This window comes from Dromiciops gliroides, chromosome 3, assembly GCF_019393635.1.
Source record: "Dromiciops gliroides isolate mDroGli1 chromosome 3, mDroGli1.pri, whole genome shotgun sequence".
Lineage (NCBI taxonomy): Eukaryota > Metazoa > Chordata > Mammalia > Microbiotheria > Microbiotheriidae > Dromiciops > Dromiciops gliroides.
Window position 1 is genome coordinate 488565501 of NC_057863.1, and position 265955 is coordinate 488831455.

The following is a 265955-nucleotide window of genomic DNA, read 5'->3' on the forward strand; positions in this document are numbered from 1 at the left end:
TAATAAACAGATCAGAGAAATTATAATATCTAATAATATTTCCTACTAACCAGATCAGAGAACATGATATCATACCTGTCCTCCTATGAAACAGATAAGAGACAGACAGAAAAAACATAATATCAATGTAATATTTTGTCCCAAGAATACAACACATGATCATATGGAGAATCCCCTCCTAAAAGTGAAGCTCAGGAGACTCCCCATTTCTGAGGATATATATGGCTTTAGTCCACTAATTACAGGGCATTGTCAGTTTCAATAGTATGATACAGAAATCAACCCAGAAGCAAAAAGCAGTTTAACAATTTCATTTATAACAAGTATGTAGGAAATACAGAAGCATCATGATAAGATTACAGGATTCCAAAAAAGGGTTTGGCAAGGATGAAAACTCCCCAGATGTTACCATAACATAAGGACTTACTATCCTGAGGGAAAAGAAATCACTAGGTAGGGTCTTTTAACTGCTAGCTATCTAGGTCCAGTTTGGAGTTGGGTTGAAGGACATTTTGCTCCTATTAATCCTATTAATTCAGGGTTTCATAAAAAATACTTTTGAGGGGACAGCTAGGTGGCACAGTGGATAAAGCACCGGCCCTGGTTTCAAGAGTACCTGAGTTCAAATCCGGCTTCAGACACTTGACACTTATTAGCTATGTGACCCTGGACAAGTCACTTAACCCTCATTGCCCAGCAAAACAAAAACAAAAAATGCTTTTGGATAATAAGGTACCTCCATCAAATCCAGGTGATCCATATATTCATATTAACAAGGTCAAATTATTTACTTCTTATATATGAAAATATTATCAGTATTCTTATGACTGTCATCATTATTTGGGTAGTTTGAAAGAGGCTTGGGCTGAGCTGTGTATGATGTGGTGATTCTAAAAAAACCAAAACTGTGTAAGGAGAGATAAAAAGGAGTAATTTTCTCATACAAATGAGGCATGAAAAGAAAAATTAATACAGAAGAAGCAAGTGGGAGGGAGAGCAGATAGTCCTAGAACCTTACTTTCATCAGGAAGGGGTTAATGAGGGCACAACATATATATCCAAGAGAGCATATAAGTCTTCAAAATTCAGAAAGAAAGAAGAAGGCAAGGGGGGGAGGGGTGGGTATGTTAAGGAATAGGAGGTCAAGGCAGCAGGTAGATGTAAAGTAGAGGAATAAGGAGGTACAGGGTAAATAGGGTGAGGACAGTGAGAAAAAATAGGAAGGAGAGAAATATACAACAAGTAATTATACCTCAGAATGTGAATGGGGTGAATTTGCTCATAAAACACATGAACATAAATATAAAACACTTTTATACAAAGTCATATTTAAATAACTGAAGTAATATTTATTATTCATGGGTAGGTAAAGTAAAAATAATTTTTAAAAATAACAATTTTACTTAATCTATCCCAATTAAATTACTAAAAAATGATCTTACAGAATTACAAAAATTACAAAATTCATTTGGAAGAACAAAAGGTCAGGAATTTCAAAGAAATGGGGGGGGGGATATAAAGGAAGGAGATTCAGCAGTAGAAGACCTTAAATTATATTATAAGGTGAGAGCATTTTTGAAGTATAAATTGGATAATTTCAATTATTTTTAATTTAAATTTTCTTATATAAACAAGACCAGCGTAGCCAAGAATAGAAGGAATGCAGAAAATTGGGGAGTAAACTTTCATAGACAATCTCTTAGATGTGATTGTGTTGGAATACTAATGTGCTATAGGAAATGATGAGTTGGTTGATTTAGAAAAACATAGAAAGATTTGGACCATATGAAGAAAGATGATAGCCACCTCCAGAGAGAGAGAGATGACAAGTGGAAATATGAATGAGATAGTCTTACATGCATGTGTATGAGTATATATGTATAGATTTATAGATATCTATATATGTACATATACACACACACATACATATGCATATATGCATGTTTAACTGTAACCTTCTTTAGAGCAGGTGTGAGGAGAGGGAGGGGGAAAAATTAAGAGGTGCACAGCAGAGAACAAAAGAAAACCTAGAAGGAAGCAAAGAAAAACTAGGTAACTTTGAAAATAATGTGTAGTATTTCTTGAAATGGAAATTTATTATTGTATATTGAATTCTCTCATGTTCTATTGTATATGTGGAAATGTTCTTTTTTTCTCATTTTGTATGTTTAAAATAGATAAAAAATTTTAATAAAAATATGTATATTTGTCTAGAGCCAAAAGTCAGGCTAACAGCTTTTCTTATTCTCTTCTTGAATATTATTCCTTGTGAATTACTGGTCCTCTTTTCTGCTTGTTTTTTGTTTTTGTTTTTGTTTTTAAACAATGAGCAACATTTTTTTTTTGGTGAAGCAATTGGGGTTAAGTGACTTGTCCAGGGTCACACAGCTAGTACGTGTTAAGTGTCTGAGGCTGGATTTGAACTCAGGTCCTCCTGACTCCAGGGCCAGTGCTCTATCCACTGTGCCACCTAGCTGCCCCTCTGCTTGTTTTTCTTCTTCTGTTATTCCCATGATTGTTTATGGTATTTGGTTTGGCAGTTATATATGGGTAGTTTTCTCCTTTTTTTTTTCAGTTTAAAGTTTTCCTGATTAAATTTGTAAGACTCTAGGAAAATTTATCTTTACTGGCCCACTTTAGGTGGACTCCATCCCTAGCCCATCATTTTAGGCTGCAATTCACAAATCCAAACCCAATTCTCAATGTCCACATTCTTAGCTAGCCTTTCATTACCTAATTCTGTCTTTCTCTTCTGAAGTCCTTGCCTTCAATTAGCAAGAATAATGAAAACATTAGCTATTCACCCTAAGGGCTTGAGTATCTTGCCTTGGATTTCCTAATCCTCAACAATGCTTTCAAGGTTCCATCTGGCAAATATCATTTGTCCCCACATGATGAGTCAGATATAACAAGTCTCAGGAATCTCTCCATCATGATATATGCCCTGGAAAGACAGTTTTCTACCATTTATTTTAAGTTACATCAATTTACTCTTCAGCAGGGAGTAATTAAGCACCTTACTTATCTCATCTTCCATTGACCCTAAGGTCAAATGGCTTGTCTTCTGATGACACCTGTGAATGTACATCATCATTCTTTGTAGTACTAAAAATCTGCTTCCTTCTGAAACAGTACATCTCCTCTCCCCCACCATAACCCCCAGGAAAAATTTCATACCTAATACTTAGCATCAGATATAAAGGTCTGGTTGTCCTCCTCCCCTTAACCTCCTTAACACAAATGAGAATTTTCCTCTGCCTATTAACAACCTTTTTCTTCTTTGTTTTCTCCTTGAAGTTCTTCTGTTCTTTCAAGGACATCATTCTTCCCATAAGCTGAAGAATAGAAATGTATCATTTCCCCTCTCCTCTAGAACTAGAAATAATTTGCTCTTTATTCATCCACAGCAGTTATTTAGTACAAGCTAGAAGTGCCATATTTTTGTTTACAACTGGAACACTATCATTTCAAAAGAAACAAGATTTCGAGGACTCCCAATTCAACTGAAAGACATGTGGTAGGTTTGTCCCCACCAAAGACAGGAGGAGAATGTACCTCTCTCCTTTCTTTGAAGGAATAGGGGACTATGGGTATAGAAAATGTCATATATAGTACTGTCTGACTTGGTTAATGTATTAATTACTTTTGCTGAACTAACTACCTTTATCTCTTTCTTTTTCATTCATGGTTACAAGTGTGGATGCATTTTTTTTTAAATCTCCTTTAGTTTCTCAAGAATTATAAAAAATAAAATTTCTCTAGCCTAAAACCTTTCAGACTTTTCCCTTTAGGAAAGTTAGAACATAAGCTAAGGCCTTGCTCTCAGAGAGGCAAGCTCAAAGCAGCCTTACTATTTCAAAGCCAGGAATTGCAAAGAAAAAGAAGAAAGAGGATGAGAGAATATCCAGTAGACATTTTGAATGGGGACTAAGACTAAGGGGGTCAAGGCAGCTTGAGTTCTCTGCATTCATTGTCTGACTATCTGCCTTTTCAACACCCTGAGAAGAGGCGGTGAGTAGGACCAACTATACAGCTGAGATCTATGGAAAGCCAGCTCAGTATATTAACTTTCCACATATACCCTGTTTCCTCCTGTGCATCAGACATTTACTCTAAGATTTCTCTATTCTCTAAGTTATTTAAAAATCCTGATTTTTGTAGTACCTAAAAAACTGTCTCACATTTGAAAAAAAAAATTATGATGAGTCCTAACAGTGTTTTATACGTGTGTGTAGGTCATTAACTGTGAACCTGCAGATGGGAAGATGGGGAGAGAGAATGCAAGAGAAAGAACCAGCAAATGACAAGAGACTGAGAGGACAAACCTTCCCTTGTCTAAATGTCAGAATGGGAGGAATTCTTTTTTCCCTCTGCACCTGACTAAAGATTCTTGAGGGAGAAAAAATCTTAAGAGTTTTATTTAGTGATTTGTTTTTATAAACTCACCTCCCCCCCACCCCCTTCAAAAAATAAAATAGATTCTGAGTTATTTCCAGCCTCGGGCTAAAACAAGCCAGAGTACCATTTGCTATCTAGGACAAACGTGGGGTGCTAACACATTTCCTGATTCACTCCTTCTCCTCCCTACACACTTACAAAGAAAACTGATTTGAAGGTCATGACTAAGGAAAAGGAACCAGTGGGAGGAAAAAGGTGTGACTGCATCTGGCCAGAAACCTCCAGATTCCAAAAGTGGGAGCCAGAAGAGGAATGAGAACCTCTTCCTTTAGTTTTTGCTTTCTACCTAAACTCTGCTATAACACATATAAGACAGTGTTAGGAATCATCATCATTCTATGTCAAGTGTGAGGCAGTTTTTTAGGTACTACAAAAATCAGGGCTTTTAATTAAACAGCTTAAGGGAATTGAGAAAATCTTAGAGTAAATGCTTGAAGTACAGAACAAAACGGGGTGTGTGTGAAAACAGCACCATCAAACTGTTACCTAAACAGAAAGACAGGCAAGTGTCATTTTTATTTTTCTGTGATCTTCACAGTATCCCTTCGTTGATTTAAGATGCATAGTCAACAGGTCAGTAAGGCTTCAGGATGAATTCTTGTTTGGGAATGTTGTGTTGCTTGACATCTAAATTAGGGATCCCTGAGTTAAAGGACTTTAAAAATGAGGCAACCTGACTAGTTTTTGTTTGGTTTTTTGTGGGGCAATGAGGGTTAAGTGACTTGCCCTGGGTAACACAGCTAGTAAGTGTCAAGTGTCTGAGGCCAGATTTGAACTCAGCTCCTCTTGAACCCCTGGCCAGTGCTCTATCCACTGTGCCACCTAGCTGCCCCCCCATTAGTTTTTTACATCCTTTTAAATTCCTTGATTTAGTGACAAATGGCTCTCCAAATCAATGGTTATATGGGAACCCAAGTGTCCCCAATCAGGAGAGGAAAAAGAGACACATATGCAAGACTTACATATCTAAAAGATAGATTTTTTTTTTTTACAACTGTCTGGAAACAAAAGTGGAAAGTTGTAGGCCTCCAAATATGCATCTAAATTAGAGTATTGGTATAACAGTTTCCCAGATTGGGATGGTGTGACAGCTCTAAAGATGGCTTGCATTCCTTCCCTGGCATGCATTAGACATGATCTCTTCTTTTTGGAGGTTCTGCGATGCTGATGGCTGAGGGACAAGGTATTATCTGCCAACTCTGCTCCATATCTAAACTTTGGGATCTTTGCATGCAGTAATTATGTGGGGGGAAATGAGGATCAGAGTAAAATGTCCCCTGATTTAATTAAAGGTAGGTAACAAGGAGAATATGAAAGAATTTATCTATGATGCCAGTGTTAACCCTTGTGTACATAATAAAAGTGGTATAGGACTTGTTAAGGGTTAAAATTCTAGCTAAACTGTCTAAAATATCTAATGAATGGTCGCCAATAAATTATAAGCTTTAGCAAGAGTTAGACTTTTAAGCATTTATTAAGGAGAATAAGAATTTGGTAAAGAGAGAAAGGCCTAGATTCCTATCTATTAAAGGGAGAGCGCATTTCTAGCCCTGCTCTCCACCAGAGTCCAAAGGAAAGAGTGTGAGCCCGAGTGCCAGTCTCTTCCTTCCTCCTCCCACTAGCCCGCGTCACTTCCTGATGCCAAAGACTCCTGGTCTTGCCCTCAAAGACCTCCGCTTCATGGGCGGAACTCTTCTACAGTAAGTCTCCAGCAGGTGGCGTCATTCCAATTGTTACAGACTACAGAAACCAGGCATTATGGAAAGCATTGTAGCAATGAAGTCTTGTTAGCCTTGAGACAGTGCCCTACTGTGAGAAAATGGGTAGTTGTCTTCTCTCAATGAGGATATAACAGTCAATCATACTCCTCCTGACCTGTTTGTAGGACAAAGGTCTCAGATCCCCTCCTCCCCCTCAGGCTAACAAAATCACTTGGTTCAAGGAGCCCTGGTCTCAATAAGGTCCACTCCAGAGTTGTATCCATATAAGGAAGTATAAGGTCCACTCTTGAGTTATGCCCATATAAGGAAGAGGGATGGGAATACTGCATTCCGATTAGCTAGTTTTTGAGCATAGATTGTAACCCCTGAGTAATCAGACCAATGATGAAAAAGGGGAGGGTCCATTCACATTAGGGACTAGGGTTTAAGACAGGGCCTGCAAGCCCCCTTTCTGGACATCCATTAGCTGCACACTAGGGTGCCTCCTTTTCATGAGAAGGAAATAAAAGAGCCTTTGTCACATCACTGCTGAGTTCCTGAGAATTATTGAGAAGAGGATTGTTTTTCCCCTCACACCTACCAAAGGATCTAAATGTATGTAGTCAAAAACCAGACAGAGTCAATGGCTTGGGGCACTCTTCTGGGCAAGGGAATCAAGAAGGAAGGGACATCTTAGGCAAAACAGGAATTTGCTTCTAATAAGAGGATGATGGATAAGTGCATTGGGCCAATGAGGGGATATGTCCTATGAAATACTATTTTAGACTCAGGAATTTGAGGGGCTAGCCAGTAATTCCCCAGATTATTTTTAGCACTCCAATTTTTATACCATTGCATTGTTGGTTTTGTTATGAATTAACCCTCCCCTTCTTTTTTTTTTAATGTAATAAACATTTTTATTTAGTTTTGGGTTCCAACTTTTATCCTTTCTTCTCCCCCCCACCCCTCCCCAGGCAGCAAGCAATCAGATATGTAACCCTCCCCTTCTTGCAAATAAACCTTTCTTCTGATAACTAAGTCTTAGTTGCAAGGAAGAGGTAGAGGCATAGTTGCTGGATTTAGAAACATTCCGTGGTGGCAGTGGAGACAAAGGGGAATGCCTAAGAGCATAAGATAGTGGTTGTAATCCAATGCTGGTCAAAACCTCTGAACCGGAAAAGGCATGGAGTAATGAAACACTTGCCTCTAGCTTCATGTGGGAAGCTAGGGTAAAATGGACCCTAGAATGGTGATGAAGAGGCAGGGGGTCCTGTGTGAGCACCTGCCATCAAAGGGACATTCGGCAAAGAACTCTGAAACCAATAAGATGGAGTTCTTTTCTATCAAAGAGAGGAAGAAAGGGACTCAGTGGAACCCCTTGATCCTGGTTACCTTAGAAATGAAAAGGCTATAGCATATATTATTCAATCACTTACTCATTCAGCAAATATGTTTTACTTATCTGTATATTTACTTATCTTTGTACATGCTGTAATTCCTCAGTTAAATGCATAATAAGAGAAGGGGGGAGGGGGAAGGGAGAGTAATGAAACAGTCCTTAAAGTATGCACAAATATTTCCTGCCTAGTTTCAGTCTAATAAATTACACAGAACCTTTGTTCTATATTTATTCTATGTTTCCAGCCATGCTTGATTAAAGGACTGGAACTTTTTGGCTATAGAACCCAGAGAACTGAAGACTATCTTTGTCTCTGTCTGTCTATCTGCTTCTGTGTCCCTCTCTGTCGTGTGTGTGTGTGTGTGTGTGTGTGTGTGTGTGTGTCTTTCTGTCTCTGTCTCTGTGTCTGTCTCAGCTTTGGAATATGAAGACTGCTTTGAGATGCCTCTCTGAGAGGCCAGCAATGGGAATTAACCTTATGAGTTTAGAAGATTGAGAAGAACTCAGAGGTCCCATCTTCAGTCTGAGCTGAATGGCACCAGAAGCAGTAGCCAACATAGCTATAAAGGCCAATAGCAGTGGCTATATCTGAAACAGTTAAGGAAAGGCAGCTAACCCCAAAGAAAAAAACTCAGGGACCAAATGAATTTATAATCAAATTCTATCAAACATTCAAAGAATAATTAATTCTAATATTACACACACTATTTGCAAAAATAGGAACAGAAGGAATCCTACCAAATTCTTTCCATGATACAAAAATGGTCTTGATTCCTAAACCAGGGTTCAAAATAGAAAAAGAAAACTATATACCAATATCCCTAATGAACATTAATGAAAAAAATTTTAACTAAATAAAAAATTAAATAAAATACCACAACAGAACTACCACAACATATCACAAAGATTATACAAAATGACCAGGTTGGATTTATACCAAGAATGCAGAGCAGATCGGGCAGCTAGGTGGTGCAGTGGATAAAGCACCAGCCCTGGATTCAGAAGGACCTGAGTTCAAATTCATCCTCAGACACTTGACACTTACTAGCTGTGTGACCCTGGGCAAATCACTTAACCCCCATTGCCCTAAAAAAAAAAAAAAAGAATGAAGAATGCAGAGCCAATTGAGCCAAATGCAGAGCTAAATGAGAAAACTATAAACATATTAGCCTAGTTTAATAATAAGATTAACAAAATAATTATATCAATACAGAAGAGGCTTCTGACAAAATACAATACTCATTTCTGTTAAAAGTGTTAAAAACACAAGAATAATTGAAACTTTCTTTAATATAGTATCTATCTAAAACCAAAAACTAGCGTTATATAAAACAGGACACCATTCCAGTAAGATTGGGGGTAAAACAAGGATTTTCATTATCATCATCATTATTTGAAATAGTGTTAGAAATGCTAACTAGAGGGGCAGCTAGGTGGTGCAGTGGATAGAGCACCGGCCCTGGATTCAGGAGGACCTGAGTTCAAAACTGACCTCAGACAATTAACAATTACTAGCTGTGTGACGCTAGGCAAGTCACTTAACCCCAATTGCCTCGCCAAAAAAAACCCCAAAACCAAAATAATAATAATAATAATAATAATAATAGAAATGCTAACTATAGGGGGCAGCTAGATGACACAGTGAATAAAGCACCGGCCCTGGATTCAGGAGGACCTGAGTTCAATTCCGGCCTCAGACACTTGACACTAGCTGTGTGACCCTGGGCAAGTCACTTAACCTTCATTGCCCGCCCCCCTCCCCCCAAAAAAAAGAATAAAAAAAAATGCTAGCTATGGAAATACGCATAGGCAAGAGGAAACAAAATTATAACTTTTTGAAAATGAAATTATATTTACTAGAGAACCCTAAAGAGTCAACTAAAAATTAATTTAAATAACTTAAGTAAAGTGGCAGAATATAAAATAAATCCATACAAATCATCAGCATTTCTATATATTACCAAAAAAAACCCAGCAGGAAGAGATTAAAAAGAAATTCCAACTACAGAATGAATAATCTACCTACCAGTATATACACAGGAATAATATGAATACAACTATAAAACAGTCTCCACAGAAATAAAGATCTAAGTAGTTAGAGAAAAATTAACTGCTCATGAGTAGGACAAACCAATATCATAAAATGACAATACTACCTAAATTAATTTACTCAGAGAGCGATATACCAATGAAACTACTAAAGTATTACTTTATACAACTAAGAAAAATAATTATGAAATTCATCTAGAGGAACTAAAGATCAATAATCTCAAAAAAACCAAAAAGGTGAGAAATAAGGAGATTTAACAGTATCAAATCCCAAGGTATGCTACCAAGTAGTAATCATTGTAACAATTTGGTACTGGTTAAAAAATAGAGAGGTCTGTTAGTGGTAACAGATTACAGATTAGTTACACATCAAAGACAAGCAAATGAACACAGTAGCCAAATGTTCAATAAACTCAGAGAACCTGGTTACTGGGGTAAGGATTCAATATTTTGAGGGGAAAAAACCTGCTGAAAAAACTGGAAAGCAGTCTGGCAGAAATTAGGTTCAGACCAACATTCACAACATATATGAAGGTGAGCTCCAAAAGGATGCATGACTTCATTATGAAGAAATTACCTTTCAGATGTATGGATAGAGAAAAAATTCACAATCAAACAAGGAATAGAAAAAAATCACAGAAGATTAAAATGGACTTTTTTTTTGCGCAAACAAAACAAATACAACTAAAATTAGAAGAGAAACAGTTAAGGGGGGAGGATTTGCAGCAAATTTCTCAGATAAAGATCTCATTTCCAATATATATAAGGAACTGATTCAAATGTATAAGAATAAGAACCATTCCCTCAATGATAAAAGACCATGAAGAGGCAGTTCCCGAGGAAAGAAATCTAAGTTAACAGCAATATGATTAAATGCTCCAAATATTGATAACAAGAAAAGTGTGAATTAAAGCAATTGTAGGGTTTCACTTCAAATAAAAGTTTTCAAAAAAGGAAAATGATAAATTTTAGAGGGGCTTTTGGAAAACAGGCACATTGATATGCTGTTGAGGGAGCTATGAACTGGTCCAGCAATTCTGGAAAGCAATTTGGAACTATACCCCCAAATTTACTAAACTGTGCATTCCCTTTGTCCCAACAATAAAACTACTAGGCTTATACCTCAAAGAGATCAAAGAAAGAGAAAATGGATCCACATGTACAAAAATATTTATAGCAACTTTTTGTGGTAGCAAAGAACTAGAATCTAAGGTGGGGGTGCCTCTCAATCGATGAATAACCAACTAAATTATAGTGAATGAATATAATGAAATACTATGTGGCATAAGAAAAGGAAAGGGAAGGGGGTAGTACAGAGGAAAAGAGAAGAGAAAAAAGGAAAGGAGGGAAGAAGAGAGAGGAGAAGGAAGGGAAGGGAAGGGAAAGGAAGGAAAGGGAAGGGAAGGAAAGGGAAGGAAAGGGAAGGGATAATTTCATGGAATCCTGAAAGACTTGTATGAACTGATAATAGTGAAATAAGGAGAACCAGAAGTGCATTTCATATGATTACACCAACATTGTCAAAAGGAATACATTTGAAAGATTTATCAACCCAATGATTTCAGAATATTAATGATAAAGAATGTCACCAACCTCCTGACAGAGAAGTAATGAAGTCAAAATGTAGAATAGGACACTTTTTTGGACATGGCTAATGTGGGAATTTGTTTTGCTTGACTATATTTGTTAAAAATTTTTTTAAGTTATATTTATTTTTATTTTCTCCCTCAATGGTGGAGGTAGTGAGGTAGAAGGGAGAGAATATAAATGCTTGTTAATTTAAAAAAAAAAAGGAAATTCAAAGAAAGACAGTTAACCAAGGATTTTGGCAGATTTAGGGAGAATGACAATTCAAGGCACAAAGAAGTATGGGCTATTGATTCAAGAAAGATACAGATTACGGGAGGCTGAATAAGTGGCCCACACAATAAAGAACTTTATAAGGCTTGTGAGAATCAGAGCGCCACCACCCTGCTGAGAGGGACATTGTGAGAACCAGGGTGTTGCCCCCCTGAAAAGAAAACATGTGACTTGGCATCTGGAAGTTGCCTGGTGTCCAGAAGTTTCACCTATAGAATCACCTGTAAAGTCCTGCCAATCAATAGACCAGCCAATTAGCTTGGAGCTGTGTGTGGGGACTGCCCTCTTCTGGTCCCACAGAGGACTTCCACAGGAAGCTGCTGTGGATCATGTTCTCTGGTTCAGGAACCCCAGTTGGCGGCAGACAGATTCTCTCTCTTAGATAGCTAGGTGAAGGCGGCTTTTGCTCTCTCTCAGCTAACTCCTAATATACTTTAAAAACGCTTAATGCCCAAAGACTGGTCCTAAAGCTTCTAATTTAAGGTGACCACACATTAGATTTTTTAGACATCACAGTTAGAATTTTAGGCTCCACAGGACACCACAAAGGGAGAAAAGTGACTTCCTCATACATGTTCTCTACATTGGTATGTTTAGTTTGGAGGGCAGGGAAAGAGTGTTTTGTAGCAGTTGTTTCTGCCATAACATCCCTGTAAATATCTTACTCTAAACTAATTGAGGCAACTGGCTGATTATTGATGAAGAGTACATCAGTACAGACTCAGGACCTATAAGGCTAAACATGCAGCTCCTCAAGGTTACTTGTCTCTAAAATGCTGAGTGGGATGCAAATTGAAGTAGAATAAGGAAAGAATTTATATGACCAAGAAAATAATTTAAAGTAAAGCCTTCACACTTCAAATCAATGCAGTGACCAATCATGACTTCAGAAGACTGATAGCAAAGCATACCTCCCACCTCTCAGAAGTGATGGACTAGAAGTTCAAAATGAGGCATGCATTTTCAGACAGTTAATGTGTTGATTTGTTTTGCTTTATTATACTTATAAGGATGGAGTCTGTGATGGAAAGGTAGGGAGTATAGTAGGTGGTAAGGGACAGTGATATAAAAAAAACAAAAGATCATCAATAAAACTTTAAAACACACACACAAATAAAATGCTAAGTAGTAGTATTCAGCTGTCCTTTGGAGACCTGTGGGTGCAAGATAAGGAAATATGCCAAGAAGGGATGCTAAAAATGTACGTTGATTTTTTTTTTTTTGCAAGGCAATGGGGGTTAAGTGATTTTGCCCAGGGTCACACAGCTAGTAAGTGTCAAATGTCTGGGGCCAAATTTGAACTCAGGTTCTCCTGAATCCAGGGTTGGTGCTTGATCCACTGTGCCGCCTCGCTGCCCCCCAAAATGTAAGTTCTTAAGGACAGATAGTATGTTAATTTTGTCTTTGTATGCTCAGGACCTTGTACAGTGAGCTTGTACATGGTAGCTTGTTGAATATACTAAGTATCTACTAGGTAAAATACACTATATTATGTACCAAGAAAAAAGAAAAGAAGAAAAAGGAAGGAGAAATCAAGGTTGCTTCAAATGAGTTGGGGAATAGACCTTTGGATTATGAAGATGCTGATGTCCTTAGGAAGCCAATTTTGTCAAGCCTTGAGGTAAAAATAAAGAGAAATCACCAAGTCAGTAGGTTAATCACATCACACTAAAACACCAGGTCCTTTTGCAATGGGTTATCACATGGCTGAAAGCAGACCCCAAATTCCCACATGTTCAACTAGAAGCAGCCAAAGAATATCTGTGCATACTCTGTATAGCCTACCCAGAAGGGCAAACCCAAGTATTCTCCATGCCCTTCCTATAGGTTCACATAACAAAGCTCTAATTAATCTTCAGAATTCCCTTGTTGGTCTCCTAAATAAATGGCTAGGGGGCAGCTAGGTGGCACTGTGGATGAAGCACTGGCCCTGGATTCAGGAGGATCTGAGTTAAAATCTGGCCTCAGACACTTGACACCAGCTGTGTGATCCTGGGCAGGTCACTTAACCCTCACTGCCCCGCTCCCCCCCACCCCAGAAAAAAAAGTCATGTCATACTAAATAAATGGCTATATTCTTTGGCAAAGCAAGTTAAGTCACCAAAGTTAAAAGCTTTTCTCTAAAAACAACAGGAAACATGGACATATGAGAGACTTAAACAAGGCACTGGAGATTATTAGGCAGAAAAATTAGAATCAGCAAACTGCCAATGAGGTCCATAATTTTTTTAAAAAGTTAATAACTTCTGTATTAGGACTTTGCACATGAGGTGGAGGTGGCAATGTGATGTAATAGAGACCTGAATTTGAAGTCAAAGGACTTACTACCTGTGCATTTAGAGTAAATCATCTAATCTCCTATCCCCCTCTACCATACCACCCTTTCCACCTCCCTTCCCTGTTGAAGTCTCAGATCTGCCCATCCCTTCCACTATACTCTTTGGAATATATACCAAAATATTCATAAACAAAATTGGAAACAAAGTGCACACCCATCATTTGGGAGCTGACTGTACAATTGTGGCTAAAAGTATAACGGGATCTGTAGTATATAGTGGAAAAGAATGTTAAACTTGGAGTCCCAAGTTTGAGTTTAAATCCCAACTCTGCCACTTACTATTTTTTTTTTGCAGGGCAATGAGGGTTAAGTGACTTGCCCAGGGTCACACAGCTAGTAAGTGTCATGTGCCTGAGGTTAGATTTGAACTCAGGTCCTCCTGAATCCAGGGCCAGTTCTCTATCCTCTGCACCACCTAGCTGCCCCTTTCTGCCACTTACTATTTATGTGATGTGGAACACGTCACTTGTGCTGCTCTCTGGGTCTCAGTTTCCTCAAATCCAACAGAGGAGGTTGGACTAGGTCAAAGCTTCTTAAACTGTGGGTTAAGACCCCATATGGGGTTACATAACTGAATGGGGGGTGTCACAAAAAATTTGGCAACAGTAAAAGATTACATGCACCTATTTTATATACCTACATACCGGGGCCATGTAAAAATTTCTCAGGCAAAAAGGGGTCAGTCATGGAAAAAGTTTAAGAAGCCCTGAACTAGATGATCTCTAGGCTGCCTTCTAGCTCATGATCAGGGGCTCTTAAGCTAGAAGGGGTGAGAAAGAGGGATGCATTTGGAGAAGGTGGAAGGAAGAGGTAGAGTGGGGAAATTTTCTCACATAAAAGAGGTAGGCAAAGAAGAGCTTTTATAGTAAAGGAAGAAATGGGGGAGGGTGGCAGCAAAGAGCCTCACTCTCAGCAAAATTGGTTCAAAGTGGGAAGAATATGTGTACTCACCTACTTGTGCATAGAAATGTAACTTGCACAATAAGAAAAAAAGAGGGGAAGGAGATGAGACATGGGGGAAGGGGAAGTGATAAAAAGGAGAGCAGATTAAGGGAGGCTGTGGTCAGAACCAAAACAGATTTTTAAGGAGGGGCAGAATAAAAAGAGAGAGAAAAGCAGAAGAAAACATGGAGGGAAATACATAGTAATCATAACTGTGAATGTGAATGGGATGAGCTCACCCATAAAACAGAAGCAGATAGCAAAATGGACTAGAAACCAGAATCTAACAATATGTTGTTTACAAGAGACACATTTGAAACAGAAAGATACAAACAGAATTAAAATAAAGGGCTGAAGCAGAACATGTTATGCTTTAGCTAAAGTAAAAAGAGGCAGCTAGGTGGCACAGTGGATAAAGTGCCAAGTCTGCAGTAAGGAAAAATCATCTTCCTGACTTCAAATCTGGTCTCAGACACTTACTAGCTGTTTGACCCTGCACAAATCACTTAAACCTGTTTGCCTCAGTATCCTCATTTGTAAAATGACCTGGAGAAGGAAATGGCAAACAATTCCAGTATCTTCCAAGAAAACCCCAAGGGGTTCATACAACTGAAAACAACTAAACAACAACAAAAGCAATCATAATTTCAGACAAAGAAAAAGCAAAACTAGACCTAATTAAATGAAATAATCAAGGAAACTACATTTTGATAAATGGCACCATAGATAATAGAAGTAATATCATTTTTTTCATAAAAGTATTTTATTATTTTCCAGTTACATGCAAAGATAGTTCTCAACACTAGTTTTCATAAGATCCCCAGTTCCAAACCCCTCTCCCTCTCTCCCTTCCCTCCCCCCTCCCCAAGACAGAAAGCAATCTAATATAGGTTATATATGTACAATCATATTAAACATATTTCTGTATTAGTCACACCGTGAAAGAAGAATCAGAAAGCAAGGGAAAAACCTCCCAAAAGAACAAAAACCCCCCAAAAGTAGGAACAGTATGGTTCAATCCACACCCAGAATCAGCAGTTCTTTTATCTATCTATCTATCTATCTATTAATTCATTTATTTGTTTATTTATTCATTCATCCATCCATTCATTCATTCGTTTGTTTGTTTGTTTGTTTAGATGTGGAGAATATCCTCCACCATGAGTTCCCCGGAATTACCCTGGACCACTGCACCACTGAGAAGAGCCAAGTCCACCACAGTTGATCATCACACAATATTGCTGTTGCTGTGTACAATGTTCTCCTGGTTCTGCTCACTTCACTCAGCATCAGTCCACTTAAGTCTTTCCAGGTTTTTCTGAAATCTACCTGCTCATCATTTCTTATAGCACAACAGTATTCCATTACATTCACATACCACGACTTGTTCAGCCATTCCCCAATTGATTGGCATTCCCTTGACTTCCAATTCTTTGCCACCACAAAGAGAGCTACTATAAATATTTTTGTACATGTGGGTCCTTTTCCCTTATTTTTTTTTTTTTGCAGGGCAATGAGGGTTAAGTGACTTGCCCAGGGTCACACAGCTAGTAAGTCTCAAGTGTCTAAGGCTGGATTTGAACTCAGGTACTCCTGAATCCAGGGCCAGTGCTTTATCCACTGCGCCACCTAGCTGCCCCCCTTTTCCCTTTTCTATGATCTCTTTGGGATATAGACCTAGTAGTAGGATTCTCATATTCACAAACTTGATCACTTAAATTCTATTCAATCTGCCAAAATTGCACTGGCTCCTTTCACATGTACTAGTTTTGTACTAGCTTTTCCTTCCCCTCCATGTAGTTAAGATAAAAGAATATTAGTGTTTGGATACAAAAATGTTTTCACAATTACTATTGTTAACTGTTTCCCTCCATCCTATTTCCTTCCCATGATATTTACTCTATTTTCTATGTTCTTTTACCCTATCCCTCCTCAAAAATGTTTTGCTTCTGACTGCTCCCTCCCCTGCTCTGCCTTCCCTTCTTTCACCCTTCCCTCCTTATCCTCTTCCCCTCCTACTTTCCTGCAGGGTTGGATAGATTATTCCACCCAATTGAGTCTGTATGTTATTCCCTCCTTGAGCCAACTTTGATGAGTTTAAGGTCTTTGAGCTAATTCTGATGAGTGTAAAGCTCATTCACTTCCCCACTCCTCTCCCATCTCTCCCCTCACTCCATAAGCCCTTTCCTGCTTCTTTCATATGAGATTTCACCCCATTCTACCTCTCCCATTTCTTCTCCCCCAGTGCATTCCTCTCCCCCCTCAATTTTACCCTAAAGATATCATAATGGGGCAACTGGGTGACACAGTGGACAAAGCACCTGCCCTGGACCAGGAAGACCCGAGCCCAAATCCAGCCTCAGACACAAGACACTCAGCAACCCTAACTGCCCCCCACTAAAAAAAAAAAGATAAATAAAAATTAAATGCTTTACAGATATCATCCCTTCATAATCAATTCCCACCTAATACTAATACTCAGAAAGGTCACATGATTTAGACATATCATCTTCCCATATAGGAATGTGAACAGTTTAACCTTTTAACAGCTCTCATGATTTCTTTTTCTTGTTTACCTTTTTATGCTTCTCTAGGATCTTGCATTTGAAAGTCAAATTTTCTATTCAGTTCAGGTCTTTTCATCAAGAATTCCTGAAAGTCCTCTTTTTCATTGAAGTCCTATTTCTTCCCCTGAATGATTATACACAGTTTTGCTGGGTAGGTGATTTCTGGTTGTAATCCCAATTCCTTTGCCCTCTGGAATATCATATTCCATGCCCTCTGATCCTTTAATGTAGAAGCTTCTAGATCTTGTACTATCCTGACTGTGGCTCCACAGTATTTGAATTGTTTCTTTCTGGCTGCTTGAAATATTTTCCCTTGACCTGGAAACTCTTAAATTTGGCTATAATATCTATGGAAGTTTTCATTTTGGGATCTTTCAGGAAGTGATCAGTGGATTCTTTCAATTTCTATTTTACCTCCTGCTTCTAGAACATCAGGGCAGGGGCGGAGCCAAGATGGCGGAGAGGAAGCAGCAAGCTGCCTGAGCTCTCCTTCTGTTCCCTCAAAACGAACATTAAATCAAGCCTCTGGACGGATTCTGAAACTACAGAACCTGCAAAGAGACAGAGAGACACAGTCCTCCAACCAGAGATAATTTAGAAGACTTCAGGAAAAGGTCGGTCTGACTCGGGCAAAAGGGAGGCCCAGCGCAGGGCAGCAACCCAGCGCCGAGGGGGTCGGGGCAAATCAGCAGGAGCTGCGGGTCACAGCCGAACAACTGAGGCTCCCGGAACCTGGTTCAAAAATCTGGTGGCCAAGAAGGACAGTGGAAAAACTTACCTGTACCGGCCAAGAGGGCCACGAACGGCGGGATCAGACGCCGCGGTCTGGCGCCTGGCTGGCCGAGCACAATCAGACAGGAAGTGCAGGACAGGGGATCTCCACACACCATAAAGGCCTCAGAGTAAAAGCCCGGTCACACAGCACCTATACACCTGCACAAGAAGCCCAAAACAGGGACCCTGGTGCCCCCAGAGCAGACCTCAACTTAAAGAATAAATAAATAAGCTGCAATAATGAGTAAGAAGCAAAAAAGAGCCCTCTCCATTGAGAGCTTCTGTATCAATAGGGAAGAAGCCAACACAAACTCAGATGAGGACAATAGCCTCAAATTGTCTACATCTGAAGCCTCACAAGGGAAGGTGAATTGGTCGCAAGAACAAAAAGCCTTCCTGGAAGAGCTCAAAAAGGATTTTAAAAATCAATTGCAAGAGGTAGAAGAAAAAATGGGGAGAGAAATGAAAGCAACACAAAAAAACTATGAAAAAAGAATCAGCAGCTTAGAAAAGGAAGCTGAAGAAAACAAAGCCTTAAAAAATTCATTTGGCCAAATGGAAAAAAAGCTGCATAATCTCACTGAAGAAAACAATACCTTAAAAAATTCACTTAGCCAAACGGAAAAAAAGGTACATAATCTCACTGAAGAAAACAATACCTTAAAAAATTCACTTAGCCAAATGGAAAAAAAGGTGCATAATCTCACTGAAGAAAACAATGCCTTAAAAATTAAAGTGGGACAGTTGGAAGAAAAGGAATCCATGAGACACCAAGAATCGGTCAAGCAGAATAAAAAAAAAAATGAAAAAAATAGAACATCAGGGCAATTTTCCCTGACAATCTCTTGGAAGACACTGTCTAAACTTATTTTGATCATGGTTTTTAGGTAGTCCAATAATTTCCAAATTATCTCTCCTGGATCTTTTTTTTCCATGTCAGCAGTTTTTCCAAAAAGATATTTCACATTGTCCTCTATTTTTTTTATTCATTTGGATTTGCTTTATTGTGTCTTAGTTTCTCATAAAGTTGCTAGCTTCCATTTGTTCAATCCTAATTCTTAGACAATAATTTTCTTCAGAGAGCATTTGTATCTCCTTTTCCATTTGGCTTTTCAAGCTGTTGACTTTTTTCTCATGACTTTCCTGCATCACTCTCATTTCTCTTTCCATTTTTTCCTCTACCTCTCTTACTTTGTCTTCAAAGTCCTTTTTGAGTGCCTCTATGTCCTGAGACCAATTCATATTTTTCTTGGAAGCTTTGGATGTAGGAGCCCTGACATTGCTATCCTCTTCTGAGGGGGCACCTCGATCTTCCTTGTTGCTAAAGAAACTTTCTATTGTTCGCAACTTTCTCTGCTTACTCATCTTGCCCATCTTTTACTTAACTTTTAATTCCTTCTTACAGTGGGGCCCAACTTCAAAACTACACTGTTCTAAGCTTCAAGGGGTCCCAGGTGTTTCGATTTAAGGAAAGGCAGGTTTTTCACTTGCCTGACATGTTCTCTGGTCTGTAGATAATCTTGGCCAACTTGCTAATTAACCAGGCAGCAAAACTTTGTGTGCTATGGTTGTTAGCTCAGATAAGCCCACACCCCTCCCCCATATGGGCCTGTGCCCCTCCCCCACCTGGGCCTACACTGCTCAAGATTTCTTCCTGGTTCGCTGATGTGGTAGGACTACCAAATTCCTCCTCAGCTTCTACAGACACCCCTACACGCCCATAGTTCTGTGCCCCCCCCACCCAAGATATTCAGCCCTCTCACCTGATCATGAGTTTAGCTCCAGAAGACGTGGCACTGTAGCTGATTCGGAGACTCAGGGGTAAGTTTCTCTGGCGCAACCTGCCTGGAGCTGGATCTGTGTCAACATGATTGTGGGGTTGAACTCCACTTCCAGCCCCATACCTTCTCCTGCTGAACTTCAAAGCTGTCTTTGGCTGGAAAATAATCTCAGCCCATTTTTTTTTTTTTTTGTAGGTTCTGCTGCTCCAGGGGTTGTCTTATGGCTGTGTTTGGAGATTTTTGACATAATTGTGTCAGGAGCTCTGAGTGCTTAATGCCTTTCCTCCACCATCTTGGCTCCACCCCTAATAGAAGTAATATCAAAAAATCTTACAGCTAGTTTCTCTGTCCTCATTTTTCAAATATTTACTCAGTATAGAACTGAGTCAAATTTATAAGAACCATTCCCTGACTGATAAATGGTCAAAGGATATAAAGAGGTAGTTTTCAGAAGAATAAATCAAAGCTATCTATGGACATATGAAAAAATGCTCTAAATAACTAATTAGAGAAAGGCAAATTAAAACTACTCTGAGGTATCACCTCATACCTATCAGAAATGACAAATGCTAGAGGGGATGAGGGAAAAATTAGTAAACTAATGAACTGTTGGAGGAGTTGTGAATTGTTCTAAGCATTCTGGAGAAGAATTTGGAACTAGGTCCAAAGGGCACAATAAAACTTTGACCCAGTAATACCATTGTCTGTATCCCAAAAAGACCGCCCCCACCCCCACAAAAAAAGGGAAAAGGACATATATGTACAAAAATACTTATAGAAGCTCTTTTTGTGGTGGCAAAAGATCAGAAATTAAGGAGATGCTCATCAATTGGAGAATGGTTGAACAAGTTGTAGCATATAATGTCATGAAATACAAATGAGCTACAAGGAATGAAGGGCAAGAGCTATATGAACTGATGAAAAGTGAAGTGAGAAGAAGTAGGAAATCATTGTGCACAGTAACGGCAATGTTGTAATGATGATCAACTATGAAAGACTTGGCTACTCTGATCAATACAATGATCTAAGACAATTCCAAAGGACTCATAATAACAAAATGCTATCCACCTCCAGAGAGAGAACTGATGAACTCTGAGTACAAATTGAAGTATGATTTTCTCACTTTCTTTATTTTTCTTGTGGTTTTTTTTGTTTGTTTTTAGCAATGTGGCTAATGTGAAAATGTTTTGTATGATTTTACATGTATAATTGATATAATTTTCCTTGCCATCTCAGTAGGTGGGGGAGGGGTGGGAGGGAAAGAATTTGAAACTCAATTTAAAAAGAAAAAATGTTTAAAAAATAAGGAATTAGGAAGCGGAAGAAGCGCAGGAGCGAGAAGGTCACAGGTGATCTTTACGATGGCGGCCTTCAGGGCGCTGGTGTCGGGATGTGGGCGACTGCTACGAGGTTTCCTGCAGGGACTGGTTCAAGTCAGCTGGGCTCGGCCGCCAGCCCGGGGACTCCGAGAAATCGTGGAGATCCAAGAAGGGAAGACAACTATTATTGAAGGCCGAATCATAGAGACTTCCAAGGTGGCACCAGATCCTCCTAACCCCTCTGGCCAGTGCCCAATCTGTCGTTGGAATCTGAAACACAAGTATAACTATACGGATGTCCTTCTACTGAGTCAGTTCATCCGGCCCCATGGGGGAATGCTGCCCCGGAAAATCACAGGCTTATGCTTGGAAGAGCATCAGAAAGTGGAAGAGTGTGTGAAGATGGCCCACCGGTCAGGTCTGCTGCCAAATCATAGGCCTAAGCTTCCTGAAGGATTTGTTCCCAAGAAAAAACCCCAACTCAATAGGTACCTGACGCGTTGGGCTCCCTGCTCTGTCAAGCCCATCTTAAAGAAAGGTCCGAAATGGAACAAAGTTCGAATGGCTGTGGGCTCCCCCCTGCTTAAGGATAATGTCAACTACACAGGCAAACCCCTAGTGATGTACCACTAAAAGGAGGGAGTGGTTTCTAAGATCTTGGCCAAAGTCCCCAAGCCTCGCTGATGGGAGCTATCTCCCATCATTTCCAAGAAAGAACTGGAAAGCAAATCCAGCCTAGAACTGCTGCAGACCCAAATGTCTTCACAGTTCATTATTCCTAACCAAAATGTGGACAAAAGGGAAGGCAATAATAATGTGATCCTGATTCTAATGGAACTTCTCATGGAGTCATGGGCTCTAAAGCAGCTGTTAGTGATGGGGTGGCCATCGGCAGTTGCCATGAGGTATCATGACTGGCTTTGACTGAACCTTTGAGTTGAGTGATATATTGCCCAAGAAATGCCATAAAACAAGATACTTGCTAAACCACTTGATGTGTGTTTAGTTAGGAAACTGGAAATTACTGGACCCTCAGCATCAAGTTGTACAGCTTGGAGACTTGGGAAATAATGGGATTGAAATCCTGTAGTTGATAATACATGGGTGCCAAGAGGATGCAGTTGGATGTGTGCCCAGCCTCTTCCTCTGGAGATCCTAACTGCTTGTGAGTTTTGAATAGGGGGTTGAAGGAAGCTGCTCTGCTCTGAGTACAAGTCCTGGCTCGAAGCTTAAGTCACCCAAAGAGGGGACCCTGGATGGGCCTTCCCATCATTTGGGCATAATCTGTCCCTCTGCCCATTTGCCCTTTGGCATTCCTTCCCAACCTGCATCCCTCCTACCTGCTGTGTCACCAGAGTGGCCATCTCAAAGCAGAGGAGAGGAATGGGCAAGTACACTGTAAACGAGTAATACAGATGGGTTTATGAAAATATTATTCATTTTTCTGTATATAAAGTAGTACTGAGGGTGAGGCACAGCCCAGTCATAGCATGAAGGGCAAGTCTATGTTCTTCTCGCCAGTGCCCACATAAATATAACCATGATTCTTGGTTCGGGGAGCGTGGTAGAACGTCAGGCCTGGCCAGAGCAAGCTTCGTAGCACGACCAGTGCGTTGCCTCTCTCCATCTGGATACTCCAGGACCCTGGGGGAGGGACAGACAGACAAATGAGGAGTCATTGAAGCCGAGGGTCTCCAAGGAGCTGTTCGTGCTTGCTCAGCTGCTAGAAAAGGTTCCAAAACTGGGTATTTTGTCCTGATTTTTATGGTTTCTTTCATGGGAATAAAGACAATTCAATTATCCAGAGGCTGATTTAGACCTTTCACATCTCCTGGGTGCCTTTTGACCATTTGATTGCTCATTAAAAACCTCTCTACCAGAGAGAGGGCAAAGGAAATGAAAAGAGGTGAAACTCCAACCAGTCCAAATTGGTCATATCAGCAACTATAGTTAAAAGTTATGGCACAGGGGCAGCTAGGTGGCGCAGTGGATAGAGCACTGGCCCTGGATTCAGGAGGACCTGAGTTCAAATCCAGGCTCAGACACTTAGCTGTGTGACCCTGGGCAAGTCACTTAACCCCAATTGCCTCACCAAAAAAAAAAAAAGTTATGGCACAGTGGATAGAGCACTGGCCCTGGATTCGGGGGGACCTGAGTTCAGGTTTGGCCTCAGGCACTTGACACTGGCTGTGTGACCCTGGGCAAGTCACTTAACCCTCGTTGCTTCACAAAAAACAAACCAAAACAAAACAAAAATTGAGAGATTTTTAAAAGCCAATAAAAAAGTAGAGGTTTGAAGATTTTTAGTACTTTGGTACTCCTAAATGAGGTTCATCTGAGCTAACACAAATGCACTCTCCCTAAGGGTACTCTGCCCCCAATTAGATGCTTCCATCTTTCCTTTCTTTCTTGGTTGAGGGGGGTGGGTTGTCTCCCACATGATACATTTTGTATTGACACAGGGCATCCCAAACTAATCCCCAAACACCTTCTACACACGTACATGCATGTACGTTCTTCCAAAAGCAGTAAAACAAATCACTTAAAAAAAAAATAAGGAATTAAAAAAAGAAAGAAATACATTGAGAAACTATAGTATTATATTTCAAAACTGTATAGAAAGTCATCAAGAAGACCACAGGCAATAGGAAGAAGGGTGTCCTCAGAAGCAAAGTCAACATTAGCACAGGGTAGCTTTTAATAGTGACAAGAGGTAAAACATATGTAGCCTATAAGGCTCTGTTTCTCAAGGTAGGAAGAGAGTAGGTTACTCTGAGAAAGACCCAGGGAAATCATAAAGCTTCAGAAGGTTTAAAAGTTCCAGGGTAAAGAGTTTGGAAGCCCTAGAAAGAGGCATCAAGAAGGAACTAGTGACCAGTGTGATTCCTTAGCACTTAGACCAGGATACCTTAGGCTCATCTACTTTGAGGTCCCCAATAGTGTCCTTAGATGCTGTGAGAATAAAATTGGATATTAGATCATAAATCTCCCCTACTTAACCTTTCCCTTAATTTATCTCCCAGACTAGTAAATGGAAGAAGCTTCTGGTTTTCTAGATAGAGCCTTTATTGTATGGTAGTCACAAGGTGATGTTGATTAGAAGGATAGGAAAGTAGAAATACAATACAAATCGTCTTAAGTCTAGGCTTAGTCTATATTCTGTATAAAACTCACCAAAACCCAAGGCCACTTTTGGGGAGAGAGACCGAGTCAAGCGTGTGCTGTTAACCAAGAGCCGGGCCGAGTCAAACTCCAGTCCGCATCTCTCTGTGCAGCACAGCCAGGAGACCAGCAGAGCAGGAAAAAGCTCCACTTCCGTTCTCTCCACCCCGGAAGTTGAGTGCGTAGCAGGCAGTCTGACGTGCGCAGCAGGCGGACTGTTGGTCTCCTCCCCAAAAGGGTGGTCCTTCAAAAACTGGAGTCTTTCGGTTATCCTAACCGACTGTTAAAAAACTTTCATATTTTTTTTACCACAATGCCAAAGAGAAGCTTGATGATATAGAATTCTGACCCACAAAGATCAGAAGGGCCTAACTGTAGGAGATATAAGTCAACACAAAAATCCAGGGGATCCAAGAGTAAGACCAAACAAAGCTGACCACTAAAAAGTACAACATAGGGCAGAGTCTGACCCTGGCACATAGCCCCAGATCAGGAACTAAAGTGTTAGAGAGTCATGAATAAAAAACCAAACAAAAACCAATAACCACTCCCCCACTGACCAGCCTCAAAAATTATTCCAAATCTAAAGATTTCCCCAAGAAGGATCAAATGATTCCTTAACTACTAAAATCAGAGACTTATTGAAGCAAAAGGTTAAAAATGAAATAAAGGCTCTGGAGATTGATAGATAAACTTAATGAAGGTCTTTGGTAGACTTTCAGGGAGCTTAACTGAGTCTCTTCAAGTCATCTGTAAACTTGATTGTTTCTCCCTTTTTTTTCTTCCACTGCTTCTTACCGTTTTATGATTTAATGTTTATAATCTTCCATCATCCTCCCCCAAAATTTATTTTACAAATGAGTTTGTATTCTAAATTGCCATTGCCCTTGGCTTCCAAGTGTCTATTTGGCAAGGAAACCAAATGTTTGCTGCTCAAGGTGGTTACTTTATTGTGTCAATTGATTTACACAAATTAAAGTTGCTGTGTCAACATCTGTTTTTTTAATCATTTACCATTTTAAGTCATCAACAGTTTTTTAAATTGGTATGGTTTGAGTTGCCTCATAAAATCTCATTGTTATTCTTTCTTCTAATATGATATTGATTTTTATGTTTACTTAAATAAGTCGATGGTTTGATTCTATGCTAACAGTTGATTTGAAAATAACTCTCACCATTCTTAACCAGTCATTTCCTGTCTATTGGAATTTTATCAGGTTTATTTTTATTTGGTGTTCATCATATATACTATCTGCTGACTTTTTTTTAAAGAAAAAAATGTTTATTTTTATAGAACTTTTAGATTTACTTTATTTTAAAAAAATTTTATTGATACCTTCTCTTTATATTAACTCTTCTTGAAGAAGTATTCAAGATATATATAGTATGAGGGTACTGTATGGTCTACAAGTTTTCAACTTTTTTCATTTTTTACCCTTTGAGTCATGTTTTCCAATACATTACAACAGCACTTAATGTGAGCAAAAAATAGAGAGAATTATTTTACTATCATTAAGTCAATAAGCATTTATTAAGTACTCTCTATATGTGAGGTATACAAAAAAGAGCAAAAACAGAGGACCTGTTCTTGAGGAGCTCACATTCTAACAGGGCAAAGGACTGCCACCATTTTTTTTTTAAGGGGAGTCTATTTTCTTTCTTTCTTTCTTTCTTTTTTTTTTTAGTGAGGCAATTGGGGTTAAGTGACTTGCCCAGGGTCACACAGCTAGTAAGTGTTAAATGTCTGAGGCCCGATTTGAACTCAGGTACTCCTGATTCCAGGGCTGGTGCTCTATCCACTGTGCCACCTAGCTGCCCCGATCCTCATTTTTTTGTTGTTGTTGTTGTTGTTGTTTTTTGGCAAGGCAATTGGGATTAAGTGACTTGCCCAGGGTCACACAGCTAGTAAGTGTTAAGTGTCTGAGGCCAGATTTGAACTCAGGTCCTCCTGACTCCAGGGCTGGTGCTCTATCCACTGTGCCACCTAGCTGCCCCCCCGATCCTCATTTTTAATAGATTCCAAACTCCATATAAATCAAAAGAATAATATTGCAAACAAAAAAACCCCAAACATATTAATGTTGTTGTTCAGTTGTATCCAACTCTTCATGACTCCATTTGGGGTTTTCTTGGCAAAGATACTGGAGTGGTTTGCCATGTACTTCTCCAGCTCATCTTCCAGATGAGGAAACTGAGGCAAATAGGGTTAAGTGACTTACCCAGAGTCACACAGGTAGCAAGTTTCTGAGGATGGATTTAAACTTGGGTCTTCCTGACTCCAGGCCCAGTACCGTACCACCTAGCTGACCCAATGCTATTATAGACCACATTAATAGATAAGTGTCCTAAATGAGGGAGCTACTCTTGCTATCTTCTATTTTTATCAGAATACATCTGAATGTTGCATTAAGTTCTAAGTGCCACATTTTGGAAAGAAAATTAGTAGTTCAGAAAAGACACAAAAGAGGGTTACTAAGATAGTGAGGAAAATCTTGGAAGCCAAGTGTGAAAATATTTTTGATGACTAGCCTAATTTTGGGGCTACTCTGACTGGAGGACTAATCTGGGGACTGTTGACTATTTGACTATCTGACTGTTATTATTATATTATGGGCCCTTTATAAAAGTTCCACCACACTGATCCACTCCCAAATTGATAAGCAAAATATTAAGAAACCTCTTAACTAAATAATCAAAGCAGAGTTTATTTATGAGATACTATTTAAATTAAGAATACAGGGAAATAGGGGCCCTGGATTCAGGAGGACCTGAGTTCAAATCCGGCCTCAGACACTTGATATTACTAGCTGTGTGACCCTTGGCAAGTCACTTAACCTCAATTGCCTCACCAAAAAAAAAAAAAAAAAAGAATACAGGGAAATAAAATGTACAACCTGACTGTGTTGTGGCACTTCTCTTTCCACTGGGTCTCTTTGAAACTCCTTGAATACAATAGGGGCCTTAGCCGCCCCTTGCTTAGGGCACTCAGTCCTTTATTCTAACTCTGAGCCCCTTTCACTTTGTAAATCCCCCTGCTTCTAACTTTCCTCTCCTTACTGCCACTGCTGAACCCCTGTGTTTCTCTCTCACCGACCTTCTGTCTGTCTGCTCCGTCAGTCTGCCCTCCGCCACCTTTGCCGCCCCTCTAATCTTGTCCACCAGTCTTTCTTCCTTGCTCCTAGTCCTGCGTTACTGTTCGTCTCATCCCCCTTGACCTCTTGTCTGAACCTCTTCTCAGCCTCTCTCGTCGGTCCCCCATCTGCCCCCCTGAGTCTAACCCCCAGGTCTATATATACCTTTTCTTCTCTCCACTCAAATCTTGGGGCTTTTTGCACCCACACACCAAGCTAATCCGCCAGTCAGGGCTGCGGCTGGGGGCACACTCAAGCATCCCGGGCCTCAGCACAGGCTATCCGGGATCTTTTGGATAGCTCCGCTCAGGTCGGAGGGAGCTGGGGGCTTTTTTTCCCCCAGCTGTCTGGCCTGGCATCTTGTATAGCCCATGGGTCTTTTTGGCTCAGCTGAAGCAGAGGGGGAGGGGGGGGGAAAAGACCCTGAGGGCCTAAGGCTTTCTAATCTTAGCCTAAAGGTAGGGTCCCCAAATCAAAATAAATTTCCACACAAGTCATATGAAAATGGATTGTAGGAATTGGGGATGTTTAGCCTACAGAAGTAAAAATGTAATGGAGAACATGATAACTATTTTAAACTATTTGAATATTTTGCCTGGCTCTCAGAATTAAGACCAATACTAGCTGTTATAGGCTAGCTGGAATTCCTAACAATCAGAGTAATCTAATGTGGAATGAGATGCCTTGGGAGATAGAAGAGGCTGGTTGATTATTGGTAGGAATTCATGGATCACTGCATCATAAATTAAAAAGCCAGAAGGGACTTTAGAGGCCAATTAGTTTAATTCCTTTGTTTTACAAGTGAGGAAACTATGGAACAAAGAGGTTGAGTGAGTTACCCAGAGTCACACAGATAGTAAGTCGCTGAACTGGAATGTTAGTTTAGATCCTTTGTCTCTAAGTACTTTATATCCAAGTGCTATTTTCCCTGAGTAACTGAAGATGAGATTCATGCTTCAGAAAGGGTGTGGACCATATGACTTCTTGGGGACTCTTCCCAGTTGAGGTTCCATAATTCTATAGTTCTATGGTATGGTAAGTACTCATTATTACATAATGTAAAGAAGAAAGCACATGACAGGTAGGGCTGAAACTTCAATGAAAACTTAATAGAACATTTATTATATTCCTACCATGTGCACCTCTATTTAATTCTTCCTTGATGCTTCGTCATGGCATGGAAGGTAAATTTGGCTTTTCTATGCCACTAGAGTACTTGCTCTGGCCAATCTTGCCATGCTGGAAAGGCTCTGAGGATGGACCAGTGTCTTCCATGTCTCAGAGTCAATACTAAAGTTCTTCAGAGAGACCTTGAGATGAACAGTCTGGGTGTCACCTAAGCATCAACCTACCTAAGTTTAAGAGAGGATTATTACCAAAGAGATCATGGGGTTATGAATCTCTTGGCCACAGAGACTCTAGAAGACCATCTGTTAAATTAAAGAGGGTTAGTGATACACATTAGTAGAGTGATTATTCACACTGGTGAAATTACTGCTCCTTAGGACCTTTAAGGAACACCTATGTGTAGAACACTAACCTGGGCATTGGAGGAAATTTTATAAATATGGACATAATCCCTACTCTCATGTAGTGTACAATCTAATGGAGAGGGGAGTATATATACACAGAAATAACTATTCCTTTAGAATGAGATGTTTGTAAAGTGCTATGCAGGGGCAGCTAGATGGCGCAGTAGATAGAGCACGGGCCCTGGAGTCAGGAGTACCTGAGTTCAAATCCGGCCTCAGACACTTAATACTTACTAGCTGTGTGACCCTGGGCAAGTCACTTAACCCCAATTGCCTCACTAAAAAAAAAAAGTGCTATGCAAACCTTAAAGAGTTGTATAAACAAGAGAATTGTATTATATAGATTTTTTATATATATATGTAATTATATGTAAAAGAGTTGTATTATAATGAGTGTGATAAAACTAAGTGAATTTTCTAGGTGTGGACCCAATACTGGGAATAGGAAAGGATATGACTGGAAACTAGGACTTAAGAGAAGGGAATTAGCATTTATATAACACCTCAGGGACTGTGCTAAGTGCTTTTAAAAAATATGTTATCTCATTTGATCCTTAGAACAACTCTAGCAAACAGGTTCTGTCATCATCCCCACTTTAGAGGTAATAAGTATCTAAGGCTGGATTTGAATTCTTGTCTTCCTGACTCTAGGCAAAGGTAGTCTATCCACTGCACCACCTGCTGCCTCAATACACTGGAAAGTCCAGAATACAATACTTAAAAGGACGAAGCAAATTTTTATCACAATTGATATTAGTCTTTCTACTTAAAAAATAGGCAGGATTTCATTAAGATTATTGAATAGAGGGAGGGTATTCTAGGCTCTGGGAATCAAATCTAAGAATCCATATGGGCTGTAACTCCTTGGGAAGAGTGGAGGGAAGTCAAGGAAATAACAATTGGGAAAGATTTAGTAGGAGAGAAACTGTGGCTAGGACAGCATGGCAGCAGACTGAGAGAGAGAGAGAGAGAGAGAGAGAGAGAGAGAGAGAGAGAGAGAGAGAGAGAGAGAGAGAGAAGACAAGTATCATTTCTTGTTTTTAAAAATAATTTTTGAAGTGGGTAAGTTCTCTCATATAGCAAGTATTTGTGCAAAGCCACCAGATAAAATATGAAATAAGATACCACTCTTGCCCTTAAGGAGCTTACAACCAGAACAGAATAGTTTATATAGGCAAATAATGAAAATACAAGACAAAAAAATATGTCATAGGATGGAGGCAGCATGGTAGTAGAAACGGGACTACTGAAGAAATCAAGAGATCTGGGTTCTCTACCTAGTTCTGCCACTAACCACATTTATTACATTGGGAAAGTCACTCCCTCTTTGGGCAGCTTCCTCCTCTGTAAAATAAAGGCATTGGGGGTGTGGGGGGGTAACTAGGTGGTGCAGTGGATAGAGCATAGTCCCTGGATTCAGGAGTTCAAATCTGACCTCAGACACTTGACACTTACTAGCTGTGTGACCCTGGGCAAGTCATTTAACTCTCATTGCCCTGGCCCCCCCCAAAGGCATTGGATTAATTGCTCTCTAAGCTCCCTTCTAATTCTAAATCTTTCTGAGTTTATGAGTTTATCAGTGGTAAAGATCATAAGATCAGGAGTTTCCTCATCAGTATTTTCATTTGTAAATGCTGGGCTCAAGGACCCCTAAGGTCCTTTCCAACTAAAGTTTATGATCTTATGAGCTCAGGGTGGGGTGAATCAGGGAAGGGTTCATGGATAAAATCACATTTCACAGTGCCAGTTAGAGGTAGGTTTTTAAATCTTTACAGATGGATTGTTGTTTGACCTTCGTATTGGAAGAGGACCAATGACATCACAATGTTGGGGTCAAGGTATGGTGTGTTCGACTGGTTGATCATCAGTCTGATATGAACTTAAAAGGCTTTACCAGAGGGTGGGCCCAAATGGTCTGTTCGAACATTTGGGATGGAGAAGTCTCTAGATTTGCACATCTCACATTTCCTTTGTGCTACTGAGATTCTGCTTTGCTCATAAAGCACAGTACCTGATACTAAAGTTCTTCAGAGAGACCTTGAGAGTGTCCTTATACTGCTTCTTCTGACCTATGTGTGAGCGCTTGCCTTGTTTGAATTCTCTGTAAAATAGTCTTTTAGATATACCTGTTTGGCATTCGAACATTGTTTACTCTGCAATACCCTCTGAATGCTTGGCAGTTCAGTTCCAGAGAGGCCCTCAGGGTCTGTTGTTACCTTATCTTAACAGGTGATCTTCAGAATTTTCCTAAAACCGAAATAATATCTCATCTTTTGTTGTCCTTTGCCTCTGTCCCACTTAAGTCTCAAAAATTAACCTTCTTCTCTAGCTATCTTTAGAAATAAGCTATGACTTCAAATATGAAAAAATTTTGTCCATCATGTGCCCTGGCATTATGATGTTTAAACTTAGGGGAAATGAGGAATGTTTTAAGCATTTTTCACAGTATTTAGAACTAATAATGAGCTATTTATTTTTACCCTCTGATATCACCCAACAAAATGAAGCCAGTCTGCTTCATGAAGATTCAATTTAGCAATCACTTATTAAGGATTACTAGGTCCTGAGGATACTAAGTTAAAAACAATTTTTGTCTTCATGGAGCTTATATTCTATGGAAGAAGACAAATATATATATAAGCAAATATGAAGTATATTCAAAATAATTGTAAGAGGGGAAAAAGTGCTAATAACTAGAAGGATCAGGAAAAGACTGGTATGGGAGTTGTCATCCAAACTATGTTTTTAGGGAAAGGAGAGATTCTATGAGGCAAAGGTAAAGAGAGTGTATTCCAGATATGTCTTAAATAGAATGTCTTATGTCAGAAAGAGCTACTGGGACAGTTTCACTACAACAAAGTATGAGAAAGGGAGGGATATGAAATAAGCCTGAAAAGGTAGGTGAGAACTAAATTGTGGAAGACTTTAAATAAATATCATATTAAAGATTTTGTATTTTATCTTAGAAGCAAAAGGGATCCACTGGAGATGAGGGTTGTGTATGAAGTAGTCAGATACATATATATTTTCTAAATAACAATTTGGCAACTGTGTAAAGAATGGATTACAGAAAGGAGAACATTAGAAGGAGACCAGTCAGGAAGCTATTGCAATAGGAGGGAAGAGAGATGTTAGGGTCCTGAATTAGAATAGAGGCTATATGAATCAAGAGAAATAGTAGCTATATGATAAAAATGACCTGAAGACTTAGCCACCAACTGGATATGGGGAGAGAAGTGATGAAGTAGGCACAAGCTAAATAAAATTGTACTACAGGGGAGTAGGTGTTACATAAATACTGTTTGGAATATCTCCTTACCTACTTCTGTCATTGTATTATGATGTCATCCCAGTGTTCCCTAGATTTTTCCGTTTTAGTAACAGGCACAGCCTACTCTTCAAGACTTTCCAAATCTAAAAATAGTCAGATTTGGGAGGTTCAAGGCTTCCCTCCATCAGGGCCAATCTGCAAGATTACAGTCATGTTTCAATTTGCTGAGTTTGCCTCCTGAATCAACAATTTGAATTGGGGACTCAGGAGAGTTTTAAAACTCTCCTTATAACATCACCCGCCCACCCCATCTCCCTCCCTCCAAATCTACTTTCTTCTATCCTTCCAATTTCCATTTCCACTCTCCAAAGAAAGGCCTTTGAGTGAAAAGAGATTAACCCCCTCGGGAGGTATTTGTGATTTACAGTGAAGGTTCTCAGAGGTCATAGGTTACTGCTAGAAGAGGGAGATGCTCCCAAAAGATGAGCACGTACACCAATTCAATTCAACGATTCTTCTTCGCGCGTTTATGTGCAAGGCAACACGGAGCTAGGCACTTTGGGGGAAGGGGAGCGAGGGGTGGGAATTCATCCCTAAAACCCAAAGGAGGGGGTGCCTATTCGGACGGTGCCTGCAGCTCAGTCTCTGTTGGCTTTCTTCACAGCCCACCCCTAGGTTGCCACTGCTCCCCCGCCGCGCTCCCCGCCCTCCTCTCTCCTCAGGCCCCGCCCCTCAGGCCCCGCCCCCTCCATCCGAGTGGAGCCCCTCCCCTCCCCGTCTCCCTTCCTCCCTCCCTTCCCCCCTTCTCTTTTTCTCCCTCTCCCTCTCTCCCTCTCTCTCCCCTCCCACCCGAGGCCACCCCGGCTCCGGCCTCGGCCCAGGCCCCACCCCCCCAGCACGCTGCAGCGGGCGCTCAGACCAGCTGGAGCTCGCGGCGGCCCGGACTGGAATGGGGGGTGGGGGAGGGCGGGGTAAGAGGTCAGTGCGAGGAAGGGCCACGCCGTCGACGACAACAGCCGAGGAGGAAGAGGAGGAGGAGGAAGAAAAAGAAGAGGAAGGAGAAAGGGCTCCGGCCATCGAGGAGGACGAGGACGAAGACGAGGACGAGGGGGAGGAGCTGCAGACTTCCAGGCTTCCGCGGCTTCAGGTCGGCGGCAGGACGCTCCCCCGGGCTTGCCTGTCCCGCCAGCCCAGTATGACGCCCTGGAGGCTGCTCCGCTGCTGCCAGTGGACCGCGGCCTGGGTGCCGGTGCTCTTCATCGTCGTGGTCATCTGCTGGTCCTACTACACCTTTGTGGTGGAGCTCTGCCTCTGTGAGTACAGGGGCCGGGGACCGGGGTGGGGGGGGGGGAGGGAGAGGCAGACCCGAGGGGGAGAGCGGAAGAGGAGGAGGAGGAGGGGAGGGAAAGAGGAGGAAGGAGTACTGGGGAAGACGCCCCCCCCCCCAGCCGGAGGAAAAAAGAAACTCGGCCCGCACCCGCGCCCCCCGCCCCCATCCCCCACCAGGCTGAGCTTTTCAGGAATTGGACATTTGTCTTCTCACCCGGGCTGAAATCTGGGAACTGCTTCCGAGTCTTTTAAGTCCGGGAGGAGGGCGGGGGGAGCGATCTCCCTTCGGCTGGGAATGGGGAGGGGTTATTATTGTCACCATCATCACCACCACCGCCACTATCATTATTACTATGTTTCTCTTATTGAAACTCCTGCCCGGAGCGGGTCCCGGGAACCTCCTGGAGCCTTCCTGCCGGACACTGAAATTGACTCGGGCTGGGAGAGGGTGGGTTGAAGGGATGAATGAATGAATGACCCGGAGGGGTCCTCCTCCACTGGCACAGCCCAAGGTTCATTCAGCGCATCTCCGCCTATTCCCCGATTCCAGTTTCCCTTTATGTTTAACGTCCTCTGCATGCTCTTTGAGGATAGACACTGTTGTTTATGCATTCCCATCTCGAAGTACAGTACCTAGCACATTGCAAGTGCTTAATAAATGCTCACTCCCTTTCCCTTTCTCCCTCTTTCCCTTCCTCTTCCTCTTTCCCCTTCCTTTCTCTAGCTTTGTATTCCAGCTCTCAGCAGAGTGCCTGGCACATAGTAAGTGCTTAATTAAATTTTTCTTTCTTAATTCCTCTTTCTCCCTTTCACCTCCCTGTCTATCTCCCCTTCCCCTTCCCTCTCTTTTTCTTTGTATCCCCACCGCTTAGTACATAAGTGCTTAATAAATTCTTGCCCTCCTCCTTTCTCCCCCTTTCCCTCTCTCTCTCCTTTGTGTATCTTCAGTGCTTAACAGTGCCTGTGTATAGAGTAAGTGCTTAATCAATGTTTGTCAGACTGACCCGTCCCCGCCAAATGTGAAGAGTCGTGTTATTTTCTTCTGAGAGGGTAAAGGAAGCTGCTTATAGGAGCTTTTGAGAAAAAAAACTCTCATTTGGCCTTTTTTTTTTTTTTGAGAACGAATAGGAAGTAGTTATGACTTGCAAAAAAAACCCAGCTGATCTGTTATGTGTAGAAGAGAAACTGAGATTTGGTGGGAAATCTGGTACCCATATTGAATAATAAGTAACTTGGAGGTGGCACTTCTACACTTTTCCTTTTGCTGAAGGCAGCTTAAGGTGCAAAGAATAAAAGGGCCTCTAGGTGTGAGTTTTCTTGTAAACTACATTTACTTGAAGCTTGAATTCTATAACTCTTCTACAGAATCCTTTTGGAGAAGTTCGAGAAATGAGCCAGATACTCCTCCCTCCCTTTTGTTTGTTGGATGTTTATATTGTGATATAATATAATACAATATTTATTGAAGATAATATTTTATATATACATTTTGATGATTGGGTGGCATCTTGGGACTACAATTTATATTTCCCTTTTTAGAGAGTTGTGTGACTGGTTCATTTCTAAAACTCCTTAAGTCGCTTAATTTGGCTCTACATATGCTTGGAGGGAATTAGTCATTAATCAACAAATATTTATGCTGTGTGCAAGGCACTATGCTAATGAGCCACTGACTGAAGATTATCATCTGTAAGCCCTTCAGAGATGTTGAGGAGGAAATGCCAAGTTCCAAACAACAAACTTGCAAACAAAAATGTTAGAAATATTTCCTAAATTGGGGGTTGCCTGTAACCCCAATACTAATCAACAATATTATCCCTACTGTTTGTTCCATAATGTTATTACTTTAGCCACATAATGGGTTAAACAGACTTAGATTTGTAGGCTGTTAGAGGTCACAGGATAATAGGATCAGATTTAGCACTGGACTAGATATAGTTGAACTATTTAATTTTACAGATGAAGATAAGTGATTTTCCCAAGGTCACATAACTAATTATTGGCAGAGCTGGGATTTGAGCCCAGGTCCTCTAATGCCAGACAGTGTTCTCCACTGCACCATGCTCCTGTAGGGGACCTTAGAGATTTTTTCACCCGAGCCCCCAATTTTATAGATGAGGCAACTGAGGTCTAGAGAGGTTCAGAGATGACACACAGCTACTAGTACAAAAACAAAGACTCACAACTTCCAGTGTGCTCTTTTTCATTATCCCTTGCTTTTGTTGGGCTTTCTTGGGAGTACCTATAATAATATAAATAAACTAACCTAGAACCCAACTAGTAGAGCCTAACCATCTATATGAAAACACATTTGGAGAGCTCGCTTCTGAATGGCAAACACACATCTCTTTTGCCTCTCTTCCCTTTTCTCTGCACATTCCTTCAGTGCAGTAGAGGTGACAGCCCTTCCCTTCTCTGTCTTGTGCAGGACCATAGCAGCATCCTATTTCTAAGGCTGCAGGAGTAAGATAAAAGGGAGGGAGGAGTCCTGGTATGCCAGCAGCCGCAGGAAAAAAAAAATTTGGGCAGTTATAAAGGAGTTCTGAATAAAATAAATTTAGTCAAGAAATACATATCTCTAGACTAGGGATTGATAAGGCCACTTATTTCAATAAGTAATTAATTAGGACAAGAGAAGGTCTGAGTGTTTAACTTCAGAGTACATTTATAAGTAGAGAACTGTTTGTACTTTGCTTTGGGGTTCCTGGATTTCTTTTCTTTCTTTTTCCCTTTCTTGCTTGCTTTCTTGTCTTCAAAGAAACTTTATTCATTCACATTGGGACTTATGGCAAGTAATACCACCAAAAGTTATTGAAGTTACCCAAATTGTTAGAGGTAAACAACCTTTTTAAAATTGCTGAGTTCTCCTTGTCCTCTCCTAAGATGTAGGGCATGGGGGGAAAGTTGTATATTTATGTTTGAGGGCCTGGAGTAAACTTATGTGACTGGAATGTTGAATCCCTCTCTGCAATATGCTGATATAATTAATATAGACATGGCTTAGAAATTAGAATGGTTTAGTAGTAATCTTTCTTCTTTGACAGTAGGGAAATCTTAGAGTCTACATATATGTTATATAGTAGGCCAGGATTCACTGTGCTGTTTAAAAATTGTTTAATTTTATTTCCTACACTTGATTATTCATTTATAATATCACTAAGAATTGGTTTCATTGGGGCAGCTAGGTGGCTCAGTGGATAAAGCACCAGCCCTGGATTCAGGAGGACCTGAGTTCAAATCCGGCCTCAGACATTTAACACTTAGTAGCAGTGTGACCCTGGGCATGTCACTTAACCCTCATTGCCCTGCAAAAAAAGAGAGAATTGGTTTCATTGTTGTATAATGCCTTGGATTTAATATCTAATACTTTTTTTGAAGCAGCTTAGCTTATTTCTAGAATGTTATTTTCATAACCTTCCTTACTTCTCACCACTTATGCCAGTTAATTCTCACCATTTAAAACCATTCTAATCATTCTTGTGTCTGTAAGATTTATTCATGTCATCTCCTTACCTGCCCTCATTTCCTTGTGTTCTTTTTCCCACTTCACCTATCTAAATCCTACCCATACTTCTGCCCCGCTAAAGTTTTACCTTTTCTTAAAAGCCTAATCAATAAATGAAGGAATGAAGCATTAAGTACTTACTAAGTACAAATAGCTTAAAAAAAAAGTAAGAGAGTCCCTGCTGTCAAAGAGCTCATGATAATATGACCTCTGAGGTCTTCTAACTCTAAAGTTGTGATCCCACGATCTTGCCCTCTTCTGAAATCATGCGGATTTGATTGTACCATCATTTAACAGTTGTAAAATCATAGACTTTTTAGAGCTAGCTGGAAAGGAGCTTAGAAATAATTTAGTAAATCTCCTTCACTTTATAGATGAGGGGAAAAGTCCAGATAGACTTAGGTATAGGTAGTATGTTATAGGCAGCTAGGTGGTAAAGTAAGTAGAGTGCTGGGCCTGGACAGCCTCAAATACTAGCTATGTGACCCTGGGCAAGTCACTTAACCCTGTTTGCCTCAGTTTTCTCATCTGTAAAAAGAGTTGTAGAAGGAAATGGCAAACCATTACAGTATCCTTGCCAAGAAAACCCCAAATGGGGTCATGAAGAAGCTGTCTGCCTCATTTTCCTCAACTATAAAATAGGAATAATAATAGTGCTTGCCTTGAAGGTTGTTGTGAGGATCACAAACACAGTATAAATAAATGCTTATTTCTTTCCCCTTCTCTTAATGAGACTAAGTTTGGAGTTTCAAGAAATTTTTATTCTCATAGGATAGTGCAGTACTTTTCAATTCTTTTTTTTTTTTTTTTGGTGAGGCAATTGGGGTTAATTGACTTGCCCAGGGTCACACAGCTAGTAAGTGTCAAGTGTCTGAGGCCAGATTTGAACTCAGGTCCTCCTGAATCCAGGGCCGGTGCTCTATCCACTATGCCACCTAGCTGCCCCCTGTACTTTTCTATTAAGATAAAGAATACCAAGAATTTGATATTGATGTTGATTCTTAAATGTTGCCAAGTCAAGAAAACCCTTTAACAGAACTAGAAATGATCTGTTATTTAACTCCCAAACATCATGGTGGAGGGGAAAGAAAAGTTTTTGGAGTTGGAAGGCCTGGTTTTGAATCTTGGCTCTGCAAGTTACTCTTTGACCTTTGACAAGACCTTTAGTCATATTGGGGACCTCAGTTTCCTCATCTGTTAAAATAAAGGGGTTGGATTAGATCTTTAAGGTCATCTTCCAGCACTAGGTCTGTGATCCCGTGATTCCTTTGTAGAAAACTTTTTTTTTGGAAATAAAATATTTTAACAACTTTTAAGTTGTCATAGGGATGTAAAAATTCTTTTCATATATCATTCTTTGAACTAGCATGTACCAGGAATAGAGAACTTGACCTTTAACAAGTTACCACATTGCTTTTATTCATGTCTGTTAAAAGTTAGTAGAATGCTTTCATGTCCCTCTAGAACAAAGTTGTTTAGTATTGTCTCTCCCATTAGGCTCCTTCCCACCCCCAACTTCCATTTAGTACTGATAATGGCAAAAGCAATATATTACCTACTTTTGTTTAATCTTACTATGATATTTCTACTAGTTTCCCAATTGTAGCTCTATAATAAATAAGATATACAAAGAGATACAGTGAATTCGTAGCGAACCTGAAGTCTCCATAGTTCAGATTATTTTTCCTACTCTTTGTGCTGTTTTTCTGAAAATAGAATTTGTCATGTTCTTCTTATGCCTTGGGGTTAGATTGGTGGCATTGAGGGCAAAAGAGCTTGTTAACAACTCCTCTAGGTTGTAGTATATCAAGTTAGTTTTAAATAGGATTTCCATTGTTTTGGGATGACTTGAGATAGGAGTAACTTTTCAATTCCCCCCCCCCCCATTACATGTAATAACAATTTTTAACATTTGGGCTTTTAAAAAAATTTTGAATTCCAAATTCTTTCCCTCCCTCCCCAACTCCTTGAGAAGGTAAGAAATTTTATATAGATTATGCATTTTCAGTCATGTAAAACATTTCCATATTGGCCATGTTACAAAAGGAAACTGACAAACTCCCCGCCAAAAAAACACCAGGAAAAATAAATTTTAAAAAATATACTTCAGTCTCCATTCAGACTCTATCAGGTTTTTCTCTGGAGGTAGATGACTTTTCCCATCATAAGTTCCTCAGAATTGTTTAGGATCATTGTATTGATCAGAATAGTTAAATCATTCACAGTTGATCATCATACTGTGTACAATGTTCTTCTGGTTCTTATCACTTTACTTTGTATCAGTTCATATGAGTCTTTCCACATTTTTCTGAAGCCATGCTGCTCATCATTTCTTTTTTCTGGGCAATGAGGGTTAAGTGATTTGCCCAGGGTCACACAGCTAGTACACGTCAAGTGTCTAAGGCTGGATTTGAACTCATCCAGGGCCGCTGCTTTATCCACTGTGCCACCTAGCTGCCCCCTGCTCATCATTTCTTATAGCACAGTAGTATTCCAACACTCATACCATAACTTGTTCAGCCATTCCCCAATTGATGAGCATCCCCTTGATTTCCAATGCTTTGCCACCACAAAAAGGGCTGCTATAAATATTTATGTACATGTAATTCTCCCCCCCCCTTTTTTTTTTAAGTGAGGCATTTGGGGTTAAGTGACTTGCTGAGGGTCACACAGCTAGTAAGTGTTAAGTGTCTGAAGCCGGATTTGAACTCAGGTCCTCCTGAATCCAGGGCCAGTGCTCTATCCACTGTGCCACCTAGCTGCCCCCCCCCCCTTTTTTTTTTCATCTCTTTGGGATATAGACCTAACAGTGGGTTTTGTTGAGTCAAAGGGTATTCACGTTTTATACCCCTTTGGGCCTAGTTCCAAATTATTCTTCAGAATGAGTAGATCAGTTCACAACTCCACCAACAGTTCATTGCGTGTTAAGATAATGGATTTAGCAGATACTCAGGGACCCACCTGGAGATTTAAACTGATTGAATTGGATAAGGTGGCTGACTGGATTATTGATTCCTAGTTAACTAGATTGTAAGCACATTTGGCTGTTCTTAAGAAAGCATGGTTCTCAGAAGCTAAGAATTTTGAACTTTGACCACCTTCCAGCCCAGTCAACCAATCAGCTTGAAGAACCTCCCATTTCTGGGAGGGGACAGGAAGGCGGAAACTGAGCCTTTGCAGGAAGCTCACTCTCTTTTGGTTCCTGACATCTCGGTGGAGGCACAGAGGAGTTGAGGAAAGATAGGATTTTGCCAAGTTGTAGAAATTCTGTTGTCAATCTTTTTCTTTCTTTTACTATCTTTCAATAAACCCTTAAAAACCTAAACTCGTTTATCAGTGATTTTAGTCAGTTTCCACCAAAACTGGGGGGACAGATTAGAACCTACATTTGGAAATGTACATTACACAGTTGCATCCCAATTTTTCCGCATCCCCTCCAGCATTTATTATTTTCCTTTTTCTGTCATGTTAGCCAACTTGATAATCATGAAGTGGTATCTCAGAGTTGTTTTAATTTGCCTTTCCCTAATCAGTAGTGATTTAGAGCAGTTTTTCATAGGACTTATAGATAGCTTTGATTTCTTCTCAAAACTGCCTACTCATATCTTTTGACCATTTATCAGTTGGGGAACTTAAATTCTTACATATATTCTTATAAATTTGACTCAGTTCTCTACATATTTGAGAAATGAGGCTTTTGTCAGAGAAACTTGCTGTAAAACTTTTCTCCCAGCTTTCTGCTTTCCTTCTAATCCCAGCTGTATTGGTTTTATTTGTGCAAGACCTTTTTAATATAATTAAAATTATCCATTTTATATTCCATATTGCTCTTATTTGATCATAAATTCTTCTCTTAACCATATATCTGACAGGTAAAATATTTCATGTTTACCTATTTTTTTATGATGTCACCCTTTATGTCTAAATCATCTATTTTGACCATATCTTTGTATATATTCAATGTGAGATATTGGTCTATTTAGTTTGTACCAAATTGCTTTCTAGTTTTCCCAACAATTTTTTCAAATAGTGAGTTCTTGTCCCAAAAGCTTGGATCTTTGAGTTTATCAAACGCTACATTACATTAAGGTCATTTACCATTGTATATTGTGTCCCTAATCTATTCTACTGATCCACCAATCTGCATTCAGATTCCACAGTTCTTTTCTCTGAATGTGGAAAACATTTTTCATCATGAGTTCTTTGGAATTGTCTTGGATCATTGTATTGCTGAAAAGAGCTAAGTCTTTCACAGTTGATTATCACACAATATTGCTTTTACTGTGTACAATGTTCTGGTTCTGCTCACTTCACTCAGCATCAGTCCACTTGAGCCTGTAATCTCTTTCTGGCCAATTGTTCAACCTCCTTACTATCTGTGGGCTAAGTTCCAGAAGAAGTTGCTGCTGATTCAAAGGCTCTGCTCCTGGTTTGCTGGGGCTGGGTCTGTGCTGGTGTGACCTGTTCTGGGCTACACTCCGTTCCCACCCCCAGTACAACTGACTTTTCCTGACAACCTTCTAAGTTATCTTTGGCTGAAAATTTATTTCACCCTGTCTTTTTGTGGGTTCTGCTGCTCCAGGAATTGTTTTATAGCATTATTTGAAGGGGTCGTGGGGAGAGCTCAGGCAAGTCACTGCCTTTCCTCTGCCATCTTGATTCCATCCTAAACAAATTTTTTTTTTATTAGATACTGTTTTTAAGAGACTTTTAAATTAATTTTAGTTATTTCTGTTTAATACAGGGATGTATAAGAAATGATGGGGAAACACAGCAAATAAAACTGAATAAAATATTGAGAGAGAATTTTGCTATATGACATATTTTTAAATAGGTGGGTATAGATTTTTTTTTTCCATGATGTTGGTTAAGTGAAGGCTTCTAAAGAAAAAAAGGAGAACCCTATTTAAAAAAAAAAAAAGAAAGAAATTGTTGTAGAAACTCAGAGGAGGAGGTAGGAAGTAGGGCAGTGAAAACAGTGATCTTATTGTAGAAGGATGAATACCTTCATGACTACTGATGAAAATTGATTATAGGGGCAGAGAGTGCTTGTGGACAGGATAGTGTCTCTGAGCCTGTGCTGGTACTTGGGAGAGGAGTAGAATAGGTTGATGACCTAGAGAATAGTTTTGTGAATATTTAGCCTGTAAAAAATACTTTGCTGTAGTCATTATTGTTGTTTTCAAGTGCTGGAAGGACTATTATATGAAGAGAGAGTAGACTTACTTTGCATACTAGGAACAGTAGGTGGAAGTTGTATGGATGTAGATTTTAGCTTGATATAAGGAGAAACTCTTTAATAAATTAGTTGCCTAAAAATGGAACAAGCTGTCTAAGGAGATTCTAGGTTCTTCATCATTGAAATTTTTTTTTTTAGTGAGACAATTGGGGTTAAGTGACTTGCCCAGGGTCACACAGCTAGTAAGTGTTAAGTGTCTGAGGCCGGATTTGAACTCAGGTACTCCTGACTCCAGGGCCAGTGCTCTATCCACTGCGCCATCTAGCCACCCCCCCATTGAAATCTTTTAAGCAGAGACTGAATGGATCACTTACTGTGAATCTTTTAGAAGGGATTTATAAATGTTCATTCACCAGTTGGATCAGATGACCCCTGAGGTCCCTTTCAACTCTGAGATTCTGCATCTATGAGTTGGTAACTAGAATCCCTGCCATCAACTTTAGTTGGATTGGAAATGTATCTGTGGTCCATATGACCTCCATAAGAGATAAAAACTAAATCCTCATTCAGATGGACTCCGGAAGAAACTATCCTTTTGGAAATTCTTGGAGCTCTTCATACCATACTTATGTGAACACACATTGAAAGCATCCTTAAGGACAGATTTTACTGCTTCTTTGTACTTTTAATTCACAACAGCACTTTAGGAGTTGTTCTTGACTTATTAAAGACCCAGTTTTTGATCAACAACCTTCATAGAACATTATAATAACAGAAAGACTTAGAATTTATTTGGAGTCCTGCTTTTTCCAGTCTCCTGAATCTTCCCCATTGAGCGATAGATTCTGTTATCACGGGGCCTTGTGGGCATTTTGTAGGCACTTTATAAATACTTGTTTTTTAATTTATTCTTAACCTATAGACTATCACTCATTATAGAAAAGAGCATATATAGATAAAGAAAAGAACATTAGATTTATCAGTGAGATGGGCTCATGTAAGAACTTTGCCACTTATTAACTTTGTGGCTTTGGGCACGAAACAGTTTCTCTGAGCTTCCTGTTCCACATATAAATATGTGCACAGTAACACATCTATGATAATTTAAATAAATGTGCATAATTATATTACTTACTTTACAGTGTTATTGTGAGAAAAGTTCTCTGTAAACTTTAATTAGCTGCATAAATGGTGAATTGTTGTTATTATTAGTGGCATGCAAATGCATATGTGTCCACCAAGCTGGATATCTTAAAAGGTAACTACAATATAGAAGAAATAATAATAATTGGGATACATAGAAATTCACAGGAGATAAAATCCAAGAAAGAGATCAGTATGAAAGGGTCAAATACCTATATCCAAATTCACAAAGTCTGCATAACAAGCAAGATAAATTATGAGATCCTAACATAAAGAGGTAAATTTGACCTCTTAGGTATCATCTCATCCCGATGGGATGAGACCTTTGATCAGAATATTACCCCAAAACGGTATAGCTTATTCAAAAGAAACAATGTCCCTGTATTTTAAGAAGGTAGATTTGTATAAGGAAATTTGGGAGGGAATGATCATAGTTGAGAATATTTGGGTGAAGATTAAAGGATACTACAACAAAAGCACTACTGTCACTAGAGCATACTCTAAATCACATGGACAGAAAAGGAGAATAAGTTTCAGAAACAAGTCATGAGAATGGCACAGAGGATGACCACAGCAGTATTGGGCAGCTTGATGGGTATCACCAGAAGGTACCCCTTTCTTCCAGAATCAGAGGAGCTAATAATTTCTTGACTTGCTTTAATGATAATTCCATCATTTGAAAGGCAGAAGAACCAACAGGGGCAATTTCAGCTGGGGGGTTTGATTCCCACCAAAAAGAAAAAACTAGTTGGTGGAGTAAAAATGATTAAAAGCCTTAGTGGAAAGTGAATACTAGAAGATGTTATATATAATTTCTAAGAATTATTAGGGCAGTTAAAATGTATTTACATAGGCAGAGGGCATGGATATGAGTTAGTTATTTTGGGATGATCTCCAAAAAAAATGGAGGGATGAGAAAGAGGGATGTACTGGGAAAAGGGAGAAGGAAGAGGTAGAATGAGGAAAATCTCAAAAGAGGCTTGCAAGGAAGAGCTTTTGTAGTTGGGGGGTGATGGGGGTGTGGCAGGCAGTGCTTGAACCTTACTCTCATTTGAATTGGTTCAAAGAAGGGTATATATATTTGTGTGTGTGTGTGTGTGTGTGTGTGTGTGTGTGTGTGTGTGTGTGTGTGTGTGTGTAAAACACACTAGGTTATGTACAGAAATGTAGCTTACTTAATAGAAAAATAGGAAAGGAAGGGGATAAAGGGGGGGGTGATAAAAGGTAAGACAGATTAAGAGATACAGTGATTGGAACAGGATAAAAAGAGAGAGAAGAAGAAATAGAAGAAAATGGGATGGAGGGAAATACTCAGTATCTGAATGGAATGAGTATATGAATGGAATGAGCTCACCCATAAAAAGGAAGCAGATAGCAGACTGGATTAGAAATCAGAATCCAACAATATGTTGTTTACAAAAGACACATACAATTCAAATAAAGGACTCTAACATGCTTCAGCTGAATTTTTTAAAAAGGCAGGTGTAGCAATCATGATCTCAGACAAAGCAAAAGCAAGAATAGACCAAATTAAAAGGGGATAATCAGGGAAACTTCATTTTGCTAAAATGTACCAGATAATGAAGTAATATTAAAAAAATTTTACATGTTTCTCTGATAAAGACCTCAAATATATACTCAATATAAAACTGAATAAAAATTATAAAAATAAGAGCTATCAAATGGTCATAGAATATAAACAGGCAGTTTTCAGAAGAAGCATTCAAAGCTATCTATTGTCATATGAAAAATGCTCTAAATCACTTTTTTTTTAAGTGAGGCAATTGGGGTTAAGTGACTTGCCCAGGGTCACACAGCTAGTAAGTGTTAAGTGTCTGAGGCTGGATTTGAACCCAGGTACTCCTGACTCCAGGGCCGGTGCTCTATCCACTGCGCCACCTAGCTGCCCCTAGAGCAGTTTCTTAACCTGGGTCTGTGAACATGTTTTTAAAGGTATTTTGATAACCGTGTTTCAGTAGAAGTGGTTTCCTTTGTGAATTCAATTGTATGCATTTAAAAACATTGGGGGGGGGGGCAATGAGGGTTAAGTGACTTGCCCAGGGTCACACAGCTAGTAAGTATCAGGTGTCTGAGGCTGGATTTGAATTCGGGTCCTCCTGAATCCAGGGTCAGTGTTTTATCCACTGTGCCACCTAGCTGTCCCCCTTCCATGGTGTTTTGACCTAGAGATTCTACTGCTTGGCATATACTCCAAGGAGGTCAATAATAAAAGGAAAAGCTTTGCTTATGCTTGAATATATACATAATGACTATAGCAATGTAAATAAAAAGGACAGCAACAAAACTGTCAGATCTGAATACTATGAGATTATAATAACCAAGATTGGCCCCAGGAAGAGATAGGAGAAAGTACCTCAGAAGTGGGGTAACATAGTTATGCATTTTTTTTTCAACGTATTGGCTAGTTTTGGTGAACTATTTTTTGTTGTCATTTTGTTTCTTTAAAAAAGGATGGTTTGGGGGCAGCTAGGTGGCACAGTGGATAAAGCACCATCCCCGGATTCAGGAGGACCTGAGTTCAAATCTGGCCTGAGACACTTGACACTAACTAGCTGTGTGACCCTGGGCAAGTGACTTAACCCTCATTGCCCCATGAAAACAAAACAAAAACAAAGGATGGTTTTCTGGGAGGTGGAAAGGAGGAGAGGTAAATATAGATGATACTTAAAAAGGTAACAATAACAATTAAAAAAAAAACATGTCAGAGCAAAAGGCCACAATTATATAAATTCCAGCTATCATTAATCTATATGAAGCAAGTAAAGACAAGTACAGATAAGAATTAGGTAATGAAGGGATGAGTATAAAAAATATACTTTTAAGAATAGTTCCAGAGGTGATAAAGGTCAGAAAGGGCTGATGCTGGGGTAGAAACCTAAGGATGAAAAAGAGCTTTGGTTTTTTTTTTAAGCTCTCCTGTGTGGGAGGAAGGATCAGTGAAAAGATAGGGCCACTGGTTGGGAAGGGTAAGATAATATGACTGATTCTAGAGTGAAGGTAGAGCTGTGCAGGTTTGTTTTGTTTGGGGATTTTTTGTCTCTATTTATACTATCAAGGAGAATGATCTTAGCATTGAGAGGACAGAACAGAAATGGTTACTTGGTAGTTGATGCCAAAGATAAAAAGGAGATAGTAAGAAATCACTTGTTCAAGTCAGCTGGCCCCCTGCTAAAAGAACTGGCAGAAGAGATTGCTGCACTGCTACTCTCAGTGATCTGTGAAAAGTTAAGGAATGGTGCTATAGGATTGGAGAAGGGCAGATGTCCTGATTTTCCAAAAGGGGGAGAAGATGTGATGTGCAAACTTTTGGCCATTGAGTTTGACTTCAATTTCTGAGGTTAAATTCTAGAACATATTGTTAAACAGATGGTTAATAAACATCTAGAAGCAGTGATCACTAAGAAGCTTTGTCAAGAACAGGTTGTGCCAGACTAACTATATTCCATCTTTTGGCAGGCTTCCTAAATTGGTACATGAAGGGAATACTGTAAATGCAGTTTACCTAGTTCTTAGCAAAGTTTTTGACAGACTTTCTTATGGTGTTCTTGTGAAAAAAGAGGGAAAGATGTGAGCTACACAGTAAACAGAAGCAAAAAAAAAATAGTATGGTTAGGTGTCTTAACTGGAGGTCTGTATTTCCCATGATGATTAGGGAAAAAGGAAAAGAAAAGAATCTATCCTTTTTTTTTTTTTTTTTGCAGGGCAATGAGGGTTAAGTGACTTGCCCAGGGTCACACAGCTAGTAAGTATCAGGTTTCTGAGGTTGGATTGGAGCTCAGGTCCTCCTGAATCCAGGGCCAGTGCTTTGTCCACTGAGCCACCTAGCTGCCCCCAGAATCTGTCTCTTCTAAAATATAACAGCTCTCTTTGTGGTGGCAAAGAACTGGAAATTACAGAAATGCACATCACTTAGGGAATAGCTGAACAAGTTGTGGTTTATGATTGTGATGGAATACTACTGTGTTAAAAAGAAATGAAGATCTTGATTATCTTAGAAAAATATGGATAGATTTGCACAAAATAAGGAAGAATGAAATGAGCGGAACCAAAGGAATGTTGTATACAGTAACAACATTGTTTTAAGAACAACTTTGAGTGCCAAGTTATTTTGGCTATTTTAATATAACCAAATTTAACTACAAAGGACATATGAAGGAAGTCGCTATCTGCATCCAGAGAAATAACTGATAAATAGAAGTATCTGTAAAATGGTTTCTCACACACACACATGTGTGTGTGTGTGTTTGTGTCTGATAACCATCTGGGGATGGGGAAGGGGGGAAAAGAGCAAGTTGCATGGTAACTTTTTTATATATTTAAAAGGAATAGCAAATTGTACATAATAGTTTTGCAATTTCATGTACAATCATTTTTTTTCTATTCTGTGTAATGCAAGTACTTGTTTTATTTATTGTTTTTTTTAGTGAGGCAATTGGGGTTAAGTGACTTGCCCAGGGTCACACAGCTAGTAAGTGTTAAGTGTCTGAGGCCGGATTTGAACTCAGGTACTCCTGACTCCAGGGCCAGTGCTCTATCCACTGTGCCACCTAGCTGCCCCTTGTTTTATTTTTTAAGTTTAGACTAAAATAAATTACATTTTTTTAAAAAAGGCAGTCTCAGATGGAGTGTCCCAGGAATCTGGGCTTGGCCTAGTGTTTAACATTTTTAACTATGACTTGAATAAAATTACTCATCAGATTTACAGATGACAATAAGCTGGAAGCAAAAACTGACACCCCTAGATCTGAGATCTTTAAAGTGGGGAACCATCCCTATCAACGGGATCAGTTACATTCTAATCTGGATGGGATGGCCAGTCATGGAGCTTGTCTCAACCACAACCACACCTGTTCTTAGCAGAGCTGTGCCCTATTCTCCCATATTCTTCCTCCTTTTCCTCTTCTTAGCCCAGAATTGGTCCCTCAGGGAAGTTATAAGCAACTCTAAGGGTGACAGGAAAATGACCATATCTCTTGCCCCCTAGATTACTTTGTAGCTGCAGCAGCTACCCCCAAAATAAAAACCCTATGTCTTTTCCTTTCATTTTGTGTGAATCACACAGAATGAGCAAGCATAGGTGGATTATGATCTAGACGGCATATAATTTTGTTATCTTTCTCCTCAGATCTACCCATCTTCCAAATTGCCCTCTCACTATTAAGAGCACCCTGGTTTTGAATCACCCAGGTTTTCACAACCTTGGTTTCATCTTTGATTCCTCACTTTCCCACATCCCACATCCACATAACCAATCAGTTACCACATTTTGTCACTCTTCATACAATCAGTACCTTCAAGCTTTCATCAGAGAGAAGAAAGTATGGAGAAGAGGGCAGTCCATTGTGTGAAAGAGTAGAGAGAAGTCAATATGAATGAGGCCATTAGATTTGGCAATTAAGAGATGATTGGTAACTTTGGAGATAGCAGTTTCAGTGGAGTGATGAGGTTGGAAGCTAAGCTGTAGAGTTGAAAGATTGGGAGGAAATGAAATAGAGGCAGTGATTATAGACAGCCTTCTCAAGGGATTTGCCCACAAAAGAGAAGAGAGATGCCGGATGATAGCTAGTGAGGATGTCGGAATGTGGGTATATTTGTAGGTAGTAGGGAAGCATCCAGAAGACAGAGACAGATTGAGGATAAGTGAAAGAGTGGGGATGATAGAGGAGGCAGTCTGCTAGAGAAGACATAATGAAATGGGATCGCGTGTGTGTAGAGGGGTTCAACTTGGCAAGGAGGGCCGCCTCTCCATGTGAGACAGGGATAAAGGAGGACAAGCATCTGGGTAGTGTTAGAAAAGGAAAGGGGAGAAGAGGGAACTCTTGGCAAATGACCTTCATTCTTTCATTGAAGTATGAGGCCAGGTTCTCAGCTGAATGGATGGGAGATGGGGAAGCTATAGGAGGTTTGAGGAGGAATTAAAAAGTTTCTCGGTGTTTCTGTGGTGAGTGAGATAGTGAGTCATTTAGAAGGCATAAAAAGAATTGCCTTGCTACAGTGAGGGCCTGGTTGTGATTATGTAACATAAATTTGTATTGGATTCAGTCAACATGGTTTCATGATTTTCTCTAGCCTTGGTAGCATGTGAATAGGAGCAAAGGCAGAAGATAGTAGGAGTAGACAACCTCATAGACCCAGGGCTGAGTCTTGGTGGGGTAGAGGACTTAGGAATACAGTGTAGAGTTAAACTGGTTCAACAAGGGGTCAAGATGGGTGTAATGGGGAAAATGGGGTATGGGGTTGGGGTTCTTAAGAATTCATCTTTAAAGAATTACACCCTCTTGCACACAAAAGTAGTTAGAATAAGGTGATAGTTTATTTAGGAGCAAGGGAAGGGAAGGGGAGGGGGAAGGAAACCATGAAAGAAATCCTTGGACTTTTCATGGGGAGATTTGGCATAAAGCACATGGCTCAGAGTTACCAAATCTCCTCGAATAGGAGACTGGAAGGTACTTTTATAGAGGCCTGATGGGGGTGGACCATCTGCCCGTGAAAAGTTCCTTTAGTGAGAGAGGACCATCCCCCACTGGTGGTAGCTGGGGGAATTGGGTGAGGAGTGGAGGACCATCCCCCACTGGTAGTGACTAGAGGAATTGGGTGAGGGGTGGCTATGGATCCCTCTTCAGAACACAAAGGCCGAAGCCACACCCAAATTTATCTCCCCTGGGTAAGGGAGACCCGAATGAAGGGTAGGATTCCGAAGCTAGCTCAGTCTGATTTGGTTCAGCTTATTTCTCTAGGCGTTATCTGTCCTCTGGTTTAGTTTCTCAAGGAGAAGATTCCTTGGTGTGCCCCAGAGAACTTCTGGGGTGCTCTGTACCCCATGACATGGGGAAGGAAAAAGAACATAGCCAGTGCAGGGATGATGGCTGGAGAAAAACTAAGGGGTCCAGGGATTAGAGGTCACATTGAAGAACAACAGGTTTTGAGGTTGCAAGGCTGAGGGAGAAGTGGAATGACAACATTGTAATTAGATAAAGGAATTTTAGAATACACAAACATGGTAGTAGTGCTGCATATTTGGGTGATGAGATCATGGTATCTCTGCATATAGCTAGCTATAAGGTGGCAAGGAGGAAAAGGTCATGTGAAATGAGTGGGTTGAGGTCTTGCTCTACTCATTCCATCATTCATTCAAATGGTTTTGCTAAAGGGTAGTTTCAATCATGTAACCCCCTACTCAGTAAACTCTAGTGGCTCCCTATTGTCCCCAGGATAAAATACAAAAATGCTCTGTTTGATGTTCAAAACCCTTCATAACCTAGCCCCATCCTACCTTTCCAGTCTTCTTAGAACTTACTTTTCCACAAGTGCTCTTCAGTCCAGTGACACCGTCCAGGCTGTTCCAGGAACAAGACAACTCCATCTTCTCTGCTCAGGGCATTTTCTTTGGCAGTCTTCCATTCCTGGAATGCTCTCTCTCCTCAGCTCCACCCATTCACCTTCACAAATATGATACTGAGTATTTCCCTCCATCCCATTTTCTTCTGTTTCTTCTTTCTCTTTTTATCCTGTCCCTCCTCAATAGTACATTTTCCTTCTAATCACTGTATATCTCTTAATCTCTCCTCCCTTTTATCATCCTTGCCCCCTCCCCCCTTCTATCTCCTTTTCCTACTGATCTACTGGTTAAGTTACATTTTTGTACATAACCTGGTATGTGGGTATCATACACACACACACTAAGATCTTATCTTTTACTAGAAGCCTTCCCTCTGTAAAGTATTTCCTATTTACCTGGTATATTTAGCTTGCTTTGTATAGTTTTTGGTTGCATGTTATCTCTCTTATTTGACTGTAAGTTCCTTGAGGGCAGGTACAGTCTTTTGCCTCTTTTTATAAACCCAGCACTTAGCATAGAGCCTGATACATAGTAGACACTTAATAAATGTTTATTGATTGATTGAGAGATTAGGGAGTTTGAGTATCACTATATATGTCTAAGCCCCCTAGTATGAATGTAGCAGTTGGGGAGAAGAGAAAGTATACTTTGTTGAAACACAAAATAAAATGAGGTAAAAAAAAAATGAAAAGCAATGAATGCCAAGAACTTACCCTCACCTGTTTGTGACAACTGTTTGTGAGAACTCTGTAATGTCATGCAATTATTAACCCCATAAGGAAACTAAGATTCACCAGTTAAATGAGTTGCTGAAGATCATATAGCTACTAAGTGGTAGTTCTGGAATGGAAACCCATGTCTGCTAACCCCCACTTCAGTGTTTTTATCATTCAACTATTCAGCCCATCATTGTAAAGAGAGATGACTTGACTAAAAGGTTATAGGCTCCAAGTCATGTTAGAATTTAGTGTTGAGGCAGCTAGGTGGCACAGTGGTTAGAGCACCGGCCCTGGATTCGGGAGGACCTGAGTTCAAATACGCCCTCAGACACTTTACACACTTACTAGCTATGTGACCCTGGGCAAGTCACTTAACCCCAATTGCCTCACAAAAAACAAACAAACAAAAAAACCCAAGTAAGACAAGTGCTTAGCACCCTCTCAAAAAAACAACCACCACCAATTAAATTTAAAAAAAAAAAAAGGAATTTAGCGTTTAAGAAGACTAGTGCCAGGCACTTAATCCTGTAAGCAAATAAATAACACCAAGTTAAGATTACAGAAATATGCAGCATATGCCCATGGACAGATTGGCAACTGTGTTTAATCCACAGAAAATAAAAGTATGAAATGGAGCACTGCATTTAATGCAGTCTGATGTTGCAGAAACATTATAGGAAAAGATTTCAAATTAGTTATCCAGACATTAGTAATGGTTAAGTACAGTTCTCATTTAAGGAAGCATATTTTCCAGCTTGGTGCTGTAGTCTGGAGTCCAAGGACCTGGGTTTGAATTCTGACTCTAGCACCTGATGCCGGTTTGACCTTGTCCAAACCTCTTGCCTAAGGGCTTCATTTTTTTTTTCATATATAAAAAGATAAAACTGTTAGATCAGATAATCTCTAAAGTCCCATTTCTAAGCCTGATGTGGGGGGTGGATAGTAGTAGTAGTAGTAGGGATGGATTTAGTTGATCAAATTGATTGTGAGGCATCCTAAAGACTTACAAGACTCGGTAACTCAGTTTCCCAAGTTTTATTAAAATACTGTGAGGTCACAGGGAGACACCAAGGAGTTGAGTATCTCAAATAGGGGGAAGAAGAATAGTTATAGTGAGAAAAAGGAGGTTATCTCCTCATTATCTTAATCTCCTTAAGGAGGTATATGGGAGGTCTTATCCTAATTTGGACGTCCTGGGGTCCTAAGACAACCCCTGAGGTGGGTACCTTTTTTCTTGGGAGGTGTGTTTTTGGGGTTTACACGTCATAAAGTGAACTTGAGGACACACATTTGGTCCTTTCTGCACATGTTCATAAATACATGCTTAAACTTCTTAGACCCAGAGGATCTCTGTGTTTTTACTATCTCTTTATTTAAGATCTGGTTTCTAGGTGTCCTGTCAACTAAGAATATTAGTGGCTATTAATAGTTAATGGTCCCTAGTTACAGTCTCTGTTGATGGTGTTGGTTGATATGGATTCGAACCCTCTAGGTTACAGTACTATTGATAACACAAACTTCTGTTAACCCTTTTAGGTACTATTGATAAGAACACAAGTCCTCATAATCTGCTAGCCCCTTTTAGCTACAATTGATAGGTTATCTGTTAACTCTTTTTAGCCTTTCCCATCGAACCCATGATCCTATGATCTATTTAGTTATTTCTTCCAATGTATATTACATTTGAAGTCTGAACTACCTAATAGATGAATAAATACTGGAGTTCCAGCTGCTGTCCTTCATTTCCTACCGGGGTATACTCCTCTGGACTTCTCCATTATATCCTCAGATACCTCTTCATCTTGGAGGATCACTTCAGTCCTGAAACTCGCACCTTAAAAGTACTCTCGGGGGCAGCTAGATGGCACAGTGGATAAAGCACTGGCCTTGGATTCAGGAGGACCTGAGTTCAAATCCGGCCTCAGACACTTGACACTTACTAGCTGTGTGACCCTGGGCAAGTCACTTAACCCCCATTGCCCTGCAAAAAAATAACAAAAACAACAACAAACAAACAAAAAAGTTCTCTCTGCCCTGATATCCCTCTCTTTGATTGATTGTGTGCTGAAGGGCCCCTTCTAGAACCTCCATTTAAAGAGAGCACCCAGGCCAGCCATTTCCTCATTACTCGCCATCTTCCACATTCCCCTACCCCAACCCAGCTTCTTTTTAGGTGTTGTCTTTCTCATTGGACTGTAAGTTGCTTGAGAGCAGGAACTGTCTTTCTTTTTGCTTGTGTTTGTATTCCCAGCCCCTATGCACTGTACCTGGAACATAATAACTACAATTTATGGACTAATTGTGTATATAAATGGCTCAGATTTATTTTGTTGTTGTTGTTTGTTTTTGTTTTGGTTTGTTTTGGTTTGGTTTTTTTGCAGGGCAATGGGGGTTAAGTGACTTGCCCAGGGTCACAAATCTAGTAAGTGTCAAGTGTCTGAGGCTGGATTTGAACTCAGGTACTCCTGAATCCAGGGCCAGTGCTTTATCCACTGTGCCACCTAGCTGCCCCCCAGATTTATTTTGAATCCTATTATTTTTACAGTAGTACTTCCCTGAATCACTGCCTGGTTTCCACAAGCAGTCATCTCCCACACCCCTAAATTATAGGGCTTGAGGCCTCATTTTGCTGTATCTTAGTATGAGAGGAATGATTTCTATGTATTTCTATCCCCAGTGCCTAGCACATAGTAGGATCTTATTAAATTTTTGATTCTTTAATTGATGGCTTTGGAGATGTCTTATAGTTCTGGGTTCCAAATAGCCAATTTTCGGATGAACATTTGAAATACAACCCATCCAGAAGGTAGAGATTACTTGTATTTGTATTTGGAGGTAGGCAGCTCTGGGAATAGAATAATAAAGAGAGGAAACTGCTTTGGATTCATCTGAACAGCAGTGAAGTTGCCCAGAAGGTAGTGATAAGTATCAGAACTCTGGGATCATGTTTTTGTTGCTAGGAGTTACCTAAGTTTATGTATACACGTTATAGATTTAGGCAAAAATAATTCTGTTCCCATTAATTTGCTTCTGATTTTTCGACCCAATTTACCCTACTAATTAAACCTTCCCTCTTCCCTCTCCCAGTCCCTTATTTCCCTATTTAATGTATTTCTACCTAAGAGGTGTAGGGGTGTGTGTGTGTGTGTGTGTGTGTGTGTGTGTGTGTGTGTACATGTACATGTCACATGCGTGCACTCTTTTAAACTTCCTTACCCCAGTTCATGAAATGCCTGCTTCCCCCTAGCCCACTCCATATTTGTATAGTCTTCTGACACACCCTAATTAGAGAAATAGTAAGTTCCTCTTTCTTCATTTCTTCCCTAGTATATTTCTCTCCCCCCCCCCCCCCCGCCTTTTCTTTTCCTTTGCTCTTATAAAACAAAAACCCAACCTCCCCGAGATTAGAGAGGAGGGCAGAATTTGAATGCAGTAGCAGTGCTGATGGTAAGAACATGGGCAGAGTGGCCTGTTAGATGGGATGAATGGTATCTGGGACTATCTAGATACCCTGAGAGTTTCAAAGCTATAGGTAGATTAAGCCTTCTCCCATAGCATATAGTCTATGTAGGTCTAGCTATCCATAGAGATTATAGCAGCAGTTCAAATGGCATTCAAGAATGTTTGAAATTGTCATAAATACTATGTAGTGGGGCAGCTAGGTGGCGCAGTGGATAGAACACCGGCCCTGGAGTCAGGAGGACCTGAGTTCAAATGTGGCCTCAGACACTTAAAATTTACTAGCTGTGTGACCCTGGGCAAGTCACTTAACCCCAATTGCCTCACCAAATAAATAAATAAATGAATGAATGAATGCTATGTAGTAAAAGGCACTCCCTCCCCATATAATTATAATCAGTTTTGCAGGATAGATGATTATTGATTGTAGCCCTTTTTCTTTTGCCTTTTGGTATATCATATTCCAAGTTTTCTTTCCTATATTGTAATTGTTGCATATCTTCTGTAATCTCCACTCAGGTTCTTTGATACTTGATTGCTTCCTTTGTAGCTGCTTGTAGTATTACTTCTTTGACCTTGAAACTAAATTTTGGCTATGACATTTCTGAGTGTGGAGTTTTGGAGCTGTGAGGGGTTCTTTGTATTTTCACTTTGTCCTCTAGGCCTGATCATTCTGGGCAATTTTCATTTATGAGTTTTAGAATCATATCCAGGTATCAACAGACCCTTGTTTGGTCATGGTTTTCAGGTAGTCTTGTACTTCTTATGTTCTCTCCTTTCCCTGTTTCCCAGGTCAGTTGTTTTGGATAGTAGAGATCATACCTCCCCGTCTTCTAATTTGTCAGTCTTTTGACGTTGTTCTAATACTTCGTATTGTATCATTGAAAAATTTAATTTTATTGCTCTATTCTATTTTTCCTGGTATCTAGTTAATTGAGTAAGGTTTTCTGCTTTCTATTCTAAACTGTTTTCCTTTTTCAGTTGCTCTAATGTCATTCTTTAGCTCCTGTTTCAGCTTTCTGTCCATCTCTTCTGTAAAATTTGAATAACAGCATTTCCCTTGAAGTGTTGAGGTTCAAATGAGATCAGAATGGTGAGGTGTGCCTGGCACATAATAAGTGCTGTATGAATGTTAGCTATTATAATTCTTCCACACTTGTTCTTTTTTTTTTTTTTAAGTGAGGCAATTGGGGTTAAGTGACTTGCCCAGGGTCACACAGCTAGTAAGTGTTAAGTGTCTGAGGCCGGATTTGAACTCAGGTACTCCTGACTCCAGGGCCGGTGCTCTATCCACTGCGCCACCTAGCTGCCCCTCTGGTACAGTCTTTAAACAGGAAGTTATGCTGGCCATGGCCCATCTCCTGGACTTCACTAATTTGTAATAATTGTGTGTGTGTTTGTTTTTTAAAGTTAAACAGTTGAAAACATAGTGATAAAACTTCAGACAACATAGCCTGTCAGATACTTGAGAACAACATTATTTTTTCCCTAACTTCACTTCTCAGTTTCCTTCAGTTGATCCTCACGTGGCATAATTTTAAGGCTCTTCACCTTAAGTCTAACTAAACTAGACTATTTGCCATAACCTTGTAAATATCCAACTTCTTACTCCTTGCCTTATCTTATGTTGTTCCCTATGCCTTGAGTGCTCTCCTTACATTTAATTTCTCCTTACCAATTCTTCAAGAGCCAGATAAACTGCATTTATATATTATACATTGTGGTTATTGTCATATTTATTGCATATTTATATGTGTGCATAATGTTATTTCACATTTTTACAGGTATTTTATCTTATGCAAGAGAATAAACTCTATGAGGTTGATAATTCATTTTTGTAGGATCATGGAATAGTAAATATGGCACTGAATTTAAGTCAGGAAAACCTGGTTTCAGATCCCACTTAAGACACTTCCTAGCTGTGGGCAAGTAACGTAACAACCTATTTGTGCCTCTGTTTTCTCATCTGTAAAATGAGGGAGTTATACTCAATGACCTAAGATTCCTTCCAGTTTTTAACTTATGATCCTGTTAATTTTATATTTATAATAGTTTTATGTAATGCAGGTGATAGACTTATAGACTTAGAAAAACCTATTTAGTCCAATCTGACTGAGTGTGGAGAATAAATGCTGAAAAAGAAGCTACAGAGATTATTTACATTCTAGTAAGGCTACTGCAGTAAAATCTTATACTTATTCATTTTTACCAGTTTATTGTTAGTTGTTTATTTTTGTCCCCAAAGAAATCACTGCTTAACTAAGCATAAGGAGAAGCTGATCTGAGTTCAGTTAGCAATAATTAAACTTGCTGCATACATTGCTCATTAGGCATTGTGGTTACACTTTATGGGATCTGTGATCACATCTGTGATTACAATTCATCCACACTCCTATCCTCAGCAATTCTTTTCTGTGCCCTCTCATAGAAAATCTGTCTAACGTGTTGGAGAACTTTCTCCATGGGGGTTTTATTATTATTATTTTCTTTTTAAAGCATTTTTTTAGTACCAATTTGACAGATTGGCCATGTTGTCTCTTTCATACCAAATAGCCAGCCCACCTTCTTTTCAGATAATATGTTTCTTGGGTTGTATCACTTATCCCACTTCTTGCATGTACTTCATCCGTGGAAATGTATGTAGGGTTTATTAATTTTTTTTGGTCACAATTAAATAAGAAAAGGGTTAAAGTGGAAGGGGATATACCTTTCCAGATAATTTTTAACAAGGATGAATGTGAAAAAAAAGTTGCTCATCAGAATGCACACCTTTACTTCAGCATTTTTTTAAGTAAAAAATGAGAGTAAGTTTGGTGAGGGAATAGGAGGGATTAATTTTATGAGGTCTTATTTGTTTTAAATTATTAGGAAGGGGCTATGGAAGAAGGTAGGGTAGTATCCAAACATGAGAAGTTGCGATTGGAGCCTGTGAAAGAAATGGAAACCATTTCCAATGGTCTGTAACTGGAGGAACAAACATGACTTTATTAAATTCTGTCATGGGAAGAGTGGATTATCATTCATAGAGTCTATTCTGAACTTTGTTCCCAACTTCACCTTAGTAGGAGGTTGGTTGATAATGATGGTGTGGTAGTAATAGTATCTGTCAGCATATTCTTCAATCCTTTTAGTAGATCCCTTATTGGGGGTACAGGGAGAAGGGAGTTGGGTGGCAAACAACCCAAGGCAAAGTACTGTGATGATTAAAAAGTTGAGAGACATAGTTTCTGGGTAATTTAATCATTTTATTAATAAGGTCAGCAGGTTATTAATATGGTCATTTGACTCTCTCAGACCAAAGACCCTTATGGCCTCTGGCTCACAGCTTATATACTCTTGAAACAGTAGATGGTTCATCAAATACCAATGAAATCTAATTGGTTAATGTAATTGGAGGGAAACTATACTAAAATGAAGGGCTATAACAGACTATAGCTTTAGGCTATCAATGAAAAGAATATACCCTTTTCAATGGGTGGGCTGAGTAACCCCTGGATAGAGAGCCTTCCTTGTTATCTAGGCAAAAGGATCTGTCTCTACCCAAGCTTCAGTAGAACACAATGAACTTCCCTACCCTAGATTAAATTCTTTATATGGTTAGATGAGGACTAACCAAGATGGAAGGGAGTTAATGCAATCTTATTATCAAGAAGAAAGTAAACCTTGAAAAATCTGGGCTTTGGAAGAAGGTGGGGAGCTCTTAATCTCCCCAAGATAATGGTTATAAATAATAATTTCTCACAGTCCTCAGTGTTTATTGAATTAGGAAAGATCCTTAGTTAGACACAGGGAATGCACTCAGCTCCAGAATACTCAGGAGCTATAGCAGTGACTCCTACTGAAGCAGTGTGTGTACAGTGGAAAGAATGGGACACCTGGGTTTGAATCTTGCTTATGACACATAATAGCTGTTCGCCATAAGGAAGTCACAACCTCTCTGAGTTTGTTTTCATTTAAAAGCAAAAAAAAAAAAAAAGATCCTCAGTAAACTTGGAAAGAACAGAACCCTGTTTAGTGATAAGGTCAGAAGCCAGATTGCAAAGGACTGAGAAGTGAAAGCAGTGTACTAGACAGCTTTCATCCATACAATTGCAAAAAATAAAGACCTAAAAAAAATTAAGTTCTATGTACAAGTAATCAAAGATCGACAGTTTAATTTTTCATTTAAAGTAAAAGATGATAAAACTAATAAAAAATGAAACTGATTTTCTTGAGTATTTGAATGTATATTTATTTTCTGTATTTTTCTTTTATTGCAGTTACTATTGCTGCACAAGAAGAAGAAGGTAAGCTTTTTTTTTTGTAATTATATAATTTTGTCATATGGGTATACTCCCCTTTATTTCAATGCTATTATACACTAATATGTATATTTGTTCTAAAAGGGGAACAATACACATGTTTCAAAGTTGAATATTAAAAAAATATGATAGTTAGATACGAGACTTTATGCCCACCCATTTAGCATCTTTCCATTTCTATTTGGTTGATTCTCTAAATGGAGATTAGTAATGGAATTTTTAAAGGTCACTATAGTACCCTTACTCCATGTTTATTTATATAAATACTTAACCTAATTTCTCTCTTCTTAAGCCTCTTACTATATATAGTAGGAGTAGTAGTCCTTTAGTTTTTCAGAGACTGATGATAACAAGGTCATTGTGACTCCAGCTATCGTGACAGCATAATTACTTGGCACGTGGTTGAGAAAGAGGTTAACTGAATTGTTCTGTATGAAGGCCAACCTATTTTTGGCAGTGAAAAACGCTACCATTGCATGGGATATAAATATATTTGCCTTAGGAACTCTTTTTAGGTTTGCATAATTATATAAGTTGAGCTCTCATTTTGGTGGAATAATTCTAAGTCATTAGACTCAAGTCTTTCCTTTAGTAATTAGACTAATTATTAGTCACAGCATCATCACATTTTGAGAAGGGCCCTAATAAAAATAAAAAATTAAATAAAATCAATTAGGATAAAGAGATTGAAGGAAGACTCTTTCCCAAAATGTCACACAAGTAGAAAGCAGGTTTCAGAAACACTAAGGAATGAGAGATTTCAAAAATACAATGGTGATTACAGAAAAAGAGAGTTTGGAGATATTGTTAATGTTCTGAAACTGTGACTTCATCAGTGGGCTCTGTCTAGTGGTGTAGATTCCATCCCATCATCAGTACTCTCTCCATCGGTGAGATCATAACCCATTTATTAAGCCTCTTGCCCATAACCTCTCATAAGTCCTTCACAGAAGGTCTGCCCAACATTTTGGAGACTTTTCCTTTAGTTCTTTTGAAATGGTATAAAAATGATAATTGTTATTATTACTATCATCATATAACTAGCATTTATATAGTACTTGAAGGTTTTGTAGAGCACTTTACAGATATTATCCTCACAACAGCCCTGTGAGGTAGCTACTCTTGTTAGCCTCATTTTACAGGAGAAAGGCAATGATTAAATGACTTACCCAGTGTCGCACAGCTGGTGTCTGAGACCAGACTTCAACTTGAGTCTTCCTGACTATAAGTCCGGTGCTCTATTCTTTATGCCACCCAGCTGCTTCCAGTGGAACATGTAGACTGCACATCAGTCAATTAAACACCCATGACGTGCCAGGCATTGCACTAAGTGCTGAGGATAAAAAGTAAGGTGAAAAACAGTCCCTGCTCTCAAGCTCACAGTTTAATGGGGGAGACAACAGGCACATGACTAGTACAAAGAAGATGTATGCATGGTAAGCTGGAGGTAATCTTAGAGGGAAAACACTAATAAGACTGAGAAAGCAGTCTTACAGAAGGTGGGACTTCAGGTGAGACTTATCCCCCTCTTACTATATATTCTTTATGTCACCACATACTCACTCCCACTTCATGCCTTTCCATTGCCCTTTGGGTGACCCACGGCATTAATTCTTCATAGACTCATGTTTCATGACTCATATCCATATAGCATCTCATGAAAAATGTTTTTGTTTTAAAGGTGAGCCTTTATTTCAGGAAGAAACATGGCACCTTAAAAGTACAGTGCTTTCCCAAAAGCAGGCTATACTGTTTCTGGAGACAGAAAGCCTGAGTTCATATCCTACTTCTGATCCTTCCTATCTGTATGACTTTGAACAAGTCACTCCCTGGATTTCAGTTTCTTCATCTATAAACTTAACTAGATGGCCTTTGAGCTCCCTTCCCACTCTATCTAAATCTATGATCCTGTGATCCATCTTTCCTGTTCAGTTCTGGACCCAGTCCATGTCTGTCCTAGATAGATAGATAGATAAAGCTCTGTGGGTTGTCCCTTTAACTGTATACCATAATCTAGACCACAGGCAGCCCTCATCCACTTGGTTTTTCCTATCTGATAGGCCAAATTCCTTTGAGTGATTCTAGATTCATTTAGGGGAGGGTCTGGAGTATTGTAGAGCTTGATTAAATCAGCATACTATTATCCACAAAAAAGCACCTGGAGGATCTCAGGATCTACAAGAAATCCCCTTATCTTTGCGTGACAGTGGCAAACACCTTAGAAAGCTTATCGGTCCTGTTTTTATGCCTCATTTGATGGTAATGTCACTGAACCAAGTTTTCTCTGTTAAATACTTCAAGGAATTTTGCATGATTCTTTTGACATATGCAGGAGAAACATTTTATTAAAGGAGAGACATTAAGACAGCATTTAGCCTCACTGAGTCAGATGCTTTTATTATAATCAATAAATAGTTCAGTGAGTTCTTTTTATTTATATAGATTTCAGTCAGAATTGTAAAAATCTGATCTGCTATGGAATTCATTAGTAAGGTCTGTTCCCTTCTCTTACATTTATTTTTCCTCCCATTTTATTTTTTTATTGTGAACTTGAGAAACATCAAATAAAATCATTTATTTGGATAGTAGAGATTTTGGCAAGATAAATTATGAGATCCTGTATTACAGAATAAGAGGATTATATTAGAAACTAAATCTATTTATGTAGAACTTTTCTTTTTAAACATACATTCTTTAAACATACATTCAACGTATAACGTTCAAAGCTCTTCTCATAGTTGATTTCTTCTGGCCTTCTATTCTCATTTTTTGGGAAGGGGGGCCTCACCATCCCATTTTTTCCTCCCAACTCCCCTCTATTGAAAAAAAATACCCTATAAAACTCATTTAATAAGTATTTAAACAAATTCCTGTATTTGTCATATACAAAAATGTATGTTTCATTCTTCATCTTTTCTTTTTTCTTCTTTTTTTTTTCTGGTGAGTCAGTTGGGGTTAAGTGACTTGCCCAGGGTCACACAGTGCATCTTTTCTAATGCCTTCACTAAGCATACCCTCCATTCACATACAGATTATTTTCATAAAGATTTTGGAGATAGTTGATAGTTGAAAGTAAGAATGGGTTCATAGTTAGCTATTCTCCATAACCTTTTTGGGAATGTTATGCTGCTGTCAGAGTAAAAATACTAATTTTATTTGGATCTCTTGGCTGACAGGGTATAAAAACAGATGTAAATTAGGATGAGTCATTTCTTTCTAGTCAGAAGTACAGTTTCATAGAACCACAGAATTTCAGAGCTGAAAGAGACCCAAACAAACATCTTTCTAGCCTATATGAAAAAGATTACCCTCTATAACATACCTGACTTTGTTTGAAGACCTCTGCTGAGGAGGAGCCCACTATATTCCAACATGGCCCATTCTACTTTTGTATAGCTCTAACGTGTTAGGAAGTTTTTCTTTCATTGGGCTTTTTTTAACTTCTATCCATTGTCCCTGTTATATCCTTGAATCTTCTCTGCATCTCATTTTTTTAAAAGTTTAAAAAAAAATCCAAATTTGTTGGTAGATTGTGTGTCACACAAACACATTTATATATATGTATATATATTTATACACATATATACATACATATATATCAGTCCCTTTACACTACTCTCATTTTTATTTCTTACTATAATAGTTCCTTTTGAATATTTAGAATTTCAGCCCAGTCATGGGATCCTACCTAGTCATATTCTTACAGAGTCTTTGGATTTACTTTCCTGAAATCTAGGGTGAATGTTGGATTTTTACCTGGCTTTCCTCTTCTCCAGCACAGATTTTAATAAGTAGTGTCTTTATTCACCATGGTTTCCATCATTTTCACTCCAGCAATTAGCTTCTTCCTATTGAGAGAACCAGATCCAGAAGAACTCTGAAGGGTAGACAGAATCAAGTAGCTTATAGACAATCAGAATTATTTTAGGTAGTTGTTTTGGTTTAAACACCTGGAAATACCACAGAGCAGAAGACAGTAAATTGTCTCAAGAGCCTTCAGGATATTCACAGAACAAAACAGAGCGCATTATCTCAAGGTTACCTAACTGGACGGTTTTAGTCCAGTTTAGTTTACTTTTACAACCAGTGGCTTTTGATTCTGGTCTGCTTTTGCCATCTCTGCTACATGTACATACTTTAGCTGATAAAACTTCTGTGATTTGACTTCCCTACCAGGGAATATACATGGAGAGCCTCCAAAAAAGGTAATTGTGGCTAGGGCAGCTCAGCTCCAGCCTTGTAAGCCCTGATGTCTTCTATCAATCTCATTGTATTTGCCACTGGTCTCATGGCTACTGAGCTGCTCTCTATCATCTGCTGTGCTTCAACTCATCCATCTCTTCAAGGCCATTGTTAGGGTATGGCAGATGTTAAGGGATACTATCAAGGCTTAGGGCCATAATGGGAGATATCTAAAGCTCTTTCAGCTTAGGTCAGTGATTTACTGTATTCAGGCAAATACCCACCTCCTTCCCCAGAAGTCCTATGATTTGACAAATATAATTTTGTATATAAATTATACAGTACATTTGTTAAGGACTAAAATTCTAGCTAAACTGTCTAAAATATCTAATGAGTGGTCGCCAATAAATTATAAGCTTTAGCAAGAGTTAGGCTTTTAAGCATTTATTAAGGAGAATAAGGCCTACATTCATCTATCTATTAAAGGGAGAGCACATTTCTAGCTCCGCTCTCCACCAGAGTCCAAAGGAAAGAAAAGAGCGAGACAGAGCACTAGTCTCTTCCCTCTTCCTCCCACTAGCCAACGTCACTTCCTGATGTCAAAGAAAAGACTCCTGGTCTTGCCCTCAAAGACCTTCACTTCATGGGCGGAACTCTTCTACAGTAAGTCTCCAGCAGGTGGCATCATTCCAATCGTTACACATTGTACATAAATTGTATACAAATAGAGATGTTGGATAGGACAAATATAATTCAGCAGAAGCCCCAGGATAAGATTGTTTATTCTTTTGACTGCTTTTTTTCTTGGTGCCAACTTGAAGTCTCTTATCCAATTATCCAATTTGGATCGGAAAATTCCTTTGCATTCCTGTCAAATCCCTGATTGTGTATGTCTCCAAACCCATTTTTGGAGACTACCCAACAATACTCCACAGGAATTATGTGGGGGCTGGATCAGCAACTTTCTTCCAGATCAACATGCAGATAATTCTAGGAACAAAAAAAAGGGCTTGTTGAGTTGTTTAGGGAGTTGTCTTCATGTTATATTCCTTCCTTTATTATACATGTCTGCTAGGAAACATTGCTGACTTTCATATGTGCTCAATTCTTCTTCCCTACAAAGCATTGAAAGAAATATGGAATAACCTATACAAGGGGATATGGAGGGAAATCAGCAGTACCTCAGTTGTATACATATTAACTTATAACTATATAAAAAAAAGGAAGGGAGGGACAGAGGAAGGAAGAAAAAACAAAACAAGGCCCAAAGTGGTTGAACTTCCAGCAAGCTTATAAGGAGACTCAGAACAAAATAATTTGGGTTTTTGTTTTTTGTTTTTTTAATTTTGCCTTGTTAAAACCATGGATTTGGGGTAAGATTTAACTCTCTGTATTGTGTGTTTATTTGATTGTTTTTGTTGGTGGTTGCTATGTTAATTTTTTTCTTTCCTAAATGTAGCAAACACATAATGGGCTATAAGTTAAAGCGGTTCAGAAATGCATGAAATTTTGGCTTCATTGCCCTCCCAGACTTGTGTCCTGGGCAGAATGCCTTACTTGAAATTTCTCACAACTTGGAAGAAGAAATTGACCATTACTTTCCAGGGATTTTCGGTATTTATTCTTCAGCCCTTCTGACCCTCCCTCCTCTGCCTCTCTTATTCTCCCTTCTTTGCTCCTTCTCTCATCCCCCAGACTTCTGCTTACTCAATCTCTCCTCGTAAACCATTTAAAATTTAAAGATTAGGCTTTCAGCAGCTGGGCCTTCAGTGGGCCTTGTTTGAAATTTCTCTTGATTCTCTGATCTGAAAATTTGCTCCCAGCAAATCTAGAAATAATTGAGATCATAGATGCCTCACTCACAGCTGTTTTCAGAGTCAGTCTCTCTCTCTCGTTCTCTCTCTCTCTCTCTCTCTCTCTCTCTCTCTCTCTCTCTCTCTCTCTCTCTCTCTCTTTCCCTTCCTTCCTCCCTCCCTCTCCCCCCCTCCTTAGTTAGATCACTAAAAGTTCTTGGGGTTGGCCCAAGAACACCTTGGCCAAATACATCTTGCTTCATAGAATAGTTTATACTGTGCTGTTAGTGATATCTTGGCTACATATCACACTGTTGCTCAAATACTGTAACAGGGGCAGCTATGCGGTGCAGTACATAGAACACTGGCTCTGAAGTTGGGAGAACTTGAGTTCAAATTTGATATTAGACACTTAGTAGCTGTGTGACCCTGGGTTAATCACTTAACTCCAATTGCCTTAAACATCTGAGGTTATTTCCAGTTGTCCTGATATATATATCTTGGCACTGGACCCAGATGGCTCTAGAGGAGAGAGTGAGACTGGTGACTTTGCACAGCCCTTCCTCATTTAAATCCAATTCGATGCAAGTCATGACATCTGTTACAGTCCCCTTTGAGAACAAAGAACAAAAACCCCAACAACAACAATAATACAACAGTAGATTTAAATGTCCTCAAGGATATTTCTTGTGTAAAGCCATAAAGAATCTCACTGCTGAATAATATTTACTGCCAGTGGGGGATTGATCTCTACTTTGGAGTACTAAATTAAGTGGCTCCTTGGCCAGCTTTTCATGGCCTATCATCTGTAGTTGGTGCCCTACTTGCATGTATGTACTCTTTATCCTCTCCTTCCACAGAGAGCATCTGCCTATAGAACATGAGAGACTGGGAAGAAGAGAAAAACTAGCATGCCTCATGACTGCCTTCCCTGGTCGTATAGCAGAAGGGCCACCCCCAGGCATACCACAAAAATAAGAGGGTGAAAGTCTATATCACTCGAACTCAGCTCCAACAAGTTTTTCAGGACCCCATCTACTCTTCACCTCCCCCAGTTTCCCACATTGTGACCATTTCTCAAGGATATAACCAAGTTGAGAAAACCAAAATAAACCAGGAATGAAGGCAGTGCAAAACTGGCTTAAATATGATCTGCTTTTTTCTTATATTAGGCATGGGTAAATGATGTGATACTTACCTCTGTTATTTCTGTGTCCAATAGGTAATATGCCAAATATACCTATTATTCCCAGCCTTCTAGAAAAGGGATTCTTAAACATTAAACAGCTATAATTCCCATAACCAAAATAGCAACAAATATCGATATTTTTATTTCCTTGACATTTATGGCATGGCTTTGATTTGTTAGAGTGCACTTGGGTAATTGCATATTGCTTTTAATGATCCCTAGCTGCTCCCTCGTGCAAAGATTCATCTTTCAAACACTGATATTCTCTCAATGATGTTTTCTGGTTGCGAGTCTTAGAATACAGCAGTCTCCAAGGAAGTAGACTGCAGCATACTTCCAATGATGACTTACACTTAAGAAGTGACTTAAAGGATATCATTGAAAAAATCCATAATGGGGGGAAGTAGTAGACTGGTGACAGGCTACAAGTGGGAGATACTGTTAGTACCCTTGAAATGTGAAAAAACCTCTAGCATGTTTTGTGGGTCTTCTGTGGGGGATATATGGGAAAATATGGACAAGATTCACCAAGATGAGAATACATTTATAAGTCATGATCTGTACAGATGGAGGAGATACCCACAATATTGAGTTCACAGCTCCTTTGAATCATTATGTTCAAGGGAAGTACTCTTCCTTCTGGATAATCTGAGGAAATAGAAAGGAATGGAGTGGGCTCTATAAATCAATAATAATAAGTCAGGGGGGCAGCTAGGTGGCACAGTGGATAGAGTACTGACCCTGGATTCGGGAGTACCTGAGTTCAAATCCGACCTCAGACACTTAACACTTACTAGCTGAGTGACCCTGGGCAAGTCACTTAATCCCAATTGCTTTACCAAAAAACAAACAAACCCCCAACAAAACAAATAATAAATCAGAAAACAGCAGTATTATATATAATATTTCTTTTACCCTACCAAAAGAAAGTCTTTCAGTTTTACTGTGAGGATGAAAGGAGTAGGACCCTCCAAACAAACATTAAATAATCTGTTGAACTTGAATAGTTTTTGACCTGAGATAAGGAGTATAGAGTTGACTCTATGGTTTAAGTCTGCCTAGGGACTATGCCTTAATTGGGAACTACCATAGTCTCAGAGGAATTAAAGTTGCAGATCATGCACAGAACAGTGGAGAGAGGTATGGTGAATGTGAGCATGCTGCAAAATAGACCCAACTAGTAAGTATGCACAAGAAATGGGGTAAAAGATACTGTCAGAACTGTAAGACCAGAAAAGGGGACATGGATGTAGGTCAATCCTGTAAGCAAAGGCTACAGAGGACTAGTCTTTCTAGTTCGTTAGTGCCCATGAAACATCAGAGTGAAAAAGCAAGGGCAGGATGCTACCAACATCAGTAAGATGACTAAGTACCTATCATGTGCCAGGCACTATTGAAGCAGGCAACTGTGCTAACTGAGCAAGAATCTACAATATGAAGACTGAGCCTATATAAAGATATGAGTATTATATTTGACTGTGGGTGAAGCACTAAATTTTCTGAGCTTGAGCCTTCTTTCCTAACCTGGGAAGCGTTAATCTGTCTGAACTACCTTCACCAAGGGTTGCCACTGGATCTCAATGGGGCCATGTGTGATTGGAAAATTAGGTGGGCTGGTTCTATAGTGAAAATGAGAAATTTTATTGGATAGTCCAAATAGTATCTATTGTTAACACCCAAACGGGGAAGGGAATAAGCAATTAACATAGTACCTGCTATGTGCTAGGCACTGTGCTGAGCACTTTTTTTTTTTAAACAATATCTCATTTGATCCTCACAATAGTAGGTTGTTATAATCACCATTTTGTAGTTGAGGAAACTGAGGCAAACTGAGGTTAAGGGACTTGTTCAAGGTCACACAGCATGTTTGAACTTGGGTCTTCCTTGCTTCAGGTCCAGTGTAGTACTCTCTCTGCTGTGTCAGAATCAAATATATATTTGTTAAACACCTAATATGTGCCAGCTATTGTGTTGGCCTCAGGGATTCAAGTACAGAGAATGAAAGTTTTTTCTTAAAATGAGCTTATGTTCTAATGAGGAGAGACAACAAATACATATAAAATATGTGTGTCCCAAAAGCTTAATGAAGTTTTAAGTTCTGGTATTTTTAAACTATATTAAGATTATTGGGACACCCCACATACAGCTAAGAAGTTCTAGAGAGAGAGAGATCAGAATGTGTTTTTCTTGCTGTGGAATGATGAACTTTTTACTAAGCATAGATTAGTCAGTCAGCAACCATTTATTGAGCACCTACTGTATACCACCTTCTAGCTTCCCTGGCTTCTTTTGTATCTCAGTTAAATGCCCACCTTCTGTAAGAAGCCATACATGAATCCCCCTAAATCTTTCCCATCCCCCTTAATCTTAGTGCCTTACCTCTGATACAACCCCCAATTTATCCCATGTGTGTGTTATTTGTGCTTAGTTTTAGTTGTTTGTGTGTTGTCTCCCCCATTGTACTTTGAGTTCCTTGAGAGCAGGGACTGTCTCCTTTGCTTTTCTTTGTATGCCCAGAGCTTAGAACAGTGCCTGGCACAGAGGAGGGAAATTTAATAAGTGCTAGCTGGCTGGCACTATGTTAGGTACTGACAATAAAAAGAATGAAATGATTTCTATTTGTAAAGAGCTTACATTTTATTGGGAGAGACAAGCATCTCTATAAACAAATAAATAAATGTATATGTATGTGTGTACACACACAAACAAATATGAAAAGAATAAATACAAAGTAATTAAGTACAAGATTGTTTGAGACAAAAGTTAGTAGGATCAGGGGGCAGCTAGGTGGTGCAGTGGATAAAGTACCGGCCCTGGATTCAAGAGGACCTGAGTTTAAATCCAGCCTCAGACACTTGATACTTACTGTGTGACCCTAGACAAGTCACTTAACCCTCATTGCCCCACCAAAAGAAAACAAAAACAAAAAAAGAGTTAGTAGGATCAGAAAAGCCTTCTTGGAGAAGATAGTTCTTGAACTGGATTTTGAATAAGAGAGAGATTCATGAGGCAGATGTAAGTAAGGGAGTGCATTCCAGGCATGGAAGATGATCTATGCAAAGATACGAATGGGAGTCAGAATATCCTGTGTGAGGAACAGAGAGGCCAGTTTGGCAGGATTTCCTTCAATAAGAAAGAATGTACTTACCTGGAAACTTGCTGATCTGATCAAGTGATCTGAGTTGTGAATTAAAGAGGAAGAAGAAAAACGTTCATGTATTAAACAGAAACTATGGAGATCATGAAATAGAGTAAAAAGAACCGCAGTGGAGGAGTTCACTGTTACCTCACAGAAGAAAATAACTGGAAAGAGGGGCAGAAATGAGATTCATGCCTTCAGATGTCCATAGACCAATGACAAGGGTATACAAATGAAAAAAAAGTAAACTTGAAATTTTATGTAAGAAAGCAAACACAACCTTGTGTATATCACAGATATGGTAGGGTACTCTCAACTAAAATGTTGCATTGGAAAGATTTTCTTGTTCAAAAAAAGATCATCTATGATCCTGGGCAAGTCACAGCACTTTTGCCTCAGTTCTTCATCTGTAAAATGAACTGGAGAAGGAAATGGCAAACTATCTTTGCTAAGAAAATCCCAAATGGGGTCACAGAGAGTCGAACATGACTGAAATGATTCAGCAATGGCAGCAAAAAAATAAGGAAAATAAAGGATGCATAAAAATATTTATCATTTGCATGTACTGGTCACCATTTAGACCTAATTATGAGTACAATAATGTTTATGAGGAAATTTTCTTTTAAGTTTCATTTGATTACCAAAATCTTATATACATGTATTCAATCAGTCTTCATACATTTTGATTTATGTAGCTTGTTTGTCTGCTAATGCTGCATATCAACTTAAAATTAAGGTAAAAAACTTATCGGGAATATTGCTTGTCACTATTTGACTGCTATAATAAGCCCTAAATATATCTTTTAAAAACTTGCTTTTCTTTACACTATTTATAGTCTTCTCACCCCCTCCCTCCAGGCTCCTAGTCTTTTATAGTGTTAGCTGCTGTACAGAGAGGAGAGGTTTCTTCCAAAATGCCTTTTCAATTAATTCTGAGCATTAACTGCGTTTAATTTCCCTCCAATCAAGCTGACCTTGACCAGTTCTTCAAAATTCTGCACGTGCAGCTTTAAAACACGCTCTGTACACATGCTTCCCAAACTGATGTAACACCAACATGGTTGTTGTTCAGTCATGCCAACTCTTTGTGACCGCATGGACCGCTGCATCCTGGGCCATCCTAGCCTCCACTATCTCCCTAATTCTTTCCAGGTTCATATTTGTCGCTTCCATGACACTCTCCATCTCATCCTCTGCTGTCCCCTTCTCTTTTTGCCCTCAATCTTTCCCAACATCAGGGTATTTTCCAGTGAGTCCTGTTTTCTCATTATGTGGCCAGAGTATTTAAGCTTCACCTTCAGTATTTAGTCTTCCGGTGAATAGCCTGAATTAATTTTTTTTAAGTATCGCCTGATTTCATCTCTTTGCTGTGCTATTAACTACCAGAAATCCTCCAGCCGCACAATTTGAAAGCATCCATTCTGCAGCACTCTCAGACATACATTGCTACCAGAAAGACTAAAGCTTTGTGGACCTTTGTGGGCAAGGTGATGTCTCTTTTTAGTATGTTTGTCTGGATTTGCTACATTCCTTCCTTGCAAGGTACAAGTGTCTTTTATTTTTACGGCTGCATTGATCTTTGAGCCCAAAAATATAAATTCTGACACTGCTTCTATTTCTTCCTTCTCTGTTTGTCAGGAAGTGATGGGACCAGTTGCCAAGATTTTAGTTTTTTTTGATGTTAAGCTTCAAGCCAGCTTTTACACTCTTCTCCTCTTACACCCTCATCAAAAGGTTTCTTAATTCCTCTTCCCTTTCTGCCATCAGAGAGGTATCATCTGCATATTCAAGATTGTTGATATTTCAGGATTTAATTCTGAATATGTTTAAAACAAAAGTGAATACAGTCCAAATGTTTAAGATTACATAACCTTTTAAAAGTGTGTGTGTGTTCTTTCTCAATTAGAATGACAGAGATTGCTTCAATATAATTTTGAATTTGATTCACAAATGAAGACTGCAATTGCTTCTCATTTACTTTTATTTTGTAACTCCACGGGTTGAATATTTCACAGTGCTAAATTAGAAATTAAACCATTTTTGCTCTCAGTTTTAAAAATTTTTAATTGTGATATAAAGCTGAAAAGAAATCGAGTGAAAGTGGTCATGAGTTATCAGTCTTCTTTGGAGGTTTAATTCCAAAAAGCCTTGCCAGTTGTATGAAATCAAAACCTACCTTATTCATCATCTGCCTCTTTTAAACTATGTGATTATGTGGATAAATCCAAGAATACGCATATGTTTATTCCCCTCCGGTAGATTTCCTAGCAGTCGTCAAGAGTGAGTCATATAAAAGAGTTTTATTGCTATTTACAGTGACCTGTATTAAACATTTTAATCCAGTTAGAGAAAACTACTTAAGCCTCTAAGTATGTTAAATGTTTTGCAATTTTTACCTTAACTCACTGAAACCTTATTTATATTTATTTTTATTTACCAGGAAAGGCAGCTATCTACCTTGTGATTTTCCATCTGTCGTTTGTCTTGTTTATGTGGTCCTATTGGAAGACAATTTTTACACCTCCTGTTTGCCCCTCCAAAGAGGTAAATTTAATGTTGGTAAAAACTATAAACTTTTCACAGACTAAGGAATTATTTTCCCTTATGTGGCATTTATTTAAGGCATAGTGTGATGTACCTGGTCTCTGTTTCAATTCATTAAGTCCCTTAACTAATATTGTAAATTTAAATTATGGGCCTACTCTGAATCAGTTGTGTGATTTGGTTAAAGAAACTAATGTGTATAGTATGTGTCTTTTTACCTCTTTCATAGCAGCATGATATTGTATTATAAAAGTTGGTTTAAGTGTGGACAGTATAGTTCTAATGTTTTCTTAAATTTCAAATAAGCTTCGGGGTAACTTTTTAAGAGAGGCAGGGGTGAACATGAGGATTAGTCCTTTTCTCTCTAAGCAATAAAGTTAATTTAACTTCTGCTATGTATTAGACAATGTGCTCAGCACTTGACAAATATTATCTTATTTGAGCCTCACAACAACCCTGAGAGGTAAGTGCTATTATTATCCCCATTTTACAGAGGAGCAAACTGAGGCAAATGGAAGTGAAGTAACTTAAGTCATCCAAAGGTCACTGTGTTGTCTAAAATCTAAATGTGGGTCCTAATCTGCCCTGCCTCCACCCCCCCCCCCTAGTTTTGGTGGGGAAGCTGGCTAAAATTACTGATAAATTCAGTAAGAGCTTAGGCTTTTAAGGATTTATTAAAGTGGATTAGAAGTTAGTGAAGAGAGAATCAATATAGCCAAAGAGAAACCCTTGCTTTTCTTAGCAATCCATGTGAAGTCCCTTACCATGCCAAAGTCCTAGACAGAAAAGGGAGGGGGGCCCTCCTGTTCTCTGTCTCTGCCGCCACCAAGCCAGTTCCTCACAAAAAAGAGATTGATCCAGCAAGCCAGCCTCACCTTCCTACTTCCTGTTTCCCTCCCCAAAAGGGGAGGTCATTCAAACTGATTGGGTGAGAGTGGTCTCTTGCTGATGTCAGTAGTACCTGCCTCTGAGAACAGTACCCCACTCAGGGCCAGCCAAGTGTGGTCTTGATTTTGATGGTCTTCAGGTGGGGCCCATTATTTGATCACAGTCACATAGCTACTAAGTGTCTGAGGCCAGATTTTAATTCCCATCTTCTTGACTCTAGACCCAGCTCACCATTCGCTGCCACTTAGGACAGTTGACCAGGTAATATCTAAGGTCCCTTCCAACCCTTAATCCGTAATTATATTAACCAACAGGATCATTATGAATTAGGCTTGAAATATGAAAAACAAAAAAGACATTCATTTAAGGAGTTGTGGAATCATAAATTACTATTGGAAAGGGTCCTAAAAGCCATATCTAGTAGCGCCCCCCCCCTCCCGTTTGACAGATGAAAAAACTGATGTTCAGAGACGTTAAATAATTTGACTAAGGCCATATAGGTATTAAGCAAAATGTACAATGGCATAATATTTATCCGATTAAAATTAAATAATTTAATTGCAATCACATATAATCTGAAAATGATAATACTATAAGAAAACAATGTATTGGCTATTATAATGAATTAACTTGAAGGTGAGTTTGAAAAGATAACAAGCAAATCTCTTATCTTCATTAGCAGAGACTTTAAGTTGAAGTAAAGAATATTGAGAGACTTTAAGTTAAAATAAAAAATATTCACAGTAGAAGAAATCACTGTCAGTTTAAGTATATTAATGTTAGGAATAGTAGAGTGTAAACTAGGTTAGGAAATGTTTTTCTTCAGTGCCCAAAGATTTTTTTAAATTGAGCCCACAAATATACAAATAAATGTAGAAAATGAATGATAGAGGATAGACTGAATTTATATTTTACAGAATTAAATTTAAAAATAACTATACACTCTAATATAGACTCTACTAGATAAAAAAACAAAATCTAGTAATGTGCTAAAATTGAACTGTATTGTTATAATACAAGAAAAATTGGATTATCAATTATATTAGGTAACAGAATTTGAATGGAAAAGCACTGAGAAAGATAAAAAAGGCATGATATAATGAAATAGTCTTGAATTTATGCCCCAAATAAAATGGATACTCAAATTAATCTCTGAGCTCAAAAGAATAGGTCTCCACTCATGTAGACTGCAATCCCTCCCCACCTTATCATCCAGCCACATTCTTGTTTGTGTCTTTCCACAAATCTAACAGAATATGTACTACATTCTAATGTCAACCAGACTTTTCCAGAACTAGTCTCTAACCTGTGAATGGCCAGAGCTGAACAGAGAAGGCCAAAGACAGGAGAGTCAGGAATTAAATAAAATTTTTTTTCAGAATGGGGAAAAGGGCTTGCAAGCAAGGAAGACCTATAAACACATGTACTGGGACCCCACCCCTAGTGGGGAAGGTGGGGGGGGGGTGGACCCAAGGTAATGTGGGGAGATCTCAATACTTATACTAATTGCTGCCCAGTGAGGTGTAGCCCTGACAACGAGGGAGCAGCAAGCATGTGACAAGTTTGATTCATTGCAGGATTTTCTGACTTTGTCTAGTGAGTGCTTGTTTTGGATCAGAGAACACCTGGTGAATTGTGTGACTAGCCCAGAGGGTGAGATCATCCAGAGGGTGATCCAAAAGGATTGTTATCCTGCTAAGCTCAGGGCATGGCTTAATTGCTGGGCCTTAGCTCTGGAAAACAGGGGCTCTAAATTTTATTTTGTCACCAGAGACCTTTTCTGGAGCTGTTTTTAGATCTTCAGTGTATTCATATGGAGTATTCCAGTTATATTTGTCTTGGACATGTTGCTGTATAAGTGAACCACCTCCTTTTCCTTGAACAGTGTATTTTATTGCTATTTCTCTCACACAAGTTCATATTGGTAATATATTACAACCTACTTTATACCCACTATATGTTTTTCTTCATCTAAGGGAAAGAAATGTATGCTACTTCTTACATTTTGAGAGAAAAGATTTCAAAGTGTTCAAAGAAAGGATAGGGTTCCCATGGATCAAAATTCTACTGGAATCATGCATGTACTGGGTTAGACCAGGTTAATTAAAATTGATCGGTTTAGATTTTTTAAAAAGCACTTATAGAACCTGAGTTCAAATCCAGCCTCAGACATTCAGGCATTAGCTGTGTGACCTTGGGCAAGTCACTTAACTCTCATTGCCTTGCAAAAACAAACAAAAACAAAACAAAACAAAAAGCACTTATAGAAGGTGGAAACAAAGGCAAATAAAAGAGTGAATAAAACTGTGTGGCATAGTCCTGTAAAAACAGCATTGAGAACATTATAGCTCAGAAGAAGCCAAGTGTTGATGAATGCTAACAACAAAAATGATGAGTTTTTTAGCTATATTGGGAAAAACAAAATAGGAAGAGAATAGTGTCAGAAATTTAGAGCATGAAGGGATCTTAGTCCTACCCCCATATTTTACAGGTAAGGAAACTGAAACCCAGAAAAATGAAGTGATTTGCCCAAAGTTTATGGTACATGCCCAGTCAAGGACTTAAACTCAGACCTTCTGGCTCTGTTTGGGGCAGAAAGAACAGTGATAATGAATGATGGAAAGAAGACAGAACTTATCATCTCTTATTATTTTTGTTTTTTTGTTTCTCCTGCCAAGGAGCTTTTTTTTTTTTTTTTTTTGGCTGGGCAATGAGGGTTAAGTGACTTGCCCAGGGTCACACAGCTAGTGTCAAGTGTCTGAGACTGGATTTGAACTCAGGTCCTCCTGAATCAAAGGCCAGTGCTTTATCCACTGTGCCACTTAGCTGCCCCCAAGGAGCATAATTCTGGGGGATTGTTTTTTGTTGTTATTGTTTTTTGGTGAGGCATTTGGGGTTAAGTGACTTGCCCAGGGTCACACAGCTAGTAAGTATCAAGTGTCTGAGGTCATATTTGAACTCAGGTCCTCCTGAATCCAGGGCTAGTGCTTTATCCACTGCACCACCTAGCTGCCCAAGCAGCATAATTTTTAAAGCGAAAAGGGAAGAATAAAAATTGCTAACAGGGAGTTGAAACCCAGTATACGTAAGAGAACAGCTAGCTGTCCCCTGGTAAATTCAAGTCACTTGTCTTGGAGGAGCTACACCCCAGGTTATTGAAAATAGTGGCATATGTGATTGCCCAGCCATAATCAGTAATCATAAATGTTCCAATTTATAAAAAAGACAATAAAAAGTAAATGTGCTAATTCATGAAAAAGGCAAGAATGGATTGTATAAACTGTAAGCCAGAGAGCTTGACTTTAATTGCCAACAAAACTTTAGAAGATATTATTAAAGAGATGGTTTATAAACATCTAGAAAAGATAGTAGCAGTTGTCAAGAGCTAGCTTGGCTTCATCAAGAACATTCATGCCAAACTAACTTCATTTCCTTTTTAATTGGATTACTAGACCAGTAGGTTAGAGAACTGCTATCTATACACTTCGCCTAGATTTTCTTGTGTCATCTTTGTAGACAAGATAGAGAAATGTGGGTGCCAGGTAAGTTGGTTTAGAACTGGACAAATCATTGGCCCTGAAGAGTAGCCATTACTACTTTGGCAGGAGATCTCTAGTAGGCCTTCTCTTGGACCTATTCTGTTTTTTCTTTTTCTTGTTTTTTTTGTGTTTGTTTTTGCGGGGCAATGAGGGTTAAGTGATTTGCCCAGGGTCACAGCTAGTAAGTGTCAAGTGTCTAAGGCCGGATTGGAACTCAAGTACTCCTGAATCCAGGGCCGGTGCTCTATCCACTGTGCCACCTAGCTGTCCCTGGACTCACTCTGTTTTAACAGTGATTTAGGTGAAGGCACAGATGGCATGCTTATATTATAACAAAACTGGAAGAAACTAACAGGCTAGGATGTTGGGCCAATATATTAAAATTAAGCTTAATAAGGATGTGTCTTATACGTGGACCCAACAACTGAATTTCACAAGTATAAATCGCAAGGGAGAAATAAGTATGACTAGACTTTGTGAAAAAAATCTTAAGTTTTTAGTGAACTGGTTTCTCAGTATGAGTCAGCAGGGCAGCCGAAAAAGCCAGTGGGGATGTTGGTCTGCCTTAAGTGGATCATAGTTTAAAAACATAGGAGATGGTGGTCCTATTGTATCCTGTCCTGGCCAAACTACATCTGGACTATTGTGTTGAATTCTAGGTCCTTGGGTTTGTTTTTGTTTGTTCCCGCCCCCCCCCCCTTGGTCCTGGGTTTTAAGGAGGCTGTTGATAAGACTTTTCAGGAGGATGCCTAGGATGGTGAAGGGGCTAGAAACCATGTTGTATAAGAATTGGTTGATAGTCCTGGAAATGTTAATCCTGGAGAAAAGAATCCTTACTGGGGGGCAGTATAAGTGTGTTCAAGCATTTGAAGGTTTGCCATATAGAAGAAGGTTTCCACTTTTTCCACTTCACCCAAGAGGATAGAATTAGAAATAAAGATGGAAGATACTCAGTGATACTGACTGGATATATACCATAAGGAGGAAATCAAAAACAGAAGGGATGGTCCCATTTTTCAAGAATATTTATAGCAGCTTTTTTTTTTTGTAGTTCAAAAAAATTTGAAACAAAGTGGATACTCATCAGTTGGTGAATTTTAAAATAAATAGTGGCATATAAATAAATGGAATGGAATATTACTCTGTAAGAAAATATGAATATGAAGAATTCAGGGAAACTTGGGAAGACATGAACAGGGCAATGTAAGCAGAATGAAGAGAACAAGGAGAGACACACTAAAAGATAACAAGACTAAAGTCATTGCAGTAACCAAAACAGAAAACTGATTATGAAAAGTAATCCTTTCATTTCATAGAGAGGGGAGGGACTCCAGGTGCTATTGGAGGCATGTACTGCCCGACATTGTCATTATATTGGTTTGGTTTGTTTTACATCTTCGGGTTGGGGAGGAAGGTGGGAGAAAGATTATTGGGCAGTAATAACAGTATAAAAGAAGCATCAGTAAGGCATTTAAAATTTTTAAATTGAGTTACAGGTTTTTATGTGGATAGAAATAGAGAAAGGTATTTTAGACATAAGGGAAATTTTCCTAGCAATTAATAGTAGTCTAGAAGCAAAATGGTCTGCCTTGGAGTAGACCTCTGACTATTACAGTGTGTTCCCTATTACTACAGGTCTTGAAGCAGAGATTGAATGATCTTTTCTTAATGGGCATCATAGTAGAACTTAGATAAAAAGGCTTGTGCATGAAGCTGCAAATTTTTGTAATGTACAGCTAGCATTTTAAATAAAGTGTGGAAATTTATTTTAATTTGGGGATCCTACCTTTGGGCTGAGATTAAAAAGCCTTAGGTCCTTAGGGTCTCTTCTGTGTGGGAGGTGCTGTTGCCCCTCCCCCTCTGCTTCAGCTGAGCCAAAAAGCCTCGTGGGCTGTACAAGACAGGTCAGACAGCTGGGGTAAAAAAGCCCCCAGTTCCCTCAGACCTGAGCAGAGCTATCCGAGAGATCCTGGGCTCTTCCAAGCTGGGCTCTGGCATAGCCTGTGCTGAGGTACGTGATGCTCGAGTGTCCCCCCAGCCCCAGCCGCAGCTCTGGCTGGTGGATTAGTTTGGTGGGTGTGGGGGGTAAAAAAAGCCCAGAGATTTGAGTGGAGAAAAGAAAGATAGATAGATAGATAGATAGATAGATATATGTATATATATATAGAGAGAGAGAGAGAGAGAGACACAGAGACAGAGACAGACAGACAGACCTGGGGGTTAGACAAAGAGGGGGGCTGAGAAGAGGACGGGAGGCTGCTGACGAGATTAGAAAGGTTAGAGGTGGCAGACGAGAGATGGGGGCTACAAGGACGCAGGAGAAGGCTAAAGGACTATGAGCAGAGAAAAGAGAGGCCGAAGGGCAGACTGATGGAGCAGACAGATAGAAGGTCAGTGAGAGAGAAACAAAGGGGTTCAGCAGTGGCAGTAGAAGCAGGGAGATTTACAAAGTGAAAGGGGCTCAGTTAGAATAAAGGACCTGAGTGCCCTAAGGCAAGAGGCTGCTAAGGCCCTTATTGTATTAAAGAAGTTCCAGGCACAGCAGGTGGGAAAGAGATGCAGTGGAAAAAGATGCACCACAATGCAGTCAGGTTGTACATTTTATTTCCCTGTATTCTTAATTTTAAATAGTATCTCATAAATAAACTCTGCTTTGATTATTTAGTTAAGAGGCTTCTTAATCTTTTGCTTATCAATTTTGGGAGTGGAGCAGTGTGGTGGAACTTTATAAACGGCCCACATTAAGTTAAAAGCAGTCAGATAGCCAGTCAGTCAAAAGTCTCCAGATTAGTCACTCAGCTTTAGCCCCCAAATTAGCCCCAGTCATCAAAAATATTTCTACAAAAGTATGTAATAAATTTAGCATATAGCTTTCAAAGCTGTCCTTTTTGTCCTTGATTCTTTTTTTTTTTTAAGTGAGGCAATTGGGGTTAAGTGACTTTCCCAGGGTCACACAGCTAGTAAGTGTTAAGTGTCTGAGGCCAGATTTGAACTCAGGTACTCCTGACTCCAGGGCCGGTGCTCTATCCACTGTGCCACCTAGCTGCCCCGTTCTTGATTCTTTATAGACTTCTTTCTAATCTCTCGGAGCATTTTTTTTTTAACTGCTTCATTTTTTTGGTCCTTTTTTTACTGATCCTTTTTTTTTCCATCAACTCTATTCTTAACTGCTTTTTTCCTTTTACCTACCTCCCCAAACTGAAAAAGAAAAAAGAAAAGAAAGAAAATCAAAACAAATTCTCACAGTGGCCATATTAAAAAACAAAACAAAACATTCTTAGTCTGCATTTTGAGTCTCACTTTTCTGTTAGGAGGTAGGTTGCATGTCCCATAATTTCCCCTCTGGAGTCATGGGTAGTCCTTGGGTTGTTCAGAGTTCATAAGTATTTTTCTTTTTAAAATTTAATTTTTTTCAATCAAGTTTATTTTTTTGTCTCCAGCCACCCCTCCATTGAAAAAAAGAAAAATAAAACCCCTTGTAATAAACATGCACAGTCAAGCAAAATAAATTCTCACATTGTCCATGTACAAATATATACATCTTGTTCTAAATTTTGAATCCTTCCTCTCTGTCAGGAAGGTAGGTTGGTTATTGAGTTTATCAAATTTCTTAAGTCTTTTAAAGTTTGTCTTTACAGTCACTTCACTCTGAATCAGTTCATAAAAGAATTTTTAGGTTTCTCTGAAACTATCTCATTTGTCATGTTTTTTTGGAGCACTGTAATATTGTATGACATACATATGCTATAATTTATTTAGCCTTTTTGCAGTAGATAGGCATCCCCTTAGTTTTTTAGTTCTGTACCATTACAGAAAAGAGCTGCTCTAAATATCTTTGTACTTATGGGTCCTTTTTCCTGTCTTTGATAGCCTGGAAAAAGAATTAAGAAGTTGGGAGATTGAAAATGATCTGAGGACAAAAAATAGTTGCTTTTTACCTAGATTGGTTGTTTATAGCTTCTATTTCTTCCTTTTAAAACTGCCCGTTCATATCCCTTTACCATTTATCAGCTGGGGAGTGGCACTTGTTTAAATTTGAATCCATTCCTTTGGATATGTTTTATATGAAAAATTTTATCAAAGAAATTTTTTGCAAAAAAAATTTTCCAGTTAAATTCTCATCTTAGTTGCATTGGTTTTGTTTGCTGAAAAAACTTTTTAAATTTTATGTAATAAAAGGTATCTATTTTAATCCTTTTTATCTTTTGTTTGGTTGTGAACTCTTCCCCTTTCTAGTATTCAGGACTTAATTGGTAGTGTCATCTCCAAATAGGATCATTTTGACAAACTATCCCAAACCCTATACAGAACAAACTATCCAGACTCTGTACAGAACATCCTTCATGACACTTTTTAACACTGTAGATGAGAATGTCTCCCACAATTCTCCCTGAATCATTCAACAGTATTCTTCCTGTAGTTGCATCTTAGCTTACTTAAGGAGAGCTTTTAAGATTGAATTTTTTCTTACCAAGTCAAATATTATTTTAAAATCAACAAACAGTAAACATAAGAACCTTATGTTCTCTGCTCCTTCTATCACAGATATCATACTAAAGATGGTTTGCCATAGAAATGTTCACCAAACGTGACTTCTCTTTGTATCTAAACCATTATCATAAAGATTTTTTTAAAGATGTGAAAATAAATATGTAGATTGGTTGTTACTGATTTTGCTTTGGTCACCTTTTGGGTGGGCAAGTATTGTTTTAATCTTTTCCATTCTTTTGGATTCCCCCCTCCCCCTTTTAGACATTTTGATAATCAGTCAAATTTGTGTAGCCTTCAGTACTGACTTGTCCTGTTTATGTTAGTCACTTCTAGGTGTTTCTCATTGCCAATTCTTCATATAATGAATATGTTAAGTACTGAAATGGTAGAAATCTGCAGTCTCTTTTTGTTAATGAGAACAAATCACTACAGAAACGTTGGGTGATCTGTTCCATTTTGTGACTGTTCTTATTCTGATTTTTACCTACAAATGCTCTTAGCATCTTCTGGTATGGGTTGTATCTATCTTGTGCCAAACTCTTTCCAGGCTCAATTTCTCCATAACTCCCCCACTTTTTTTTCTTTTTGGTACCAGCCAGTGCTAACACTGTTATCCCATCTCTCCATTTGTTTAGAAGACTTAGCTGCATAAGGTCTTTGAGAATTCCTTTGGCTTATTAATTGTTTTGCATCGTTAAGTTTCTCTGAGGAATTATAGAAGTCTTTCATCCATCTCCCATTCTTCAAAGTTGGTAGCTTATTTAAACAGAACAGATTGAAGCTGTTTTAACTGTACAGTCTTCTCATCTTTTTTTCTCCCCTTAATTTGATAGGTTTTTTGTTCTAATTTGGTCTGTGTTTTAACCAATCGATAATCTACAGACAGCTGTGTTGTTTAAAATCTAAATGTGAGTTCTAATCTGCCCCCCCCCCCCCATTTTGGCGGGGAAGCTAGCTAAAATCACTGTTAAATTCAGCAAGAGTTTAGGCTTTTAAGGATTTACTAAAATATATTATAAGTTAGTGAAGAGAGAGAGAGAGATTGAGAACAGATTCCTTATAGCATGGAAAATCCTAGCTTGGATCTATTCGGTATAGCCAGAGAGAAAAAACCAAACTTCCTTTCCTAGCAGTCCACGTGAAATCCCTCACCATGCCAAAATCCTGGACAACCAGGGGGACCCCTCCTTTTTTTCCCCGTCTGCCACCACGCCAGTTTCTCCATGAAATGAGAGTGCTTCAGCCAGCGAGCCTCCTTCCTACTTCCTATCTCTCTCCCTGAAAGGGGAAGTCCTTCAAGCTGATTGGTTGAAAGTGGTCTCTTGCTGATATCAGTAGTACACAGCCTTTGAGAAGAACACCCCACTCAGGGCCAGCCAGGTGTGGTCTCCATCCAATCACCCTTAAGTAGGTACTTAGTTTCTTAGCCTCACCCAATTCAAACAATTCTAAATCAATCCTCAGGTGGGACCCCTGGGCATCTGCCAAATCCCATTATTTTATCACACAGCTGCTTCTGAAATGACCACTATAGCTAATCATTTCCTTTCCATTATTCAATTTCTCCTTCATTGTCTTCTTTGTCTTCGTCATTTTCATTGTTGTCATTTGGTGCTTACCATGTCCATTGCCTTCTGATTTTCTTGAAGAAAGCAAAATATTCTTGATGGACAGGAACAGAGGTTTTGAATAGTCCACAACCCTTTGGTTTCTCTCTTTTTAGTGAGGCAAGGGTGCCTGCTATGGGATAGCATAAGACCAACTTTGCCCTGTCAATGGGGCATCCCAAGGTCAGAAGTTTTTAGCAATTTACATTGAGCTAGGGATCCTATATGAGTTCTCCAGCATGAACTAACTGCCTGAAAGTGCTTGGGGTTTTCCAGATGCTATCTATCTGAAGCCAGAGTTTGATTGTCCTACCTTCAGAGGTGCAAAAGTGTTATGCAGCATTGCCAGGTTAGCAAAGATCTGGGACAAATATTCTCCTCAGCACCATGGACTTTGGAGTCCCCTGGTGGGGGCTGTTGTTTGTCTTTCATTCTGGAAGAGGACCAATGACATCAAGAAGGTGATGTCTTGACTTGCAAGTGAATTGGATTTAAGTGAGGCAGGGCTGTGTAGAATCATCAGCCTCACTCTCCACCAGAGTTATCTGAGTTGAGTGCAAGACGTAGGTCAGGGCGACTGGAGAGGGCTCCAGGTGCAGTGAGGAGACCTTGGGCTTTTTGAGCTAAGGTCTTTCCCAGGTCTCAGTTTGTCTGAGGCAAAACCCGTTTGGTGATTCGGTGATTTAAAGCTAGGTAAGAAATGAGGCACAAGTTTGTCTACTCAAAAAAAAAAAAAATCTGGGAGAAGAAGACCCTCAGGGTTTCTGGCCAGAACAGAAACAATCGCTATTTATACTCATTCTGAGTCATCATAACCCCAAAAATGCCCAAGTAAAACTTGGGCTGGAACCTGTTATTGGCCACTCAGTGAGAGCCAGAGTGATATGAGTGTAAGGCATACTCAGGTAGCACCATTTGAATCCCAGTGGGCTTTATCAAAACCTGGTTTTCCAGAGTTCTATTTCAAGAAATCCTTAATGAGACTGACTACATGGGTCAAAAGAGTTAATTGTTCCAGGTTTGGGGAGGGGGAAATGATAGAACAAATAAGTAGGGAAGAGAAAAAAATCTGGGAGCAACCTAGCATGCAAGTGGTCCTTGGTTAGAGTCCAAATCTGGATGTAAGGTGAGCAAGTGTAGACCAAAATCTGGGCTAGGTCAATATCAAGATGTCACCAAAGTCCTGAAAGCCTGAGACAAAAGAGAAAACATAGTTGCAGGAGCTAGAAAACTTCAGGCTCAAAAGTTCATTCCAGGATAGATGGCAAGATAGATGCCACAGTAGTTGACCATATGGATTCTGGTAGTGTTCTTCACCCTGTATAGTGCTGACATGCCAGAGAGGTCTGCCAAGCGTCCTCCTGACTTAGGGCCTGAAAAGGGCTAGATGCCAGAGGCAGCACTCTGCTCACCAGGATTGGACAGTTTAGTAGAGTCTGACAGGGCCTGTGCTCTGCTGACATAGGCTGTATGATCCAAGGTCATCTTTATGCCATTAGGCATCTGAGGAATACTTTTGAGGTAGGGAAATACTAATAGAGGTAGTGAATTCATTAAACTTTCAGTTTGAAAGATAAATATACTCCCCAAATTGTATTTTATACTGGATATAAACAGCTAAAAAATAAAGTGAAAAAAAATATATATTTTAAGTGACCAAAAAATTGACTGTTTGGGTAATAATGTCATGTAGGACATTTGCACAAAACTTTTTTGTTTAGAATTCAATTTTTTCCAAATTACATGCAAAAACAAATTTTGACATCAGGGTTTTTTTTAAACTTTGTGTTCCACCTTCTCTTCCTCCCTCCCTCCCCACTCCAACCCCCAAGAACTAAAGCAAATCAATATAAGTTATACATGAGTAGTCATGCAAAACATCTCCACATTAGCCAGGTTATGAAAGAAAACAGAAAAAAATAAAACTTCAGATTAAGGAACTATCAAAAATATTTTTGCTTCAATCTGTTTTCAGATACCATCAGTTCTTTCTCTGTAGATGGAATGCGATTTTCATAAGTCTTTCAGAGTTATCTTGGATCATCGCATTGCTGAAAGATCATCTTACACTATTGCTGTTATTTTGTATATAGTACATTTCACTCTGCATCAGTTCATGTAGGTTTTTCCAAGTTTTTCTGATAGCATCCTGTTCATAATTTTTTGTTTGTTTCTAATAAAATAACTAACAAAAATAATTATGTTTCAATCTGTATGCAAATGCCATCAGTTCTCTCTGTAGATGGATTGCATTTTTCATAAGACCTTCGGAGTTTTCTTGGATCATTGCATTGCTGAAAATAACTGAGTCATTCACAGCAGTTCATCTCACAATATTACTGTTATTCTGTATGCATCAGCTCACACAGGTCCCTCCAAATCTTTCTGATAGTATCCTCGTAATTTTTTTTTATAGTAAACTACATTCATATAGTACTTTAAAGAGAGATTTCCTTACAATGAACCCATAAGGTTGATTATTGCAACAACAGTGATAGATGACTTTTATGTAGTACCTTAAATTTGACAAAGAATGCACAAAACTTTTGAAGTCGATTTCACTAGTGCCTGGGTACTTTCCCCACCTAATATTGCAGCCCTTCCTTGTCTTAGTAAAAAGTTCTTCATGAGATGCAATGGCCAAAAAATTTTATCATCCTTGTGGCCCAACCTTCCGGTGAGGATCCTCTCTGAACTTAGCCGGACGAGTCCTAAGAAGATAGTATTGGTACCTAGCTCAGAGGGCCTCTAAGTAAATCTGTTCCTGAATTTGTACTCTACTAGCATAGTCTTTGAGAATCTAGAGTCACCCTCCATAGGCATCAGAGTTAGACTTAAGTGAAGGAATGTAGTCCTATATGAGACCTACATAAATGGAGTCACAAAACATTAATGGTAGAAGTAATTATTGAACAAATGAGAATACCTTATTCTTGATTAGACTACTTAAGGTAAATATGACAATACCCCATCCTAGTTAATTTATTAGACATAATACAATATTGATGAAAATACTAATAGCATAACAGAACTAGATAAAATAACAGTGAAATATATATACATACGTGTGTGTGTGTGTGTGTGTGTGTAGAGAAAGAGAGAGCAGTCAGGATTCTAAAAAACAATGTGTGGAGGAAGCAGAGGAAAGGTGAACTTTAACACATACATTCAAAAGCAACATTTCTAAAAATGTCTTTTTCCAGTGTAAAATATATGCGTGTGTTTCTCTGTGCCTTTCCCTTTGGAAACTCCCTCCATTATGACATTTTAGCTTGTTATCTATAAATTTAGAGTCTCAGAGTTTTACTGAAGGCACTGAGAGTATCTCAAAAACCCACATCTTCCTAATTCTGAGGTTAGTTCTCTATAGAGAAAGAGAGAGGGGGAAGGAGGGAGGAAGGAAAGGAGAGGGGGGGAGAGAAAAAGAGACAGATTTTTGTAGCCCTGTGACAGAATAGAGAATTCAGAAATAGGTCCAAATGTACTGATCTTGGTTTTGCCATTTACTTTTTTTCTCTCTCTCTCTTTTCTTTTTAAAACGGGGCAATGGGGGTTAAGTGACTTGCCCAGGGTCACACAGCTAGTAAGTGTCAAGGGTCTGAGGCCGGATTTGAACTCAGGTACTCCTGAATCCAGGGCCAGTGCTTATCCACTGCACCACCTAGTCACCCCTGCCATTTACTTTCTATGTGCTCCTTGAGCAAGTCATTTAGCCTCCCTTTCCTTACTTTTAAATTATTAGATGATAATTAGATAATAATAAATTAATAAATAAATTAGGGCTGCTCACTACAATATTCCAGAGGCTCTCTGTGAATTTCTGGAATTTTAAAAATGAGAATATTTAATCAGTTCGACCTTTCCATTCCAAATCCTACATTTGGTAGTAAAGGCCTCTCCAAACCTGTGTTTATGTTGTAATTCAGTATCTACCCTAGGAAAGGGAAAAGGAAACAATCTAGACACATGCCTTATATGTCCAAATAAGAATTTTAAAAAAAAATTTTTTTAATCATAAAAGTATTTTATTTTCCAATTACATGTAAAGATAGTTTTCAACAATTGTTTTTATAAGATTTTTAGTTCTAAATTTTTCTCCCTCTGTCCCTTCTGTCCCCCCTCCCCAAGACAGAAAGCAATCTGATATAGGTTATATACGTACAATCACATTAAACATATTTTTTGCATTAGTCATGTTGTGAAAGAAGAATTAGAACAAAAGGCCCAATGAGAATTATTAAAAGAGATTCTCTACAACCAAGTGAGGCCTCAGACAGGAGGAATGCTGTGGCTATCCAAGTCTGCACAGATTTTGAGGTAGTAATGTGGCAACTCCCCAGATGGCTTCCCAGAATTCCTCTTTTCTACAGGAAGTTCTATGTGTGATTTGTGATGCTCCTGTGCTTTTGGGGGTGTTTCAGAGTGGTAACTGATGAGAAAGAAAAGCGTTTTTTCTGTTAATCTTGGCTTCCAGATTTTTGCTTGGGATGTTTTAACATCGTAATTGGTTGAGGGGATAAAAGGACTGTTAGCTGGGAACGTGGGAAGAGACTCTGACCCAACCTATAGCTGACTTTGGGCCTGTTCCCACTCCCCTGCCTATGAGATTATGAGCTCAAAGAAAGAACAGAGGTACTCTTTTTCATGTTCTAAATTATTGATTTGGGTCTTAACATCTCTTGAACTAGCCTTCAGACTCTAAAACAGGCTAGAGGAATGATGCCACAGTTAACATTCACTCATGGCCTTTTGTTCAATATTTGATACATCTTGAGGTATCATACCAATGAGATAGACCAGTAGGTAATAACCAAAGCTAAGCCAAGCTGTAACACAACTAAATGGCCTTTGAGGTCTCTTCTACTTCCAATCTGTGAACTTTTGTGGGGTTTTTTTTGGCAGGTTAGTGAGGGTTAAGTGACTTGCTCTGGGTCACATAGTTAGTACGTGTCAAGTGTCTGAGGCCAGATTTGAAAGCAGGTCCTCCTCAATCCAGGGCTGGTGCTTTAACCACTGCACCCCCTAGCAGCCCCCTGAATCTGTGAACTTTAATCCTATGTAAAAAACATGTATAATAAAACTGGTAGAATTGAACAGTGAGGAAGAGTCATTGTTTAATAAATGTAATTGGGGAAATTATGTAATAATATAGGAGAAAATTAAATTCATATTAATAGAAGTTCCATTAATTAATAATTTAAACATTAAAGCAATAAATGAATAAATGAAACAGCTGGAGAAAAAGAATCATACTTATCCAAAATGTGGAGAAAATTTTTTTATTTTAATTGAAGCATTTTTAAAATTATCAGAACAGGTTTGATGTGTTTAGTTTTCTAAAAAATAAGATATATGGGGCAGCTAGGTGATGCAGTGGATAAAGCACTGGCCCTGGATTCAGGAGGACCTAAGTTCAAATCCGCCTCAGACACTTGACACTAGCTGTTTGACCCTGTGCAAGTCATTTAACCCTTGTTGCCATGCAAAAATAAATAAATAAATAAATAAATAAATAAATAAATAAATAAGACATACAACAAATATAAAAATTAAGAAAAATGAAAGCAACAGAATAGGGGAAGGATTCACGATAAATATAATGGATAAAAAACTCCAGAATTTATGTGAAACAGAAATAAGTCTATAAGAACAGTACTCTAGGGGCAGCTAGGTGGCACAGTGGATGGAGCACCGGCCCTGGAGTCAGAAGTACCTGAGTTCAAATCTGGCCTCAGACACTTAACCCATGCTAGCTGTGTGACCCTGGGCAAGTCACTTAACCCCAATTGCCTCACTAAAAACAAAACAAACAAACAAACAAACAAAAAAGAACAGTACTCTATCTCTAATGGACAAATGGTCAGAGTTTATGAACAAACAATTCAGTATGTTGTAGTGGAAAGAGCACAGACTCTGAAGTCAGAGGATATGGATTCAAATTCTGCCTCTGATACTTTGTGTCTTTGTAACCCTAGCAATTCACTTACTATGGCCCTCAGATTCCTCATTTTTAAAATGAGATTGGACTAGATGTTCTCTGTGGTCCTCTTCACTTCAAAATCTATAATCCTATGAAAAAAGAACATACTTAATTTTTGGGAAAATGTTCAATCACTAATAGTTAAGGAAATTCTCATTTAAACAACTATAGGGATTACTTAACCAAAGTGAATGTAAATGATTAAGCCCAGTGCTAAGGTGCAACTGTGGGGAAATGAGTATACTCACTGCTGACATCAATACAGATTACAATAATTTTTGCTGAAGAGTAATCACATGGGAGTTTTAATGTTCATTCATATTGTTTGATTTCATAATCCCAGTATTTGGTGTATTCCCCAAGAAAATATTTTGATTTTTTTTTTTTTTTTTTGGTGAGGCAATTGGGGTTAAGTGACTTGCCTAGGGTCACACAGCTAGTAATTGTTAAGTGTCTGAGGCCAGATTTGAACTCAGGTACTTCTGAATCCAGGGCCGGTGCTCTATCCACTGCGCCACCTAGCTGCTCCCAAGAAAATATTTTAGAAGAAAGTACCTGTTTTTTACAAAGATATTTCTATTTATTCTAAATATAATAAGAAAAAACCCCCCAACATTTGGGGAATGGCTAAGCTGACTGAGATACACATTCTCAGTAGTGCATTTGTGTTGCTATAAAAGGATAGATTTAACTTTGCAAAATTTTTTTAAATGCCATATGAATCTTGAGTTATATTGATTTTAGTGTTACAAGTATGTATTTTTGTGGAAGAAAATTTCACAGTTGTTACCCAAGCATATTTGAAATAACCATATTCAGTCTTTTTCTATATTTTTGTAGTTCTTTATGCAAATATCTTTTTCATATTGGAAAGATTTGTAGTTGATTTAATCCTAGGATCAAAAAATAACAATTCTTTTCCTCTTTTAGTTCTTTTTATCTCAGTCCGATGAAGAACGTTATGAAAAGGAAGAAAGACCTGAGGTACAACAAGAAATTTTGAAAAGAGTAGCAAAAGAATTACCTGTCTACACTATGACTTCAACAAGATGTAAGCAAAATAGATCTTTAGCTTTCAGCAGCTGTATTCACTTCCATAATGAGATATATCGACTTATCTGTGACTGTTGGGGTCGTTCACAAATAGTATTCTGTTGATCATCTCTTTATAATGAGGCATTCACTTTTCTTGCTCTCCCATTTTCTTTATTTCTTTCCCTCTCCCCCAATGCTAGCACTATTTTTATCTTTGTTAAATAAAAAATATTGAAAATGTCCATTTACCAATATACTTTTTTTTCCTTTCTTTCTTTCTTTTTTTTTAAGTGAGGCAATTGGGGTTAAGTGACTTGCCCAGGGTCACACAGCTAGTAAGTGTTAAGTGTCTGAGGCTGGATTTGAACTCAGGTACTCCTGACTCCAGGGCCAGTGCTCTATCCACTGTGCCACCTAGCTGCCCCACCAATATACTTTTAAAAGGAAAATACTCAGTGATTTATAATTTACAGTTATTATTGATAAAATAACTATCATCTGTATATAGCATTTTATAAATATTGCCTCAGTTTTTCCTCACAACAACCCTGTGTGGTAGGTGCTATTAATATCCCCATTTTACAAATGAAGAAATTGAGGCAGAGAGAGGTTAAATGACTTGCTAGGGTCACACAGCTATTATGTGTCTAGGGCCAAATTTTAACTCAGGTCTTCTGTATCCAGGTTGAGTGTTCTACTACCAGCTCCCTTTCTCACTATTTGAAAGCAATGCTTATTCTTTAAGTGAGAAGGAAGAAGTGTCTGTAAGGGAATGGTCATCAGTGTCAAGGGCTGTAAAAAAAGTAAAGGAAAGACTTCTTCCCAAGATAGCTGCCCACACATTTGCTCCAACAAAACCTGAAAAACTAAAGGAAGTTACTTCACCCACTCCAGGATTGCACAAAAAGGCAGAAAGAAGCCCATAGGCAATAAGAAAGGAGGCCCCCATCAAAATCAGAGCCAGTACAGACAAACAAGGCTATAACTTCTCAGCAAGATCAGATACTGGCTAGAGATTTGTATAGACTGCAAACCTTTGTGCACAGAAGTAACAAACAGAAGGTCCCCCCAGGATGATTGTTGTAGTTGTTTATCCTTCATTTTCAAAGAGGACCATGACATCAGGGTGATGTCATGATTTGCACTGAATTGGATTTAAGTAAGGAAGGGCTGTGTAAGGTCATCAACCTCACTCTGCCCTCCAGAGCCATCTGGGTCCAGTGGCAAGATATAGATCAGGACAACTGGAGGTGGCGCTGGATGTTTAAGGCAATTGGGCTTAAGTGACTTGCCCAGGGTCACACAGCTAGTAAATGTTTGAGCTAGGATTTGAACTCAGGTCCTCACAACTTCAGGGCCAGTGCTCTATCCATTTAGCCACCTGCCTGCCCAGGGTGATAAAAACAAAGGAGGCCTTGTAAATGACTGGCAGTGGTAGCAACCAGTCAAGCGTGGCAGCACTCAGACTGAGACATCCCTAGGAGCCCTACCACTCTCCTGAGATACCATCAGGGACCCTAAATTTCCAGAGATCTGAACCTCAAAAATCCCAGGAGGCCTGAACACAGATCCACACAAGAACCTAGGTGAATTTAGCATGAGAACAAACAGGGCCCACCATCTCATCTAAAAGAACAGAAAGGGATGGAGCCTAGCTAGCCCTGGCACAAAGCTCCACTTCAGAACTAATGCTGGAGAATAAATTTGAAAATACAACAGCAATTATAAAGATTTATTGTAGATCCATGGATACTTAGAAATCTAACATAGAAGAAGAGAATAACTCCCTAACAACTTCAAGCAGGTATTCAAAGGAAAAAAAGAGAATTTCCTACAAGGTCTACATGAATACCTAGAAGAAATTAAGAAAAAAAAATTAATGGGATAAAAGCTCTGAAAGAGAGACTTAGAAGATGAATAATTAGCTTAGAAAAGAAAGTAGTAAAGATTACCCAAGTACCAACTCTATGAAAACTAAAATAGATGAAATAAATCACTTTACTCCATGAGACATCAAGAAATATCAGAACAAAATAAAAAGAATTGAAAAAATTGAAGAAAATGTAACGTGTCAAAAACAACTTACTTGAGGAGCAGCTAGATGGCACAGTGGATGGAGCACTGGCCCTGGAGTCAGGAGGACCTGAGTTCAAATTCAGCCTCAGACACTTGACACTTACTAGCTGTGTGACCCTGGGCAGGTCACTGTGATGTTTAAAATCTAAATTGTGGTCGCCTTAAATTAGAAGCTTCAGCACCAGTCTTTGGGCATTAAACATTTATTAAAGCATTAAGGGATAGCTAGGTGTGATTACAATCCAATTAACTTGAAGTAGGCTAATCAGCAGTCAATCACTCTCACTTGATTCAATCAGTCTAGATTAATCTCCAGGTGGATCTTTGAGTATCTGGGAAATCCCATTATTTCATCACATCACTTAACCCCAGTTGTCTCAAAAATTTAAAAAGGGGGGGGGGGACACACCAACTTACTTGAGAAACAGGTCAAGGAAAGATAATTTAAGATTTACTGAACTCCCTGGAAATTGTTTTCTTAAAAAAAGCAGCCTGAACATTTCAAGAAATTAATGAAAACTTTCAGATGTACACGACCAGATGGCAAAGTAAAGATGGAAAAGAATCCACTGACTCCTGAAAGGAGTCTAAAAAAGAAAAATCCCTGGAATCTTATAACGAATAATTCAAATTCTCTAAAATGAAAGAAAATATGTAAGCAGCCAGAAAAGAATTCAGGTATCAGGGAACCACAGTTAGGGTTACACAAGACCTAGCAACTTCTAATTTAAACTAGAAGAAATATTGGAATACAATATTCTAAAAGGTATAGGCTTACAGCCAAACATAACTTATCTTGAAAAACTAAATATAAACCTTTTGGGAGGAAAACAGATTTTTCTTTAATGGAATAGAGGATTTGTAAGTATTCATGATAAAAATGTGAGAACTGCATTAAGAACTTCAAAATGCAAACATTGAAGTCAAAAGAAACCTGGAAAAGTTTAATTTACTTGAGCTTTCAAAAGCAGCCAAAGGAGAATGCAGTGCTAACATTCTAATGTTAGCTTCTGGGGCAGCAGCATGTGATAGGCCTCAGGAGAGTATGGAGGCCCAGGATTGTAATAACACTTTTCCTTAAGTTCGATACTAAATTCAATAATTAATTCTCTGACAAAAACAACCTCTGTAATCCTCAACTATCAACAGAATTTCAATAAGTGAAACTCCTACAGGAAGCAGATGGGCTGTGTTCTATACACTTCAGATACATTTCTTTTGCCAGATTCATCATAGAGACATTTGTGGTATAACAGAAAGAATGCATTTCAAGAGAGCTAAATTCTAGGCTTAGCTTTACCACCACCTAGCTATGTGGCCATTAACAGTTAATTGGTCATTGAACCTTCCATAGCTTCAGTATTCTTAACAGTAAAATGAATAGGTAAATTTGAGTGATCCTAATGCCCTTTCCAGTTCTTAACATCTTAACATTTTATTCCTTTGTGTTATTTTAAAGTTCTTAGTTAAAAGTAATTTGTTCTATAAATGAGTTTAGAAAGTTAATTTGAGGTTTATTTATTGAAGTTAATTAAGCAATATTTTGTCTATTTTAACAGTTGTCTTTTTTATTCTTGATTTAGTAATCAGATATTGTGAAAAATGTCAGCTGATTAAACCTGATCGATGTCACCACTGCTCTGTATGTAACAAGTAAGTAACTTTGATCAGCAGCTTTTATTTTCACTGAGCCATATTAATGTTACATACATACTGAGTTTTATATTTATACCCTAGTTCTAAAACTTTATAGTCACTTCTTTTTTTTTTTGGTGGGGCAGTGAGGGTTAAGTGACTTGCCCAGGGTCACACAGCTAGTAAGTGTCAAGTGTCTGAGGCCGGATTTGAGCTCATGTCCTCCTGAATCCAGGGCCAGTGCTCTATCCACTGTGCCACCTAGCTGCCCCCTACAGTCACTTCTTGAAGTAAATAATGCAATTATTTGCTCTGAAGAGTGGATGAAGGGTCTTGGATAAGCTATATATCATTCCCATCACCTAAGAGACCTCAGATGTATCACCTTGATCTGTGCTTACTAATGTGAGCTTAATCTTCTAGGCTGGTGCACAAAAAAAGCAGTCATGAGCATGCTGTAATAACCTGACTTTTGAGAAACCTTCTGGGTCTTCTCAGAGTAAGAAGAGTTCATAGTAGATGAGTTGACGCATCATTTGACATTGAGGTTAAGGTATAACAAATAATATGACAATTTAATCATTTCCCTCAACTTATTTTCTCATTATTTATGACAGTTTTTGTTGGGAATGGATTTACCTCATGCCACCATTCACCCCTCCATTGCCCTTCAAGTGAACTATAACTTTAATTATTCAAACCCTATAATATTCCGTATAAAAAGGAAGGCTATTCAAGCACTTTTGGAATACCGTGGATATATTTTAAATGAACTCATCCAGTTTTTTTATTAATTCCAGAAGAGCAGTTCTGCCCTATACTTTAATGGTTTGTAAGCAGTTCTGCCCAATACTCATAGTAATTTTTACTATGGTTTTCCTTGTTTATCTTAACTACTGTTAATCTGGCCCATAGTTCAGAACTTAGCCTAAAGATTAGTGCTCACAGGGCTGTCTTTCACCTTTCTTAGAGAATACCTTGCTACTGACCATAACTGTTGTTTAAAATGTTGAATTTTATATTTAAAGGAAGCTTAGAAGCTGATTTGTTCAAAGGAACTAAATCCCACTAAATTTATAGTCTTTTAAAAAAAAAAATTCTGCCCCACATTTAGATACAACAAAGTACAACTAAAACAAATAAACCAGCTCCAATAAGCCAGGCAGCTTAGTTTCCAAAACAATAAAATAGATTTACAAGTTTTGCTTGTCAGTGAAGCTTGAATCTATCTATAGCAATAAAGTTGTAAATTTTAAGACCTGTTGAATCTCAAATAAACTATTAAAAACTTATATTTTGTACAGTTTTAAATCTTCATAATTCCATAGGAAAATGCTTTAAAATAAGTTGTATGCCCTTTAGTGGTTTCACTCATGTGTCTTTTAAAACTTCAGTGCTGAAACAGTACAAAATCTCTAGCCTGCTACTGGTCTCCATGTCTTGGTCCTCTCCCCATCTATTCCATCTTCTACTCATCTGCTAAGGTGTTTTTTCTAAAGCATGGTTCTGACCATGTCTCCCACACCCCCTGCTCATGGAGCACCAGTGGCTTCCTATTACCTCCAGGATCAAATATAAACTCCTTTATTTGGTATTTAAAGCTTTTCATAAGGTACCTTCTACACTGCCAGTCTCCTTACTCCCATTTACTTGATGATTCAGCTACACTGACCTCCTTACAATTCCATAAACATGACACTCCATTTCCTGTGTCTGTGCCTTTGTCCTTGTTGTTCCCCCTTCCCATGCCATGTGGGGTATATTCTGCCCCTCACCTCATCCTCTTAGTTTCTCTGACTTTCTTCCAGACTCAGTTCAACTCCCACTTTATGCAGGAAGCCTTTTCTCCTTCATCCACTCCACTCTGCTTCCCCTAACCCCATCCCCTGGCAAATGGTTAGTGCTTTCTCATATTAGATTAATTTATATTTTATATCTTGAATGTACCTAGTCATTCATATGTTGTTTCTCCCATTAGAATGTCTGCTCCTTGAGGGCTCCAACTGCTTTCTCCGTTCCTTTCATCCTCTTAGTAAATGCCCATTAATTGACTTACTGTTTAGATTCATATCATGTTTTTGTTTCTCCTTGTCTTATTACCCCCTACCAGGTTATGCGTCTTGACAACCAAAGCATGATATTATAGGATCATAGATCTAGAATGAGAAGGAACTTCAAAGGCAATAACAGTCCAACCTCTTCATTTTATAAATGAGGAAAGTAAGGTCCAGTGTGCCCAAGATCATACACATAGTGATCACCAGAAGTGTCATTCTAACCCATATCCTCTGACCCCAGTTTCAGAGCTTCTTCCTCTGTACCATTCTGAGTTTCCCAAACATAGATATTCTATGGTATGCCCAGAGCCTATCATATAGTAAAGTGTTTGCTGAATATTAATCACCTTAGAAAATTTTATATATCCTATTGCAATAAAAATGCTAATTATAATGCTCTTCTTAGATAAAATTCTAAAGAAAAAATTTTAAGTGTATGGGAATTTGTAAATGGAAATTTGAATATGGAATTTATTGTACTTTCTTTTCATAGATGTGTTCTTAAGATGGATCATCATTGTCCTTGGTATGTATGAAAAATATAAAAATATCCTTTGGTAGGGAAAGGAAGTCCTAAATTTTGAAATAATTCTTTTTTCCATTAAAAGAAATGTTACTCATTAATTTCTCTACATGATCAATAATATATTCTGAAATGGTTCAGATTATTTAAGAATTGAGATGTAGTGCTATTATTCTACGTGCATATGTTTATTTACTAGTCCCATAATCTAATTTTTAAATTTTTTTCTCCAACTACCCTCAATTTAGAAAATTGGTTTAATGTAATTTACTGTGTAATCTTCTTTTCTTTTTCTTTTAAATTTGTATTGATATCTTTTATTCTTTATATTACAACCATTTATCTCCTTTACTTTTCCAGGGTGAATAACTGTGTGGGATTTTCTAACTACAAATACTTCCTGCTGTTTTTATTTTACTCCCTTTTGTATTGTATTCTGGTGACCACAACAGTTTTAGAATATTTTATAAAATTCTGGACGGTAAGTTTGTTAAAATTTTAAATAGTATAGAGTTATGTTTTCATTAAGCTACTGCATTGCTGTAATATTTTAAGGATTAAACATTTAACTCAGTACTAAGGTAAGAACTTATTAACCAGTTTCTACTATTCAAATTTGCAGTTAGCCAGGTGAAACAAGGGGGAGTTTGAATACTTGCTCTCCATTGCCACTTCCAGGTTCTTCTACTTCCAATCTGCAGTAATATCTCCTTTGAGGTTCATGCAGTCCATAATTACCACTCAATCAGAGTCCTGGTAGCTGTTGTCTACAGACCTCCAAGTCACTCCCCTTCCTTCCTCAACAAGTTCAGTACCTGATTCACAATTACATTAGAGGACTTCATATATATGTTGACTCTCCCTCAAACATCCTAAGCACTTTTACTTCCCATGACTTACTCTTTCACCCTACCACAGCCATACATAAAGACGGTAATGTCCTTGATCTTGCCACAAAGACACCACTTCCATGTTCAAGAATTCCAAAAATCCCTTATCTGACCCATATCTATTAGCTTTTCACCTCTTCCTCTGTCTTTTCTTACCAAACCCTATTCTTTGTCCATACTGTGACCTCCAGTACCTTGACTTGTTGGGTTTCTCCCAGGCCATCTCCCCCAAACTAACCACTAGTTCCTCTTTTCTTTTTTAGTGTGGCAATTGGGGTTAAGTGACTTGCCCAAGGTCACACAGCTAATAAGTGTTAAGTGTCTGAGGCCAGATTTGAACTCAGGTACTCCTGACTCCAGGGCCAGTGCTCTATCCACTGCGCCATCTAGCTGCCCCTCTAGTTCCTCTTTTGACTGTCCTCTCTGGAGTTTTTGACCCAGCATCAGCCAGCCTGTATCGGCCTTGGATCATTCTCACCATTGGCCTTAGCTCTTGTGCAGTTGGTGCTGAACTAAAGTGGAAAAAAATCACTCAGTCATTCTGACTGGGCTAGTTAGAAATTTGTTACACAATCTCAGCTGGGCTTTCACTGCTGCTAGATAATCTGACTGTACCTCCCTTATCAACTCACTACCCACGCTCAGCATTGGCTCTTCCAAACCTTTTCATCCCTCAAATCTCCTATGGTTTCTCTCCCCCCCCCCCCTCAATCTTGTCTCATAATGAGCTTCCTCTTCTCCCCTCTTCCCATCTCTTATCACTCAGACATCTTTTGCCACTATCACCCATCTTATATGATAAAGTATCCTAACTACTTGTTCAAGCAAACCCATGCCGTCACAACAGTACTCCACTGTCATCCTAACTTCCTCTTTTACCTTCAATCTCTCTCTAATGGCTCTTTCCCTACTGCCTACAAATATACTCTAGTCTCCCCCACCCTCAAAAAGGCTCTCACTTGATCCTTCTATCCCCACTAATGTATTGTCTTATATCTGCCCTTTGTGGCTAAAGTCCTGGAAGGAGCCATCTCTAATTGGTGCCCCCACTTCCTCTCCTTTCACTCTTAACCTCCTACAATCTGTCTTCCAGCCTCATCATTGCACTGAAGGTACTCTCTCCAGCATTATCAGTGATCTTTTAATTCCCGGATCCAATGGTGTTTGACATTGTTGAACACCCTCTTTTCTTTGATACTCAAGGTTTTGGGGACACCATTCTGTCCTCCAACCTATTAATCCATTTCTTCTCGGTCTCCTTTGCTGAATGTTCATACACATTATGCCCTTTAACCATAGGTGTCCCTCTAGCCTCTGTCTTGGGCCGTCTTCACTTTTCCCTCTATCCCACTTCACTTAGTGTTCTCATTACCTGGTGGTGTAGTGGATAGAGCATTGGGGCCTGGAGTAGGGAATCAATAAGGAGTTCAAATCTAGCTTCAGTCACTTGCTGGCAGTGTGACCCTGGGCAAATCATTTAACTTTTGTTTGTTTCAGCGTCCTCCTCAACTGTAAAATGAGAAGAATAATAGTACCTGCCTCACAGGGTTGTTGTGAGGATGAAATGAGAGCATATTTGTAAAAAGTATTTAGCATAATGTCTAGCACATAGTAGGTAGGTACTGTTGTAGAAATGCTTATTACCTTCTCCCTTCCCCTTCATCAGCTCCTATGAATTTAATTATGATTTCTATGCTAATGATTTTCAAACAGACCTGTTGTGCCCTTACCTGTCTGCTGGCCTCCATTCTCACATATCCAACTGCCTTTCAGACATCTCAAATTTGTATGTCCAAGAGACATCTTAAACCCAACAGGTCCAGAACTGAATTCATTATCTTTTCCCCCAAACCCAACTCTGCCTCCAAACTTCCCTATTGGTGTCAAGAATACCACTAATCCTCCCAGTCTTCCTCACCTCTTCACTATCTCTTATTCCCCATGTCCATTCTGGTACCAAGGTCTGTGAATTTCACCTTTGCAACACCTTTCAAATACACCTTCTTTTCTGATGTTGCCACTACCTTGATGCAGACCCTCATCATGCCTGGAGTACTGCAGGAGACTGCTGGTGGGTCCCCCTGCTCTAGTCCATCCTCCATTTAGCCACCAAAGTGATTTTCCTAAAGCACAAGCCTGACCACATCAGCCCCCACTGCCCTCATAGTCAATAAACCACAGTGGCTTATCACCTTCAGGATCAAATACAAAATCTGTTTGACTTTCAGAGCCCTTCATAACCTACCAACGCCCCTCCCCAATTCCAGCCTTCTTCTACCTTATTCCCCACTACGTGCTCTTCAATCCAGTGACACTGGCCTTCTTGCTATTCCCCAAACAAGATACTTCATCTCTTAGATCCAAGCATTTTCTCTGGCTGTCCCCTCCATGCCTGGCATGTTCTTTCTTTGCCTTTTGGCTTCCTTCATTTCCCAGCTAAAGTCCTGTCTTCTATGGTAAGCTTTTCCCAATCCCTCTTAAGTCTAGTGGCTTCCTTTTCTCAATTTCCTACCTACCCTATACATGGCTTGTTTGTACATATTTATTTGTTGTCTCCACCACTAGATTGTGAGCTCTTTGCAAGCAAGGACTATCTTTTGCCTTTTTTTGTACCCCTGGTATATTCCATAGTGACTGGCACCTTATTGACTGACTGGTTGACCTTTGTATTAGCATAGTTTTAAACACTAATTTATGGCAGATATTCTTTTAAGTGTCCTAAACTGTTTTTTTGTTTTGTTTTGGTTTTTGGTTTTTTTGTGGGGCAATGAGGGTTAAGTGACTTGCCCAGGGTCACACAGCTAGTAAGCTAGTAAGTGTCAAGTGTCTGAGGCTGGATCTGAACTCAGGTCCCCCTGAATCCAGGGCCAGTGCTTTATCCCTGTGCCACCTAGCTGCCCCCCCCCAAACTGTTTTAATATATAGGTAGGCATTGCTGTGTTATTTGTATACAGATAATTAATATGATTAATTATAAGCATTTAGACTTTTCATTTGGTAGTTCTCCAAATTAGTCTAAATTAATAAGCTTTTCATGTATTCACAAATGACAACAAAACTATTTGAACCAAAGCTTCTGAATCAAAACTAACAACATTAACTGCCTTAGTAAACATAATTACTTTGTTAAAGATAAATTATAGAAACTAATCTTTGTCTTCTCTCACTTTGTTTTTCCTAGCTCTATCCAAAGGCTAAGCAAACAAGTAGCTATTTCAAAAACTTTTATCTATTTGGAAATATAGTTTAGACTTTAAAAATGAGTGTTCCTTTAGAATCGATTCTGGAGCTAAATGGGACTTTAAAAGTCTGTCTCTATCTCTGTTGACATGCTTAATTACATGCTTAATTAAGTATTCTCTTATACCTTGAAAGTTTTTATGTAATTACAAATGACTAAAAAATAGTATTAGTGTTTAAATGTGGACATCAATATAGGTGATAAATTCCTGCCTTTGGCATGTTACCTGGCACATAGTAGACACTTAATAAATACTTATTGACTGTTATATAAATATTTAATTCATTATGTAATATCATTTACAAAGACTATCTGTGATTTTTCTTTTAAAAAAATTTTTTTTGTCCCTCTAAGATGTCTCATTCTCTTACCCCCCTGCTCTGTTTACTTCACTTTCATATGACTGCTGATGATAACCAGCATGGGTATAGCATCTGCTATGTGACAGGCACTGGGCTAAGCACTTTTATCCATATTATCTCATCCAATCCTTATAATAACCCTGGGAGGTAGCCGCTGTTATCATCTCCATTTTACAGATGAAGAAATGGAGGCAAACATGGGTAGAGGGAATAACTGCCAAAGTCAAATTCCTAAACCAGAGGTCCAATCATGTCATTCCCATATTTGAGAATGTCTGGTGTCTCCCAATGCCTTTTTTTTTTTTTTTTTAGTGAGGCAGTTGGGGTTAAGTGACTTGCCCAGGGTCACACAGCTAGTAAATGTTAAGTGTCTGAGGCCAGATTTGAACTCAGTTACTCCTGACTCCAGGGCTGGTGCTCTATCCACTGCGCCATCTAGCTGCCCCATCCCCATGCCTTTAAGATAAAAGACCAATGCAACTCACTGTATCTAAAGCCCTTAACAGTTTGTCTCCAGCCTACCTTTCCAAGCTTATTGCACAATCAGAGCTATTTACAAATGCAGACACAGAGATAACTGTTTCATGTGACTCCAAAGACTTTTATTAAGTGCCAGAGACTTGCCCACCCCTATGGTAGGCACTAAGAATATAAAAACCTAGAGTCCCTGCCTTTAGTGAGATCAAAATCCCAGAGCCTCAAACTAAATTAATAGAATTTTACTTTTTTTACTATCTAGTCATGAATATACATTATTCTCCCACATTTTGAGCCAATGTTGGTACTTATTTATATTCCACAAGCTGGTCTTTAAGGTGTGATATGGTCTTATATCTGAAGGTTGGAAATAGATGATCTCGTCTAAGGGAGATAGGGCAGGGATATAATAGTCAGATTTTCTTTAGATTCCCAGAAGAATAGTATAACAGATTAAGGTAGCAAGGATTTTTATGAGTAATTACTTAAGTCTCTAATACTTTTGTAAATTACAAATGTACTTTCTAACCATATTAACCTGTGTTATAGATTCAGAATCTGTAATAGGCAATTTAGTACACTGTAAAGAACACTGGATTTGGATTCAAAGCACCTGAATTCAAACCCTGGTTCTTCCACTTAGCTTTGGAATATTTCATAAGTCATTTCATCTCTCTAGGCCCTAAGTCCTAAGTCTTGAAAATGCAGGGGTTGGACCCAATGACCTCTAAGTTGCCTTTACAGCTCTCACTGCCATGATTCTAAGCTAGTAATATTAGTGGTTAAAGTACTGAAGTTTGAATCAGGTGAAGAATTTGAGAAATAGGAGAAGCAGCTAGGTATGACAATGAATAGAGAGCTAGACTGGAGTTCAAATCCAGCCTCAGACACTTAACCAACTCCGTGACTCTGAGCAAGTCAATTAATCTCTATCTGCTTCAGTTTTCTTGTCTATAAAATGGGGAAAATAATAGTACTTACCTCCCAGTGTGTGCAATGAAATTGAGATATTTGTAAAGCACTTTACAAACCTAAAAGCTCGATATAAATGCTATTATTAAAGTACATTCAATGGCAAAGAGCCCCAAATGCTTTTCCTTCTTATTCCTCCTTCATCTTTCTAGTATAACCCACATTCTTATCAGTTGTAAATTTCTGTGCCATATTGCTTTCCCTTTGTTTAGTTTCTAGATGCTGTATTCGCCAGGCACAATGATCAATTGTCAAAGCAATTTCCAGCTATTATAACCCTTTGGAGTTTGAATTGAACATTATGTTAAAATTAATGCTTGCTTATTTTTGTTGCTTGCCAGCCTTTTCATGAATTATAATTAACTGCAGAAGAAATGCAGATAATGAGATGTAGATACAGCACTAGAATATATACTGACATTGTTCTAATTACAGTAGCATCTTCTTTTTCTGGCATTGTTATGAAAATTCATTCCAGATCATTACTGTGTAGGTGATTGATCCACCAGAACTTTTTTTAAAAAATTCTAAACATTTTCTCTTATTTTTATTTATTTATTTTTATTTTTTTTATTTTTTTTAGTGAGGCAATGGGGCTTAAGTGACTTGCCCAAGGTCACACAGCTAGTACGTGTCAAGTGTCTGAGGCCGGATTTGAACTCAGGTACTCCTGACTCTAGGGCCGGTGCTCTATCCACTGCGCCACCTAGCTGCCCCCTAAACATTTTCTCTTGATGGAAATCTTTCAGAAAGATATTCTACACTCAACCACTCTGGGCCTCAATTTCCTCATCTGTTAAATGAGAAATTGAACCAGGTAGTCTTTAAAGTCCTTTCTATCTCTAAAAGTCATTGATTCTAGTAGCAGACCTTAATGTTTGTTCTCAAAAGTTCTAGATTCTAAGACGCAGAAGGGACCTCGGAGTCTTCCTGGTGTTTAGCTCTTGCCCAACCGAGAACCCCATACAGTCTCTGCTTGAAGACACCCACTGCCTCTGGAGATGGCACATTTTATGTTTGGATAGCTCTTATTTTTCTTTTTTGTGAAGTTGCATTCTGCACTCCATTCCTTTTATACATTGCTCTAGCTCCGCTTGAATCTAGCGCTTACATCTCACCTTCACCACCCCCAAATCTTCTCTTTTGACAATTGGCCTTCTGCTTCCAGGTGAGATGAATGCCTTCATTTGCAAGTGATTGTAGATGAAGGCAAAACAAGTTGGTCCAGTTTCCTTTAATTTCTGGATCTCCTACCAGTTATTTGTTGTTTTTCAGGTAAAAATGCCTTGCCAGAATGTAGTGAGAGATGACAAATCCCTATCAACCTCCTGTAGGAAAAAAAGAGGCACTTGTAGCATTAATAATTCTATTCCCACTTTGAAATGTAAGGATGCTTTTAAGACATCCAGAACTTTGTGGAGTATAGCGTTGGAAAAACTTGTGCTAGCTCTTGTCTTTTAGAATGATTTTTTTTCTTTCTCTGATTCTCCCTCATCTTATATTCACTGCCTTTCACATCATAGGTACCTGGTTAATGTTTATTGAATTGAATACACATATTTTTGCATTTGAGAACACAACAGAAACATTGCAGAACCTCCCCTCCCCCTAATGCCTGATGAGGATAAAACTTATATACGCTGTTAATCATAGTGTAACTTTCTGAGCAGCTACTGAGGAGAAGGTACTATTAGAAAATGAAAGTGTTGTGGGGAAAATAGTAGAGGTTTGAGGTAGGTAGGGGTCCTTAGGAATTTCTCTTTAAAGAATTACACCCTCTTGTAAACAAATCCAATTAAAATTAAAAAACAGTTTATTTAGGTGCTAGGGAAAGGAAAGCAAGAGAGAAGTCCTTGAACCTTTTCTCATGGAGAGAAGGCATGGCACAGAGGCGTGGCTCTCTGAGATATCTATCTCCCGGAGCAGGAGACAGGCAGATACTTCTATAGAGGACTGATGGTGGTGGTCTGATGGGGTGATCATCTGACTGTGGAAAGTTCCCTTATTGGGGGAGGACCATTCCCCACTGGTGGTGGCTGGGGGAGTTGGGTGAGGGACGGCTGTGGATCTCTCAAGCCATCTCTGTCCTCCTCTTGCCACTGAGACAGCAGCCACACCCAATCTTATCTCCTCAGGGATGGGAGAGACTGGAATGAAGGGTGGTGGTCCTGGAGCTAACTCAGTCTTGATCCCGTGCCACTTTATCTCTTTAGGTGTGTCTGTCCTTTGGTTTAGTTTCTCAAGGAGAAGGTTCTTTGATTTACCCCAGGAAACTTCTGAGGTACCTAGGGGCCCCATAACAAAAGGAAAGATGTAGAATGGGCAAAGAATTGTGAAAGGACATAAAGATAGAGAAGAGAGAGGAGGGGACTGGCTGACTTCATTGTTCTTTACAGCTATTACTAGAACAATAAGAACTAGACCTGGTAGGGAAGGGGGAAAGAGGCCAAGATAAGAAACAAGGAAGCTGAGAAAGACTGGGGGAGAAAAACAGGATCACATAGCTAAACAAGACCTTAGAAATTAATCTAGAGGGAGCTAGGTGGCACAATGGATAGAGTGCCAAGCCTGGAGTAAGGAAGACCTGAGTTCAAATGTGACCTTAGACACTTATTAGCTGTGTGACTCTGGGCAAATCACTTCACTGTATTTGCTTCAGTTTCCTCATCTGTCAGATGAACTGGAGAAGGAAATGTCAAAACCACTTCAGTATCTTTGCCAAGAAAACCCTAAATGGGGTCATGAAGAGTCAGACATGACTGAAATGACCGAAAAGAGCTGCAACAAAACAACATATTTTACAGATGAACTGAAGGACAAGGCAGCAAAATGATTTGCTCAATGAATTAATTCCAGAGCTAAGGGAATCTCCTCTCTCACCAAGCTGGGCTAGTCCCCAAAACCCATGCAGCCAGAACCTTATCACTCCTATTCCAATTCGCTTTCTAACCCAAGCCAAACAAGACTAGAGGTCTTGGGTGGGGAGGGGCACATATGGATTCTTTCTCCCTAACTTGGTAGAATATTGTAGCTACCACAGGTTGTGCAGTCTCATTTGAATTGTCACTCTAGAGCTGGCCTTTGTCTCTGCCCTTTGCTTTACCATAAATGATTAGCATTCTGTGCCCCATCAAAAGCATATCCGTATGTAAATGATCTGTGATTCCTTTGGCTTGGGAACTCTCCCTCCCTGCATCCTTAACATCCATATATGACATGCAGGCTCTGAGGCTCAGAGTGATGATAAAGCTGGTTGTCCACGATCACAGAGCTCTTAAGGGGTCACAGCTGGGATTTGAAACCAGGTCTTTCTTCCCAATTCCAAGTCCAGTGCTTTATCCACTGTGCTACAGCATCATTGAAAATACCTGAAAGTGCTACAAGTTTGGGCATTTAAGGAAATATTTTTCATATCTGAGAAATTCATTCAGATGAGACATTTCAGTTACCAAAGATACCAGATAAAGTATCTCTGTAACTGTCGTCCAATAATATATTAGTCAAATTATAAGACTTTTTTTTTTCTCCAGAATTAAAATGATCAAAGAAGTGCTAGAGAATGCTAATAACCCTTTCTTCCTGCCTCAGGCTTTTCAAAAAGAATCATTAGAATAAAAGGATAGCTCTAATTTAGAAAACTACCCAGATTTGATATAATAAACCTACAAATTTAAGACTGTTATTTTATATACATGTCTCCATTTAAAAAATCAAGTAAAGAGCCTTTAAAGAGCCCTAGAAATCCATTCCTATATTTGGAGATGACAGTATGCTGGCATGCACTCTTGTATATTTTTCTTTTATCTGGAGGATGCTGCTATATTTCCAGTACAGAGAAGGTAACCCAGTAATCCTTGAATACAAACCAGTCTTAAAAATAATGTTTTCAGGTATTTTTATTGATATTGGTATCTTAATATATTATCTTTATTTGTACAAGCTTTGCCGCAGGAAATCTACAGAGAATTGTCCAAAGGTAAAATGCATTGTTGATGTAATTTATAAGTTGATCTTAATACTTTTCATGATTTCTTTCATAGCATTTATTGTGCTGTGTATTACTATTTGTCTTAAGCAATGTAAGCCTTAGAAGGAATAGTTGCCTAATTTATATCATTTGAAGGGTACCACCAAAACACCTGTGGGCTTAAAAATATCTCCCTCACTAGTTTTCCCTCTGATTCTTCCATTTAATTAATACTTTACCTTTCCTTAAAATGTTAAACACATTCATCCATTTTCATTCACTGGTAGTTTAGGATTATTTTATTAGATTCTCCAGTCACTTCAAAGGACTAAATTGAAGAGCCTACAGCTGCCTCATGAAAACAAAAAGGTGGGGATGCTTGCTAGCCAGGGGGCAGCATGGGGTTAATGGATGCCTGGTATAGGGATAAGGATTGCTAGAAGGGAAAAGGGAGCCCAGAGATAACCTCCACAGTTTTGCTTAGGGCAGGTACTATTTAGCAGCATGTATGCAATTTTTGACATAATTTTTTTTAAACTTATTTGTGCCCAATGTCAATTCAAGTGTGAGTTTTTGTGGAAGGAATTAGATTAATTCTGTATAATTTCATAATTGATCCTATTCTGTATTACTGCTCCCTCTTGAATGATTGCTCAAGTGACATTTCTTTGACTCTGCCTAGGAGTCAAGTTTAGAAGTTCAATTCTCCTGCTAATCACTGTTCTATACTTGCCTCAAGGAAATCTATTACCATGATGTAGGTGGACACCAGGGAGTCTGGTCCGCTATCTCTAACTCTGTGGGTGGACATAAGCAATGAACATTTCTTAGTCACAGTTCAGTTTCCCCTCTGAGTTATTTAAAAGAAAATGTGTCATCCCTCATATCTTCAGCTTCTGGGAAAATAACAAGGCATCTTTAAGTCTTGAAGCTAGCTCTAAGAGATACATTGACCCCAAAACTGTTCTTATACCATTAACAACAGAGCCTTATCTCCCTAACAGAACTTTTTATACACCATGGAGTCTGCTAACTGAGGTCTACTAACTAACAAGGTCTGCAATATGCAGAAAGGTCCTATAAATTAATCAAGCAGTCTTCTGTGACAGAGAAAGGTGGTGACTGTCCCCACATGGGTTCTAGCCTGAGCTTCTTAATGTAACCAATCTTGTCCTCACCCTCATGAGGCTGTCTATCCTGTAACAAGTTGCATTATCTTCCCCACCTACCCAACTCTTCTCCCCAGAACTGTTAAAGCTGTTTGAGTCTGTCTTGGGTCTTTGGCCATTGAGACAGACCATTGACCCAGTTTTTTGGTTACTGCTAGTCTAAAAAGTTGATCATGCTTAGACCATTGTCTCTCAGTTTACCTTAATTTTCAAATATAACACTGTAGTGAACCAAATAAATTACTGAGTTCTTCCCTCTGGACAAAAAGATGCTTTTTGGTTTTTTGTTATCATTGTTCATTGATAAAAACTAAAAAACCCCTGAAAGTAGTTTTAAATAACTAATCCACAGTGGTATGAGATTGTAAACACTCTTTAATAGGCTAGTGATTGAATTTGGACCAACTCCTCTCTTTTTGTGCTTTTCCTACGTTCAGAATATGTTCTATTATTATTTATATCTGAAAACTTATTGAAATATTTAAGTTTCTAGGAAGATTTTTATCAGACAATGGCATGAAAGGTATACATGGAAAAGGTATGAAAAGATTAGCTGTGCTCTGAACTAATTATTTTTTTCTCTCTCTTCTCAGACCAACCTAAGAAACACAAGGGCACAATTCCACGTCCTTTTCCTTTTCTTTGTGGCTACTATGTTTTTCATTAGCATCCTGTCGCTTTTCTGCTACCATCTCTGGCTGGTTGGAAAAAACAGAACGACAATAGGTCAGTTGATTAAAATAAAACCTCTAACTGCCCAGGTAAATGTCTGTTATGAATTATGTGATCAAAAGAAGTCACAATAGAATCATGTAAAAACCTGTTTAATTTCTTTCTTTCTTTCTTTCTTTGTTTTTTGTGGGGCAATGGGGTTAAGTGACTTGCCCAGGGTCACACAGCTGGTAAGTGTCAAGTGTCTGAGGCCAGATTTGAACTCGGGTACTCCTGAATCCAGGACCGGTGCTTTATCCACTGCGCCACCTAGCCACCCCAAAAAACCTGTTTAATTTCCAAGTATTTGTTTTATGCAGAACTATGGACCAGCTAAAGTATGAACTAGATGATGGGATTGGAATTAGTCATACTAAGCCAAAGGCAAATATGTATAATTAATGTTAGAGTGAAAAGGAAACTCATTCCAAGATTTTTTTATGAGGTTAAAAATGACTCTTTTTTTAATTAAAATTTGGAAACTCAACCATTAGAATAACACTCAACATTTTTTGCAAGTAGAGTTTTTTTAAATGAGACTTCAAGATCCCTGCTTTCAGAAGGTATTTCCATTAAAGAAGTGAGGGATGAGCAAAAGGATGGGGGAAAATGTTGACAGTAGGAGGGAAAATTAAAAACCATATTAAGCTCTTTGGAAAATGTTTTTGCATGGTGTTAACAGGTCAGTATCTGATCTTAGTAATTGGTTGGTCTTTATTATGAATTTTTAGAATGATCCTTATACTGCTTTTCTCACCAGGTAGTGAGTAGGAATGCTTTGTAAACCTTTAAAAATTATTTAAATATTAGTTGCTACCATTAATTTTACTATTACTCTTAGTCCAATTAACTATCCATGCAAATTTGCATGACCCATAAGCCTAGGAGCTAAAAAAAAAGTTTCACATAATTGAGAATTTTTATAAGATCTGAAAATATAAACCATAGCAGGGGTCTGCATGTACTTTCTAAGCTTACAATGTACTTTAGTCAACCTAGGATCTCATCTTTTTTGGGCAATCCAGTGGGATAGATGACAAGTCATTCATGCCTCTTCATACTTTTTGACTCTCCTCTTTATCTTTCTATAAATCCTCCACAGAGATTATCTGTGGAAATGTGCAGACAATAACCCATGCCTGTCTCTACAGTATTATAGAAATATGAGCTACTCTAGTGTGTCTATGTGCATAGATATCTTATCTCTTGTGGTGGAGAGTCCTAAAATTTTTTTTCATTAAAAATATTCCCCCACATCTAATTATATTTTTGAATCTATCTATTCTTTTCTAAATAGAGACCTTTTTCCAAGAACATGCTTGGTCTAAAATGTTTTTCTTCTGCCATTGTATGGGATGTAACAGAAGAAAATGTTTTATTGTCAGCCTCCTCACAAACAGTATGTTGCTTAGTTTCTTGGTTTTATTTTTAACAGAAGCATTCCGTGCACCTGTATTTCTAAATGGGCCTGACAAAAATGGTTTCTCTCTTGGATGGAGTAAAAATTGGAGACAAGTTTTTGGAGATGAAAGAAAATATTGGTTATTTCCCATCTTTACCAGGTAAGTTATCTTAGCTTGAAATCTGGTCACAGAAGTGGTGGATTCAATGAAATTCTTAGTCTTATTTGCTGAGGTATGACAAATGGGCCTTTGGAACATAGAATGGGAGAAAGGAAGTCAATGTGTTTCTTGCATTCAAAAACTTAATATACATAACTTTTTCATTATCTGTTTCTTTGTATCCTATAAGCCATTGCTAACATAGAATAGCAAGAATTTATTCTAAATTTGAAAGTAAATTGAAATATCAAATAGTATTGGAGGTTGTACTTGGGCAATATAGCATAATGGCAATAGCACTAGAAACACTGAGTTTAAATCCTAGCTCTAATGCTTACTGGCTCTGTGACCCTAGATAGTTCACTTAGTTTTTACAAACCTTGTTTTTCCTCATCTGTTAAATGGTGACCATAATACTTGTACCACCTACTTTACAGGGGAGTTTTGAGGAAAACACTTTTATAAACCTCACAGTGCCATGTAAATGTGAATTAATACATACTTGATATTAAAAGTTCTCATAAAGTTGAAAAATGTTTATTAAATTCCTTATTATCCAACATTCAAGGAGTGGAGTCAGTTTAATCAAATAATCTACTTAATAGAGAGTTGCTACATATTACACATGAATTAAATTTTTATAGATAACTAAAATATAATAAAATCATGAAAATTATACAGAATATAATTTTTTTAAATTAAGGATACTTCAGAATCTTATAGTGCTTCATGGTCATCATTATAAATATCAGTTAGCAATTTCCATATTATGGTGATCATGGAGAATTCAGATTATGGTGAATCTGTATGACAGGTTTTTGTAATGGCTAGAGAGCTGGACCTGGAATCAGGAAAACTTGGGTTCAAATCTGGCCTCAAACAATTATTGCCTGTATAACCCCGGGCAAGTCACTGTCTACCTCAGTTTCCTCACCTGTTAAATGGGAATAATTGTAGCACCTACTTTCTAGGGTTTTTGTGAGTATAAAATGAGATATTTGTAAAGTATTTTGCAGACCTTTAACTGCTATATAAATGCTAGCTATTTTTTTTTGTTTTGTTTGGCGGGGCAATAAGGGTTAAGTGGCTTGTCCAGGGTCACACAGCTAGTAAGTGTTAAGTGTCTGAGGCTGGATTTGAACTCAGGTCCTCCTGAATCCAGGGCTGGTGCTCTATTCACCATGCCACCTAGCTGCCCCAATGCTAGCTATTTTTGATGCTGCTTTTCAGTAATCAGTGCTTCAGTGAATCTTACAAAAGGTCTCTTGGTCAATGAAATAGAATTAAGGAATTGAGTAGGCAATGGTGTGGGCAGCTAGGTAGCACAGTGAATAGAATGCCAGGCCTAGAGTTGGGAAGACCTTAGTTCAAATGTCACCTCAGACACTTATAAGCTTTGTGACCCTGGGCAAATCACATAACCCTATTTGCCTGAATTTCCTCATCTGTAAAATGAGCTGGAGAAACCACTCTAGTACCTTTGCCAAGAAAACTCTAAATGGAGTAACAAAGAGCCAGACATGATTGACACGAGCAGTAGGCAGTAGTGTAGATTTTGTTTATACCTTCTGATCTATATCTTTCAAAATGGTCCTCAGAGTCACCTAAAATCCTAATCACTTGAATATGTAATGTCTGAAGTAGTGAACTTGATAATGTTCTCAATTCCCACCATTGTGATCCTTGCTAAAACTTGAAACAAGAGGACACAGCTCATTGTTCTTCAAATAAGTGAATAACAGACATATATATAATATACATACATATACTTATAGTATTATATACAAATAATATTACCTAAAACATAGAACATATTAATAAATGGTAAATCAGTAATCCTCCAAACTGTTTGGTACTTGTTAAAAAATAGAAAAGTATAAGAGTGGAACATACTAAATAAGCATACAATCACATGTAGACATACAGTGCTCAGAAATCTAGCAAACTCAAAGATTACTAGGCAAACGATTATCTATTTGACAAGGAATGTTGGGAAAATTTTAAGACAGTTTGGCAGCAATTAAGTCTAGAGTAACATCTTATACTATAACATAGTAAACACCAACTTGATAAATGGTGCTAAATGTAAACAGTCACATTGTAGACAGAATAAGAAGGAGGTGTCCTCTATACCTGTAGTTAGGGGGAGGAATCATTACCTAAGCATGGAAGAAAGGAGAACAGAAAAATTACAACAATTACAATTTTGATTGTGTGAAATTAAAAGTTTTTTACTCAACAAAATCAGCTAGGATAAGAAAAGCTGTAAATTGATGGAAACCATTTCTATAAAAATCTGAAAAGATCAAAGTTAATATTACCTTGAGTTTCTACTGTATTGATTCTACAATTGATTTCTACTATATTGATTTTTATAGTTGAGTCTGTAGCTGCCTAAAGTCACCTTGCTGTGTCCTTGAGTTGAGCTCAGGAATTTAGCTTTCCCTCTGAGTTAATTTAAAGATATAATTAAAAGAAAAACTGTTATCTAACATACCTTATCTTTCTTTCTTTCTTTTTTTTTTTTTAAGTGAGGCAATTGGGGTTAAGTGACTTGCCCAGGGTCACACAGCTAGTAAGTGTCAAGTGTCTGAGGCCAGATTTGAACTCAGGTCCTCCTGACTCCAGGGCTGGTGCTCTATTCACTGCACCACCTAGCTGCCCCCATACCTTATCTTTAATGGCCTACAAATTGATATGTTATATTTCCACAAGGTATATTGTCCATCCCTGCCTCTTTTGGGACAATTAAGGAGAGTCTTTTCTCCCTACCAAACCTTCTTAGGAGCCAGGGAGTCTGCTATCCTTGGTCCACTAACAGTATCCTTAGAATGCAAATGGACCCCATAAATCAAGCAAGCTTTCCTTAATGACAGAGAGGGGTGATTACTATCACCATGTGAATGTTAGTCCCTTTTTCTTGATGTAACCAATCGTGTTGTCCTCACCCATGATGCTGCCAGTCCTATAACCAACTACATTGTTTTCCCCACCTACCCAACACTACAACAGTTGATGTAGGTCTTTTCTTACTTCTCTGTATTCAACATACTTGTCATTTCTTATAGCATAGTAACATTCCTTTACATTCATATACCACAATTTGTTTGACCACCCCCCAATTGATGACTTTGTTTCCAATTCTTTGTAACAAAAAATTCTTGCTTTTATTATTTTGGTATAATAGGGACTGACCTCCTTGAGTTATAAACCTAGTTGTGGAATCTTTGGGTCAAAGTGTATGGGCAATATAGTCACTTTATTTACATAATTCCAAATTGCTTTCTAAAATGGTTGTACTGATTTGTGAATCACCAGCAATCATGCCTCATTAATAATGTGTTCATAGCTTCCTTTCAGTACAACATTGATTATTCCCATCTTTCATCATCTTCATCAACTTGCAAAATGTGAATTAAGACCTCAGAGTTGTTTCAGTTTTCATTTCTCTCCTTGTTAGTGATATGGAGCATTCTTTCATATGATTTTTAATAGTTTGCAGTTCTTTTGAGAACTGCTCATATCCTGTGATCACTTATCTGTGGGGAAATGACTTTTGGTTATGTATATTACTCTCTTTCTATTATCTCAAAAGCAGGCGTCAAACCTGATTGCTTTAATTGAAGCAGGCTAGTAAAATTTAAAGTAATCACTAATGTTTTTAATGATGCAGTTTAGGTGATGGCATTAATTTTCCAACTCGTCTCATGATGGATACAGAACAGGTTGCTGGCACAAACCACCATGAACACACCAGGACGTGAGTAAGCCTTCCATCTTTTTTGTACATGTAAATAATGGGTTGCCTTTCATCTGTAGTACATTCAGTTCTGTAAATTAAGATAGTAGCAATATACATGCATTAAAAGTCAGCTGATTGGCATAGTTGAGGAAAGAGTTCTGGTTGGCTTAAATTTTTCCTGTTAACTGTGTTTCACCATTTATGTACAGAGTGTACAGCCTTGCACAGATGGTCAAGAATGGTGCTCAAGAATTCTTTCAGGTATTCATGATTGTACTAGTTAATCTTTTATTTATGTAGAAGCATATAGCATTTTATTAAATTCAGATCTTGTCTCTTAAACAAACCACCCATGACAGTTACCACATTCTTCATAAAAATACAAAGTTTAATCAAGCCTAATAAATCAAGGAAGACAGCATGGTAGAATGGATAAAGGAATCAGGAAGGCCTGAATTGAATCATACTTGACTCTTGACACATCCTGAGGCAAGTCATTTAACCTCCTAGTGTGCCAGTCTGCTCTTGTAGAAGGAATTTCCTTACTGAGAGTTCCCTATATCAGTGAAATCACAAGTACAGTCCAAATAATAATACTCCAATGGATCTTACCAATTTGGAGTTTCCTTCAGTGATGGAAAATCACAAATCACCCAAGCCTGCTCTCTTCTGCAACTCTTGTCCATTTCTTCCTGTAAGCTGGCACAGAACCTTTCCTCACCTTCAGCTGACATAGTGAAGTACTCTGGCAGTCCAGCTGTCGCCCCATCCCCATGGTCCCATGACTACCCCATCGGCTCTTTTTTTTTTTTTTTTTTTTTTGGCGAAGGGCAATGGGGGTTAAGTGACTTGGCCCAGGGTCACACAGCTAGTAAGTGTCAAGTGTCTGAGGCCAGATTTGAACTCAGGTACTCCTGAATCCAGGGCCGGTGTTTTATCCACTGTGCCACCTAGCTGCCCCTACTCCATCATCTCTTACTGCAACTTGCATATAGGTCAGTAGTTGTGGGTATTTTCATGGTTATTTCTTTCTTTATGTTATTAATAAGGGCCAAGTTTTTCTAGGCCTTTAGTATCTTCTCTTTTAGGTACTTTGCTTATCAGTCACCCAGTACCCTCACAATTGTTTTCTCTTCAGAAGGGATGTACTCTATATACAGTTGGTCCAGTACAACTGTTTTTTCCATCTTCGTTCTCTTTGGAGCCATTTCTACCTTCATGTAAACACACCTGGCACTGTGATGTTAGGGTCCAAGTGTGGTGATCCCACTCTTCTTGATGGTAAACACAGTTTGTTAGACTAGATGCTTTTTTAAAAATAGTATTTTGTTTTATTTTTTTCCAATTACACATAAAGATAGTTTTCAACATTCATTTTAGTAAGATTTTGAGTTCCAAATTTTTCTCTCTTCTCCCTTCCCAAAGCCAGAAAGCAGTCAGATACATATAGGTTGTACATTACAATCCTGTTAAACGTATTTCCACATCAGTCATGTTGTGAGAAAATCAGAACAAAAGGAAAAAAAAACAGAAGATGAAACAAAAAAACAAAATAGTGAATAGACTATATTCTGTAGTCTGTTTAGACTCTAAGTGGCTTGAAGATGACAGCTGGTTCTTTTCTTTGCTTCCCTAGCATTTAGCACAGTTTCTGAAACATATTAAATGTTTAATAATTGTTTGGTTAATAGTCATTTATACATCTGTTTTGCATTTTTCTTTCTATTTTTTGTCCTCCCGTTTTCATGCTTAGATGCCCTGGAATGACTTTGCTTATTTGGGTCTCTGGGCAAGCTTTCTTTAAACTGGTTTTTACTTTCTTCTGCTTTATAAGGCAACACAGCTCATAACTGACCATCATCCTTTTTTTTTTTTCTGAAGATTTTTCAAAATTAATTTCTATTCTAAACTAGTGTTAACTTTGTCCATCTTCGCTTGGCAAGTAGGGCAAATGTTTGCTGACTAAGGAACTCTGTGGGTTCTTTTGGTCTTTATTCTGTGGCAGAGCATTTACAACCATTAAGATTCTATGTAAAATTATTGTAATCCATGTCAACGAGGTTTCTGATTTCCCAACTGATTATTTGCTTAAGTAGTTTGAGGACTGCACTGCTTCAGTTGTATGCCATCTTTTTTTTATTATTAATCTTCTTGCTTTTTACCAATTTTGATCTTTGCCTTGTAAGTTGGTAGAGCTTGCACAGACACCTAATCTAAGAATAACTTCCATATCAGTAGAATAACACATTGTTTCATATTTGTAAAATATCTGGGTAGGTTTGGGGGAGGGTATTTTTTGCTGTTCTATTTGTGCTTGGCACTCGCTAATTCTTTTCTCAAAATTGTGCTTATTCTATAAATACGTGAGGCTTCTGTGTAATCTGTTAAGTATTTGGCCTCACTTTTCATGAAACACTTTCCTTTATATTCCTCTTGGTCCTCAGCTTTTCTCATCATGGCTTTCAAGTCACCAAGAGTGATAGTGTTTGTTGATAGAATTTGAAGGGTCTTATCAAGTTCTTCATAGAATTTCTCTACCTCTTCAACTTAAGCAAAAGATATTTTGCCCAAAGTATAATTATTTTCTGAACAGTCTTTTTTGCAAGTTGTACTTAAATTCAGTACCATAACATGAGATGGCCAGCTCTCCCTTACAATATCCTTTCTTGTACATCCTCTAGATTTATAGTATAACCAACTGATGTCTCTGCCTCTCCTAGGAATATCTGTGGCCCATCCTTCTATTTAACTACAGCTTCCTTCCTCTGGATTCTTTGAGAGCAAGAATGTCAAGCTTGATTTGATTTAGCTTCTCAAGCAGTATTCACTCATGAATCCCTGAGCAAGGATCTCACATTTTGACAACCAGCCATCAGATTAAAGTTTATAGAATACAGTCTAATCACTATGATTCTTAGCACCTATTTCTACCTCTGGGCCACATCACTGCAAAGCAAAGGGAGCCATGAAGGACTGAGGACCGGTTTAGATTTTTGACTTGTTTTTTGATGTTGTACTTCAGTGTGGTATGATAGGAAAGACTGTTGGATTTAGTCAGAAGACCTGAGTTCAAATACTAGCTTTACCACTTATTACCCATGTGACCTTACACAAATCACCTAACTTCTCTGGGCAGTGAGGGGGGTCGCTCTGCTCCTTTAAACCGTGGAATATAGTCAAAATTTTATTTAAATGTAATTCAGATAATGGAGGTTCTTATATGATAGGGTCTTCCACCTGTACCACTAGTGACCTTATTTGTACTACAAGTAGGGTCTAATTGCTACCCATATTGTATAGGGTTCTCACACCTTTCATCTAAGCACAGGAGATACTCTACTTGCTTCTCTCTGGGTTTGACCTATTCACTCTAAATTCCTCTCAGTAACAGTTCTGAATTCCCAGAGTCAGGCCACCACCACACAGTTACATTCAAACTCTCTCAGGGTCTTAGAGGTCAGCCTGTTGAGGAGAAATTCATTTTCCCTACTTTGAGGCCCCTTTCCAATGTGTTTTTTAACTATACAACCACACAGGGAAATGTATCCGCATAGTGCCTGATAGTTACACGATCATCCACTCACAATAATGACATCAATAAATACAACCATTTACTTAATAATGTAAAAGAAATCATAATATTACAGATAGTAATGTCAACAGGCATTTTGTTAAGCACTTAATATATACCAAGCATTGTGCCAAGCTCAGGGGATACAAATTTAGCAAAAAACGATTGTCCCTGCCCTCTAAGAGCTTAGATTCTAATGAGGGAAGACTATACATAAAAAGGAGCTGGAAAGGGAGAGCAAGTAGGAGAAAGGGAGGAGGAGAGTACCTGTGTGGGGGCATGGTGGCAAAGTCTTGAGAGTAAAGGATAACTGGTCTGGGCCTCTCCTCAAAGAGAAGGTTCTAGAAGGAACAGACCAATGATAGAAGGGGGCCCTTAGGGGCAGAGGGAGAAGGCAGCTGAATCATGATTACATGAATGACCAATATACTAAAGTAAATGCATAATTAATAAAATATATCACACTGTTCCTGCAAACTCACCTCATACTCTACCACTGTGCTCAATAAGTCTGATGAAGAGTTGGCTTCCCTTATAAGAATCTCTTATGGAAGCACATGAGGGAAGAAAGCTCTTGTACTTCGGGTAACTCACAACTCTGAATTTCTGGCTTCAGTGTTACTGGTCCATTCAGGACCATCTGTACCACAGGAACATGCCCTCCACTTGACTGTTGTTGATTCTCACCACCCTTTTAGCAGGGGAAATCCTCTTCTCTCTATTCAGACATAGCCTTTACAAACTTTTTCGGTTAATCGTCACACTTAAACAAGTTTAGAACGTGTTAGTTCTTGGTGTGGATAGTAGTTCTCTTTAAGCCAGAGTATGTAAACTAATGCAGCTGCTGTCTCTGGGCTCTGATATCCAGCCCAGCCTAACTAGGTATTAGAAGACACAATAACCAGAATACTCTGTCTGCTAAACATCCCTTTTTTCAAAACTGCTCAAAAAGCATCTCCATCTCTATCTGGCCGTTCCAGGTGTTCTGGTACCCAAATACTCATTAATCTGCTATCTCATTGATGTGATTGTTTCCTCTAATAATGCAGGTAGAACCTGTCCCTGCCTGCCTTACCTGTCAGTCAACAGTCATTTATTAAATGCTTACTATGTGCCTGGCACTGAGCTAAACACTGAGAATACAAAATACAAGCAAAAAGAAAGTCCCTGCCATCAAAGAGCTTGCATTCTAATGGGAAAGATGATGTATAAAAGGGAACTAAAGAAGGGATAGATAGCATAGGTCTGGGGGTGGGGGGGTTGCATAATAGAGAGAAATCCAGGGTATAGCCTGGTGAGAAATAAATGAGATTGTAGGAGGAGCCATTCAATCAGAGGTTGGGGCCACAAGAGCTGAGGCATATTTCTGAGGTATGAGTTCCAGGGATTAAGTGATCTTCTAAGATGAAGAGCTTTCTGGGACTTGATGGAGAAGTCCAGATTACAGCCTGGTGAAAAATAAAGAGGGCCTTATGTGAAACGTGTCCATGTTCTCCTAGAACACAGACTCAGCAGTTGTACCCAGCACTCAGGAGACCTTCCTCGCTTTCTCATAACAATTTGAGGTTGACAGTAGAGCATATGGGTTCTCCTTCAGTTATTGCCCACTATGCCCACACTGCCAGCCCATTTCTTTTTTGTTTACACATTTATTATCTCTTCCTTTGTTTTTACTTTGTAGTTTCTTATTTGTTTTATGTTCAGTCTGCTGACACTTTAGTGATAAGGATTTTTAATTCTTCGGAGAGTGTCATATTCTGTGATTTACATCCATACTACAATGTTGGCAGAATATTGGTATTTTTTAAAATGACCCTTTTGGGAAAGTGTGGGGCCTTGAAACCAGCTTTGCAATTTCCCAAAGGCAACACAACCAGCTCTTCTCCCTCCTGTTTAATCCTAGGCCTAATTCATTGTCTGTTTGCATCATCTATCCACAGCATCTTTATATGTACAAATAACCTCTACAAGTTATCCATCTAACTTGCCTATCATAATCTGGACAACCCAGGTAGAAGGCATCCTTCAGCCACTTAGTTTTCATGTTTACATTGTTAAATTCTTTTGAGTGGTTATGGCTTTTGCCCAAGACATCAAAAGAAGCTATAGAAAAATCACTGTGCTGAGCAGATCCACTACAAATTTATGTTACATGACTTCACCTGGGTCTTTACTGCTGCAAGGCAATTCTTTTACACTTCTGTAACTGAATCACAATTTCCACTCACCAGAGCAGCTCTTGTAAGCCTTTTGATTCCTCTAAAGACCTCCCATTACTCTTCCTCCCCCATCCTCTCAAAACTAAACCTTGCCTCATATTTTACAGAAAAAATTTGAAACTATTCTCCAAGAGCTCCCTTTTTTGCCCTCCTCCTCATATTATTCAGATGCTTTCTGCCCTGTCTCAGATGATGAGGTTGCCTCTCCCTGCTATGTTGTATAATATATTCATGAATTTAAACCAGAATGTAGGCTACTGGGAAAGTCTTTAAAACTTCTATAGTCTGATTTAATGACTCATGTCCAGCTCCTCCCTGCCCCCCCTTTCCATTAAGTGTCTACCAGTTCAATTGTAAAGTCCTTGAAGGCAGGGACTATCTTTTGCTTTTTTTTCTTTTTTAATATCCCCAGAACTTAACCTACTATCTGGTGCATAATTGATACTTAATAAATGTTTGTTGACTGGCGGACTATTATCCCAGAGTTGAATAAGATAAATAATACAGGAGGGGAAAGGAAACTTCTGATGGTAGTAACATGTCTTCCCAATTCTAGACAGATATTCCAAATTGCTACCAAATTTATGAAGTACCATTGGTGAATCTTAAATGATTAAATATATTATTTGTTGTTCTTTTCAGTTCTGGATCAACTCAAAGCTTTCCTGTTGGGCCACTTAGTGAATCAAAAAATTTCTTGTTGGCCACTGGATCAGAACAAGATGTCAGATCAGGTATTACATATTTATTCTATTCTATTCTAAAAATATGTATCCCAAAGTCTTCCTGCAGATTTAAGCTGAAAACTCTTCCTATACATACATACATACATACATACATACATACACACACATATACATACATAAATTTATGTTGTTTTCTTAGATTAGGTATGATTTAATAATTAGGTGTGCTATAGGTAAAATATAGTAGTTTTTAAGTGGGTGCAAAAATTATTATTATATGATGAGCTCTTATTGTAAAATGAACAAAATTATTATTGAAAAGACTGAGCAAGGAGTGGTGGCACACATTTATAGTCTCTGCTACTGGGGAGGCTGAGACCAGTAAATTGCTTGAGTCTGGGAGCTATATAGAACTGAACCTTTGTGCACAAAGTGAGGCATATCCATGATGAGCCTCTGGGAGCCAAGGCCCACCAGGCTGGGAGGTGAACCAGCCCCTCTTGGAAAAAAATGAGACCAGAAGGGGAATGAAGGCAGACTCTCCTGGGACCTTCCCCAAAATGGAGGCTTTACAAGTGGTTCACCAATGGGAGAGGGCAAGTGTGACTTGAGGGATAAGCAGGGCAAATGCATTGTAGACATACTAGGTGATCCAGGTCTAGGAGGTCACAGGTGCTGAGCAGAGTTTTGGGAGGGGCCAGCCATAGAGGCGGGGTATGAGTTTAAGTCCAGAGAAAGTCTGGAACAGGGCTGGGAGGGGAATAATTTGTAATGGTTCTGGTTGAGTATGTACTAACCTTAGAATGTATCTTGAAATTTACTTAAACCCTTATATAAGCTTGCCTTCTGAATTGTCAGCTTTGTCCTGCCCACTACATCATTTGTTTTAAATTTATGGGGAAGCATCACCATCTTATGGACTTGAATGGTCTAAGTGGCAGTATCTCTAAATGTAGCTTGCATTTTCACAACTGTTAGCAAAAATGTGATGCTATTGCTTATTTCTGGGTTTAGCGGCTGAACAGCTGAGGATGCCATATAAACAGGGTGATTACTGTATTATTTTTTTTTTGAAGTCTACCTTCTAGTTTCAAAATGGAGTAACTTTTTTTTCTTGTGGCAATCTGCTTTTAGGGATAAAGAACCAGGTTGCAGTTTCAATAGAAAGTTGATGGTCTGTTAACATTTGAATGAGAGTAAGGTAAGATTAACATAAAGACAATTTTTTTTATTATAGAAATGAATTTGTATGCATATTTTGTAATCACAAAAATGGTGGCTTTTTAAATCACAAAAAAAGTTTTATATATATAATTTTATTCAGCCATACCACTACTATGTTTACAACCCAAAGAGATCAAAGAAAAAGGGCCTAAGGAACAAAAATATGTATAGCATCTCTGTTATAATAAAAAACTGCAAACTAAAAAAATAAAGTTTGCTTATATTAACAATACCATTGCTGCTGCCTATGTGAGCAGTAGACCAGCCTGAGCATTTGGCTGAGTTTCACCTCTTCATTGTTCCTAGCAGCTCAGTCCTCGAAATTTCCTAACTGATTAATAAAACTGATAATTTAGTTTTATATAGACAGAATTAAGATCTTTATTTGTTTAAGAAAAAAGAAAAATGATTTATTAATTATTTAACAAATCATTTTTGCCCTTTTTTATCTTAGTCACAATTAGAGAAGAAAAAAAAGAGCCAAAGAATTATGAGCAATGAGATCGATAAGGGGTGGTAATATTTAATGTGGAAAAGATATAAGGCTCTAGGGCAGCTTACTTTTACTCAGATATATATAATATATAAAGGGTGCTAACTGCCCCTCATGTTCCCAGAAGAAAGAATTTAAGGAAATTAGTTTAAACTGCAACCAAAAACATTTGTCAGACATAAGTAATAATTTCTTGCAATGAAATTTGTTTACGCATTAGACTGAGTCCTGAGAGAGGTATAGAATCTTTCTCTTTTTTTCTCTCTCTGTGTATCTCTGTCTCTGTCTTTCTTCCACGTTCTCCCTTCTCCTTTCCTCTTCTCTTTTCAAGACTGTCTCTATATATGTATGTATGTATGGCTAATAAGTGGGAGCCCCTATTTTTAAGAATAAGGTGATTGTTTATCTAACGTGTCATTCGGGTGTGTTTCCTAAGAGGCAGTGTGGTATAGTGAAGAGAGCACCAGATGTGAAGTCAGAAGACCTAGCTTCAGGCCCATCTTCAGAACCTGACTACTCATATATTTTAATAAAATATAAAGTCAAATTTTTAATCAAGTACCAATCATTTGTGTTTTAATAGGTTTATGCAACATATTCTGCTTGAATTCTTTTTTATTTTATTTGGAAGAACTGATCAGTGGAATGAAACGAATCAAATATTACATAAGATGTATGAAAATGAAGTCTCTGTACAGATAAGTTGATGCTCATAAACATTACTGCTGAGCAGGAAATAAGACAGATGCCTTAAGAACCTTAAATGTGTGTTTATGCAACACTGACTTATCCTGCTCCAAAAGTGACTTGACTTTTTTTTAAATAATTACTTCATAAAATGCAATACTATGTTTTATCATACCAGATGTTTAGCTTAGTGTATAATTTTCTAAAAGCATGAATAACATCACAGTTATCTTAGTATATATAAAAACTGATACTCCAGAAAAAACAAGCAAATAGAATTCTGATATAGGAAATAGGTACAGGTACAGGTATAGGCAGCTCTATACATGGTTGAAATTCATTAGTAAGAATAGCATTCCTCTTGAAGATTTGTACTGTATATAAGGAGTCCAGTTACAGAGAATTCTTGCTTTTTATACTGGGCATTTGCAAGTTTTTAAATAGTTTTATACTGTTATAATTTTTTTAAAAAGGCCTTTTTTATTGGTGGTTGTGAAGTACCACTGAGAAGGAATTCAAATACCTGACTACAATCATTAAATTTAGCCAACATTCATAGGTCCTAGTCATATGCCATGCAGAGTAGCATGTGACTGGGGCTCAATGGAAACCTGGCAGTGTGGAGCTAAAAGGATATTTTAGCCTCATTCTGCTTTTTGGAGATATTCAGGGGATTTTGTACAAGCAGGGAAACTCTGAAGTACATTTGCTGCATGAAGATTCTTATGTCCTTTTAGTAATAGGGGGAACACTTAGTGAATAGAGGACCAAGGCATAAGTAAATTAGGGCAGGGCAGGGCAGTGACATTTTCCCTAAATTTTTTTAGAATACAGTACATTGAAAGTGTGTTTTAGTGTCATTTAAATTCCATTTAAAGGAGAAAATTATTAAGGGAAATTATTCTGTTCCATTAATGAAATGGAAACTGGCTGACCTCAGGAAATAGAGAATATAAATTGTGTAGTACATTACCAGTTCAACACAATATTCCCCACTTCCTAAGAAATGAAATCTAGTTTTGAATGTTGTTTGAATAAAAACATTTTAGGGGAGGAAGTATGTGTTTTAAAATCTAAGAACATACAGGTTGTGGGTTAATCTTCATTAATATACAACATGTATTTGTTAAATGGAAATAGCATAGGAATAGTTTCTGCTGTTTTTCAAGGTTTAGAATCTGAAGTACTCCCTCTGCTCCTGAGTCAAAACTAACTCAGTCTTTCTGGTAATGAATGTTTTAAAAATTAAGCCTCAATTTATTTAAACATAGGTGTTAGAAAGTTATCTCACACACCACCTCCCTCTCCAGAAAAATAGAGCCTACATATGTTGTTTGGTAAATGCTTCCAAAATGACTTAACCAGTTCAAGCATTAATATTTATTTAACTCCATATTTTAGCACTAATAGTGAACATTCTGGCCTTACTTTTCAGATGACTTACCTTATTTTAAAATTATTGAACTAATAATCAGCTTTTGAAATTATCTTCTTCCCTGAGAACAAAAGGAATAAATAAGCTTTAAAAATCCAGTTTGCAAACTCTAGAGTATTAATTTATGTCCAGTTTTATTCTTCAGTCTTATTAGGCTGTGTTCAGATTTGGATCATTCTTAAATAAGAGGTGGAAGGAACTTCATTTCCGGTCAAATGTACCAACTAATTTAATCTGACAGCATTCACTTTAGATATCTATAGATAGAGTAAATTGATTGTAATCAGAAATAATCTACTGGTGCTTCTGTCCATTGTTTGGCCTTTCATTGATCTGCATGTTTTTCATCATCAGACTTGTACAGGTACTTTAATGGTGCTTGGTATCTCTTCCAAATCCTTTTACTTTAATTCCCTAATTCTTTGAAAAACTAGCACATTAAGCTTCTTCCCTAATCCCTTATTATAAGCCTGTATAGTTTGGATTTGACTTACCAGCATGTATGATCTGATCTTAGTGTCTATCAGTCTGTTATCAACACATTAGCACCATTCTAGAATAATATTTGACTAAGTATGTGCCTGTTTACTGATGACCCAGTATTGAAGAAATCAGGGGCAGTGAGGAGACTGGTTTGGGGAAGGCTGCTACATCTATATTTGTTCTGGTGTTTGTTAACTAATACTATTAATCAATTTTCAAGACGACAAAATTTTTTAAATGAACATCTGTTTAAAAATCAAAAGAACTACTTTTTCCTTTGAACACTTGAAAAAATTAGCATTAATTGGAGAAAATAAAATTGAATTCCAAGTGATGTAGTTATTTTCAGTTAACAAATTAGAAAAGTGTTGTTTCACCAATATAGCTTAAATTTAGCTAGACATTCAGCACCTACAGTATCCTATAAGTATCACTACATGAAACCAAAGAGCAGCTGAACATGTTTACAAAAGTCCAGGTTCATCTTTATGTGGGGGTCTGCTTTTAATGTATTTTTACATATGTAGTGATCATATTAACACAAATGATCATTGTCATTTTCAATCCAATATGCAATGGTTACTTGAATTTTGTTTCCACAAGGTAGCTGATTTTGACCATGTTTACAGCATCACTTATTAGACCATCAAACATTTGGAATTTCTACACACTAATCTCTAAAGCAGATGTGTTAAGGGCTTAGTGTTAGGATTTCTAAATTGCTAGGACCTAAGAATTGACAGTGTCCTGCAGATTTCTACTGTTTACATTTTTGCCTAGGCCACAGAATAAAATTCTGTACATCAAAATACATGCAGAGCATATAACCTATTATTTAACTCTAAAGTGGTATTAAATTTATGACATTTTTGCGTTTTAGCCAGAATAAGGACCATATCCAATACTTCATTATGATTTTAGAACAATATGTAAAAATAAAATCCGTATGTTCCATATCTAGATTATGTATTTTTCAACCTGAATTCTAAATGAGTTTTTAAAAGTCCATATTTTTCTAATAACTTCATCTTACATTATTATATTGTGTTGCATAAAGAGGCAAAGAACTGTATTTAAGTCTGTATGGATCATACAGAGCCATGAAATATGTCAAGTTTATTATATTTGTATATGATTGTAGATGAGACTGTTCCTACTTAAAGGAAAACATGGCCACTTGTATTTTGAAATGATTTTTAAAAGAAATGCTTTTATATAAACAGATTTTAAATACATTTTGTTTTGGGTTTCTTCATATTTTTACTTGTATCATAAGTCATGTGTATAGTTTTTCACAAATGTAACATTGGACCATTACTTAATGTTGAATATTTGCATTCAACTTCTTGAGCTGTTTAGACATTAACATGAAGTTAAAACATTTTTAAGTTTCTTTTTTTTCTTCAAAAAATGATGTTCGATAACTTTATTAACTAAATAAAGATGAAATCCAGAAAATTAAGTATATTAACATTGTCTTTGTCCAAAATACAAATAAATACTTACAAGATCCATGGTTTTATTAGTATGGAGGATTTCCTCCTCACACACACACCCCCCTCCCCCCCATGTAATTATGTTTCTGTTGTATGAAGATTTCTGTGGCTGAAAAAAATTCATCACCAAGAGGCCCAACCTGTGAGGAGCCTCTCTTAATTTAGTGAGACGACAGGTATGCAGACCATCAGAGAACCCATACTCAAAACCTTACTACCATTCATTTGCCAGAGGTTGTATTCACCTTTTTTGGGCTTTTACCAAATAATGTAAATTAAATGTTTATTTTAAATTCTGTATACTTACATAAGTAAAGAGTCAAAACTCTGTAGGCTTAATGTTTGTCATTTAATAGAGGAAAGACACAATAATTGATATAAAGGGGAAAGTGATAACTGCAACTTCCTAATTATTATGAGAAAGCAATTTGGTTATCCCCAGTTTACAGACACTCTTGTTTATACACATTATCCCTGCCCTCAATGAGTTTGCGTTTTCCATTCATCCTGGAAAAGTGTTCCCTTATTCATTTATCCTCTAGATATTCTAGATTGAAGCTTTTAAACTGTGGGTAACAACCCCACAAATTTGGCAACAGTAAAAGATTACATATACCTATTTTATTTTATTTTTTCAGGGCAATGGGGGTTAAGTGACTTGCCCAGGGTCACACAGCTAGTAAGTATCAAGTGTCTGAGGCTGGATTTGAACTTAGGTACTCCTGAATCCAGGGCCAGTGCTTTATCCACTGCGCCACCTAGCTGCCCCCACGTACACCTATTTTATATGCCTATATACCCAGGGTCACATAAAAATTTCTGGAGCAAAAAGGGGTCATGAATAGAAAAAGGTTTAAGCCCTGCACTAGATCAAATGCATATTTATCCTCTAGATAAACGTCCTTCTTTTCCCTTTCTCAGTTTCCTCTGCTAAAAGGTACAAAAATCTGGAAGATGGGCCCAACATTTTGTGAACCAAACTCAGTGGGAATTTGGCCATATCTATCTTAAAGGAACTATGCCTAGATCTTACTTTTTTGAACAATAAAATACATTCAACTATGAACAAGGAACTATAAACAATTTTGCTGATCACTACTGAATATTCTCCCCACATTCTGGAAAATCCATATAAAAATTTTTGGCCCTCCCTTCATACCAGAAAAATCTGAATTATCATTATATTAAAAGATAAAATAGTATCATACAATACTATATGTATATCTTATACATTTCTTAGTTTCTAAACTTTTTCTATGTTGTCTGCTGGCCTTCGAATGTTGTCGTGACTTCCACAAAACTCCCTCCAAATTCCCATTTCTTATGCTGACTTGCAATGTATCAAAACCACAATGAGAAAGTTACAATAGGAAAGGGATAACTGTAATATGTAGACTCATTAACTTCAGAAGGAAAAAAATGGAAAGTTTCGAGTTTTTTCCCCTCCCTCCCCCAATGGCTAAAGAATAAAAGAAAACTACAAGATCTCATTTCCCTGTTCATCCCTTAAAGCTCGACTGCCATGTTTTGTTTGTTATTATGTGGCAAAAAAAAAAAAAAAAAGAGCACTGAGCTTAGAATCAGAAAACCTGCATAGAGGTCCTGACACTGCAGCATGTGACAGTGAACATCACCACCTCTCAAGGAACATACATTCTACTGAAAGCAGTAGATAAATACAATTTGAGAAGGGAAAGAGCTCTAATAACTAAGTTGATCAGGAAGGGCTTCCCATAAGAAATGGCACCTGAGATGAATCTTGGAGGAAGCTGAGGATTCTGAAGTAAAGGTGAAACAGTACATACCTGCCATGGAGAAAGGTAAGCCAGTGAGAAATGAATGCCAAATTCAGAGAACACCAAGTAATCCAATTTGGCTGAAACAGAGGGAATGAAATGGATTAATGTGAAATAAGTCTAGAAGGGTAGAATGGAGACAGATTGACTGGATCTGGATTGGAATACTTTATTTAAAAAAAAAAAAAGCAGGTTGAACAGCACAGGGAGAAAGAACAAAGTAGCATTGTATTTTGGGGGGGGGGGGCAATGAGGGTTGTGACTTGCCCAGGGTCACAGCTAGTGTCAAGTAAGTGTCTGAGGTCACATTTGAACTCAGGTCCTCCTGAATCCAGGGCTGGTCCTTTATCCAATGCGCCGCCTAGCTGCCCTCAGTAGCACTGTATCTTAAGAAAGGATACTCAAGTGATGACTGCATCAGCTTCTTCATCTGTAAAATGGGGATAACAGCACCCACCTTGTAGGTTGTGAAGATCAAATGAGATAACATAGAAATCACTTTGCAGACCTTCAAGTGATACATAAATGTGGGATTCAGGAGGACCTGAGTTCAAAAAAAGATTTTTGTTTTTGTTTTTGTTTTTTTGCAGGACAATGAGGGTTAAATGACTTGCCCAGGGTCACAAAGCTAGTGTCAAGTGTCTATTGTGGGCAGCTACAGGTGGTACAGTGGAAAAAATTCCAGGCCTGGCATCAGTAAGACTTCCATCTTCCTAAACTCAAATCCAGTCTTGGACATTTACTAGCTGTGTCATGCCAAGAAAACACTAACTAAAAACCCAAATAATTGTTATCTAGTTAGGATTTTGTTGTAAGATTTTCACGATGCTAAGAACTCTAATAATGGCTCACATTTATGCATTTTCAGGTTTAGTGATTTCCTCACAACACTATAAACTAGATGAAGAAAAAGTATTACCCCCAAATAACAGATTAAAAAACAGCCACAGAGAGCTTATACAACTTGTCCACTGTCACAGATGCTAGATACTGCTAGAAGGGGAAGAGGATAAGGAGGGAAGGGTGAAAAAAGGGAGTGCAGAGTGGGGGAGGGAGGGGACAGTCAGAAGTAAAACACTTTTGAGGAGGAATAGGTTAAAAGAAGATAGAAACTAGATATTTCTAGGTCTCCTGATTCTAAATCCAAAGTTTTTCTTTCTAGACCATACTACAAATTGAAGTTTTCATTTTTTAGTGGTAATAAAATATGAATTCATGTAAGAAAAAAGCAAATTGGAAAGTAAAATAAGAATGAATATGCTCGCTTGTTTAAATCTTTAACAAATAATTCTAGTTCTATTCCTAATTTCTACCAGATGTGAAAATACAGGACTCTGCTTTTATTTCCTCATGACCCCCTACTTAACCTTTTGGCCTTATCACTTTATAGACACCAATCATCTCAATTCCCAGATTCTCAACTGCCTTGGCTTTCCTGTTACCATTTGATAATTAATAACCTTCCCTCCTGGAATTCCTTCCTTTGCTTCTATACACTATTCTACTTGATAGATCATAGACTGCAGGAAGGGAACATAGAGATGCTCTAGTCCAACTCCTTTTTTTTTCAGGGGGATGGGAGGTGAGAAAGGACCACAAATTAATTACCAGATGTGGAAAAAGCCATAAACATTTCATTAGTCTTCCCAACACCCCAAAGGCACTTACTTGTACACCATCCAAAAACTCCACTGGAATATAAACCTTTGCTATTTACAATTGTTTTATACAAATTAGCCAGCTCGAAAATGCCACGAGAAATGTTGAAACAATACAGTAAATATATATTCTTAATAAAAATCTTTTACAGTTTTCTTTAAAACTTGCCATCCATTAAGTCAGTTATGAAGAAGTTTGGGGATACAATACTAAAAAGGCACTGGCAAGTGTCACGAAAATTTCTAAGTCCGATGAAGAAAAGAAGTAGCAGTCTCCAAGCTGTAGAAAATAGAGAGGGTACCTGTCTCACAATAAAGCCAGTCAGTCAGGGGTAGGACCTGAAAGACCCGGAGTATAGGGATCTGGGTAGTTTTATACCCCTACAGCCTCCTCCCATTGTACCCTCAGAGCATACTGCAGATGGTACAGAGAAAGAGTACATTGAAACAGTTACCAATAAATCATACACATGAGCATTTAGTGACAGTGACAGAATCATCAAATGTGACTGGCACCCAGGCAGCTTGGTGATCTGGCCCAGACTGTCACATATTGTCACAGAATGCTCTGACCCTGAGTCTCAATGCTGATTGGTTCTTTCAGCTTAGAAGACATTATTTCTATTGTTGTGATTAACCACGATGCACCTTTTAAAAAGGGACATCACAACAAAGCCAACACATGACCCTTGGTTGAACATGTAACCACAATGGAGAGTGACAATGGTCAAGAGACAAGTTACTGAGGGCAGGTAGGTAGCACAGTGGATAAAGCACCGGCCTGGATTCAGGAGGACCTGAGTTTAAATCCAGCCTCAGTCACTTGACACACAACTAGCTGTGTGACCCTGGGTAAGTCATTTAACCCTCACTGCCCCACAAAAAAAAAACAAACAAGTTACTGCATTGGTTTAAGCCGCTAAAAAATATTCAGAATACATAAAGAACAAGTGATGTGGGGGCAGCTAGGTGGTGCAGTGGATAGAGCACCTGCCCTGGAGTCAGGAGTACCTGAGTTCAAATCCAACTTCAGACACTTAACACGTAATAGCTGTGTGACCCTGGGCAAGTCACTTAACCCCAATTGCCTCACTAAAAAAAAAAAAAAACAAGTTATGTAATATCTATACTAACTTAAGAGACTAGAATACTTAATCACCATTTGTCTCATATAGTACTGATTATTACCACCGTTGAATCACATATTTAAGAGGTGAGGAAAATCTCACAAAACAGGTGCAAAGCCATTTTGTCCAGGCCAAGTTCAGCCATGGCCAGTGGCTTTGGATTACCACTTTGCCAATTCGCTGTTCTCCAACTCCCTTCTTTTTACAAATGAGGAACCTAAAACTGAGATAAGTGACTTCATTAAGGTCGGGTGTTGTTAAAGCAGTGGCAGCATTGAACCCAAGAACCCAACCCCAACTCTAGCAGTGTAAAGATAGGCCAGGACCAGGTTGTATGGCGATTTAAATGCTAGAAATTATGTGATTATATTGAAATTCTATAGATCCTCCTAAGAGGGAGTCGCTGAAATTTACTGAGGTGACATCCAGACCCATCCTTCTAAATGAATTAGAACAACTGACAGACTAATCATTCTCTTACAATCTTATATTAGTTTCAATTTTTCACCAAGATTCATCGATTTCCAGATAGTCAAACCTTCAGTAAGAATAATTTCCAAAAACAATTCTAGTCACCTCAAAGAATTCAATTCCCTGGTTTTCTTTTTATGCTTAGTTAGACCAGGGCTTCTTAACCGTGGGGGTCCTTAAGCCTGTTTTTTAATATTTTGATAACTGCATTTCAGGATAATTAGCTTTCTCTGCAAAACTTGTATTTTACGCATTTAAGAACATCCTGACGAGTCCATAAGTTTCACCAGACTGTCAAATGGATCCATAACACACAAAAGTTAAGAAACCCTAGTTTATTAAAAAAAAAACAACCCCTGAAATCTCGTAAAAACGAATGCTGCAGTTTACACTTCTCCCACCCCTTCCCCAAAATTTTATCTTTCAACACAGAACAACGAATATTTTGTAATTTTATTGACTCTTCCCTTCAGAGCATTTTGGTTTCAGCTTCCCTGTGGTTCGGGTAACCTAAGAGCCCCCCACCCACTCTTCCAGTTCTTCCGAAGTAGAGCCACCGGAGTGCGGGGTCCCGAGGCGACGGCCTACGAGTCCCCTACCATAGGGGTCCTGTGTGCCTGACTCGAGGCTTACACCCGGGGTGCGGGAGGTGGGGGGGGGCTCCCGGCGTGCGGGAGGGAGGCAGTTCTAGGTCGGTGGAGCCTGGGGCAGGCTCAGGACCACTTCTTGGACACGTTGAGATGGCTGAGCTGGTCCGCGACGAACCTGTGCGGCGGAAACTTGGACACCTGCGCTAACTTGATGGCCTCGAAGTTCTCTCGCCTGCGGGCGGCGGAATGGTTGAACTCCTGCTCTCGGGTCATGTACGGCATGCTCAGCCAGTACTCGTTCTCCGCCTCGATCTCCAGCCTCCGTATCATGCCCTGCTTCATCCCCCAGGTCACCTTCCGCGGCCTGCGGTGTTTCCCGATCCACTGCTTCCCGGGGATCCGGCTGCCGCGCACGACAGCGGTCAGGAACATGGTGCCTGCGGGGAGGGGACAGAACGGCCTGAGTGCGTGCTGCCCCCTCGCAGAGGCTACCGTGCCGCACACGCCACCCTCCCCACTCTCCGACCGCCGCCGGGGACAGGCCGTCGGGGTCTAGGGCCCAAAGCGGTCCGACGTTACCTTGAAAACAGACGACTGGACTCAAAAAACTGCTCTCGGCGACCGCGGCGGATTGACACCGAGCCGGAAGACAGTCGAAACACACAGAAGCGGCCGCAGCCAATCGCCTTCCTCCTTTTCCTCGCGCGAGAGTTCCGGTCTCTCGAGGGGAGGAATGTTGAGAACCTCTTCCTCCCAAACCAATTACTGTTGGGAGTGCGGAGAGATTCAAACTAAGCGCGGCCTGCGGAGCCTGCCGCTGGAATCGTCTTGCCCTTCCTGCTATCCCACCGAGCTGACGGCTTCGGTCCTCGGTCCTCGGCATCCTGACTTTGCCAATGGATCCCGTCGGAAAGTTCTGCGGGAAGCTGCGTGACCTGGCCGTGACCCTGGAGCGGGAGACGGCTCAGCTGCAGCGAGCGCTGAACGGAGAAGAGGAGGGTGAGGGACGCGAGGGGCGAGGGCGCGTTTGGGGCGTCTGCCCTGAGACGGCGTGCGCTCCCGCACCTTGCCTTTTCCCGGAGTTCTTTGTATGAAAGGAGAGCTGGATGGAACCTCCGAGGTCCGCCAGTCGGTCAACAAGCATTTATGTACTAGGTGTCTACTGTGTGCCAAGCATTGTGCCAAGTGCGTGTACAATAAAAGGGGAAAGCAAGATCCCTCCCCCTCTAGTAGCCCAGTCTAATGGGGAAGACATAGACAAATCCCTATGCCCGTACAGAATGCAAGCTAAATGGGACGTAGTTTTAATGCCTTCTCTCTTGTTGGTTCTTTTTAGTTTAATTTGTCTATAGCTTGTGTGCAAAAAGTTATTAGCATGTCGACGTCCCCATTGGACTGTGAGCTCCTCGAGGACGGGGACTGCCCATTTCTATGTCTCCCCGGCGCTTACCACAGTGCCTCGCACATAGTAGACGTTAAATACGTATTTGTTGACTGATTTCAAAAGGAAGTGTAGTCGTTTCCACCCCCACCCCCGCAGTGAGTGACCGGGAAAGGCCTTTCTTAAAGAAGGTGGGATTAGAGCTGAGTCTTAAGGGGGAAAAGCATTCCAGGAATAGGAGACAGCCCAAAGGCATTGAGTGTGGAGATGAAGTGTGCTGTGAGAGTATCAGCAAGAAAGGAACAGCCTCCTATGTTGGGGGGGGGGGAGGGGAGGGTTAAGTATGAGAAGACTGGAAAGGTAGGAAAGAGTCAGAAGGAGACCTTCATAAAGGTCTTTTAGGGCATTAAATCCATCTCTTTTCATTTTACTGATGAGGAAGCTGGAACCCAGAGAAGTTAGTGACTTGAAGAGGTCACAGGTGGTGAAAACAGGTGAGATTCGGACTCTCATCTTCTGACTTGAGACTAGTGATCTTTTCACACCCTGTTGCAGTGGACAAGAGTCCTGGATTTGGAACCAAAGGATATTTCTTGTGTGACTTTGGGCAAGTCACTTGACCACTCATGATTTCAGTTTCCTCCTTTATAAAATGAGAAAACAGGATTAAATGAACTTTAAGATTTCTTCCATCTCTAAATGTATACTTTTGTGAAGATTGTGATGATTAATTGGGAGTAGGTGGAGGGTGGGGAAAGGACAAGTTATATTTTAAAGAGAAAGTGAAGGGAATGTTTAAAAATATCTGTAAGCATAGAAGGCTAGGATGATGTCTTATGGCTTCCCTTTTTCCTTCTGACTCCATTTATATGGAAGACTTTGAAGACTCTCCAATGAGAATTTTGCATGACTTGCATTTGGAAGTGAAGACTCTAAAGGTATCACTTGAACTGACAATGTTAATTTGTCTTGTTTCAGTGTTTTGTATCTCCAGTTATTCTAATGGCATTTCTCACCAAAAGTTGGTCATATTTATTTTCCCCTTAAAAGGATGATGTTAATGTTCTTCTGGATAAAAGTCATTTGGAGAGGCAAGAAAGCAACAATTTTATAAAAAACACCAAATTGCTGATGGAAAAGAATAAAATGGATATCACAAAAATAAGAGACTTATTCCAGAAATATGGATATAAACCAAGTCCTATGGAAAATCCAGGTTTGAATAATTTTTACTTCATAAGGAGTTATTTTAGTATCATAGAGTCATAGGGTATTAAGAGTTGGAAGGGACTGAAGAGATTATCTCAATTTACCATCTCATTTTGTGGATGAAGAAACTTTTTAAAGCCTAAGTAGTGTGGAAGACATTATTTTAAAATGGAAAAACCTTAAGACAGAAAGTTACTGGTTCCATTTTGTGACTTGAGACATATTACTTCTGATCTCAGTTACCTAGATCTAATAAATTGGAAATCATTGTCCCTAAGATAGGATACTATAGGGACAAAACAAAATAAGTGTGAAAATGTATTGAGCCCTTTTGAAAAAAGGGTATGTGAAAAATCAAACAGTCAGTAATTTGACCTGAAGTCAACCCATTTTGGATTTTGACCTAAGCCTGCCTTGCTGTTTCTAATTAAACATGTTTCTTGTCTTCTCTATATTCCAGTTTTCTCATTTGTATATAATAATTTCCCTTTTATTTGAACACAAGGTTAAAAATGCACATGTAATACAAGATATTTTAAAGTGTAAACACAAATATTTTCATTTTATATTTGTTTGAGTCTAGAGCTTTGATTTCATCTCTGTAGAAAATTCCATCCACCAAATGCAAGATGAGGAACTCATTATTTAAATTCTTAAGAGGACTGAGTCAGACAAATAGTATGTGTCTAAAAAAGTATTTGTACGTAGGTCTCCCTGACTCCAAGTCCAGATCCGTATATGTTATATCACATTGTCCCTCGTTATTTATATGATAAACCAATAAGTAAATCAGAGTATTAAAATAGTATCCAAGAGAACATGGCAATCACAGAAAATAAGGGAAAATTACTCAAACTTTTTTTTCATCTGTTTTTTCTGCAGTAATATGTTTTTAAAAATGAAATGTGAGAAAGCTATGGTTGAAACCAGTAGGAGTAGGACGTATCTAAGCAATTCTAAATAGAACCTTTTTATTTGGGGTATATAAGATTTTATAAATTCATGTTCAACAATTGTTATATATCTTTGATTTTGAATGTGTTTTTCAGTGATAAAGGAGGATGCTAATAATGTTAAACCAGAGGAAGCTAATTGCAAAAACTCTCCGAAGTCTGAGACAGAGAAAGAAGATGGTTCTGCTCAAAATAACCATGTTCCTCACAGCCCACCACGTAGTCCACAGCTTTCAGATTTTGGACTGGAAAAGTATATGTTTTCCAGAAATTGGAATATTCACCCACCAGCAATGAATATTTCTAATCGAGAGCAAATAACAATGAATACACCTTTTAAACAGTCCTCCCCTAAAGTGTTGAGAACTCCAAAATGCACCTTAAAGATGGATGAATATGCAGTGGTAACTCCTAAGCTGGAACACTTTGGTATTTCAGAACATACCATGTGTTTAAATAATGATTACACAATGGTACTTAAAAATGCCCAGAAAAATAAAAGGTAAGAAGATATGTTAAGTAAGTCTTTCTAAGTTGCTAGGTTACTTTTTCATTACATGCTTTCTCATATAGTTGAGTTTAGAGTTAATATTTCATTTCATTAGAGTCAATATTTTTATTTAATGTAATTGTCTAGGGGGAAGGTGGGATGGTTTTGTGAGAGTTGAATTTGAATTTTACTGTTTTAATGTCCTTCTGAAAGGATTTCCTTGTCTTCTAAGAACCTCACCTGGTCTATGAAAAAGGGTTTCATTAGCTGCGTTAGTCTTTTAGATTTCACTTAATCTGGATAGTCTTTCTAGCCTACCCACATAAGATTTGGGGAAATCATCATCAGTAATCATAACCACCAGCCACCTCCACTTGTAAAGCTTTCTGTTGCCATAAACACCCTACTTTTATAAAGGGGAGGGGAGAATTATAATAAGAAATATTCCATAAGTACCCCATTCATAGTTCTTATTTAAATCAAATATCAGTTTGTTTCATTAGCTTTAGTCTGCCAATGTTATTTTCACTCTTAAGGTCTTATTTTTTCTTTAGAAGGAAAATGTGTAGTTCTTCACACTTTATACATACACCTTACTAAAGGAATGATCTTTAACAGGTCTGTGCAGTTCCTCCAACCCCCATCCCCTCAAAAATGTCAAGAGCTGCCCCTTAAATCTTCTCCGGAAGGGAGAACAGCACAGAGCTAAATCAAAGTGGTCAGGCAGGCAAAGGAGGGACAAGTCTCAATGAAGCTCAGTTTAATAGGAAATAATTTACTTCATAACAAAGAAGTCCTGAGTTTTATCTATATAACGTGGCTGCCCTTGTATAAGACTGTTACATGACATAAGTAGAATTGGGCCATTTCTAGGATCAAATTGAGCCTGCTTAATGATTCAGCTAAAAACTTCTGAACTATGAATTACAGTTTGTAACATTTTAGTTTCTGTTTTATGCAATAAAAGACATTCTTTTAAGAAGTTGCTAAGTAGCAGGTTGAAAGAATGGAAAGGTAGCTTCAGAAAGGGTGTTTTATGATAAGATATATTGAAAAAAATCTGCATGGTCTGGTAGAAAAAGTAGATTTTTAGTAAAGACCTGAACTTGAACCTGAACTCTACTTCCTAAAAGGTTCCTAGCTAAATCACTTACCCTCTCTGGACCTGAAAAATGAAGAGGTAGGACTAGATCACCACTAAGGTTCCGTGTAGCTCTAAATACTGTGGTCTAGGAGCTATAGTGGAAAAGGAAATAGAATGAGGAAGTTAAAGGAAAAGGGTAGAGGAAAGTGAGGATGAGGAAAGTTGACTGTTTTCTGTTTGCAGTAAAACAGTTAAGACTTTATAGCTTCAGTATCTCTCCCAAGCTGTGATTCCACATCTACAACAGGATATTAGGTTGGCACTTTAAATTCAAGATAGATACAATTGAACTTATTCTTTCCTCATAGTAGCTCTTTATGTGTCATTGTTTTCTGTCACATATGTTACCATTCACTTGCTTTCTCATATAATTTTACATGTTCAGGATTTGATTTCTTGACATTGTCCTCCCACCCACTGTCAGCATCTTCCAAGCCTCTGTCCTTGTCTTTCTCTTTCTTACCCTCTTGGTGAGCTCAGCAGAGCCCATGAGTTGGTTATCTTTATGCAGATGACTCCCAAATATCTGTTCCAATCTCTTTCCTGAACTCCAGTCCCATGTAGACAGCTGCCTGCTAGACATCACAACATATCCAAAACAAAACTAGTCGTGTTCCCCCAAAACTCATTTCCCCTCCAAACTTCCCTATGTTTGTTGAGGGCGAAACTATCTTTCCATTCATCCAGGTTTGCAAACTGGGAGTCATCCTCAACTCTTCCAACATTTCTTCTATCTTTTCATTTTCCAAATCTCATTGATGTTTACCTCCACAGCTATTTCCCCTATCCCCACCAATTGAATTCTTCCTTTCTCTTTAAATAAAGCCCAATCCAAATGCCACCTGTTCCAGGAAGTCTTTCCTGAGTCCTTCATCAGAAATGACATTCCTTCCCCTCTCCCTGAGACCTCACAGAGAATTTTAGTTCTACCTCTTTCAGCCACTTACATATTACATCAGTGGATATGGGGGCAGGGGAGGACTATTGGCAAAGCACAACTTTCATTTATGCTACGATCCCCGCAAAAATGGGTTTGTAAAAGGGCCATTTTTTAGTTATAAGTTTACTTCTAAAGCCAAAAGGTAGCATTATTTGCAATAGTAAAATGCTGGAAAGTTTCACAGGAAATAGAGATTAAGCAAGGATGCTCTCTTTTCCTACTATTAATTTACATAGTTCTAATAATGTTCGTGATAGCAATAACACACACACACAAAAGGCATAAAATTGGCAAAGAGGAGACCAGTGTCCCTTTTTGCAGATGACATGATTGTTTACTTTGGAATCCCCAGAGAATCAGTAAATTGAGACAGTAGTTTTGTTTTATTTTCTTTTTTAGAGACAGTAGTTTTAATAAAATTGGGAGGATAGAAAAAGAATGTATGAATCAACATTTCTATGTAGTAATAATAATATTCTAGAAGAAATAATAGAAAGTGTAATTCCATTCAGAACACCTGGGAATCAATCTACCAAGACACACTTAAGACATAAATACAATTACAAAACACTTGAAAGGAATAAAGAATGAATTACAATAATTGGAGGGAATAAAAAGAAATAACAAGCAAAATAATATGGTACTAGTTTAAAAAGATAGAGAAGTAGATTAGTGTAATAGATTTCTATCAATTTATTTCTGATTCTTGCTGAATAATCCAGTCTTTCTTGAAACCTAAGAACATTAACTACTTGAGGAAGAACTTCTGGGAAAAGTTGAAAATAGTTTAGCAAAAAATAGGTTCAGACCAGCAACTTAAACCATGTACCACAGTGTTCTAACTGAACACGGTTTTCATTGATGGTGTCAAGAACTATGGGTTGTGGAATATTGCATTTATTATCAGACACAGTGAATGTATTGATTGGGTTTTTTTTTTTCCTTTTTTAATCATTGTTACAGAAGGCTAGCTGGGGAGGGAGAGATAAGAATGTATTAATGATGTAAAAAGACAATAGAAAATAATAACTTGCTTTTACAGGCAATTAATGTGTAAATTTTCTATGATAGTATGGTTAAATTTAATTACGAAAGTCATATGAAATTTTTTCCTTATTTTAGTTTACCTAAGAACAATACTAATGAAATTAACGTAGAAGCAAAATCAGGAGGCAACAGCATCCTGATCCCTCCTGTTTCCATCTGTGAGCAGTTGAAAGAAAATTGTGAGTACAGACTTGGATCAACTTTTTTCTTATCCACCACCTTTGCAAAGTATTTTTGAAAAGCAGTCTATCATAAGTGTATAGAATGCTGGACTTGGAATCAGGAAGTCCTAGATTTGAATCCTTTAGATATTTACTAGTTAGTTACTTACTAGCAAGTAAGTAGTCATGTGACCCTAATCAAGTGATTTAACCTCTTTATTGGCCCCTGTTTCCTAATCTATGCTGGTTTGTTTGTTGTTTTTTTTTCATAGTTCTACCACCTTCTAGGCTTCCTAAACTGTCCCCCTTTAGGACAGCTTAGGAAAAAGGTTCTTTGTGGATCTTGGTAACTGCCTCCCCAGCTATTAGAGCTAGTATACACCCTTCTTTAGGAAAAGCTTAAACATAATGAATGCTTAAAAATAAGTAGACAATTTATTGGTTGTCCTTCGTTCAAGAGGACCATGACATCAGATGTCATGATTTGCAATGAATTGGATTTAAGTGAGGAAAGGCTTTGCAAAGTCACCAGCCTCACTCTCTCCTCCAGAGCCATCTGGAATCAGTGGGAAAATATATATCGGGACAACTGCAGGTGCCCCAATATAGTGGGAGACCTTGGCCTTTTAAGCTAAGGCCTTTCATAGGTCTCAGTTTGCTGAGGCAGCACCTACTCAGTCACTAAAGCTAGGTAAGAAATGAGGCAAGGAAGGCCTCTTTTACCTAGTCGAAAAAATAAATAGATAAAGCCAGGGAGGGGCCACCCTCGGGGTTTCTGGCCAAAAGAGATAAAATTGCTATTTAGGCCCACTGGGAGCCATCAGGGGGCCAAATGATAGCAAAATGAGGCTTAAACTGGGACCTATTGTTAGCCAATCAATGAGGGCCAGAGTTATTTAGGTTTAAGGAGTGATCCTTAGAAGACATCTTGCAGGTAAACCCCAAGAAATGTGAGGTTTATGCAGACAAATTCTCTCAGTTTATAGTTGTTAAATGGGTAGTTGCCAGAAACACTGAGATATTAAGTGATTTATCTGATTATAGAGCACATTATATGTCAGAGACAGGACTTGAACTTAATGTTCTTTTGATTCTAAGGCCAACTCTATACTACAGCTCACAAAGTTTCCCAGAGTACTCACTCTGTATGAAATGCTATAGGGGATAGAAGGTATAAGAAGACTCTGATTTGTCTCTGGTCTTATCTCTCTGATTAGTTTATGAACTCCATTAAGTAATAAAAAGATTTATTTTTCTTATATATTCACCATTGCTGAGCATATATTAGAATAAGTATTTAAGTAATTGACTGATTGATCAAGGAAGGGTTCTTTCTAGGGCTATCCTAACCATAAATACCTACTTAATCTGTAGTGTGACTGTCCATATAGCTTCATTGCCTGATTTAATTTATCAGTGTTTCCGGAATTAAGGGTGGCAGAAGAAGGGATTAAAAATTATTGTTCAAGGGGGCAGCTAGGTGTCGAAGTGGATGAAGTACCAGCCCTGGATTCCGGGGTACCTGAGTTCAAATCTGGCCTCAGACACTTGACACTTATTAGCTGTGTGACCCTGGGCAAGTCACTTAACCCCCATTCCCCCCCCCCCAAAAAATTATTGTTTAAAATGCATTTCCAAATTAATTGTGCTGGGGTGGGGGGAAGGGCAGCACAGCTAGGTGGCATTGTGGATAAAGCATAGGCCCTGGATTCAGGAGGACCTGAGTTTAAATCCAGCCTCAGACACTTGATACTTACTAGCTGTGTGACCCTGGGCAAGTCACTTAACCCTCATTGCCCCACAAAAAAACAAACAAGTTAATAGTGCTAGTATGTCAAAGTTTGGAACCTAAAAGTTAAAATCTGTAACTTTCTTCGTGTGTGTGTGTGTGTGTGTGTGTGTGTGTGTGTGTGTGTGTGTGTGTGTGTGTGTGTGTGTTTCTATTCTAGGTGCTGACCATGCCAATTCCCCTATGGAGCCTGTATTCTTCACTCCTGGCTTGAAAATCCCATCTAGAAACAGCAATCCAGTTTTAAGTGTCCCTAAACCTAAAGAGCTTGGTTTCTCCGCTAATGACAAAGAAATACTAATTCATCAAAACTTAAAAATGCATGCGTTGCAAAAAGAAACAAAAGTAAGTTTATAAAGTAGAAAAAAGTAAGGTGATGATTAATATGAATTGTTTGTGCTTTCCCTCCTAAACTACCTTGTATTTAACTATTTGGGATATATTTGGATTTGTTATCTTTATATTTGTCCTTTCTATAGTCATGTATTACTGTATACCTGTGTAAATATATACCGATATACACAAACATTTCTATACATGCAAATGTGCACAGATATAGTGATATATGTATCTGTATCCCTAGTGCCTAGCACATATCTGTCACATAGTAGATGCTTAATAAATACTTGTTGATCGATTGAATTCTATTTGCTAAATCTATTTTACCACATAAAATATAATAATTTTATTATGCTATATTGTACATTTTATTATATAAAAGCATTGGTCACTTTTATATTACAGGGGACAATAATTCCACCAACATCACACTCAAATATTTTGCCAAACAATTTGGATTCAGAAGATTGTACTTCACTGGTCTCACAATCTGCCAAGTTCTTTGAACATCATAGAGAACTCTCTCCTCCTAAGATTTCTGTCAATGAAAACCTGCTAAGAACACCCACGCCTCCAGAAGTAACTGCAATTCCGGATGATATCTTCCAGGTTATTTTAGGGTTTTTTAAGTACATGTATTATGTTTGATATTCCTATTTTGTTCAAGCTTTTAAACACTATATAATGAGGATATAATTTTTTTTTGTGAGGCAATTGGGGTTAAGTGACTTGCCCAAGGTCACACAGCTAGTAAGTGTTAAGTGTCACCTAGCTGCCCAAGGAGATCCTTTTCATAGACTCCTAATCCTATTCCCATGGCAACTATTTTCATTCTCTTATCACCCTTACTTTCTATAGATGACATTATTTCCCTGTATATCCATCCACTCATTCATCTTTTTCACTTCCATAGCAACAGGAACAGTCTTTGCTCTAATCCTCCAAATTCTAAATGTTATTTGGCAGTCTTGCGAAGCCTATTATTCTCAGAGTAATGCTTTCAAATGCATGAAATACATAGGATTACAAAGGAAAGCAATGGTATTGAAATATAGTTGTGTGTGTGTATATATATATTTTGGGGGGGGGGGCAATTGGGGTTAAGTAACTTGCCCAGGGTCACACAGCTAGTAAGTGTCAAGTGTCTAAAGCCAGATTTGAACTCAGGTCCTCCTGAATCCAGGGCCAGTGCTCTATCCACTGTGCCACCTAGCTGCCCCAATATATTTTTTTTAAAACAAGTTCAAAGACCTCAGGTTGAGAATTACCTTCCACCTTCATCTAAAACCAATCCAGAAGGTATTTTTAATAATACTACTTCCTGATTCTTCCATATCTTTACTGAATCAGTCATTCCCTTTCTCTCTCGTACATCTTCAGACTTTTCTATCTTCTTCCCTGACTACTCTATAGCATATGACGTGCTATTGAGTATTCTCTCCTCCTTTGGTATCTGTGACATTGTACTTTTCTTGGGTTTTCTGTCTAACATTTCCCATCTAGCTACGTTCCTGAATTTCTCCAAGATCACTTCAGCCCTGGAATTCATACCTCTGTCCCTGAAGCCCCTTCCCTTCTTCTGATTGGAGGGTGGAGACCCCTCCTCCCAGAAATTCAGTTTATGAAGTGTGCCTAGGTCGCTACCTCTTCATTTCCCACCTCCTTACCCTCCTAGATTTCTCCATTATGCCCTTGTACCAGGTACCATCTCTTTTCTCCTTCCATTAGTCCAGTTTTCCCTTTTTACATTCTGAACTCCTTGAGAACAGGGACTTGTTTGCCTTTCTTTGTAGCTCCAGTGTTTAACACAGTTTCTGGCACATAGTAGGCACTTAAATGTTTATCGACTAACACAACTGTCTCCTTTTCCTTCTCCTGATATAGGAGACATAGAGGATAAATAGAAGCATTTTTCCAAAACTGTTTTTGGCTCTCTTCTATTTGCTCTACTCTCCCTTGACAAGCATATCCTCATACTTGAATAACCTCCAGCTATGACCTGTCTTTAGTTCTATATCTCCATTTCCACAACTGCCTGCTAGACATTTCTGATTATTATTCCACATTCATAATGTCCAAAAACAGATTCATAACTTACTCCAAAATCTGTTCTTTCTTATTTCTGTTATTAGTACTAGGTATTCTAGTCACCCAGACATAAAACCTTGGCATATTCTTTACACCTTGCTCTCCATTCCACACATTCAACCAGTTACCAGTTAAGTGGATTTTTATTACATCCCTGATATATGCTACTGTACTAGACACTAAAGATATAACAGCAAGAAACAGTTCTTGCCCTATAGGAACTTTTAATCTAATAAGGGATATAAGACAGACACAACTAATATATTTAAACATGGTAAGTGTGTAGAATACTTATAAAGTTGGTATGCAAGTTCTGAAGAGGAAGAGTGTACTTTCCAGATAGGGATGTTATAAAGGTTTCATAGAGAGGAGACGCCTGTCATGGTGAACTCAATACCTCACCTTCTGTTTTGAGGTAGATTTGATGGTTAGAACCTACTTTTCCTATACTGAGCTGAAATTTTCTTCTCTGTAACTGCTATCCATTCTGGCTTTCAGAGCTACATAGAATAAGTCTTATTCCCTAATCCTTCTATCCACCCCCTTTTGCAGGTCTTGCCTCATTCTCACCTCCATCTCCCAAATAAAATTTTTACTTTCTCCACCTTGTTAATTTTTCTAAAGAGCATATATGCTACAAACAAAATTTACACATACATCTCTCCCCCCCCCCGCCTTTGAGGGGCAATGAGGGTTAAGTGACTTGCCCAGGGTCACACAGCTAGCAAGTGTTTGAAACTGGATTTGAACTCAGGTTCTCCTGAATCCAGGGCCAGTGCTTTATCTACTGCGCCATACATGCAACTTTGTATACACATTTGTATACACAGACATATACACATGCTAGGATTTTTCCAAAAATGTTCTAGAGACAGAATGTCGATGCTTTTCTTCTAAGTGTTTTTAATCACCTTCCAAATGTTCTTTGTTCAGATAACATAGCAAAAATGGTTTTTGTTTTGTTTTTCAAATTTTAGCTGTTATCAAGGTATGATTCAAAATTAGCCACACCACTATCATTTAAACCAGCACCCAGCAAAGCACTTTTTCCTGAATTTAAATGAAAGGTTATTCAAGAGGGATACAACAAAGTAAACTACTAAAAGAGTAAGTAACTTTATTGTGTTCTAAAGAAGTTGCTGTCTTGTTTGGAAATTTTTTTGAAGCTTTTCTTTTTCTTTTACAGTTGATAATTTGTCATAACCACTCTGCTCACCCAGACTCTTAATTTTAACAAATTCATGATACAAAATGGCACTAAAGAACACAAATATGGGAAGAGCAGCTGCATCAAACTTAGTATATTTAGATGTTCCATGTAGGAGCCAAAACAGTTTTTAAGGCATGTGAGGGAAAGATTCTCAAGGAACCTGATAGAAGAGAGGAAACCAAATAGTTATTTCTACTGCCCCAAAAAGTGATAGAAAATATCAATAATTCAACCTATATGCCTGTTTTCCTATTTCTTCAAAATCTTTAGGGAATAGTTTATATATTATTATGGGCATAATTAATGAAGATAGGAGAGAATTGGCAGGCTTTGCAAATAAAATCACTTTTTTAATAATTTAATTAAAGGTGTAGGGAATACAAGTTACTCTTTTTTCTGTTCATTAAAAAAGGTATTAAAGGGGCAGCTAGGTGGCGCAGTGGATAGAGCACTGGCCCTGGAGTCAGGTGTACCTGAGTTCAAATCCAGCCTCAGACACTTAACACTTACTGTGACCCTGAGCAAGTCACTTAACCCCAATTGCCTCACTTAAAAAAAAAAAAAAGGTATTAAAAATGCTTTGGTGGGGCAAAGCATCGCCTTAAAGACTCACTTCTGTTTACAAGTCACAATTATATAAAAATCCTTGAAAAATCAAGAGACCTCTGACTCTCTAAATGAATATAAAAGAGGAAAGATATATGCTTACCAACGTTTTCAATGTTGTGGAAGATATTCAGCTTATAGACCAAATGGAAGAAGGATTCCCTATATGTGGTGAGGTCCTCCAGATGTTCCTGTTTCCATATGATAGTGTGTTGATCATAGAAGAGTTCATCCTAACTTATCCAAACAGAAAAAAAATGGATGAAGCATATCTATTTTTCAGACTAAGGATGGACAGCCCATAGAGCTGGTTCATTAGCATGTAGCTCTTGGATAGAACTATAGATAGATAATGAGCTGGAGCTAGATTTGAAGAGGAAGAGAATGAATTTGATTGCTTTAGGAAAACTGTGTAATGCTTTTAATGACCTCAAGATTTTCTCCAAAACAAAAGTGCATCTTTTTTAACATAAGCATTTTACTATTGATGCTATACAGTTGCAAGTAATTGTAGCAGCCCCTGAAGAAGACTTAAGGTACTCAGTCAACCAAAAGGCAATAGTGTCACAAGCTGACTTTATAAAGTGCTTTTTATACTCTTCCCATTGGATCCCTAAAGTAATTCTGTGAGGTAGATTCTGTTATTGTGCCTGTTTTACAAATGAAGAACCAGAGGCTCACAAAAGGTAGAGTAAATCACCCAGGCTCAGGTAGTAAGCATTCAGGGTAGGATTTAATCTAAGTCTTTCTGATTGTGGGTCCAGTGCTCCATTAACTCTGCCACAGTGCCTCTCTAATGAAGAATTGAACAAGAAAAGTAGTGTAGAGGGTGTCGGTGCCATTAAGGAGAAAAGGCGCTGGGCTGACCATGAAATGAGAGATAACTGATTGGTAGCTTAGTTGGTCCATTTGATCTTTACAATGTCTAGAGATAAATAGAAAGGAAGGAAGAATTTATTAAGTGCTTACTCTGTGCCATAAACTATGCTAAGCACTTGGCATACAAAAAAAACCCCTAGATTATCTCTGTTCTCAAGGAATTTGTTTTCAAAAGGAGGTAGACAAAATATAAGTGGGAGCCTGGAAGGCAGGGGTCAGAGTGTGATAAGGAGGGTATTCATGATAGGGGCATACCTCTGCTGGTAAGGAAATGGAACAGGCCAGAGAGTAAATTGAGCTGGGGGTTGTAAGGGGCTAAAGTTCTAGCTATACTGTTTAAAATATGTAATGAGTGGTCACCAATAAATTATAAGCTTTAGCAAGAGTTTAGACTTTTAAGCATTTATTAAAGAACATTAAGATCTAATGATCAGAGAGAAAGGTTAAAAATCTATCTAACTATTTCTAAGAGACCCCATCATCTGACCTGCCATGGCAAGGTCAGGAACCAAAAGGACCCAACACTTCCTGTGAAACTCAGCACATCCCCTCCACCATCGTCCTCAGGAAAAAAGTCTCAGTCAGAGCGCCAGGCTCCCCCCTTCTTCCTCCCACAGGCAAATGTCACTTCCTGACGCCAAAGAAAAGACTCCTGGTCTTGCCCTCAAAGACCTTCACTTCATGGTGGAGCTTTTCTACAGTAAGTCTCCAGCAGGTGGCGTCATTCCAATTGTTACAGGGTAAAGTGAACATGAGTGGGGCGCTTCATGAAATGATGTATCTGCCATAGGACCTTCTCTCCTGGTCCAGGATCAAGAGGAACACTCCAGCATGTTAGGTGGACCCCCAGTGGTGAATTTTCAGAAGGATCTGAGACAACAGCATGGGTAGTGTTGAAGAATTGACTCAGTACCCTGAGATTCTTTGCTTAAATAAGGCTATAGGGGAAGAGATTCAAACATATTCTTACTGCTTTGAAGAAGCTTCTTTAAGCTAAACAAAAGTCAATATTTTTATAATCTTTTTATAGACAAAAAGATATGGGGATGGTTGAGCCACCATTGAGTTAATACAGAGTTGGAAGGTGAATGATAGGCATAAAGATGTGTTTGGAGGCAGAGGCACAGTTCCTGAACTGTTTCTGGAAGCAAGGAACATTAGAAGGGTAATTCATTACAGCAAGCTGAGCAGGTATTCTCAGTTGTTTTGCCTAGAAATAACAAAAGTTTCCCAAGGTATAGACAGTTTACTATAGTCCTTCTAGTTAGCAACATCTCTGTGTAATAAATCAAGTTCTTGTAATTCATAAAGACAAACTTAAAATCCTGATACCAAAGTACCCCTGTTTTGTGCTCCTAGGGCACAAAGGTCATCCTAGAATTTGGGACTTTCTTCATGGTCAGTGAGTACAAGGAGGCAGTCATCATCAGTTCTGCCCTGATGATCATTAGAAAGACCCATCTCCTTCAGGAGGAATTAAGTGGTAGCAGAAAGCTTGGGAGAGGTAGCAGTGGTCAGTTAGGATAATGACACATAAGAGATGAGATGCCTCTTTGTGACCCATCTTTCACACTTACACGGACTACCCATTATTATGAACAGCTGAACAGATCACCTTGTTGTATGGGGTCATTATGAAACCTATTGATTGCATAACTATGCAGCTACTACTGCGTAACTCTGACAGGAAAGTCAGAGATATAGGTATAACATTGTCCTGTTATAGCATGGACTTCCCTTTGTTAACTAATAAGTGGTCTGTGTAATCTATCCTCTGTATCTATGTAAAGGTCCATTCCCACAGACATAGCAATTGGCTGTGCTCCACTGGTCTTAGCCATCCCAGTCGGCATTTGGCTTGGCATCAATTGGCAAGGGTTATTGTGAATCAGAACTGTTGGAGCTGATTTTCTCCTCTTTGTAGTGTAATGGGTGGTAAAGAGAACTTGGTATAAGTTCTTAAATTGATAGACATATACCATGAACAGAATTAAAAGGTTATAGATGGTATAGCAGAGGTTCCTCTGGTTCTTTCAGCAAAGATAGCTTGAGGCAGCATATGGAAGAGACATTCCTATCCAGACACAACTTTAAAGCCATGAAGATGCTTTTCCCACCTGGCTGAACAAGGCACATTATTTTTATGATCTTGGGAAAACGGGCACTGTATTTAGCAATAAATCATTTTGAATCAATTTGCTCTGAGAGCAGCAGAACACCCTTTCTGTTCTAGGGCAAAGCCCACATAAAAGTCATCTGTAGTCTACAGGAGATAAATGAAGTCAGTCCAGGGTTTGGGGGAACTCATCCCACAATCTTCATTTTAGAGAAAATGTAAAAGAATAGTTTTAGTTGCAAGTATTCAGATTTCCTAATTTTCAGTTTAAAAATCTATTAGTAAATCAAGAGAAATTTCATTTTGATGAAGGATGGGGAAGGGGTGCATGAGTAATTGAATAGAAAACAAATGCAAAGTAATTGGGGAATAGGAGGTGATGGCACTTGAGATGAGAGGTGAGGAGGTAATGCATTCCCGGTCTGTATAAATTTAATTTGGTACTTCTTGTCATTTTTATGTCCTTTCCTTGATCCCAGATTGCCCACATCTGAGGCCAGAAGGAATCTGTTCAAAGTGGGAAAATTCCCTTTTTCTTTTAAAATTCCATTTTTTATTTATCCTTTCTCACATATGGGTTTATTTATACCTGACAGAGAAAAAAGCCATATTTTACTCTTATTTAAAATGATAGGACAATGGTTAACTTTTTCTAGAATCCATTCCAGTTTTGCTTTGTGCAGGCTTTCAGTTTTTCTTTTTTACAACCATAGTAATGTTACTTTTATGTTTACTTTTTTTAATTTCTTTTTTGTAGTGTGCTCCAAATCACCAAATTTGCTTCTAGGCCATCTCCTGCAACCATCATAGAGGGGGACAATTCAAACTACCCCCCACCACCTTAACCACCATCTCCCCTCATACCGTGATGGAGAGAACCCAGGATCCTGAAACCATAAGTCTTTGAAATATCAGTGCTTCCGGCACAGCCACCACCCTAGAAAGAAACCTCTGGCAGGTGCTAGAACCCCATCTAGCAATGACTCAAAAAAGAAAATTGTCAGTCGATAGCACTGTCAAATGGTTCAATATCAGAAATTTTCTTAGGTTTGGGGGGGGGTTGTTTTTTTTAATTTCTGGAGATTACATTAAGGAAGAGGCATTTAATCTGCTTTGCTGCTGTACCCAAAAGACAATGGGGCATTTCCATCTGACTTGTAGCTGAGACTTTCCGTGTATTGTCTGCCCCATTAGAATGTGAGCTTCTGGAGAGCAGGGATTACCTGATTTTGCTGTTTGTTTCACCAGTCACACAGTGCTGTGAACTAAGTAAGCACTTAATTTAAGGGCTTTACTCACTCCCTGTTTCATATTACTTCTCTTCCTTGACTCTTTTCCATTGAAATTGGCCTAATGACCTTTCCTCTATACAGGATATTCGTTCATCCAGCTCCATGACTTTGATTAGGGCTAGGCCTCCCCCCCCATACACTACCTTCTCACCTCTGCCCCATATAAAGCTCTTTAGGTTCCTTCAGAGTTCAGCTCCAAGTGCCACTTCCTCAAGAGGCCTTTTCGAATTCCCTCTCAGTGTTCTTTCTCTTGGAATTTCTTTGTATATGCTTTGTAGTTACATGATGTATTATGCTGTAAACTCCTTAAAGGCAAGGGTTCCTATTTTCATTTCTGTATCCCTAGTTGTTTGTACATGGAATGTACTTCATAAATGTCTGTTATGTTGAATTAAACTATTGAAGTTTTGTGAAAATAAAAAACCAGAAATGTTGTATGGTACCTTATGGCTTATTATAGTTCAGATTGTTTTTAACCTTTGCAAGCTTGTTAATGGTCTAATTCAAAACAATCTGCAATTAACCTAATGAATTCAAGTGGATTTATGTTAATCTAGTTTATTTTGATATCTCTTGCTTATTTTATTACAAAATCATCATGCTACCAGCATTCTTTTTGTCATCTACACCTGAAGTCTTAAACTATTTCTCTGAATACTTTTAAATCTTCTGGTGATCTTTAACCTTGTGAACCAAATCTTAGATCCCTCAGCCAAAGAAAGTTCAGACCAACCATTATAGACTTTATAACAAAGTTGAAGCCCCACTTGTCTCTCAGTTTTGTCCCCTACCCATGAAATACCAGATGTGGCAGGTAGATGCAGAAATTTCTGATTCTCATAGGATCTAGAGCTGGAAAAGAAGAGAACTTTTTAAGGCTGTCCCATAGTCTAGCTTCAAAATTATTTGACATGACTTCCTTTCATGCACTTTACATTCAAGATACCCAAACTCAACTGTTCATCTCCCACCTAGATGCATTCTTTCACAAAAGCCATGACTATTATATAAGTCTGTAATATGCTATACAAATAGCTAGCATTTATATAGTACTTTAAGGTTCTCAAAGTTCTTTACAAATATCTCAGTTAATCCTCACAACCCTGAAAGTTAGGTGCTATTATCAATTTTACAGGTGAGGAAACTGAAGCAGACAGGTTGTGACTTACCCAGAATAATGAAGCAAATAGCTGAGATCAGATGTGAACTTGGGTCTTCCTGACCTCTGATCCAGTCCTGTTGCCTCCTTATGCTACAACTTTAAATCTGCTTCTCAGAATTTTCAGCTTCCTTACCATAACCATCACAGTTGTTTGTCCTCTCCGTCATTCTAGCTTCTATTTATTTGACTCTGCACCTACTATCTCCCCCCAGTACAATGAAAGTTCTTTTGAGAGCAATACTTTTTGTATTTCCAGCACCTAGCATGGTATTTTGTAAAATACTTGGTCACTGACTTTTGACTGGACTTTTAGTGGTCATTGAATCCCTTCCTTTTATAGATGAGGAAACAGAACCAGAGAAATGAAGTGATTTGATCAGGTTCACAGTAGGTTTCCACTAGATCAGTGCTTCCCAAACTTTTTGGTTACAGGACCCTTTCCCACTCTTCCCTCCACCCTTTCCACTCTTAAAAATTATTGAGGACTGCAAAGAACTTTTGTTTATATGGGTTAAATTGATACTATGGTATAAATTAAAACTAATAAAATTTTTTTAGTAAATTAATTTTGTGTTGAGAAATGCATACTACAACTTGAGATAATTGAAACCACTCAGAGAAGGTTGAACATTTTTTGAGAATTATTGATTTAGTTATCACTGAAGTGTCTGCCTACATAATAGAACTGAAAAAAAAACCCAAACTTCCCCACATCCAGTTTTTCTTTCTACTAAAACAAATTATACATTTTCTAAAAACAAAACAGAAACAAAAAACACAGAATGTAATACATAATGCTTACAACGCCACTGTGTATTAGGGGTTAGACCCAGAGAAAATAGGGTATTAAAACTAATAAGATTCTAAAACAATACGTTTAAATAACAATCTCATCACACAATATTAATGACAGTTCATATGAAAAAATTTTCCAAAACAAAAAAGTTTAGTGAGAAGAGTGGCATTATTTTACATTTTTAAAAAAATAATCATTTTTATTTAAAGTTTTGAATTCCAAATTTAATCCCTTCTTCCCATCCTGAGGCAGTAAGCAATAGCTTAAACATGGGCAATTATGTAAAACATTACCATATTAGTTATTTTGTATAAGAAAACTTGGATGAAAGAATGTGAAAAATACAGCATGCTTTCAGTCTTTATTCAATCAGTATCAATTCTTTCTTTGGAGGTGGTGGATAGTATGCTTCATCATTAGTCCTTTGGGACTATCTTGGATCTTTGTATTGCTCAGAGTAGTTAAGTCATTCACAGTTCTTCATCAAAACAATGTTGCTATTGGGGCAGCTAGGTGGCGCAGTGGATAGAGCACCGGCCCTGGAGTCAGGAGGACCTGAGTTCAAATCCAGCCTCAGACACTTAATACTAGCTGTGTGACTCTGGGCAAGTCACTTAACCCCAATTGCCTCACAAAAAAACCCAAAAAACAAAAACCAAACAAAACAATGTTGCTATCACTCAACACAACATTCTCTTGGTTCTGCTCACTTTACTATACATCAGTTGATACAAGTCTTTCTAGGCCTTACTGAAATCATCCTGCTTGTTTTCTTATAGTACAATAATATTCCATCACCACCATATACCATATATTTTACATGTTTTTGCAAATCTTTTTAATGTCTAGCTTAAGACATCTTGATTCCTATATCTACTCCTGCATTCAGTCTGTTGTAATATGTTGTTTTGGTTGAAATGCATAGAGAAAATCCATCTTGACACAGATGTATAGTTGGAAAAGGGAGAACATGTTAAAAGGCAAATAGCTAAGTATTATGAAAACAGTCAAAATTTGATGCCCTTAAAGAGTGTCCAAGATGGGGGCAGCTAGGCCCACTGGATAAAGCACCTGCCTTGGATTCAGGAGGATCTGAGTTCAAATCCAGCCTCAGACACTTAACACTTAACTAGCTGTGTAACCCTGGGCAAGTCACAACCTTCATTGCCCTGCAAAAAATAAACAAACAAATAAATAAATGACACTATCGAAAATATTTTTTTTTAAAAAGTGTCCAAGATGTCTAAGGTCCCTAGACCACATTTTGAGAACTGCTGCCTCATACTATGTATGCTTCCTTCCGTCCTGTCGCAGTCATTTGAGATTTACCCTTCCTCTGATTTAAAAAAAAAAAGTTTTATTGATGGTTGCTTGGTTTTTTTTTACATTGCTTTCATCTTCTTAGTTATCACCCCCAACAATAAAACCCTCCTTTGAGACAGAGTGCACTTAAGCAAAACAAACATATTGACCATTCCTTGCAGCATGTGCCACATTGCATCTTTTTGAGGGGAGAGGTGGTTTTTGCCATCAACCCTTTATAGTTAAAATTAGGGATGTCATTGATCTGAATTCTGATGGTTTAGTGTCATTTTCCTTAACATTACCATTGTTGGGGCAGCCTGGTGGCACAGTGGATAGAGCACTGGCCCTGGAGTCAGGAGTACCTGAGTTCAAATCCGACCTCAGACACTTAACTTACTAGCTGTGTGACCCTGGGCAAGTCACTTAACCCCAACTGCCTCACTAAAAAAAAAAAACACACAAAAAAAACACATTACCATTGTTACAAAAGACTCAGAAGGAAAACCTGGGTTCATGTCTTGGCTCTGACACATGCCATCTGTTTGACCCTGGGCACATCACTTGAACTCTCTATCTCCAGGAAGCTCTAAATAAAAAGTCATTGGGCATATTGTTCCCTTAGTTCTTGTTATTTTGTTCTTTGTCAGTTCAAACAAATCATCTCAAGTCTGAATTCCTCATTTTGTTAACTCCACTATCATTTATTAAGTACTAAGTGCCAGGCACAGTCCTGAAGATACTATGACAGAAACAAAATAACGTGCTCTCTTGGAGCTTACCATGAGTAAGTGAATATAAAACAAGGAAAGGCTTCCTCTAGGAGGTGATGGCACTTAAGATGAGAGGTGATGATTTAGACATAAAGGGTGATACCATAGGTAAATCAGAAGAGGAAAGAATAGTTTGCCTCTCAGATCTATGGAGAGGAGAAGAATTTATGACCAAACAAGAAATAGAAAATATTATGAAATGCAAAATGGATTATTTTGATTACATTAAATTTAAAAGTTTTTGTACAAACAGAAGCAATGCAGCCAAAATTAGAAGGGAAGCAGAAATCTGGGAAATAATTTTTACAGCCAGTGTTTCTGATAAGTGCCTCATTTCTAAAATATAATGGGATTTAAATCAAATTTATAAGAATGCAAGTCATTTCCCCAATTGAAAAATGGCATTGAGATATGAACAGGCAGTTTCCAGATGAAAAAATCAAAATTATCCATTTCCATATGAAAAAATGTTCTAAATCACCACTGATCAGAGCAATGCAAATTAAAATAACTCTGAGGTACCACCTCACATCTATCAGATTGGCTAATATGACAAAAAAGGAAAATAATAAATGTTGGAGAAGCTGTGGAAAAATTGGAACACTAATGCATTGTTGGTGGAGTGGATCCAGACATTCTGGAGAGCAATTTGGAACTATGCCCAAAGGGCTAGGGGACTGTGCATACCCTTTGACACAGTAATACCATTACTAGGTCTGTATCCCAAGAGATCATAAAAAAAGGAAAAGGACCCATATGTACAAAAATATTTATTATAGATCTCTGTGTGGTGTCAAAGAATTGGAAATTGAGGGAATGCCCATAAATTGGGGAATGTAACTGGAAAATAGTAAAATACTTTTATGTTAAAAAGAAAAAAAGATGAGAAGTGAGTAAGTAATGCATTCCAGGTCTGGGAGAAGGGAAGAGAGTCTCTACAAAAGCAGGAAAGCAATTTTAACATTAATTTTTTAACATTTTGAATTCTAAATTCTCTCCCTTACTCCCTAGCCTTCCCCCTCCTTGAGAAGACAAGCATTTTGATATGGATTTTACATGTGGGGTCATGATGCAAAATATATTTCCATATTAGCCATGTTGCAAAAAAAACCCAAGAAAAATAATGAAAATTTATTCAAACTCATTCAGTTCAAACTCCATCAGTTTTTTTCTCTGGAGATGGATAGAATTTTTCATTATAGATCCTTCAAAACTGTCTTGGATCATCTTATTGATTAGAACAGCTAAGTCTAATCATAGCACAGTTAAGCCTTGTACAATATTGCTATTGTGTACTGTTCTCCTGGTTCTGCTCATGTCGCTTTTATCAGTTCATTTAAATCTTGCCAAGTTTTTCTGAAACCATCTTACTCATCATTTCTTAGAACACAATACTATTCCATCACAATCATATTTATTAAGCCATTCCTCAATTGATGGGCATTCCTTCAATTTCCAATTCTTTGCCACTACAAAAAAAATACACCTACTATAAATATTTTTGTACATATAGGTCCTTTTCCTTTGATCTCTTTGGGATACATACCTAGCAGTGGTATTGCTGGGTCAAAGGGTATGTAGTTTTATAGCCCTTTGAGTCTAGTTCCATATGGTTCTCCAGAATGGTTGGATCATTTCACTACTCCACTCACAGTTTATTAGTGTCCCAATTTTCCCTCATTTCCTCCACCATTTGTCATTTCTGTAAGGTGGTACCTCAGAGTTGTTTTAATTTTCATTTCTCTAATCTAATGATATAGAGCATTTTTTCACATGTCTATAGATAACCTTGATTTCTTCTTTTGAAAACTGCCTATTCATATCCTTTGTCCATTTATCAATTAGAGAATGACTTACATTCTTATAAATTTAACTCAGTTCTCTATATATTTGAGAAATTAGGCTTTTATCAGAGAAACTTATGGTAAAGATTTTTCCCCAGTTTCCTGCTTTTCTTCTAATCTCGTGCAAAACTTTTTTAACTTAACATAATCAGAATTATCCATTTTACATCCTTTAAGGTTTTCTATCTCTTGTTTGGTCATAAATTCTTCCCTTATCCACTGATCTGATGATTAAAATTTTCCATGCTCCCCTAATCAGCTTACTATATCACCCTTTATGTCTAAATCATGAACCCGTTTTGACTTCATTTAGTATGTGGTGTGAGATGTTGGTCTATATCTAGTTTCTGTCAAACTGCTTTCCAATTTTTGTCAAATAGTGAGTTTTTTTCCCAAAAGCTTGGATCTTTGGGTTTATCAAATGCTAGATTACTATAGTCATTTACTCCTGTGTATTGTGTACCTACTCTACTCCATTGATCTGAGGGGGGATGTTTTGCTTGGGGAACCTCAATTGAATCTGTTTGAGTGGATTGTGGAGTACTTGAGAGAGAGTAAATGAACTCCACGTGAAATAATATGATGAGGCCAGACTGTCAAAGTTTTAAAATTTTGAACAGAGGAGTTTGTATTTTATCCTAAAGGCAGTAGGGAATCCCCAAAGCTTCTAAAGCTGGGGAGTGACATGGTCATGGCAAGTTAACAAACATTTATTTATTAAGCATTAACCATATGCCAGTCACTGTACCAAGTGCTAGGGATACAAAGAAAAGCAAAATCATGTCCCTGCCCTCAAGGTACTCACATTCTAATGGGGAGACAACATGAAATAATTATGTACTTAGAATATATTCAGGGCAAACTGAAGATGATCTCAAAGGATAGGCAAAAACATTGCAGTGGACCTGGAAAGGCTTCTTTCAGAAGATATGACCTAAGTTAAGTCTTGAAGCAAGGTTATCCAGGAGGCAAAGAGGAGGAAAGGGAGCCTTCCAGGAATGGGAGACAGCAAGTAAAGAGGCACTGATTGGGGGGATGGAATGTACTGTTTGAGGAACAGCATCAAGAAGGCAACGTTAAACAGAAAGGAATTAAGTGTTAGAAGACTGGAAAGGGAGGAAGGAGCCAAGTTGCAAAGGGCTTTAAAAGCCTCAGAGGATTTTATAGTTGATGCTGGAGGTAAAAGGGAACCATTATAATTTGACTAAGAAAGTGGCACAGTCAGATTTATAGTTTTGGAAAAAATACTTTGGCAGGTGAGTGAAGAGACTTAAAGCAGGGAGAACAATCAAAAGGCTACTGTAGGAGCAGCTAGGTGGTGCAGTGGATAGAGCACCGGCCCTGGAGTCAGGAGTACCTGAGTTCAAATCCGGCCTCAGACACTTGACACTTATTATCTGTGTGACCCTGGGCAAGTCACTTAACCCTCATTACCCCACTAAAAAAAGAAAAAGAAAAAAAAGGCTACTGTAATAACCCAGGGGTGAGGCACTGAGAGCCTCCACAAGGGTGGTACCTGTGTTGCGGGGAGAAGGAGACTTAAGTAAGAGATGTTGCAAAGGTAGAAACAACAGGACTTGACAACAGATTGAATACATGGGATGAGAGTGAATTATTTATTTAATAACACCCAAGTTTTGAGCCTGGGTAATTTAGAGGATGATGGTGACCTTTAAAGTAATATGTTGCATTGGGGGCAGAGCTAGGTGACGCAGTGGATAAAGCACCAACCCTGGATTCAGGAGGACCTGAGTTCAAATCTGGCCTCATATACTTGACACTTACTAGCTGGGCAAGTCACTTAACCTTCATTGCCCCAAAGGGGGGAGGGGGGAAGAAAAAAAGTAATACAGAAGTTAGGAGGAGAAGGTTTTTGGGAAAAGATAATGAGCTCGTCTTAGGACATGTTAAATTTTAAATGTCTATGGAACATTCAGTTTAAAATGTCCACTAGGCAGTTGGAGATGTGAGACTGGAGGTCAACAAAGTTTAGAAATGGATAAACAGGGGCAGCTAGGTGGCACAGTGGATAGAGCACTGGCCCTGGAGTCAGGAGTACCTGAGTTCAAACCCGGCCTCAGACACTTAACACTTTACTAGCTGTGTGACCCTGGGCAAGTCACTTAACCCCAATTGCCTCACTAAAAAAAAAAAAAAAAAAGAAATGGATAAACAGATCAGAGAACAATCTGCATAAATGATAGTTGAATACATGAGGGCTAATGAGATCACCAAGCACAACAGTATAAAGAAGAGAAGACTTGCTTTAGGAATAACAATTTGTCAACCGTGGTGAATGGATTGGAGAGGCAAGAGACTGGAGGAAACAAACTAGGATATTATAAATAGATCAGGTAAAGCAATGAGAGGCAGACCTACATTGTTGGCTGTATGGGTAGAGAGACAAGGACAAATGTGATAGATGTTATAGTGATATAATTTACTGGAAAATTGATGTTATATGGGAAGTGAGAGTAAAGAGTTTAGGATGACTGAGGTTTTGAACCTAGGTGACTTGAGGAATGGTGGTGACCTCAATGGAAATAATAAAATATAAGACCTAAGGTTGGGGGAAGGATGAGTAAATATGCTGACTGAGAGATGTCTATGAAACATACAGGTAGAAAAATCTAGAATACAATTAGCTATGCAGAACTGAAGTTCAGGATAAAAAATGATGGCTGGAAATTAGATGTGGGGAATCATCTGCACAAAGATAAGCATTGAACCTATGGGAGGGGGGAATGAAAATAATTTATTTTTTCTAAAATATTTATAGCAGCTCTCTTCATGGTGGCAAAGAACTGGAAATTGAGGGGAATGGCTAAACAAATTGTGGCATATGGTTGTGATGGAATACTACTGTGCTGTAAGAAATGATGAGGTGGTTGATTTTAAAAAAACATGGAAAGACTTGCATGAAATAATGAAAAATGAAGTGAGCAGAACCAAGAGAATGTTGTCTGCAATAATGGCAATATTTTTTGAAGAATAATTGTGAACAACCAAGTTATTCTGAGTACTGTATATACTCAAATCAACTATAAAAATACCTATGAAAAAAAAACCCTATGAAGATGGGGCAGCTAGGTGGCACAGTGGATAGAGCACTGGCCCTGGAGTCAGGAGGACCTAAGTTCAAATCTGGCCTCAGACACTTAACACTTACTATCTGTGTGACCCTGGGCAAGTCACTTAATCCCAATGGCCTCACCGAACCCCCCCCCCCCAAAAAAAAACCATGATGCTCTATACCTTTAGAGAAAGAACTGGTAAATAATATGGTTTTACATATATTTATACATCTATGTCAAATGATGGCCTTTTCTAGTGTGGGTTGGGGAGGAAGGAAGGCAGATAGTTCAGAACTTAAAATGTAACAAAATAAATAAAGAGAAAAAAATATTTTAAGATTTCTTTATGCCACCCATAATAATGTTGAAAAAATTCTTAAATCTGTAAGGTACTTTAAAAATTATAAAGTACCATACAAATGTAAATCTGTGTTGATCTATTGAAAGAGATGATGCCCAGTCTCTTTGTAGTGAATTAACTTTTAAAAAAGGCCTGGGGGTGGGGGGCAGCTAGGTGGCACAGTGGAAAAAGCACCGGCCCTGGATTCAGGAGGACCTGAGTTCAAATCTGGCCTCAGACACTTGACACTTACTAGCTGTGTGACCCTGGGCAAGTCACTTAACCTTCATTGCCCTGCCCCCCCCCAAAAAAAAGGCCTTTGAACGAATAAAATAAGGAAGGAGATGTCACATTCCAAAATCCTGGTTTGTTTTTTATGTTCTATTGCTTTGATGATTACTTGGGAATTTAGATGGGTTCTATCAGATACCTGGAATGCTAAGTACGGAAGTTACTGCAGTGTTGTGGTTTATGTAGCAAGCCAAAGAACCCTGAGGTTGGCCAGAACTGGAAACTAGACAAACCTAGTCTCAGCCTTGGGCAATGAAAGTCTAGACAGATAGGTAGAATATCTGGGAAATTTACCATCAGATAATTAGTGAAGGCTCAGACAAGTATCATCATCAGAGAAGTTCAGCCTTGGGTGGTCTGCAGGAGCCTGTTGGCAGATGAGTTGCAGAAGTCCAAGTAAGCAAGCAATTAGGACTGAGTAGTTCTGGCAACAAACAGGTATCTTGCTAGATGAACAGAAGTCCAGCGTTTGAGATATTTAGTAGTAGGTAATGAACAGAGGTTACTCAACAATTACGGCTTAGGATTCAGGGGCACTATTCCTGTATTGTGGGGAAAAGAGAGAGGGGACCAATACGGGGAAGGTAGGGCCCCAAGCTCAGATGCACTAATGCACTAGATAGGTCACCAAGAAAGAGGTTTGGACGTAAGAGTACAGAACAGGAGCTGCAAGTGGAAGTAGCAGGAGGGACAAGGAGGTAGATACATACAAGCCAGGAGTTTGATTACAAGGAACAATGTCATAGAGGAACCAGCAAAAAGGCATGCTGCTGGGGGCAGCTAGGTGGCGCAGTGGATAAAGCACTGGCCCTGGATTCAAGGACCTGAGTTCAAATGTGACCTCAGACACTTGACACTTGCTGTATGACCCTGGGCAAGTCACTTAACCCTCACTGCCCTGCAAAACAAAACAAAAAACCAAAAAGGCATGCTGGTATGATGATGAGCTTCAGGATCTACTATCCTAGAGCCTAGGACAGAGTTAAATATAGAAGCAAGGAACCAAACCCCATCATTAAAACTATTTGCAAATGTGAAGAGAGAAATTGGGAGCTGAGTAGAATGCAAGTACAACACTATTTCTGTCTATTTTTGTTATTTTTGTTGTTCATTCATTTCAGTCATGTCCAACTGTGACCCCATTTGGGATTTTTCTTGGCAAAGAGTGGTTTGCCTTTTCCTTCTCCATCTCATTGTCCAGATGAGGAAACTGAGAAAAACAGGGTTAAATGACTTGCCCAGTGTCACACGACATTGTGTACTTTGGCAAAAGAAGTGGGGGGAATAGTAAATGCACTACTCCTTGAAATAAGCAAAAAGATCTGTACAAAAGATCCCTCACACATATCAACACAGATTCAGTTGAGATTATAAACTCTTCTTTTAAAATGTAAATTTCTCATGAAACAATCTGACCAGAAGTGCTAATCAGTTGCATTTTTAGAAGTTTACAAATCTCTTTCCATATAACAACCCCTGTGAAGTAATATAAACGTCATTATCCCTATTCTAAAGATTAGAAAACAGACTGAAAAAGTTTTAAGTGCTATGAGGATGTAGAATAAGGAGTGATCAAAGCTTCATCAAGGTTAGTGGGAACAGAACAGTCACCAAGCCATACACTAGATGATTGAGAATGTTAAGGTGGTAACTGGGCAAGTCTGGAGTGGGTTGTAAGATTTTGGACAGCCAGAAGCACTGGGTTTCTGGAAGATGTGATAGAAGGCTCAGAAAGAGAGGCAGGAGAGTGACAGCGACAAACATAGCTTACTTTGCAGTATTGTGTAGGAGCTCAGTCACCAGATGGCTCACTGAGAATTGCTGCCCTAGGCTGCCATGGCCAAATTAAAATTAGGATTAGTTCAGAAGTCTGTAAACCTCAGATTCTTCCATTCAGTCCACCTTCCTCAATTCAGATTTATCCAATTCACTTAGGTCTTTCCTATCCTGTCCCCACCCTTTTCCTGCTTGGAAGAGAGGGAAGGGAGATGAGCTCATGTGCCCCCACTTTCTCTTGCTACCTCATCATTGCAACCCAATACTATTCACCAAAAGCTTTATAAGGCATCCCTGATGGTGCTGAGCATCTTTGAAGTCTAAATTTCTGAAATACTTCCAGAAAAGCAACCATTCAAGCTTTTATAGAACTGAAAATTACTTAGCTATAAATATGTTTTGTATCTATGTCCCTTCACTGTCCCTGCTTTGTATAGAAGTAACCTTAAGTGATTTCTTTGTTCTGATTTGGTAATTAATTGTTCGGTTACAAGTGATTTCTCCATTGATCAAGGCCACTGCTTTGTGAAGAAAAAATTACGGAATTTCCTCCTTAGGAAAACTCTCATGGGGAGAGGAGGAGGGAGGAGACATTTATCTAGATTATTAAACTAAAGAGTAGTTTGTTGTATAATTTTATTGTAACTTTAGGAGAAATGTTCATACTAGAGCCTCACTGTAAATTATCTTCTCAAGGTTCATGCCTGTAGACTTTCAACTTAAAGGGAAGGTCCAGAGATACACCGTGAGGAGGGCTTTATACAAAGTCCTGTTTAAGCTCTTACAGTTTTAAGTGTTGAATAGGAAAGGATATACAGAAAAATAAAAATGCATTGACACACAAAAAAGTGTGGACCCCTTTTTGCTTCTTTTTTTTTTTTAATGAGGCAATTGGGGTTAAGTGACTTGCCCAGGGTCACACAGCCAGTAAGTGTTAAGTGTCTGTGGCTAGATTTGAACTCAGGTACTCCTGAATCCTGGGCTGGTGCTTTATCCACTGCGCCATCTAGCTGCCCCACCCTCACCCCCATGTACTTTCAATACCCACATTACAGTAAAACATGAAACTGCAATTTAACAGAAAATTAGAGATTTAAAAAATAAGTCCAGACAAAAACTGTTAATCCACAGATACCACGGAGAACACAGGGTATTACATGGAAAATGACAGCAGAAGAGGATTCAGAAGAAAATAAGTGAAAGGGGGCTTGGGAACAATGCTTAAGGCTCTATACACCAAAACATAGAATTCCCACAAATACAAAAGTCATATGGACCCTTGCAAATTGCAAGATAAAATGACTTATAGAAAAGAGAAAAAAGGCCTGACAATGAAAGATTTCTCTAGGTGTATAGAGATAACAAAAATAACAACAAAAGAATAAACACTGTATACATGACTGTATTGAAAGATTATTATACTAAATAAAATGATGAACATCAAGAATTCACAGAAATTTGGGAAGACTTGTATGAACTGATGAAGAGTAGCAAAAGGAAGAACCAAGGGGAAAAAAAAACACAAAGGCTGCAACAATGTAATTGGGGTTTTTTGCAGGGCAATGAGGGTTAAGTGACTTGCCCAGGGTCACACAGCTAGTAAGTGTCAAGCATCTGAGGTTGGATTTGAACTCAGGTCCTCCTGAATCCAGGGCTGGTGCTTTATCCACTGCGCCACCTAGCTGCCCCCTGCAACAATGTAATTGGAAACACCACTAAAAGATAAGTCAGGTCAAATATAATGCATGATGTCACTTCCAAATTATTAGTTTAAGTACAACTAATTTCTTTTAACAGAAAACTAAAAAATGGAAATTGACACGTATTGTCAGTTGCAGTAATTCTAGCTAGTTTTACTGAATTCTTAACAGAAATCTACTATGGGAGAGTGTTGTTTGTTGGGGAGTGACTACTGTGTCAAAACAAGTATCAACAATATTTTTCCATTTTTTTTTAAAAAAGAATGAACACCATCAGGGGCAGCTAGGTGGCGCAGTGGATAGAGCACCAGCCCTGGAGTCAGGAGTACCTGAGTTCAAATCCAGCCTCAGACACTTAACACTTACTAGCTGTGTGACCCTGGGCAAGTCACTTAACCCCAATTGCCTCACTAAAAAATAAAAAATTAAAAAAATTAAAAAATAAAAAGTTCTCAACTTTTGTTTATACAAGCTTTCCAATTTCAGATTTTTCTCCCTCCCTCCTCCCTCCCCTAGATAGCAGGTAATCTGATATAGGTTTTATTTATATACACACACACACACACACACACACACACACACAATAACATTAAACATATTTCTGCATTAGTCATGTTATAAGAGAAAAATCAGAGCAATGATGAAAAACCTCAAAATAGAAAAACAGCACCAAAACCAAAAGAAATAGTATGATTCCTTCAGCATCTACTCCACAGTTCTTTTTTTTTTTCCTGGATTTGGAGATCCTCTTCCATCATGAGTTCCCTGGAACTCTTCTGTACCATTGCATTGGTGAGAAGAATATAGTCCATCACAGTAGATCAACACTCAATGTTGATGATACTGTGTACAATGTTCTTCTGGTTCTGCTCATCTCACTCATCATCAGCTCACGCAAGACCCTCCAGGTTTCTCTGAACTCCTGCTCATCATTTCTTACAGCACAATAGTATTCCATTGTATTCATATACCACAACTTGTCCAGCCATTCCCCAATTGATGGGCATCCCCTCAACTTCCAATTCCTTGCCACCACATAAAGAGCAGATATAAATATTTTTGTACATGTGGGTCCCTTTCCCCTTTCCATGATTTCTTTGGGCAAAAGACCCAAAAGTGGTATTGCTGGGTCAGAGGGTATGCACAGCTTTATTGCCCTTTGGGCATAATTCCAAATTCTGGGCAAGTCACAACCCCAATTGCCTCACCAAAAACCCCCCACAAAAACAAAGAATGAACACCATAGTTGGCATTCTGGGGTGGCAAGAGTCTGGTTCAAATATAGCTCCTGGATGACAGGCAAACATTTTGTCAAGCTCCAAGGTAAATGAGATGATGAACCCTCACTATCTTCAAGATCTAATCAGTAGCAAGCAGGACACTATGTTCCCTTAGTTCAGAAATACCACCACACACAGGTGTCCTTGGTTTCAGTTTCACTCAGTGAAACCTTCAAGGATACGAATTCCACAGTTAACCCTGTACTGAAAGGGAGATGGCTGCCTTTAACCTCTCCAATATTTGCCATTTCAGTTCCCCAAGGAAGTACATTTCCTGGTCTAAGTTCTGCAGCTCCATGCTGGTTGGCACAGTGGATAGAACTCCAGGCCTGGTGTCAGGAAGATTTATTTTCCTGAGTTCAAATCTGGCCCCAGATACTTACTACCTGTGTGACCCTGGGAAAGTCACTTAACCCTGTTTTGCCTCAGTTTCCTCATCTAGAAAATGAGCTGGAGAAGGAAGTGGCAAACCACTCCGGTATCTTTGCCAAAAAACAAACAAACCCAAATGGGGTCATGAAGAGTAGGACACAACTGAAACAATGAACAACAACATACAACATTTCCTGGTGACAATAAAGGATCCCTTATACATGAAACAACAGCCCTCACAGGGTTGTTGTAAGGTTGTTGTGAGGATCAAATGAGATAATATTTGTAAAGTACTTAGCATGTCTGGCACATAATAGGTGCTTAATAAATGTTTGCTCCCTTTACCTTCCCTTTTTTCCTTCTCCTTCCAGAGACACTCCACATAACAGCATTTTTAAAAGACAAAAGAGGGGAAAAATCAATCCATCTAAAAAGGCTGAAAATATGTGCCATGTGAAACACTTGTAGACCTTCCACTCTGCAAAGGGGTGGAGTGAGAGTATCTTCTCCTATCTCTTCTTTTGAGCTATGCTTATTCTTTATAATTTTGCAACACTTGATTTTTTTTTCCTCTGTGGTTGTTCTTTCTGTTTACATTGTTGTAGTCATGATGTATGCTGTTTTCTTGGCTGTAATTACACCACTCTGCATTAGTACATGTAGCTCTTTCCATGCTTCTCTGTATTTACATTCATTTCTCACAGAACAGAAATATTCCATCATGTTCTTGTACCACAATTTATTTAGCTATTCTCCAATCAATAGGCATCTATTTTGCTTCCAGTTCTTTGCTATCACAAAAAGTGCTTCTATATATATTTTGGCATATATGGGGACTTTCTTCTTATCAAGAGCTTATACTTTGGAGTATAAGCTTAGTAATAGAATGCCTGATTTAAAAGGTATGAATATCTTAGCCATGTTATTTGCATAATTCCAAATTGCTTTCCAAAATGGTTGTATCACAGGGCAGCTAGGTGGTGCAATGGATAAAGCACCAGCCCTGGATTCAGGAGGACCTGAGTTCAAACCCAGCCTCAGGCACTTGACACTTACTAGCTGTGTGACCCTGGGCAAGTCACTTAACCCCAATTGCCTCACTTTAAAAAAAAAAAAAAAGAATACATCTGCCCACAACTGTGAGAAGGTATATGGTCTGCTTCTCTTCTATTTAAAAAAAAAATAGTGTGATCATTAATATTAAGGTCATATATCCATTTAGAATGTATTATAAAATACATTGTCTGGTATTGGTCTAAACCTAATTTTTGGCAGACTGCTTTCCAGTTTTCCCACTAGTTTTTAATCAAATAGGGAGTTCTTTCTAAAGTAATGTTTTCCAGTTTATCAAACATTGAGTTCTATTTTTTTCTGGTTCTCTCTTGTCTAGTCTGTTCCACTGATCTACTTCTATGTTTTAACCAGTAGCAGATAGTTTTGATAACTGCTGCTTTATAATAGAGTTTGAGGTCTGGAAGCGCTATTCCTCTTTCGTCCCTACCTTTTTATCATTTCCCTTGATATTCTAGATCTTTTATTTTTTCCAAATGAATTGTTATTTTTGTAAGTTTTACAAAGTTATCATTTTGATAATTTGATGGATATAGCATTAAAAGCATAAGTTAACTTTGGTAGTATTATTTTATTACATTGGCATGGCCCAGTCATGAACATGAAATATTCCTTCAATTATTTTAGATGTTCCTTATTTCTTCAAGGAACATTTTATAATGGAACCTATATGTCTTTCATGTACTTTCGTACATTATTTTCCAGATATTTTATGCATTTTGTAGTTAATTGGAATGGGATTTCCCTATAAATTATCTCTTGGATTATGTTATTATTATATAGAAATTGTAACGATTGGAATAACGCCACCTGCTGGATACTTACTGTAGAGGAGTTCTGCCCATGAAGCGAAGGTCTTTGAGGGCAAGACCAGGAGTCAGGAAGTGACGCGGACTAGTGGGAGGAGGAAGGAAGAGACTGGCGCTCAGTCTCGCGCTCTTTCCTCTGGACTCTGGCGGAGACGGGAGCTAAAAATGTGCTCTCCCTTTAATAGATAGGAATCTAGGCCTTTTTCTCTCTCTTTACCAAATTCTTATTCTCCTTAATAAATGCTTAAAAGTCTAACTCTTGCTAAAGCTTATAATTTATTGGCGACCACTCATTAGATATTTTAGACAGACTAGCTAGAATTTTAACCTTTAACAGATGGCTGACCACGAAGAGGAAAGCTAACCCTCAGTCTTCTTCTGATCTGCTGGTTGGGTAAGAAATTTCCCCTCCCTCTCCCTTTAACTGCTAAGTACTGGTGTACTGGCTGTGTTTTTCCTTTGAATTTTTTCGAATGGACCTTTTAAACTCCCTAATTATCCTATTTTTGATTTTAGTCTGTTTAACCAGACAAATGGGAGATAAGATCATGTTAATGCTTTGTTTTTGTGGATTTTCTATTTTTCTTTTTATTTTTGTTAGAAGAGCCAGCAACTTACTCACACAAGGAAATATCTCTCCCTCTCCCAACCATGCTTTTTCAGAGAAACCTGAAGAGATTCCTGCAGCTTTTCCCAGTTCTAACAGTAATTGTTGCTCTAATTTTGCATGCCTGGAGGCAATGACCCACCCTCTAGAAGCTTTTAATCCCCTAGCACCTGGAGGCAAAGTGGGGGAAGAGGAATCCAGGCCTGAGTTCAAAATCAAGTCTGATTCAAATTGCTCTGGTCCCTCCCCTCCTCTCCAGACCCCACCCTCTACTCCTCCCATGGCCAAGCCCATTGCTTCCCGGGCCTGGGAAGTCCAGAGATCTAATGCTCATGCGCAACTTTCTCTAACTACATTTGCAGCTTCAGGCTCAGCCCTTCCCCAGCCTGGCTGTGCTTCTGAGACAACCTTAGAAAGCCCTTTAAATTCCAGATATGCTCGTTTTGTTGATAATTTTGCTAACCTGCTTTTGTCTTTCATTAGTAATCTTATAAAGCATTTGTATGGTGAAAAGACTGACAGACAATATAGAGGGGTTAAAGAAGAAAAATTTAAGCTGTATAAGAATGACAATCATCAACATAGTTCAAGACTCTGCTTCTTTTGCCATGGAAGGGTATATATTGTACAGAAATGTAAAAGTAAGGGGCAAGGTATTGATATGAGTGTTGGGGATTTTAGATATCGGAATCAAAAGTGTTCTGAATTCACTCAGAGTAATTGTATCAGTTCAGAGGTTACATAGGATTTCTATGCTATTACATCTACATTTTGAAATTAATGGTAATGGGTTTATTTTCATAGAGATTTTCATGCTTTTGAGATTGTGTCTTATACTTAGTTTTTAAAACAAGGAGAATATTTGTAAAAGCTTTTTATAGTCATGTGATCAAGTTTATATTTTATAATACTCTTATTAATATTAAGTTCACATTCATTTAGTCCTAGTTTGAATTTCATTGTTTTTTATTGTTCCATGTGTATTTTCTTCTATTCGTTTATCTATCTAATTTTGAAAAATTGCAAGATGGTTTTGATTTCATAATACAATGTTAATTCTAGGAGTATTGTGCTCCCATATTCTGAGTTGTTTTTGTTTTTCTCAACTGATTATTTGATCAAACTCTTTAAAGCATTTCCCTGGCAAATTGGTTGCCATGGCAAGTGTAAATTGATTCTAGAAGTATTATTTTTGATAAGCATATTCCAAAAAAAAAAAAAAAGAGGGGAACATTTGTAAAAGTTGTCTTTGAGATTGTGTTGTGCTTTAACTTGTATTTAAATATGTTCAGATTTTTCAAAAAAGTAATTGTATACTAAGTAAAAAAAAAGGGTATTATTTGAAATTGTTGCATAATTATATATTATATTTTGAGTCAAGATGTATTCACATTTTTTGCAATCATTTATTATCCTCAATTTTAAATCCATATGAGACTTGGATTATGGGAACTTATCATTTAAGACATTAATTGCCTTTATTCTGAGTTATCAGATGCCAGTTGGCCAAGATGCCATCCAATCACAAGAGGAATACATGCAAGAGCAGACACTGAACTGTCACATGAGGGGAGACATGCATGAAGTCAAGGTATGGCCGAGGGAACGGCTTTTGACAAATGTTGAGGTTGGATTCTCTTGGTTTAATATTTTATTCTCTTTTTCCCCACAATATTGTACAGATGGCTGGAAGTATTCATCCCACCCATCTCACTTCTACACCTGGCTTCTATGCTCCCTCCTATATGCCTGATGCCATGGACATCTTAATCCCATGCATCTGATTAAGTCTGACTCAGTTTCTTCCAATATGTTTGGTGGCATGGACATATATTCCATCCACCTATTTTAAGCCTGGCATACTGTATGGGCAGTACATATTGCTCAAGTGTGGGAATGCTCATATCCCATCATTTCTCTGTTCTTTTATGGTAACCCCCATAATTATCTCAGGTGTCATGATAAATAACAGTGTTGAATTTGGCCTTGACATCTGTTACTAATTATATTAGATTTTAAAATTTCTCATAATGGCATGAGGATAATTAGGCAGATGATGCAAAAAGTGATGAAACAAAGATAAAAATTACTTTTAATAATTAATATTGCAGCAATTGTCTTCTCAATTACCCTCCATAAGGGGGGGACTATAGTAATATTATAATTTTAAAGAATGTTTTAATTTTTGTTTTATTATATGTTTCATGTGTAACAACTAAGGTTCTGAATTCCCTTAAACATGTTTTTGAGAACTTTCATTGTTTGATTTGATTATTGACAAAGCTATTTTAAAGTTGTGTTAAGCTCAATGTTGTAGGAAATTTTCCTGGCTGATTACCAGCATCCACACATCAACCCCTGAAGACTTCCATTCCACGACTACACCTAGAGGACATCTGAGAAAAGACTTTCAGAGACTTTAAATGAACAGTTTTGATTTGTTGTTTTTGTTGTTTTTTTTCTCTTTCTGTTATAATATACACCATCTGTAACATGTATTCTCTGCAGAGGCCCTCCCTTTGCAAGACTAATGTCAAAGCGTCGGTTCATGAGGACAAAAAAAAAAATCGCCCCTCTGGACAAAACTTTCCTCTCTTCCTTTTCTATATTGTTGTTCAGCAATAGTTATCATATTGTTTTTACTGTTCCGTCAAGGAAACATTTTGTTTCTTGAGGAACAACAGGGGGGACTGTAACGATTGGAATAACGCCACCTGCTGGATACTTACTGTAGAGGAGTTCTGCCCATGAAGCGAAGGTCTTTGAGGGCAAGACCAGGAGTCAGGAAGTGACGCGGACTAGTGGGAGGAGGAAGGAAGAGACTGGCGCTCAGTCTCGCGCTCTTTCCTCTGGACTCTGGCGGAGACGGGAGCTAAAAATGTGCTCTCCCTTTAATAGATAGGAATCTAGGCCTTTTTCTCTCTCTTTACCAAATTCTTATTCTCCTTAATAAATGCTTAAAAGTCTAACTCTTGCTAAAGCTTATAATTTATTGGCGACCACTCATTAGATATTTTAGACAGACTAGCTAGAATTTTAGCCTTTAACAAAATGCAGTTGATTTTTTTTTTTTGGTGAGGCAATTGGGGTTAAGTGACTTGCCTAGGGTCACACAGCTAGTAAGTGTTAAGTGTCTAAGGCCGGATTTGAACTCAGGTCCTCCTGACTCCAGGGCTGGTGCTCTATCCACTGCACCATCTAGCTGCCCCTAATGCAGCTGATTTTTGAGGATTCATTTTGTAGCATAAAATTCTGCTGAAACTATTCATTGTCTAATTATTTTTGGCAATTCCCTAAGATCTTTCAGGTAAACTATTAGATCGTTAACAAATAAAAATAGTTTTATCTTCTCTTTACTTATCTTTATGCTTTTTTTTCATCATAATGCTATTGCTAGGATTTCTACAACTAGTTAAAATGAGGAGAGTCCACATCCTTCCTTTACTCCCTTATTTACTGAAAAAGATTCTACTATATTCCCATTGCATATGATGCTTACTTTTGTTTTGGGATACTTTCTACAATATTAAAAAAGATCCCTCCATTCCTAGACTTTACTAGGTTTTTAGTATGTGTTGTGCTTTGTCAAAGATTTTTTTCTGCATTTCATGATACACATGTGATTTTGGATGTTTTGTTTTTAATGATTATGTCGATTAGTTTCTCAATCTTAAACTGTATCCTTTCTATAAACCCAACTTGGTCATAATTAATGATTCATCTCATTGGAGATCTTTAAGCAAAACCTAGATGGCCACTTATGGACTATATTAGATGGATTCTTTTTCAGATACAGATTGGATTAACTGGTCATTAAGATCCCTTTCAACTCTGAAATTTTGTCATCCTTTGATTTTTTTTTGGGGGGGGGGGGGCAGGGCAATGCCCAGGGTCACACAGCTATTAAGTGTGAAGTGTTTGAGACCATATTTGAACTCAGGTCCTCCTGACTCCAGGGCCAGTGCTCTATCCACTGCTCCACCTAGCTGCCCCCATCCTTTGATTTTTATGTCAAGTTGTAGTATAGACATCCAAATTCCATATCCAGACACCATCTTCTTAACTACCTATTCACTTCTCAGATGTGCCTTTCTCTGCTGAAGCTGTCATTGGCAACAATGCTTAAAATGCCATCTATATCTTCAGTTTCTTATTCAGGCCTTTGTAATCTCTAGAAAGCTTTCTTTTCCCCCCCTCCCCCCCCCCCCCCGCTTTTATTATTTCTCCCTTATGTGAAATGAGGTGACAGGCACTTGAAATTCAAAATGGTTATAGTCATCAACATTTTTTTGAGATGAAGTCTTGGGACATTTTTCCCATCCTAAATATGTACCTGGGAAGACAGCATATCTCACTCCTATTCAAGTTGGCATATTAACTCACAGTACCTCTTATCAGAGTTATCACTCGATCTTTTCTTCTGACCTAATATGCATGACCTGTCTTGTGGCACATCTGAACACTCATCATTCCTGGGGATGGACGTGGTACTCCCAGATTACCAGCCTGGGAATAAAAGACATGGGTTCTTGTCACAACTCTGCTACTAATTAGCAGTGCAGAACCAGGCAATTTCTATTTGTCCTTTAAAGCATATCTCAGGTAGCCTCTCCTACCTAAGACATTTCTGGATATGGAATTTGGTTTCATTCTTATCTATAGGATGAAGGGGGGTGGGGCAGCTAGGTGGCACAGTGGATAAAACACCGGCCTTGGATTCAGGAGGACCTGAGTTCAAATCTGACCTCAGCCACTTGACACTTACTAGCTGTGTGACCCTGGGCAAGTCACTTAACACTCACTGCCCCGTGCCCCTCCCCCCCCCAAAATGATGAAGGGACTGTCAGATGATCACTGGAGTTGCTTCCAGCTCTGGCTATGAATGTATCATTGAAGCTCTATTCTCTATGGTAAGACTCAAATCTATTTCATCACTAAAGAGGTTCAGGGATTCTTCTTGCCTCTCTTTTTTTCCCTTTAACATGTACTTTTATTTGAACTGGTCTTAAGTCAGTGTACAGGTAAAACTCTTTCCCTCCCCCAAATCTTGGAACCAATACCAATTTCATTAAAACCAGGAGGTAGGAGGGAAGCAAGGAATTGTAAAAAGACTTCAGTTACATCTAGGTTGGGAGCCGGGAAGGCAAGAAGGGCCAACAGCTCTAACAATTTAAAAAAAAACATACATCAAGTATTAAGGCAGAAAATACAAGTTGTTTGTTTTTTAAAAAAAGATAACATAATTTACACGGAAGCAGTACTCTCCTCTCCCCATCACTCCTTCCCTTTCTTGATTTATGTAATTAGCTCCCTTTTTGTAGAGTAGGGTTGCCTTCAAACATACAATACCTGGAATGACTTTTTAAAAAACCAAATGTATATGGTCCTGAGGACTCACCATACAATTTAGGGGCTATTTACCTTCAATGTATTTAGACTATTAATCACTTTCACCACTCCAATTTTTAAATCCTGAGTCAAACACACACACAAAACATTGACTAAATTTTTTTTTTAAATGAAGCCAAGCTAATCTCTTCTTTCATACCTTTTGACAAAAACAAAACAAAACAAAGTCCATTTAGTAACACTTGCAGTAGATGATGGAGAGCCCTGATTCACATCTGCCTGAAAGTAGAGAAGCCAGGATGGAGCCTCCAAACCAGAGAGCACTTGTGGTCAAGTGGGGTAAAGATTTTGATTTTCATTTGTGCTGGAAGCTAGAGATGAATTCTCCTCAGTACTTGATGGCACCACTAGAAAATACAATATTGTCATTCAGATCCTTACAGATAATGGAATTGAAAGTAGTTTCATGGATATAACAGGCATGGACTATACCTAAGAAAGATGATTGGAAGAGGACTTTTGAGTCCATGAACTTCCAGTTGCCAGTGATGCTAACAGGCAGCTCTTAGCTCTTTTTCAGAGTTAGATGCAGCGGTGGCGATCTCCTGCTTGAAGTCTAGGACAACATAAGGGTTTTTCCTTGATGCCATGCATAATTTCCCTCTTATCCATGGTGCTGAAGCAATAGCCTGTTAGAATCTTTATGAGGCAGTGTATCAGATCACAGCCAGCCAGGTACAGAGAATAGCATGAAAAAGAGAATAACCTAGGGATAGGAACTGTGGCTCACACTATCACTGGAGCCTAGCAAAATACCAGTGTTATATGACCAGAGGCATACAGGCATACATGGCTGGGGTGTGTCTCAAACATGATGTGTCCCTTTTTCTCTAGTGGCTTTGGGATGCAGGGGGGGATCCTATGAGCAACACAGAGACCACATGTAGTTCATTATACAAAATAAGGTGTCAGATGTTTTCCACGTTGTCCCAATAGGGAACACCACTACGTTCAATGGAGTATTTCAGGGTCAGAATACCTCTCTTGCTCTGGCCTTCATCACGAGCTACCTCTTTTTGACCTACACCTACCTTGGTGAGTATATACCATTTGTATATACTCCTGGCAAACTATTATCTAGGGCACCTAACAATGAAGCTTTGCATATTTTTAAGATATTGTCAACAATGAGGACAGCAATATCATCCATGGCAAACTTTGAAGTGGCAAATTTAAACTACTAAGACACAGAGGTGGTACAACACCTGAGAAAGCAGGGTAGAGGCTAGTGTGCTTTGGCTGGTGCTCACAGCTACCCTTCTTTTCCTTTCCTCATGTTCCTCCACATTCCAACCTCCTAATATATCTGTATTTTGGTAGGTAGGTGGCACTGAGCATGGAATCAGAAGACTGGAGTTCAAATCCAGCCTGACTACTCACTAGCTATGTGACCCCAGGCAAGTCATTAAACTTGTGTTTGCCTTAATCCTCTGGATAAGGAAATGTAACCCAAAACCATATAGTTAAGTCATTGGTAATAATACTTCTTGAGGCTATCTGACAAGAGGTACATTTTCTGACCACTTCTACTTGTTCTGAGGACTCTTCAGTTTCTAAATGCAGACTAGGAACCTGTTTTTGAATTCCTGTGTCTAAAGAATCAGAGACAAGAAGTCGTGAAAAAGGTGGTTCTATGGGTACATTTTATAATTGCAAAAATAACTTTAATTTCAATTTGCTCCCTCAAACTAGTTGAGGTCTATTATGACTGGCTAAAGGAACACAAGGATATAAAATCCACTCAGTTCTGATCTTGGGCATAAGTGAATTTAAGTAAAGGTATATGTAGAAAACACACCAATAGACTATAGCTGAAAACAAAGCCTTCATGAAAAAGGCTTTCCACAAATTGTTCCTAGGTTCATGATATTCAAATGATCTCATCTTTTTATCTTCTGGACATATTTAAGCCATGCAAATGGCACTATGTAGGAATACTACACTGTACTTCAATAATTTATCCCAGTCATATCTTCAGATTTTAAATTCCTGAAGGGTGGAACCAGTGTCTTGAGCCAGGGTACTGCAAATAGTAAAATCAGGTTTGTTTTTTTAACATGTATCACCACCACTATCACCCATTACCATTATACCCACTCTTTATCCTCCTTGCCCTTCCTTTCAATTTCATTCAGACCAGCTGTCCCTTACCATTACACAAGACTTCCTATTCAATGCAGACTCCTGGATCACCTCAACCCTGAAATAACTCACTTGGTTTGTTCTTTTACTACAGACCCATTTGAAGAAGACAGTGAAGGCAGCAGTATGCTGAGTAGGAAAGTCAGAGAACCTCAAATCCTACCCATGCCACCTACAGTGTTACATCAGGCAAGTTATTTCTCTGAATCCCAGTTTATCTGTAAAAAGGGGATAAAGTAAATAATCTCCAACAAAGTTTCTTTCCAGCTTTAAATATTGCCTACCCTTTTGTTGCTCACTGTTGATTTCTTTCCCTTCAAAATTCAGTTCAGATACCTTCTCTTTTCAGTGAAGACTTTGTGACACCAAGTCTCTCTTCCCAAAGCACTTTGTATTGATTTTGTATACCTATCTCATCTGCTGTAATTTCAACTGCTTGAGGACAGGGAGTCTGTCTTTATATTCCCAGTATATAATTGGAATTTCATAAGTGCTTGTCTAGTAATCTCACCTTTTTTCTTCCTCTCCTTTCATCACCCAACTCTCAAGGCTACCTTCGCAAGCTAACCTCCCTCTATGAGATCCCATCTTACCCCTATCCCAACCACCCATAGAAGTTGCTTAAATATGACGTCCTCCCACCACCATTTTACCATCTCTCCCCTTACTCATTTCTTTGTTTGGCAGGGCAATAAGGGTTAAAGGTCACATAGCTAGTGTCAAGTGTCTGAGGCCAGATTTGAACCCAGGGCCGGTGCTTTTATCCACTGCACCACCTAACTGCTCCCCCCCCCCATACTCATTTTTTAAAAGAAACTTCTTCAGTTGTCACATATAATCTAACCTCTTTTTGCAGGATCTCTATCTCTATGCTCTCTGATCTTTCTAGTCTGGATATTCACCACTCAGATCCTTGAAAATCTTACTAGTTTTAGGTTTTCATAACACATAACGCTTTGAGAACTTTAAGGTTTACAAAGCACTTTCCTCACAAGCCTGGGGAAAGTAGTACAAGATTACTTCTATTTTAGATAGGGAAACTGATGTTCATAAAAGTTGAGTGACTTGGCCCTGGCTACAACTAAACCATGCTGTCCTCCCATAATTGAATTATTACACTAAGTCCACTAGGCTCCTTTCTCCAGTTTATCCTCTTCTAATCCATCTTCCATATTACCACTTCTATAATTTGGCCCACCTCCCCAACATGTATCAGATTCTCAGGTTCTATTTCATCACACACCATATACTATGCTCAATGTCCTTGGTCAGCTTACCCTAAGTTTCTTTGCCCTTTCTAAACCTCTAATAATACCATTTTCAAAACTGAAATCCATTCAAGCCCCGATTTAGACTTTGCCATAATTCCAACTCACTTTTCTTGTAACTCCTATCTAGGACCTGATAGTCTTTGCAAATAAAATGTGAGACTTGAGGGCTGGGCCTGTCAGACTTGTATTTCGTATGACAGTGTTGTTACATATTACAGAATCAGTTCAATTGCATAAGTATATTTTAGCAAGACACTTTCAATCAGAATGCTAAGAGCACTTTTACATTCTTTATATTTTATACAAGGATTTGAATCATGACCCCTCATCTGTCAATATTTACACAATAACCACCAGAACATAGCCAACGTTTAATTCTTAAAACAGATGATTTAAAAATAGGTTTAGGGCTTCCAAAGCTTAAAGGCAATAAAGAGAAGAGCGGATATTGACACAATGTCAAACCAATGCAAGAAATAGTAAACAAAGTTTAATATGGTCTCATGCGCCCTGAGGGAGGTGGTGCCCGATTTGGGGGAGTAATTGCTATATCCAAATAATCTCCTATCTGGAACTTCTGAGACTGTAGGGTCATGGAGTCATCAGTTCCCTTTCTGCCAGACATCGTACTGCCAATCTCTTTCACTCTGTAGAAAGGGGAACAAATTATTTAAAATGTCAATTATTTACACTTAACTACTTTGAGAATATATTAAAAAATTAAGGGTCTTTGCTGGTAGACAAAGCTGTCTCTTACACATCTTTAAAGTACCCCAAAGATGAGTTAGGCCATTTTATCTCTGTACTGGATAAGCCTTTAACCCCTACTATGTTGATATATACTCATAACAACAATAGCTTAGTAACTAGACTTATAAAAGTTACCTACCTATAACCAGGTCTTTTAAGATCCGTAAAAACAATAGCAAAATTGAAGTGTGTACCCTTCTTTCGAGCTTCTGGGTAGACCTCTTTTACTAAACTAGTCAATTCTTTCAAGGTTGCATCCATCCTAAGTGAAGAAAATTTCAATTTTATTCAGTAAGCAACAAAATACTAAAATCACTTATTTTTAATTAGCAACAAGAGGTAAACATTGAAGAAATCTTAAGCTGTTCTTGCTTTGTAACACTCAAGGTCTTAAACGCAAGTATAGTTTGAGAAATATTGTAAAAACCATTACAAATGTACTTTTGTGTATCAAAGAAAGTTTTGGTTTTTTTTTTATACAGTTCACATGCCCCCAAAAAACAAAAAACCACTTTTCCCAACAACTCTGCAGTTTGAGTTCTGGCAGTACTACTTAATACTTGTCTGACCCTAGGCATATCACTCAGGATCATAGATTTAGGGCTGGAAGGGCCCTTAGAGACTATCAAATACAAGCCCCCTCTTCTTTTAAAAGTTTTTCTTTGTTATTCTGAACTTAAAACACTAAGCATGAACATTTCTATATGCTGAGAACAGAAAACAGGGATAGCACATGAAACTGTGAGTCTATTAGGTAGAGTCTGCTTTTTCTAAAGAAGTTTGTAATAAATTGAACACATTAGTCTCAAAGCTGTCGTGTTTGTCAATATCTCCCTCTGAACTTCCCATTCTATGTGCACTTTAAAAAAAGGACTTTAATAACCCTCTAATCTTTCTTTTCTTCTTTTTGGCCATCACTACTGCTATTATTTCCCTTTCCCTGCCAATTTTTTAAAAAAACTTCTTTGTAACAAGTATAGTTAAGCAAATAAGGTGATTCTGCACCTCAAGTCCACCACCTCTCTGTTAAGTGAGTAAATGACTTCATCATCACTGTTTTAAAGTAATTAATCTCCTCAAATTCCTCATTTTTAAAGATTAGGAAACTGGAGCCCAGAATGGTAAAATGAACAGCACAAAAGTCACACAAGTCACAAACTGAAAAAGCTAAAATTTTAATCCATATCTTCTGACTTCAAATTCAATATTCTTTCCAATCCACCACACACTTCATGTCCTATTTCCTAATGTGTAGAATAGGGTTAGACCAGATAATCTAAAGTCCTTTTCAGCTTTAAATCTCATGATCTTCCTCAAAATTTGTTCTTATCTGATAAATTGCTAGATGGCAAATTTTATCTCCATTTGACACATGAGAAAACAATTTCATGGAGGACCATGATCAAAGAGCACCGAGTAATGAGACTGAAATTCAAACTCAGGTCTTGTCTCTTAAATCCAGCACTCTAAAATAACCTTTGTGCGAGTTATTTTCAGATCTATTTTCTCCATGACAACTAATTCATAAACACACCAGGGAATATATTTTTAAAGTTTCACTGACGCCTTTTGTTTTTACACCAGCTGTTTCCAGACGTACTTTCTTCAAAAAAGAAAAGAAAAGAAAAAACACACTACCACCCCATCCTACTTTAAGAAAGGAAAACTATGGTTGATAGTGGATTAAACATTCCAAACCTTTAGTCCCCTACCTCTACCAAAAAGAAGAGTATTTCAACTTTAATTCTTCAAGACCAATATTAGTCATTCTAATTACTCCTTCAGCTTTTTAGGTTTTTTCCACTCACATTACTGTAGTTGCATACACTGTTCTCCTCCTAGTTTTAACTATAATCTATATAAATTCATATAAATCTTGCATGTTTCTTTTAAGTTTTCATAGTTGTCACTTCTTACAGCAAAATATTTTATAAATATATAATTCATGCAGCCATTCCCTAGTCAACTGGCACCAACTTAATTTCTCATTTTTTGCTGACACAATTACTGGTGCTACGAATATTTTCACCTAGATAGGGTCTGTCTTTGATCTCCTAAGAAGTGAGGAATGGGATAACTGTTTTTGCATTGTTTTCAATTACTTTATCATTGTGCCTGTCTTCCCACAACCCTGCCAACACTTAGAAATAACCTTAGTGGGGAAAGAGGGAGAATTTTGAATTAGGGAAGACTGCTCAGAAACAACTCAGAGCAGGTTGTCAGAGGACAACTTCAAGTGCACAACTACAAATAGGAGAGGTGAGAGGGCCCCCAAACTACTTTATCTAGAACACTGAGCAGCAAACTAAATTCTCATTATCATATACCCTTTTTATTTGACATTTAGCTTTTTTTAAAAAACACTATTCTTTGGTTAGGAGTTGGATAGGCCCATTGCTGTAGCCAAAGGGTGATGAATTTTGAGGGCAACAACTCTTATTACAAAAGGGTTGTAAGGTCTGTGGTAGGTGGACACTGAGAAAATTAAATCAAAGGATCTGCAATGTTAGTTCATAAAGAAACCACTATCAAACTTCACAGTTACATACAGAGGTAATAAAAATGTGTCCTATTCAAAACACAAAGGGAAAGGCATCAGGCTTTTCCATTTAGGTTCCTGCTGAAAAGGAACTGTGTACACAACAGGAGGTGTTGAATTTTAGAATCAGAGAATCTTGGCTATCTGTATGAACTCTGGTGAGTCAAAATGAGAGCATTAAACTTTGTCCCTTTGAGTTCTTGATATTCATCTTTTCTTTAAAGACTGGTATTCTACTGCATCCAGATACCATAAGTTGTTCAGTCATTCCTTTATCTATTGATATACATTTTCCTGAGTCTCCCCTAACCCCTACCACATAAACACTTTTCAAAAATTCTTTCTTCACAAAGCTTAAATCTTCAAAGAGAGAAGCAGGTGAGGTCTCATGGGTCAACACATCCCCCAGACAATCCCAGAATTTAAATGGTAATACTCAAGAGATAACAAGATTACATGGGGATAGGCATAAGTTTTTTGGCTACAACTCAGGACCACTAAGACTTGCTAAGACAGGGGATGGCCTGTGATGTGGAGACTGAAGACTCAATGATGGATCGGGGTTCAACTTCGACTTCTAAAACTAACCTTGGGTCCAAATGGCAATATTAATCAATACCAGGGATATCTCAAAGGTTAACCCATTAATCGACAAGCATTTTTAAGAGCCCACTCTGTGCCAGGTGCTTGCTGATAAGGCTCAAAGGCTCAAATGATAACTTAGGCTAAGTTTTGCACTATATAAGCGCCTGTGGTTACTATTATCCGTCAAGGGGGATACCCACGCCGATCAAGTCACAGTCCCCGAGGTTTCAGCAAGATGGGCCTCGATGACCAAAACTTTCCAGGCCGTTTGGGAGTTAGTCTGAGGGTTCCCTCCAAAAGGCAGTAGAACTGGTAACGTCAGGCCAATGGGGACCAAGGCTAGGGTGGGGGGAGGGGGGGCTGAAGAGCCTCCAGGGGTCAGAAGGGGCCTGCCGTCTCCATTCCCCCCCCCCCTCACCAGGTGTAGATCTGCAGCTCGCTCGAAGGCACGTTTCCTCGGGAGAACTCTTCCACTCGGTGGTGTCGGCCGTTATTGGTGGTGAAGACCCGCAGGAGCAGCGGGCACGTCTGCGTGCGGGGGCGGAGAAGCGGAGACAAGCGTGAGGGAGGAAGGAGGCTCGGGGCCTGGCCCCCTCAGCCCGCGACCCCCGCCCGAGCCCCGCGGTCGCCCCCACAACCCCCCGGACGCCCAGGACCTCCCCCGCAGGGTCCACCCGCCCCTCGAAGGCCGCGGCTCCCCACCCCCACCCGCCAGCGAGGCCCCGCCTCCGCCTCCGCCGGAACCCCAGCGGCCCCGGGCCCTCACCTTCTCCCGGTCAATGGGCTTCTCCGGTTCCTTCTTAATTTCCTCCTGAGTGACGCGGGACTCCACTGCCATCTTCCTCCTTCGGCCTCCTAGACGCTCACTGTGACCTCCGACCCCGGCCGCGAGCATGAATGAACGAAGTCTCTCGCGAGGAGAATCTCGACAGACTTATTGGGAGGGAAGAGGCGGGGCAAGGCGAGGCGTCTCTCCGGCGCAGGCGCACGATATGACCAGGCCTTCCCTACGGCGCGTGCGTATCCGGTTCCTGGAGCCTTGAGTCAGTGGGTGGGGGTGGGGGTGGGGGACAAAACTGTGCTGGGGGTGGGGTCAAGGGCGAGGGCGTGTCCTGTTTACTTTTCTGGCTCCGCCTTCCTCCACCCCTCCCTAAACTTAGTCCAACCTCTGGAGTTCTTAACACCTCATTCCTAAATGACCCAGTTTTCACCCTTAGTGAGAAAATAACAATTTCCACGGAATGCGGAAGCCTTTCCTGGAGGTGTGAATTGCTGAACTGAGTTTATAACTAAGTTTCTAAGTAAATGAAAGAACACTCAACCCAGTCAAGCGCTTCCGTCCGATCTTCCTCTCAAAGATAAGCTGTTCTCTTCCTTAAAATTCTCTCTCTTGGGATGGAAAGGAACCAAATGTAGAAACTGGGCTTCATTGATTTCTTCCTGATTCTCAATGCCTCTTCCTTCGGTAACTTAAGCAATTCAAAAGGTTATTTGAGAAGAGTAGCAAATCTAAGCCTATTGATTGAAAATTATTGATATCCTATGGAAGGACGTTGCCAAAAGTGTTTTAATCTTTTGGCCCTTTAAAGCCTCTAGCTACTGATCAGTTAATGAACTGAATTCAACCCTAATTGAGGTCAACGACAATCAATAAACATTTATTAAACTCCTACTATGTACTAGGGATAAAAAGAAGCAAAAGATAGCACCTGCTCTCAAGGACATTACAATCTAATTGGTACAACATGCAAAAATAAACAAGCTATATGCAGAATAAATAGAAAATAAGAAACAGAGAGAAGGCACTAGAATTATGAGGGGTTGGGGAAAGTCTTCCTGTAAAAGATGGGATTTTAGTTGGGACTTGAAGCCAGAGAAGTCAATAGGTAAAGAGGAAGGATACCGTTCTAGGCATGGGGGACAGCCAGAGAAAATGCCTTGAGCTAAGAAATGCAGTGTCTTGTTCATGGAGCAGCCAGGAGGCCAACGGCACTGGATTGAACAGTAAGTGGTGAGGAGTAAAGGGTAATAAGACTGGAAAGATATGGAGGAGCAAGTTTATAAAGGGCTTTGAATGCCAAATACAAGCAGCTAGGTGGTAATATGGTGAGAGTGCTGACTCCAAGTCAGGAAGACCTGAATTCAAAGTTAGCCTCAGACGCTTACTAGCTGTGTAAACCTGGGTAAGCCAAATAACTTCTGTCTGCCTTGGCTCCCTCATCAGCAAAATAGAATAATAGCCCCAACCTTCCAGGGTTGTTGTGAAGGTCAATTGAGATAATTATTATAAAGTGCTTTGTACATTGCCTGGCACATACTAAGGGCTAAATAGGTGTTAGTTATTATTGTTGTTATTATTATTATTATTATTATTATTATTATTAAATAGAGAATTTGCATTTTATCCTAGAGATGACCGGGAGCCACTGGAGTTCGTTGAGTAAGGGAGTAACATGATTGGACCTGTACTTTAGGGAAATCACTTTGGCGGCTGAATGGAGAATAGATTGAAAAGGAGAGAGTCTTAGGACAGGCTGACCCACCAGCAGACTATTGCAATAATCCAAGTGTGTGGTGCTGTGGCCCTGCACCAGAGGGGTGCTAGTGTCAGGGGGGAGAAGAGGTTCTATTCAAGAGATGTTACAAAGGTGAAATGGACAGGCCTTGACAGCTGACTGAATATGGGGGTGAGAGATAGTGAGGAGGCCAGGATGCCTCCTAGGTTGTGAGCCCGAGGGACTGGAAGGATAGTGTTACAGTTTACAGTAATAGGGAAAATAGAGGGGAAAAGTTTTAGGGGAAAAGAAAAAGAGTTCTGTTTTGGGTATTTTTAGTTTACAATGTCTACTGGACATGCAGTTTGAGAACTCTGAAAGGAAGTTGGTGATGTGACACTGGAGGTCAGTAGAGAGGTTGGGACAGAATAAGCAGATATGAGAATCATCCATATAGAGATGGTAATTAAAGCTATGGAAGTGATGAGATCATAAAGTGAAGAAGTATAGAGGAAGAAGAGGACCCAGGCCCCTGGCAGAACCTTGAGAGAAACCAGCAGTTAGAGGGTGGCATCTGAATGAGGATCCAACAAAAACAAAAAAGAAGCTGTCACATAGGTAGAAGAACTAGGGGTCAGGGAAGTAGGAAAACCAGGAGAGTGGTTTCCCAAAAACTTAGAATAAAGAGAGTACCAAGGAAGATAAGGTGATCAACAGTGTCAAAGGCTGCAGAGAGGTTGGGGAGAATTAAGAGAAAAGGCCACATGATTTGGCAGCTAAAAGATATTATTATTAAGTTTGGAGAGAGCAATTTCAGTGGACTAGTAAGATCAGAAGCCGAGTGGTAAGGAGTTAAGAAGAGGGTAAGAGGAGAGAAAGTAGAGACACCTATTGTAGAGGAGTTTGGATACGAAGGCCAGATGATAAGATGATAGTTAGCAGGGATAGAAAGATCAAATGAGGGTTTTCTCAGATGGAAAAAAACATGACATGGACCTATTTGTAGGCTATAGGGAATGAACTAATAGGGAGAAATTGAAAAATAAGTGATAGAATGAGAATGACAGAGGGGGCAATCTTTTGGAGAAGGCAGGTTGGAATGAGATCCTTGAATAAGTAGAGGATTCAACCTTGGTAAGGAGTAAGGCCACATTATTATGTGAAACAGGAGTGAAGGAGGAGATAGTGGCAGGAGGCACCTGAGTGATAGGAAATTAGGAAGAGGGCAGAAGAGATGCCTTATGGATAATGGCCTTGATTTTTTTTTTTTTTTGTAAAATTGGAGGCAAGGATCTCAACTGAGACAGGGAAGGGGGGCCCATGGGAAGATTGAGGAGGGAAGAAAATGTTTAGAAGAACCACTGTGGAGAGTGAGATACTGAGTTAGTAAGGCAGATATAATAAGATTATCTAGCAGTAGTGAAGGTCAAGTTGAGGTTGTGTAACATGAATTTATAGTGGACTCAGTCAGAATGGTTTCATTATTTTCTCCACCTTCATTCAGCAGCTCATGTGTAGGAATGAAAATGGCAATTCTCAGGTGTCATCCAAGGCTGAGACTTGGCAGACAATGAGTAGTCAATAAATGGAGTTTAGCTGAATGGAAAAAAAAATTAATTGTCTATCATGTGGGACACTGTGATGCCTTGATAAAAGAATTTGGAGTCTGGTAACTTGGGTTTTAATCTTACCATTAATGCTCATTACTGGTATTTATCCTGTATATAGCTTGTTTATATGTGTTTGTTTGCTATCTCTCCCATTAGATTGTGAGCTCCTCAGGGGCAGGGATTAGTTTTGCTCCTTTTTGTAGTTTGGCATATAGTAGGCTCTTTGTTTTTTGCTTTTGTTTTTCTGGGGGGTTGGGCAGTGAGGGTTAAGTGACTTGCCCAAGGTCACACAGCTAGTAAATGTCAAGTATCTAAGGCCAGATTTGAACTCAGGTCCTTCTGAATCTAGGGCCAGTGCTCTATCCACTGCACCACCTAGCTGCCCCCTATAGTAGGCTTTTAATAAATATTTACTAGCTGTTTAAGACATAGATAGATAGTGCATATATTAAGTAATTACTATGGATACAAATACAATCAAGTAAGATGATCCTTGCTTTCAAGACTTACATTAAAATGGAAAGAAACAACAAAATGTTGCTGGAAAGGAGGTAGAGAGGGTACCAGAGATGAGGAATATGGTAAAGAGAGTACATAAATGGGGTAGAGGTCTGTTTCTGGGCCAGATAAGGCAAAAATTTCACCTGTCAGTGCTGGAGAGAGCCTTGGTTGGAGTCAAAGTTTGTGGCAGTAGGTGAGTAAGTGCACAGGGCATGTGGTATGGAGGCTTGGTTCCCTGAAACAAGTAAAAGGCTCACCTTTGCTGGCATAGAGCAAAGTTCTGTGAGAAATGGCTGAAAAAGGACTCACTTGGGGCTATCTTAATTCTTTTGCACTTAACAGAAGTGAGGGAACCTAAATTGAGATAGAGTATAATATAATGGGTGGAAAAATTATGATAATGGCACGTGAATTCACAACTCCTGGGCCTTTTAAAAAGAACTCCTTAAAAGTATGTCATGTATTTTTAAAATATGTCATTTACCTGCCATCCCAGGAGGCCAGTCCCCTTTCTTCATCTTTTACTAGTTATATTTGTCAGGATTTTCTGAGGTCCCAAAGTAAAGGTCATTACCTCCTAGTGACTTTCACTATTACTTTCCAAAATAAGGTCTCATACAAGAGAATCATACAAGATTAGCCCTTCAAGCTATACTTACACTGGCAAAGACTGATTTATTTGTCTAGGTTTGATCCTGTTATCTACATGTGATTTTATACCATGCAACTGATTGCAAATTAAATTGGTTCACAATACATGCATATTAACTTCCCACTTCAAGATACAGCAGAAACCTAGATATGTGTTTTTAAAACTATGAAACAGACATTTTTCTTTGGTTTCTTCCCCCCCCCCCCAACTCCCAATTAGGTGCCTTTTCTTCCTTTTTAGCTTACTCCTCCCTTCCACACAACTAATACACTTATGCTACTCCCTAACTGTTTGTGGGTCCCCTCTGACCCACATTAACCTAGAATAACTAGAAATCCTGCCTCATTCTGCTTCTTGATGCTTCCCCCAAGGCCCTGAGATAGATAGATAGATAGATAGATAGATAGATAGATAGATAGATAGATAGATAGATAGATAGATAGATAGACAGACAGATAGACAGATAGAGATAGCTGATAAATAGATAGATGATAGGAAGAAAGACCATTGATGCACTTATTAAAAATAGACACGGTATGTGTGGGGGGGCAGCTAGATGTCGCAGTGGTTAAAGCGCTGGCCCTGGAGTCAGGAGTACCTGAGTTCAAATCCGGCCTCAGACACTTCACACTTACTACCTGTGTGACCCTGGGCAAGTCACTTAATCCTCATTGCCTGTCAAAAAAAAAAAAAAATAGACACAGGGGGGGGGGGGGTTGCATCTAGGTGGTGCAGTGGATAAGCACCAGCCCTGGATTCAGGAGGACCTGAGTTCAAATCCAGCCTCAGCCACTTGACAGTTACTAGCTATGTGACCTTGGGCAAGTCAATTAACCCTCATTGCCTTGAAAAAAAAAAATAGACCCAATTGGCTAAGGATCTGGTTGTCATTATATGTGTTTCCAATTGATGATATGTCTGAAAGTTATCTTTAATCAGAGTAGCAAGTGAAAGCAGCTGTAAGACCACAAAGAAAATAGAGGCAGCCTTTCTTGCCAGCTGCAACCCTCTCTACTGAGAGACCTGGTGAGGTTGCTTAATTTAGGGCAAGCCATTTCTCCTCTCTGGGCTTCAGTTGCTTTCTCTGTAAAATGAGGATTCTAGTTATTATATTCTGTGGCTTAAGAATTCATCCTTCAAAAGATTTCCAAGGATATTTAGACAAAGAGACACATGAGGGCACTCTAACCAATGACAACAGAGAGGCAAACATTCAAGGTTTTGAAACCCAAGCAGAACAGTATTTTGTTTTGGTGATTTGTCCTTTGTTGATACCAGTGAATTCTGGCAGGTATTCTTGCTGAGGGTAGGTCTTGCGGATCTGGGAAATTTCAAAACCCCTAATGCTTATCAGAACTTACTGATTTTTTTTTAAGGCCCCATTCTTTTCTAGGTGTTAACTACCTTATCACATAAAGTAATCCTTTTTACTTGTAATTGTGGGTTCTCATGTCTTGTTTTAGGTTTAACTAGGAGCATGTTTACGTTTCAATAAGGGAGATCATTAACTCCCTTCTGGCTACACTTCAATCTCCCCTCCCCAACTTGAGTATCACTGTCAAACTTTTAAAAACTGCTTTCCACAAAACCCCAGGCTCCCTTACTCCTTAAAGGTTTATTGTTTCTACTGAGCCATTGCCCAACTCTGAATTATCCTTACTACAGAATGACAGGATTATTTAGAGTTGGAAGGGACCTCAGTGGCTATTTAATAAACTCATATTTGAAAAGAATTTCATACCTGACAGGTTGTTATCCAATCTCTGGTTGATGACTTGCAAAGAGTAGGAAACCATTCCTAGATAGGAGGCACAGTGGATAGGGTCTGAAGTCAGGAAGACCTGAGTTAAAATCCAGCCTCAGATACTTCCTAGCTATGTAACCCTGGGCAAGTTATTTAACTTCTGTTTGCCTCAGTTTCCTCATCTATGAAACAGGGATAATAATAGCTAGCATTGTTGTGAGGATCAAATGAGATAATACCTGTAACACTTATCGGGTGCCTAGCACATAGTAGACATTTAACAAATGCTTATTTCCTTCCTTTTGAGGCAGCTCATTCCATTTTTGTACAGTTCTGAATGTTAAAATATGTTTTCCTCTAACCTAAATTTGCATCTTTGCAACTTCTGCCTGTTGATCTTGGTTTTGCCTTTTAGGGACAGTTAGTATAATCTTTTTCCACAGCTCTTCAAATACCTAAATATAGCTATCATGTCTTCATTGAATCTTCTCTTCTCCAGATTTGATCATTCCATGTTTTCTTCAGTTGATTCTCATTTAATATCATATCAGAGTACTTCATCATCCTGGTTATCCATCCTCTGGATGCCATACAGTTTATGGATGCCCTTCCCATACTGTGATTCACAGTTATTGTTCAGTCGTTTTAGTTGTGTCTGACTCTTTGTGACCCCTTTTGGAGTTTTCTTAGCAAAGATACTGGAATAGTCTGCCATTTCTTTCAGCTCACTTTACAGGTGAGGAAACTGAGGCAAACAAGGTTATCTGACTTGCCCAGGGTCACGCAGCTAGTAAGTGTCTAAAGTCAGATTTGAACTCAGGAAGATGAGTTTTCCTGACTCCAGGCCAAGCATTCTATTCCCTGTGCCACCTAGCTGCTCCTCTGTGATGCACAGAGCTGAATATAATACTTTGGAGGTGGTCTGCCTAGGGCAGAGTACAATATCTTATTTCTGGAAGGTTAATGTGATAAATTAATGATAATTGTGTTGATTATATAATTGATAATATAGTTAATGTAGCACTATTAATGTAATCTAAAATCAAATTAGATTTATTTTGGCTGCCACATTATACTGCTAGCTCATGTTGAGCTTTGCATTCCATTTAAACCTCCAGAATTTTTTTTAGGCAAACTGTTACCCAATAATGCCCTCTCCATCTTGAACATACAAAGTTGATGTTTTGAACCCAGGTGGAATACTTTATATTTATCCTTGTTGAATTTCATCTTATTATTTTCATTCCGATGCTCTAGCAAGTAAAGATCTTTTTGGATCCTGACTGTCATTCAGTATCCCTCCTAGCTCTTTGACATTTATAAATTTGACAAGTGTGCCACCTAGGCTTTTATCCAAGATAAAAATGTTTGACAGTAGAGAGACAAGCACAGAATCCCAGAACCTTCAAAGTTGACATTGAATCATTAAGAATACTATTTTGTGGGGCAGCTAGGTGGCGCAGTGGATAGAGCACCAGCCCTGGAGTCTGAGTTCAAATTCGACCTCAGACACTTAACACTTACAAGCTGTGTGACCCTGGGCAAGTCACTTAACCTCAATTGCCTCACTAAAAAAAAAAAAAATACTACTTTGTGGGGTAGAGCCAAGATGATGGAGTAAAGGGAGCATTTTTGCTGAGCTCTCTCAATATTCCCCTGTATGCAATTTTTTTAAAGTGTGTAAAATTTAATTATAAACAGCATAACCAATAAAAAGTTCAGACTGAGTTGTTTTTCCTACCCATGATAGTTTAGAAGGACAGAAGGGTCTGAAGAATGGGATGGGGATTGCTAGGAGCAGCAGGGGAAGGGACAACAACTATGGGCCTTGGGAGCTGTGGCAACAGCAGCAGCAGTGGCACCAGAAATACTCATCACCCAAAGACAGTAAGGGGTTTGAACACCTAGTCAGAAAGAGATTAGCCTGTGCTAGCACTGGGCATAGGATATAGTGCAATTACAATGCCCATCACCCAGTTCCAGGGCAGAGAGGAGTTGTGGTCATGAGGGAGCAGAGGACCTACCTGGGTAAGGACCAGAGCACAGATCAGGAGAGCAATAATCACATCTCTCTTCCATATCACACTACCTTTAAAGCACCAAAAACTCACAGGGGAAGAGAACTCACTGTGAAAACAGCAGGACATAAAAGCCTGAAGCTCAGGACAGTCAGAGGTAAGCAGGGATCAACTCTAACATAAAGTTCAAAGTCAGGAAATAGGCTGAAAATAAACAAATGACCCCCCAAACAAAAAAGAACCTAACCGGGGAAGCTAAGTGGTGCAGTGGATAGAGCACCGGCCCTGGAGTCAGGAGGACCTGAGTTCAAATCCGGCCTCAGACACTTAACACTTACTAGCTATGTGACCCTGGGCAAGTCACTCAACCCCAATTGCCTCACTTAAAAAAAAGAACCTAATCATGAAAAGCCACATTGCTGACAGGGATACTGAAGGTACAAACTCAGAAGAAGATAATGACTTGAAAAGATATATAAGTAAAACCTCAAAGAAAAAAAATGAAACTTGGAAACAAATCCAATAAGAATTCCTAGAAGATATAAAGAAAGAGATAAGGAAAGATAAAAAAAAATCAATTAAAAAAATCAAACGGGACAGCTAGGTGGCACAGTGGATAAAACACAAACCCTGGATTCAGGAGGGCCTGAGTTCAAATCAGGCCTCAGACATTTGACACTTACTAGCTGTGTGACCCTAGGCAAGTCACTTAACCCTCATTGCCCTGCCTCCCTCCCCCCAAAAAATCAAATAGAAAAATTGGGAAAAGATATGAGAGTGATGCAAGAAAATTATAAAAAGAGAATTAATAACTTGGTAAAAGATCCACAAAAAGCATTAAAGAAATTAACTTCTTAAAAACTAGAATTGGCCAAATAATAAAAGAGGCAAAAAAAACCCTGTCACTGAAGAAAATAATTCCTTAAAAATTAAAATGGTTCAAGTGAAAGCCAATAACTCCATAAGACATCAAGAAACAATAAAACAAAGTTGAAAAATGAAAAAAAGAAAAGAAAACATGAAATATTTCATTGGAAAAACAATTGGCCAAAAATAGATCAAGGAAAAATAATTTAGGAATTATTGGACTATTTGAAAACCATACTTTTAATAAAAGAGCCTAGACATCATATTTCAAAAAATTATAAAGAAAAACTTTCAAGAAATCTTAGAACCAAAGGGCAAAATAGAAACAGAAAGAACCCACCAATCATCTCCTCAAAGAGATTCCAAAATGAAAACTCCCAAGAACATTACAGCTAAATTCCAGAGATCCTAAGTAAAGGAGAAAATATCAAAAGCAGCCAGAAAGAAACCATTCAAATATCATGAAGCCACAGTCAGGCTGACACAAGATTTAGCGCCTACTAAAAAGGAGCAGAGGGCTTGAAATATGATTTTCCAAGACAAAGGAACTACGATTACAATCTATAATAACATCCCACAAAACTGAGTGCACTGGGTACAAAATGTATATTTAATGAAATAGAGGACTTCCAATGTTAAAAAGACCATTCCTGATAAAAGACCAGAGCTGAATAGGAAATTTGAGATTTAAACCAATATAAGACTCATAATATAAGGGAAGTATAAAAAGGTAAACATGAGTGAGAAATCAAGGAATTTAATCACGTTAAACTGTTTACATTCCCAAGTGAGAAGAAAATATATATAGTTCCTAAGAACTTTGTCATCATTAGGTCAGTTAGAAGAAGTCTACTTAGAGGGCATAGATGTGAATCTATTATGTTGGGATGATCTCAAAAGAAAAATGGAAGAGTGAAAAAGAGAGTTTATACTGGGACAAAGGGAAAGGGTGAGAAAGAATGGGGAAAATTATATCACATAAAATAGTCATGGAAAGAAGAGTGTTTATAATGTAGAGGGAAATAGATGTGTGTGTGCAGGCAACATTTAAACCTCCCTCTCATCTAAACTGACTTAAAAAGGGAAGAATATATATACACACTTACACTATATATATATATGTATATATATGTGTGTAAGTATATATATATATATATATATATACTTACACACACATACATACATACATGGTATAGAAATTTACCTTACTGAATAGGTAGGTAGGAAGGGAAGGGAATAAAAAAGGCTGGGGAGGGGAGAATAAGAGAGGGCAGATTAAGGGAGACAGGAGTCAAAACCAAAACAGGCTTTTGAGGAGGAGATAGGGTAAAAAAAAAGAGAGAAGGATAAATAGAAGAAAATAGAATGGAGTTAAATACACACTTAGCAATCATAACTGTGAATGTGAATGGGATGAACTCACCCATAAAATGGAAGCAGATAGCAGAATGGATTAGAAATCAGAATCCAACAATATGCTGTTTATAAGAGATACTTGAAACAGAAAACCACATAGAGTTAAAAATAGGGCTGGAGCAAAATCTCTTATGCTTCAGCTGAAGTTAAAAAGGCAGGGGTAGCAATCATGATCTCAGACAAAGCAAAAGCAAAAATAGATCTAATTGAAAGGGATAATCGGGGAAACTACACTTTGCTAAAAGGTGCCATAAACAATGAATTATTATAAATACTAAACATATATTCATCGAATGTCATAGCATCCAAAATCTTGAAGGAAAAGTTAAATCAATTACAAGAGGAAATAGAGAGTAAAAACTATACTAGTTGGGGACCTTAATTTATCCCTCTCAGATCCAGACATATCTAACCATAAAATAAATAAGAAGTTAAAAAGATAAATAAATTTCTAGAAAAGTTAGATATGACAGACCTCTGGAGAATTCTGAATAGAAGTAAAAAGGAATATACCTTTTTCTCAGCTGTACACCTTTACAAAAATTGGCCATTTTAAGGGCATTAAAAACCTCACAAACAAATGCAGAAAAGCAGAAATATTAAGTGCACCCTTTTCAGACCATAATAAAAAAAACCCTATCATTTAATAAAAGGCCTTGGAAGCCTACATTAAAAATTAATCAGAAACAAAATAATCTAATTCTAAAGAATGAATGGGTCAAAAGGTAAATTATAGAAATGATAAATAATTTCATTAAAGATAATGATGAAAATGAGACGACATACCCAAGTTTATGAGATGCAGCCAAAGTAGTACTTAGGGAAAATTTTTATATCAACATGGACATCAGTGAAAGAAATAATAGATCAATGAATTGGGCATGCAACTAAAAAAAAACCTGGAAAAAACACATTAAAAATTTCCAATTAAACATGAAAATAGAAACACTGAAAATCAAAGGAGAAATTAATAAAATTGAAAGAAAAATCATTGAACTAATAAATAAAACTAGTAGCTGGTTTTATGGGGGGACAAAATAGATAAACCACTGATTAATCTGATTTTTTAAAATTAATTTGATTTTAAAAAGAAGAAAGCTAGATTACCAGTATAAAAAATGAAGAGTGACTGTACCACCAATGAAGATGAAATTAAATCAATTATTAATGAGGCTATTTTGCCTATTTATGCAAAAAAACCCCTGATAATCTAAATGAAATTGATGAATATTTAGAAAAAAATAAATGCCTCAGATTAAAAGAAGAAGAAATAGAATACTTAGAATAGAATAGGATACTTTCTATCATAGAAAAAATAAATTGAACAAGCTATTAATGAGCTCCTTAAGAAAAATCCTCTGGGGGCAGCTAGGTGGCGCAGTGGATAGAGCACCAGCCCTGGAGTCAGGAGGACCTGAGTTCAAATCTGGCCTCAAGACACTTGACACTTTCTAGCTGTGTGACCCTGGGCAAGTCACTTAACCCCAATTGCCTCACCAAAAACAAAGACAAAAAAATTCATTTAAGAAAAATCCTATGGACCAAATGGATTTACAAGCAAATTTTATCATATACTTAAAATTAATTTTAATACCATGTAAACTATTTGAAAAAATAGGTAAAGAAATCCTACCAAATTCCTTTTATGACACAAATAAGGTTTTGATACCTAAACCAGAGAGAGTAAAAACAGAGAAAGAAAGTCTATGGTTTATAGACTAATTTTTTTTAATGAATATTGATGCACAAATTTAAAATAAAATATTAGCAATGAGACTATAGCAATGTATCACAAAGATCATACACTATGACTAGGTGGGATTTATACCAGAAATGCATGGCTGGTTCAATATTAGGAAAGCTATCAGTGTAATTTACCATATGATTATCTCAATAGGTGCAGAAGCTTTTGACAAAATACAGTATCCATTCCTATTAAAAACACTAAAAACCATAGGACTAAATGGAGCTTTTCAATAATGATAAATAGTATTTATCCAAAACCAATGGCAATATTTATATGTAAAGGGGATAAATTAAAAGCCTGTTCAATAATTCAGGGGTGAAGTAAGGATATCCATTATTACCACTATTATTCAATATTGTACTAGAAATGTTAGCTATAGCAATAAGACAAGAAAAATAAATTGAAGGAATAAGAATAAGCAATAAGGAAACAAAAGTATCACTTTTTGCAGATGACATGACATGATTAGAGAACCCGAGAGAATCAAGTAAAAATCAATTGAAACAATGAACAAATTTAGCAAGGTTTCAGGATATAAAATAAACCCACATACATCAGAAGCATTTCTATATGTTACTATATTACAGCAGGAAGAGATAGAAAGAGAAATTCCATTTAAAAGAACTGCATACAATAAAAAAATACTTGAGGGGCAGCTAGGTAGTGCAGTGGATAAAGCACCGGCCCTGGATTCTGGAGTACCTGAGTTAAAATCTGACCTCAGACACTTGATACTTACTAGCTGTGTGACCTTGGGCAAGTCACTTAACCCCCATTGCCCTGCAAAAAAAAAAATAATACTTGGGAGTCTACCAGCCAGGACACAAACAGCAGCCATATGAACACAATTACAAAACATTTCACAAAGTAAAGATAGAGCTAAACAGTTGGAAATCTATAAATTGCTCACGAGTCAGCTGAGCCAATATAATAAAAATGACAATACTATCTAAATAAAAAATCATATGAAAAATGTTCTAAATCACTAATAATTAGGGAAATGCAAATTAAAACAACTCTGGGGTACCATCTCACACACATCAAGTTGGCTAACATGACAGAAAAGGAAAATGACAAATGTTGGAGGGGATGTGGAAAAATGGGTACACTAATACACTATTTATTGGCAGAGTTGTGAACTGATCCAATCATTCTGGAGAACAATTTGCAACTATGCCCAAAGGAGTATAAAAATGCACATACCCTTTGACCCAACAATACTACTATACTTGGTCTATATTCCAAAGAGATCAAAGAAAAGAAAGGAAATGTTCCTGTATGTACAAAAATATTTATAGCAACTTGTTTTATGGTCGCGAAGAATTGGAAATTGAGGAAATTTCAATGAGGAAACTTAAACTGAGGAAATGCTCAATTGGGAAATGGCTGAACAAGTTATAGCATATGATTGTAATGAAATACTATTGTGCTATAAGAAATAATGAAGAGGATGGTTTCAGAAAAACCTGGGAAGACTTATGAGCTGATACACAGCAAAGTGAACAAAACTAGGAGAACGCTGTAAACAGTAATGATAATCACCCTCCAGAGAGAACACTGATGAACTCAAGTATAGATTGAAGCATATTTTTTTTTAACTTTTTTTATTTCTCTTGGAGTTTTTTGTTTGTAAACTTGGTCATTGCATTTCTTGCCTTCTTAATGGGCAAGAGATGGGATGGAAGGAGGAAGAGAATTTGAAATTGAAAATTATTTTTTTGAAGTATTATTTTGAAATAGATTCAGTTTTGAATCAATGTAACTGGATTATAATCAAGCCCACATCTCTCTGTCTTTTCTGCAAGAATAGTATGAGAGACCAACTAAATGATTCACTATAATCTGAGTAAATTATATCTACAGGTAAAGGAGTTGTTGAGCTTTCATATAAAGGAACAAGGTGGCAAGTATAAACTTCAGATCACCCTCCTTTTTAAGAGTAACCAAGGGGGCAGCTAGGTGGTGCAGTGGATAAGGCACCAGCCTTGAATTCAGGAGGACCTGAGTTGAAACCCAGCGTCACAACTTACTAATTGTGTGACCCAGGGCAAGTCACTTAACCCCCATTGCCCTTTAAAAAAAAAAGGGAAAAAAAAAAGTGTGTGGATATTAAAGCAAAGATTTATCAAAAAAAAAAAAAAAAGGAGTAACCAAGAGGGGCAGCTAGGTGGCGCAGTGGATAAAGCACCAGCCTTGGATTCAGAAGGACCTGAGTTCAATTCCAGCCTCAGACACTTGACACTTGTTAGCTGTGTGACCCTGGGCAAGTCACTTAACCCCCATAGCCCTGCAAAAATAAATAAATAAAAGAGTAACCAAGAAACCGCTTTCTTTCTGAACCCAGATTCATACTCTGTTGACTAGAGTGATATTTAAAGTATGACAGATAGATATAACTCTAGCCCAATTCCCCCTCTCAGAAACTGGAGAAAAGAATACTTGGTCTCAGGGGTGCTCCGGGGATCTGTCTGCTTCTCTGTACTCCCACCCCAACCCCTACCTAAGTTAGCATGATGGCATTGCAGGCACTGTCCTTGGAATGATCTCCTCTCTTCAAAAGCAGTCCATACCCCATATCATATAAAATTATGACACCCACAAACCAGGTTGATACATTTAAACCATCCATGTGGGTATACTTATTTAATGTAAGCTGAGTCACAAGGAGAAGAGTGCTCTGGTCCTTTCAGTCTCTGTAGTTTTTTGGAGTCCTTTCAGGTCTCTTGAGGTTTTTCAGAGTCTCATCAGGCTCTGCAATTGATTGCTTCAAATTCTTCTGGCTTCCAGATTCAAGAAAGATGGACGATGCCAACCCCACTTCAGGTTGCTGAAGAGAGAAAAGACTCTGGGAAGAAGCCAACAAGAGAGGAGCTAGGAGTCTCCATTATGTCCCTATCCCTACCTTGCTACACGAGACTTCAGGGAATGTCTCCCTGGGTGAGATCTGGAACTACCTGTCTTGGTTGAGTTGTTACCTCATTCCCAGTGGGAATATGTAATGAAGGCTTTCTCTTATTTCTGTTTTGCTATTGACTTGAATAAATGGGTTTCTTTGCCACTTCCTCTGCAAGTTCATTGTGGAACTGACTTGTGCTACCAGAGGTGGGAAAACTGTCAAGCCTTAGATATAAAGCTTGTGATATGGACCTTTCCCCATTAATGAACAGCAATCAAAAGTTTAGCTTAAACCTGGAAACTATATCGTGAGAACTAGAGAATTTACTGAGAACTGATTCCCCACCCAGTCCCCTGTTTCCCAGACAAATGAATTGCCTGGGGCTCACTATCTTTGTCATTTCCAGACTTTCCCCCAAGTAACTTATCCCCTCCCAATGTTCCCCACCTTACTTCCAGGACTTTATGTTATTATGTAAAAGAGTCCATCTACATTAAGTAGTTTCTATTCATTCAGTAGCACCTATACTTGACTTAGGAGCAGTTCTATTGTTCCTTTTGTTAAAGGTTCATTTACATTAAGAAGTTGTATGTCACTCAAGCAATCTTTTGGTTCCCTCCTTGTTCTGTTACTGCATAAAAACCCTGTCCTCTGTTCCCATCTTTGGGTATTCCTAGCTTCCTAGCTTTGCAATACCATGAGTTATAGTTCCTCTGCCTCAATTAAAGACCTTATTTCTCCTATATTGATTGTTTCCTTAATTTCCAGGTTAACAATCTCTTGGACTAATAATATTTAAGATAGACATAATTCTAGCCCAGCGCCCCTGGGAAGAGTAGAGTGGCCAACCTTTTGGACCCAGCCAACAGCTTCCCCTACTGGCATGAAATAAAGCCTTTCTTTGGAGAATGCATAGGGGGAGAGCAAGCTAGCAATGTCTCTTCTGCCTTCGTTCAAGCCACACAGCCATACCCCCCTTGCTAAGAGTAGAGGACAGACTTCATACATAAGCAGTTTTCTCCCTTCCCTCATTGTTTTTAAATTTGCAGCCCTTTTCAAAGACTTTGCAATAGTCATTCCCCACGCATAGAAAGCTCTTCCTCCTTAACTCCTCTTCATAGAGTTCCTCTCTCTTCCTTGAAATACTGCTTGAACACTATCTTCTGCATGAAGTGTTTCCTTATTTGGCCAGCATGCACACTTAGGCACAAATACACACACACACACACACACACACACACACACACACCCTGCTAGTATATTACTCTTCTTCTCAAACCACCTTATATAAAACTATTTGAGATATATTTGTATTTATTAACTTTATATTTATGTTTTATATATTGTATATGTGCTTCTTGCCTCCCCTATTAGAATTCTCACCAGCCTTTTCTATGTGCACTCTCTTCTTGGAAAGGAGCCTTTCATTCCTACATTTTAAACTATCATCTAGAAATACTAATTATATTTTCAGACACCATCTTCCTAATCTGCTATTCCCTTTCCAAATGACAGTTTTTCTTTCCTGCATCACTTGTCAATGGGCAGCAGTGGCAAACATACAACCCTGTGCCTTTGTAGTCTTCAGTATTTTCCCTGAGATTTTGCCATCTTTGGCAATATTTTCTAGGCTCCTTTTGGCAGTATCACTTATGCCCACACATACCGCCAGAAGTGGGTAGCAGTCATCTGTTTTGACAAGTCTTGAGAAGTTGCATGTTATGTCTTGGATTCGTGTCCCAGGAAGACAACAGACCTCTCTATTGTTGTTATCAGGCCGATAAATAGCTGCCTTGGTTACCCCTGAGTCACCAAACAGCACTATCTACCATCTGCTTTCTCTGTTCCTACATCCTGGCTTTAGAGTGTTGGGGAAAATCAGGTACTGTGCTGACCTGGCTCATAACAAATTCATGTTATCTAGCTTCATCTTTATTCAGTACTACTCAATAATTTCTATCTTTTCCATTTCTCATAGGTTTTGTAGTATATTACCAGAATAGCTCATTCAAACCTTCTCCACCATCCTCAACTCCCCTATTGTACCTTCATCTTGATATGGTGGGAAAATGGGGTACGGGTTGGGGTTGGGGTTCTTGGGAATTCCTCTTTAAAGAATTACACCCTCTTGCACACAAAACTTAGTTAGAATAAGGTGATAGTTTATTTAGGAGCAAGGGAAGGGAAGGGTGGGGGGAGGGAAACCATGAAAGAAATCCTTGGACTTTTCATGGGGAGATTTGGCATAAAGCACATGGCTCAGAGTTACCAAATCTCCTCGAACAGGAGACTGGAAGGTACTTTTATAGAGGACTGATGGGGGTGGACCATCTGCCCGTGGAAAGTTCCTTTAGTGAAGGTGGACCATCCCCCACTGGTGGTAGCTGGGGGAATTGGGTGAGGAGTGGAGGACCATCCCCTACTGGTAGTGACTAGAGGATTGGGTGAGGGGTGGCTACAGATCCCTCTTCAGAACGCAAACGCAGCCACACCCAAATTTATCTCCTCAGGGTAAGGGAGACCAGAATGAAGGGTAGGATTCCGAAGCTAGCTCAGTCCGATTTGGTTCAGCTTATCTCTCTAGGCGTTATCTGTCCTCTGGTTTAGTTTCTCAAGGAGAAGATTCCTCGGTGTGCCCCAGAGAAATTCTGGGGTGTTCTGCGCCCCATGACAATCTCTACTCTCTCAGATGATTGCTTCATATTGTATTTTTAAAATCAAGGCTATCAGGAATAAGCTTCCCTTGTTTTTCATCCTCAACACCTTAATATAGCTCTATCTCTTCACTTATGCTTTCTCCCTTTCCTCCTGTTTCAGAAAAAAAATTTTCATATCATTTCCAAGGGTACCACCTCTATTTGTGCCCCATTCCTTTTAACATCTTCCAGTACCCTGCTCCTTCAATTATCTAATCTCTTTCTAATATCATCAATCTTCTAGCCTTCACTTAAAACTGCTACCACATCATACTTTTGTACTATTGACCTTCATTTCATAGCCAGACTTTTCAAAGGAGTGGCAGGCCTGGGGAGATAATTTCGGGTAGACAAGCTCTTCAGCATACCTCAAACCTCCTACTCTGTTTAGGGTAGTAATTCAAATCCAGATCCTTGAATTCCAAATACAATGCTCTTTCCACTATACCATGCTTCTTTTCACTAACTTAAAAGTTCTCAAGATAAAAATTAAAATTTTATTTTATTATTGTTTCTAAAAACTGATTTTTTAAAAAGTTATAATTGAAATGGAAAGGAAAACAAAAAGCCCTATCAATGGTAGGTGGTGAAGAGGCTAGTGATTCCAGACTTGGAATCAGGAAGACTCATCTTCCTGAATTTAAATCTGACCTCTGAAATTTACTAGCTGTGTGACCAGGGGCAAGTCACTTAACCCTGTTTGCCTCAGTTTCCTGATGTGTAAAATGAACTGGAGAAAGAAATGGCAAACCACTCCAGTATCTTTGCCAAAAACAACAACAACAACAAAAAAAACCCCACAAAACCAAATGGAGTCACAAAGAGTCAGACATGACTAAAATGATTGAACTATAACAAAAATGGCAAGCTGAGGTTCTACAGGCACCTACTATCAGTTACTGACATTACTGAAGCTAATATAAAAGGATGATTTGTTGTTAGTTTGTTCAGGAGCATATTGTCATATAAAAGCCATTTGAGCATGAGAAAGACTCTTTTTATATAATTACAATAATATCGCTCTGTTCTGTAGTACAAAACTCGGAAATGATAGTAAATGTGGGACAATGGAAAATAAGTCCTGTGAAAGCTATCTCTCTCCCGCTTTTCTCTCTTTTCTTTCTCTGGCCCTTGCAGTTGGACAAGAGGGAAGAAAAAAAGGCAGATTGTCTTATTAAAATTAGAAAAATGTCATGGGAACATTCCCAGAATATTCTTCAGTCTGTCATTAACAACTTGAGGGTTGTTGTTTTTTTTTCCTTGCTGTTTTGATCAAGAAGAGTGCCTTCCTGAATAAAGAAATTGAGGTTCTTGAAAATATGTCCAAATTAAGTAACTGGAGAACCCAAAAATGGGCTCAAGGAGACTTTTATGCCTCTTAAGAAACTGCTTTAGGTTATATATTTGAACCTCCTTAGGGGATTATTAAAGTTTTTTCAGATTCTTAAGAAGACTCAGTTTCCTTCAGGTATATCTGCAAGCAGGTCAAGTTTATGGAACATGTAAAAACATTTACTTCCTAGGGTTCTGGCTGGGAAAGGTTTGTGTTAGACATACTATCCGCAAAACACCTGTTTCGTTACCAAGAAAAGGAAACATATATTTACAAATCAATCCTATGAGAATCAAGTCTTGAGGCAGCAGAGTTATTACCTGGAAGAGATGTTATTATACTCAGCCCTGAAAATGCTTTTAACAAATGAGCATACGGATATATTTAGAGGAAACAATTTTTAAATTTTCCATTTCAGAAATAAGCACTGATACCTAGGAAAAAGGTTCAAAGGGTTTTTGAAAAATGTTTAAGCTTGATTTGTTTATGAAGCAAATACTCAGTAATTCCATCTGGTTAGATTAGTTTATTTGAATATGAGCTAATGAGGCCAAGGTCACAGATTCAATCTTTGCATAGATGCATTAGCTTTGGATAGAAAAAAACTATGTTTCATGTCATGAAAGACTTCTGGCTTCCAGAGAAGAAGTTTGCGTGGCAGAAGTTGCTGGAGATGGAGAAGCATATGACCAGAAAATGAAGAAGGATAATGTAAAGGTCATTTTTAGATCTTTGTGTCAGCATGACTGAGGATTTCGGCTCCACTCCCACCCCAGCACAGCAGCCCCCTCCTGCCGACCTGGCCAGAAAATTATCTCAGATAAGTAAGATATCCAGTCTTGGTAATAGATATTCTTTATCTACTGGTCTTTCCTGTGTCAATGATTAAGTCAAACTTTTTTGAATGACAATGGAGGATCCATTTGGAAAGATACCCTTTTAGCAAAAAAAAAAAAAAAGAAAGAAAGAAAATGAGGCTGCATCAATTGGGGAATGGCTAAACAAGCTGTGGTATGTGATGGTGATGAAATATTATTGTGTTATAAAAAATGACAAGCATGAGGATTTCAAAAGGCCTGGAAACTGATATATAGTGAAGTGAGCAGAACCAGGAGAACATTGTGCACAGAGATAGGAATATTGTTTGCTGAAGAACTGTGAATGACTTAACTATTCTCAGCAATATAAGGATCCAAGACAACCCCAAAGGACTAATGATGAAGCATACTAACCACCTCCAGAGAAAGAACTGATATTGATTATACACAGACTGAAGCATGCTATTTTTCACTTTCTTTCATTTTTTCTTTTATTCAAGTATTCTTGTACAAAATGGACGGAAAATATGGTAATGTTTTACATAATTGTACATGTATAACCTATATCTGATTGCTTACCACCTCAGGGAGGGGGAGGGGAGAGAGGGAAGGAGAGATAAAATTTGGAACCCAAAACTATAAATAAAAATGTTTATAATTTTTTTAAAAATGAGGCTGAATGGGTTGTTCTGAATTTTAAGGGAAGCAGAGGATTTGATTAAAAGGAGCCCTTTGCAAAGTTTGTATTTTTAAGCAACATTTATTCATTTATAATTGACATTTTACTATTAATTTTTTAAGTAAGCTTAGTTGAATTTCAGTTTTCTTAGCTTGTTTATTGAATCAAAATGATGCCCTTTGTAACTGAGTTTTCAATAAATGCTTACCTTTAAACAAATAAACAAAATCCTCTGGATAAACACTCTAGTGAAATGTTCTCTGTAGGCCTATGGATAGAAACTGGATTTTTTAATTTCATTGATATACAGAACTCCCTCTACCAGGGTAGGTCAACACCTTCTCTACAACCTGGAGTTGTAGAGACTTGGCTAGAGCATGGAAAGATTAAATGAATGGCTGAGGGTCACATAGCATGTATTAGAGGTGTCACAGTTCCAGATCCTCCTGGCTCCAAGGCCAGCTCTTTTCACTGCACCGTGGCTGCCTCTATTGTGGGCCTTAGAGGATTGCCTAAATATCTCAGTAACCTTAAAAATATAAATTTAAATTAAAGAAAACCTTTTAGAATAGGGAGTGTTAAGGGCTAAAATTCTAGCTAGTCTGTCTAAAATATCTAATGAGTGGTCGCCAATAAATTATAAGCTTTAGCAAGAGTTAGACTTTTAAGCGTTTATTAAGGAGAATAAGAATTTGGTAAAGAGAGAGAGAAAAGCCTAGATCCCTATCTATTAAAGGGAGAGCACATTTCTAGCTCCGCTCTCCACCAGAGTCCAGAGGAAAGAGCCCCAGAGTCAGCGCCAGTCTCTTCCTTCCTCCTCCCACTAGCCCGCGTCAGGAAGTGACGCCAAAGAAAAGACTCCTGGTCTTGCCCTCAAAGACCTTCGCTTCATGGGTGAAACTCTTCTACAGTAAGTCTCCAGCAGGTGGCGTCATTCCAATCGTTACAGGAGGTTTTGGTGGAATGTATAAATAATGAATTTTTAAAATAAATCTAATATATAACTTTATAGTTTTATTTAAAATAGTCATCATTCTCATTTATTTTAATAGACAGATTCTCTTGAGGGCCTTAGTACATCTGTACCCGCCTTGATGAGATCACAAATCCCTCAAAATATCCCCCAACCAATTCTAAATGGTACCCTGGTGGCCTGAAAGAGTTAATTTATTTTTCCCAGTAATTCATTTATTATGAGGGAGTGAATGTCTTAGGCCCTGGGGAGAATAAGGTCCATTAAAATACCAGTTCCATATTATACATTAAGATCCTCTGCTTAAACATGCTAAACATACAATTGATTTTCCCCAGTGGGCTAATAGACTACGAGTTACAAAAATATAAAATTAAGAAGAAATATTGCCAAAATATGAACCTGGAATTCATTAATATGTATTGTCATTTCTCTATAAAAATACATCTGTTTGCATGTTACAGAAATTTTAGGTACTCCACAGACTAATAAAATTATTTTATAACTTGGTCAAAATTCCGCTTATGGAATCTTGGTTTCTACCCCCAACATACTTAGCATTGAATTACCTAGGTTTGAACATCATTATGGCACTTGCCATATAAAACAAGTATGTCTTTTTACTAAAGAAGAAACTATAGGCTCCAAGAGGGGGACCCAAGCATCATTCACATACCAGACAAAAGATCTTCAATAGGTGTCAATTATTTTCCCCATAAGTGGTGTGAAAATGACTCAACTAGAAACCAGATATTTCTATACCTTTACAGGAGGGCACTTTTGCTAAGAGGCAGTATATCCTGATGGAAAGTATAATTAGAGGCAAAAAGATCTCAGTTAAAGGCTCACTTCCAAAACTGACTAACTGTGTGGCCATGGGTGACCATAGGCAAGTCAATTAACCCCTCCAAGATCCAGGTTCCTTTTTTGTTAAGATGTGGATAATGTGATTTATAATGAGGTTCAAATGAGATAATGTATATAAAGTATTTTGTGAGCAATATATAAATGTTAACTATTTACAGACAGCCCAAGGGCTAACAGCATGTTTAGAAAGAATTAAGATGTTTTGCCAACGTGCATATGTTTTAATTCATGCTCCTTCCCTCTGCTTATACCTAACGGACAAATTGTGTTTTCCCACAGGATATGGTTAAAATATGGCTCAATAATTGGTTGGATTTAGGCTCTAATAGATCCCTCCAAACAATACAGAGGTTCACAGCCCATCTGTGTTTGTCCATCCTTTGAGTCTAGTCTATTTCCTCCTGCAAAATCTCCACTGGCCACCCCCCCCCCCCCAATGTTCTCAAGACCTCTCTCTAGTTCTCTTGACATGTTCTGTATACCCCGGTGCAGACAGATTCTTCAGTCTTGTTATATGATTAACTCCTTTTTTCCTGATAACATAGCTCTTTGATGACAGTTTTTATGTGCCTTCTCCTGAGGAATTCTTAATTTCTAATGTACCCTCCACGTGCCCACCATATGCTACTCTGTTGCCCTGTGAATAATTCACAATTTTACTTCAGATTTTATGTTATTTCATGACAGATAGGGTTATACCATCACCAGAAAAATATTGGTGTTAGACATTTGGATGTTTATTGGAAGGAGAAACACAGGGTCATTAAAAGCACTGAATAATTTCCCAATGGGTTGGTCCTCCACCTGTATATCATGCTTTGGCCAAATCATCCACTTGGTTATTCCTGTGCATTTAGGCCAAAAAAATTTTAAGTGATTACAGACTTCATTTATTAGACTCTCTATTAATAATAATAGCTAGCATTTATATATATATATATATATATAAAATCTTATTTTATCCCCACACAATCCTAGCAGGAAAGTACTATTATTATTCCCATTTTACAATTGAGGCAGATGTGACTTGCCCAGGATCATATAGCTGTTAAGTGTCTGAGGCCAGATTTGAACTCAGGTCTTCCAGTTCCAGTTTAGCACTCTATCCACTGCACCATCTAATTCCATAACATTTCTGGGCTTGATACAATCAGCATAAGGTCATCTATAAGCACAAGGATATAAAGGACTTCACCATCAGCACAGAATCCCTCTTCAATTTTGATTCTGTGTTGGATGTCTTCCATGAAAGCATGGCTAGACTTTTGGTTCACATTGTCTCCCTGTTTTGCATGGCTGAGGAGGGGAAGAGAAGAGAATACACATTTATATAGCACCTACTATGTGCCACACACTGTGCTAACAATTTTTTTTTTTAGTGAGGCAATTGGGGTTAAGTGACTTGCCCAGGGTCACACAGCTAGTAAGTGTTAAGTGTCTGAGGCTGGATTTGAACTCAGGTCCTCCTGACTCCAGGGCAGGTGCTCTATCCACTGCACCACCTAGCTGCCCCTGTGCTAACAATTTTTTACAAATATTATCTCATTTGGTTCTCACAACATTATGAGGTAGGTGCTATTATTGCCCTCATTTTACAGGTGAAAAAGCTAAGGTAAAAAGAGGTCATGACTTGCCCAGGGTCACACAACTAGTAACTAGTGTCTATGACCAGATTCAAACTCACATCTTCCTGACACCTGGCCTTGCACGTTATTCAGTGGGCCACCAACTGCTTCCTATCTATATGTGTTAATAATCAGTTATCTCTGTTGATTTCTTTTAAGAAATTTTGCATGGGGGGGAGGTGGCTAGGTGGCGCAGTGGATAAAGCACAGGCCCTGGATTCAGGAGGACCTGAATTCAAATCCAGCCTCAGACACTTAACACTTACTAGCTGGGCAAGTCACTTAACCCTCATTGCCCTGGAAAAAATAAAAAAAGAAATATCACATGACTTTTTAAACATATGCTTGGCAGAAATCTTATTAGAAGAAATTCATTAAGGTAGAGTTTTATTCTACTGCATCAAATGCTTTTCAAAAAATAATTACAGGAAAACTTTGAAAATAATATATTGTATTTACTGTATACTTAAAAGGAAAAACAATTGGATATGGAAGTGATTATCTTATTTAACATTGGTTAAGTTCAGAACAAAAAAGAAAAAAAAATAATCAACAAACAGTAAACACAATGGGATCTCATCTTTTCTATGTCTTTTGACTCTAAAGATGTGTAGGGTGCTGTAGAATATAATTTACAAAAGTCTACCTGTCCCCTTTTCAAAACATAGTTGAATTTCTTGCCAATTTTTCTATATATTTTGGTTTTTCCCTCTATAGCTTCTCATTGTTTTGTAAAGTTATACTGCTCATAGCCCTTCACTATCTTTGTCCATAAAATTTGACAAATGAATTTTATATAGCTCTCTTCTTGGCAAAGAGATCAAATATTTGCTGGCTGAGACAGAGATTTTTGATCTCCTTGTTGTAGTTATTGATTTTCATTTTTAAACCTAAGAAATATGAAGAATCTAGATTGACATCTGTTCTTTTATCCATTTCTCATTTTTCAGCATTAACAGCTTTAAAAAACAGATCAGGTTGTTATTTCAATTGTATATTGTATCTTTTTGTTTTTATTCCTTCTATTTTGTTATGAATTTTGATATTTGCTATAACAAATCAATAGGATGCAAAAAACAAATCAATAGGCTGACTACACAGACAATTAACTGGAAATGACTTCCTCATCACTAAAAAAAAATTTCTTATCTGTTAAAATAGAATCAGTTTTTTTCATTTTATGAAGTTAATTGGAATCCACCATGTCATGCACTTTGCAACTCTATGCTCAAAGAAAATATCTATAATATAGTGGTATGAGACTTTGGTTCAGTCTAGAAGGGTTAGGCCTCTTTTACTAGTTCCCTGAGGGTAAGAACTGTTTCATTTTTGTTTTTGTATTCCCAGCATCTAGTACAGTGCCTGGAACGTAGTAGGTGTTCACACATAGTTTTTGTTTGATTGACTTAATGTTTTTTACTCCTTTTCTGGAATAATATTAGTCTTCACTTAATATTTATCTTTTAGCATTTCATTACATTCCAGATGAGTCATTTCCAATTGAAGGTTGGGTGAAATTTCCTCAATTGCATAAACATATTTTGAAATATGGAAATTCCTTTTGCATTTGCATCAGGGGTCCAAAAAATGCTGCTTTTTGACACCATGGACAGTATGCAAAGTAGTTTGACATTACTTGTGATTCAAACATTAGTTGTCATCAAATTGACTTTATGGCATTATGTTTCTCATAGAAGTACTGACTTGCCTTGTAATTTTAGGTTGAATTCATTAAAAACATTGTCAAGTCTGTAGCAAAAACTAATTTCCAAAGCCATTCACTGTTTGATAATGGCTGAGGGCAGTTCTCATTCAGAACATTTTAGTATTGGTATGAGCTAAAAAATAGTAATAAAACTTTTTTCTCTGCTTTTCTTGTTTTGACATAATGGATATGTACTAGTAATAAAAAAAAATGCCACTGTAAGGCGATACGCCTGGCACTTGAACTACTATAGAGTTATAACTGTGTCACTGAGATTTGTAGTGCACCAAACAATAGCATGAAGCTATGAGGATACTAAGTCTTTGTCTCAGCTACTCAACTGCTGTTGTGGTGTGAAAGCAGCCTTAGACTTTGTGTAAAGAAAAATGAGTGTGGCTGTATTCCAATAAAACTTTATTTAAAATGTAAAAACTATTCTTAGCTCATGGCCATACAAAAACCATCAGTGGGCTGGAATGGCCCTGAGAGTCAGAGTTTGCTGACCACCTGTAGTAGATGTAATGCTCCATAACCATAGTTCCCCACCTCTACAAGAAAGGGAAGGAGGTGCATTTTTTTATTCCTTCTTCAATGTCAAGCTTGCTTATTATAATTATATAGTCTTCAGTTACCTTTTTTGTTGTTCTTTCTATGTATGTTGTTAAAATCACTGTGTATATAATTTTCCTGGTTCTGCTTACTTCATCTGGCTCAATTTAGATATCTTTCCAAGAATTCTTCATATGTGACATTGTGGAAATACAGTATTCATTACCTTCATGGATCATCATTTGGCCTTTTTCCAATTAATGGGTACCTACTTTGATTCCACTTATTTGCTACCACAAAAAAGTAATTCAATGATTGTTTCAGTGTTTATGGGACCTTTCTGTCTTTTAGTTTCTTGGGCATATGCTTAGCAACAAGATCTCTGGGTTAACAAGTATGCCATTTTTTTTTTTTTTAGTGAGGCAATTGGGGTTAAGTGACTTGCCCAGGGTCACACAGCTAGTAAGTGTTAAGTGTCTGAGGCCGGATTTGAACTCAGGTCCTCCTGACTCCAGGGCCGGTGCTCTATCCACTGTGCCACCTAGCTGCCCCAACAAGTATACCATTTTAATCACATTTTAAAGCATAATTTTAAATAGCTGCAATTATTTTAATGGTGACATTTGTGTAAATATTTATCACCATTACTGTAGTACAAGACAACCAAATGTTCCATGAAAGGACATTTCTTCTTGCATTTGCATGTAAGATCAAACCAACTTCTTTATTGCCTCATCTATGAGTCATTTTTCCATTTAATCTCAACTTCCTTTTTGTCTTCTGGTTTAATCTATAGAAAAAATGTCAATAACGGGGATTGATCAGGGAGTTCCCTAATCAACTTGATGAATTTATAGAGGTAAGACTTCATACCCACCTCTGAAGAGTATGAACAAGACTATTGGATCCAATTTTGATTTGGTATGGATTGATTGAGGATGAATTGGCTGGCTTGGATTGTTATAAGAAGGTCCTTTCCTTTTTCTCTTCCCCCCACATGGTACTAGAGTATAAAAGGGAACCTTCATCACTAACTTGGCTTTTACTTTTTTTCACCTTTTTGTCTTTTTCCCTTTTTGGGGGATGGACTAGAAAATTACAAAACAAGGAACAGATTCCAGGAGTCACTAATGGCTGCTGAGTGACAAGGTTCATGGGAATTGTTCCTGTTTTCACCCTCAAGGCCAGAGGGAGAGAGGCCCTTAATCCAGAATTCTGGGGCTCTGAGGACCTGGATCCAGCTCTCAATAGGCAATGGCAGAGGCACACTAGCTCTCAATCACATGGTCCTAGTAGAAGGGAATCATGGAGTCAAGTAGTGCATATTACTAACCCCAATCCTTTAGAAAGAGAAAGGGGAATCATGGACAGTGTCAACCTTGTAAATAACCTTACTATCATGCTCAGCTTCAAGCGTTTTGTGATACAGCCTTCTGGAGAGAAGTGAAGAACCTGAGCCATACTAGTTTCTCTGTTACCTTGCTGGCCATGTTCAAGAGTAATGGGGAATTCTTTCTAGAGAAAGAAGGGGAACTCCTATACCACACCAGGCTTTCAGGGAAAAAAAGGATTTAAAACCATGATTTGAGGGAGCAAAGACCTATGGGAGACCATGACTGAACATTGCACATTATGAAAAGTCATAGTTGAATTATGATTTGTACACTTGAAAAGGGTACTTGTATCAATGAGACAGTAGAACCATTGAAGAATTGAAGTATGTGTAGTGTATAATATTAATGTATAATGTGTAATATTAAATAATTATTGTGGAAATAATTCCCTATATATCATCATTCCCTTTTTTAAATGATCATTTTAGTCATGTTTTTTGCAACTAACATTCTTTTTTTTAATCACACATATATAAATGTTGGTCTCTTTTTAAAATTAAATTTGTTTATTTATTTGGAATTTTCCACAAGTTACATGTATAAAGAAATTTTCACATTGATTTTTAAAACTTTGTGTTCTAAATTCTCTTCCTCCCTCCCTCCCCACTCCCTTAAGAACTCAAGCAATTTAATATGTTATACATGTTCAGTCATGCAAAACATTTCCACATTGGTCAAGTTGTGAAAGAAAACAGACAAAAAACTTTAGAAAGAAGAACTAACAAAAAAATTATACTTTAATCTGTATTCAGCTACCATCAGTTCTTTCTCTGTAGATGGATTGCATTTTTCATAAGTCCTTCTGATAGCATCCTGCTTATCTAAATGTTGGTCTCTTATAGGTGGATTTTCACCCTATCTTGTCTGGAATCAGACCAACAGACCACTTCCTGGCTGTTTATGAACCATGCAACTTGGACTCTGGTCTTCCTCTACCTTCCACTATAATTCAGAATCCTATCCCTAGAACTTTTGATAAGTGAACTTTCACCTTATCTCACCCAGCTCTATTCCACCAGGACACTTTCTGGTCATCTTCTCCTACCCTCTATATTTTATTTATTTATTTTTTGCGGGGCAATGGGGGTTAAATGACTTGCCCAGGGTCACATAGTTTCCTACCCTCTATTTTTAACTCAAGTTCCCCTATATGTGTTGACTTCCCCTATTTGAAAGTAAGCTCCTTGACAGCAGGGACTGTTTGATTTGCTTCTATTTGTATTCCCATCACTTAGCACAGCAAGTGTTTAATAAATTCTTGCTTATTCATTCATTCATTCCAGTTCTAGCCCTGATATTTGTTAGGATTTCTAGATCATACCCAAAGTAGGTCTGCAATAAATCTTTAAGAAAGTAAATAATACAAACACTTAGACAACAGAAACCAATAGGCATTGTATTTTGGCTTTGGAGAAAATTTTGACAATGTTACATAGCAAAGGCTATTTTGCAAATTCATTTATAATGGGATGAGGGCAATGTCTATCACAGATAGAACTTAGAGACAGGAAACAAAGAATAGCTATAAATAGGCACATCTCTGTGTAGAAAAGTGTTAATACTGGGGTCAGCTAGGTGGCGCAGTGGATAAAGCACCGCCTCTGGATTCAGGAGTACCTGAGTTCAAATCTGGCCTCAGACACTTGACACTTACTAGCTGTGTGACCCTGGGCAAGTCACTTAACCCCCATTGCCTCGCCAAAAAAAAAAAAAGTGTTAATACTATGGATCCCCCAGGAACGGGTGCTAGGACAGGTCATATTATATTTTTATCAGTGATCTGGAAGAAAGAGTATGTAGTTGCATCTCCAAGAAGACAATAAAGTTTTCTAGCAATTGAAATACCAAGAGGAGGGTAATAAACTATAAGCTGATGCTATAAAGTGGTGTGAATAAACAAAAAAGTTACAGATGAAATGGTAAATATGGAAAGGTTAAATATAAGGTCATGAAAGAACCATTGACTTTGAAGTTTCCTTAGAGGTCATCTAGTCCAACCACCCACCAGCAATAGAGGCATGTATTTAGGGGGAAATGGTCTAAACTCTACTAATAAGAGTTATTCATTATGACTTAAGAAAGGAATTCTGGAATAATTTGTTCATTGTTTCTGGAATATGAATGTCCTTTTAATAGAAAAAGGAGTGGAAAAGTATGTTATAATCTTCCATTCAGTTTACCATGCCAGTGACAGCTTGTTTGCATCGTGAGGCCAAAACTCAAGTGCCCCCCCCCATTCCGCATGGCAGTATCTAATCCTCAGATTGTAGGCCTAATACAGAGGATAAAATAAAAACAACTTTATATGTATTTGCCTAACAAATCCAAATATAAAGGGACAGCAAATATCACACAGATTAATAGGTGAATTGTCTGATAGTGACATTGCATTATTTAAAAAATAAGCACTATCAAGTATGCCAATAATTTTAGAAGGTATGAAATTGAAAGCACAATTTTTCTGAGCAGGAAGGTTTGTTTGTTCAGAGGAATAACTATGTTTGCTGTGTTCAAGAAAGGGCGGGGAGCCAGGTGGGGAAGAATATTTATCTTTTAATATTTCTTTTTTATTGTGAACACTGTAAACATACAAAAAGAGAAAGGCTTGTATGAGAAACTGAACTTGTACATACAATTTTAGTATGCATATCCATATATATATATATATCATTTAACAGAATAGTATCAAAATTTTCTTTTGTTATTTGCTTTCTTCTATGCATTTTTTAGAAAAATTTTTATTGTTGCTTTTTTGGTATATATAACTACACAATAACATACTATTCCCACTCTGTCTACCTGAATGGAAAACCATTCTTATGAGTAATATGCAGAGCCCCACAAAATGGATCAATACTTTAATCATGTCTGAAAATATATATACCATTCTTTATATGAAGTGTATCTTCTCTATCACAAAGTAGAAGCTATGTTTCATCATTATTCTTGTGAAGTGGCTCTTGTTCATTACTTTGATAAGAGTGCTAAGGTCTTTCAAAATTGTTTGTTCCTCATATTATTGTTGTTATAATCATGGAAATTATTCTCCTGGTCCTGCTCAATTCACTTTGCATGTTGTCGTTGTTCAGTCATGTCCAATTCTTCATGACCCTGTGTACCATATCATACCAATACTGTCCATGGGGTTTTTCTTGGCAAACATACTGGAGTCGTTTACCATTTCTTCCTCTAGTGGATTAAGGCAAACAGAGGTTAGGTGAATTACCCACATAGCTAATAAGTCTCTGAGGTCAGATTTGAATTCAGGTCTTCCTAATTCCAGACCAGCGCTCTATTGACTGAGCCACCTAACTGCCCCTCATTTTGCATATACTAACATAAGTCATCATATGTTTCTCTAAATCTGTCGTATTCATCATTTTTATAGCACAATATTTTGTTATAGTAACACACCACAATTTATTCACCCATTTCTCAATTAAGTGGCATTTTGCTACTCCAAAAAAAATGTGCTGCTACAAATATTCTTGTACTTATGGGTCCTTTTCTTCTATCTTTGATCTCTTTGGGATATATGCCTAATGTATCACAAGGTCAGAGGATGTGTACATATTGCTAACTTTTGGAGTATAATTTCAAATTGTTTTCTAGAATGGTTGAATGAATTTACAACTCTACCAACAGTGTATTAGTGTGCCAATTCTTCCATACCCCCTCCAATAATTGTTATTTTCTTCTATTGTCATCTTTTTCAATCTAATGGGTATGAGGAAGAAAATGACTTGTTTTAATTTGCATTTCTTTCTTTCTTTTTTTTTTTTGGTTGAGGCCCAGGGTCACACAGCTAGTGTTAAGTGTCTGAGGCCTGAATTTGAACTCAGGTCCTCCTGAATCCAGGGCTGGTGCTCTATCCATTGGCCACCTAGTTGCCCCTTGCATTTCTTTTTAATGATTTGGAGGACTTTTTGTATGATTATTGATTGCATTTCTTTATCTGAGAACTGTCTATTCATTTCCTTTTCTATTTCCATTTCTATTCATTCATTCTATTCTATTCATATTCTATTAATTTCCTTTGACTATTTATCTATTGCATAATGACTCTTGTTATATATTTGCATATAAAGGAAGAGTGGCTCCAATCCATATGACCTTGTGTAGCATACTCAGCCTGATGCAATCTCCCATTTCAGCTTCTTATTCTTGTGACTGGTTCTGGTCCATTTACAATGTATTGAGGAAAGGCCTTTCTTTAGTCAATGCCAGAGTTTATGGGCAGCCAGGGGAGAGGAGGGAGAGCTTCACCAAGCCCAGCAGTGGATTTATACCAGATTTGCTTTCTGTAAGCAAGGGAGCATTGGGAAGTGAACATGGTGGGGTAAATGGTAAGTAGCAGCCATTTTAAAATTGAGCCCACTCTCCCCAAGGACCAAAGTGATATAGGGGAGAATGTGCCCCAGGTTTGGAGGGATTTTTTTTGTGCTTCTATATTTGCTATGTCTACTCTGAAAGTATCCCTTGGTAAAAGCTAAAAGATGTCAATTGATTAAATGATGCTAAATCGATAATTAAGGGGTGAATCAGTTACAATTGCACTGGTGATTAAATGTTGAGAATACACTGTAATGGTGGGTTGAGTTAATGGTATTATAAAGACACTGCAGGCCCTCAGGGATACCCCTAGAACTCTTAGGGGCAGAGCCAACCTTACTCTGCAGGACCCAACTTGTCAATGTGAGTAGGAGCTAGGATAAGGACTACATTATAAAGTCTTCATATATCATGAATATTAGACCTTTATCAGATAAATTTCTTTTAAGATTTTCCCCAGTTTTTTCCCTTTTAATTCCAACTGCATTTATCATGCCTCTGTGAAAGCTTCTCAATTTTATATAATTAAAATCATCCACTTTATCTTTTCTGGTCACCTCTATCTCTTGTTTAGGTAATAGTACTTCACTGCTGGGTGTTGTGAATCACTTAAATTCTTGGCAGGCAGGTTCAAGTTCACATGAATACTTATTTTGAACATTTTCCTCTAAGGAAAGGGAGGGAGGGAGGGAAAGAGGGAGAGAGAAAAAGAGAAGGGAGAGAGAGAGAGAGAGAGAGAGAGAGAGAGAGAGAGAGAGAGAGAGAGAGAGAGAGCACGAGTATTTATTCTGCATGGAAGAAAGTGCAAAATGGCCAGCCAAGAAAGAAGACAATAACTCCAGTGTACAAATTGTTTTGCTCAAGGCAACTGACTGACTTTCAGTTAAAGAAAAGTCATTCTAAATTAGAACAGTTCTGAAAGAAGGAAAACAAGGTGGTTGTATGCCAGGTAAAAACAACTACAGTTGGCAGAAATGTAGGATATGTTGTGTTGCCCAGCCTGAGGCAGGAAAAGAAGCTGCTAAATTATTATTATGGTGAAATAATTCTTTGAGGGGTGGATAAGGAGTAAAATGAAAAAGTAGCTATCTGTTGTTGAACATCATTAACATTTTTTTTAATACTTTTTTTTTTGTTTTGTTTTTTGTGAGGCAATTGGGGTTAAGTGACTTTCCCTGGGTCACACAGCTAGTAAGTGTCTGAGGCTGGATTTGAACTCAGGTACTCCTGACTCCAGGGCCGGTGCTCTATCCACTGCGCCACCTAGCTGCCCCCATCATTAACATTTGATATTCATGTTGTGACTTTTGGCCTCAAAATATCACTGTTGCTAATAGTTCCAAACAGTTGAGCTTTTCGAGAAAAAAAGCTGGGATTATTTGTTGTTGTTTGTGGAAGGCTCAGATCTTTGAGATTCTCTTTGTTTAGTAAAACCCAATATTCACTAACTTTTGTGGGGGTGGGGGGGAGTTTCTTGGGCTATTAGAGTAGGTAAAATAATAAACTAGTAATATCAGAGCTAGAAGGTATCTTAACGCTCTTTAGTATTTTTTTTGCAAATGAGGAAAAAGCAACTCAGTGAAGTGACTTGTCCACAGTCATACTCAAACAAGAACAGCTTCAGTGGCTCTAAGGCCAGAGCTGTCCATGCTGTTATGACCTCTGCTATTTTTCTCCACTTTAAAATGATAATTATATATTCTTCTAAAACATGACATGGCTAAGTTTTGCACCTTGAGATGTAACATTTTGCTCTAATCTTTGTAATCACCATGCCCCAAGTTACAGTTCAGCTCAATTTAATTTCTCTTTAATTACAGACATTTCCTGGTATTCTAAGGACCATAATGACATAAGGGCCGAATTCAATTAATTCCTTACAATGAGAAGGGGTACAAGAGAGAAAACACAGCCCCTACCCTAATACTGTTCACAACATGGCATGGACATCTGTGAGGGAAAATCAATCCTCTTCTCAATAATTCTTGGGAACTCAGCAGTGATGTGACAAAGGCTCTTTTATTTCCTTCTCATGAGGAGGCACTCTAGTGTGCAAGCTAATGGGTGCCCAGAAAGGGAGCTCACAGGCCCTGTTTTATACCCTAGTCCCTAACGTGAATGGACCCTCCCCTTTTTCATCATTGGTCTGATTACTCAAGGGTTACAATCTATGCTCAAAAACTAGCTAATCGGAATGCAGTATTCCCATCCCTCTTCCTTGTATGGGCATAACTCAGGAGTGGACCTTATACTTCCTTATATGGACACAACTCTGGAGCGGACCATATTGAGACCAGGGCTCCTTGAACCATGTGATTTTGTTAGCCTAAGGGGGAGGAGGGGAACTGAGACCTTTGTCCTACAAACAGGTCAGGAGGAGTATGATTGATTGTTATATCCTCATTGAGAGAAGACAACTACCCATTTTCTCACAACATCATTGCAAAGGAATAGCAACCTAACCTATAAAAAAGCATGTAGATTTTCCATCTTGAGACTAAATTTACTTAAATAAACACCTGTTGGGGCAGCTAGGTTGGAACAGCTGTGGATAGCAGCTATCCACACAGTGGATAGACTGCTGGGCCTAAAGTCAGGAAGATTTATCTTCATGAGTTCAAACCTGGCTCAGATACTTGCTAGCTTTGTGACCCTGGGCAAGTCACTTAACCCTGTTTGCCTCAGTTCCTCTTCTGTAAAATGAGCTAGAGAAGAACATGGCAAACCACTCTAGCATCTCTGCCAAGAAAACCTGAAATGGGATCATGAAGAGTCAGACACAAATGAAAAATGACCAAATTGAACGGAAACACCTGTTAAATGCCTTCTCTGTAAAAGGTGCTAGGGATACTGAATCCTGGAAGGATCCCAGGTATAGCAATTTGTTCCATCAAGAGAAAGAAACTTGTAAAGGAAATCCTAGGGAATTGCTTGAGGCAATCAATCAAAAAGGATTTTCAAAGCACCTACTATGTGCTTAATAGTTACAGTTCTAGGTACTAGGGATATAAAGACAAACATAAAACAGTTCCAGTCTTCAAGAGCTTAAAGTCTCTTGGGAAAAGGGTAAGGGATTAAGCATTTCTATAGCACCTACAATATATCCGTATTGTACTTAGAGCTTTATTGGCAAAAAAAGGATTTAAGTTAGGTTAAGTGACCTGACCAGGGTCACACTATCAGTTAGAGGCAGAGAATGCAAAACCTGACTTCTAGCCCAGGTTTCATACTACCTCCATGGATGCTAGATAGAAGCAAATAAACACAGCAGCATAGGATTTGATACATGAAAATACCCAAGACACTGAGGTAAGAATTCACTATTTGACAAAACTATTGTGGAAACTGGAAAGAGGTCGGGCAGAAGAAAAAAAAAGAAACAGTCTTATCCTCAGAGAGGTTCTCATCTAGTAGGCTGATGCAACAAGGGTGTACTGGAGCCTAGTCCCACCTAGTTCACTGGAACCAATTGTTGAATTTTCAGTGTGAGCACTGACACCTCAGAAATTGGCAATCATCACAAACAGGGTTTAAATTATTGTTTTCTTGATTGTCTGGACTTAAGAGAAAAATGTTCATAGACTCCTAGACTTAGGAGAAGATGTTCATAATTCATATTAAACTTTGAAGTGTGTCCTCAGGGAAGCTAGGTGGTGCAGGGCATAGAATGCCAGTCCTGGAGTCCAGAGGACCTGAGTTCAAATCCAGCCTCACACACTTCCTAGCTGTATGACCCTGGGCAAGTCATTTAAACACAATCGTCTCCCTCTAAAAAAACAAAATAAAATAAAATGTGCTCTCCAAATACAGATAAGTGGAATAGAGTCACTCTCTTGTCCTTGCCAGGACTCTGAGGTACTGACAGAGCTGCATCTGTCAAGTCAATCTCTTCCCACCTCTGCCTCCAACTATACAAAGGTTTGGAGGGAGGAGAAGAAATTACTTGCTCTGGGTTCCATAGTAAGTGTCAAGAATGGGACTGAATCTAAGTCTTTCTAAATCTAAGCTCCTGTTATACCTCATCACCTCCCTATAGAGAGTTTAACTTGATATAGAAACTAAATTGCACATACACCACCCAGGTTATCTACTGTGGGTAGGGTGAAAATATCCGGCTGCTAACTACACAAGCTGCCACTGTGTACAGAGCCAATTTTACTTGGCAGGATGTCAAAATACAACTTGGATTTTGGACTAGAAACTCCTACCAAGTGTCTCTGTCATATCATCAATGAGCTTTGTGGGATTTTCAACAAATCTTTTCAACAGTCAGAAGCTGCTGAGACCTTAGTCTCCTGTCTGACCAGCAACATGTTAGAGGGGCAGTATATATCTTCTGCCCCAGCAGGGCTCAGCTCCAAAACCTTGACTTCAAAGAATCCTTAGCTCCCTTTAAAGTGTAGCTCAGGTGTTCCCTACTACACAAGGCCTTTTCTGATGCCCACTCTCCTTGAAATTCTTTTGTATCATCTGGTATATCTATTTTATATTTGCTTTTTTGCATTCATGTTGCATTCCCCAGAAAGAAGGGGAATACCAGATCCACAACTAGATTACAAAGAAATAATCATCAAAATGATTTGGTACTAGTTAAGAAATAGAAGGGATGATTAATGGACTAGACAGAAGTAAATGAACACAGTAGTCAAATGTTTGATAGATTCAAAGACCCAAGTCACTAAGGTAATAATTAACTATTCAACAAAACCTACTGGAAAAATTGGAAAGAACTTTGGCAGAAACTAGTCATGGTTTCTCACACAATATACCAAAATAAGCTAAACATGGACATATGATTTAGTCATTTAGAATTACATCATAAAGAAATTAGAGGAGCAAGGACAAAATTACCTTTCAGATTTATGGATATTGTTTGAGCTCATGACCAAACAAGGGATAGCGAGTACCATAGAAGATGAAATGTATAATTTTGATTACTTAAAATAAAAGTTTTTGCATAAACAAAACCAATGCAGCTAAAATTAGAAGGAAAAAAAGGTAAATGATGAATACATCTTTGCAACAACTTTTGCTAATAAGGGTCTCATTACTAAGATACATAAGGAAATGATTCAAATCTATAAGAATATGACCCATTCCCCAACTGATAAATGGTCAAAGGATATAAATAGGCATTTCCAAGGAAGAAATCCAAACTATCAATAGTCATATAAAATGTTATAAATCACTAGTAATTATAGTAGTTCAAAGTAAAGCAACCCTGACCTTTTGCCTTATACGCATCAGATTGGCAAAGTTGAAAAAAAGGAAAATCAATCAATCAACCAGCATTAATTTATATGTTTTGTTATCATGTAATAAGCACTTACCTATTGTGGTAAAAAGTTTTAACAGTCGGTTAGATAATGGAGAGACACCAGTTTTTTTTTAGGACCACCCTTTTGGGGAGGAGACCAACAGCATGAGCTACGCACACCAGTCCGCCTGCGACTCACGCCAGATTGCCTGCTGAGCACTCGACTTCTGGGGTGTGAGCTTAAAAGGCAAGGAGAGAACGAAAGTGGGGCTTTTTTCCTGCTCCACTGGTCTCCTGGCTGCGCTGCACAGACAGATGTGGACTGGAGTTTGACTCGGCCCGGCTCTCGGTTAACAGCACATGCTTGACTCGGTCTCTCTCCCCAAAGGTGGCCTTGGGTTTTGGTGAGTTTTATACAGAATATAGACTAAGCCTAGACTTAAGATGATTTGTATTGTATTTCTACTTTCCTATCCTTCTAATCAACATCACCTTGTGACTACCATACAATAAAAGGTCTATCTAGAAAACCAGAAGCTTCTTCCATTTACTAGTCTGGGAGATAAATTAAGGGAAAGGTTAAGTAGGGTAGATTTATGATCTAATATCCAATTTTAATCTCACAGTTTGGCGACCCCTGAAGGGATCTTAAGGACCCTCCCACCCTCCCTAGTTTGGCCATGAGCCACCTAATTTAGTGGACTTTCTCTTAAATACCCCCACTGACTTTGCCTCATTTGCCTAATCTCCCTTGCTTTAAGCCTCTAAAAGCCTTGCTTTAAACAGAAAAGCCAGCCCAGTTTAAAGGGCAAGATGCTCGAATATTCTACTATCCCTTTGATTTTTCTCATTGGAATGTATTGGGACAGCATAATGTCCCGACTTAGAGGAATAGTTTACTCAATGGTCCTTCATAACATTATTGGTTTTTTCCTCATTCAGGCAGCAAAAAGTTTTTTGTATAATAGTCTAAGTGTGAATCTTTGGGAAAATACGTTTAATATAAGTAGAAATTTTATGCCTGCAATTGAAATACCTTTTTTTAAAAAATTAATTAATTTATTGGTGAGGCAGTTGGGGTTAAGTGACTTGCCCAGGGTCACACAGCTAGTAAGTGCCAAGTGTCTGAGGTCAGATTTGAACTCAGGTCCTCCTGAATCCAGGGCCAGTGCTTTACCCACTGTGCTACCTAGCTGCCCCTGAAATACCTTTTAATACCACATCCATAGTTCATACGACTAAGGATTTTATTTTTGCTATTATCATTGTTATAATATGGGGGAAATTGTCACATATGGAGAGAGTCGTCAAGATGGCTTTTTCTACTAGAGATGATCCAAGTTTAGAATCAGATCAGCAGAAACTGCTCCCCCTGCAGGAAACTATAGAACATACCATGGAGCACCAATTCAAGACAGAAAATATAGCCCCTTTAAACCAAGTGACTTGAGCGCATGGAAATCAATCATCCCTAGTTTTGAGAAAAATCCAAACACTTAATTTCACAGTTAAGGACTATATTTATTTTTATTTTTTATTTATTTATTTTTTTTGCAGGGCAATGAGGGTTAAGTGACTTGCCCAGGGTCACACAGCTAGTAAGCGTCAAGTGTCTGAGTCTGGATCTGAACTCAGGTACTCCTGAATCCAGGGCCGGTGCTCCACCACTGCGCCATCTAGCTGCCCCAAGGACTATATTTAATATATATCAACCCACTTGGGCTGATGTTACTTGCCTTATGGAAACTTTACTGTCCCCAACTGAGATTACAGATATTATCTCAGCAGGAAATGCCCTTGTTGCGAAGGGTAAGGCCGATGTGGAATGGCCTCTAAAGGATCCAGAGTGGAATTATAATAATGATAGGGATTTCCAAAGATTAAAAGATGCTAGAGAAACACTTCTGAAGGGAATGGAATCTTGCTCTAGAAAACCGGAAAACTGGCAGAAATTTTTAAGCCTACCTCAGGAGGCTAATGAAAGACCAAACAGATTTTGTGATAGACTTTGTGAGGCTGCTAGACAGTACACCAGATTGGATCCAGTAGATTTAAGAGATTCCTATATTGTTCTCAACACATTTGTTTATAATTCACTGCCAGAAATACACAGATACTTTCTGAAACAATGTCCAGACTGGAGAACTCTCACAGTAGATAGGATTAAGGAACTTGCAAATTATGTCTTTGACATAAGGTCCAGATCACCCTAAACAGAGCATTCTGGCACCGGTGATTCCTAGTCAGCCATGTGAACACCGGAACAAGGACACTAAGGTGTGTTGTTACTGTCGTAAAGAGGGGCATGAATTGAGAGAATGTAGGACTTGGAGAAGAAATTCTAATTCTAATTACAGGCAAAATCAAAATAGAAATAGATCTTTTCGGAGGAATACAGTAAGGCAGTACCAGAATAATGGTAACCAAGGTCCCCCTCAGAGGAGGACACAGGAATGACGGTGTCTTGGGGAGGAATGGAACATAGATAATGAAAGCCATTTTTGAATACACTTGTGCCAGTCCATTCACCTCCCCAGAGTAATGAACCACGTCACCCTAAAAGTGGGGGAGACTTATTACAATTGTCTGCTAGACACAGGAGCCTCTAAATCAGTATTAGTAAGCAAACCAGATGCTGGGTGTAGACCTGTAGGATTTTTGAATGTAGTGGGAGTCTCAGGAAAGAGCCAGAGAGTGGCAAAATTGAATCCTCGCATGGTATCTATGGAGCCCTTAACAGTAGAACATTCATTTTTACTCATGCCTGATGCCCCTGTAAATTTATTAGGTCTTGATCTCCTTTGCAAGCTTAGAGCAACCATATCTTGTGCTCCAGATGGGGCTGTCTCCCTACAATTGCCAGAGGATACTACTGTTCATTTATTACCAATTTTACTTACAGAAGCTCAAGGAACAGTAGGGGAAGTATCCAAAATTCCCTCTGACATTCCTGAGTCTTTATGGGACTCATCCCCTAATGAGGTGGGGTTCCTTAAGTCTGCCATGCCTGTTACCTTTAAAGTTAAGGGGGGACCACCCCCTCCATTCCACAGTATCCATTGTCTAGGGAAGCAATAGAAGGGATCACACCTATAATTGAGGCTTTAAAAAGCCAGGGTATTATTATTCCATGTCATCACTCTCCGTGCAATACTCCCATTTTGCCAGTTAAAAAACCCAAGCCTGAGCCAGATGGTAAACCTGTTTATCGTTTTGTGCAAGATCTTAGAGCGATTAATAATTATGTTATTCCTAGACATTTTATAGTTCCAAACCCGGATACGATAATTTCATCCATTCCCTATGAATCTTCATGTTTCACAGCGGTAGACCTCTGCTCTGCCTTTTTCTCCATACCAGTACATGAGGACTTCCAATATTTATTTACTTTTACCTGGAAAAATAGACAGTGGACCTGGACTAGACTCCCACAGGGATTTGTAGACAGTCCCACATTATTTTCCCAAATTTTACAGCAGGATCTGGCCTCCATTACCTTTAAAGGCTCCACACTAGTACAATATGTTGATGGCTTACTTTTGGCCTCTCCTAATGCTGAAATTTGCCAGGAAGATAGCCGTCACTTACTGCTGGAGCTGCACAAGAGAGGACACAAGGTTTCCAAGTCAAAGGTACAATGGTGTTTGCCCCAGGTAGAATATTTAGGATTTATTTTGGCTGCTGGAACTCGCTCTGTCTCTTCTAAGCGAGTCCAGGCCATTCAACAACTCTCTGCCCCCACTACTAAGAGGCAGTTGAGAACCATTCTGGGAGCAGCCGGGTACTATAGACAATGGATACCCTCTTTTGGTGAAATTACTAAACCTCTCATAGCTCTAACAAAAAGTTCTGTCCCAGACATTTTACAATTGGATCCTCAGCATCTCTCAGCCATAAAGGAATTAAAATAGGCCTTGTTATCAGCACCTGCCCTAGGATTACCAGATTATAGTAAGCCTTTCACTCTCTTTGTGCATGAACAAAGGGGGGTGGCTTCTGGAGTTCTGACTCAATCACTGGGGCCTAACCAACGCCCTATAGCCTACTATTCAACTCAGTTGGACCCTGTAGCAGTTGGAGTGCCACCTTGCCTTAGGGCAGTGGCGGCCACAGCCCTTTTGGTAGAAAAAGCCTCTGATTTGGTCCTAGGTAACCCTCTAACGGTGCAATGCCCTCATGAAGTAGGGGCTCTCTTACTACGTCACAGGACACAAGCCTTTTCAGATCAAAGGCTGGCTAAGTATGAAATAACCCTGTTAGGTAATGAGAATATCACTTTAAAACGCTGCACAGTTCTCAATCCAGCAACGCTACTCCCTAACTTACCATTCTTGGGGGAACCATTGCACGACTGTGCTTCTTTAGTTGATATGGCTGAAAAACCCCATGATGATCTTTTTGATACACCTTTAGAAAACCCTGATCTTGTCTTCTATACAGATGGTTCCTCATTTATGAGAGAGGGAACCCGTTTTACTGGAGCTGCTGTAGTTTCTGATTATGACACCCTCTGGGCAGCTTCTCTGCCTTGCCATTTTAGTGCACAGGCTGCTGAACTTGTGGCTCTTACACAGGCCTGTAATATAGCCAAAGGTAAGAGTGCCACTATTTTTACTGACTCGAAATATGGCTTTGGCATATGCTACTTTATTGGTATGATTTGGCGTCAACGAGGCTTCCTAACATCCTTGGGCAAGGCTATTGCCAATGGGGACCTTATCAAGGACCTCTTAGATGCCCTGAAACTGCCTTCTTCCCTAGCCGTTGTACATTGCCCTGCCCACACAGGGAATAGTGATCCTGTTTCAAAGGGAAATGCACGAGCTGATTCTGCAGCCAAGCTTGCTGCATTAGAAGCTCCTGAACATGTATTTAACCTTTCACCTTCTGAGGATATTCCTTCCAACCTAACCTATGACGATTCTGAAGTAGAAAAGTGGAAAAAGAAATTTAAGGTGAAACAGATCAATGGCATCTGGGTGTCTCCGGAAGGTAAGCCACTTCTTCCCCGGAAATTCTACCACCAGGTATGCCTCTCTGTTCACAGAAAAGGCCATTTTGGTACACAAGGCATTGTAGACTCTATTAAGAGAACCTGGATAGCACCAGGTGTGACTAATATAGCATCTCAAATCTGCTCGGGCTGCTCCACATGTCAATCTTATAATCAGTATGCTTTTAAAGCCAAAGTTTATGGAGGGCGTCCCCTAGCATATACACCTTTTGAGCACTTACAAATTGATTATATTACTATGCCAAAAGCAGGACATTATAAATTTTGCCTTGTTATAGTTGATCAGCTCACTCGGTGGGTGGAGGCCTTTCCCAGCCCCCGAGCCACAGCTGCTTTTGTTGCCAAAATTCTTCTTAAAGAGATAGTACCTCGTTTTGGCCCACCAGCCCGCATCGATTCTAACAAAGGCACACATTTCACTGATTTGATTTTATCCCAAATCTACTCTTTCTTGGGAGTGACTCCAAAATTCCACACGCCCTACCATCCACAAAGTTCAGGCCAAGTTGAATGTATGAATAAGGAGCTTAAGAGTATGATTGGCAAATTATGTACTGAAACCCATTTGAAATGGCCTGATGTTCTACCATTGGCATTATTCTATCTACACAGTAGACCAAGAGGAGAACTTCATATATCTCCTTATGAAATGCTTTTTGGTCACCCTCCTATCCAAGCTAAAACTTTTTCCCCAGTTTATACATCACTAGTGGGAGGTGATACTTCTGTTGCCTCCTATATACAGGAATTACAAACCAGGCTACGTGAACTCCATGAGGCAGGAGCTGTGGTCTAGGCAGGCCCATTAGACTTTTCACACAGCCTCAACCCAGGAGATAAAATATATGTAAAGAATTTTCAGAGAACCAGTGGAACTCAACCTGCCTGGGAAGGACCTTTTCAAGTATTATTGACAACTCCTACTGCCATTAAAATTGGTGAAAAAGACTCATGGATTCATTGCTCTCATGTAAAGCCTGCACCATTCATAGGTGAAGAGATTTCAGATAGACCTGAGGTAGACGCTAAAGAGCTAAAAACCCTAACGATAGCAACTGTTAAAGAGCAAAGAGAGTTCAGAGGAAATAGGCAGTTCCCATTTGATAATCCCACTGATCAGTTAAATGCTTTGGGACTCAGTCTTCGTAAAGTATCAGGAGATGGAAATTGCCTTTTTAGGGCTTTGGCAGACCAGCTAGAAGGTCACTGTAGAAATCATCTCAGACACAGACAAGAAGCTGCTTCTTATATGATTATTAACCATAGACAAGAGTTTGAGTCTTTTAGAGTAAATGACTCCCCTTTTGAAGAATATGTTGATGAACTAAAGAAATTTGGAAAGTGGGGAGGAAATGATACAATTGTAGCGTTTGCTAAGCAGCATCAGCTGAATGTGGTAGTTCATCAGTTAAATCAGCCCTTATTGAAAATCAGTGGCACAGACAAAACTGATGCTAGAGAACTCCACATTTTCTACCATAAAGAACATTATGACAGCATTAGAAAGATCAATGACAATTCAGAAACCCCTGCCACTTTGGCATGCAGAGAATTGGGGAACCAGTTAAAACAATGTGGCATACCCCAAACTCTAGCAGCTTAAATATCTTAAAATTTAACAAGCATTTCCTTCTACAGGCAAAAGCACTGAAGCACATGGCCTAGTTTTCTGGCCCACCTCAATTTCTCCCACCCTTTCCCTACCCTATACCTATTTTTTTTTAATCCGTTTTTGTTTTTGTTTTTGTTTTGTTTTGACTTTTGAAAGGCACTGAAAAGACCTGGAATTCACCACACTTTTAAGTTCTTTAAGAGCACAAAAGGGTGCTTAGCAAATATTTTGCTTTTTATTTTTGGTTTTTGGTTTTGCTTTGTTTTTTGACTTTTGTTTCTTTTGCTTTTTTTTAAAACTAAACTAAGTGACTTTTCAAAGACATTTTAAGTATATGCTGTGGGCGAGGCTATCGGGCCTCAGAAGCTACCAGAATTCTTTTTTTTTACTCTTTCTTTTTGAGAGAGGGTTATTGAACCCTATTGCTTGATACCTCAATGAAAACATTGAATATTGAATCTTGCTAATTGAAGTCTTATTTCTTTTTGATGAATTAATCACCACTTTAAGTATCTGCTACTGTTATACTAGAGAATTCATGTATAAGATGATGTGGTCTACTTGATAAATGAAGATTATGTAATAATATCTAAAAGAAGATTATGTAACAATGTTTAATATAATCAGCTATTTATATTCGTTTATTATTTATATGTCATTATACTCTGGGTATGGTTTGGAATTATTGTATATATCACTAATATGTTCTCAGTTATGCAGCATAGCACGCATTTTTACCATCATACTGTCTTTGGTGAAATTAATATGAGATTTTGGAAGTATGGAAACTTATCATTTCAGAGACTAACGTGCTGTGAACTCTGATGCAGGCCCTGGAGAGAATATATGTGCAACAAAAGGAGAGACAGGTATACGTAAGTCCATGGATTAGTTAGCAATAGTTATTATATTCTTTTTACTGTTCCGTCAAGGAAATATTTTGTTTCTTGAGGAACAAAAGGGGGGAATGTGGTAAAAAGTTTTAACAGTCGGTTAGATAATGGAGAGACACCAGTTTTTTTTTAGGACCACCCTTTTGGGGAGGAGACCAACAGCATGAGCTACGCACACCAGTCCACCTGCGACTCACGCCAGATTGCCTGCTGAGCACTCGACTTCTGGGGTGTGAGCTTAAAAGGCAAGGAGAGAATGAAAGTGGGGCTTTTTTCCTGCTCCGCTGGTCTCCTGGCTGCACTGCACAGGCAGACGCGGACTGGAGTTTGACTCGGCCCGGCTCTCGGTTAACAGCACACGCTTGACTTGGTCTCTCTCCCCAAAGGTGGCCTTGGGTTTTGGTGAGTTTTATACAGAATATAGACTAAGCCTAGACTTAAGATGATTTGTATTGTATTTCTACTTTCTTATCCTTCTAATCAACATCACCTTGTGACTACCATACAATAAAAGGTCTATCTAGAAAACCAGAAGCTTCTTCCATTTACTAGTCTGGGAGATAAATTAAGGGAAAGGTTAAGTAGGGTAGATTTATGATCTAATATCCAATTTTAATCTCACACTATCATATATCAAGCACTGTGCTAAGTGCTGAAGATATAAAGAAAGGCAAAAAATAGTCCTGGCTCTTAAGGAGCTCAGTGTCTAATGCAGGAGATAACATTCAAATAATCATTTACTAACAAAATATACTCAGGACAAATTTGGGGTGGCCTCAGAAGGGAAGTCACTAAGATTAGAGAGAGGATTGAGAAAGACTTCTTGCAAAAGGAGGACTTTAGCTGAGACTTGAAGGAAGAAAGAGAAACTAAGGGGCAAAGATGAGGGAGGAAATCATTCCAGGTATAGGGGACAGCCAATAAAAAAATACTGGGAGTTGGGGGCAGTTAGGTGGCGCAGTGGATAAAGCACAGGCCTTGGATTCAGGAGGACCTGAGTTCAAATCCGACCTCAGACACTTGACACTGTGTGACCCTGGGCAAGTCACTTAACCCTCATTGCCCTGCCAAAAAAAAAAAAATACTGGGAGTTGAAAGATGAAGTGTTATATGGGAGAAACAGCAAGGAGACTAGAGGGTTGATTCACCAATCACCTTGCTAAAACAAACCAACTAACTGAGAATCAATTTAGAACTATACCCTCCAAAGCTATTAAACTGTTCAAAGCCATTCATCCAGCAATACCACTATAGGTCTATAGGTCTATATCCCAAAAGAATTAAAAAAAGATGAAACAGTCCTATGTGTACAAAAATACTCACAACAGTTCTTTATATAATAGCAAAGAACTAAAACTAGAAACTAGGGGGCACCCACCTATTGGGGAACGGCTAAACAAATTATAGTATATGGAGGTGATGGAATATTTGTTACATCATAAATTCTGAAAGGGGTGGTTTCAGAGAAACTTGCAAAAACTTGTATGAACTGATGCAGAGTGAAGGCAGGAGAACCAAGAGAACAAGTTGAACAATTAAAACTACATGGTCAAAACAATTTTGAAAGCCATAAGAATTCTGACCAATTCAATAACTAACTGATTCCAGAGGACAAATGATAAAGCATGCTACCCACCTCCTGACAACAGAGATGGTAGACTCAGGTTGCAAGATGGGATATATTTGTTACAAGGACTTTTCTTTTCTTTTCCTTAATAGTGGAGGGAGAGAAAACCAGGTTTTGTTCATTAAAAAATTAATTAAAAAAAGAAAAATCCTCTAGCAGAATTTGAGTTCCTTGAGAGCAGGTGTTATTTCATTTGTCTTTATATCCCAAAGTACTTAGGTTGAGGCTTTGCACAAGGTAAACACTTACAAAGATACGTTGAATTGAATTGGATTAGATAAAGGCAGCACAGTACAGTGGGAAAAGTACTGGGCTTGGAGTCAGAGAACCAAGGTATGAATACTGTCTCTACTATATATACCACTTGTGTGAATTAGGCCATGTCACTTAACTTGTCTAGGAATCCATTTCCTCAGCTGTAAAATGAAGAATCTCCTCCTTTCCGGTCTCTAAATCCATAATTCTATGATGACTGAATTGGTAGGAACAAGGCCACAATGTTGGTATGGCATCTTTGTATTTACTCAGCTTTTTAGTTAAGAAAGTAATTTCACCCATATTGGTCTATGTGATGACTTCAGGGGCTCCATTCTGGAAGTGTATCCAGTTAGGGGAGATGATCTTGATTATGGGAAAGGTAATTTCCATGACCAAGATCATCTTTTCTTGAGCTCATAGGAGACTGAGGGAATTGTATTCCTTGCTGCTACTATGGTTCATGTGGAGCTGAAGTTTCCACAATCCTTCATCCCCAACAAGTGAACAATGGAGATAAACTTCCAGTTTTCAGATAAAGAAATGATGTGATCAGAGAGAAATATTAGCCTGGCCCTCACAGTCATCCTTTGGGGAAGCATCTCCTATGGAAAAAGGGCCAGCCATTCCCATCTGCCACACATGGAACAAGCAAGCTGGCCTGACTGAAGAAGTAAGACGCTCTGAGGGAAAGACAGGAGGCAAAGTGTGCCCCACCACCACTACCTCAACCATTATCTTCCTTCCCTCAGACCCTGATGGAGACAGTCCAGGACCCAGAACACAAGAGCCCTTGGTATGCTATTTAGTCAAGTGCCTTCAAACATCATTCTGAAAAATAGCCCCTGTGGACATGCAGCCCAGTGACCTCTCCTGCAGGTGCTATAGCTGCAGCTACTAAACACATAGAAGATAAAGTCCTTGGCACTGTCAAATGGTTCAAGATCAGAAACAGATATGATTTTATCAGCGGAAAGATAGTAAAGCAGCTTCTTTGTTGCTATATCCTAAGATACTCAGGACTTTTCCATCTGACTTAAAGCTGAAATTTTTCATAGGTATTATTTCCCCGATAAGAGCTCCTTCAGAGCAGAACTATCTAACTTTCCTGTTTGTAACCCCAGAGCTTAGCACAGTGTTTTTGGCATACTGTAAGCACTTAATAAATGCTTTATTCATTCATCCAAAAGTCACAGCAGGCCATGGACTCGTGGGCCTCATGGTGGAGGCTGGGTGGGAAGATAAGTTGCTGGCAAGGTAGAGTCACTGCTTTCATTGCTACTACTTCTATCAATAATAGTAGGCCATACTCTTGAAAGAATTATACTGGATCCAGGTGAAAGAGGCCCAAACCTCTCCCTATCCAGAGGCTTACATCATATCTCTCTCACTCAAGTATAGCCAAGCAGAAAAGAGAAAGCTTTGGTGAGTTAATGCCTTTTGGAAGCATACCCAATTCCAGCTTGGTCACTAATGGTAGGTGAGAGGATTAGGGTTCAGGGCAGAGATAGAGGAAGGAATAGGTTTTAGAGGGAAAACGCTGAAGTCTGTTTCAAAGGCCCTGAAAATGTTCTAAGCATAGTTTGTTAGGAGGCATGGATTTGCTTAAATGGAATTTATTTTGGAGGAGAAAGAGTCCCCCCCCAAGAATGATTGTAATATAAAGATACAAGGTATCAATCATTTTTAAAAGGTGAGATTGTTTGCTGTTTTAAAACTAAGAAACATGAGCTATACTTATGCTTTATCTCAGCCATATTATTTGATTTTTATTCCCTCTCAATTCCTGTATTAGAGTGTAAATTTGCCCTTGAACTGACTAAAGGATGGTAGACTTAGAGCTGGGATAGACCTTGGAGGTTATCTAATATTTTTGTTGTTCAGTCATTTTTAGTCATGTCATGACCTCATTTGGAGTTTTCTTGACAGAGATACTGGAGTGGTTTACCATTTCCTTCTCCCCCTCATTTTACAGATGAGGAAACTGAGGCAAATAGGGTTAAGCGACTTGCCCAGGATCACACAGCTTAGTCACATAGGGTCACACAAATGAGGCCAGATTTGAACTTAGGAAGATGAGTCTTCCTAATTCCAGGCCCAGCACTTTATCCACTGTGCCAACTAGCTGCCCAGATTCACTGGCTCCAAATCCAGCGTTCTTTTTACTGTCCTATACTGCCTCCCCTAAAGAGCTATGTGTGGCTAGGAGTCAAAACAACTTGGGTTCAAATCTTGCCTCAGATACTTACTGGGCTGTGTGACCCTAAGCAAGTCACTTAGTCTTTCTATGCTTCAAATAGCGAACCACTCCAGTATCTTTGCCAAGAAAACACTAATTTCTTTAGTGGGGATTGGGTGTGTTGGTACAGTGGATAGAGTGCCAGACCTGGAGTCAGGAAGACTCATCTTCCTAAATTCAAATCTGGACTCAGACACTTACTAGCTGTGACCCTGGGCAAGTCGCTTCATCTTGTTTTCTTCTGTTTCCTCATATGTAAAATGAGCTGGGGGGTGGGGTGGGGAGGAAATGACAAACTACTCCAGTATCTTTGCCAAGAAAACCCTAAATGGGGCCACAAGGAGTCAGACACAACTGGAAATGACTGAAGAACAACAACTCCCTATCTTGCCCAGGAGGAAGTATAGAATCTACTCCTGTACCCAGTACACAGAAGCTTTGACCTGCTCCTTTTCTCTGATTGGGTCTTTTCAATCCTCTTTAGGCAGGCTGCTGCCTTTAGGCACCTTTAAGCAGCCTTCCCTTTTTAGGCACTCTCTTTAGCCACTTCCCAGGAGCTCTCCCTATTGATGCTAGTCTTAGTGTGAAAACCTGATTGACTTTAGCCCTAATGAAGCTCAGAGCTCCCCAGTTGAATCTGTCCACCAGCCTCAGCCCTCCCCAGCAGCAGCGATTATAGATAGGTGTGTACCACCTCATGTGGCTCCCTCTGGGATTCTGAGACTTCGGAACTGTGATTAATTCAGTGACCATATATATCTAGACTGTAGAGAACTCATTGTTGAATGTGCTTCCTTCCTTTCTATAGAGATATGGCAGACTATAGGTGCAAAATGAGGCATTTATTGTTACACGTGGTCATGTATTGTTTTGTTTTGCTTAAATTGTACCTCTTTGTTACAAGGGAGGGTTCCATAGGTGCAAAGGGAAGAAGTCACAGGGAAGTGATGACGATGTAAAAAAAATAACAAAACATTTGTTTAAAAATAAAAAATAAACTCTAAGAAAAAGAAGTTAAAAAAAAAAGAAAAAGAAGTATAAAACAGGGCCATCTTTTCAAGTGAGCTCTATATTGGGTTAGAGTTGTCAGGGTGGGGTTAGAAAACAAATGACTAAAACTGAACTTTAAATCATACAAAGAATGTCCATGACACTTACGATTAGTACACATTGCCATCATCATAACATTTTAAATTTAATTAAATCAAGAGGAATTCGACTCCACTCTCAAGGGAAGCAGATTCATCTTTAGCTTTAGGTCTACAACAATACACTAATTCCTTGGGCAGTGCTTAAAAGGCCAACTAGTGTTAGAGGGACAAACTGTAATTATACACATTCATTATTTTCAAACCCAGTCCTTGACTTTAGTCCAGGCAAGCTCCCAGTGGCCTCTAATGATGATAATGCAAAGCTCTAATTCTTTGGCAGAAAAAGTGTGAGTATGCTCAGTTACAATAGAGCAGCTGCTGTGTGGGAGAGGTCAGAGAGCCTGAAACAGGATGTAGAATAAATAATTTCCATTCCTGGAGAGGGTGGTCCCAACAGGTCAGGGCTGAGTTCAATGATATGGCTGGGAGTCAGAGGAAATACTAAGCATGATGTCCATAATCCTTGATCTATGAATAAAAATCAAACTGAATTCTGTTGCTTTTCCTTCTCAAATCGAAGAATATATGAACAAGATTTAGGGTCATTTAATTTTGTTTCCATTCTTCTACACTAATCCGACCAGTCTTTTGTTTCTTTGTTTATTAAACTTTTTTAAAAAGCACCTTAACCGGGGGCAACTAGATGGCGCAGTGGATAGAGCACCGACCCTGGAGTCAGGAGGACCTGAGTTCAAATCCGGCCTCACACATTTAACACTCACTAGCTGTGTGACCCTGGGCAAGTCACTTAATCCCAATTGCCTCACTAAAAAAAAAACCGTATAAAAAAAAGCACCTTAACCAAAGAGGGACTGTGATGGGCTTTACAAGTCCCAGTAGCAGGCAGATAGGGAAACTGATAAGTGATAAATAAGAATAATAATATTAATAATAATTTATTTTTAATTTCTTCATTCCCCAATTGATAGGAACCCCCTTATTTTCTTGTACTTTAACACTATAAAAAGAGCTGATATATATATACACACATACATACATACATAAATCCATATATATATATATATATATGTACATATGGGTCATTTCCCCCCTTTCATAGATCTCTTTGGGGTATATGCCTGGTATAGTATTTGCTAGGTCAAAGGTCATGCACAATTTAGTGACTTGAGGCATAGTTCCAAATTACTTTCCAGAATGGCTGTGCCAATTCACAGCTCTACTAACAGTATCAATCAACAAACATTTGTTAAGCACCTAACAAAAAATTTCTTATTTTTATTGGGATTTTCAGTAACTTTTATAGCAGCAAATCATGGAACACATTCTCTGCAGAAATATTAAGGTGTACCCAGGGGGCTGTAAAGAGTTACATTACACACTGTGAGGAAAAGCAGCATAGAGGATTATTATCAGAAGTATATATGAGCAGAAAAAAAGATGTCTGGTCATGAAGTGAGAACAAGGGATAACTGATAGACATCCTGGGCATTCCTTTGGTGTCCATACTTTGTTGAGAAAGTGCCCAGCCATTGAGTAGGATACCTATGGAGGATTTATAGAAGGACAGGGACAAGAATGGTACAGGACAGGCAGGCTTTAGGACTGGTTGCTAATTAAATTGTTGAACAAAATATATCACTGAGGTTACAGATCCTTCAAAGTATCAGATTATAGTGACAAAGTGCTTTAACATACATGATGTCCCAGAAATCTTAGTACAGTTTTAAGCTTTAAGAGTTCCAAGAGGGCAGCTAGGTGGTGCAGTGGATAAAGCATCAGCCCTGGATTCAGGAGTACCTGAGTTCAAATCCGGCCTCAGACACTTGACACCTACTAGCTGTGTGACCCTGGGCAAGTCACTTAACCCTCATTGCCCCACCAAAACAAAACAAAAAAAAAAGAGTTCCAATAGCTTAAAACTGCACTGAGGTTTCTGGGAAACCCTGTATATCATTTCATTAGATCCCCACAATGACCCTGTAAGGTTAGAGAGTGCAACCCTTTCTACTGATCCACCAATTGCCTCCATCAGCTGTAAAATGAAGAGATTGGATTAGCTAAGGTACATAAGTGGCAAAAATTTATGATCCTGTAACTAAAAATAATTAACACATCTAGTACTTGAAGATTTACAAAGAGCTTCATAGGTAACCTCTCATTTGGTGTTCACAACAGCCCTGCGATTATTATCCCCATTTTACAAATCAGGAAACTGAATATGAAAGAGGCTAAGTGACTTGCCCAGGGTCACACAGTAAGTGGATTTGAACTCTAAGACTTCTATGATCTTTCCTAGCTCTAAATTCTATGACCCTGATATATACACTTCATATACATTTGTAAGATAAGAATCAATCATTGACCATTTATTGAGTGACTATGGTATGCTGGGGGCTGTGCTAGATGCTGGGGGTCTATGGGGTATTCAGGGAGGACTAACACCTCTGGTAGAAGGGCTTGCTGAGCCCTTTTTCAGGGCTGCTTATCCACCTTTGATGTCCATCTTCACACAACTCTCACCTGTGGCTCCAAGAAGCTGTAGCATGCAGCCACCTCCTGGTAAAACTGTCTGGGCAGATGGGCTAAACTAGGTTGAGGGTAACGAACAGGCCTCAGACCCATCAGTGAGTTAGGGGAATGTCTACCCCAAGCATGTGAAGACTTTCTTCAGTGGAATGGGTAGATGACAATTTTTTGGTAGCCGTGTGTGTGTGTTTTCATTTATTTAGAATTTTCTTTTTCCCCAATTACATGTAAAAACAATTTTTAATGTCCATTTTTGAAACTTTGTGCTCCAAATTCTCTTCCTCCCTCCCCAAACCCCTCCCCTTAAGAATGCAAGCAATTCAATATAAGTTATACATGAGTAGTCTGGATGATACAATTTGTTCCAACAGCCACGAAGGCAATGGAAGTAGGCCCTATGGAGCACTTAAGAGTTTGGTCAGACATCACAGATGCCAAGGTCACCCAATGCCTCCCTGACCATTGCCAGCCACTTTGACTTTTGTCCTGCCACTGGACTTTGATGACTCTGGAAGAGAAAGTGAAGTTGACAACTTTGTGCAACTTTCCCTCACTTAAATCCAATTCACATGCAAATCAAGACATCACTTTGTGATATCACTGGTTCTCTTCAAAAATGAAGAACAAAGAAGATGCTGGGGATACAAAAAGGAGCAAAAGAAAGCCCCTGCCCTCAAAGAGCTTATAATCTAATAAGGGAGACAATATGCAAACAAATATATATGTATGTATGTATATATAGAGAGAGGGGGGGGGAGTGCTATATGCAGGATAAATAGGAAATAATTATCAGAGGGAAGGTACTAGAATTAAAAAGGGTTGAGAAAATTTTCTGGTGCTTCAATATATACATATATGTATTTATGCACACACATATACATATACATGTATGTGTCTATATATGTATACACACATGTATCTTAGAGACAGCTTGGCATAATGGATGGAGAGTCAACCTTGGGGTCAAAAAGACATAGGTTCAAGTCCTACTTGTGACATATACTTGGCCATGTATCATATACTTGGCCTGGCAAATCATTTAACCTCTCAGTGCCTCAGGCAACTAACTCTCTAAGACTATAAATTTCAGAGCAGGGACTGCTATGCAGTGGTAGAGGAAGTTCCCCCCACCCTCCACCCTGGAGTTCCCAGTACCAATGAAATCACACGTTTAGGGGGGAAAAAAAGAAAGCTTGCTTTTTTCTTCATTTATCTAAATTGCTGTTGTTGTTTTGTCTTTTGTCATATCTGATTCTTCATGATCCTGTGGACCAACTGTCCATGAGGATTTCTTGGCAAAGATACTAGAGTGGCTTGCCATTTCCTTCTTCAGTTCATTTTCCAGATAGAGAAACTAAGGCAAATAGGGTTGACTTGCCCTGGCCACAAAGATAGTAAGTGTCTGAGACCAGCTTTGAATTCTGGTCTTTCAACTCCAGGCCTAGTAGTCTATATACTTCACCATCTAGTTGCCCCCTTATCTAAATTAATGACATCAAAATGGCTAGTGTCCTGTTATATCAATAATTGGCAAAGCATTTTAGCTAACAGACAAGCTGTTCTGTCTCTCTAGTTAGAGTGGGCATGTAAAAAACCCAGTGACCAAACTAAAAGGTAACTATCAATAATAGTGGAGTCACTGAAAAAGGCAGAAAAAATAATTACGCTTTTCCATTTCATAGGAACAAAACCTGCTTCATTTAAGCTCATTGTTATAAGATCTTAACTTCATTGTTTTCCTTTTAAATTTTAATATGAAGATGGAATTTTTGTGCGGAAAGTGAAACAGATACAGTGACATATTGAATATCATAAATTATCTGAATATCAGATAATGGAATTCCAAATGTATTCAGATTCTCTCTCTCTCAGGGTAAATATTAGAAACACACATTTATGATGGCAAATGGGTTGCATTAGTGCCCTCTTCTAGGAACCTTAAACTCCACTTAAATATTTAAACTTGGGAGTGGAAAGAAATGGACAGAACTATCATAACAGATCATAAATTGTCTATTATTCTCAAAGAATCAGGAATTAATAATTAGACATCTGGTTTCTAAAAATATTACAGTATACTACATTAGAGCAGTCTTCTGCTAATTCCCATGACATTTATAAATCCAAATGACAAAGAACAAAACCAAGAGTTTTGAAGTAATCTGATGATTTTTAGTATCCACTCTCTCCAATTACCTGCCAACCATCTCCACCTGGACATTTCACTGGATGTCTCACCTCTAGACTCAATATGTCCAAAACTGAATCCATCCTCTTTCCTGATAGACCAGCTCTTCCTCTAAACTTACCTATTTCTGTTGAGTGCACCATCATTTTCCCAGTTATCCAGATTTGTAATCTTGCAATTATACTGTCTTTCCATTCCCTTTCATAGCCAATGCTAAATCCTGTTGGGTCTACTTTCATAGCATGTCTTTCATCAGTCTCCTTCTCTCCTTTTACATAGATTCTACACTTATCACCTCTTACCAGGACTATTGTTAGAGTTTTGTAATTGGGCTCCCTTTTCTTCTGTGGAATAGTACTGACCACATCATTACTCTGCTCAAAAACCTTCATTGGCTCTCTATTACCTTTGGGATGAATAAGAAACTCCTTAATTTGCCATTCAAGGTCCTCTGTAATCTGGTTTCAATATATCCTTTCTAGCCTTTTTCACACATTATTGTCCTATACAAAATCCTTAAATTCTAGCTAATCTGACTACTAAATATTCCCTCCTTGCCTCCATACATTCACCTAATGTATACCCAATGACTGGAACGTACTTCTCCCTCATTATCTTTTGGTACCTTTATATTACATCAAGGCTTAGGTACTACCTCTTCCATGAAGCCTTTTCTGATTTCTTCCGTTGTTGGCACTCTCTCCAAATTCTCTGTTATTTACTTTTTTTTTTTTGGTGAGGCAATTGGGGTTAAGTGACTTGCCCAGGGTCACACAGCTAGTAAGTGTTAAGTGTCTGAGGTCAGATTTGAACTCAGGTCCTCCTGACTCCAGGGCTGGTGCTCTATCCACTGCGCCACCTAGCTGCCCCTGTTATTTACTTATGTAAATATATGGTGTGCACTGCCCATACACTCATGGGTCATCTAAATGCAGTCTCAGCGAGGCATTGATAGCTATCTCTGTAATCTTTTGCTCCCCTTTTCAAGGGAGACTGGGGAAGGGGAGAAGGGAATAAGCATTTATATAGCACCTACTGTGTACAAGTACCTTACAAATATCTCATTTGATCCTCACCACAACCCCATGAGATATGTGCTGTTATTATCCCATTTTTACAGTTAAGGTGAGATAAATAGAGGTTAAATGACTTGCCCCAAAGTGACAGGTAGTATCTGAGGTTGAATCTGGACTCAGGTATTCCTAATTCCAGACTCAGTGCTCTAATCACCATACCACCTGGCTGCACCTAAGACTGCCTGGAGGGGAGTTGGAGAAGAAGCCATGATTCTGGCTCTGATAGGGGAGACAAGTGTAGAATTATATCTGCTAGTCTAGGGATATATATATATACACACACACACACGTATATGTATGTGTTTGTATATGTGTGTATGTATGTATGTGTATATATATATATGACATTCATGCTACTTTTCTTATCTCTATCCCTAAAAGGGAGAACCAAGTCCAAACTTAAATCCATAGACATAGTTCCTTCCCACCAAAATCTAGTTACACAAAAGTCCATGATAAATAGTGAAAGTTAAATAAACCCATTTATAGTAAACAGAAATCAGAGAAGTTCTACAAATTAGGATGCAACAGAAAATACACAGAGTGAATGAGCCCTTTAGATAGGAGCAAGCAGAGATCTCTCTCAACCAAAAAAGGCCCTAACCTAACCCATGGGTTTTGCCTCAAGTCTCTAGGGAAACAACATGGAAATCAGGGATGTGTTGAGGAGTCTGCTTTCCTCTACAATTTTGTCAATCACTAAAGTCTTTTCTTTCTACACATGATTAGAGTTGGTGTTCAGAAAATCTGGAACCAGACATGTCTTCTCTCAAAGGAGGAATGAAACATTTTTCTCCTCTCCCAAGTTCTCTTCCCAATTCTGCCTCAGGTATTCAGCTAATTATCAATTCAGAATCACAACTAAGAAACAGTGTAAAAAATTACTCTGGCTATTTAGAAATCTGGGTTCCACATGTATTCTATGAGCTACTTCCCAATAGATTAACATTCCTTAAGAGTAGAGACTATATTCCATTTTTGTCTCTTGTGGAAGAATATCCTTAATACTATGCATTTCATCTGGGATTTGAAAGCGTGAGGTGGATACAAGGAGGGAGAGAATTCCAGGCATAGAAGCATCATGGTCCCATTGAAAGAGCATGGGATTTGGGGTGAGAATGTGTGGCTTGAAATCCTGCCTTTGCTAATTATTGCATTTTAGGTTTCAAGTCTGTCAAATATTGTACTAATATATGTGTATGTAGGGGCAACTAGGTGGTGCAGTGGATAAAGCACCAGCCCTGGATCCAGAAGGACCCGAGTTCAAATCTGGCCTCAGACACTTGACACTTACTAGCTGTGTGACCCTGGGCAAGTCACTTAACCCTCATTGCCCCGCAAAAATTTAGAAAAAAATTTAAAAATATATGTATATGTAATGGAGACTGGCCAATGAAGATCTGGTCCTTAAAGTCTTCACAGACATTCTTTGCCTGCTGCCAATCTAATAGATGGACCTTCAGAACATAGTTTTGGTCATGAAGACTTAGAAGTTCATATTGTGTAGTATTATTTTAAAAGCCTTCGAATTGGTTTCAGAGCCAGGAGGACTGATGACTCAGGAGGCATAGGACTAAAACTGAATTTCCATAAAAAACTATTGACTTATCATCCTCAGGGCCCTTTCTTACTTTTCCTTTCAGACCACAAGCAATCAAAAGTTGTTTGAGTCACTAGGTAGGGGGAAGGGCAGCCGGCCACTTTACTCCTTCTTCCTTGACCTGACTGCCAAATGTCCCTGAATTCATGGTACCTGTTTCTCTTGTTTATTCTTCCCTGACTTTAGGTGAATGAATATCCAGACTTAGAACCGATTAGATTTGACCTTGTGAACTTTGAAATATCACAAGAGCTGATCAGTGGTCCCCTCAAATACCAAAGTCTGTAACAGAAACAGCAGCGGCAGCTGGATCCAGCAAAGAGTCGGCCTACTTATCAATCAACTCATCTATCATGATTCCAGGATCAGAAGCAAACTTGGTGAGGACTCCACAAAGGGAGAAAAGGATGAGCAGGGCCAAGAGTTACAAAGTACTCCTCAGTTCCATGTATGACCTACCTGTGTGCCTCACTACTTCTATGCTTCAAATTTGAGTCTACTCTCAAGCCCAGGGACCTGTGTCAGTCAATAAGCATTTATTATGCACCTACTGTGTCCCAGACACTGTGCTTAGCAATGGAGTTACAAAGAAAGACAAAGAGAGTCCTACCTCTCAATGAGTGTGTGAGCAGAGGGGAGCATGTTCTTTCTCAGTACTGGACCCTTGTATGGGAGACTAGGTTCAGTCCTGGTAGTCTGTGGCCTGTTAGAGAGCCTCACTCAGGCTCCTTTTTTGGCTCTTTACACATTCTCTCTCTCTCTCTCTCTCTCTCTCTCTCTCTCTCTCTCTCTCACACACACACACACACACACACACACACAGAGTGGGAGCCTGATTGAAAAATTGCTTTAAAAGGAACAGATTAGCATTATTAGCCTCAAAGGGCATCCTTGGCCACCATTTTTTTAGTCAAATAATAAAAAAGAAAAATTGCTTTAAGAAGGTATACAAAATAGATTCTCAGTTTTATATATAATCCTTGTTTTCTGTTCTACTTTATATAGAAATGCCCATTTTATTTGGTGTTTTTTTAAGTTCTAAATTTTTTAAAAAGAAATTTAAAAATTAAAATAGTTTTAAGTTTAGGTTTTGAATCTTATCTAGGCTCTCCCCAAAGAGGGGAGTAGAAAGGTACTCAATGTACAGTGTGAATCAGGCATTGCCGGGTTATGTGGTATAACATGCAATCCCATCCCAGCTCCAAGTAACAAGTAGCAAAGCCAGGATTTCAGGCCACACATTCTCACCTCAAATCCTATATTCTTTCAATGGGAACATGATGCTTCTATGCCTGGAATTCTCTCCCTCCTTGTATCCCCCTCATGCTTTCCTTCAAGTCCCAACTTAAATCCCACCTTCTATAAGAAGCCTATTTCAGTCTCCCTCAGTGCTGCTGTCTTCCCTTCCTCTGAGATCATCTCCAATTTATCCTGTGTATAACTTGTTTGTGCATAGTCATTTGTATGTCCCTGGGGCAGCTCCGTGGTGCAGTAGATAGAGCACCAGTCTTGTAGTCAGGAGGACCTGAATTCAAATCCAGAATCAGACACTTAATAGCTATGTGACCCTGGACAAATCACTTAACCTTGTGTGGGGAACTGCAGAGTCTCAGGTGTATAATGCCCCCATACCCAGATGAAAACTAGATACTGGAGAAAGTCATTGACAATTCCAGGGTGAAAGGGATAGAATTGATTTAAAGGAGACTTACAGGAGGGGTCAGTGTGTCCATGGCGGCAGGCAGACATTGTGAATTTCTTTGAATTCCCACAAATTCCCTCCAGTTCCCCTCTGATAATTATACATGTAGGTTACAAAGGGCAAGGAGCCTTCTAGCCCTTAACTATCGGTATTCATTGGTTGCAGCACTTGTGAAGAAAATGCTGATTGGTTTAAATGGTGACTATATGTACTTTAAGTGCAGCACATTTGGCTCTTCCTTACATGCATATCCATACTGTATGTCTTAGAATTCACATTCCATCCCTTATATGGGTATTAATTCTTTATGTCTCAGATCCCACACCTTGTTTGATTCAGTTTCCTCATTTGTAAAAATGAGCTGGAGAAGGAAACAGCAAACCACTCCAATATCTTTGCCAAGAAAACCCCCAAATGGGGTCACAAAGAGTTGGACACAACTAAAACAACTGAACAACAATAATATGTTGTCCCACCCCGTCAAACTGTGTGTTCCTGGAGAGAATCGACTGTTTTCATATATATTTTTTTGTAACCTCAGCAGTTGGCACAGTGCTTGGCACATTGTAGGTGCTTAATAAATAAATGCTTGTTGCCTTGACTTGATGTATAACCATAAAGTTCTAGATAATTGTAAACTATAATTATTATGCCTCTGAATTGGTCTCGTCAAACTTCCCATAGCTGTCACTAGCACTTTGGTTCCATGATTTTAATTTCTCTCTGAATCCTACTTTTCCTTTTCTACTCTCCTGAACCCTTTCCCTCAAATACCACAAACTATGCTCTGGGAAAGACCCAGCTGCTCTACCCAGCTTTGGCTCCAGTTCAGTCTCTCTACTGAGGCTCTGAAGCTAATGATTTCTTTTTCTTATTGAGTCCAGACCTGTTCTTTAATGGGTATTGTTTTTTTTTTAAAAAATTATTATTTTTTTCTTTCAACAAACATTTATTTTATTTTCTATTTACATGTAAGGGTAGTTTTCAACATTCATTTTCATAAGATTTAGAGTTCCAAATTTTTCTCCCTCCCTCTCTCCCTTTCCTTTCCCCTCCACAAGATCGCAATCAGGTTATATATGTACAATCCATAAGTGTTCTTTTTATCAGTTCTTTCTATAGGGGTGCATAGTATGCTTCCTCATTAGTTCCTTGGGATTGTCTTGGATCATTGCACTGCTGAGAGTAGTTAAGTCATTCACAATTACTCATTGAACAATACTGCTGTCGCTATGCACAATGTCCTCTCAGCTCTGCTCACTTCACTATACATCGATGTTCATTAGTCTTTCAAGGTTTTTCAGGGATCATCCTGTTTGTCATTTCCTGTAGCACAAGTCCATTCCACTACAATCATATAACACAGCTTTTTCCATCATTCCTCAATTGATAGACATTCCCTTGATTCTCAATGTATTGGTTTTAATGAAGAGAAGGAAGTCAAATGATTTGATGATGGTGATACAACTGCTATATGTGAGAAGCTAGATTTGAACCCAGATCCTCCTGACTCTAGGGTTAGCTCACTATCCACTAAATGATGCTGCCACTTCTAAAATATGAAGACATTTATAATGTATACTCTGAGATACTGCTAAACATGGTGGATGTGATGGTATAAGGTAACCAAAAGGATTTTTTTTTGTTTGTTTGGTTTTTTTTAGTGAGGCAATTGGGGTTAAGTGACTTTCTCAGGGTCACACAGCTAGTAAGTGTTAAGTGTCTGAGGCTGGATTTTAACTCAGGTACTCCTGACTCCAGGGCCAGTACTCTATCCACTGCGCCACCTAGCTGCCCCTAACCAAAAATTTTAATGAAATTCTAATATTCAATAGAGTCAAGAAGGGCTGAGTTTAAGCTTTAAAAGCTTTAAACTGCAGTAAGATTTGTGGGGTACCTTATATGAGGCTTTCAGGTTTACATAGCACTTTATAGACATAATCTCTTTGATCCTTACAACTCAGTGAAATGCTTACTTATTACAAATAGCACTATCCCTCTTTTACAGATGAGGAAATTGAGTCTCAAAGAATTTAAGTAACTAGTCCACCATCAGAATGACTACTAAAGATCTAAACCCAGGACTCACTGGACTCCAGGTTCAGCACTGTATCTACAAAGCTACACTGATTTTCTTTCATAAGTGACTATGCTATTGCTATTAGGTTTTTTCCTTGCTCCCAGATGAACCAGGGCTATAATTTATGAAAAGGTAAGAGCAGAGGGAAATGGGGGTGCCTAGAACTCCAAAAACCTCAACCTTGTTCAAACTAGACATCTTTATTAAAAGCATTTCCTGAAGGAAAAGCAACAAGTGCTGATGCAGGGCAATGTTTCCTTGAATTTTTAAAGTTGTGAGCAAATAGTTATGTAAGTTGCAAGTCATGAAGGGTCAGAATATATGAACAGAGATTTAGTATCATAATAAAATAAAATGCACAGTAAAACTATCTGATGCATTTTATGATATGTCTGAAAGTTATTGGAAGGCATGATAATTAAGCATAAATGATAAACTGTTCCTATAAATGTCACTAGATTCTTATCACTCTTTTTAAGTGTTATTCGTGTGTTTTGTTTTTATGTAGCAAACATTCACAGATCTCTCCCACTTGGTGAGAGGTCTCTTGCAATAAAGTAAAATGGTTAAGTAAAACTGGACAACACAGTGACTTCATCTGAAAGGGCATGCAACAGTTCACATCTGTAGCATCTTCCCACCACCACCACACATTGTTTTTACATAAAGCAAAATTTTTTTTAAAATCTTGCTTTGTTAGAAGCCATGGGTGGCACAGTCAGTAGGGTATTGGACATGGAATCAGGAAGGTCTGAGTTTAAATCCAGCCTCAGAAACCATCTAGTTGTGTGACCCTGTGCAAGTCACCTTTGCCTGCCTCAGTTTCCTCATCTGTAAAACTGGGATAATAGTAGCACCTACCTCCTAGGGTTGTAGAGAGGATAAAAAGGGATAATATGTGTAAAGCTCTTTGCATACCTTAAAATACTACATATTCTAGCTACTATTAAATGTTAGCCCTTAGAGTATCTATAACTATTTATATAAATAATTTCCCCTAATTCAATGTGTAGTCCAAGCCTCATTGCTCACACTTATATATGCAGAATCATATATATTAAAACAAAAAAGTTCTACTCTCTATCTGACTCTCCTTTACCTGGAGTTTCTGGGCTCCAGCTCGGCTGAGGTATATGTTCTCCCACCTAAACTCCCTCATGTTTCCTCCTCAATATCCTTTTAGAATCGCTGAGCTACAAGCCCAACCCTCTTATTTTACAAATAAGGACAAGACTCAGAGCATTTCATTGACTTTCTTAAGGTCAGAGAGTTAGTAAGTTGCAAAATTAAGGCCAGAACTCAAGTTTTCCTGCTGATTAATGTGCTAGAAGAGCCCAGAGAAACCCCTCACTCAAAATGAAGCAGCTGGTTGTTAGAGGGAATAGAGGACTGACTTAGAGGGCTGAGTTCCAATTCTCAGACATTTACTGTGTGATCCTAGTCAGATCATTTGCTTTCTCTTAATTTAAGAGAATCTACAAAACAGGCTGAGAAGAGCACTTCCCCCACAAGGTTTATTGCAAAGTTAATTCATTAGTTAATAAATTAGATAATATAGTGACTCTTAAAGTGTGGTATGTCCCTTTCATGGGACTCTCTTGGTTAAAACTATTATCATAATAATACTAAGACATTTCCATTTCTCATACAGTATATATGAATAGATACTCAGGAATGGGCTGGTAAATGTTCAATAACAGGATTGCTTAAAATAAAAATGTACATACAATGCACTTTTTTTTTTTTTAGTGAGGCAATTGGGGTTAAGTGACTTGCCCAGGATCACACAGCTAGTAAGTGTGTGTTAAGTGTCTGAGGCCGGATTTGAACTCAGGTATTCCTGACTCCAGGGCCAGTGCTCTATCCACTGCACCACCTAGCTGCCCCCATACAATGCACTTTTAAATTTAATCTGCATAATTAACATTTCCTCCTCACTTTCTTAAGTCTAGACAAAGAAACAATCAAACTGATTTGTGCCATTTTGCAGATTTCCTAGCTGTAAATGTTCACACTGAAAATTTACAACCAGCTTTTGAGAATGGTTTGTTGCCTCCAGCACACCAGTGGGGTGTGTGTGTGTGTGGTGGGGTTTAGGGGTCCTCAGTCATTTTTGAGAGTATAGAGAGGTCCTGAGACTAAAATACCCTGAGAACTGCTGAGTTAGTGTATATGAAATGCTTTGCAGATCTTAAAGGGCTTTGTTAGCTATTATTCACAAAGGTATCAGAACAACCTGGGAGTACAGGACAGGATTAGTTTCCCTTTTTCTAAGTTTTTTTGTGTGTGGGGGCAGTGGGAATTAAGTGACTTGCCCAGGGTCACACAACTAGCAAGTGTCAGGTGTCTGAGGCCGGATCTGAACTCAGGTCCTCCTGAATCAAGGACCAGTGCTTTATCCACTTCGACACCTAGCTGCCCCTTTTTCTAAGTTTTTAATCACGAGTCAGACAAGTACCACCATAGACTAGTGGTGATGGGAAATAACTGATTTTCTGAAACCTTGCAAGCAACTTTGGAAGCCATCTCAGAGACCATACCCTCTACCTTTTCTCCATTCTGCAATCTCCAGACTCACACTGGACTATTGGTGGTAGCAGAAGGCACTGTGGGAGAGTGGATTCAAGAGACAGCAAATCCAAGTTCAAATCCTGACACTGCCATTCCTTGTGTGACCATGGACAAGTCAGTTTCTCTAGGTCTATCTCATCATCTAAATGGAATGTTAAAAAAAGGGGGAGGTGAGGGGGGGGGGTATTAGCAGCTCCATCCACGAGATTTTTTTCCTGTCAGGGCTCTCATTTGCTTCAAAGGTTTATCTATATTAGGTCTAAGAAGTATAAAAATGATGAATGACTTTGGACAGATGGACAGATGACACTGGATAGATGGACAGATGATGTTGGACAGCTGACATCAGACAGATGGATGGATGTCATTGGACAGATGGACAGCTGACAGACAGCTGACATTGGATGTATGGATAGATGACATCACAGATGGATGATGTCAGATGGATGGATGGATGGATGACATCAGACAGACAGATGTCAGAAGGACAGTTGTCAGACATAAGATCGATGGATGATGGCAGATGGATGGATGTCCAATGGATAGGTGGACCAATGATATTGGATGGAAATGGATGACAATAGATGATGGTTGGGTGGATGGATGACAATGAATGGAAATGGATGGAAACGAATGAATGAATGAATGAATGAATGATGATGGATGGATGGATGGATGGATGGATGGATGGATGGATGGATGGCAAGGGATGGATAAAGGAGGAGCATAGGACACTGTGATAAAATAATGGGATTTAGCTGATACTCAAAGGCTCACCTAGAGATTAATCTAAACTTATTGAATTAAGTGAGAGTGATTGACTACTGATTAGTCTACTTCAAGTTAACTAGATTGTAAGCACACCTGACTAGCCCTTAAGATGGTATTGTTCTCAGAAGCAGGCTTGCAAGGACATTTCCTCAGGCATGGGGGACTCTTCATGGGAGTGTCCTGGCACTTTAATAACAGCCACTGATGGCAAATGAGTCAAACAATCTCTAGACTTGTGCCGCATTCTTAATGGAAGTGCCAGAGAAAGTTAGGAACCCTCGATATTTTCATAATTTCTCAAAATCATGTGCCACCCCCCAAAACATACCTGCTATCTGTGTAAATGTTCACTCATTTTCCTTTTGTTAATTCAAAAGCTGGAGTCTGGGATTCCTGCTGAAGAAGCCAAAGGAAGGGGTCCTGATTCAATGATTTCCTCAGTAGTAGTGATAGCATACCTGTCAGTTAACTCATCAGAGTCATTTTGGAGGCAGGAACGATCTGCATACAAGGAATAATCTGGGTTTTCTATCTCAGTTTCTTGGAGATCTTCTTGGGTAATGAAAATAAAATCAATAATTTTAATAGTATCGTGATCCTGAGTGTAGTCAGGGTTGCCATCCTCTTTTGCAGGGAGGAAAGTGGCTAGGTTGAGAGCTCTACACCTGGAAATAGTTTCATTAGGGTTTAGATAGTAGAGAGCTCTCTAATCCTGCAAGACTGAGACTATTGGCTGATATCAGATATCCTAAAAACGTAACTTGGTGACAAAATACTTTATGGTCTTTCAAAATCATTTGTTATTGGTGCATAAAGCAGTGATAAAAATTAGTCTCATTATCCATCTCGATTTAAAAATATTCTTTTAGCACCATCATTTTACATTTTCTTTAGAAATTAATTGTAGGGGGCAGGTAGGTGGTGCAGTGGATAAAGCACCAGCCCTAGATTCAGGAGGACCTGAGTGCAAATTTGGCCTCAGACACTTGACACATACTAGCTGAGTGACCCTGGGCAAATCACTTAACCCCAATTGCCCACCAAAAAACAAACAAACAAACAAACAAACAAACAAACAAAAGTAACTGGGAGAAGTTTAACAAAATAAAAATACAATATAAAAAAATTAATTGTAACAGCAATCATACCTTTCAGAGAGGAAAGGAAAAAACTAAGATAAAAGATACCTCATTAAGATTAGCTCTGATCTAAGTCACATTTGGTATGAAAATGTAGTTTGCCTAAAAATACCATAATTGTAATAACAGGTAGGACAACATTTAAAAGTAGATGAATGGAAGTTTGTAATCTTGGCACTGAAACAAAATATTAAAGGAAGGAAAAAGGTTAAAATGGCATAAACATGCTTTAACAGAAACACCAGATAGTAATAAAACCAATTCTATTTTAATATCCTATTATGAAATAAAACTACTATGAAACAAAACTTACTCAAGCACCTATCAATGAAAACATTCACAAAATCATCATAATATCCAAATGCTATGGGGCATGGAAATTTAAAATACCTCTGAAGCTTACCAAAAAACCCACTAAACTTACTACCACACCATCATTAAAGTGTATAATATTTCAACAGTATGCATTTGGTCTGACTTTATATTAAGAAATTTAACAGAGCTATTGAGGAAAACTTTCAAACATTGCACCAAGGCTAAGTGGAACAAGTTCCTCTGACCTATTAGGGAAACCTCCAGTTTTCAGATTTTTAAACTTTTTTTTTTCTGCTTAAAACAAGAAGACAAATTATTTTTTCCAGAAGCACACATTTATTGTGTCTAGAGAGTATCCTAGAGGAGAAACTTGAACCCAGGCTCCTGTCTTTGAGATCACTTCTTGTAAATTCACAATAAAAACACTGTAAATATCTACTGCATTTCTTTCTTTCTTTCTTTTTGCGAGGCAATGAGGGTTAAGTGACTTGCCTAGGGTCACACAGTTAGTGTCAAGTATCTGAGGCTGGATTTGAACTCAGGTCCTCCTGAATCCAAGGACAGTGCTTTATCCACTGCACCACCTAGCTGCCCCTACTGCATTTCTAAACAAGCAGTTTCAATTACTTGACATCAGTCTTTTAACAGTTGACGCTATAACAACTTGTAACCCAAAAGAATACTAGTCTATAATTATTACATATTCATATTATGGATTGGTAAACTGAAGTAAATTGTTTTAAGATCATGCAATTAACAAATTTCTAGCTCTGTGAAATTTTTAAACACTTTGTCATAATGAAAATATCACAATAAATCCTAACTTTTAAAAAAATCTTATTTGGAGGCATATTTCACTTAAAATAAGACTAGAATAAATTAGTTAGAAAACAAAACTTTAAAAGTCAGTCAATTCTCAGATAACTGAATTTGTCATCAACAAATATTTATTAAGTATCCACTAAGTGACAGGCACTATGCTAAATGTTGTCATACAAAGAAAGGCAAAAAAGAAGGGGGGTGTTAGGGAGTACCAGCTGAAGTCCTCTCTCTCTCTCTCTCTCTCTCTCTCTCTCTCTCTCTCTCTCTCTCTCTCTCTTTCTCTCTCTGTTTTCTTTTTGGGCAGGGCAATGGGGGTTAAGTGACTTGCCCAGGGTCACACAGCTAGTAAGTGTCAAGTGTCTGAAGGCCAGATTTGAATGAGGTCCTCTCTTTAGTCAGCACTGCTACAAATAGCCTTTCCTTTTATAAAGGTCACCAGATTGTGTGATAACCCTGAAATTCATGAAGAATTCTGAAGTAGCAACCCTGACTGACCTTAGTGGGGGGGGGGGAGTTTCCCTATGGGAGAACCTACCACTGACTAATGCTCTTTGAGTCTCTAAGAGAAAAGGCCCCCTCATTTGCTATTATTCTCTTAAATAAAACACACCCTCATTTCCGACAGAACAGAAAGAGTTTTTACTTCAGATTTATGGTTAGAAAACCCAACATTTCCCTAGTGATTATGCTGCAATTTACATGGAGAATGTAGTCATTCTCAAAAAGCTTCTGTGTGTTCCTTTATACATGTTGTGTTTGATGGTAATAGATTGTTTATTTGTGACATTATAAAGCTTAAAGTATCCAGGGCTTGTTTTGTCCCTGTGTGAGATTAGGAGGAGTAACTGTTAGTTAGACCTTCGTTCACCCTGAGCTTTTGCTTAGCTATTCATGGACCATGGACTATTTATTATCTGAGGCCTGCTGCTTTTAATGACAGATGAGGAATAAATGCCACCTGGGAATCTCAAAGCCCACTTTCCATATTCTTCGATCTTGTTCAACAAGAGTATCCTGGGGGGTAAAGTTGGGGGGGGGGATGCTGACACAAAATATATACAAAAAGAAGCAAAGCTAAAATTGGAACTGATAGCAGGAACTGTTATAGGGCCTTTGCAAAATAAGCAAGTAAGCAAGCACTGATAAAAAAAAAAGAAAAAAATTAAGGGAGTCTGATTTATTTTCTACTGTCGGAAGAAGGTTGAGAATAGCTGGAGGTTGAGAAATTGTGGGGAAGTACAAGGGACCAGCTGTGACCAGAACAAAAGCAGAAGGTGGAGGCTGATGGTAATGGCCAGGGTTTAACAATTAAAAATCATCTCACTTCGGGGATATTTCCTGTTAGGATTGCTTTTCAATTTCCAGTTCAGCAACTTTTTGTAGAACATCAGTGCTTTTTAGTTCTTTGCATCCTTGGGGTAAAGATGCTGAAGTGGGATCTACTTGGTTTCTTGCCAGATTCCTGAGGAGTTTGACTTTAAACAAAGCATTTTCTTCTCCACCCCTGGGGACACATACATCTTCTCTCCTGATGTGAGATGTAGTTCTGGGAAGCATGACCCTTGCTCAGAAAAGGTAGTTTCCTATTGTGCCCATTTTCCCCAGACAAAGCCTATAATAAACCTCCCCCTCACCCCCACCACCCCCGGAGCATATTTTTACATGCATTTATAATCTGTCTTTCCCACTTCCCCTCCCCAATTGAACAATAACCAGAAATAAAAACATCGTCAAAAACATGCATAGTCCATCAAAACAAATTCCCACATTTTTGTAGTCATTCAGTCATTTCAGTCCTATTCTACTTTTCACGACCACATTTTGGGGGAATTTCTTGGCAAAGATACTGGAGTGGTTTGCCATTTCCTTCTCCAGCTCATTTTACAGATGAGGAAACTGGGGCAAACAGGGTTAAGTGACTTGCCCAGGGTCACACAGCTAATAGGTGTCTAAGGCACTTAGACATCACACCTGGCATTCTATCCACTGTGCCACCCAGTTGCCCCAATTCCCACATTGGCCATGCCTAAAAATGTCTTCAAATTCTAGGCCCATCATTTACCTCTCAGGCAGGAAGTTAGTGGCATGTGTCCTCTTCAGTCTTCTGGAATCATGATTTATCACATCACTGATCAGAGTTCTCAAGTCTTTCCAAGTTGTTTCTTCTCTGTATATGTCACTGTATACATTGTTATCCTAGTTCAGCTCACTCTGCTCTGGATCAATACATAGAGGTCTTGCCAGTTTCCTCTGGAACTTTTTCATTATTTCTTATGGTACACTAATATTCCATTACCTTCATAAACCATAATATGTTGAGTCTTTCCCCAGTAGGAAGATACCTCCTTAGTTTCCAGTTTGGGGCTACCATGAAAAGTGTGGCTTTAAATAGTTTTGTATTTATGGATTCTTTATTTCTTTCTTGATATCTTTGGAGTATGAGCCTAGTAGTGGCATAGCTGCACCAAAGGTTAGTTTGGCAACTGTTTGGGAACTTTCTGAGCAGTGTCTGGGAGGTGTATGGTACTAGAATTTTATCTATCTGCTTCCCCATAATATTGCTGATTTGGAATATAATAGGCTCAAAACAAAAAGCTGTTTCCCTGATTGCTCTTAACAGGGGAGGATTTCCCTAAGCTTACACCCCTGGTCTCGTAAAGGTGAGGAAACAGACACATGGGTCAGTAATAAAAGCCAGCATTTGCACCAAACTTTCAGGTTTGGAAGACATTTAATAAATATTAGTTCATCTGTTCCTCACAAGCCTGAAAGGTACATGATATTATTTTAACCCCCATTTTGCAGGTTAGGAAACTGAGGCAGACAGAGGTTAAATGACTTACCCAGAGACACTCTGCTGAGAAGCATCTGAGACTGAATTTGAACTCAGGTCTTCCCGATTCTAGTTATAGTGCGCTCTTCGCTTTGCCACCTAGCTGCCTTGAACGTATCAGTAGTTACTGATGTCTGATCAGTTGCTTTTGACAAATATTACCATCTGTGATCTCCATCTGTCCCTTCTTCCTCACACTGATGAGAATGCAGGATTGAGAGCATCCTTGTTGAAAACAAGAAAATGGAACAGTCAGACTTTTACCGACTATTTCCTAGAACAGAACATATCTCACACATAACTTCCCGAAAGCTGTAGAAAATATGAAATCTCACTGTATTCATTATTTGTTGATTATTAAAATTTTTCTGACTTGGTAAAAACTTCAGAAATGAAGCCTCAAAGGTCCTTTAAATACTTTCATTTTCAGATGATGTATTAATTGTCTGGATTCTGGGAATGCTAAAAGGGCTTTCTCAGTGAGATACACACTACCTCAAAAAGGATCAGCCTAGCCATCCACACTGGACAAAAACAAAGTAGATAAAAAATGCATGCTTCTCAAATTATGACTTGCAATTGGATGGGTAGCTCAATGGGTTAGTGACACAGTTGAGGGCTGAGTCTGGATTCAGGAGTGGGTGTATCCTGAAAAGGGAATAGGATTCAATTTGTCCTCTTTCTGCATAAACTGAGGGATATGGGGAATGATTTTGCAAACTCATTTTGATCTATTTCCAGTGAAAGTTGGGGGAGGAGCCAAGGATTAAGAGAGATGAGAGTTAATTAATTTTAATTATTTTTTCCCAGAAGAAAAAATAATTCTCCTCAAAATATCTCTGAGACATGAGTCAGTAAAGACTCCAAAGAAGTAGAAGCAGGTAGCCATTTTCTATCTCCCTGGAAGGTAGCAGTACAACCAAAACTGGGTTGATAAGAATACCATACCCATCAGATGGAAGTAGGGAGTGAGATGCTGGGACAAGAAGAACTCACTTCTATGAAGAGAGGAGGGAGTAAGTTCCATCAAGCACACACACAGATAGGCCCCTTAGGCTAATGAGTGATCAAAAACTCTGCCAGCTTTATTCATCAGGGCTACCTGGTAGTTATGTTTATATAACTTTATATAGTTTGGTTTTTATATTACATAAAATCATAGATTTGGTCCTGGAAAGGAATCTTACAACTCCCTCATTTTACAGATGAGGAAATTGAGGCCCTGAGAAATTAAGTGCAATATCACATAGGGCAGCTAGGTGGTGCAGTGGATAGAACACTGGCCCTGAAGTTGGGAGGATCTGAGTTCAGATGTCACCACAGACACCAGCTGTGTGACTCTGGGCAAGTCACTTAACCCCAATTGCCTTAAACAGCTGGGGATATCTCTAGTTATTCTGATATATATCTTTCCACTGGACCCAGATGACCCTAGAGGAGAGAATGACCTTGCACAGCCCTCCCTCACTTAAATCCAATTCACTGCAAATCATGACATTACCCCCAATAAGATGGTCTCCTTCAAGAGTGAAGGACAAACAATAATATCATACATCTACTAAGTGTCTGGGTCAGGATTTGAACTCAGGTCTTCTTGACTACAAGTCTATCCACTATGTCACTTATCAATAACATTTTAATCATATGTATTGAAACTCTGGACTCATTCTTCCAGAACAGGGCTGGCTACACCTCCCCTGTGGGTTCTAGAGAGTTCCCTAATGGGCTCTCTAATCTTGACTTCAAGAAATTGACTTCACAAAGTATAAGAAGGTTGGGACCTGGTAAAACACCAAAGTATCTGAAAAAGATCTGGGGTTTTAGTGGACTACAAATTTAGCATGAGTCAACGGGGTAATATGAAAGCCCCCCCCCAAAAAAACCTATTATAATCTTAAGGAAAGAGACTGATAAGCTACAAAGTTCCCAGAGGACATGTATCATCAGCTTGAACCCCCATCCAGTGTGATCTTCCCACTGTTAATTGCCAATGATCAGCACCACAGTTCCACTTAAACAATTAGCATCAATTACCTTTTTAGAAAAGGATATTTACTTCAAAGATACAAGAAGAATAGAAGTATGAAAATTCTCAGTCTTTCAATGCCCAGCATCAGGGAGACACACTCTCCTCCATATTTTCTATACCACCTCCATCTCTGGAAAAAAATAGGCTCAAATTTAAAATTATTTCTACACAGCATTTGTTTACCCAGCTCATGTGCAAATACTGCATGACTGATGAGTGGATGAGTCCGCATCTCTGTGGCTGTTGCACTGGCCCAAGCAAGTTGCTTTGGCTATTGCCCCTCACCATTTAGCTTCTGACAAATCTCAGCCTGGACTCCAGTTTCCAGACTTCTGGTGCTGTGATTCCCCAGCCTGTTAAAAGCTCATGGTTAGCTCCAATTTCTTTGCCTAAAAGGAATAAAGAATGGAATAGTAGAAATAGAATCAACAAGTCACATGGCCTTGATTGGGTAATAAAGTCCTAAGGACCCTCTTTCCCCATTAAGGACCTAGTTCTTGCCTTCTCACTTGAACATAGATAGGAAACGAGGCCATTTAGTGCCTTTTGAATGTACCCCCATTCTAACCAGCAAGCCAAACTAATAGTCCAGTTCTTCCTTACTTGGTTAGTAGCCCAGAACCAGTCACAGCAAATCTGAGTATGCTCTTAAATCCATATGGGGACTGGATATGCTGAGCATTCTGTGAATATTCATAAGGATTGGGCTCATTGGCCAATCCTCTCTGTTTGCCCATAACCCATAGACCACAGTTTGCTCAGCCTTTCCCCAATTATGGGGAACATTCTTTGTTTCCAGTTCTTAACTGCCACAAAAACTGTTGTCATGAAAATGTTTTTATATATGAGACTTTGTGTGGTACAGAGATAAGAACACTGTCTCTGGAATCAGAGGACCTCTGATCAAACTGTATCTTTTATACTTACTACCTGTGTGAGCCTGGACAAGTCACTTCAGCTGCATGGTCCTTGTTTTCCTGATTGGTAAAATGAAAGGATTAGATTATATATCCTCTGAACTCCTTATTAGCTCTGGATTAATGATTCCATGATTCCTGGGGTATATGCCTAGCAGTAGATATCTGGACCACAGAATATGACCAATTTATTTACATTTTAAAGCACAGTTCCACATTGTTTTCAAGAACAACCAGAACAGTTCACAGGTCCACCAACAGTATATTGGTCTGCCTGTCTTTCCTCAACCACTCCAACATTATTTCCATCTTTTGTCATCTTTGCCAATTTGCTGGGTGTGAGTTGAAACTTCAATGTTGTTTTAGTTTGCATATCTTTTATTTGTGATTTGGAACTATTTTTCAGAGATTGTTAACTACTTGTAATTCTTCTTTTGAGAACTACTTGTTCATATCTTTTGATCTCTTAGATTTACGGAAAGACGTGGGCAAGTATTACACAGGATTAAATGACCTGGATGTGTTGTGTTCTGTGTTGCTCAGGGGGAGTACACACACTGATGTATCAAAGTATCCACTCTCTACCTCTTCTGGTCAGCCCTAAGTTAAGTTTTTTATTTCAAATCTTTTAAAGATGCCTTTTCTATCATTCAGTTCAAAAGTCTGCAATTGTCGGATTTTCTTTGTTTCCTTATGAAGTTATATTCTAGCTGTTTTTTTAAAACGAATCCATCTTTGTCTTCCTTTCAAAATTTCAAAACAAGTCTTTAAAAGGGACAGCTAGGTGGCACAGTGGGTAGAATGCCAGGCTTGGAGTCAGGAAGTCTCATCTTCCAGAGTTCAAATTTGGCCTCAGACACTTACTAGATGTGTGACCCTGGGCAAATCACTTAACCCTGTTTGTCTCATTTTTTCATCTGTAAAATGAGATGGGGAAGAAAATAGCAAACCACTCAGGTATCTTTCTAAAGAAAACCCTAAATAGGGTCATGAACAGTCTGACACAACTGAAATGACTAAACAAAAAAAAGTCTTTAAAAATGTCCTTATGATGGGTGCAATAATGTTAGTAGATCTCCACACTTAAGATATTGAGTGTGAATTTACAAATATTGATTTCCTTATGAAGTTCATTTTACAAGGAAGCAAAACTAATGACTTTTTTAAAAAAATAATAAACATTTTTTATTTACAGCAGCTCTCTTTGTGGTGGCAAAGAATTGGAAATCGAGGGAATGCCCATCAATTGGGGAATGGTTAAAAAAGTTGTGGTATATGAATGTAATGGAATACTATTGTGGCGTAAGAAATGATGGGCATCTAGCTGTGTGACTCTGGGCAAGTCACTTAACCCTTATTGCCCTGCAAAAAAACAAAAAACAAACCCAAAACAAAACAAAAAAAGAAATGATGAGCAGGCAGATTTCAGAAAAACCTGAAAAGACTGATGTTGAGTGATATGAGAAGAACTAGAACATTGTACACAGTAACAGTAACATTGTGTGATGATCAACTGTGATAGATTTGGCTCTTCTCAGCAGTGCAATGATCCAAGACAATTCCAAAGAACTCATGATAGAAAATGTTCTCCACATTCAGAAAAAAGAACTGTGGATTCAAACTGTGGATTCTGAATGCAGTATACTTTTTGACTGTTTTTTTTTCTTTTTTGAGATTTTCCCCTTGTGCTTTGATTCTTCTTTCACAATATGACTAATGCAGAAATATGTTTAATATGACTGTACAGATATAACCTATATCAGATTGCTTTCTGTCTTGGAGAGGGGGGAAGGGAAGGAGGGAGAAAAATTTGGAGCTAAAAATCTTATGAAAACAAATGTTGAGAACTATCTTTACATGTAATTGGAAAATAATAAAATACTTTTATAATAAAAATATAATTAAAAATTTAAGAATAATAAAAATTTTTATTTGTAGTTTTGAGTTCCAAATTTTCTCTCCTTCCCTCCCTTCCCCTCCCCCTCCTTGAGGTGATAAGCAATCAGATGTGGATTATACATGTGTAATTAATTATGTAAAACATTATCATATTAGTCATTTTGTATAAGAAAACTTGAAAAAGGGAAAAAAGAAAACTTTAATAAAAGAAAAAATGAAAGAAAGTGAAATATAGCATGCTTCAGTCTGTGTTCAGTCAATATCAGTTCTTTCTTTGGAGGTAGATAGTATTGTTTATCAATAGTCCTTTGGGATTGTGTTGGATCATTGTATTTTTGAGAATAGTCTTTCACAGTTCTTCATCAAACAATATTACTGTCTTTGTGTATAATGTTCTCCCGGTTCTGGTCACTTCATTATACATCAGTTCATACAAATCTTTCCAGGACTTTCTGAAATTATCCTGCTTGTCATTTCTTATGGCACAATAATATTCCATCACAATCATATACCATAGTTTGTTTAGCCATTCCCTAATGATTGGCATTCCTTTGATTTCCAATTCTTAGCCACCACAAAAAGAGCTGCTATAAATATTTTTGTACAAATAGGCCTTTTTCTCTTTGCGGGGATGTCTTTGGGATATAAACCTAGCAGTGGTATTGCTGGATCCAAGGGTATGCACAGTTCTATAGCCCTTTGGGCATAGTTCCAAATTGCTTTCCAGAATGGTTGGATCTTTTCACAAAACTAATGACTTTTACTTAATAGTGTTAGCAAAGGCAGTGTGGTGGAATAGAGTGTTTGGGTATGAAATCAGGAAGACAGATTCAAATCCTTCATCTGAGACTTACTAGTTATATGATCTTGGGTAAGTCACAAATATCCAGTTGACTCAAACAGCCGTTGAGGAACTTATCTACTAAGTGAACTCTCCCTGTACATGCTGCCACATTGACCAAATCATAAATTTCTTAGGTATTAGCCTATGATAGTTTCTAAGAAAATATTATCTTTATAATATCTCCTTGGCTATAATGCTCCTTCATATAGCTGACATTCTGAGTCAGACTGAAAGATGCTCAAGATAAATCTATTTATAAAGCATTAGAAGGTTGTTAACTCACATTAGGGTACATCCAGGGAGTTGCTAAGAAAGAGAAGGTTTAATTAATCTAAACTCCAGAGTATTTTACAGAAAGATAGAATTCAGAAGCTAAGAAAAAGAACATTTTCTAAAGAAGTAAGGGCAGATGAGTCAGGACCTCTGTCCTAGTTGTCTTTGTCTTTTCCTCCAGTGTTCCACAGAGATATATCATTGTCACTAGAATTTTGTAAGTACTCAATTCTTCAGAGAATTGAATGATGTTCTATATCTACTTGGTGATTTAAAAAAAAAACTGCTTAGTTTTTTGGTAGACACCTGCAATATTTTCAGTGACAAATATGCACATGGATTTTTTTGCAAATCTTGTATATTTCAGTGAAGATCAACTTTAGCAAATCTTACAGGACCACATGATAAACTACAACTTCCTTTGAACTCTCCAAAATCCAACTCAACATGAAGGGGTCTGATGTTTTAAGAACTTTTTGAAAATTATTTTCAAATAATTTATACCATTTATAAGATTTTAGCCCTTTTGACTTTTGGCCCACCCTGGGGGGTATTTTGATGTTTCATGTAGTCATTAGCTTCCTCTTGACCAATTCTAGTTTTTAAGGAGTGATTTTCTTCAGTGAGGTTTAGTACCTCTTTTATCAATCTATTAATTCTCTTTTTATAATTTTCCCTAATTTCTCTCCTTATTTTTCCCAACTTTCCCTTTACTGCTCTTATTTGATTTTTAAAATCATTTTTTGTTCTTTTAAAAACATTCTTTAACTCTTCTAGGAATTCTTGTTGGACTTCTTTTTTTATCGAGGCTTTGCTTATATGTATTTTTAAGTCATTGCCTTCTTCTGAGTTTGTGTCTTTAGCTTTTATATCTTCATAGAAGTTTTTTATGGTCAAGTTTTTGTTTTATTTGCTCATTTTCCCAACCTATTTCTTGACTTTGACCTTTATGTTAGAGCTGGGTTCTTCTCACCTATAGGAAGGAGATGGTTAGCCTGAGCTGCTCTAGCTAGATCTGGGGACCTGTAGATTTTCAGTGTTCCCAAAGTGGTGTGATCTGGGGAAGAGTTCTGATCACTATCCTCCTGGTCTGTGCTCTCATCTTTACCCAGGTAGGGCTTCTGCTCCCTTCTGGCTATAGATAATAATGACTCCTCTCCACCATGGAACTACAATCAGAAACTGGGTAATGGGTAGAGGAGATGCCAAATGGCCCCATTACTGAATCCAGTGCTGGCATAGGCATCCTCTGTGATATCTTTCTCACAAGGTGTTTAGTCCCCTTACTTTCCTTGGGTGCTATCACTCTTGGTGCTGCCATTGCTTCTGCTTCTTCTGCTGCTGTTGCCACTAATCCATGCCTTCTGGTCAGTATTCACCCCAGTGTCCACAGGCAGATCTTTCTTTCAGTCCTTTTAAGCCATCCTAAACTGGAAAAATGAGACACTATGGCTTTTTTTTCAGGGCAATGAGGGTTAAGTAACTTGCCCAGGGTTACACAGGTAGTAAGTGTCAAGTGTCTGAGGTCGAATTTGAACTCAAGTCCTCCTGAATCTGGGGGCAGTGCTTTATCCACTGTGCCACCTAGCTGCCCGCAACACTATAGCTTTTTAAAAAAAATTATCTCACTCAGAATTTGATTTGAGGTGGCTCGTTTGTTTTTAAAATTATTTAGAGGGTTGGGAGAGCTCAGCAGAAATGCTCAATTCTTTCTTCCATGTTGTCTCTACTTCTAGGCATGTATTTTCATGGAGAACTAATTGAAAAATAACTGGAACTGGCTGAAGTGCCTTGTCAGCTAACCCTTTTTCCTTTTGTCTTCCCATTCTCCATTCCTGAAACTCACTGAGAAGATGGACTTTTAAAGCTGGGGATGGATCTTGGGGATGGAAGGGTAGCCAAATCATCCTTATTCCACAGGGGTAGCATGTGCTGGCATTATCTTTTCCACAAATTTCACTCACCTCTTCTTTATGCTTTAAAAGCTGGTTGCTCAATGTCATCCAGCCATCTTTAAGTACTTTCATCTTCACTTATATAATCTTTCAAATATACTCTGTTACATTCCTTAATCTCTCAAATCCTCTATACATAATTTCCTGCTTGTTGCTGACTGTTTTTCATTCAACCGTATTATGCTTTGTCTAAGCCAGATGTTTTTATTATTCAGTGGCATGCATGACCAAGTCTTACAGTGGTAACTGTTTCTTGGAGTGCATTTTAGTTCCTGTAGGTATCTTTCCTACCACATTCATTTCCCTTAATTCAACTTAATGTCTTTTCCTTTGTGTCTAATTTTAGCCATGTAACCAAATTTGGTTTGGCATATTCCCTGTAAAAAAAAAATCCTTTTTGCCAACGTTCTTTTTATATTTGCTGTAGCTAGAGGTATAATGGAAAGAATGCCAAATCTGGAGTCAAGAAGACCTGGATTTGAATTCCAGCTCTAACACTAGTTTTGTAACCATGAGCAAGTCATAATCTCTTGGGCTCTTAGCTTCATCATCTCTAAGAGGAGGCTAATAATACCTATAATAACTGCCTCATAGAGTTATGAAGATCAAATGAGAGCACATATGTAAAGTGCTTTTCAAACTTTGAAAATGCTATTTAAATGGGATTTTGGGGTTATCATTTCTAGACAAGTGAAGATCACTGAAGTATACTGGAAAAGATTAGGCAGATAAGTTGTGAGCGTGGAGAACTTAAGGGCAGGGACCCTTTGAAAACAGGGTTTTTTTTGCCTTTCTTGTATCAATAAGTATAGAAAAATCACTGCTTTTGCTGTATCCCATAGGTTTTGATATCTTGTCTCATTATTGTCATTCTCTTTAATGAAATTGTTGATTTTTTCTATGGTTTGTTCTTTAACCCAATCATTCATTCAGATTAACTTGTTTAATCTTCAATTAATTTTGCCTCATCCTTTCTTTTTTTTTTTTTTAAGTGAGGCAATTGGGGTTAAGTGACTTGCCCAGGGTCACACAGCTAGTAAGTGTTAAGTGTCTGAGGCTGGATTTGAACTCAGGTACTCCTGACTCCAGGGCTGGTGCTCTATCCACTGCACCACCTAGCTGCCCCCTTCAATTAGTTTTGAATCTATGGTTCTATGGTCCCTTATTAAATATAATTTTATTACATTGTGATCTGAAAAGGATATTTTTAATATTTCTGCTTTTGATCTCTCGTGGGGTGGAGAGGGAAGAAAAAAGAGAAAATTTACACAATAACTTTGTTGTATATTTAAAAGGAATAGCAAATTGTACAAAGTAGATTTTCAGTTTCATGTGCAATCATCCTTTTTATTATATTATGTTATGGAAATGCTTGTTTTATTCCATAAATTAAAAATAAAATGAAATTTTAAAAATTAGTATAGACAGAGTAAGTACTGCCTTTTTATAACAGAGCTCTAACACATAGAGTTCTTTAAAATTTCCAAAGTTTTTTATATATGTTAACTCATTTGACCTTTAAAAACTTTTAAAAATTGAAAAATTTAGACACATCCATTTAGATGATTTAGCTGATTTTTTTTTTGCATTTTTTTTTTTTTGCAAGTGAGGTGCCACACTTTGTAGTCAAGATGGTGAGGTGAACAGGAGCAAAGCAACCCAGTTCCTTCACATATACTCCAGAAAAATAAAATAAAAGATCATCAGATTCAACAATAATTAAAAAATAAAGAAAGAAATTTCAATGAGTACCTTTATCTGGAAAAGGAATCACTAAAGTCTGTGGTGAGGAGGGGGAGGCGACCAGAAAAGCCCAGCCCTCAGAGGTCTTCCAACTGCCAAAGCCTGGAGATGCTCTAGGCAAGGAATCCCACAATGGTCAAGCACATCCTAGCCAGAAGACCTAGTGGTCCAGTAAGGTAGGACCCAGGGTGTTTAAGTACCCAGAGAAAACAGACCAGGCCGTCAGCTGGCAAAGTCAAAAAAGGTGAAATCAATACACAAGGCTTAGGAACTCTGAAAAAACTGAACACTCCTGAGAACTGTGAAAAGCTCATCACTGAACCTGGATCTATAGGTGTGCCTGGGACTTTGTATACAACAGATACCAGCCACAGGAGGGCCAGGAACAGGACCTCAGAAAATACAAATTCAGAACATCCAAGAGTCCACCATCCCACCCAAGTATGCAGGAACAAGAAGAGCCTGGCCCTGATAAAAAATCTCAAATCAGGAAAAAAAAATCTTGAAATATGAATAAACTGAAGAAAATACCAACAATGAAGAAATTGTATGCATCCACGAACATCCAGGACACAAGCCTAGAGTGACATTACACTGACTGTGGGCAAAGCCTTAGATGAAAGTAGTAGTAGGCCTCCACCAGTCGTGGACAACCATGGATTAGTGCCTTGAAGAGCCACAGGTCACAGTGTGGCTGTGCAGTCTGATACAGGAGCTGCAGCTCCTGAGTGACTTTATAACCGGTAACTGCCCCATGCTGTGTTGTATCCACCCCATGAGGAGTAGCTGGAGTGTCCTCTCCAGGGCGCTGGCCTGGGCAGATCAATATGTAAAACAAGCTGTTACCCATGCAGCAGGTTTTCCCTCTCCGAGGCATTGGTGGATCCAAAGGAGAGGCAGAGCCAATACAGTTTGGCACCACTGCTGCCGCAGGAGTTGCCAGAGGGATGTGATGTCCAACATCCAACTGCCTAAGGGACTCTGACTCCTGATTTTTCCTTGAGGTTAACTCCTGAAGCCTTTCCCATATATGGGTATAGCTGCAAGGCAGTGGAGGTTTAAAATCAGGGTTTTCCTTCCCCTAGGCGAGTTGCCTGCCAATGCTGACGAGCCCCACCTGCCGAAGGGACTGGTTTTGAGGCGTCAGTGACTCACCTACGCCCCTTCTCCTGTTAGTGGAAACAGTTCTGCCACCAGAAGGCCAGGAATTGGGCTTCGGTTGTCAGAGGCTATTTGAGAAGCACGCCATTAGAGCATTTTATAGAGAGTGGGAGCTTACCCCCACTCCCACCCCGGCATGACAAATCTTTGGAACCTAGATGAAAGTATGGCCTGCTTTTCCTTATGGTTTATAAGAATTCCTTAAAGAGATGAAACGAGATTTTTTTAAAAGGGATATTATAAATGAATTGAGAACTCTAGAGGAAAGGGTTAGAAGAAGAAGAAGAAGAATCAGGCTTATATAAGATATGGAAAATCTTAAAAAAGTAACAGACTCCCTATTAAGAATGGACCAAACAGAAATAAATGACTCCATGAGACAACATAAAATATTAAAAGAAAATTAAAAATAGAAGAAAATTACAGTTTATAACAAAACTGATCTAGAAAATGTTCAAGGAGAGATGACCCTAAAGAATCAACTACCAGAAAAAATATGACCAAAAAACCCCCCAAATCCCAAACTCATGAATACTATATTCCAAGAAATCATGAATAGAAATTGCTGAAACCTATTAGATCCAGAGGGAAAAGTGAAAATAGAAAGAATCCACCAATCACCTTCTGAAAGAAACTTAAAATGAAAAATCTCAAGAAAGTCAGTCAAAATACAGAGCTTCTGGATTAAGGAAAAAAAATACTGCAAGTAACCAGAAAGAAAGAGTTCAAGTACCAGGGAACTACAGGACCACAAAATACTTGGCAGCTAACATTTTAAAGAACAGGAGTTTAGAATAAGATATACCAAAAGCAAAAGATAATGGCTTAAAGTTAGGTGGCACAGTGGATAGAGCACCAGCCTTGAAGTCAGTGGGACCTGAATTCAAATCCTGCAACAGACACATACTACCTGTGTGACCCTAGGCAAATGACTTAACCCTGGTTGCCTCAAAAAAAACAAGAAAAAAAGATAAAGGCTTACAATCAAGAATAACTTACTAGCAAAACTGAGTATAATCCTATAGTGTAAAAAATAGACCTTTAATAGAATTGAGAAATTCCAAGCATTCCTGATGAAAATGGCAGAGTTTGAATAGCATCTTTGAAAAGCAAACGCAAGAGTCAAGAGAAACCTAGAAAGGTAAATACATTGGAGTAATTAGAAAGGACTCAACAATGAAGTGTTTATTGTCAAATGGAGGAAGAATCCTAAAGTCTTCAAGGGTCAGAGAGGGAGTCAAGACAACTAGAGGGCCTAGGGGTGGTTTTGTTCTGCCTTAATCTTAAATGAATAAAGAATAGGGAGGGGGAAAGGAGTAGAGTAGGAAAGAAAGAGGGAGAAAGGGGGAGGAACTTGCCGTTTCCACATAATTGGATTGCTTGAGAAAAATATTACATAAACTTGGAGGAAGGGGAGGGGGGATTGGGCCTCCTATTAGCCTCATTTTCCAGGCAGGAACAGGGAGAAAGAAAGGGAAGCATGAGAGGAAAAGTAAAATAAGGGAAGAATTCATTAAAAGTAAAAAAAACTCCAACTTTGAAGGGTGTATTGTGAAAGAGTTAGTAAAGGAAATTTTTAAAAGGGCAAAAATCTGTGATTGGGGTCTGGGAGAAGGAAAGACAATTATAGAGAAGGGGTAAGGAGAGGAAAAAGTATGAGGATAGGGTGGAGAAGAACTTATAATTAACTGAGATACTCTGGGGGTCCCTATCCAACTATCATTTACACAAAGGAGTCCATTTTTTATCACCCCGTCAGGGTTCTATGGGGTTTTTGATAATGCCATAAGCTTGGGCTCCCATTCTGTTATATTCTCCTCAAAGTCTTGACACTTACTAGCTGTGTGACCCTGGGCAAGTCACTTAACCCTCATTGCCGGACCAAAAAAAAAGCTATTTCCTCCTCAATGTCAGTTGTCATCTTCATCCTTGTATGTTGATTGACCCAGTGACTAGCACCCCAATATCATTTAACAAATTAAAATCAATTAGCTTTTACAAAGGAATGTTGACTTAGAAGATATAGCAAAAACAGAAGTAAAAACACATCTCCAATTCCCCTTACTGTCCCTTTTGACACCTTGGTCCTTGGAGAGAATGGACTCAAACTTAAACAGCTATTACAAGGCATTTATTTCATTTACACCAAACTAACTTCTGAATGGAGCATAGCCATTTGCTCCTCTTCTTGAAGGAAAATGACATCATACTTCCAGCTCCATCCACTGTTAGGCTGGATCCCATGGATCCCTCCTCTGCACTATACAGTGCACTGGGATTGGCTGCTGGAAAACTCTGGCATAGACTTCTGTCACTGAAGTTCTGGCCCTCCAACCTTCAGAATCTCTCAATGCTCTTTCATCTAAGAAAAGGAAAGAACAGAAACAATAGACAGAATTGATATAAGTGCCTTGGGAAGTAAGGCAAACAGGGTTAAGTGACTTGTCCAGAATCACAAAGCTAAAAGTGTCTGAGGCCAGATTTGAACTCATAAAGGTCACTCACTGCATTCTAGGACAATGCCTTTTGTCTTGCTGATGGACTTTGATGACTCTGGAGGAAAGAATGAGGCTGATCACTCTACAGTAGCATTGCCTTACTTAAATCCTATTCACAGGCAAGTCAACACATCACCCTCATGATGTCATTGGTCCTCTTCAAGAACAAAGGATCAACAACAACAACAACAAGAACAAATGCTGTGGGGTGTCCAAGTTGGGAAGGGGAGCCTCCACTCAAAGGTTTACTTTATTTTGTTGTGCTCACTCTCTTGTGCCCAGGAAACAGAAAGTGACCAATTTAGCCAATTTGTGTCTTTTATATGCTCATTCTGTTCCAGTTCAGCTGATAATCACAAGGCTCCTATTCACCCCACAGCAAGTAGATAAGCAACAGACATAGGCTACCTGTGCATTCTCCAAAGTCGACATCGTGGATTATACCAAGAAGAGCACACTGAGCATATTCATAAGGACCGGATTTGTATTCGCCAATCTCCTATTACATTATGAATCTGATGGGATGAACTCACCAATAAAATTTCAAAGGATAGCAGAATAAGATTAGAAAAGCAGAATCTAACAATATATTATTTACAGGAAACACATCCGAAACAGAAAGATTCACACAAAGTTTAAATAAGGAACAGGAATAAATTTTATTATTTTTCAGATTAATTTTTTTAAAAGCAGGGGGAACAAGAATGGTCTCAGACAAAGCAACAGTAAAAATAGTCATGATTAAAAGATATAAACAGAAAATTACATTATTCTTTATGGTACCATAGATGACAAATTAAAATGAATATTTTTTTTGTTTTTGTAGGGCAATGAGGGTTAAGTGACTTGCCCAGGGTCACACAGCTAGTAAGTGTCAAGTGTCTGAGATCAGATTTGAACTCAGGTCCTCCTGAATCCAGGGCCGGTGCTTTATCCACTGTGCCACCTAGCTGCCCCCTTAAATGAATATTTAATATAAATGTATCAGATGACATAGCATCTAAATACTCAAGGGAAAAATGAATCAATTTAGAGAGAGAAATATTCAATCTGTAATATTTGGGGACTTCAATGTACCTTTTTCAAAAGGACAAACCTAACAAGAAGATAAATAAGAAAGAAGATAAGAACCTGAACACAATTTTAGAAAAGATAAGTAAAATGGATCCCTGATAATTAATAAATGTGAATAGAGAAGTATATATGTATTTCTCAGATGTGAAGAGTCCATTTGCAAACACTGACCATGTATTAGAGCATAAGAAACCTTTTAAATAAGTGCAGAAAAACAAAAATATTAAAAACATCTTTGACTGGCCACAGTAAAATAAAACTAATATCTAATAAAGGATTTTTGAATAAAGTATTAAAAATTAATTGAATGCTAAATGACAATCCTAAAGAATTTATGTATCAAAGAACAAATCATAGAAATGATAGAAAATTGCATTGAAGAAAATGACAACAATAAGACCATATATCAAAATTTTGGAAATGTAGCTAAAACACTCCTAAGGGGGAAACATATCTCTAAATGATTTCATCAACTAAAAAAAGAGAACAAACAGGTCAATTAATGGGGTATGCAACTAAAAAAACCTAGAACACAAATGAAAAGCTAAAATAAAAATTCTAAGAATCAAAGAAGAGGGGGCGGCTAGGTGGCGCAGTGGATAAAGCACCGGCCCTGGATTCAGGAGGACCAGAGTTCAAATCCAGTCTCAGACACTTGACACTTACTAGCTGTGTGACCCTGGGCAAGTCACTTAATCCCATTGCCCCGCAAAAAAAAAAAAAAAGAAGAAGAAGAAGAAAATAAAACTTAAAGTACTATAAACATGTGTGTTAACATTTCTGTAATAAAAATTTTTAAAAAAAAATAATCAAAGAAGAGATTTTAAAAATGAAAGCAAAAAATTATTTATCAATGATTTATTTTTATTTGATAAATAAAACAGGGAGCTGGCTTTTTTTGAGGAAAAAAAATTTGAAGTAAGCAAATCATTCTTTAGACTGATTTTTAAAATAGCCAAAACCCAAATCTACATGATCAAAAATGGCAAAGAAGAAATCACCAAAAAAAATATGAAGAAAAAAAATGAAGGAAATTCTAATGAATTTCTAAGGCTGAAGAAATCAAATTGTCCCAGGCAAGTTCCCACATGGTCTGGCACTGATAATAGACCTAGCATGGCATGACAGAAAGTACCTAGGAATTTCTAAATAGTAAGTGACTGGGTGGCTAAATACCATGTAGATCTTAGACTATAATGTAGAACCCTGGAACAAAAGAATGTACATCTACAATTCAAGGTATCATGAAGATAGAAATGAATTTAGAGTCATAGAGCTTGGGTTCAAACCTTCACATAATAAATTATTACTTGTGTGATCATGGGCAAATAACTTCACCTCTCTGGATATCAGTTTTGGTGTGTTCTCTTTTTTGTATATTGGAAAGGTATAAAACCCCACATAATCAATAGCAAGTCCGCAGTAGATCAAATAACATGGCAAATATGGGTCACTGTCTTTTCAAAAAGTATTAAATCTTTCTCAGAAAAAAGCCAACTCTTCCTTCAATCTCATATCATTGAAACAAATAAAGCAACATATAATGGCAGCATAGGATATTGTGTAGTGAACTGTAAGGGGCTAAAATCCTAGCTAGTCTGTCTAAATCTAATGAGTGGTCGCCAATAAATTATAAGCTTTAGCAAGAGTTTAGACTTTTAAGCATTTATTAAGGAGAATAAGAATTTGGTGAAGAGAGAGAGAAAGAGGCCTAGATTCAGCTTTCTATCTCAGGGAGCCAACGTCTCCAGCTCCTCTCCCCGCTGAGGTCCTTGCAAAAAGCAAGCCTCACCCCATCTTTGAATCACAAGCCTCCTGTGAAACCGGGAACATCCCATCCACACGTGCACACATCTCCAAGCTAATTGGCTGGTAGCCTTGATTGACAGTACCCACGAGCAAACATCACTTCCTGATGCCAAGGAAAGGTTGCATGGCTTGCCCTCAGATGCCTTCTCCTCATGGCGGAGCTTTCCCACAGTAACGCTCCAGCAGGTGGCATCACTCCTATCGTTACAGAACAATGACAAAAGGGATAATTTTAGAGAAACCTGAGAAAACATATATGAACTTATGTAGAGTGAAATGAACATAAGAAGGAAAGCATTTTGTACAATGACAACTACATTATAAAGACAAATAACTTTGAAAAATTTATCTGTCTTACCAAATCAATGACCAACCATAATTTCAGAGAGCTGATGAGAAAAAGATTGCTACTCACCTCTTGACAGAGGGATAATGGACTCAAGATGAAGAATGAGGCATATATTTTTGGACATGGCCAATATGAACATTTTTTTTTTGTTGACTATGCACATTTGTTGAAGGGATTTTCTTTTTTTCTTTTTTCCCTACTTGGTGGTGGCAGGAGAAAAAACATATGCTTGTTAATTGAAAAAAAAATTGTATAAAGGAGCATTCTAAAAGTCAGGTAATAAAGTTCTTCTAGTGAATTAAGAAGAGAGCAAAAGCATCAATTTTGAGTTAA

At 38.5% G+C, this 265955-nt stretch overlaps 5 protein-coding genes across 7 annotated transcripts; 3 read left to right on the plus strand and 2 right to left on the minus strand.

The window, feature by feature from the left end:
* The first annotated feature begins 21206 nt into the window (after positions 1-21206).
* LOC122751761 (28S ribosomal protein S18a, mitochondrial-like) lies at positions 21207-22987 on the plus strand. The gene has a single exon (XM_043998921.1). The coding sequence runs from the start codon at positions 21230-21232 to the stop codon at positions 21818-21820; it is 591 nt and encodes a 196-aa protein (XP_043854856.1). The 5' UTR covers positions 21207-21229; the 3' UTR covers positions 21821-22987.
* Positions 22988-33118: 10131 nt separating this feature from the next.
* On the plus strand, positions 33119-125309 carry ZDHHC20 (zinc finger DHHC-type palmitoyltransferase 20). Of its 3 annotated transcripts, none has more exons than XM_043995915.1 (14): positions 33119-33596; positions 59237-59263; positions 72022-72125; positions 89561-89681; positions 93325-93394; positions 95927-95959; positions 96317-96437; positions 105839-105874; positions 107628-107760; positions 109181-109307; positions 112981-113067; positions 119482-119573; positions 120660-120726; positions 121826-125309. In XM_043995915.1, exons 1-13 carry the CDS (start codon positions 33233-33235, stop codon positions 120695-120697), a joined length of 1353 nt encoding a protein of 450 aa, XP_043851850.1. In that variant the 5' UTR covers positions 33119-33232; the 3' UTR covers positions 120698-120726; positions 121826-125309. The 3 variants fall into 3 exon arrangements, with proteins under 3 accessions (XP_043851850.1, XP_043851851.1, XP_043851852.1); XM_043995916.1 differs by lacking the exon at positions 121826-125309 and adding an exon at positions 121574-121812; XM_043995917.1 differs by lacking the exon at positions 105839-105874.
* Positions 125310-130830: 5521 nt separating this feature from the next.
* MRPL57 (mitochondrial ribosomal protein L57) lies at positions 130831-131692 on the minus strand. Its single transcript, XM_043997924.1, has 2 exons — positions 131565-131692; positions 130831-131422 (listed from the first exon to the last, which is right to left on the minus strand). The coding sequence occupies exon 2, from the start codon at positions 131415-131417 to the stop codon at positions 131109-131111; it is 309 nt and encodes a 102-aa protein (XP_043853859.1). The 5' UTR covers positions 131418-131422; positions 131565-131692; the 3' UTR covers positions 130831-131108.
* Positions 131693-131753: 61 nt separating this feature from the next.
* Positions 131754-149110, plus strand: SKA3 (spindle and kinetochore associated complex subunit 3). Its single transcript, XM_043997923.1, has 9 exons — positions 131754-131984; positions 133243-133304; positions 133417-133582; positions 134625-135030; positions 138225-138328; positions 140260-140444; positions 140844-141047; positions 143504-143633; positions 148095-149110. Exons 1-8 carry the CDS (start codon positions 131882-131884, stop codon positions 143588-143590), a joined length of 1317 nt encoding a protein of 438 aa, XP_043853858.1. The 5' UTR covers positions 131754-131881; the 3' UTR covers positions 143591-143633; positions 148095-149110.
* Positions 149111-174919: 25809 nt separating this feature from the next.
* On the minus strand, positions 174920-179425 carry SAP18 (Sin3A associated protein 18). The gene is made up of 4 exons (XM_043997202.1): positions 179289-179425; positions 178941-179050; positions 175538-175660; positions 174920-175295 (listed from the first exon to the last, which is right to left on the minus strand). Exons 1-4 carry the CDS (start codon positions 179415-179417, stop codon positions 175139-175141), a joined length of 519 nt encoding a protein of 172 aa, XP_043853137.1. The 5' UTR covers positions 179418-179425; the 3' UTR covers positions 174920-175138.
* Between the last annotated feature and the right edge of the window lie 86530 nt (positions 179426-265955).

Excerpts from the sequence above, each read along its gene's own strand:
- SKA3 (XM_043997923.1), top strand. The coding sequence starts at position 131,882 with ATGGATCCCGTCGGAAAGTTCTGCGGGAAGCTGCGTGACCTGGCCGTG. Across the intron at positions 133,305-133,416 it reads TGGAAGTGAAGACTCTAAAG|GATGATGTTAATGTTCTTCT; the intron begins GTATCACTTGAA and ends TCCCCTTAAAAG. Across the intron at positions 138,329-140,259 it reads TGAGCAGTTGAAAGAAAATT|GTGCTGACCATGCCAATTCC; the intron begins GTGAGTACAGAC and ends TTTCTATTCTAG.
- MRPL57 (XM_043997924.1), bottom strand. The coding sequence starts at position 131,417 with ATGTTCCTGACCGCTGTCGTGCGCGGCAGCCGGATCCCCGGGAAGCAG.
- SAP18 (XM_043997202.1), bottom strand. The coding sequence starts at position 179,417 with ATGCTCGCGGCCGGGGTCGGAGGTCACAGTGAGCGTCTAGGAGGCCGA. Across the intron at positions 179,051-179,288 it reads AGCCCATTGACCGGGAGAAG|ACGTGCCCGCTGCTCCTGCG; the intron begins GTGAGGGCCCGG and ends CCCCGCACGCAG. Across the intron at positions 175,661-178,940 it reads GAGCTGCAGATCTACACCTG|GATGGATGCAACCTTGAAAG; the intron begins GTGAGGGGGGGG and ends TTCTTCACTTAG.
- ZDHHC20 (XM_043995915.1), top strand. The coding sequence starts at position 33,233 with ATGGGGGGTGGGGGAGGGCGGGGTAAGAGGTCAGTGCGAGGAAGGGCC. Across the intron at positions 33,597-59,236 it reads TGTGGTGGAGCTCTGCCTCT|TTACTATTGCTGCACAAGAA; the intron begins GTGAGTACAGGG and ends CTTTTATTGCAG. Across the intron at positions 59,264-72,021 it reads TGCTGCACAAGAAGAAGAAG|GAAAGGCAGCTATCTACCTT; the intron begins GTAAGCTTTTTT and ends TTTATTTACCAG.
- LOC122751761 (XM_043998921.1), top strand. The coding sequence starts at position 21,230 with ATGGCGGCCTTCAGGGCGCTGGTGTCGGGATGTGGGCGACTGCTACGA.